The sequence below is a fragment of the Rousettus aegyptiacus genome, unplaced genomic scaffold, assembly GCF_014176215.1.
Source record: "Rousettus aegyptiacus isolate mRouAeg1 unplaced genomic scaffold, mRouAeg1.p scaffold_m13_p_1, whole genome shotgun sequence".
Taxonomy (NCBI): Eukaryota; Metazoa; Chordata; class Mammalia; order Chiroptera; family Pteropodidae; genus Rousettus; species Rousettus aegyptiacus.
In genome coordinates, this window is record NW_023416284.1 from 43,609,536 (window position 1) to 43,843,837 (window position 234,302).

Here is a 234,302-nt window from a genome sequence, read left to right on the forward strand (position 1 = left end):
CAGCAACCTTACAGTACTTGGAAGGAAAAATGGCGGCTTTACCACACACCCCCTCCTTCACCCATTGGTTCCAGGTGTTTCCAACAGGTGATTTCTCTGCGAGCCTGAGCCAGGAGTCAGGGGGAAATAGGAAGGTTAACCTTGTTTCCTTATGCTTCAGAAAATAAATGTGTAGGGGTGAACTCCAGTTCAGCAGTTTTGTGGGTTTTGTTTTTGTTTTTGCTTTTGATGCGATCAGATGGTTCATTTTCAAAGACGGAAAGAACTATGTCGTATCTAAGAGCAAGAGCCTTGCAGTCACACTTGTGCTTAAATTCTGGATCTGCTTCTGATCCCTTAAGTGACCTTTAGCAATTTATTCCACCTCTCTAAGTCTGTCTTTGTTACCTAAAAATTTGGGATAAAGATATGTACCTCATAGGGATGTGGTGGGGATTAAAGGATAATGTAGACAAATCCCAGAGCGCAGTGCCGGGGACAGAGTAGCTCGTTAAAGAAAGAAAGCTGTTGATCCAATCAGTGCTAGCTATTGTTATTAATAACATCGAGGGAAAGCAGTGGACGCACAAACAGCAGTCCCTCCTTCCCAAATCTCTGCCAGGCAGAAAGCCAACGTCCTAGAACTTAAAAGGACTTTCGTTGGGTGGAACCTTGAACGTCTGGGATCCCGGAGTCCCTCGCGCTGGTGGAGGCGGTGAGAGCTGGGGTGGGTGGTTGTCCCCGGCAACCAGAAAGTCCAAGTGACCCCACCCTCGGCAGGGCTGGTACCCGAGAGCAGCCTGCTCTCCGGCCCCCTGCGTCTCCGGGGGCCGGTTCTGGGGCGGGAGCGAGGGGAAGGGAGGAGGGGCGACTGGGGGAATTTCCCCGCCTCTCTCGCTGGTTCCATAAATCACCGCAGCCGCGGCGGCGGCCGAGCCGGGAAGTGCGCGGAGCCGGAGCGCAGCGTGGTGGCACCAGACACCTCCCTTTCCCCCCACCGCTTTCTTTCTTTCAGTTTTTTTTTTTTTTTTTTTTTAAACCTCCTCCTCTCCCTCCTCGCTCGGGTGGCTGCCCCAGCGCAGCCCGGGCGCCGCTCCGCCTCCGCTGGGTGCCGCCGCCCGCCCGCCCTCGCAGCCTCCGCCTGGCTGAGCGGGGACTCCGGGGAGGGAGAGCTCGGCGGCTCCCGCTCGCTCGCCGACTGTCAGGCGCGCGGCCCGCGCGACCGGGTGCAGGCGCCGCCGCGCCCCGAGACGCCCGCCGCACCGCGGGGGCTGCGCCGGCGCGGGGGTCCCGGAGACAGCTCGGGTGGCCGCCTTCTCTCCCGCCAGCCGCCGGAGCCCGGTGATGGTGGCCGCCCGCGCTCCCGCGCTGTAGCCGGGCGCCCCCTAAGTTTGGAAGCCGCCGCGGCGCGGAGAGGCGCCTGCACAAGGGGAAGAAAGTTTTGCGGGGTGCGCCGAGCGGGCCCTGGGCGCACCTCCCGTTGCTCCCTCCCCTCTTCCCGGCGCCTGGAGCCGGTCGGCGGGGAGTGGGGGGAGGCAGCATGGCCCGCGAGCCGGAGGAAGAGGAGACGGCGGAGGTGGCCGCCCTGGCCCGCCGCTGCCCGGGCTCGCCCGGCCGGCCTGGGGCCGGGGCGCTGCGGCCGTCCCTCTCGCTGTTCTGCCTCGTCGCGTGCTGGCTCCTGGGTGCCGCGGCCGACGCCGACTTCTCCATCCTGGATGAGGCGCAAGTGCTGGCGAGCCAGATGCGGAGGCTAGCGGCGGAGGAGCTGGGTGTCGTCACCATGCAGGTAAGGGGTCCCCGTTAAGCCCTCGAACTTGCTAGGCATCCTGCCTCTCTGCGCAGAGCTGGGTCCCCAGTACAGGTCGCCTTGACCGTGCACCGACCTTTCTGGCATGCACAGACCTTCCCTTTTTCCGCCGGATCCCTCTGTTCTCTGTACAGGACCCCCGATCCCCTCCCAGCTTACACACCAACTCCTCCCTGCACTCAGGTAACCCTCCGTTTCTCCCGCAGAAGCCGCTGCCCTTTGCACGGAGCCCATTCTCCCCTTACTCCCGCACAGCTCCTTTATCTCGGCAAGGATTCTCTTTTTCCCTCGAAACTCCTTACCTAATTTGCACGAATTGTCACCGTCCTGTTTTTTATCCCGCCACCACTGCAAACTTCCCTTCCCTCTTTGTGTACTCATCCCGATGCAGACGGCTCCGCCTGGCTGGTACGGTTTTCCGAGGCCCCCATCCTGTTCCCTTGACCACCTCCTCGTGACCCTCCGCCCGAGGCGCATCGATGGGCGCCGCGAGGGTAGGCACCAGAGTGTGCGCAGCTGCTCCTGGGCCACCTGGATCCCGGCGGAGAGCCGCCCCGGGTGCTGACTCCGCGCGCGCTCTCCCTTCGCGGGTGTTTTGGGGGAGGGGCTGGCGTGGTAGATTCCTAGTAGATTCCCGACTCTTGTCCTGTGTGAGAGATTTTTTGTTGTTGCTTTCTGCTGTTACCATTGTTGGCTGCACGTTGTTTGCTGTGCGATTTTGGTTTGTTTTGTGTATGCCTTTTAATTGTTTACGGTGTGGGTCCTCCTCAGTAGAGGAAGGGGGCTTCAGAAAGATTAAGCGCGGCTTATAAAGAATCCCGAAGATGCTACTAATAACCAACAGAAAAAATCGCTAAACAACAACCACCTGGAGATTCTAGCCCGGCGTTATTTTAACCGACTTGGCTAGAAAGGCCCCTTCGGGTAGGAGAGGTTGAGATAACATTACAAGTCTGAAACCTGTGCTATAACATTCTTCTGAAAAGCAACCTTATTCTCTTATGCATCCTAAAAACAATAAGGGTGAATAACGTGGTCTTCGAAAGAGCGAAGTTTCCAGAAATATGTTCTTGGAATAGGTTTCTGAATTCGATTTTACTGTGACCACCCTTCCACCTACCACTGCGAATGAGAAGTGTTTTGAGTCACTTTGGTGGTATTCAGGTTTCTGACTTTTTTTTTAACCTCCCTCGTTGCGACCTCCCCAGTCTCCTCCCAGGATGATACAATCTTCCTTGCTTTAGCAAGTTCCGCAGACCATTGCCACTGCCGTGAAAGATGATTGATACTTTTTTGTTTATCGGTGAGGTGAAGTTGAAAGTGGATGGTTTTGCTCCAAAGATAATTCTGTACAGTATTTATTTGCAGATACCCAGCCCTGAAGTGCTAGAGTCGGAGCCGTCATTTGCATAATAATAGACGAGCTTTTAAGTTACTTCATTTAACTGTCCTTTTCTATGCAGATCTTTCAGGTTTGGATTCAGTTATAATTTTTTCCATATGTATTTTCTGATTTCTGATGATCGCTGACAGTTCTTAGGAGTGAAGTGACTTAGAGGAAATAAAACTAAAATGTTAAGAAAAACCAAGGATTTGTTTTTCAGTGGGGAATGTTTCAATTCAGAGCACAAACAGTTGTGTTTTTGCATAGAGACACCTCTTTTAATAAAAGAAATTTAGCATGTTTCTGTTTTGAACTGAATTTGTATGATTAGTAGGCATTTGTCATCTTCACCCCATCACTAGGGCTGGACAAGGGATCTTAGGGATTTCCCCCCATATAAGCTAAGTAAGGGCTTGCTTTCTCTAAGATGCTGACAGCAGTTTTACTGTTTCTCACCCGATCCTTGACAAAAGGTGAAATCGGATCCCAACACATTGTCATTCAGGTAGGGATCCAAAGCAAATGTAGTTTTAAAAGGCTTCCCTGTTGAAAAGGAGACACTTTAGGAAAAAAAGCTCTGATCGGTGGGGGGTTTGTGCCCAAATGGCCCTTTATCTCCTCCCAACTGGCCTCTTTCTAACACCTTTGCAACCTCACTGTGGAAACTGGCCCCCTGGGGACAGGGTTTTGTCTGGCAAAATGTGAAGTGGCTTCTCTCCTTTTTTGAAAGGAGAAGCACATACTGTATTTAAATTCCTCTTCTTGAGCTGTACATGATCTGCCACTTGCCTCTGTCTGGGAAGATTGGGGAAAGAGTCTCTTTAATTTTGTTAGGCTTCCAGCTTTTTTCTACGGAGCGGGGGATACTTGTAAAATAAAATCTAAGACAGGTTAGATTTTTGACCCTTAGATCAAAGATTTCGAGCCTCACGTTATCCTCTGTAAACCTTTGGGATTTATTCAATAGGGCTGAAATTATGCGGGGTTAGTTACTTAAAGTGCAGATGATATAGTCCTCTCTTGTGGAATGTTGGATTTTATAGCCGTAGAGCTAATCTGTTATTCAGAGGTAGGAAGACTCATGTGGGCACCAAGGTGAGTGGGTCAGGCTTCCATATGGGGGGGCTGGGGAGAGCTTTCATCTGCAGGAAAAGAATGTCCTCTCTTGATTAAGGGATTGATTCCTTTCATTTGACCTTGGCATTTCCAGCTCAGTGCAGACCTTTCAGGATAGCATCTTATTTAATGAGAAACTTTCTGTAAGTCAGTATATATTTTAAAAGCCTATTTTCAGACTTTTAAATTGCTTCTGCTGTGCCTAAAATTCTCTATAAAGACAATTTTTAATTTTGGGAAATTGCAAAGTAGTCCTGAAACGAGGCCCGTTGCAGCCTTTGAAATGGCGGCAGATACTGCTTACCAGAGGTTGCGAAGGGTAATTTTACAAAAACAAAAACCAGGCCTTCTTTCAGCACTGTAGTTTCCCATGACATAGTTTTTGTGCCTGCTGATAAAGATGGACTGTTTTTCAAACCGTCTCCTCTAAGATTTTCTTGAAAAGATTTTCTTATAGAGACCATCTACCCTTGTTGTTGCTCTTGTTCCTTTTTAGTGAAAAAAATTTAAAATTTTTAGTTATTTGAGCCAATTAATTTTGCTAGTGCCCTGGGAAAGCTGCCACTGAAAACTGCCCCCCCTGGCAGCAGACATCATACATCAGGGGTAAAAGTCAAAAACCTAATCATTGTCTCCTCAGGGGTCTGGTGGAGAAGAGCCATCTACGTTGTGATCTGGGAAGCAGAGACTGACTGTGCCCAGGGAGACTTGCTTCTTATTCACTCACGCAACAAGTTTTTATCCATCAGCATCATGGAGTGGAAGGAACTCTATACTGGGTTCCAGCTTTGCCACTTAAAAGTTGGATGATCCTCATTGGCAAATTAGGGAATGATTCTTCCCAGAGATTTATTTTGTGGACCTAATGAAAAGAGTGCATGTGAAGGCACCTGTTAATGTGAGGCTGGGACTGGGAAATGTTGATGGCTGTGGTGGTTCTTAAATGGAGAAATATTGAAACCTTACTGTGCACAGAGTGCTATGCTAAGGTGCTTAGGGATTTACAAGGAGGCATTCTAGCACAGCTCCCTCACATTTACAGTCCGAAGGAGGGAGTAAGATTGCACAGGTAAAACAGTTAAGTAACAATGCCTGCTTGTTAGAAGGCATATCTGGCTCTGAGAGCCGTTTCACCAGGCACTTATAAGGCCCATTTAACATTATATGACAATACAGGCTTCCTAACAGCAAGAACCTGGCACACGGCCAGTGTGCCCGCCTTGATGTTAGCTCTAACACAGCTCTGCCGGCCTGGGCATAGTCCCTGTGAACTTGGCAGACACACTAGCAGGTTGGTCAGACAGCTGCTCTATGAAGCCTGGAAGGGGGGTGGAGGTGGGGTTCCTTCCAGTAGGTGCAGAAGAAATACCAGAAGCACAAACTAGAGCTTCAACTCAAATTGAAGAAAGAGCAGGAGCCAGGACAAATGTGATTTCAGGAACCGAAGGGCTCAACTAGGGTGAGGTGTTGGCTGAAAATGTAGAGCAACATTGTAATATTGTAATGGCTGTGCAGAAAATGAAAGGGGAGTAGAACAGCAGTGCATAAGTTCATTGTTCATTTTTGTGACAAATGCTCAGTAAACTTGGGGGCGGGGAAGTGGTGCTTCTACTCTTCAGGTGCTTCAGGCTAAGCTGGGGATATGAGATAAATAAGGCCTGGTGTGTCCACTTAACCTATCAACTGATTATGGAGACAGATACAAAGAGATGTTAGATACAGGAGTTTAGTGAGAGTCAGAGTCGTTAGAATGCTGTGGGTTAGTACCATAGTAGAGAGAGGCACAGTGCATTGTGGGAGTATAGAGGAGGCCTGTCCAGTCCCATCTGGTGAGGTCATGGATGGTGGCTGCTCCTCCCTCAGTCTTTTCAGTTAGCTGTCCACACACACAGGCCAATCCTGAAAGCAGCAGCAGCCTCAAGCATGGATGGTAACCAAATGAGTTCATCAGTCATTAATAATTCTTTGGTAGCACTGGACAAGGTAGTTGGTTATATCTTAAATGCCTCAATAGGGGGTGGTTGTGACTTGTACCTCTTTACATGGCCCATGTCTTACCTCATTTCTTTGGCCATCACCCCTGGAAGCTTTTGTGGTTAATGGACATAAACATTTTGGTGGCTCTGCTATAACTGCATGCTGATAAGCAGTTATGTTTAGGTAGTGTTCATATTTTCCTGTAAATTGTGTCCATCATACCAGGGATGGTATGTTTTAGATGTTTGAATGTGTACTTGGGCAATAGAGAATGTTTTGGGGGATGAGAGGAAATCACCTGTATTTGCAAATAATGTGGTTTGATTCTATGCCTTGTGTACAAAATAAGCCCTAGTGGAAAACCTGCTGCCTTGCTCTCTTCTGAAATTGAATATTTGCTGTTGAAGAAAACTGACCATTGATGGGTGACTCTGGGTGGAATTTGGTAAGAATGAGCCCAAGGAAAAGCATGTTGAATGACTTATGATGGACTGTCCCTTTCGTGCTTAAGACTTCCTTCACTTCCTGTCCGCTAATACCTGTCTTAGCTAGCATCCTCTGCTGTGCTTATGTTTTTCCTGCCAACCTTAGTTGAGTCTGGAGGGGGACAGAGGGAGGGGAAGGAGATGGTTTCACACTTTATAACTTGGTGCTATTTCTGGTTGCTGCTCGAGGAGTTCCTTCCTTGAGCTTAAGTGGATGAGCAGACAGGAACCTTGCAGAACTCTGGAATTTTGGTATTATGTGCAGTGGGATTTATTTTGGGTTTCTTTGAACTTTGTGTAAAAATGTATTGAAATTCAATATATGAAGGGACAATTGAGAACAAAGGCTTAAAATTTTAATTTTTTAATTACAGTTGACATTCAGGGATAGCAGTTTTGACTTGGCTAGTTATTAATTGCATAACTTCCGGCACAATTTTAAATTGCTCTGAACTTTAGTGTCTTCATGCTTCATTTGGCTAATGGAGGGAAATATCTTTTTAAAGATAAATGTCTAACACGAGGTCTAATATAGGAAATCAGTAAACAAATATGGGACAATCTGTTTAGTGCCAGAGCACAGAACTGGAAAACAACACACATGTAGCTCCCAAGCCTGATTGAAACTGAAATCTAATCTTCAGAACCTGTAGATTTTGATGTGGGCAGTTAGTTCTCTGTCTCAGGGGTTATCAGACAGACCTCAGGGATGTGGTGCACAATCATCCTTCAGGATTTATGAAGAAAATATTAGACCTTCTATTCATAGTTATTTATTTGCTTAAAAATTTTTTAGCACAAAGATTTGAAAAAAATATACAGAGAAGTAAAGAGTAGCATAAATGCCCATGGATCTCTTAGCCAATTTAAATAGTTATTGACAGGTCGCTTTTATCTCTGCCTCTACCGGCTCTTCCTCTTCCTCTGATTATTTTGAAGCAAATTCTGGATATACACAATTTCATAACATTTTTTTATTGCATTCTTATTTAATTTCTATATTTTAAAAACGTTTTATAATATCCATAATACGTGGTACACTAATCTATAGCATTTGCAATCCACAAATAAATACAAATATTTTGGAGGATATATACTTTTAATTTTTTATGATGATGTGCCATCGCCGTGTCCCCTAGCCCTTTACAGATAGCTAGGATCTTTGCCCAGCAACCTCCCAGTTTTCCAGACGCAATGTCAAGCTTCTTTTGGGAAGCTTTTCTGAGACCCTTCATTTCTCCCTCATACATGTCATCTGGCTCTCATATTCATGCCTGGCTGTCTCCCACGAGGGTGTGAGGTTCCATGCAGCATAGGCCATGCCCTCTCCCTCCTCCTCTCCCCATCCCAGAGGAGGAAGGAGTGAAAAAGGGACAAGGCAAGATCATCTTTAAGTGAGAAAGAGGGAAGGGTCGAAGAGGAAAAGCTGGACTATATGCGTATTTGTCTAATGATCACTGTTAGAGCAGAGCAGCCTGGGTGCCTCAATTTGCAGAACTAGAGGCTAGAAGAGGGCAGGAGAAGCATAGGGCATCCGCATTCAGAGCTTTTCCTCTGAGAGCTCATTTCCCTTATCAGGGAGGCTAAACCAATTTGTATAGGTCAAAACAACATAGCAAGAAATACTAAAATATGGAATCTTGATTATACCCAGGGTTGCTGAATCTAATGTTTACGGAGGTCAGTTAGACAAAATGAGTGAGGTGGGCCAGCTGTAGGTCAGTAGGCAGTGGTATTTGCTGTTGTAAATGAAGGGCACGTGTCAGGGCTGAAAGGGGGAGCAGGTGCCACTCAGCTGCAATTGTTGCCCAGTGGCAATGTGGATCTAGTGTTGCTACAAGACTCTCTTTTTCAGGAGAAGCTGGATATCTGGCTTTTAGATGAAATCTCATCCTTAAAATGTTGGCAACTAATTAAAAAAAAAAATGAAAAAACAAAACAAAAAAAAGCCACCATGTGGGCCAAACCAAACATGTTTGCAGGCTGGATCAGGCCAGAGGCCACCAATTTATAGTGTCTAGATTAGAATTATTCAGTGTGCTCCAAGAGATAAAACTGGTGCTTGTATGTAAAGGTTATGGGGAAGCAAGTTTCTGTGTAATAGAAAGGAAAACTTTCTGATGGAAGAGTTCTAAGTTAGATTTCTTTGGGAGATGAGCTCCCCGTCATCATAATTACTAAAACAAATAGCTGTTGAATGTTTATTTGGTGCCAGGCACTACGTTAGGTCTGAGATATCCATCATCTGTTAATTTCTGATGCAATGAATGTTATGAGAGTGGAGGTTCCAAATGCTTGGAGAAAGTATGTCAGGGTTGTTAACCTTTTAGGGGGAGGTGGAAAGGGATTGATCTCCTGGAAAAAGGGGAATGTATAAGAGGTGGTTCGTCCAAGAGCGGCGTTACAAAAGACTCCTTTGTAATGGCACCTTTGAGGAATGGAAAGATGGCATTAAGGTTAGGAGTTTAGAAAGCTTGAAGGACAAGGTCAGAAGTAGACCGAGGTCAAGTTGTGAGATCTGTGGATACTTCATGTTTGAGACTTATATGGCAGGTTACAGAACGACCAGTTGATATTGGCTTGAAAAAGAAAGGAGCCTACTGCCTTACATGATTAAACAGGCTGTGATGATCTTTGGGCAGGGCTAGATTAGGACTCAGACAATGTGGTCAGTACCCGATTTCTTCTCTCTTTGCATGCTTGCTTCTTAAATAGATTCTCCCCTTTTTCTCAACATGGCTGGCAGTAGCTCACCAGTGTTTGAGTTGAGAACTAACTGCTGCCTCTGCCTGATTCCCTTATATTTAGAGGAGATGTGCTCTGGGATAGAGGAACTAGGGATCTGGAGAAAGCATGGGACCTATAAAACTCAGCTGAAGTGACTTAGGAATTAGACTCCATTTGCAGTCACCACCTAGCTGCCAGGGCCAGCTCTATATCTAGGCTCTGCTTCCCCAAGTTCAGTTCTAGCGGGGGGGTGGGGTGGGGGGGGTGCTGCTTTGTGGTCTCCCTGCTTCTGGCTCACAAACAGGCTGGCTGGCTTCCCACTGTGGTCTTGTGGTCTGCCCTGATGGATTGTACAAATCCAGGCTCAGCAGGTCTGCCCTTGGCATCCCTTTTCTCCCTGACCTCTCAGATCCACAGATCACTGGGTGCCATGAAATCTGGGAAGGACCAGAGAGAAAGTCTGATCTACATCCCTCCTTTTATAGATGAGAAACAGGCCCTGTGGGAAAGTGGCTCTCTGAAGATCACACCAGTGGTAAGCGATAGGCTTAGAACTAATCTTGGTCTTAGGGCTCTTGGCTTTTTGACCCTTTTCACAATACTATGGTATCCTGTGGGAGCGCCATTTTTCCAAGAGAAGGTTGCCTTGCAGTGGAAAGCAACGTTACTTAAGAACGTTTACATTCATTACTCTTTTGGGGAAAAAAAGTGCTTGGCTTACTTTATAGCTGAGAACTTAAAGCTGATAGTCTAACTTGACAGTTGACTGGCTTTTTAAAAAGTTATTTAAATACCTAGAAGTCAGTGAGCCACCGAAGAAATAAAATCTTAGACTTACTGCAGCGTTTTAGATATATTTCGAAAGAGCTAAAATTAAATGATCAATAGCTATTTATAATTGTGAATCTGCACCATTAAAATTAACTTTTTATTAAAAAGGTAAAGAATAAGAAGAAAATACAACTTGAGGGGAGGAACAACTTGGTTTTTTTTTTTTTTTTTTTTGTGATGTTTGTTTGTATAAAAGCCACAGAAAGAGATTCCACCTATAATTTTCAGGCAGAGTTCTGTTTTAGAATTGAATTTCAGGACCTGCATCTCTCTGCAGTCATTCATGGACATTAGAAATTTGAAGTTCTTTCTCATTTCTTTCTCTCTTTTCTTTCCTCCTTTACCCTCTTCTATTTGTGTGTGTGAAAATTGCAGTAGCAGTATTACTTTAAAGGAGTTGTTTGATTTGATAATGAAACAAGATGTCATAATATCATGTGAATACCTCTTTACCTTGCCCTCTTTGCCCTGATTTCAAAAGAATTTTATTTTTTTTAAATTTACATGGTCAAATGATTTCCGAGTTAGTTACATTTAGAAAAGTTTCTTAATACTGGAATGGATCAACTGAAAAGTAGCTTATGGGCCACAGTTCCTTGGAAATAATGTGCTTTATTATGATTGTAGGGTAGATGCTAGTAGAGTAAATTCTTATCTGTTACATGTGATAACATCTTGGTTCTGTTCAAACTATAACAGTTATTTTAAAGGCCCTGTCAAAGAACCAAGACTATTACACTTTTTTCTTCATTTTCCTTGGATAGTTTCTTAAATTTTATTTTTGCATGGAGTATTTTAAAAGCTACTCCAAGGCCTTGGTGGAAGGGCAGTGAAAATCCACAAGCTAGTGAGAATGAATCTGAATTTTTAATTAGGCTTTGAGTTGTTTCTTCAAAGTGTGGAGACATCATTAGTGATGTAAGTCTTGTTGCATTAGCAGAGACTGACATTTTACTTCAAACGAGGAGAGTGCAGCTGTCCTGTGCAGATAAAAGTTGCCAAGTGTGGAATAGCAAGGTGGATTGGTAGATAATTAGCTGTCCCACATTACTGCAGTGTTGAAGAAGCCTGCCAGTCATGGGCAGGAAGGAGGAATTATTAGCAGGAGAAAATCCAAGTGTGTCATAAAGCAATTTGGAATCACTTCAGCTGTGGCAGAGCTGATAAGGCGAATGTTAAGGGAACAAGACAAACTAAGTCTAGTATATGATGGCCAATTTTTTTTTTTGAAATCTTAATTTAAAGGAGGAATGGCTAGAAATTAATGATTCATTAACACTCTGAAGTTCAGATTCATCAGTCTGCTCTGACTCCGTGTATAAAATAAGTAATAACCAGCTTAAAATAGTCTTTGTATTTTCATGTCACTAGAAAATAAAGTGTGAATTCTATATAGAAAAAAAAAATCACAGGGAAACCATAAAGCCTTGACAATTATTGTGCTGTGTATAACCATGAAAATATATTTGAAGAAATTTGAAGTGTATCACCTCCCTGATGTAAGTGTTACAATATTTATAAATGGTTTAAGGATATTTTTATGGCCTTATTGGTGAAATATGTGTGTTTATTTAAATTTTCTAAAAGCTTTTCTGTAATCATCACACTCATCTCTGGAAAATGAGTGGTGTAGAAAGACCTGTTGGGTTTCTTGTCCATCCTCAGTCATTTTCTAACTCAAATGAAACTTTATGGGATTTTTTGGACACTTGATTGCTCCCCTCCCCGTGCCTCTGCTAAGATACTGAACTCTCTTGTCCCAATTTCATCCACGTTTATTGATTGGCTTTCTCCAAAGCCAGTGCTTCTCTTGGCAGCTCAGAGACACAGGGGATGCTTAAGTGGTTTGGGTGCTGTGTTCTGCTTGGATAGTGGCCTCTCTGAATGACATCTGCCTTTGACCAATGCAGGAGAGCCAGTTTTTTGTTCTTTGCTGCTTGTTCTGCTCCCTCCTTAGGAAACTCACTGGGTTGTTTCTGCCCTGTGCAGTTTTGGAGTAATCCAGGAGAATTGAGGTTTTTGACAATCTTGGCTATTGGATCCAGAGTTGATTTCACTGACTCTGTAAGTAATGGGGATATTTGCCCCTTGGTAACCTTGGAGGGGACTAGACTCTGTGCTGATTGTAAACCAATCTCATTTGTTATGGATTGAGATCCTGGAGATAATGTAAATTCAGCTGACCATCAAGGAGACCTGGAAATTTTCATTTGCGTATATGTGTATATTCAGGTAATGCGGACAAGAGTCGTAAACAGTAAAGCTTTATTACATGAGAGTTATTAGAGCATGAGCTCCTACAAGTAAGAGCCCAGATTTATTCATCTGTATAATCGTGGTTTTGTTAGCACTGTCTCTGGTATGTGATGAGGGCTCAAAATGTCTGGACTGCAGAAATTGTGTGCCCATCTTCAAACAGTAGACTTTGTAACTTTGTAGTAGTTTCTATTCCAGTTTAATTTTTACTACTATGTTTCCTGTGTTAATTTCATTATTTATGCTAGACTTAGAGTGAAATGTCTTGAGTCTTTACTTGTTACTAAAGATTTTTCAATGTTTCAGATGAAAGCATCTAGCAGAGTATCAAGCACATTAGGACCCTATTAGGTGCTTCTGTTGTTTAATTTCTTCATGTTAGAGAAAGTTGGGGTCTATATATCGAGGACATTTAGAAATATAAAAACAAAATTGTGCGTACTTGCAAATTATGTGCTTAGAGCTACTTTATCCTAGAGGTTAAATTCATTGGTTTATTTATTGAGTACATATTATATGCCAAGTACTATGCTTGGACTTGAGTTTGTGGTTAAAAAAAGAGACAATTCCTATTTTTATGAAATATACCACCTACTAGGGGAAATAGATATTAAAGAGATAATCACATAAATAAATATAAATTTTGAGCAGTGTTATGAAGGAGCCAGGACTATTAAAGTACCAGGGAGAGCCTTTAAAAATATGTCAGATATGTCACTTCTCTGCTTAAAATTCATTAAAGGTTCCCATCTAACTTGGAGTAAAATTACAGTGGCCATCACAGCTGGATGTGATCTGGGCCCCGATTTCTTTGTGGCCTTATCTGTTACCTCCCCTTCTCTCACCAGGCTTCTACCCTTCACACGCCCATGTGTGCTCATACACACACACGCACACTCACCACCATCCCCCCACCCCGCACAGTACCTCCAACACTCCAAGCACATCCCTGTCCCAGGTAAGCTTGGTATTGTTCAGTGCAGTTTTCCTGTGGAATGGTGCTTGGCTTTAAGACTCACTCAATTAAATTTTGTTGGACAAAGATGAATGGGAGTGATTGACTCTGGACTGGGTGGTATGGGAAGGAATCTGAGGAGGTGATGAATAGGAGGAGCCAATCGGGGATGGGGTTGGGGGCTTGCCGAAGGAAGAGGAGCCAATCAGGGGAGGAGTTGGTTAACAAGGAGTAGGAAACAATTGGCTAGCAGAAGGAAAAGGAGCCAATCAGAGGAGTTGGGGTACTAGCAGAAGGAAAAACCAAGAATCAAGGGAGGGTTGGAGGACTAACGTGCCAACAGAGAAGAGCTCGTTTAGAGGTCTTGAGAAGCAGGACTTTGGCATAGTTGAAGAACTGAGAGAAAGCCAGGAGCTGACTTTTAGCATGCCAGCAGAAGGGTGATGCAAATGAGTAATTTGGATTCTTATTTCTAATCAATGCAAGTAAAATTGTTTCCCACTGACTCTTTTAATTACACCCTTACAAATGAAGACCCATTAGAGGGGTAAAGATGCACGATGAGAGACCCTGGATCTGTAGAGGTCTGGAAGTTGGATAGTTTTTGGCAGGCCATTTGTTTCTCTTCCAGTAGAGAGAGAAGGGAGACTCCAGCTTCATTAAAATATATTGTGGAGAAAAAATTGAAATATACCTTCACTGTTTTATATCTAGAATTTAAAAAAAGACTCATGCTTCCCATGTTATTTTTTTTTCTCTTGGTAAAATAATAAAACGGCTAGAGCCAACTCTGAGCAAAATACAGGCAAACCTTGTTTATTGCATTTTGCTTTATTGCACTTTGTAGCTGTTATATTTTTTACAATTTGAAGGTTTGTGGCAACCCTGCATTGAGCAAGTCTATTAGCACAATTTTTCCAACAGGCTCTGATGATGGTTAGCATTTTTTAGCAATAAGTATTTTAAATTAAGGTATGTACATTGCCTTTTAAGGCATAATGCTATTGCACATGTATTAGACTACAGTATAGTGTAAACATAACTTTTATATGCACTGGAAGACTAAAAAATTTGTGCACCTTTATTGTGATATTTGTCTTATTGTGGTGGTCTGGAACTGAACCCACAATATTTCTGAGGTGTGCCTATAGTGAATTCCTGCAGTAATGATTCAGGTGTATTTCCTCCCCATTGTATTACATGGATTGATTCATTCACACATAGATTTATATACAGTAAATTATATTGTTCTTATCACCTTGCAAATACCAGTGATCACTTTTTAATGTGACCTTGAAACCTTTAGAACAAAAATCTCGTAAAGTGTATCAAGCTTTTCTTATTTTTAAAGAATTGTGGTAAATATATACATAGCATAATTTTCTATTTTAACCGTTTTTACTCAGTTTTGTGACATTAAATACATTCACATTGTTGTGCTGGCTTTACCCCATCCATCTCCACAACTTTTTCATCTTCCCAAACTGAAACTCTGTACCAATTAAATAGTAATTCCTCACTTCCTCTTCCCCCAGCCACTGGCGACTACCTTTACTTTCGATCTTTATGAATTTGACTGCTCTCCTTACCTCATTATAAATAGAATCACAGAATATTTGTCCTTTTCTAACTGACTGATTTCACTTACCACATCTTTAAGGTTCATGCATGTTATTGTGCGAATCAATTTCCTTCCCTTTTAAAGCTGAATAATATTCCATTGAATGTATATTCCATATTTCGTTGGTCCCTTCATCCATCATCAATGGACACTTGGGCGCTTTCACCATTTGGCTACTTTAAATAATGCTACTATGAACATAGGTATACAGATATTTGAGTTCTTGCTTTAGTTCTTTTGGGTCTGTACTCAGAGTGGAATTGCTCTATCATATAATAATTTTATGTGTAATTTTTTGAGGAACAGTCGTACTGTTTTCCATAGCGACTGCACTATATATTATCAGCAAAGCATAGGAGTTCTAATTTCTCCACATCCTTGCCAACACTTTTTTTTTTTAATAATAGCCATCTTATTGATGGCTATTATATGAGTGTGAAAATGTACTCTTTTTGGTGTAGAGTTCCATGAGTTTTGATGAATGCACAGTCATGTAACTGTCACCACAACCAATATACGTAAACAGTTCCATCACTCCCTCCAAATTCTCTTGGTAGTCAGTCCTCCCTCCCCTCGCCTGGAACCCCTAAAAACCATCTCCATCTTTGTAATTTTGCCTTTCTAGAATATCATCTAAATGGATGAATTATGGTATGCACTTTGAGTCTGATTTTTTAAATTTAGTGTAATGTATTTGAGATTCATCGATATTGTGTTTATCAGTAGTTCATTCCTTTCTATTGCTGAATAGAGTTCCATTGTGTAGGTATACCACAGTTTGTCCATTCACCAATTGGAAAACATTTGAATTTTTTTGAGGTTCTGAATCTCTTAAAAACATTCTTATGTTTATTCACGTACAAGTTTATCTTTTCGAACATATGTTTTCCAGTCTCTAGGAGTGGGATTATTATGTCATATATTAAGTGTATGTTAAACTTTGTGAGAAACTGCCAGTCTGTTTTCCAAAGAGATTATATCATTTTGCATTCCCACTAGCAATGTGAGAGTCCAGATGGCTCCACATCCTCACCAGAACTTGACTGGGTCAGACATTTTAATGCTAGCCATTGTAAAACGTAGAAAGTGGTATCTTATTGTGGTTTTAAGGAACCTATGCCTGATGGATAATGGTGCTGAGCATTTTTTTATGTGCGTATTTGCCATTAGTATGCATATTTGGGTGAAACGTCAAAACCTTTGCCCATTTTTAAATTGAGTTGGTTCCTTATTGTTAACTTTAAAAAACAATTTACTGATTTTATTAAGTCTGTAGATTTGTACAGTGATCACCACCATTCACTTTTATAACATTTTCATTACTCCCCCAAATTTTAGTGTGTCTGCTTATTGTTGAGTTCTTTCTGAGACGTGAAATTTTTAAAATTCAGATTTATTTTTTTTCCCTTATGAGGTCTCTCCATATCCTACTGTAAGTTTTTTTAAGTGACATCGTCTCCACAAGAAATTCACTTTCATTACTTAAAGAATAATGATACCCACAGTAAGAAAAAGTGTAATCCAGGATAAGAAATCTTTTAAACAGAGTTGTGGATTTTGCAGTTCTTGTTTTCAGCTAAAAGCAAAGCATTATGTAAAAGTTTGGGTTAAAGTGGCCCATGTAGTTTCTTAGATTTATTTAGTAAGTCCATCAGCCTGTTAATAACTACTGACCGCACTCCTCTATTTTGCCCCAGCACTGCCCTAGGTAAGGGAGTACAATGACGAGCAGCACAGAGTTCCTGCCTTTGAGCAGCTTATGTTCTAGAAGAGGGAGATAGATATAAATATGCAAAAATTAAAGATAACGTTGGACCCTGCTTAATTCTGTGAAGGCAATAACATGTTCAAAGGAGGCACCCCGCCCCCCATCCCCCACCTGGGGGCGATGGGGATGGTAGGGGCACTGCTATTTGAGCTGAGCTGAGGCATGACTCTGGAAGAGACAGACTAGGAAGGAGCTGCAGGAAGGAGTAGGAAGCACAGGGCCTGAGAGAAGAGTGAGCTTGGTGTGTTTGAGGTGCTGAAGGAGGGTGGGAGTGGAGGAAGAGGAGAGGTGATAGGATCACTGTGACCAAAAGTTTGGATTTTATTCTGGCTGAAATGGGAAGCCTTTGGAGAGTTTTAGTCACAAGAGTGACGGCAGTTGACTTTTGTTTCAGAAATATCCCTCTGGATGTTGGATACCCTAGCCTAGTTGTATGTGGTGGTTGTGAGGATTGGAAGATGGAGGGAGGAAGAAAGGGAGGCAGGGAGAGTAATGAAGGTATTTATTTATTCTTCATGGGGTGGTATTGCCATGTTTACCTTTGTGATTTCATTTAAATATGATAAAATGTATTAATGATGTACGTCAATGAAGGCCCAATGGGTCAAGGTTGTGATTTGAAAAAAAGAATAAAGATGCAAATAAAATAAAATAAAATAAAAAATAAAGCTATTCAGCATAGAAAATATGAGACAACCTTGGTAATTTCCTTCATATTTATAGATATTCTGTGCCGAGACATTTATTACCAAAGGCAGTCGGGATCTTAGCTTACCAATGATGTAACTTTTGACAACTCCTTTTTTCCTTTTCATAGCCTTAGTTTTCTCACTTTATAAATAGAAAAGTAATACCTGCCTCACCCTGGGTGGGTTGTTAAGGGTCACAGTGTATATATGTGACAAACATCATCATCATCATCATCATCATCATCATCTGGGACTGTTTGGATGTTTTGAATTGTAAGTAACAACCCATCCCTGGATAATTTATTGGCTTAAATAACTTAAAGGTTTACAAATAGGGTGAACTTCATGCACAGTTTGATAACCCTGCCTCCAAGTGTCCCCCTCTGTTATTCGCCTGGCTCTGTAACCATCTAGGTGTTAGCTAATCCTCAGGCTGGTTTTGCCCATAGTAAAATGAGTGTTCTGATTCCAGGGCTTTCAGGGGGATATCACACTTTTTAGAAGAAGACATCTCCCTTCTCCACTCATTGGAGGATGCCTGGGGTTCACCCTGATTGGACTTTACCATGGTTAGTGGAATTACATCAGTTTGTGCCAGTCAGGACCTACTCCTAGAGCTGGGTTTGAGGTCGGTTCCACCCCATTTCATGACTGCTGCACAATCTAGTGATTTGGGCAGCAGGGGATAACACGGACGTTCATTATGGTTATCTCTGTTACCATTCTGGCAGTGGTATATGGGAATGATTTTGATCCTTTTGGCTAGTGTCTTCATTATGCTGGACTCCTCTCCCTTCATGGAGGCAGGGTTATCAAACTGTGCATGAAGTTCACACTATTTGTAAATCTTTAAGTTATTTAAGCTAATAAATTATGCTTATCCTTTAAGGCTGTTTGAGGGAGGGATGGGTTGTTATGTACAATTTAAAACATCCCAACAGTCCAGAATGATGATGAGTCTGTCACATATATACACTGTGACCCTTAACAACCACCCAGGGTGAGGCAGGTATTATTTTTCTATTTATAAAGTGAGAAAACAGGCTATGAAGAGGATGAAGGGACTTGTCAAACATAGGAAGTACTTGATGTTGTCATGTTAGCACGATAATTTGGGACCGTTTACTTGATTAGTGGAAGAATCTAAAGCAATTAGTATAGAAGGCAATTCTAATACTTTATTTATTAGAATATAATTTTAGCTTTACGTGGGGTGATTATGGTTTGGAATTAACCGTGCTGATGGAGTTTATATTTTATAAACATTATTACAGATACATTTTAATCATTTTTCATGATGCAACAGTGTTTCAGACACAATCTTGTTTCTAAGCACCTAGAGGCAGATACTTTATGCTTTGTGTTTTGAAAATTTTAGTTTTTTGACCAATGTCTATTTGTCCTTCCCTAATTTCTTGTTGGACTGTGTCTGTTCCATGATGTTTAGAAAAAAATATGAAGAGAATTGCCGTTTGGGGATGTGATTATTAATTACAGCCTGCATTTAGCTCATTTAGTGATTGAAACTAAATAATAGTTAATATATATTCGAATGAATATAAATACATTCTATTGGATTTTAAGAAATGGTTTTTTAGGGATTTGTAGTTACAAGAATAATTACTATCTATTTTGGACAAAGTTATTGAGAATTTATTGTTTAGAGAATCTCATGACATAGCAGTAAAACATTAAAAAGAAGGTGAAGTGTGATAAGTATCCTGTTTTAAGTTACCCTCCAAAAATGTATCGTCTATTTCATCTGATTCAAGGGTTATAGGACTTGATTGTAGCAGAGTGAATTTCTTGAAGTTTTATTTGGCACGTTCATAGATTGAAGTAGGGATTTATGGTGGCTTTTCCCAAAATATCTGACATTGAAGCAAGAGATGGGAAGCCTGGGACTGTAAGTGCTATTGTTCCTCTATTGAGTCTTTGAAAACACTTAAAATGTGCATATAATCTACCACACAGTGTGCCTTATTCTATAATTTTAGGTATCTTCCATGTCATTAGAATTTGATTTTTATATACTGGTTTTTAGTTATAAGACTAAAGCCAAAATTGTATAGACATTGGACTATTCTTAGTTTGATGATCACATTAGAATTCTGTAAATGCCCTTTTCCTCTAAACATTCACATCTCCATATAACACTTTTAAAACTTTAAAAATAATTCTTGTATCTAAACAATCAGGAAAATTAAGTAAATGATAAAATAAATCCTTCATTTTATATATTTAAAGTCTACTGCTAGCTGGGCATTCTTGTAGATGCTAACGATAGAGAAGTCAACAAAATACATTTCTGCTTTCCTGGATCAGACATTCTGCTGGGGAGATTAGTCAACAGGCTGGGAACTGTGGGGAGGGAAATGTATTCAGGGATATTATGCAAATGAAATAGTCAAGACTTTTCATGGGTCCTGGACGGATTGTCTGTGGGATAAACTCTTCAGGCTAGTCTCTTCCAAGCCACATTTCTTATTTATGGCATTTTTAGAAGACTCACAAGTGGTCTGTAAACAATTATTATGCTTTACTCCTCCTCTCTGTATTTCCTATAAACCCTCAAGTTGGATTTTTAGTTCTTTTTTTCCAACTGAGCTGCTTTAGACTTACTCTACCCTCGTCTCCTAGGACTGTCCTGTCAGGAAAGGGGGACACTTACCTTTTGAAGGCTTCATAGATCTACTTCAAACTAAAAGCAATTTTTAAGTAGTGCAGAGGGCCTTCCCGAAGGTGACAAGAGATGTGAATGATTCCAGCTATCCTCAGTTTACAACAGTCTGGCTTCCAAAACTCATTTCAAAGTCTGTTGTTTGGAACAACATTCACCCAGAGGGGTTATAAAAGCCGATCCAGTTCCCCGGCCAACTCACAAAAGCCTTGGATTTTTAATGCACGCTTTCTCACTGTCCTTCTGAGCCTCAAGTTTCTAACTGTAAAAATTGGAGGTACATTTATGGTTGTGGAATTACAAGAGAAGTACTGTGAAAATATCTGGCACAGTGCCTGATGTCAGAGGTCTCACAAAGTGTTAGCCTTTTCTTTATGAAGGGATATGTTGCTAGGTCTTCAGAATTTAATGCTCTGCCAGTCACTTACAGGTTTGGAGCAGCAGTGAAGGTCCTGGGTGTGTGGGGATGAGAAATGAGTAGGATGAATCTCCTACCTGATTAAGGGAAGGGAAAAAGGGAATGTTGTATTATTAACTACTATTTATTTAGCATTTAGTAGGTACTGCATATTATTGTAGCAGGTTAAGTATTGGCTATTGATTATCTAACTCAGACATAGCCCAGTGGACTAATGTCTATTTCTAATAGCTTTGGCCAAAGGGTACAAATGGCTCTATTTCAGCCCCTGCCCACTTCTGTTTTTTTTTTTTTTTTTTTTTCTCAATTTAGTCCCTGTCTGTAGATCACTATTTGGGGACATTTTTGTCTGTCACTAAGCAATTTCAACAAAAAGAAAGATGCTTTTCAAATTCCTAAAGGGCAGAAGAGCTTTGTCCCCAGTACTGCAGGTCTGACTGGGGCTGGTTTCCTCTGGAAATGCCTCCCTGTGATGTTATAACTTAAAAGATGGAGGGCCGTTTGATCCAAGCCCAGGATTTGTTGGCTACAGGGTTTTTGTTAATAGAAAACACTCATGCACCTCTAGGGGGGAGAAATTAAAGCACATACTTCTTCCTCTTTGACCTTTGAACCCTTGCCATTTACATCAAACACTCTCTGGGAGAGAAGGCTAAATTAATAATCTGTGATAGCTCCCTCTCTAACAAGCCTCACTTTAAACCTGGCATTTTCTCCTCAAGCTGATGAGTTTCCATCTCTCAGAAGATGTGTGTGCCCTTCAGACATCTGAGGGGAGGGGATGTACTTTGTGTTAGCAAAAGCATTGCATTCTGCACGGTTTGCTCTGTTCAGTGAGCTTAAAAAATATTTTGTCTTTCAATTACAAAGTCGTTGTACAAAGGCTGAGTGACTTGGTTTCTGAGGCTTGATTTCTCCATCTGTAAAATGGGGGGTAAGTTAGGGAGGAGTACTAGCGACCTCAAAGGATTATGGCGAACTCTAAATGAAAGCATTTATGTAAAATCTCTCTGCCGTGCTTTTCAGGGAAAACCTCTTACTCTCAGGGAATGTCAGCACATGGTGCTGAGAATATAGGTGCAGAATAACATTTCCATGTTCAAAATGTAGCTCTTATTTGTTTATTTTCGGTATAACTTCAACCCTATAAGTCTTCATGTAAAAAAATAAGAGAAATCTAGGAAAACTTAGCTTAAATAATTTTAAAAAGGTAAGTAAATAATCAAACCTATCTTAAGTCCATAGAGACCAGTATGCTATGACCATGATATTAATTAAGACTCAACTTTATTAGCCTGCTTTAGGGCTTGGGCAGGGTTTGCTTTCAAATGGTAAGGATGTTAATTGTTCAGTCCGTGAATGTCAAGATCCTCTATATAGTGGCCCAAAGCAGTGGGAGATGAGATACCTTTATTCAAAGATTGCCCCCTTATTTTACAAAATTATTAATAAAAATGAATAGTGAGTCACTAGCTCTCTTTGTATTAAAATCATGTATTGTCTTTGATTTCCTTAAAAGATCTTTTGTTAGTTTTCTTTCTTGACTAAAGATGGTTTGAAACTCTAGGACTCTCAAAATATTTCCCCAAGAGTTTAAAATGATTGAGACTTTTTAAAAAGTTTGGGATAAAAAAATGAAGAAAATGTCTTTATCTGGGAGACATTTTTCATTTGGGAGAAAGAGGAGTGTTGAAGATATTCTGTATCTGCAGTATAAATAGCCTGTGTGTCTGGCTGTTTTATCCTTAGTGAAAGCCCACTGGAGATCTTCGTTACTTGAGAAATTAAGGACATCTTTATAACTTGGGAAACATGGGGAAGGATAGCCTTTATTCTGATAGCATGGAGTTGGGTTCTCTTATTATTTCCTTGGAGCAGGCCTTTGACCAGCAGCTCTGGCTTGTGTGTTCCCTTTCCAAGCCTTTATCCACGTGTTTGTTCCTCTAGTACCTTTGGACCAAAAGGATCCCGGCTCCAGATCTCTCCAGGCTCATCTCACAGGAGTGGGTTTTCCTGCTTATCATAGGAGGTAACTTCCCATTTTGAAATTTTTTGTCACACAGGAATAGTATGCTGCCTTCTATGGAGTACCTGCCCGTGCTCAGGGGCATTGTGCTGGCATTTATTTCACTTATCTTTAGAGTTAACATAATTGTAAAAGACAGCCCTGCTGCGGGGACTTTCCGTGTGTCCTGTGCAGCTATTTATTTCCTGGAACAAGTGCTATCATCAGGTCTATTTTTTGTTGTTAACCTAGTTAGGGTGAGCCATGGAAGGCATTGTGGTGTGAAGAGAACACTGGGTTTGTTCTTGAGGACTTAATTATGACATTGAATTAGTTGTCTATGTCAAGTCTAGTTTCTAATACTAGAAAGTTGTCCGTTTTCTTATCTCTTATTTGGTTTGAGTACTACTCCTTTGTGACCCCTTAGAACTCTCTACTTGCCCTTGCGAGCTACTTCAGGGAAAAAAGTAAGTCTGCTTTCCTCGAATCTTCAATGCCTTTTATAGTGCGCAGGACAAGAGTAGGCCCTCAGTAGTGCTGGATGGATGGATAGACAGACAGATGGACTGATGGATGGACAGCAGGTGAATGAATGAATGAATGAATGAATTTGGAAGCAAAAATCCAAAGTTCATTTAATAGGTCTCTTTCTTGACCTATAACACGAGAGTAAATAATACTTCACAGAGCTGTTATATCAGATGATCTGTCTCTCAAATTTCATTGTGAATTATAAAATAATTCCATATCTTACTATCAGAGTTCAAAATACTTTCTGAGTAAAAAATTTGCTATTTTATCTTCCATATATTTAGGTAAATAAAAGAATATCCCATTATTACTATGGGTAGACTTGTTCTTTATGTAACTACTTCATTCTCCAGGAGGAAGTAATCATTGAAATAATAAGGTGGAAAGCTTAATCATTCATTAAGCCAATGATGGCCCATGAGTGGTTTAATAACTCAAATGTATATAGTCAGGCACCTTACTTATACTGTTATATATTCAGAGAAAACGTATCTCCAGTTTTATTAGAAAATTACTCATTACATTTCGTACTTCCTACTTCCGAAGATTTGAGGAGCTGTCTGAAAATCCCATAATACTGCACGGGGAATTGTTATGCCTATCTTCTTATGACTGAAATATAGGAAGGAGTACTTTGAATGTGTGATATCCCACAGCTGGCATTATGAGAATGCAAGTGTAGGAAAGGAATTGTGCAGCTGCCATCTAGCTACACCCAGGAGCTGCAGCAGCCCTATTGGACAGTTTTATGTATACCTTCTTTTCCCCTGGGAATTACCAAGGAGAGGGGAGGCCCCCTGCCACCAGTATTAAGTCTTCTCCCTGCCACGCATACCTTTTTCTTCTCTCTGCAGTGGGTTTAAACACATTTTGTGGGGCTAATTGAGTGAGCTTGTGGTCCTCATAATCTCCTTATAAAAGTGTATGCACGTTCAGGGGACGCATTTAATAGACACGGCTGCCTCTGTGAAAGAATGCTTTGTAGAAGGGAGCCTTTGTGTATTTCTCCATCTCTTAGTAGTTCTGGGGGACTTCGCAAGTCTCCCTGACACCGAATGGCAGAGTTGGGAAGGACCTGCTCCTGAATAATGGGAGGGAGTGCTGGGGAGTGGGGAGGGGAGGAGGCTGTGTGTTGGAATGCAGATGGAGACCCTTGGTCTTGGCACTCCAGGGCTGAGCATCTTAAACATTTTCTCTTCTTCTTTCCCCCAGCTGGGGATTTTGCATTTTCAATGAGGGCCCCACTACCCTGAGCCCTAGTGAAAGTAGATCACTTTAAGCCTTCAACAATGGTGGCTTCTTATCCTCTTAGTTAATGCTTTAGATAACTTTCTTTTAGACCAGGTAGGGGTTTGTAAAGTGGCGCTGTTGTGTAAGACACACGAAATTTTCTCATCTGTCCCAACTATCTTCTTTCCCTGCTTTCTGTTAATTCGAAGGGAATTTTTACATTATTTGTGAACAAGTCAAGCTGTATTAGTGACATATCATGAGGAGTTGTCACAAAGAGGATTTATTTATAAAGGATAGCAATTCTCCAGTTTGCAGACAACACCCTAAAGTTTTGTTAGACAAAGGTTTTACACTTTCTTTTACTTTCAATTTATTTTGTAAGCCAAAACCTTGAATTTAACCAGGTGGAAGCTGCTTTTTTTTTTTTTTTTTTTTTTTTTATACTACCAGTGAAACCACAGGATTATGCCTGATATGGTTCCTTAAATTACTAGGAAGGGGAAAAAAATATCCCCTTAAGGACAATAATTTATTGGTAAATAAGACTTACAATATCACACTTTTGGGGGCTCCTTTTATGTGCCAGGCATTATGCTAAGGGTTTGAGTTCTATTTTAAATGCAAACAGTTACTGACTTCAGAAAGAGTAGACAACTTGTCCAAGTTTTGAAAGTCACAAAGTGGCAGAGGTAGTACTCAAATCCACGTCAGCTTCTGCCTGAGACTTAGGTTAGTTACATTAATTGATTAAGCATTTAGTGAGCCCCTTAATATTTGCTGTCTGGATAAATCTTGTTTCTTTGTAGGAGGCTCTAGAGAATACGAAATGGGTTAAGGGAGAAACTGGCATTATTGTAGCTTAGTCAACAGGAAATATTTAACAGACCGGTGGTTGAGGACACATAATTGTTTAGTTCATTCCTCTGTCCTAAGTAGGCATGTATGGGAACCCCTTCCTCCTGCCCACACACACCCCTTGGAGATAATGGAATATACGTAGTAGGAATTTGAAAACTGGAAATGATGCCAATGTAAAGTGTTACTGTCATTATCATTGGGGCGGGCAGGGGGCGGGGAGGTGGGCAGGGAAGAGAAAAGGAAAGAAAACCTGAGAATAGAATGTCAAATTCTGGTCTCAGATATACTATTACAGTGTCTCTCCTGTATTCTGAAATTCCCTCCTAATGTGTTAGGAAAAGCTCTTTTAGGTAATCTTAAGTTTATTTCTTCTTGGCCCTCTCTGTTGAAACAGATAAAGTGGCTGCTGTCCTGGTACACACCGTCTCTTCATATACTTGAAAGACTTAAGTTCTCCATTATCTTCCAAGTGATTTATCAGACAAAGGGTGTGTTTCCAGTGTACTTGATCTGTCTGCCTGGTTGAGGTTGGTGGAAGAACTTTGTCCCTCTGTTAACTGGGAGAGAAATGGAAACATGTACATGGACGGAAAGAGAGGGAATAAAGTTTACTTTTTATTGACTTAGACCTAAGAGAATTAGTGCTTTTTTTTTTTTTTGACCCATTTTGAACCTGAATTGTTATAATGAGTTTTCAAAGCACGCCTAGCATTGAAGTCCTCAAATTTCTTTATCTCAGCCTACTTTTTTTTCTCTCTCCTTTATCTACAAGCTTATGGCTGGGCCTCCCCTGCTTTATTTTTTCCTAGGTTTGTCTTTCACAAGGAAAGAATACAAAAGTTGGAATAGCTAAACAAATTAAAAAAAAAAAAAAAAAGACACACCTAGACTTCACTCCCTCTTCTTGGCTGAGGTTTTGGTAGCTATATTTTAGTTTTACTATAATATTTTGAATAGCTTTGAGTGTACTGCCAAAGGCAAGAGGGCACTTAATACCTTTGCAATTTATAATGATTTGTTTGCCAACCTGGCTGATGTCCCAGACAAAGCATCCTAGAACTTGGGTGGTTGTGAAAGTGACTTGATGTTTGGAGCTTGTTTGAACTACATTAGGCCTCGCCTTTGAAATATGTGGGATTTTTTATTCTTGCTAATAGGCTCAAAATTCTATAAATGATGTCAGGATTTCACACGATTTCCTCACCTTATTCTTATTGAAAATACTTTGATTGCTTTTTAGCTGATTATTATTTTTAAGTTTAGCCAGGCTAGAATATCTAGGAGGTGGTATGCCAAGGAGTCAAGAGAAGTCTAGCAATCTTCGAGTTAGGAAAATATATTCTGTGTGTGGTGGGGCCTTGAACTAATTGCTTAACCTCTCTGTGCTATAGTTTTCTCCTGTATCTACTAGATTCTCTCCTAGGTTGAATTTTTTAGGGTTATGTGCTAACTCAAATTTTCTCAGTCTCTTGTAGTCAAAACTTTGCATTTGGGTGCTCGTTGTACTTGAAAATTATAGCTTAGAAAATTCGATGGCTTTGGGAGAAAATGGAGTGGACCGTACTGTAGAATCCTTGTCCTGCCTAACTAGAATCTCAATAGTAGAGAAGGCACCCTGGGAATTGAGAACATGAATCTGTGAGAGAAGTGAAGAGAGCCAGTCTTCCAGCTGAGCCATACTGGGAAAGTTTTATTTATGGGTCAGTTTATGGGTCAATGAAATCACATGACATGGACTACCTTTCCATAGGATAGTTATGCATGGAAGCTCAATTTCTTCAAAACCTAGATTTTCCTTAGAAGTTGCCTTAAAAAAAAAAAAAAAAAAAAAAAAAAAGCTTTGTCTAAGTGGTTTCCTATCCTTAAGGTTTTTATGAAGAGAGAATTTTCAAGATTAAAGGAGACTCTAGCTGTCATTTTTAACCTGAGGGCCTTAAGATTTATGTTTCAAAGCAGAGTGGATATTTAGTCCTCCCCCACCCCCCAAATCATATGTTTGTTTGTGCAAGTTTACTTTTTCCTCCAAAGTGCTGGGAGGCAAGGAGTAATCAGCCCATTGGCTACTGAGTAGTTATTAGTTTTGCAGTAAAGAGAGAGTGAGAAAGAAAAATAATTTGATTTTATAGTGCCTCTCTTTTCAACACAATATCTCAATATGAAGGCAGAGCTTGCCTGTGTGATAGCGCACACATGCTATCAAATAGTAATACAGCATGGCTTTGGCCAGCCATGGTCCTTTGGGCACCCACTAATTTAGCCAACATTATCTTTAGCCCCTACTGTGTTCCATGGTGCCTCGGGAGTCCCTGGGGTAGAAGTAGAAGCAGACACATACAGGCCATGCATCCTCTTACTATCCTTTCACTTTCATAGTGATAGCCAACAGTGGTTGGCCGGGTCAATAGGGAAGGGCAGGGGAAGAGAGCCTTAGCCAGGGTGAATAAATAGGTTTCAAAATCTGGTGAATTTAACGTGGTTATGAGAACCAAGGCGATTTAGAATCATAAATATTCAGGCAAAGAAATACCTGGGAAAGAGCCCGGAGTTAGCAGACATTAAACCCTGTCTTTATTCTTCTGTTTATCTGAAGAGCCCTCTGCTCCTAGTAAATGGGTCAGCCTCCCCCTGCCCCCCCCCCCCCCCGGGGGGGAGAAAACAATCAAAATAACAACTGGATGCACAAGGACATCAAAAATGGGCAGGGGGAATTTACCTTGAGCCAGGAGTGAGTGTAGACTAGATCTGAAACTCTGACAGGCTTTCAGGCATTCTTTTCTCCAGAGAACTTTTCCTTGATTTTTTTTTTTTTTTTTTTTTTTAATGCTGGGGAAATATACCCCTATATAAAGAAGCTAACAGACAGTTATACCTGTGTGTTAGCTATAACACACAACACAGAGAGGGCTACCAGAGAGAAAGCAGAGCTGCCTCACAATAGCATCAGATATTGACTAGTGCAACTTTTAAACTCATGTCTACGGGACCAAATAGAGTTCCTGCCACAGCATTGTGGTTCAGTACACAGGAACTATTCATTTCTCCTCTATATTTTCTCACCATCTGAAAAGGAAATACTCCTTATTTTATAAGACATTCAGTTTAAATCGGATTCAATAATATTTTTAATTAATATCACAGTAATCTTCATATTTTATCATTATCTTTCTTGACAGTTCAGAAGTATAAATTATTTGTCGTCTTTTACCCAGCCTTTGTAGGCCTATTAAATAGACCTTTCTTTCCAATTAATTTGGGATAGATTCCTGGAAGTAATGCTGACCAGCTCAGGACTAGATGGCGTTCTGATCCATCAATCTCAGCATACTATATTAGCCATCTCCACGTGTCTTTCTGTTTCTCAGTCATGATAACCTTTTTGTTACAACTGTTGATGAGTTTTCCTAAACTGGGTGATGTTTATGACGTCAGAAGACTTGACCAGTCTTGTATTATGGGCTGATTTTTATCAGTTTTCTTGACTATTGTTTTGAAGGTGCCTAAGCTTCCATAAAATTAAATTTCAACAACTTGAATGATATACTTCCTTTTGCCATTGTGTTCAAAACAAATGGTGAGAACAAAGTAAATGGCAGAAACTCAGTGGCAGAAAAAAGTCACACAGGTACATGCCACATGTACTGCAATGCACTGAACTCTACACAGCCCAGCAGAAATCTGTGTGAGAGTTTGTAGTATGGTGGTATTAGTCAGGAGAGGATAAAGCTTGGGATTCTTGTTCTGGGCTCCATAGGAAACAGGGAGTCCATAAACTTGATGAGAAAAAAAATTATAACACAAACTTCAAACAGAAATTTAGCATTTTTTTCTATTATGATGTAGACAATAAATCCTACGAGTATTAGCAATACATGGGACTTTGTCATCAAAACAAATTAAAAATATTTTATAACTTGTAGGTATCACAGATGAGTTGAAATAACATGATCCTCACTGCTTTGAATTTACACTAGTTAGACACACTACTGGATCTTGATGATTAATGCATTAATAAAGGAGCACGTATTACTATATCGTAAGTTTAAGAAAATATTTTTATTATTGGCATTCTTTATAATCCTGTATGTTCTATGCATTTAAACACAGGATTCTGAGAAGAGGGTCACACACTTGACTGCACTGTTCCTTGGTTCAGTGACACAACAAAAAGCTAAGAATGCCTAGCCTAAGGTAAACTGGTAATGAGTAAATCCCTTCACCTCGGGGTACACATACTTCTTATTTAGTTCATGTCTTCTGGGGCCGATGTGGCTTTCCTTTATCTTGAGACCTTAGCGTCTCAACTTGTGACTTCCAGGTTGCTTCAACAGCGCAACACAGGCGTGAACTCACAGTCTTGTAGGCTTTGGCTGGGTGATGATACCAGCTGCCTTTTTTTTTTTTTTTTTTTAACGTACTAGTCATCATTTGGGGGGCATTAATTCACATTTAGGATATGAAAGGATTCCGGGAGGGGTGCTGAGACAAAGTAGGTCACAGTCATGGTTCCAGAGTAGTCCTCTCTCCTTGTTCCCTCTTCAGTGCACTTACATCATCACTCACATTTGACTTCCTTGTAAGAAAGGCAGCAGTTAAAACATGGAAGCTGCCAGCACCTTAGAAACCTCAGAAATGCTCCCTTTCTTCCCATGAATGTACTTATCAGTAAAATCTTTGAAATGCTCCAAATAGTGCCTTTAGGGGTAAAACCCTGCATCAGTATCCAGCTTGGCAGCACTGCCCCTATTTTGATGTCCATGAGTTTCTTCTCCTTCACAGGCATGACTAATGCCATCTTGAAATCTTGGGTGTCTACTTGCTGCCTCAAGTCACTTCTGATCACAACCTGTAGGCCATACTTGGTCACAAGACCACATCTAACTGCAAAGGACCTGCGGTGTCCAGCCAGAGGTATGCATGTCTGTTTTCACAATAGTGTGCTTTCCATTGGCCAAAAGTGTTAAAGCATTGTATCTTCAACAATGAAGGTGCCTAAAAAGTATCGGTATGCTAAACAGTATCCTTGACTGGGCATGCAAACAAACCAAACAAAACCCAGAACTGAAATTTTATAAAATCCAAAATTGAAGTACACACACTAGTTATAAGAATTAACCTATCCCTGTATAGACAGGGGGAGTTTATTTATTAGAATTCTTCTATAATTGAGTTGTTGGTTATCAACTAAGATTCTCTATTTCCTCCCCCTCTACTTTAATAAGGTAGAAAGTGCAATGAGCTCACAACCATTGCATTTTCTAGGGAAAAGAAATTAAAAGTAGTTATGACTGGAATATAAAAATGATCTGTCTTGCTACACTGACTGAATATCTTGCCTCTCTTACAGTTCACAACCCCTGTACCCGCTCCATCTTTATTTTATGTATTGTTTCTCTGGGGATAAAACCAACTTCACTCATCATGACCAGAGGCCTCAAGTCTGGTTGGTAGCTGCATTCTTGGATTTATTTTAGTCTAGGTTCACTACCTCTTTGAACTGATTTATGCCCTTTTGTTTTGTGTTGATGCCTTCAGCAGTTAATTCGTATGTTAACTAGTTTTTCTGGAACAAAATACTATCTGAATGGCTTCTAGAAATTACTTACTGGCAAAAATTGTCTCTGGTGAAATTACTTCTGGTATATTGTCCACGTAAACACCAAACCGTGGTAAATATAATATAAACACTTCAAAAAGAATGCCTGCCAATAACTTTCTCCTAAATTAGAGACTTTCTCCCCGAAAGGTATAAAAGGATGGATATTCTACTTTCCTCAAAGACTAACAATAACAACAAAAAATGATTTCCAGTTAGAAATCATCAGCTCCATCTTGTTTTTAATAAAACAGTGTCTTAGGGGCATACATGTAGGTAGATTTTGAGAAAGGAACTGGGCAGTATGTATGAAGCAACTAGGAGAGAAATTGTGGACAAGCTTGGCCTAGAATAAATAATTTTTTTTTCTGGCACTGATTAAATAAACAGTGAGTTTATGACAGATAAAAGGTCTAGAACTCAGGTGTCATTGCTAAAAGGTGTCCTTTTTCCCTTCACTTTCTTATCTATAGAAATTGTCCAAATAGTAATTTGCATGTAAGTAATGTAAGGCTTAGCTTAATATAATAATAAAGTTAGTCGGTTTTGGATATTTTTCCAGTTTTCTTCTTTAAATTTAACTAAGAAAAAGCAGCAGCACAGACACTTTCTCATTTGGAATGGAGAAGGGTATGCCATCTCAACCTCAACAGGACAAAAAGCATTACAAGTAGGTGCTTTCCCACAATGGAGCTGTGAACTTATCCTGTAATGTACACTTCATAGCTATTTTATTTGAACAAATCCTCTCGAGCCCTAAAATTGATTTGTTGTATTGCTTCCCCATTTTTTGCCAACAGTTATTTAGACAGAGCTGAAACATATTAAACACGGGTTGAGTTCCCTATTGTCCTGGCTGGCACTCTTGTTTCCATCCTCAGTGTACGCTGGTGTACATTAGATCACTAAGGGGCTCATTATTACTGAATTCCAGCCAGGACTTCATTTCCTAAACACATGTGCTCGTCTGGTATTGCTTGTAAGCCTTAAGCTCCACTTTTCCCGTGTGTGTGTGTGTGTGTGTGTGTGTGTGTGTGTCTGTTGTTTGCAGAGAATACGTACAGCAAGAAATCTTTCCAGATTGTATTAGAATTTTTGTGTCATTTACACATTCCCCTGTATGTTGAGGGGATTTCAGGTTAAAGAGGAGAATACTGCCTCTATTTGGTTAATGTCAAAATTGGGGTGAAGTCGAATAAGTGAGGAGAGGTAAAATTTTGTTGCAAGCGGAAGAGTAATAACAGAGTTAAATAACAATTAAAGCCACTTAACCTGTAGTTACTTTCCCCAAACCCAAGTGACAGCCTTAAAACTGACCACTGAATTATGGAAACTGAACTGAAAAAGGCTTGGGTTCATTGCATCAATCAAAGTATTTTTCCCATTTTGGGTGCACTGATCTCCTCTTATTCCTTGGTGTTGGTGGGAAAACTTGGTCAAAAAGGATAATTACGTTTTTATTTAGTTGCATGCTCTTCAAAAGGCAACAGCAAGCATTCATTAATTTCCATCTGATAGAGCCAAACTTTTTTTTGTGGCTAAACAATTGAAACAGGAAATGACCCGAGATACAGTTTCCATGACACCCTGTCACTTGGATCCAGTTTTCCAGAAGATAAAAGGCGAAAGCCGGCTTTTGATAGTGAGTAACTAATTGGACTGGCTGATAGTGGGAGAGTTTTTTAACGTGAAAAATAAAGGAGAAAAAACTGGAACAGCTGTGTTTTGGTACAGTTGTCTAATCCCCAGATAAAACACTCCAAGGACATTGAAATTGAATAGTGCTTTTAGTTAAGAGGAAAAACCTAAAATCTGTGAAAGCACTGGTTTACTGGAGAGAAAATACAGAAAATATGTGGAAAAACAAAAAACAAAAAATCAGAAAAAAAGTTTTTACAAAGCCAAGATACTAAGTGTTGCCTTTTAGGAACCATCTTTGTTCATGTAAAGTATGACCATATTTTAAAGATGTTTTCATGTACTCTCACATGTGAAAAGATAGGCTACTTGCTGAATTATATTTTCAGCCTACATTTTCAAATGTGTTTTTGTGTAGCATAGAGAGTAGAACAGCTGAGTTTTGTTGGGAGGATCAAAAATACATGTAAATTATGTTAAGTAAATTGACACATTCAGTTAGAAATGTTTTCATTGACCAGACTCCTACACATATCAATTTAGGTTTTCGTTGTATTTTACAGCTGGAGAGCTTTTCTGGAGAATTAAATGTGAATAAGCCAGGGGTTTGTTCAACTAAGAGGTTAAAATTTCTTGTATGTTACTGAGAAGAGCATTGCTTGGGAGATTTCGGTTCTAATTCCCGGCCTTACCAACCACCCCTCAGTGATGGGGGAACAACCTCTCTGGGACTCTTTCCCTTTGTCTTGTGAATGAAGAAGTTGGAGGTAGTCCTTCAGAGCTCTTTCATTCTGTGTACTTTGGAAATGTAAGCCAAGCTTTGACAACTCCTAACATAGAGGGTAATAGTGATGAGCATAATAGAAATGCATGTAAAGAGGTTAAGATTTTAAAATGAAGAAAACATCAATATTTCTTAAAAGAGACCCTACATCTTATCATAGGAAACTAATGGTATACATTAGAACTGTTTCCTTACATTTGAACCACATTTGAGTAATCTGGTCTTCAAATTTGCTAGTAATTCTTAACCTCTCTTGTCTGGGTATACCAGCATCCTATCTGTAAGTTTTACAGCCATTGGATTTGCCTGTTGGGTTTAGTTCTTTCACTTTGTCTGTAGGTACCAATCCTTGGTTTTATTTTGTTTTCTCTAAGCAGAAGAGTAAAGCGGATGTTGACAATGAAATCCTATATTTAGAAGGCAGGTCATGGTAGTGGAAAGATAGACCGATCTGGTGTTAACCAAGGTCAAATGACCTACTGTAACTTTCTTCCTTTGCAAATTGTTCCCACTCTTGGTTACACTGAAAGTTCCGTGAGGCCTGGGACCTCCTCCTTTATATTTATAGTCCCATGCATCTAGCACAGTGTCTGCACGTGACATTAGACATTTGGGTGGAGTGTGAGGAAAAAGTGACGTGTACCAGAAGTACACAGTAGCAGGTCAATAAATAGCAGTAGCTCTTATATAGTTTCATTTTTTGTTTACCTAGAAGAACATGTCTATTCTGATTGTAAGATTTCTTCTTAACCTCCATCTTAATGAAGTGCGATATTAGAGCTAACTTTTTATTACAATATCTAATTCAGTTTTAAGCTCTGGGTGTCCTTGCAAGAATAGCCTTTTATCTTCTTATGGTCATCATCCCCGTTGCAGGGGCAAGTGATAAAATACCGGAAGACTGGTGAGCCCTGCGTGCTCAGCTTGGGGAACCATAAGCATTATTGTCAGGGTGGCAGCAGCCCATGTATCTGAGAGGAGAAACCGAACCTTGACAAAATGCCAGTCTGACACCCTTTCCCAAAAAGGTCTTCTGTCTTCCTGAAAGCAAGAGGCTCTTTTTTTCTCGTGGGTTGGTGGTTAAGTCCAACTCAAGAAATAAAAGCTGCCTTACTGTTGCTAGTCTCACAACCATGAATATTCGTCAGGGTCTGGAAGATTGGGTCCTGGAGACCTCTCCCCACACCCTTTGTGGCTGTCCTGGGCTTCTGTGAGCCAGGGAAGGGTCGCAGTTATCTCAGGCCTACCTGGTGCAGAAGGTCGGTGGTTGTTCCTGAGATGGGACGCCTGCACGCCGCCCTGCCTCCGACCTCCATCTCTCCCTAGGTGGAGCCCATCTCGAGCCTTCCACCCCTCTTTCACCCTCCCACAGCCCCTGGTGGGCCTCCTGGGATCCTGGTTCAGCCTTCCAGCTCTCGGTTCCTTCCCTTGGGCATTGTGCAGCTTCCCCGCTGTCCTTTCTCTCCTGGGTGCTCTGCCCTTTGTCTTCCACTTCAAAACCTTGCTTGCCTCTTCTCCCGCCGAGGAGCCCACTGAACTTTGCCAGCCAATCCCCAAATGCTCCTCCTTTTCTGCCACCTCCAATCCCTGCCACTCCTACCCACTTTGGGCTGTGTGTGTGTGTGTGTGTGTGTGTGTGTGTGTGTGTGTGTGGTTTTTTTGTTTGTTTGTTTTTAAACCAGGGTTACTGAGGTTGTGTCAAAAAACAGGAGCTTTTTTTTTTTCCCCCCTTTTAAATGAGAAGGGACTTTTCACTTAAAATAAGATGGTGAATTGAGGCTGGGTAATTAATTGTGGCCCTGCGTGGGGGTGTATCATTATTTTGTTTGCTCCTATTAAGTGCCAGGTGGTGGCAATTTTCTGGCACACATAAGGCCAAGAAGGAACCAGTGATCAGCTTCACCCATCTGAACTAAAATGTTGCCCGCCACTCATTCGTTATAAAATTTAATAAGTACTTACCTCTGTACTTGGTGTGCTGGGTTCTAGGAATAAAAATAAATAAATAAAATACAGAGGCCAAAGCTCCTCATGAATGCAGACAGGTACTGTAACTATCATTTATTGAGCACTTACTAAGTGCTAAACACTCTTACTTGCATTATCTTATGTGATAATCTTCACCTTACTACCAGGTAGATAATATGATTGACCCTCTAATTATAGTCAATGAGTGGAAGAGCCAGCATTTAAACCCAGATACTCTTCAACACTACACAAAACAAGACTGACGAATTACAGTGTATTGAGTGCTTATGATGTGTCAGGCAGTTTTTGAAACAGTTTGTGTGTACTAATTTGCATAATCTTTCCAACCACCAGTGAAGTATATGTACTATTATTATTTTAATACAGAAGAGAATATGGAAGGACAAAGATGAAATGACGTTTCTGAAGGCCACCTCCTAATGACAGCTGAGCCAGAAGTCAAAGCCAGGCAGGCTATAAGTGGGAATAGCGGGAGGAAGTGTTTTTTTTTTTTTTTTCCTCCTGTTTGGAGGGAGTGATATGTCAGGAAAGATTCAGAGAAGTGACCCTTATGCTCAGTGTCCGGTGTATCCTTTGTACCCTGGTTGTGTTCCTGCCTGGTACACCCTATGCTTAATTTATCAAAGAAGAAGCTCAACGGGTACCCAGAAAATGTTTTAAAATGGAGATAAAGCTGTCTAACGTTGCGCCTCAAACTTTCCCGAATAAATATTTTAAATTGTCTGCTCTTTATGGGAGTAGCTTCCCCTATTAGAGCACGTTTTGTTGGAGCAATTAGGAAAGTTACAGTTCCAAAGTGGAGGAAAATCATTAATAGATACCTGAGTTTGCTTCATTTCTTTTTTGTGATCATTCATTAGGCTGGGATTTCAACTTATTGATAAAACGGGGGTAATAATAACTCCCATCTTTTCTTGTGAGATCTGAGGTCCTAGGCAGCAAGGCATTGGAAGCTCATTACTCATAAATTAGCATGTAAAGCATCCTACTTTGAAAGTTGTTCCTCGTGCGCTCAACTCAGGCAGGAACAAATTTTTAGGGTTGGAGCCTTCTTGAGCCAGAAACAGTTTCCTTCACTCCATACTGCTTACCAGAGTCATGCATTACAGCTGAATGCATTTCTGCCTGCCACGCTAGATTATGTGCTCCTGAAGCCGGACACTGCCCTGCTCATCTTTGCTGCTGGTTTCGAGCCTGCACAACAGCACATGCCAATTGAATCAAACCGATGGGCTGCCAGGTTAATGTTGAGATGAAAGGTGATAGTTTTAGTTTTGGTTTTACTCTCCGAGATGGAAAAGGAACATCTTGCATAGACTTGGAAAGCAAAGGCTTGAAGGCCTCTGGGGAAGAGGTGGGGCCAGGAGAATGGGGGAACTGGGGTAAGGATCTGCTGACAGCCCAGGAGATAGGGAATGTGGAAACTCAGGTTGAATTAGGAAGATGAGCCAGAAATAAGACAAGGATGAGCTTTCAGGAACTTGGGGCGGGAGCGGGGGGAGGTGAGTGTGGAACTTGAGCTCCATGGGAAACAAGCAGAAGAGAAGATAACTTATTTTTGATATGTCAAAACCGTGATATTTAAAGCAAAGAGTATACCTTTAAGAGTCAGATTTGCGCTCTCGCCCTGGTATATGCCTGGCTAAGTCATTTAAAGTTGGGAACTCCATTTCTTTACAGTGGGGAAAATAATGTATCTCCTTCCTAAAACGTTTTCATAAGAATGACATAAGAATGCCTGTAGAAACGTTCTTGTGTTATGGGGAGAGGGAGAGAGAGAACATGTGCGAGCTTCCTGCAGAAGAGTGGACTTGGGCTAAAGATTTAAGAGCATGTGGTCTCTCTTGTGACCCCACAGTAGCTACTTAATCTCTCCAAGCCTTAATTTCCTCATGTGTAAAATGAGGATAGTAATGCCTACTTACCATGTAATGGACCTGCCGGCCTGGATAAGCTGTCTCCCTCGTTCTTACTTTTTTCTTAAAAAAAGGCTTTGGGCTCCCAGCCACTTGCCTTTCCTTTGGTGTCCCCCATCATCTCTTCTCTCTCTCTCTCAGGGTTCTTCTCCTTCCCTCCCCAGAATGGCTGCTGCTCAGGAGATGAGCACAAAGGGAAAATATCCCCGCTTTTAAGGCTTTTATTGCTCATTATAAGAGAGAAAGCAATAGGGCAGCACAGAAAGATTGCTTTGAGACTTATGCAGGACTTAGAATTTACTTAAGTTCATACTCTTTCTCTTACCTTGTTCCTAACTACGTATGATGGAAAATGCTCTCTGCTTTTATTTTTAAGGGTTGGGGCTCATCACCTCTTTGACCTGTCATTAGCAAAGGCCTTATGACTTCTTCCACCACGGTGCCTTTCATGCTTTGGTACCTGCTCCTTAGCAAGTGTGGAGTTTTCATTTTTTAGAGATCTCTAGACTGGATAATAACAAGTTTACTTGGCCTCGGCTCTGTCCAAGGAGGGACTAATTGCAAAGCAAATCCCAGGCCGTAATAAGGAAATGTTGAAAGAACACCATCTTGATCCTTTCTTTGGCATCAGCCACTTGCTATTAAAAAGGTAGATTTGAATCAACTAAAGATGAACAGCTTTAGTTCATTTATCTCTCAGCTTAAAAAAATAGAAAGGAAAAGCGTTTTAGGGTAAAACTCTGAAGTTATTCATTTATTTTATTAGGCTTTATGTTTTCTTTGACCGCAAACTCAGTCCTAGGGGGCTTTTAAAAGTAGAGAAGTTTTGTTAAATCTCTAAGGATAGGAGAAAAATACTACAATATTATATATAAACGTGACATTAAAACTCTCAGGTGGATTTATGAAAACATCTTTTTTTAAAAAAAACTTAACGTATACACCAATTTTAATATTGGTAACATTTGCATTTTCTCAGTTTATTAATAATAGGAAAGATTAATATATAATAGAGGCGATGACTCGCAAACAAAGACTCAGGTATATTTTGTGTTGCACAACTACTGTTAAGTTTTTTAAGCTCAGGATTATGAAGAAATAAATGATAGGATTCAGAAAAATATATATTTTTAAAAGGTTACTTAAAACACTGATAACCCGGATAGTACATACTCTATATACACAGTCATTTACAACAGAATGGTGAAGAGGGATTAGAACATTGATTATACGCCTATATTTAGAATGAGTTAGGGTGCTTGTAAAAGCTGCCTTTTAAACAATGTTTTACTGGGCGTCAAGGACCAGGAGTTTTACTGGGCGTCAAGGACCAGGCTGGATTCTCATGCTGACACTTGACCAGCTACATGAACCTGAACAAGTCAGTACCTTCTGTTGTCAAAAAAGGAATAGGGAGATGCAGTAGACTTGCTCCCATGGGGTTGGGATGAAGCCTGGACATATGTTGCTGTTTGGGCTGCTCGGCATCTCCATCACCCTTTGAGGAAGGGCAGATAAATGGTCCTTCTCCCTGCTCCATAACAGCTGTGGTGATGGGTGTGGAACTTATACTAGGAAACTCCCAGAGACTTCTGTCTGGGACTTTAAATATTCAGGCAACAATAGACAAGGACAGTTAATGATTTTAAGATTATGGAAAAGAGATTCCAGGGGCAGGGGAGCTAGGTGTCCATGGCCTTCCAGCGAGACCGTTTGGGTGATTTGATCTCCTGCGGATTGTTCTCAGGTATCTAACCTTTGCTAAGTTTCTGTCTCTTGTGTTTCTAATGTCTTTCTAACAAATTCCTTTTCTTATTAACAGTTTTTATCTTGACAATATTGTTTTTCTGGTGATTCTCATCATCCAGCACAGTATAGTTTTTGAACTATAAAATCCAGAAATTGACAGAGTTGGCCTGCCGGGTCTAAGATTCAGATAACTTCAGATAATGCCAAGTGCCCTTTTAAGTCTCTCCGCAAAGCTGTTTATGATTTAAATGAGATGTTGCATATCAGAGCTGTGGGACCTTGAAACTTCTGTGCATTTATAGCTTGTTATTCCTGGAGGTTCTGGTGAGAGGAAAATCTGTGGGATTAATACAGCCATAAGTTGAGATTTAGGATGTCAAAGAAAGGGCACAGGACTTGGTAATGGTTCTGATCCTTGCAGTGGAGAGTCCACATTGAGCCAGAGAATGCAGGACATTGGCCTTTTCCTTGTTAACTATGTGGTAGGTAGAATGCATAGATATTTTGTGACTGTCCTTATTTTTAGTGTGCCTTAAATCTCTTTAGGCACTCCAGGACACTAAAGCTGATAGTGAGAGTACGACAGTGTATACGTAACAGGTAGTTGAGAGAACATTGCAAATGAAGAAGACTAATATTTATTAAGCTTATATAAAGAAGGAAGTATACTTTAATCTTTTTTTTCTCATTTGATGTTACTTCCTTTGTTACATAGATCCTCATTGAGAAGAAGTCTTAGTAAATTGCCCAGTATCAATTAGCTATTATATAGGAGATTGTACATTCACATCCAGGGATTTTCTGTTTCAAAGCCCAGGTTCTTTCCATGCTATTCATGCTAAGATCAAGGGAAAATAAAATAAGACAGCGGAAAAGAAAAAGGAATGGAGGTTGCCTAGGAAAAGAAACAAACTTTAGGTTCCAGAGATAGATTATTGAGAAATCAAGGGACGAGGAATCATGAAATTGCAAGATTGGACTATGCCTTAAAGGAATAAAGTTCATCACCGTCCCCAACCGATGACCCATCCATTGAAGTGGTCACTTGGTCTCTTCCTGCAACAGTGAGGAGCATCTTCATTAGATTGTCTCTTCCATCTGTGGACAGCTCTGGCGATCAGGGAATTATTCTCCATGAACTCCAGGATTTTCTTTGGCTCCAGGTTTACCTGACTATCAATAATAACCTTTTAGTAACTAAAACAATAATTAGTATTTCGAATTGACAAAACTAGGCAGCATAGTGGTCATGAACCAGATTTCTAAAGTCAAATTGCTTTGATTTAAATCCCACTTCCTCTGCTTACCAGCAGTGACCTTGGACAAATCTTACGCCCTCTCTAAGCCCTGGTTTCCGCATCCACAATTGGGGGCCACCTCACACTGTTGTTATGAAGATCAAATGAGGTGAAGCATTTGGCACATAGTGAGCCTTTTAATAAGGTTTTGTAAGGTTTGTGACTCTTGTTATTTTCCACAAGTCTGTGAAGTAGAAATTCTCATTTCCAGTTTCCAGATTTTGGAAACTGTTGGAGCATCCTGAGAGTCACAAAAAAAAAAAAAAAAAAAAAAAAGCTAGTGGAAACCCTGACGTTCAAAGGCAAATAATTTAACTTTTGCTCTTTCCATCTAACACGTCCCACCACTCCCCTCCTCTGAATGGAGAAGCTACTGCAGGCCAACTGGAGTAACTGAGACAAAAAACATCCTGCAGATGTGACATTCATGGGATAAATTCAACACGTCCGTACCGCAAATTGCTGTACCTTCCTCTTTTTCATGAAGAGGAATTTCCTTTCGAAACTATTTTAGTCATTTGTATTCATCAGCACGTGGATTAGGTGTCATTTCAAGTATTTGTTTTGAATAGCTAATATAAAAAGTCTCTTTTGGGAGAACTTTGTTTTTCAGTATATGTGTATATGGTAAATGTAACATGAGATGTAGTTAAATTTGTTTCCATGTATCTCCCAGACTCTAACAAAATCAGGCCACATTATATATTTTACAAATGATGAGATATATTTTATGTTAGCTGAATGTTAATCTCTGGCCTATGAACATTTTTACACAAGTCCACGCCAAATAGAGGCAGAAATTTCCATCTTGAATGTGTTCTGTTTTTTATTATCACTTGGTATCATCAGATTCCGAGAGCCTGGCACCAGAGTTCAAAACTTGCTTCTACTGCGAGCTGGTTCCCTTGAGTAAGCCATTTCTACCCTGAGATTATCTATCTGCAAATTTATTGTACTATTTCTTATAACAGTCCTTACTAAGGTTGTTTTAAGACAGATTTTCTCAGCCTAGACACTAATGACCCTTGGTAGTGGTGGTGATGGCGGACAAGGGTCTATCTTGTGCACTTTAAGAGATTTAAAATCTCCGGTCTGTACCCACTAGATGTCAGCAGCTCCCCTTTCCCCCACACCAGTTGTGATAACCAAAAATGTCCTATGTCACCTGGGAGGGGGCACAATCAACAGCATCTGAGAAACACTGTTTTAAAGTGGGACACTGTTCTATATGTAAAAGCCCGTTGCAAGCTGAAGAGCTGTAAGGTAACTACTAGACCTCTTATTAAATATCTACATCAGGTAAAGCCCTGTGTTAAGTGCTATGGAGAAAAGGGACAATAACCACATATAAGTTATTATCCCTGCTTCTGAGCAGCCATAGAGTGGGCAGATGACGCAAGGTAGAATTCGATCAATCTGCAAGGTTCAGAAAATATATCAAAAGCAAGGTGGAATTTGGCATTTAAATTACATGTGCAGGGAACGGTAGAAATGGAAAGGGCTTCAAGAAGAAACTAGTGTGTCATTTCTAGTCTTTTGATAAGTTGCCAGTCAAATAATGGAAATGAGGGAAGTAGGCCTTAAATTCATGTAGCAAACTGGAAATCGAATGGCCCGCCTAAAGGAGGGAGTTATTATTCAAAGGAAGCCTGTTGTTGAGAGCAGGAATGTTAGTTTAGTGTTGCCAGATCTTCCAGTTTTTCAAAAGATGTTGAAAATGCAGATTTTCGTAAAATGTGAAATTTCCTGATTTTTAAACCTTGGCTCAATTTAAAACTACAGTAGCATTTGGTGGTCAAACAAAGTCCGATGCAGGTTGAGTTAAGTTGCCCATCTACAGTCTCTGGTCCAGGTGATCTTCTTAGAGTGGCCTTTCTCCCATTCCTTCTCTTAAAACTATTAGAGGAAATGTTAAACTGGTATGTTCCTTCTTACTGTATACGATTCATTTCCACCCATGTTTTACTTTCTCCATTCGCATCTTAGCTGTCAAGATAAAGTTTAGATCTAAAATTTTGACCTAGTTTAAATAAAACGTTTTTTGGAAAACATGAGCATCCTTCACTTAAATATTCTCCAGGGTCCTCAGCTAAAAGTGAAACCTGGAATGGCTGCCAGTAAATGCCTTTTGTAGCCTTGGAAATTCAAAGTGATTTATCACTTGGTGGTAATAACTGGAGGTCTCTATATACAAAAAGAAGTTAAAGGTAAGGAGGCCAAAAATAACAAGTATAACCATATGGCTTTTTTCAAGAGGTGTCCATATGACTATTGAGCTGAAAAGGATTCTTGCCAGCTTGACTGTCAGTTTTTTTTTCTTTTTTTTTTTTCTTCTTTTTCTTTTTCTTTTTTTGTACCTTTACATAATAGTCTTTTAGCTTTAACATTGTAGGGAAGGATTTCCTTCTCCTTTTACTCCAAGGTTTTGAAAAACTGAACTATGGGGTGAGGAAGAAATGTATTTATAGGCCGGAGAGCTAGATTCATAGTTGACCATAGGATTATTGGTTTTTACCTCAGCAGCAAAGCTATGTGATAACCCCTATTTATGTTCTTTGAAGTCTCCAGAGATAGTTTAGCTTTTTATGATGGTGTCCAAGTTCCATGTCTGACCATCTAGCTCAGTGCACCACCTTGTTCTCAAGGATGAAGCGTGAAATACTTCATTGCATTCTTTGAAGAAATCAAGATATAAATTAGTTCTTACAATTTCTGCTTGTAAAGCAAAGTAAATGGCATAATTTGGCCTGATTTATTCTTACAGAATTCTTGTTTGTCCTTAGTAATTATAAGTTATTCTATAATTATGCTGAAAAAGGACATGAAGTTGACTATTTCATAGGCTCCAGAGCTCATATGTTCCTCCTTGATCATATGGAGATATTTTCCCCAAGTTCAGGCTCTCTAGATTTCTCCATTGGCATGTTGATATCCATGTGATTTTTGTCACTTTGCAATACGGGACGATTTGGGAGGAGAAAACACACACTCACATGACATAGAAGGCTAAAAATTAGGGCTCTAGATTCATCTGGATAGTGTGAATTCTTAGATTTTTTTTTCCTGATGAATACCGAATTCCCATAAATCTATTCAATAATTTAACAATGTCTACTCACCTTTAACTGAACAAACAACATACTTCTAAAAATAATTTCTTTGGGATATACTTTGAGAAACAGAATCGGAGAGCTTGTAAGTTACAGATTTTCAGGTTATAACGAAAACAAATATGAGGTAATACAGCCCCTGCCACTTTGTATGACAGACTGAATTTAAATTACCCTAAGAGTCTGCTCAAACTGGATGCATTCCCAGTCTGATTGGTTTGACATTTGTCTAGGACCTTTGGAATATAAGCTTGTGCAATTAAAAACCAAAATGAGTTTCTATACTTGCAAGTTCAAAATATCTCAAAGCTGATTCCCCCCCCCCCCCTTCTTAAATCATTTTGACTATTAGTATTTGTGGTGGTATGGCTTCCTCCTCTGAAAAATGCTGTGATACAACAGCTGTAGTTGTGCTGCCTGAATGCATGCCAGACTTCTGTTCAGAATGAGCCACAGGGACTGCTTGTTAGCTCCCTAGCTGCCTGGGATAGAGGGTAATGTAAAATTAATACATGAAGAAAAGTGTGCTATCTGACGCTATTTGGGGATGCAGGTGGTCTGAAGTAGTGTGCAGAAATTAAACTAACATGCTAATCTTCCTGTGTACGTGGAAAAGTGGGATTCATGATTCCAACTCTGTTGGTTTTAATTTAAAAAAATGAGGAGGGCATTGGTTTTACCCCTTCCCTTATCTAGCTCTATTTCTGAACTTAAAACATGTATAGAGCTTGAGATTTTAAGACCTTTAAGTGTTTGGAATTTAGAGTGTGCTTCATAGAGGAGTAGCGGAAGAGATCGTTAATAGGATTCTCCCATAACAGACTACAAATATCTAAGAAAATATATTTATTCAAGTCTTTTTCTGGATAAGTAGCATGCAAATTAGATAGATTAGAGGAGTGAACATTTTCAATGAATTCCAAGCTAAGGATAATGTAACGTGGGTCCTTCATTCATGATGTAGTCCTAATTCTTAAAATATTTTTCCCTTTCATATACTCCTTTCTTTTTCCTGGTCATTTGGCAGTCAGTGATCAGTATCTCTATTCTCATTTGAGCCAAGGCAGTTCATTTCAGCATGAAGTATCCCATGGTGTCCAGTACATAACTCTGCAGCATCATTGCTCATGTTCTAGAATAGCTGGTTTGTTGATCTGCTTCGTCTCTGGACTGGGAGCTGTACTCTGGAACCACCCATCTTATTGTGTTTATAACACAACATCCAGCCTGGAATTTGGCACACACTGGGTGCCTAATAAGTATTTGTTCAAACAAAAGTGCTGTCAGTGCGGTTGTCCACGTGGAAGAGAAAAGGGGACTAAATAACGAGCTAGATGTTGTTTTGCTCTTCCATGAACATTATCTTATTTGCTCCATAACAATCTTGCGTAATAGGTGTCATTATTTCCTTTCTATCTGTTGTCACCTCCACATCAATCTCAGAGCTGGTTTGGAGGAACAGTCCGGATTTGAGCCCAGGTTTTTATCCTCTGCTTATTGTTCTTACCGCTATACTACAGGAAGATATTCCCTAATACAGAAATATTTCTAGGGAAATTTCTAAAGAGACTTTTTTCTTTCAATTGACTAGAACGATTTTTTTTTTTTGTATTTCAAACCCATCCCTGATAGGATCCCACCAAAAAAAAAAAATCCACAGAAATTTGTCTAGCAGAGCTAGAATGGGAATAGCGTTGGAGTTAACTGGAGTCATAAAGACCTGGTTTTCGTTCTGGCTTCACTACTTACTAGCAAGTGCTCTTGGGTAAGTAATTTATGCCTCAGTTTTGTCGTGTATAAATTGGGAATACCATTAGTATGCATTTCATAGGCTTGTGGAGATCACATGAGATAATGTAAGTAAAGCACTTGCTGAATATCTGAGACATAATTTCTCAAATGCTACCTGCAGTTGTTGTTATTAGCACGTAGGTACATTTTCATTAATTCAGCAAATATTTGAGGGTGTACTTTGTGATAGGCACTCTTGAGTCCTGGTCATTCATCAGTTATGAAAACAAAAATCCGTTTCAGCATTCTAGCAGGGAAGACCTAGACATTAGGCACAGTGAATATTGGCAAGTAAATTTTATTGTGTGCTTAAGAGGTGCCAGTGCTATTAAATAAAAAAGTAAAGGCAAGTAGGGAGGATCAAGAGAGTTCGTAGAGGTCTCAGGTGGACTTTGAGGTTACCATTAGAGTATTCACCATGGGCCTCACTGAGAATGATACCTGAGCACAGACTTGAAGGAGGTGAGAGAGCGTGTTATGTGGATTTCTGAGAAGAGCCTGGCAGAGGGCTTAGGGCAGGAGTAGACAGCAATGAGGCCAGGGTGGCAGGAAGACAGTAAGAGAGAGAAAGAGATCGCTCGGTCCTTAGAGGCCATTGTGAGAGTAATAGGGAGTGATGGAGCGAAATGAAATTAAGCAATGAAATTATGTCACCACCACCACCATCATCGTCATTGCCACGCTACTGCTCATCGAGAGGGTGGGACCTGGGCAGTGTGTAGCTCCTTGCTGCCCTTTCTGCCATTAGCTTTTATACTTTAAATATGTGTGTTGGCAGGAGGAGTGTGTTCCACCCCTCAGGGTAGCTACCCTGCCTACTACGTGTCATTGATTGAACTTGGAAGTCCTGTGGCTGTAATGGTTGTATTCCTTGGGAAACAAAGGAAATGATTAGATCTTGAGAGGGAAGAAAAGTAGAATCCTGTGGTAGCACAGCTTGCGATCCTCTTTGAACATGACTTGATGTCTTCCAGGCTTCCCGTGCTAAACCAGGAGACCTTTGTAGAGGACCCTGGGAGGTGCTGGTTGGTTTAGTGTTTTTAAAATGTGTGTATCTTTTTACAGTGAGGATGATCCATTATGGGGTAGGAGGAAGAGCTTAAGTGTAGTAATTTGTCAGCTCATGACCTGTGCTTAACTGTTTTCCTCCCAGATAACAGCCGCAGACACACTTTCGGCACACTCAGGGATGGATAACGTTCCTGTGCTATGTCTTCAGTGAGAATCAGTGATTCTTAAACTTGGTTTTCAACATTCAAGGCACTCTTCCATTTGTGTCTTGTTACTCTCAACCAAGTTAACATGTAATCTATTTTTTTTATTTTTTGATGTATGCATGGGAATATGGACATTAGGGAATAGTAGATCAGATGAGAGTGGGTCATGATGCAGAATTTAATGCAAAATGACATGGCACTGGAATTCAAGGAGCTCTGTTCCGTGCCTGGCTTTGTCAAAGTAGCTTTGTAGCTGTGACATCTCTAAGTCTGATTTCCTCCTCTGAAATATTTTAAGTCACACGTGCCTTTTCTGCCTCATGGGATAGAACAAGCAAAATAAGATATACAGATGCCACCAAGTTACAAGTATTGCAATGCTGAATTTTGAGAACAACTTTTCTGGCGAAGTTACTGTTTGAGAATGGAAAGAGAGTGGGATAGTTATTGTTTAACCTTTAGTAGAGAACATCAACATGTCAAGCATGATTATTTCTCCACTGCCCCTTTGGCTGGAAGTTGAAGACTTTGGCGCTCCTTTAAGTTATTTACAAACTATTGCACTCTAGAACCCCATAGAGGAGAGCCTTGACTAGGCCATAAGCCTATGCCTTCCAACCCACACCCTAATAAGATTTATCCTCTTTCTAGTGGTCCTATTGATATCTTTTTGCCCCTCAAGTTATCCCATCTTTTTCCCATTATGTTAATTATTTGGAGGTAATTTTGGGGATCACCATCACTTAATAGAGTTAAAACTTTACAATTGAGGGGCTGCTCATTAGCAGAGACAGTATTTCATCTCATTGACCCTTGTTACCATTCGATAACAGACTTAATGAAAGAATTTGCTCCAAAGTCTTAAAGAAACTAATAGGGTTTGGGGCCTGATTGATATACTTTTTGCCTTTGGCAATGGAAATCTGGGAAAACGCCAGATGCTAAGTAATCTGGGGCCAGCAGTTTAAGTCAATGGGACCTTTTGTTTGAGGCACAGCAAAGAATTGCTACAAGAGAGGGTCACATCAGATGCCCTCAGGAGGTCAGCTTTAAGAAATGGAAACATGTGAAACACCTTAGAAAAATTAGTATTCATCTGCTCCAGGCCTCAGTTTCCTTATCTCTACAATGAAAGAATTGACTAACTCAGTAATAAGGAGCTCATTACTATTTCTAATACTTTAAAAATACCTACCAAACTATTTAAGTCTAAATTAACTTGTTTTTTCCTTCCAGCAAAAAGTTATCAGTGACTGCTATCGACTGTCAGCAGCTCTGAGCAGGTTGAGTGAAACCGAGTTAGCATACTAAGTTGGTATAATTCCAGGGCAAACCAAAAAAGTTGATATTTTAGTTTTATGTCGAGCACATTTTGACTTTTTAAGAAAACTGCAAACAGATCTCAGCCATTGCCACCTGTTGTAAACTGACCTAAGCCATTTTGGTTATGCACAACTCCTAGGGGTTTTTTGAGGGGTGGATTTTGATAGCGGCCAAATTATTTGAGGTAAGTGAGGTTTAGCTACTATCCCACAACCTTGACACTGGTTATAACTAAAGCGAGTCTGAGACATGACTCTGCTACACATACAGGCATTGATTAACAGCCATGCATCAGCCAACGAGCACAAAGTAGCTCACATAGAATCGCTCTGTTGCTCGATAGTCTCAGCTCTCTTTGAGTTGCTCTGATCACCACCACCTCGTATGAAAACTGCACTCTTACATGTGACAGCGTTCCGGAGGAGCGTTCTGTTATCCTTCAAAATCAGCATCAAGCAACTGGCAATCTTCCAGCTGTAACTGGACTTGGGGCCATTCAGGGAACAAGCGATCGAGACTGTACTCTTGTTCATGCAAGGGTAGGGATGTCTCTCAGATATTTTGGCTTGTTCTTATAACTTGAATATATCTTTAATCTTACCAGCGAGAGCCGTTTCTAACATTTGTAATGCCTGTTCATAAGCCAATTATTTCACTTCCCCCCACCTCCCCCATCCACCTCTTGACATTCACTTTGCTATTGGCAAAGGGTCTGGTGTTGATTAACGTTTGCAGTGCCTCTTTGGAGCATGGGCCTCATGACGAGAACACGAGCCGCCTACTCCAGTGGAGGGCCTTCCCGAATATAATGCCAACTGTATTTGAGTTGTAGTTTAACCTAATTAACTCACACATGATATCACATTACATATACTGAATTATTGCTAAGTTAATTAGGCATCTTAACACTGCCTTGGGAACCCCATGGGAAACCACTGTTACTAATGATGCTCTGTAGGAGTTAGACTTTGAGATGGCTTGTCAGGATTCCTTTGTTCAAAAAACACTGCATAATTTCCACATACTCAGAACCATCCGCTGTCGCAGGGTGGGAAAGTCATACATGTCAAGTATTCTATGCACATTGTCTGTACTTATCCTTTCATCTACCCTGGGAAGTAGAGACTCAGTTCCATTTCACAGAAAGAAAACTGAGGCTGAGAAAGATGCAGTGGAGCCTTTATCTAAACGTCTGTCTCTGCAGGTAGGGCTAGTTTGTCACCCCTGCATTGCTTTCTTATTGCCGCATAACAGATTACCACAAACTTTGTGACTTAAAACAACACCAATTTATTATATCGTGGTTTCTTTAGAGCAGAACTCCAGGCATGGCATGACTGGGCTCTCTGCTGTATGTCTCACTGGACTGAAATCAAGAGGTTAGCTGTGGGTTTGGGAGTCACCTTCTGAGCTCACTGGTTACAAGTAGGGTTCATTTCCTAGTGGTTGTAGGGCCAAGGTCCTTGTTCTCCTTGGAGCTGGCAGCTGGGGATCGCTCCCAGTTCCTATAGGCTGCTCAGCACCTTGCCATTTGGCTTCTACAGGTGGTTCAGAGCATGTGTCGTTTCCTTTCAGCCCAGTCTAGTTTGTCTCTCTGATTCCCAGAGAAAAACTCTCCGCTTGTAAAGGGTTCATGCCATTAGGTCAGGCCCACTGGCTAACCCCCACTCCAGCTCCCCAGCCACTTTTTTTTTTTAAAGTCAGCTGTACTATTTACATAACCTAATGACAGTAAAATCTCAATCCCAGAGATTATGCAGAGCATGTTCACACAGGGACTGGAAACCTTGGGGCCATTTTAGGATTCTGCCTTCCAAATCCTGCTTAGAAGTTTTGATCTGGAAGGAGAGAGAGAAAGAAAGGAGCTGGAGCTCTCCCCTGGGTTAGTGCCCTAGTGCAGGGGTCCCCAACTGATAGACTGGTACCAGTCCATGGCCTGTCAAGAACCAGGCCACACAGCAGGAGATAAGCAGCAGGCAAGTGAGTGGAGCTTCGTCTATATTTGCAGCCACTCCCTAGCACTAGCATCAGCTCCACCTTAGATCATCAGACATTAGATTCTCATAGGAGTGCACCAGTCCCTGGTGTCCAATGCGTTGGCGACCGCTTTCCTAATGGGAGCTTCCTATTTATGAGGGATGGAAGGGAACAGCCTGAGGTTGCAGTGCCTCAGTATGGGGTCTCAAGGTAATAAAATCTTCACCATTTTGCCTACAGCAGACCCTAAAAACCCACATACAGTAATAGAGCTTGCAATATGGTCTAGGCAAGAAACAAATGAGCCTTAGTCAGGAAAGAGGTTTTATTTTACTACTTAGATAGGTTTTGTTTTGTTCCACAAGGTTAGCACCGTAAGTCCTCACTTAAGGCTATCAGTAGGTTCTGCGACTTTAAGTGAAATGACATAGTAAAACTAGTTTTCCCATAAGCTAATTGATATGAACAAGAGTTAAGTTCCCATGGCATCTCATCAACGTTATAACAAAACAGTGTAGAACGGAACATTAGGAGACCCACTGTACTGTGGTTAACAGGGTACCATCCTGCATATGATCAGTGCCTTGAGTCTCATTATATGATGCTCACACAAGGCCTATAACATGACCTTTGCATTGTAAACTTTATTGAATTGAGGACTGTTGGAGAGCATACGACTACTGCTTATTCAATGTGTTCCAACTTAAAAACCTACCTTTTTAAAAAAAGAAAAAAACTCCTAAAATGATAATGTCTTTCAATTAAATAGTGCCTGACAGTTTACAAAGTGTTTTCACAGAAACCATTTTTTTTCTGATTTTTTTTTTTTTGAGATGCAAGATACAGTAAAGTACATGAATCTTAAATGTATAGCTTGATGAAATTTTACATATTTGTAACCTGTGTAACTCACCCACCTAAGTCAAGGTAACAGCCATTACCAATACTCTTGAAGTCTCCCTTGTACCCCTTCCCAGAGGTACCTCTATTCACAGAGAAAAAGGAGACAGAGGAAGGAGGTCTTGTGATTTGTTATCGGTGCAGCAAGGAGAACCCGACTTTCTAATTCCTACTTGAGCCCTCTTGCTTCCAGAAGATGCTGTTACTCTTGGACCAGCGGGTTTCCAAGCAGACCATTTTTTAAAGGTGACACTAGGTACAACAATGCCTTCTTGCACAAGATTCTGAAGCACCCATTGGTGTTTGTATATCCTAAGTCAGTTTTGTTCCCAAATCGATCAAATCAGACTCACTTCAGTACTTATTGAGTACCATCACACTTCACTCTTAACAGAGACTTTGAAGCAAGTGGGGAAAGCATTGTTACTATATTTTTGTTGTAACGGATGGTACAGTATGTAAAGAATACGGTGTTGGGTACTTCAAACATTTTTCTTTCAGGGATAGTAAATGAAAAGCTTCGATGTTGCCCTTTGGTTTTCTCCTTAGAACTTGTGTGAAAAGCACTGATATCTCCAAGAAGCATCTGTACATCCTTTGCCCTTCTTGTGCAGAGAAGTGATGTGTTCCTGACCGAGGACAGGAAATACTAGTTAAAGCAACAGAATTACAGAGCAGAATCAATCACCTTTTTAAGTTATATTTATGAATTAATTTATTAAATAGCTTTATTGAGATATTATTCACATACCATTTAATTCAGCCATTTAAAGTGCACAATTCAGTGTTTTTTAGCATATTCATAAATATTGCCAACCATCATCGCAGGCGATTTTAGAACTTTTCCATCACCTCAAAAAGAAACTGTACTGTACTGTTTCACTTTCGCCTTCCTACCCTCCTCCTTCAGCCTGAAGCAACTAGTAATGTACTTTCTGTCCCTATAGAATTTCCTATTCTGAACATTTCATAGGAATAGAACAGTATGTGATCTTTTGTGACTGGATTCTTTCACTTAGCTTAATATTTTCAAGATTTATCATGTCGTAGCATGCATCAGTATGTGATTTCTTTTTATGACTGAATAGTATGCCATTGTATAGATATACCACATTTTATTTGTTCGTTCTTCAATTGATGGACATTTGGGTGGTTTCCACCTATGGCTTCTATGAATAATGCTGCTATAAGGATTTGTGCACAAGATTTTGTGTAGACATATGTTTTCATTTCCCTCGGGTATATACTTGTGACTGGAATTGCTGAGTTATATGGTAACTGTTTAATAGTTTGAGGAACTACCGGACTGTTTCACACAGTGGCTGCACCATTTTATATTCTGGCCAGCACTATACGAACTTCTGATTTTTCCACCTCCTCACCAACATTTCTTGTTATTTATCTGACTTTTTATCTAGCCATCTTAGTAGATGTGAAGTGGTATCTCATTGTGACCTTTGATTTACATTTCCCCAATAATTAATGATTTGAATAACTTTTCATGCGCTTATTGACCATTCACCTATCTTCCTTGGAGTAATGTCTATTTAGATCCTCTGCCTATTTTAAAAATATTTCTTTTATTAAGTTTTAAGTATCCTTTATATATTCTAGATACCAATTTCTTATTATATACATGATTTACAAATATTTTCTCCCATTCTGTGGGCTGTCTTTTCCACTTTCTTGATGATGTCCTTTGAAGCACACAAGTTTTAAATTTTGATGAAGTCCTACATACATATTTTTTTCTTTTGTTAGTCATGTTTTTAGTGTCATGTCTAAGACTCTTTTGCTAAATCTAAGGTTATGAAGATTTACCTCTTAAAATTTTATAGTTTTAGCTCTTACACTTAGAGTTTTGATCCATTTTTTAAGTTAATTTTTGTATGGGGTATGAGATAAGGATCCAGCTTCATTCCTTTGCATGTGACTATATCCAACTGTCCCAGCACCATTTCTTGTAAAGACCCTTCTTTCACCATGGAATGGTCTTGGCACCCTTTTCTAAAATCAGTTGGCCATAAACTTATGAGATTGGTCCAAGTTCTTAAAAGTTGTTATAAAAAAAAGTTATCTTTGGGGAGGTGGGTGAATAGTACACAGGATCTCATTATACTATATTTGTGACTTCTAAATCTGAATTTTTTTTTCCGAAAGAAAACATTTTATAAAAAAAATATTCTTGGGGCATAGCCAAAATTTAGGAGATTTGGGCTCATTTAGTAGTTTCCTCCTAATCATGAAAACACCAATGGGGAAAAAAAAAGTGACTTCCTGTATTTTATTCTGGTATGGCCTCTTCTCCAAGTGAAAGAATATTGCATCTTGGCTGCAAGAGAAAGAATGGACCCTTAGAAAAGTTTGGAATGATTTGAGTCCAAGGAACTAGATCATTCTATGCTCTAAGTGCTGGCACAGTTTTAAAACAAAAGCATAAATTGTTCTGAAATCCTGCTCCCATTCTTCCCTTTAGAGCATTTGTATTTGTAAAGTGTTGCAGTTGAATTTGAACCTGCCTGGATACTTGATGATTTCAGGAATTATTGGTGTGATAATGGTATTGTGATTTTTTTTTTTTTAACAAAAAGAATCTTTACCTTTTAGAGTTTTATAGAAACTATTTGTGGATGATATTATAGGGTGGGAAATTGGACTTACGAATAAACAAGATTGACTGTTGAGTTGGTAATGGTTAAAGCTAAATAATGGTTTGTGGAGATTTGTTATACTGTTTTACTTTCTTTCATCGGTTTCCATAATATTTGGGGTGAGTTTGTTCATTTCTAATGCAGCAGTGGAAGCATTTTCATTCATAGCTGCATTTGCATTATGCAGAAGTGGGTCTTTTGAATTTGGATGCCGTTTTCTAACTGGTTTGAAGGTGCATGTAGGAACAATTCCTTTTCAGAGGGAAACAGTATACAGAAGCTTTCTGTACCCATCTGAAGCCCTAATAGAAATCATCTGCTACTTACAGTGCCCTTTTGGCTTTGTATGTTATAGACGCTAGTCTGCAATGCCCTTTGTTTCATAGTTATGTTGTTTATTCTTCGGGCACTTTTTAAACCCATGATTCTGGAAATCTTGGTGATTTTTAAATGGAAGTTTATAGATAAAAGGTACATTTATGGGGGTGGATATATATATATATCCCATAACTAGAGAAATCAGAAATAGCCTATAGAGAATTTAGTCACTTGGGGGTTGAACTCTATTTTTTTCCTAATCACTGATTCCTATCTTTGTACAAGGGACTTTCACATGCTTTATTCTTTATTGCCCTCTTTCCAACGGCTAGGGACCCCAGTAAATGCAGTATATGAGTCTTTATCCAAGAAAAGATTCTTGCATAGAATTGTTACAGCTCTGTATTCAGATGACTAAAGCTTTCAGAACAATGTTGAATTGAAAAATCTGTACAAAAGAGGACACCATCTGGAAATTATTCTGTGCTTTATTCTTGGTTTTGCTATATAATAAAACGTGAACATTCCAACTTCTTTTGTAATTTTTGAACTTTGTGATGTAAATGGTGTCAGAGTCTGAAAAGGCTTGTAACAATTTTACTGACTTTTTTTTTGTTATTGTTTTTACTTATTTTCAATGAGATTATTTGTGTTTTAGAGGAAAGGAGCAGTTTCAAGCAGTTCTAGATTATTTTACTATTTTGGATAATGATAAGCAAGTATGAGAATGAATATTAACCTCTCTGTGAATAATTTATAGGAAAATTTTCACCTTTTTTCAGAACACCCACTTCAGTGTTTTGTCGCATTTGGCCCCACGTCTGCTCATATGCACCACGGTTCAAGATCCTATAGCACCACAGCCTGACTTCATGCCATTGCCCAAATTATTGGCCTGTTTCCTAGCTCAGAGGACGAGCATATGAGCTATTTAGCACCTAACTATGTAAAAAGTTCTTTAAATACACTGTATTTGCTTACCCACCTAACTACATTTGTGATAGTAATGACAGCTAGTAACTAATTCACTATCAAAATACAGATAGGAGTTGTAGAAAAATATTCCGGAGATGACTTTCTGTATTGCAAGAACAATTAATTGGCAGAATTAGGGGAAAATTATCCATTAAATATTTTTAATCATGTTTTTAAATTGCAAAAGCAACATGCTCAATGCAGGAAAAAGTCTGGAAACAAAGATACTGGTGGTGATGATGCTGGTGGTGGTGGTGCTGATAGTGATTATTATAGCTCTATTCAATTTGCTTGTTATAATTCTGGCTTCTTATTGATTTCCACATATCATTTTTAATACAGCAATCTCATGGGCAAGAGACTTACTATTCTCACTTTTCAGATGAGGAAATTGTGCAAGAGTGGCCAAGTTCCTAGCCCAAATTTGCATTGTTACTGAGTCGAGAACCAGAATTTGAACTTCGTCCCTGAGGAGCCTTAACTTCTATCCCATATGTCTGTACCCACTATATTCATCATACCACCACTCATGAACAGTCTCGGCAAATGCCTCCCCACTCATTTCCCTTTGCCACTATCAAACATTATCATATTATAAAATCAATATTATTTTGTATTCTGCTTTATAATTATTCTGACATGCCTAAAAGTCTAGACAAGAAAAGTTGGGTATTGGGTCTCCTGTCAAGAATGGCATGGAGAAATCAGTATGCAGTCAGAGACAGGATAAAAATATGATCGCCCAAGGATTTAAAGTGACAGAGCTAGGGAAGAATCTCTCAATGATTAGTACATAGTCAAAGAATGTCACCTAGATATTCACCCTGAATTAGAAAACTAATAACCTATCCAGACATTCTTTTCCTCTCCTGAAAGTCGAGTGGGTCAAATTAGATGCCCTTAAAAATGGTGTCCAGTTTTGACATTGTGATTCTCAGTGCAGTTCACTTAATTCCTTGTCCTGGCTTTTTTTTTTTTTTTTTCTACCACACTGTATTACTGATGACCAAATACAGTAGCCTGAAGTGCTTAAATCTTTAGAATTAGTGCTGTTCTTTAGTTTCAGATGTAGGTCAGACATTAAGGGGGCTGGCTGGCATTTTAGTATTTTCCTAAATATAAAGGTCACTTCCACCTAATTGATCCCACATGTGTAGCGTGCTGGTTAGATCTCTCTCTCTCTCTCTCTCTCTCTCTGGACACTTCGGAATTTCATTAGGTAATGGCAACACTGCATTCTTCAGCCTGCCTGTGAGATTACATGGACAGACCTGTGTGCAGAAGGGAAGTAGCGAACCCCCTCCTAGTAGACCACTGGGCTTCACTCATCTTATTTTGCTCTCCCAGAAAATATTAGGTGAGGATGAGGACCCTGCCTACTCAGTTTTCATGTAGTTATAAAACTCTGAGGAATGTGAGCAACCATGTTTTTGTTTTTGTTCTGGGTGTATGCTTGCTTTTATAAATTATTAGTGTTTTCAAATGGACAGATGATCTAGGACCTGGGAAGAATTGAATCTGCATTAAGTGCTACTCTTAGGGCCAAGTAAAAACCTGCCTCGCATTGCTTCATTAGATTTATGAACTGTGCAACTCCCTGGGACTTAGGATCAGAAGATGGGAGTTTGAGTTTGAGCTCAGCTCATTTGGGGCAAGCCACAACGCCTCAAAACTAATGTGCATTGAGTTGGTAAAATGGGCCTAATTGCATTAGTATCCGCCACACAGACTGTGTGAACTGTCGTGTCTTATTTTTAAGACTCTCTACATGCTATGGGTTCCTGCACATACTTAAGGTGTGTGCGAGGTTCCACATTATGGGTGGTTTCTCCTCTCAGCTGCCCTTTTCTTTTTTATTCATCTTTCAGTGGGGAAAAACTGTAAGAAATGATTCATTTTTGACCTGTGTCTATGGGGACCATGAGGACCTCAACTGACTTGTTTTTGTTTTTGTTTTGTTTTGTTTTGTTTTGAAGTGGTTTGAGAAAGAGACAAATGTAGTTAATAACAATAACAATGTTATTCCCGAAAGGAAAGTAAGTTCCAGCTTGCTATGACTTGTTTTGGAATTTGAACAGTCCTGAGAGGGCTGACTGCTCTGTAACAGAGTTTCTTTTAGACTCAAGTTTAAAGAGACTGGGGGTGGAAAGGAGGGCATTAGGAAAAGAAGCAATTAAGTTAAAGTTTCAAAATTGATGAAGTGAAGCAATTTCCCATTCCTGCTAATGCAAAAAGCTCTCCAGATTTATTTATTTTTTCCATGTAAGTCAGAAACCTTTTCTTTTCCTTAGGGGTGTCTGGAGCCTTGTGATTTGAGAGCTCCAGCTCTTCTGAAGACCATTTCTTCATTCCTCCATCCTCCAACAACCTCTGGTTTGGGTTTACATTGCTGGGTGGTAGACTATGGGCCTCACTTTATTACCAGATTCTTTCACAAAACCTCCAGGGGAAAGGACAGCCACACCCATCATTTAGCCAGGGCGTCATGAGTGGATTACTTAGTGGAACTTTTCTAGACGCTCAGTAAACCTTTGGTGTAGCAAGCAATTTGGAGTCAGTAGAGCCTGCCTGATTTTTCTTGTTGGGTAGATGGGAAGAACAACATATGGAGTTAGAGATAGCTTTTATTTTTTAAGGACATCTTTTAAAAAGTTCAGAAAAATAACTTGATTCTTATTAAATGGCATAAAATGGTGAGTGCAGGGCAGTGGAGCAGAGTGGGGATGGATGCAGATCTTGCATTCATGGAATGGGATGCTGTTTCCCTGTCTACTTTCTACTGAAATTGTTATAGATCAGGGGTACCCAGGTGCTGGAATCCTTGCATACATCCCATGTGACAGCTAGACAGCACTCCTTGCTGGCATTTCTGAAGTGTGCTACTTACTTTTTATTACGGAAACATTATGAAGCCCCACTCGGTTCCTCTTGATTTGAGCCTTTACAGCAAATCTGTAGTCCCTCTTCCCATCGAGGTGACAGAGTAGGCCTTTCTTCTGGAATGTTCTTCATCCTGTGTTTTGCATGGTAACAGTGTAGTTGTGAAATTGTCTTGCGTGAAGGCATCTATCTATCCAGCATTTAAAGCCTCGAGGAACTGAATTTTGACCTGCTGTGATTCCGGCTCATGGATTCTCTGGGTCATAGAGATTTTCAATTTTTTTTTTTTTTAATTACTATTCTTCTGTTCTCCTGATCACCATGGTTTAAAGCCAGTTAGTTTCCTTCTCTCTGTTTAAAGTAAAGCAGATTTTACTATCACTTGTAATATTGGAATGAGTTTACAAACTTATAAAAAGACTATATTTTCTTTTTTGTAATGGAGTTCAGCAAGTACTGGTTACCACATGGTGTGTGACCTAACTCCTTACAACATCAAAATGGATTTCTAAGACCCTTCTTTAATTAGGGTCCAGTTTTGAGCTGTGTTTCTCAGTTGTCACTTTGTATTGCTAATTGGCCCAGTGCTGTGGATCTCACTGTCTCTGCTCTTGCTAGTGCTGACTTATCACATCCATTCTCTATGTTAATGGGTGTTGCTCGATGCAGAATGAATTCTGGAAAGGAGCGGGAGATGAGTTTCTGAAAGATTATCTCCATTTATAATGTGAGCCGCCCTACTTTAAAATTCTACAATGCTTAATAAGGCTGGTATTTAAAATCAAATCTCTTACATGGTCTAATTATGTAGATAGATATTATTATCTCAATGTCCTAATGTGAGTTAAGTTTGAAGGCCTTTTTTCTTTCCTGTTTCTGAAGGGAGGTCCAGTTAATTTACTGCAAATGAAATAAAAAGTATTTTGGAGGAATAGGTTGACATTTAGCATTCTGGTTTGAAATCCCTCTGACTGTTAAATATTTAATGGACTGCAAAGCATCCTTAAAAATTAAATATGAATGAGTTTTAGAAAACCTTGCAGTGGTATAAAAAATTGAGACCCACCCACCCCCTTTCAACTGTGAGTGTCTGCCTAGGGAATCTTAATTATTTTTAATGATGATGACATTATATATTTGATCAGTATGGGGACTTCCTAAATAATGAAGTTAACATAAATAGGATCCTTCTGAATAACATTACAACAGAGATTCATTTTGAATGAATTATTAGTTTTGTCTCTGGAGGCAAAACTCTACCCCTTTTTTATTTTTTGTTTAAAGTTAAGAGCAAAGTCAAATGACCAGAGAAAATTCCTTTGCTGAAAAAAAATTTTTCCTAGGTTTATTTTTTTTGCTAAGGCTAGTGCTTTATTTACTCTTGCAGACTAATGAGATTTAGAGTACTATAAACATTTTTGTGGGCTCTCTGAAAAGATGATCATTATTACTATCATTATTTAAAAATAACTTTATTGACACTGAGCTTTGTAATTACATATAATTTTTTTTTTAATATTCTAATAATTTATGGTATTCCCCTCCCGTTTTCATGGCATGGGAATTAAACAGAAGACTCTTGGATTTATTTTACAATGCTGACAACTGACATTTAAAAAAAATGTTTCCTTACCATACTTTCCTACCTTTCCTTGGATTATGTTCTATTCTAGTTGCATGCTGTCCCAGGTATCAGTATGAACTGGGGGGGGGGGGGAATGGGGTTTGAATTTATGAGTGTATAGTCTTGGTGCTTGCTTTTATAAAAGAGTATATAAGTTACATACGTTTTCAAAAAATATTTTTTAATTAAATTCCATGAATTTTTCTTGAGAAACTCCTTTCAAAAAGAAATGGCTTAATGTCTGTATCCTGTTTGAAAAGAATGGGTAACTTTCGGGAACTGTGCTTTTAATTTTTTCTGCCTTTGCAGTGATTGTGGAGAATATTGCTTCTCTCTCTTTCCTGTTTCTTTCATTTTGACTAGGTAAAACTAACACACTAAAAATGGAACCTATCATTGCTGGTCCTGTAATTACCCAGCTTTCAAACTTCTTTGGCATTTTTGATGTATCTCTCAATACCCCAGAACCAGTCAGCAGCTGAGCTCAAAAATGCCCCTTGTATCCTTTTCCCTTTCAGTTTTAGAACCATCAACTTATTCTAGCCCTCCACATCTCTCTCTCTCTCTCTCTCTCTCTCTCTCTTTTACAGCAGCAACAACAAAAGTTATCATTTATTGAGTACCTACTATGTGTTGGCTACTCTTACCACATTTATACTGTATTAGAAATGAATCATTTCAATACTAGGAATTGTCCTCCTATTATGTAGAAAATTGGGTGCAGAGGTAGGGAGACTTAGGGATAAGGTAATGTGCCCTGGGCTATGCGGTTAGTTAATGACACAGCTGGGATTTGAATTCACAGTAGCCTTTGACCCTGGTGTCCATGTTCAACACTATATTATATTTCAACTTGCTGATAATGGGTCTTACTTCCATCACTGCCCAATTATTCTACTACATGTACTCAGCATATCAGTTCATTCTCCTGCTCTAAACATGACTTCAAAGCCTTGTTACTTCATTATTACTCCTAAGTCTTCACAGCATTGCTTCTAGGTCCTCCATGATTTTGCCCAAATCTACTTTTCTATCCTTGTTATTGTTTGTGATTGATAAGGATCGACTCGCTAGAATGAGAACAAAAAGAAAAGAGATGTCTTTGAGACTGGCATTGATAGGATTCTATAATTAGGATCCTTTGGTGTCTCCTGAAATAGCATAGTCAGTACCTGGCAATAAAAGAGTCAACTGTCCTTTGTGGTCAGCATCTAATAGCACAGAACTGTTCCTTTCAAACTTAAAATTATGTTCAACATATTGCCCTGTAGTGTAATTGGAAGAACACTGGGTGCTTCAGTGCTGATGCCTAGCACCTTAGCAATTTAGCATTACCCAGGGCCATCAAGACCATGAGTCTCAATAATCCTTCCTAGAGGTTTTAGAATAGCAACCTTTAAATGAAAAGTGAAGACTTTGCTTTAAGAAATGACATTTGAGAATAAAATCAAAGCTATTGACAAGATCTTAAAAATCCCTGTGTATATACCTCGAAAAAAAAGTTAATTAGAAAAGGACCAAGCTTAAAAATAGTGAAGGTGTAGTGTGAGACATTCATTTAGCCTCATTTACCTGGTCAAGGTAAAAAGTGATGCAGGGTTTTTTCTACCATTATTAATGGGTCGGCTCTCCCCTTGTACAGTTAATTGGAAATCCAGGGTAAGCTCACTTTTCCGTCAAGATTCCCTCCTCCTTTTTAAAGGAAGAAACAATGAAATAAAAATAACACCTCTTCCCTATGTCTCAATCTCCAGCAGGAATTTGGGGGTTGTTTTTACGGCTGAGGAAATCTTATTGGCAGTTAATGTATATCATATTTAGCTAGCTAGTTCTCTAATTCAGAGCAAGTCTGTTCATTGCATGGAGTGTTTCTCTGCTGGGTTTTAAACTTGGAATTAAAGCATTGTGGACATAATGAAAAGAACCCTGATTTAACGCCTGCCCCAAACCCCTTTGAAACGAAACACCGCAGAGGTCTAAAAATTAGGCAGACACTAGGGAATCCAGTTCATTGTAGTCTAATGCAGTTCTACTGACATTAAGGAAAAATGTTCACCTGCCTGCATTTTTTAGTGTTTATGGATTCTCTTAATTATTAATAAGGATTGAAAAGATTGAAAAGGGAGGAATCCAGGCAAACATGTGATTTGTTAGGAATCCTGATGCCTTGCAAATACCACTGCTTTTACTGTCCCTTTGCTTTTCATTTGTAAGTGAATGTGAATATATATGCAGGGTGTAAAAAATGCACATACATGTGTGTGCATGCATACACGTATGCATGGGAAAGAAAGAGAACTGGAACAATTACCAAAAAAGAGACTGCCTTAAGGAATTTGGGGGGGGGGAGGTAAACAAGGTCAATAAGAACATAAACTCTGGCAGAACTCATATCTACAAACTGAAATGTGTTTAGAGTGATTCTCAGATTGTTAATTTGCTTATTACCCCCTGATATCTCTTCGTTGCTCAGAGAAGTGTTTGCTACACCAGCACAGACTCTGTCCACACATTGACTAGTTAGGTTGGTGATACTCTGGGCTGTAGAATCTTCCATGTCATGGTTTAGGTTAATGCCAAACTTTTATACTGATATCTAAATCCTGACAGCTTCTGTGGAACAAATTAGAAGGTAGCATCACCCCATGTATCAAAAAATAGCACACCTACTATGTGCTGGGAAGATAAATAAGAATCTTAATCTTTGAGAAATCCAGAAGATATCAGGGGTGAGGGGGATAGATGTGTAAATAAATAGTTGCAGTGCGTTTTTAGCGTTAGGATAGTGAGATGCTCTCATGCTTAGAGATCAGGAAAGACTTTCCAAGGAGATGAAAATTAAGGGAGCCCTAATGATAAACTTAACAGGTAAACGAGAGGCAAAGTGTATTCTAGGCAAGGGAAACAACCTCTTTGAATGATTCCCTGTGCTATAAATTCCCAGCGAGGTAAGTTTTTTTCATGGTAGATGTATAGCTTTTACCCTTCTCATGAATTCATTAAATGAATGGTTCTGGGCACTGGGAACACTGTGGGGACAGAACAAAGTCCCTGTGCTCATGTGGCATATGTACCAATATGGGGAGACGGTGAAGAGTAAAATAACGGGGCATGTCAGATGTGGCAAGAGCTACAGGTGTTGCTGTTTTGCATAAAATTAAGTTTGAGCAGAACCCCGGAGGTAGGGAGGGAGCGAGTCCATCCAGAGCCTTTATGTTTCAGAATGAGGGAAAAAGGAGTGCAAAGGCCCTGTAGCTGGCAAGTCTCATCAGATCTGAATAGCAACCTGGAGGCCAGTGTGTTTGGAACAGATTGAAGTGAGATGAGTGCAGTGAGGAGATTAAAGGGTGTGCATGACGTAGCATTCTTGGACCAAGACTTTGAACTTTTATTCTGACTTGGTTTGGAAGCTACTGGAGAGTTTGGACAGTGACAAGAGCCCTTGGCCTTCGAGTCAGCCTCTGAGTTCGCATCTCAGCCCTGTCACTTACAAACTGATTTCTCCTTTATAAAAAGAGGCTTATTTATTCTTAACCTTAAAGGTTATGTAATGAGGAAGAGTAATAGTAGTAGTACTACTACTAGGATTCGTTCCTATTGGTATCTTTTGGAGAGAGAGGCAGGGTGTGAATGAACGATGACTGGCAGAGTGAGGGCAGTTGAGCATGAGAGGTAGAGTTCTGAACAGAGCTTCAAAGTGAGGCCTCGCAGGGGCTGGACTGTGGTTGCCACAGATGAGGAATAATGCACATTCTCGGGTAGCCAAAGTTCAACCGTGTGTATTAAAAAAACAGCTGGGCCTTTCGGAGACTGAGCAGTCCAGCCCACCTGCAGTCAGTTTTGAAGCTGTGTATTAATAAATGAAGAAATGCTAAACATTTTAAATATTTAAATATTTTAAATATTTCAATTTAAAAATTAACTCAGTACAAAAGTGCAGCATAATTGTGCCATTTGGGGATCAATTTTAGCATTTATTTTTAAAGACTGTATTTAGAGAATACTTCATATAATAGAGCATGGTATGTTCTATTAATGGAATACCAGTGAAAAGTTCATGACAGCTATCTTTTTCTTTCCAATCTGCCCTTTTATCTCTGCGACTGGGTATAAACTCTCACTAAGAGAGAAGATTAAAAGTGTAAGTTCGGAACTCTTGATGAATATGAATTTCAGGCCCAAAGCAACCAACGAACAACCAACCAACCAACTCTCCTTCTGTCTACCCTGCTCTGCACATCAGGCCTTAGTGTTCCCTGTTGGGTGCTGAGATTGAGGCTCTAGGTAACTTTGTTTATTGTGTTTGGATCTCATGTCCCTTCCTTATGCTGGCCACTACCTACAACTTAGGCACATCTGTTTATACTGCCCTCATGCCCCGCCCCTGCACCATTGGCTCTTAAGGATAGGACTGTCTTAGTGCTTTGTCTTCCACAGCCTAGCTCAGAGCTGGCCCATAGTCTGTATACAGTAACAGAACGCCAAGCTGTACCATGACTGGAAAGTGAATATTTCCAGAACATTCAGCTGGAGAAGGCTAAAGCTAGGACAAAGGAAGCTCACCAGCTGTTGTAGCAACTTGAGGGACCTAGAGATCTTGATCCCAGATTGGAGCCATGGCCTCCAGGGAAAACTAGAGTTTTGGGAAGAGCAACGGCCACCCTTCTGTGGTTGGATGTGTGACCTTGGAGGAAGCTGCTTCATCACAGTGAGCCTTATTTCGTTGTTTGTAAAACAGGGATAGCAATCCACACCTTTCTGGGTGATGGTAAGGCAGAGGGCACGACAAATCAGTGTCTGTTCCTGCTTTTCTCCCTCCTGTCCTTTTAGGAAGCTCTACCCAAAGCTTATTTTATCCCTAATCCTAAACATGGTGTCTGCAATTGGAGAGCAGCTGTTAGTGCCTGAAGATGTGGAAAACGCCCCTTTTTTCCCCTTCTAAGTGGTCAGCAATAGTGGACATTTCTCTTTCCCTCTCTTTTGCTCTTTTTCTTAACTTTAAAAAAATTTCTTTTAGCCAGACCATACGTTAAAGTATACTTAATGGAAATTTGGATTTATACAGCAATTCAGTATAGGGCAATCATTCATTACTGACATGTCAAGGAGATTCACAGTACAAGGGCTATGAAAGGTTCCCCAGTGCAGGACTTTTCAAACAGCAATCAGTAGGTCACTTCCTTCAGGACCACATTGATGTTTCTTATACATACTGGCTTTCCCTGCACTAGTGTACTCATTATCTGTGGAGGTGTGGGGGCCCAGGAATCTGCATTTCATAACTAACAAACCAGGATTTGTTTTGTACCTCCCAAGTTCGATAGCCACTATCTTAATGATGTCAATTTGCTTTATGTAACTCATTGAGTACCTACGTGCTCTCCATATTCCTCACATAGAGAATAACTAAGTCCTTGCTGCTATGACCATGAGGTAGATATTCTTGAGATAGTTTGCATTCCATTGAGTCACCTACTGAAAGTGTATAATTTAATGGTTTTTAGTGTATTTCCAGAGTTGTGCAACCATCACCATAATCTAATTTTAGAACATTTTCACCATCTCGAAAAGAAAGCTTATATGCATTAGTAGGTAAATATTATACCCATTTTTAGTGAAGTGAAAATGGAGGCTATGAGCATTTAAACAACATGCCTCCAACCCTTAAGTAGTAGAGCTGAGGGGCCATCATCTGACATCCTTGCTTCCAAAAGCCATGCTCTTTCCACTATACCATGCTCGCTTCCAGGAACTCGAGCCAAATTAAATATTTACTTGGCGGGAAGAATAATTTGATGTTCTGGTTTTATCCTTGTTCAGTAGTTTGAGATAATATAGTTTCCCTTCCCATTCCCACTGGCTTTGTGGGGTAAATAAATAGGGTTTAGTTTTTAGTTCAGTATCCAGTGCAGCCAGATTTTTTAAAATTACATGAGAAATCAGCATGTTAAAACATATAATAATGGAAGACTGAAAGCTAGGAGAATCCAGTGTTCTCTCTCTGATTGGTGATCTGTCATATTCCTTGAGGCTTGGTTTTTCTTCTGTCAAATAAGGAAGTTCTACCAAGTCTTTCATTTATCCATTAGGCATTTATTGGACATTGAATGGTGATTACATTGGGTGCTAGATATTCAGTGAAATTATAAGAATTTTAATACAGCTATGCTTAATTGGGCAAAAACAATATCCCAGACACAATCCTAGCTTGATCATCCCATTCACTTTTAACAGCCAACTTTGTTCTGTCTCTGTGGAGTTGGAGGCATGTTGCTTAAGTTCCCATGATGAAACTTAGGCCCAGAAGGTGTAAATAATTTGCCACACAGCCCCTGTAGCTGAGGTCTGGACGATCCCAAAGCCCAGACCTTAGTCCCCACACTCCCCTCCAGGTGAGTAGGAGCTGCCCTTGCTCTCTATGAGGTCACTACTAATGATTATAAACAAATGCGTGCAGTACAATGTGAAAGTAAATATTTAATGACAGCACTTAAAGGGGATTTAATCTTTTTGCCTCTGTTAGGGCAGGTCTGGGAAGGCGTCTGAGATGAATCCTTGCATTCTGTTGGAAGTATAGCTGATTGTTGCATTTCCCTTTCTCCTGCAGCCCTTATTTGCTTAGTATGTGCAGGTTGGATTTTTAGGACTCCTTGCCTCTCTCCCACTACAAAACCCTGCTTGTTGAGCAAAACTAGCTTGGAAGGGTCTAAAACCTGTGCCGTGTATTTTCCAACCTCCATGTACTCCTTGGACCTCTTTGGCATGTTTATACAACCTTGAGCTCAAGTAAACTAGAGATTTGGGGTGTGCTCAGACAGGTGCTTCCCACCCGGTCCTATCAATAATCACGGGGAAAAGTCCCTTTCTTAAGGATCCAGCTTGCATGTGGGTTTCTAAAGAAACTTGGAGAAGCCGGTTTGTTGAGACTGGGAGCCAAGCTTGTAAAGGCACTGGGAGCTAATGTGAAAGCCATTTCCTGGAAATACAGAGTTTTTAATAAGTCTTGTCACTTTGGAAGTCTTCAGAAATGCTGACTTGGCAAAGTTTCTGACACTGGGATGGGGACATGGGTAATCTCAAATGACTTTTTATTCCTGGGAATAATTGTTCTTTTTGAACGAGTTTTAAAAGTTACTGAATGTTGAGCTTTTATCGTGTGTAAGGAATAAGTGCTGTATGTGCATTGAACCCCACAAAAACCCTACGAGGTAGCTATTATTATCACCTCTGTTTTACAAATTAGGAAATGGAGCAAATTTAACCTCTCCAAGGCCGCCTAGCTGGTAACAGCAGGATTTTGTTGTGTTTTTTTTTTTTTTTAAATTTCCCTTTCACATTTCTATTTTTTTTAGCCCTAAAATCTTGAAGAAAAATTTGAACCAGCATTTATTTATTCATTAAAATTATATTGTGAATCTGAGCTCAGAGAACCATCATTCATCAAGATGTTAGTTAATTATTGTTGAGACTCATGGCATGTTGTGCTGGAGCCTTTACAGGCCAGGGTTGTTACCATGGCATTTGATATGCGTGACAGGCACCCTGACTGTGAGAGCCTGAAAAACAATACAGTAAAGGGGGACTGGGGAGACGTTCATGTATTAATATTAGCATCACATTTATTCAAAGGCTAACTGCTTTGATTCATGTTTTAAATGTCCACGTTTAAACTCACCATTCTCAAGATTGGTTTTCTCTGTTTAAATTTTCATCTTAAAAAATTCATCCCTTCAATACTTGGTCACTCCTTCTGCAGCAAGCTTTACAGCTATGTTTATAACATTTTTTTAAAACAATTTCAGTCCAATTATATCAGCAAGTGTAATTTTCTTGAAACATCCAGCCATATGGCAGAAAGACCTAGCATTAGCGGCTTCTCAAAAGTTGAGCAATTGGTATTTCAATAAAATTCTAGCATAATAGTAGAGTGTAAATTTCAGGATCACTGAGTTTTTATATAATCTAACCTAGTTTTCTATTTTATAGGTGAGGGAAACTAGGCGTAAGGGGGCTAAATGACTTCACTAGGTAGAGAGCTACTTTAGTTTGTACAGAGTTGCAATTGAGCATTAACTTTGTGGTAAGTTTTAATTTATGGTTTCTGTACTTAATGATTTTACTTAAAGCACCTCTTTTAATAAAAGAATATATCAGAATTGCATTTATAAAAATTCTTTTTGGATATGGTATAAATGAGCATTTCATTTGAAAAACATCTAAAACAGCCCAACAGTAGCATGTTTTAAAATGTCCAAACCTAGTCTTCATCTCAGAATGTAGCATTACAACTGTGATTTAAACCACAACAGTTGTTTTTCATTAGGTTATTCTTAAATTATTTTAACAAGTATTTCTCAGTCTTATTCCATAACATTGCTCTGTGCAAGTGCTATAGGGATTTATGCAAAATCGCCTAAGACAGCCCCTCAGAGAGTTTTGTAATTTTACAGAGGAGATAAGACACATGGGAAACTTCAATTCACGGTCCTTCTAGTGTCATACTAGAAGTTGATCCAGTTCATTTGGTTCTTAAAGTTGTCACAGATCCCTGGGAAGGTAACTGTTTTCTAAATGGACTCGACTTTTTTCTTCCTGAGAAGGCTTAGGAACAGTTTTAGGAAAGTGGGTGCATGGTTCTGAGCATGTGGAATATAAACATTCTTAAAGCACCTATTTCATCATGTCACTCCCCAACTAAAAATCCTTTTAACAACTCTTTATTTCTTGGCAAATACACATTTATTCATTTACTCATACGAAAAATATTTACTAAGTGCCTACCATATGCATAAAAATTTAACTCCTCTTCCTGGCTTGAAATAACTTCTACAGTCTAGTTCCATCATTTCTATTCCATTTAGTCAGTTTTATTTCCAAGAGCTCCCATTGTGAAACTGACTTTGTATCACAATTATTGCCTTTGGAGTCTCTCTCTAGAATGTAAACTTTCCTGGAAGAGTCCTTATCTCTGAACACCCTCATTTCCAAGTATATGGGCCAGTGCTTCGTAAGTCCTTTATGAGAGTTTTCTTAAGGCCAGGAGACCTAGAATGTACAGTCCGTGTGGGCAGAGATTTTGTGTATCTTAAGCTCATTGTATACCTAGCATCTAGAACAGTGTCTAGCTCAAAGTTTTTAGTATTTAGTGCTAAGTACTATATGCCAGACCCTCTCTGTGAATGCTCTGAAATGCCCTCACCCAAGCTCTTTTTCTCTTTTCCTATTTAAATCTGACCTCAAAGTTGAACCGAAGTCCTGTCTCTTCAGAATTGTCATTCCCTCCCCCAACCCCACTTCCAACTCTGACAGCACCTTGGGCCTGTGCCAAACATACTGAGTTCATACTGAGTCTGTATTGTGTCGTTCACTATTACTTCTTACTTTTTAATGTTAAATTTTTTTCTCCTAACTAGGGAGCGAGCTTCTTTAAGAATATAGTACTATATTTTACATGGTTTCTGACTCCTTCAGAAAAGACATGATTGATCGACTGAGTTATTAATTAAACATCATCACTTAGGTCTGGAAGGTTAAGCATTTCAGGGTTTCCAGGTCCCTTTGTCCTTAATGGCTGGATGCTCAAAGACCTGAGCATTTGTGTGGGTTTGTGCACACACAGAACACTGCGTATTGAAGGCTTATACACTTATAGTGCCACTCCCCACCCTAAGAATAAATGCACAGCCATTATATGCCCCCCTTTTTTATTTCAAGGTGAAACAAAACAAAACAAAAAGCCTTAATGGAGATCTAGGTGGTGGGGAGTGGGAGAATTAGGAGTTAGGGGAGTGGAAATTTGGCACCATCTGCTAAGCGTTTGGGCAACTCAACTTTCCATTTCTGAGAGGTTGCCATGTGCATTGTCATGAATATTACTTATAGTCAAGTTACATTGGCTAAAAACTGAATCTTTCCAACATGTGGAACTGATTTATTTTCCTTTTTCCCTTTTACCCCTTTGAAAGCCAAAACAACGACGACCAGAAAAAAAAAAAAAATTCAATAACCCTTCCGAAGCTTTATTGCATTTGGGGAAGTGTTTCTGTCTTGTTTTGCTTCTCTTTGTTCTCTGGGTTCATATTTACCCACTCTATCTCCTGGTTTTGAATCTGCAACAGGAAATCAAGTGATCAAGACTGGAAACTTTGCTTGCTGAGATTATTGCTTTAGATTTTTCCCTGCTAAACCAGACTGCGGGCTATTCCTTTTTGCCTGTAATTTCTTTTGAGGGATAGAGTGGACTAAAACAGGCAGCCCTTTGTAAAGGTGACACTTGTCACCGACTTGTGACTCTCCCACATGCTTTTATACTATTCAGAGCTCATGTTGGTTTGAAGGGTTTTAAGTTAAATGCCATCAGACTAAGGAATTAATGATTCGATTCCTTTGTGAACTTGAAGTATCCACTCAGCTGTGTGTATATACACTTAGAGCCAAAAGAGTACAGGGAAGGAAAAACAGGTTGAGGTGGGGGAAACATTTTTTATCTTAAAGAGACAGGATATCCCTCCTTTCTATTTTTATTTTTATTTTTTTGGCCAGTGGTTACGTAGCCAACCAAAATAAATCTGGATGATTTAATGCCTATATTAATGGATACACAAGTGCTTACTTATGCTTACTATGTACAATGTACTCTGCTAAGGAATTGTAGCATGGACTAGTTGTCAAAGAATTTTCAATAAAGTTAGAACATAGCCATCCAAAAGAGTGGAAGGAAATTAAGAATAAACAGTAGTTGATTTTTAATGAGTAGTCAGACAAAAGATTTTTTTTCTATTTAATATTTTTACATTTTCTACAGTGAACATAGCGTAGACAGTGTATCCTGCAAGAGTTCAGAGAAAGGAGAGCTTTGCACTGGTGGGAGGTTGTTAAGAATGAAGTGGGACTGGAGTTGGTAAATCTCTAAAGGCTGTTGAATAACTTTCATAATGGTTTGTGAAATACACTTATAATATTTTTGTTGCTCTCTGTCTAAATTCATCTTCATGTTTATGGGGTTAAGCGAGTTAATATATGTAAAATACCCAGTGCCAGACAAATAGTAAGCACTATATAAGCAATACCTGTTATCATTTTTTATATATAGCAAGCTTAAAAGAAAACAAGGAAGTCTGTTAGGCCAGGACATGTGTATCCAGGGTACCATTTGCACAAGGTCATCTATTGTCTTCTGATTAGTTTTGTTTTAAATTCCCAGTCTAGGCCTCTTCCTCTGCAATGATTTTCAGAACCTAAGTATTTCCCTTTGTCGTGAAACTGGAATAGCCCTGTTTCTTGCAAGTCACTGTGGTGTTTGCGAGATATAATAATTTTTATATGTGAGGATCATGCATGAGTCATTGAATTTGTTTTCTTCTGAAAGCTCTAAAGGTGAAGATCTAGTGCAAATGGTTCTTTGTAGAGTTTAGTTGTAACTCTGAATGTATGTACCCCCAGCCCTTTTTTTTGATCGTGACAAATCTGAAAAACGTCATTATGTTATAAAGGAAATGCATGCTCTATTTTGAGATGAAGGATAGAAAGGAAAGAAAATATATTTTGGATTTGTTATTCATAGGCAAGCCTTGTTACAATTTTGATCACTTTCTAGATCTTACATATTTTGTCTGTTAAGATAATATTTATATAGAGGATGATATATAAACTTTGGAGTAAGGCAAATTTCGTATCCAGACATGACCACTTATTGATGGTCAACTTCGAATAAATTAAACCTCTCAACCTCAGTTTCCTCATCTGTAAGATGAAGACATAGTAACTAGTATGAAAGGTTGTCGTGGATATTAAATGAAATAATGTGTTGTAAAGTGCCTGAATCCATTCTGGGCCCTTGATAATATACGTGATAACATTATGGTAATGTGTACCCCCCATACATACACATAATTAAAACATTTGTTTTAATGTTGGCTACTTTAAAAATATTAACAATAAAAACAATATACTTTTAATAGCTGGACAATATTTTTTTGTTTGGATGAAGAGCAATTTCATCAGCCTTCTATTGTTGGACCATTTAGGTTATTATTGAGTTTTTTTTTTTTTTAGTGGTAACCTTTTCAGTACTCTTGGTAAACTATTTTCTTGAGCTACTCATATCCAGAATGAGCAAGTTTAGAAGAACAGATTTATAGCAGCAGATTTGTGACCTCAGAATACAGAATGATGAGCCTCCTTAAAGAATGTCATTTTTCTGGACATTCCATATGTTTCACAGTGTGAGGTTAAATAGTCTGATAAGAATCAGACAATGTCTAATCTGGGCAGGAGGGATCTCTTAAAACCTAGTAAAAGGATTATTCATAGGGTGTGCTTAGGGCAGAATAAAGTCATGCATATGTTTTCTTTCTGAAACACTTAAATTAAGTTGCCTTTCATTCCCGGTCCAGGATTTTTGGAATTTGTCTTAATGACAGCCAGCACTTTCTCTTTTAATGGTTAATACTGGTCAGCTTCTTGAGATAACAGTGGTGATCTATATTTTCCTCCCCTTTGGCCACAATTCCTAGATCATAGGAAGAGAGCCAGCGCAGAATTAAGCTATTAATGAACTGTCAGCCAAATTGGCTTGGGACAGAGACCTGTAAGTATCAAGAGAATAAGCTTTTGAATAAAATTCATTCCTGCATTTTCTTAGCAAAGATCAGAGAAGAGACCAACAGAATCTCATTAGGCTTTATAGAGGTATTTATTTATTCACAGTGGTATTGTGCTGTACCATTCATTTAAATATCTAGTTAAAATTTGGCAGAGCTGTTGGAAGAGTGAAGATGGGGCCAACTGCTTGGACTGACCATCTTATTAAACACTCATATAATTGTTCCTGTTTCAGCAAAGTGGAATTCTCTTGCCATCTGTTAAGCAGGCTCAATTAAATAGAATTTGGAGGGTAGGAGATGCTGGGTAGGGAAGGTGGTTCAGTGGAGTGAGGAGTGGGGGCAGGGAACAACTATAGTGCAGCCCTTAGGAGGTGGTGGGAAGCAGGCTACACACCACACAGGCACATGTGCACACATACGCAATAAGATGCCTTTTCTTTGAGTAGAGGTAAGGGGAATTGAATTTGATTGTGATGTGACTTCAATTTCTAACTTCATTTGAGTTGAGCCTCCCTTTTGGGGGAGGAGGGGACAGGACAGGCAATTCTTGGGGGATAAAAGAGAAAAATATGCGAAGGGGAGATTTGGTTAAATTGTGTTCTATAAATTTAGAGCATCCAGGTTGGATGAAACTCCAATGAAAAGACACTTTTTTCTTGCTCAAATTGCTGGGAAGCTGAAGAACTAATGTTTTCTACTTAGAATATGAGGGAGCAATTAATATGTAGCTTCGGGGAAAGCCCAGAAGACCTTATCTCTGAATTCCTATGTAACCCCGACTGGTACGATACCATTTCATCTGGATTACAGGTGGGTTATCACTTTTTTTTTGAGTATTTATGATAGCTTAGTTAATAGATTTCTTGTCCTTTTTTAAAATGCATAAATAATTTTAAAAACATAGAAAACATTTGACTATGATATATCTTAAATAGACCACCTAGAATGTATGTTTAGAGTAAATTTATTGAACCATCGCATATCTACAGAAAAGTGCACAATCATAAGTGTACAGCTTGAATTCTCACAGACGTGAACACATCCCTGTAGCCAGCGCCCAGATCAAGAAATAGAACATTTCACCATCTGAAAAGCAGTCTTCATGCCCTATTCTGTTCCCTCTTCCACAAAGGGTAACTAGTATCCTGACTTCTAACAGGACAGATTAATTTTGCCTAGTGTTACACTTGATATAAATGGAATCGCACACTTTGCATTCTAGGGTCTGGTTTTCACTCAGTATTATGTTTATGAGAGTCATCTTGTTGATGCATATTGCAATTCTGTGTTCATTCTCATCCCCGAATATGCCATTGTGTGGATACAGGACAAATTATCTGTCTATTCTATTGCTGATAATCATTTGGATGTTTTCCAGGTTGGGGCTATTATGAGTAGTGCTGCTATAACAGTCTCATGCTTTTCTTTTGATAAACATGAACGCACTTTTGCTCAGTATATACCACGGATGGGAACTGCTGGGTTATAGGATTATACATGTAATTAACTTTAGAAGATACTGCCAGTTTTCCAAAGTGTGTGTATTAATGAGAGAAAGGTCAGTTTGTCTTTAGATCAGAGTACTCAGTTCTCATGAGCATAAGGATAAAGGCATCTTGTGGTTTTTTTTTTTTTTTTTGGTGGTGGTGGTGGAAATAAATTTAATCAAGAGGATTCGGTGAAATATTTCTAGTTAGAATAATGTTTCAAAACTGCACCCATTTGAATGACCCTTTCACTGTGCAGTGAAACATATTTTTACTTTTAGTATTTGATAAGAATGGGAAAGAATAATGGGTAAAGGTAGGCAATATCTTTGACATGTCTTCAAGAGATTTGTACACTGAGGAGAATTCAGACTCCCTCTAGGTAGTGCTCAAATTAGAAGTTCAAATTTCTGGAATTCCTTTCATCCTCCAGGGAACTGGGATAAGGGAAAGTGACAACTTGGAAATAGAATGCAGGATACCTACCCCACCCACTTATTCCCTAACCCTGTTACTGTGAGTAAATTACCCATGAGGACTGAACAATGTGACCTTTTGGGATTGCTCATCATTTTCATGTTTTAGGAAAACTTTTCCATTTCCATTTTTCAAGTCCTGTAACAATCAAGAACTTCTTTTTACCCTAAGGTCACCAAAATGTCACCTGGATATGTCACTCGAGATTCCTGGCTCAAATTAAAAACAAAATCCTTTATTCTATTCCTTTTCACAGTTTCACATAGCAATAGAAAGTAATAAATAAAACCTTTGGGATTATTAATTACTATTGTCATTGATCATATGTATAAAGTTATGCCAACACATTATATCTTGCTCAAAATTAAATGTATAAAAAATAAAATTCTCATTTTTTTTCTGCATGAGGCATTCGGATTCCTACCTAGATTATCCTGTACAAAAATGTGAGGTGAATAAACGTAATAGCCGTGCCCGTTTATAACTCAAGACCTAAGTTGAGACCTCAGCATTTGAGTTCTGACTTCTGGGCTGTAGTTTTTAATCTGTAAAATTGGTTTCAGATCCCTGCTTTGCCTATCACATAGGGCTGTTGTGGGGATCAAATGTGATCATTTGTGTGAAATTGTAAACTATGGAAGTTCTAAACCTAATAAGCCTTCGAGGGCTGAGCTTAGCAAGCCCTGTGTTATAAGAAAGACGGTTGCTATCCATTGACAGAGTGTAGTGGGAACTCAGTGTGTACCTTGAGATCTGTGCATACACATAAGCTTGAACTTTTCACCTTGCACCAGACATGGCTGGCTGACCTGTGTAGTCATGAATTACTTACCTAGGTTCTACTGGCCTCCTCTCACTAACAACACCCCCACCCCCACCCCTGCCCCATCCCCAGGGGGAAGGAGAGGGGCAAAAAATTCTTTGCTTTGGTGATAGCCCCAAACTATTAGCAGGTCATCTTTCTGGGGGAGGAGTTAGAGGGTTGTAATAAAATAGGTAGTCTATAGAATCTTTACTACTTATATCTAAGACTTTCTTGCTTTTTCACATTTATTAAGTATAGGGAATATGGAAATGCTTACAAGCTATAAAAGGATCTACATAGAAGTATTAGCAATTTATTATTAACAGTCATTAAGATAATAAGTAAAACGGACCAAAACAGCCTTGTGAGCACTTCCCAGCATATATTCCTTATCATTAATGAGGAACTCACCTTTTTTAAACACTGGAATATCACTGTCAGAAATGAAATGAGAAATCTACCACACTCATCAATATTTGGATACACTACATGAATTGTGAATTATGTAAATTTTTAATAAAAGTGTTTTTTTTGATACTGAGCACTTTTGAAAATCAAATTATATAAAAGTATACAATATGGTCTGGGAGTATGGGTGGTAGTGACATTGACCCATGCTCTAAAAGCATTATAACTTAGTGATCTCAGGTGTTCACCAGTACACTGGAAACTTAGAGTTGTAGAAGTGGAGGTCTACAGGTTCATAATCCCTTTCCCAAAATAAGATGTTTCAGCATTTAGAATCCTAATGCCCCTTGATGATAAAAAAAAAAAAAAAAAAAAAAAAAAAAAAAAAAAAAAAAAAAAAAAAAACAAAACCTCGGTGAGGTCTAGAGCAGAATCCTATAGACAGATGACTTATTACACCTGCATCAGAATGAATCAATACTCACACTAAGTGGTTAAATAAAGACTATAAATCAGTTTAAGTTAGATTTACTGCCAAATAAGTTCAGGTCATGTTGTATTTTGCTAAATATGTGTTGTTTGAAACTTTTGATTTTCAGAGCCTTTCGAACTTTGGAATTACACACAGGGATTGTTGATCTGCATTATTGTTTGGGTGTTAATTCCTAACAGGAGTGTTTTTTATATGTGTCAAACCAACCAGGTAGCAAATTCTCATGAGACTAAACAGAGTTAGGAACACTGTACCTGGAGTCACACTGCCTGGGTTCAAATTCTAGCCTTGCCAAGTGATTTTGAATAACTTATTTAACACCCCAGCATCTTAGTTTTTCATCTTTGGACTGCAGTAATTTTCTTCTAAAGATTAAATCAAGTTTGCATATGGAGTACAATGTGAACATTGTACTAGACACTCAATAAATATTCATCAGTTTTCTCATTTGTTTAATGGAGATTATAATACTGCCTGTCACAAAGGTGTTTTATGAGACTTAAATAAGTAAATAGATATAATGTTCTTAGAACAGTGTCTATCCCTTAGTAAGCATTCAATGAATAGTAGCCAATGTCATTATCATTATCACCATTACTAAAAAATTTGTACCTTTCCTCTTAGCAGAGTCATTCTTAGGAAAGAAAAACAATATCTGTTGAATGAATGAGTGGCACCTTAGAAAATTGTAATTTCTAATTAGCATTTTGTAGACTGTGATCCCATCCCATCTCAATTCTTCCCGTTTGTTTCTTCTGTGCTCCCTGCCCCCGCCCCTTGATCTTCATTTGCACTGCGCTCGACGAACTTGGCACTTGTCTTCCTCATCACAACCACGCAGGTGTGTTAGGCTGTCTTGGAAACTGTCTCAGATGCTCACAAACTTTGGCAGTAGGATAGAAAGGAAAAAGGGAAATTTTGGCTGACATCTCCGTGTCTGACTCCTTATTCATCTGGAGAGTTCCAGAGGTAAAAGTTTTAGGATAAACGATGAAGTTGATGCTATGTGTGTCTAACAGATACATATCTTGGATTCCAATTTTTTTGGCATATTATATGTTAATCTCTTATGATTGCTTAGTAATGTCAGGGCTTGATAAAGTCTGAAATCTGCAGAGATGTTTTAAATGCAGGCAATGTATGGAGAAATGGGTACTAGCTAGAGGCAGAGACCAGTGGAAGAATGTGTGCCTGTGTGTCACACAGTTTGGACTAATAGTGTCTTGGCACGGCTGTCATATTTCCTGGCATGTAAGAACTTGATCTCTTAAGGCCACACATATTTGGCAAGTCCTGTTATGTTATTCTCTCGAAGGGGTGCTTGGGTAATGAAGGTGATGGATAATATTGGGTAGGAATTGGTTGGACACGGGGACAGGAGAGAATATGGAAAGAATTCCTTTTAAAGAACTTTGTTACATTGGATTTTAGTGTCTGTAAACAATTACAGCATTCAAGGAGTTTAGAAGTTAAATGAGAAACACAACTTTGTCAAATTATACCGGTCGGATAAAATGGCATGGGCTCCGGAAATCTGTAATTAAAGGTATTTTTGAAAATGAAAAATATACTGTAACATCTGGTTTATTTCACTACAGAAGTGCTTGGGTATTGCTTATGCAAGTGTGATTGACTTTGACCGATATTTGGATTTTTCTGAGTAAAATAACTATTTTAATTAAATTTTTTTTTCTGCTTGATTCTATCTATGTCATAAACAAATTATTCACACACAGAGAAAATGACTGTCTTACATAGAAAACCTAATGTGTTCATTTTCTTTCTGTTGCAGCGGATATTCAGCTCCTTTGTTTACACTGAGAAAATCTCAAATGGAGAAAGTGAAGTACAGCAGGTAAGAGGTTATTTGGTACTTGACATTCTCTGTCTCTGTCTCACTTTTGGAAGTGGCTTCATTACTCTTTCCAAACAATCTCCACGTGAAGTTTCCTGTTCTTATGATTCCACATACATCTTAAGCGTAATGGTGACAACCTCACACTTAAGTTCTTACAGACAGTTGAAATAGTAGTTATATGCATAGTTTTCTGTTGTATGTGTAATACTTTGGAAATATTAAATTCATTTTTGTTTCGGAAATTCCCAATGTACTCAATTTTAAAATGTTAGAAATTTTTTCATCTGATATAGGAAAAAGTGCCTGAGCTTTGCAGTCAGACAAACCACAGGTCAAATTCTGATACTCTTACTAACTCCGTGACCCCCAGTAATTTAGCCTTTTCGAGCTGCAGGTCTCCTGTGTCAAAGGGAATATAATAGCTGCCTTATGAGATTGTGAGAATTAAACGAAATAATGTCAGATTAACTGAGCATAAATGAAATTCTTATGTGGAAGGTTCTGGTATAAAAGCAGCTCAGTGGATATTGGCTCCTTTTGTCCTTTCATTTTTCTTTGCTCCTCTTGGATTCTTCCTTTGCTCTTTCCTTCCATCTTCTCTCAATGTTCTGTGGGGTCAGAAAGTTCTGAGGCCAAATTCTATTCACTTTATTTATAGCTGGCTTCAAATGGACTGCTTCCTAATGTAAAACATAGTGTTGGTGAACTTGGTCATAAATAATTGATCCACACTTGAAAAGAAGGGTGGTAAAGAAGATTCTGGGTTTTAATTTCAGCTAATCCACCAACTTCATTACTCAATGTGACCATCACCTAGTAATTTGAAGCTAGGTTGGAAACTTAAGTAATAAACAGGACCAAGCTAAAAACCAGACTGCAGCGGAGTACTTCCACAGAATAAAAAGATAACTATAGTAAAACACATAATAATTTAAATTCTTTGAAATGCTGCCTTTATTTTATTCATTGGAAACAACTTGACTTGATCTGAACTTCACAAGTACCTTACAAAGGAAAAAAGCTTTGCAAGTGTCGTTGGAGTAAAGTTATATATAGGTTAGTTATAAGAAATGAGTGCGGTTTAGTCTTGACGTTCGGCATTTCCTGTTTATAGACATTAAAATTTTTTTTACTGGTTTCTGCAGGTTAAATTTAGAGGATGTAAACAGATATGTACTCTTTTACTTAGCTTTAGATATTTTTAACAACTAATGACCTGAAATTATAATACATATGGAGTGGTTTGCTATATCAAGTCTTACCTTCATAATTCCTGTCCTGTTTTTATTTCAGCAAACTGGCAAGTTCTTTAGGATCATGACATGTAAAAGAGTTTTAGAGAGGGAAGATTTCTACACAAAGTATGTTTGAGGAAATGTTTTGGGAGACCAGTGGCCACTTGATATTGTTGGAAAGAAACTGACCCAGGGATATCAGTTTTGCTGCATTCCCTTAAGTAACAGATACAGGTTCTTTCTTGAGTGGTTTTCACACATACAGGTTGTTTTTGTTTTCTTGGACTGATGTCGTTGCTTTATTTAACTGTGAACAAGTTTGGAAGGGATCAATAGTCATTTTTAAAAATTATAGCCGCTGATTGAGCACCTATGGAAAACTGGTGCTAGGCAGTTTCTGTATATTATCACACTGATTTTTCTAAATAACCTTGAAGGAAAGATATTACTTATTACAGATTAAGAAACTGAAGATCCCAATGATAAGTTACTTGCAGTCTCATGACCATTATGTAAGCTAGTTTTCAAAATAAGTTTAACGCAGATATATTATCTATATTTTTATTTTAACAGTTTACTTTAAAAATTCGTGTTTTCATTCAAAATAGGGGTCTCTGCTAAACCCTGTCTGTATCAGAATAATTCAAGTGAAGGAGAATTACCACATAGTTCTGTGTCTCCTCTCTCTGATTGTCAAGTTCTTCCTTATATTGACCCAGAATGTACTTTTAACTCTGCTCCCATCTCTCTGGTATACCTCCTGGAAGAACCCTGAACAAATAGATCTTACACCTCTTTTTGACTTAGTATTGGGAGATAATTATCATGTCATTATTAATCATTTAGCCTAAATTTAAAAATACACAGGTCCTAAATGCTTTTTTCTTCTTTGACATGGTTTTCATTCTTCTTCAGTCCTCTAGTCACTCTAACAATGACGATAATAAAAGGTCATATTTGCATATGTACTGAATACTTTGCTATCACTTAATTATCATGATACTACTGTGGGTTGACTTGAACAGGAGTTACCCCATTTTATAGTGAAGAAACTGAGACCCCCTGATATCTTTTTGACTTGATTAATAACTGCCCAGGATCTCTGAACCCTGATATCCTGGACAGTACCCAGGATGAAATCTTTAGGAAATGTTTACCTCTTATGTTTTCCATTGTATAAATCTCTTCCCATCACAGTCATTCACACTTTCACATGTAATGTAATATCTCCTTTGAACTTCAGAGAGCCACTCCATAAGGTGGGGAGCACTATTTAATTCAGATGGAGAAGTCCTCTCCAGAGCAGAATTGCTGGGTACCAGAGTGTTCAGTGTGACTGGATGATGCCATACTGTTTCCACAGTGGTTGTCATGGGTAACCTTTCTACAGATAGTACATTAGAAATTTGCTAGTCTGTACCCTCTTCCATATTGCTGTTACTGATTTTTGATCTTTTGTCAGTCTAGGGTGTCTGAAATGGTATCTAATGAGCTTCATTTGCTTTACTCTGATTATTAATGAGGTTGAAATGACTTTTTACATGTTTATGATACATTTCTGTGGTTTCTTGTTGTGTCAAATGTCTGCTAATGTCCTTTGTCCATTTTTTAAATTGGGCTGCCTGTTTATGTTAGAAGTTTAAAAGTTTTGTATGTGTTCTAAATCAGTGCTATCCAAATGAACTTTCTGTGATGATGGAGGTGTTCCCTACCCATGCTAATTAAGCAGCCAGTAGCCACATGTGGCTACGAAACACCTGAAATGTGGCTAGATCTACTGAGTAATAAAATTTTAAATTTTATTTAATTTCAGTTTTAATTAAAATGGCTGCATGTGGCCAGTGTTACCATATTAGATTCCCTTACACATTTATGTTTTATAAATATATTCTCTCAATTCGTGGCTTTTCACTTTATGCTATCTTTTAAAGGATTAAAGTTTTAACTTTAATAGTCAGTTTTTAAAATAATTCTTTTCTTTTTTGACTTCCGCTTTTTATGTTTTGTTGAAAAATTATTTTCTACCCCAAAGATATAAAGTTATTCTCCTGTATTGTCTTCTAAAGCTTTTGCTTTTCTTATTTAAGACTTTTTTCTAGCTGAAAATGATTTCAGTGTTGGACGTGAAGTAGGAACCTAATTTATTTTTTCTCTCTGTAAGTATCTCCATTCTAGCACTATCTATTGGACAGTTTCCTTTTTTCCCTAATTTGTTTTCTGTTTGTTTTCTGTCATTAGTCAAGTTTCCTGTGTATACGAGTTTGATTTGGTTCTGTTGGTGAATCTAAATATTATAGTGCCAGTATCACATATTGAGTAGAGTGACACCATCCCCCCATTTTTCTTGAGAGCATCTGTGGTGTTTTGCTCTTACATAAGAATTTTTGACCATTTGCTCTTACATATGAATTTTAGAATCGGCTTGTCTACTTCTGAATGAAAATATCACTGGGATTTTAATTGGAATTTTAACAAATAGATAGATTAATTTGGGGAGAATATCTTTGCTAACATGGTATATCTTCATTGACTTAGGAATTCTACAATATCTTTTAGGATAGTTTTGTAATATGTTCACAAAAGACTTGAATATCCAAGCATGTGGCATTTATTTCTAGATACATTTGTTTATATTATAAATAATATCTTTAAAAATTATATTTTTCTAACTTACAATTTGCATTTTATAGGTTTTATATCTAGTTACCTTCCTAAACTATCATATTAGTCTTAATTATTTACCTAAAGAGTCCATTGGGTTTCCTGTATACATAATCATATATACAAATGAGACAGTTTTTATTCTCTCTAATTCTTAACTTTTTATTTCTTTTCTGTGACTTGCTATCCTGGCCTCCAGAAAAGTATTACATAAGTATGGTAACAGTGGCCACCCATGATGCGTATTATGTTTATTGTTTAGTTTTAGGCATATTCTGATTTTGCTTACCATTTCTTCTTTTACCTGTTATTTAGAAGTATGTTTTAAAATTTCCAAATATCTGTAGAATCTTTCTAGTTACTTCCCTCATTACACTGAGCTCTCTGGGTTACAGTTTTATGCAGTGTCTCCTATGAGATTTCTCATCTTGGCCAAGCCCTGAAGTTTATCTTCTATGCCTTGTACCCTGTACTACCATCAAAGTGGAAGTTCAAGAAGTCCAGATCATGCCCACATTCTCAGGGTGAAAGTAGGGTTTGGCACAGGCTTATTTTCCATATTTCTGGCTCTCATTCTCTCTAAAACCTTCTCCATCTCGTATAGCAACTCTGTCTCCTAAATAGTGGTTTTGGTTGTTATTCTGGACAGTAGCCTCTTAACAATTAGAAGAACAGTTACACCTACTTGTAAGATTTGTTTGTTAAACCAAAAACAAACTAGTTATTTAAAGTAGATTATTGTCCTATTTGCTCTTAATTTTAGCTCATAATCTTTAGTCGATAAAGAACCACACTTCTTTTGCATGGTTTTGTATGTTTTGTAGTATCTGGAATCCTGACTTGAGTTTTCTCGTTTGGGGTAATGAAAACTAGAGTCCCATGGGTTCTTGCCCTCCTCCTTACTAATCAGATTTTATTGAGAGTTGGATCTGACTTGTGCATACTATATAACTTGGCATTAAATCTAACATGTTGTTAATATCTTCTGGTTAGGCGAGCAAAGTAATTAAAACTAATAAAAAACATTTTGTGATTCTTGACTCTTACCACAAAACTCTCTGTGGTATAGACTTTTCTTTGCTTTTTCTCATTTCTTTTAAATTAACCTTCAGTGTGTGGTTCTAAATTGCCTAACAATGTGTTTTAAATCTTTAATTAGTTCAGTATATGTAGTTTTGCTGCCAAGAAACTATGGCAACAGCCTCAGGAAAATAAAAATCTCATGAACACGTTCTTGTATGGAACACCTCCCATATACTCAGTTTTTGAATACTTTAAGAAATTAAGTTGTGTGAGCATATTAGGGCATTATATACAATTGAACCTGAATCAAGAAAAATAAATTTTTGATCAAGAGCCTCAGAAGATAGCAAACATAGTCCATAAAACACAAAGCAGTGAAAAGAAAACAAAAGGAGAAAGCCCCTTGGGGCACTTGATTGGATCCCTAAAGGAATCAGTCACCTTGGACATATTGTTTCAAGAGCATTTAACTTTATTTTAAACGCTCTAGTAATTTTTATTCAAAGGAATGGCAAGCATGTTTTCATAATTAATGCTGTATTTCATAAACTATTGACTCTTGGCAGCAGCTAATTTTAGAAGACATCAGAATTCTTTTGAAACGGGAGAGCTGGTAAGAGAACTCCTTACAGACGAGATGTACCTGACATTGAGCCAAGGGCGTTCCTTCTAGCAATTCTCCACCTTCCGTGGTATCAGTTTGTATCTCCTCAGGACCATATCCATCAGCACATAAACATGCTGTTCTATTTTAAACACACAAATAAAAACGCCTTGGCCCCATTTTCTTCTCCACCTACTGCCTCATGTTTTCTTTCCCTTTGAGGTACACCGCAGCACAAGAGGTGTCTATACTCATTAGATCCAGTTTTTCCATTCTCTCTAAAACCTTCTCCAGCCTCACCAGTCCCACAAAACTGCTCTCTTCAAGGTCACCAGTGATCTCCACTTTGTTAAATCCAGGATCCTTCCTGTATTTGGCTAACATTAGTATTGAATAGTTAATCCTTTCTATCTTTGATAAACTTTCCTGACTTGGGCGGGAAGGGCCCCACACCTGTCTCCTTGCTGTTTCTTGGCACATTCCTGCTATAGGGCTTTTGCACTGGCTCTGTTCCAACATATATCCCCTTGGGCCCTGGTCACCAGCAAGGCTTTCCTCACATATCACCTGAAAAAGAGCTGGCCACCATATTTAAAACTGCAGCCCACCCTATCCCCTAAACTCCTGATTTTCCTTTACCTTGTTCTACTTTCTTTTTCTTTCATCCCTTACCACTTTTTGATTTTAGTGTATTGGCTTTATAAAATTCATTTGGAATTGTTCCCCATTCCTTCATTTTCTGAAGGAGTATAAGATTGGTGTGTTATTTCTTCCTTGGGTGTTTTTCGTAGAATTCACCAGAGCACCATCTGGACATGGAGTTTTCCTGGGGCAGATTTTTTTTTTCTTTTTTCTTTTCATTCTATTTACTTTTTTCTTTTTCAGTGTTTCTCTTTCATTTTATGTCAATTTTGCTAAGTTGATCTTTTTTGAGAAATTTGTCCTTTTCATCTAAGTTGTCAAATTTGTTGCCATAATACAGGTGTTTATAAAAATTTTATCTTTTTAACATCAATAGGCCAGAATAAAAACAATAGAGAAAAACCAATGAAATGAATTTCTGGTGCTTTCCAAAAAAATATTAATAAAATGGATAAACTAGACTAACAGAGAATGATGGAGAATGAGTGAGTAGAAGAGCAGATTGGTGATAACAAAAATTTTAAAACCCAAACTTGACTTCATTGGTTTTCTCTTGTTTTTTATTTTACTGATTTATGTTCTTTATGATTTCCCCTTTGCATTTTAGGTTAATTTTGCTCTTTTTCTTGCTTTTTAATTGGAATTTTAGAGCATTGATTTTTTTAACCTTTTTTGGAACTACAGGAGTTAAAAGCTATAAACTTTTCTGTAAACTCTGCTTTAGTTACATCTCACAAAATTTGATACCATATTTTCAGTATCATTTAGTTTTTAAATATTTTCTAATTTCTCTTGTGATTTCTTCTTTGATCTGTGGATTACTTTGAAGTATGTTGTCCAGTTTCCAAAACATTTGGGGTTTTCTTAAATATCTTATTGTTCCTGATTCCTCTTAATTTCATTATGGTCAGAGATCCATACTCTGTATGATTTAAATCCTTATTAATTTATTAAAATTTGGATTTTATGACCCAGCAGATGATCTGTCTTGGTGACTATACCATGTGAACTTTGAAAAGAATGTGTATTCTGCAGTTTTTATTTGTTCTGTTTTTTATATACCCATTAAGCTAATTTTGCTAATGAATAGTTCACATCATTTATTTGGGGTCTCATTTTTATTTTGTCTATTTCTGTCATTTGTCGAGAGGAGTGTTAATAGCTTTAACTATAATAGTGGACTTGTATACTCTTCCCTTTAGTTCTGTCTCTTTTTATCTCATGTAATTTGAGGCTTAATTATTGGACATGTACATATTTAAGGTCGTTAGATCTTACTGCCGAGTTATTTGTGATGTTGTAAAATGCCATTCTTTGTGGTGATAATGCTCTTGAAATCTGTTTTACCTGTTTTTGTATGCATACTATTTGCATGATGTGTCTTTTCATAAGCATTTATTTTCAATATCTTTGTTGCTAAAAATATGTCTCCTGTAGATAGGATATAGTTGAGACTTTCTTGAGCTATTCTGACAATTTCTGCCTTTTAATTGGGAGTACTTAGCCAATTAATATTTAGTTTGTTGGAGTTGAGTCAACCATTTTGTTTGTTTTCCATATTCTCCTCTGTTTTTAGTTTCTTAGTTCCTCCTTGCCTGCTTTCTTTTGGATTTTTGAATATTTTTAAAAATTTTATTGTAATATATTTTATTTTTAACTATATTTCTTTACATATTAAGTATGTGCTCTAGAAATTATAATGCACACCTTTACTTATTGCAGTCTACTTAGAGTTAATATTTTATCACTTTATGTAGAATATGGAACCCTCACAACCCCATCACTGTTCTTTATGCTAGAATTATTATATCTGTTACATCTACAAATATTACAAACTACGTAAGAGTGCCATTGCTTTTGTTTTAAATTGTCGTATAATTTACTAAATTAAATTAATTAAAAGAGAAATAAATTCTGTATATATACCAGTTCCAGTGCTCTTTATTTCTTTCTGAAGATAATAAACTGATACTGAGTCTGAAGAATTCTTTTAATATTTACTCATAGTACAGATTTCCTAGTGACATTTTTTGTTTTTCATGAAGTTTTACTCAGAAAATGTCTATTTTGTCTTCTCTTTCTTTAAAAAAATTTTTTTTAACCCCTTCATTCCACCCCCCCCCCACACACACATACTCCTAACCCCCTCCCGTCTGGCAACCATCAATTTGTTCTATCTATGACTTTGTTTCTGTTTTGTTTGTTCATTTATTTGCCTTTTAGATGCCACATGTAAGTAAAATCATATGGCATTTTTCTTTGACTTATTTCATTATTCTCTTGATGGATGTTTTTGCTTGATATTGAATTCTGAATTGACAGGTTTTTTTCATCTTTTAGCACTTTAATGATGTTCTACTGTACTGGACTTTATAGTTTTTATGAGAAGTCAGTTAAACTTGTTGTTACTTTGTACAGCCTGTCATTACCCTATCACCCCAACCCCATCACTTGGCTGCTTTCAAGATTTTTCTCTATATCTTTGGTTTTCAGCCATTTAACTATGATTGCCTAGAAATAGGAATTTTCATATTTATCCTGCTTGGTGTTGAGATTTCTGAATCTGTAAATTATGTCTTTCATCAGATTTGAGGACTTTTTGACCCTTGATCCTTCAAGTATTTTTCCTATCTCATTCTGTGCTGTCCTTCTGAGACTCCAATTATATGTATGATATATCTTTTGATTTTTTTTCTACAAGTTCTTGAGCTGATTGATGCCTTCTCCTTTTCTCTTATTTTTTAAATTTTTCCTCTTCTGACCTTCAGATTAGATAATTTTTATTGATCTATCTTTAACTCTGCTCCTATTGTCTCCTTTATGCTATTGATCTTCCCAGGGATATTTAAAATTTTTCTGATATTATATTTTTAAGCTCTAGGATTTCTTTTTAATAATCTGTTTTTCTCTACTGAGATTTTTTTTCTTTCATTCATTGCAAGCATATTTTTCATCGCAAGCATATTTTCCTTTGTGTCCTTTATCATAGTTATAATAGGTGATTTAGAATTCTGTCCACTAATTCTAACATCTGCAAATGTTTGAAGATGATTTCAGTTGATTATCTTTTCTTTTAAGAATTGCTCACACTTTTTTTTTCTTTATATGTCAAAATGGAGATTTTGAAAACCTCTGGATTCCATTATATTCCTGTGGAGAATGTTGATTATTTTGTTAGTTTGTCTTAGTAGGCAATTAACTTGATTAGATCAAAGTACTAATTTGTACCTGCATCAATAAGTCAAATCTCAGTTCAGTTGTTTATTTAAATGTAGTTTACCCCACACAGGCATATTCAGAGTTCTAAGAATTTTTCTGCCCCAAAGGTGTTTTAAAACACTCTAACATTTAAAATACATTCTTCCAGAAGTCTAGTTTTTCTTAATATTGTTGATACTGACAATTCTATCTGAAAAATTTAAAATTTAATGTTCTGTTTCACCCAATACCACTTTTACTGGAACATTGTAAAGGAGAAGCATATTGGTTTTATAAGAAATTGGTACTTATTAGGTGCTAATACTCCAAATTATTTTTTTATCTGAATACAAACTCAAGGTCCTCAGTAATGAGAAATTTGAACCAGTTCAAAGCAATGAATTAGGATCTATCTGAAAAGCAAGATACAGATCTTGTACAAAATTGTATCCCTTTATTCATAGGAAAAGAAAGATACTCTGCAGCAGAACAATTTACTTGTGGCCTCCAAACATTAAATAGCTCTTTCTTCAAAGAGGTTATAAATAGAGAAGCAATCTTTGAAAGGTGGTACTTTATGTGCTAAAATGTAAAGAATCAATCCTAACTATCATGTTCTAGAATTTTAAAGCTAGGAGGGATCAGACCATGGGTACAAAGCCAGAAAGGTTAAAAAACTTTCCAACATTTCTTTTTTGGACAACTCCTCTAGTTTGGGATAGAGAATTAAAGAGCTTCATCTTTTGATTTAAAAATCTTGAGTTCCAGGCAAGATTCTGTCATTTACTATTTGTTGACTTTTGGCATGATATTTAACGTAGTGTCTACATCAATTTTATCTATAAAATATGGAATTGTCTATTTTGCAAGATTGTTTAAAAGATTACGTGATTGGCTCAGAGTGGACTTTCAGCATTTTGTGTTCTGCTTTTGTAATACAAAGGGGGATAGAGTATAACTATAAGGGTACACTAGTGAGAAGATTGCTATTCTTAGTCTGTAAATTTTCTTAGGTAACGCCTAGAAGGAAAGATCTGTAAACTTTTTAGAATGAGAATTTCCAAGAAAGAGTGATCACAGAAATACCCTAGAGGGGACTAGTGGGGCTTTCAAAAAGAAGTAATGCTAGTTGAGAAATATGAGACTGGACATGAGATTTCCATTGGCTTTGCATCTGTGTTACTTCTGTATTTGTATTACTTCCGTTGTCAAACTGTGCACTGGACCACAGGCAGAAAAGAGATAGTGGTTGGACAAGAAGAAGATGTGTGGAAGAGATAAGTACATAGGATCTTGTTTTTGAATTCTGGCTTACTGTGTCAGGAACTAGGTAGGCATTTAGTAAATCTTTGTTGAAAAAAATGGAGATACCCTTGCATCTCAATATTCATATTTTCTATAACTGGATTTGTTTTGGGGTTGCCTTGCCAAGTGTAATCTAATGTGGTGGTAGCCTGAAGGCTCCCATTTTGTTTACAGTTACCTAGTGAAATATGTTGAAGGCTCATACTTGTCCAGACTAGAGGAATCCCGGAGGTGATGTGGATGGATTCCATTCTTTCTTTGCCCCCAACCCTTCCCCTGTCTGTCCCCAGGGGATGTGTTTAGGCTGAGTCTTGGTTTAGTTCATCTCCTTTCTTAAATCTACGCTCGGCTCTCTATTTATTGTAAGTATTCATTAAATGTTTATTGAATGGGTAAATAAAAGGTACTAAATCTGTAGGAAGGCAGAAGAAAGGTTGAGAAGTATTGAAGCTGCCTAGATGGGGAATTTGTAATGAATCATCCAAGGATCAGAGCAAACAGATGTCTAGTCTCTTAAACCAGAGCTCTACAAGTCTAACTGGATAGTGTTTAAGTTTCCTTGATTGGAAATCAATCTAGATCTGTTTTATCTCTTACTCTTCTTGATCTGACTCTCCAGAAGAGAAGTTAAATTTTATCATAGAAAACCTTCCTGGACTACCTATCAAATCTTATAATACTTTGTTAATAAGATGGAATGGTGGTCTGTCATTTTAGGAAAATGGTGTGAGAGGGGATGTGATAATTATAATATTTTTTGTGGTTTTTTATCCATTTCCTTAGTGTTTCCATGTATGTTTTCTCTTTTTGTCCTCTTAATAACATTATAAACTGTGCAGGTGATTATTAACTCATTTTCCATATGAGAACACTATATCAGAGATCATTAAAAGGCTTACGGCCTCACAGAAATGCTAAAGTGACTGAGACAGAATTTCCAATCCTCGTTTTGTGCTTTTTAAAATATTGTTTATAATAACCAGCATCATTTATTGAATACGTTTTATTAATTATCGACTGTCCCTAAATCTTTTAGCCACATGGCTTTTTCCCTTACATCTTTCAGTTTTGGCTGAATGTTAACTCTCAGTGAAGCCTTCCTGGAACACTCATTTGTAAATTTTATTAATTGTATCCTTCTTTATCTCTTACCTCCTCCTCTGCCTTTTTTGATCTCCTTATAATTGATCACCTAAGACTTATATATGTTTTTTCTAATAGAATATAAGCTCTATGAGGGCAGAGATATTTGTCTACATCATTTCTTGACGTGTCCCCAGTAACATGAAAAAGTATCTCTAAGTAGTATGTGGTAGGTACTAAGTAAAAAAAAAAAAAAAAAAAAAACTCTACAAGATTTCTTGACAAGTAAAACTATGCACAAAGAAAGATCTTGTCGAAGTCACCCAGCTAAGAGGTTAGAAAACCTGATTTTGAATTCAAGTGTATTTAGATTCAATGCTTTCATGTATATTCTCGAAATTTTGTTTCCTCAGGTATTGAGTAGGGGATAGAGTGAGTATTGCAGTCTGTTACATAAGGGACCAGGTTCTATTCTTTTTCTCTCTATTCCCTTCAGCAATTTACCTTACTTGGCTAATACATTGGAGTTAAGTATGAAGTATGTGTGTGTGTTTGTGTGTGTGTTTTTAATGGGGTATCACTTTAAAAAAGAAAGATTTATAAACCATTAACACTACATCAGGGTACTTTCCAACAAAAATCATGCAAGGTTGACTTTGAATTTGTTTTAAAAGAAATGCAAAAATATTGTGCTTAGAGGATACTCCTTAAACTTTGGAAGGATTAATAAAATATTAAATAAATGTTTTCATTGCAGAGAGAAATTTTTTGGTATTTGTTACCTCTTCCAAAAATAAAAATTAGGTTCCCTTATACCTCTGATATATGGTAGGCAGTTGGTGAATTCAGCAAACATTTTTGAGGAATTTCTATATATTTGGCATTGTAGAAAGAGAAACAGAGCACTTATTTCAAGGACATAGTTAAATCACAGGAGATATATGTTCGTATATTTGGTATATCTTGCTAATAATCTCTTACAGGTAATGCCCTGAGGGATAGAAATGCCCTCTTTGGGCGTTTATGAGAGGCAGAATGGTGGTCTAAATGGATGATGGATGATCTCATTTAGTGTGGTAGTACTTTCGGTTATGTTCAAATTATATGTTTTTCTAAAATTTTAATAAATAGAGGATGGGTACAATAACTAATATGTACCTAGATTATGTTGTATTTTGTAAAAGATGATTGACTTGACATGATTGTTTGTGTTCATTCAATAAATACTGCTTCTCATGTGTTACAACATTAAATTTTTACCGCAACCCTTTGTTACAAATACAATTCCTCTTCCCATTTCAGAGCTGAGGAAATTCAGACTCAAATGTATTAAGTAATTTTAGAAGGCTCAGATGCTTCATTTAAAAAATATTTAAATATATTTTTAATTATAATTGACATACAATATTATATTAGTTTCAGTTGTACAACATAGTGATTCAGCATTCATATACCTTATGAAGTGATCATCACAATAAGTCTAAAAATATCCATAAACTTAGTTATTACAATATTATTGACTCTATTCCCTATGCTATATCATGACTTATTTTATAACTAGAAGTTTGTATTTCTTAATCCCCTTTCCCATTTTTGCCCATCTCTTCACTTCCTACCCTCTGGCAACCATCAGTTTGTTTTGTGTCTCTGAGTTTTTCTGTTGTTTTGTTTGTTTTTGTTTTTTAGATTCCATATGTAAGTGAAATCATATGGTATTTGTCTTTCTCTGTCTGACTTATTTCACTTAATAATACTGTCTTGGTCCATCCATGTTGTTATGCATGGCAAGATTTCATTTTTTTTTATGGTTGAATAATATTCCATTTTATGTTTTATATCTCACATCTTCTTTATCCATTCATCTATTGATGAACACTTAGGTTGCTTCCATATCTTAGCAATTGTAAACTATGCTGCAGTGAACATAGGGGTGCATATATCTTTTCAAATTATTGTTTGGGTTTTTAAAAAATAAATACCCAGAAATAGAATTTCTGGATCATATGGCACTTCTATTTTTAATTTTTTGAAGAATTTCCATACTGCTTTTCATAGCGGCTGCACTAGCTTACAATTCCACCAACAGAGTATACGGGTTCCCTTTTCACATGGTCACCAAAACTTGTTATTTATTGTCTTTTTGATAATAACCATTTTAACAGGTGTGAGGTAATAGATCATTGTGGTTTTGATTAGCATTTCCTTGATGACTAATGATGTTAAGGACCTTTTCATGTGTCTGTTGACCATCTGTATGTCTTTGGAGAAATATCTATTCAGATCCTCTGCCCATTTTTTAATTGGATTGTTTGAGGGTTTTTTGATGTTGAGTTGTATGAGTTCTTTATATATTTTGAATATTAACCCCTTATCAGATATATCATTTGCAATATCTTCTTCCCTTCAGGAGGTCGCCTTTTCCTCTCGTTGATGGTTTCCATCACTGTGAAAAAGCTTTATATTTACGTAATCCCATTTATTTATTTTTGTTTTTGTTGCCTTTGCCCAGGGAGACATTTCCAAAAAATATTGCTAAGACCATGTCAAAGAGTTTACTGCTTATGCTTTCTTCTAGGAGTTTTATGGTTTTACGTCTTACATTTAAGTCGTTAATCCATTCCCCAAATCATTCTTGAATTAGGTGATAGGACCAGGATTTTAATCGATATGGTCTAACTCTAAAACCCATGTTCTTAACCGCTGTGCTATGTTACTTTCGTACTTCCACTTTCCACTGCCAATTTTTCTATATGTTTTCAATTTTTTAAATGAAGGTGGTTTATTTTCTCCTGAGAGTATTTCACATCAACCAAAGTAATATAAATAATATGTCTAAACATTGTTAAGTACTATGATGAAAACTTAGCTTCTAAATGAAGAGAAGATGGAATTTAAATGCTCAGTTGACATGGGTAAAACAATACTGGGAGGGCTGCCTTCTGTACTTTTAGGGACAAGCCTTTAAGCTCTAGTAAATTTTTATACTAGAATGCCTAATGAGGAAAGGCATTCTGATATTAATAGATCATCCTGTAGGATTATAACCAAGATAATAAAAATTAATGAAGCCCTTGATTTATTTAGAGAGAAGATTCTTTTGTCTTTATCACAATTCATCATTATTTCATTATTAACATAACCTTAAGGCAGTTGTTTGCAATTTGTGTCATTTTGGCATTTCTATGGGGCTATTGATTTTTTTTTTGTTGTGTTTTGTTTCTTGTAAATGAGCACCCCCTAAATAAGAACTTTTAGCTAATGGAGTGAGTGAGAAATTGCAACTGTTGGGCTAGCATGTAGGATTAAACTATAACATAGTAAGCTTCTTTTCTGTCACACAGGAGTAGAACGTGATAACTCCTTAGCATTCTTAATGTAGAACTGTGGTTGGTAAAACTTTTGCTGAAGAATGTAATAGACCCTTAGCTCCCTCTCAGAACTCTCAGGTTCTCTCCCAATGTGAAGCTTTGACAATAATTAGCATAGCGAACTGCTCAGCCACCTTCTTTGGGGAAAAGCAAGATGGACCAGAAGAGAGAAAGTAAGCTGACAGCTACCTATCTATCTCACTATTTAATAAATAGCAATTTGGAATTTAAAGTATTTAACTGTCTTGTTTATATGCATATAGACGCTTCACGAATTTGTGTGTCATCCTCGTGCAGAGACCATGCTAATCTTCTTTGTATCGTTGCAGTTTTAGAATATGTGCTGCCGAAGCAAGCACCTTGTTTATATTTTCAAGGAAAAGCATATGCAGCGTATGTTCTGCATGCTCGTATATAGTAATTAGAAGTTAAAGTATGTGCATATGCATGCATGAAAGCTTTAATTCCTGCACTAAATATAGACCAGCTGACTTCAGGGGTATGTGTTGTACACTATTAGCCAACGTATGTGCCTCCCGTTTAGATAAGTTGAGATCATTTTGCTCACATACATCCACACCCCTCCTGTATACTCACACGTTTCATATAATATACTCCCTTTGAACACAAAAATATAGTATATATCTATTGATTTCATATATAAATTGTATTCTACGTACATATTTATAGTATTTATAACTGTTCATTTTTACATTTGTATGTATACACCTATATTAGTGATAGAAAATAGAAGTCTGTGTCTCCCATCACAACTGTACACTAATACTTTTAGGCTTGGAAATTCCGGGTATAAGCTTTTTGTGTTGTTATTTTGTCAAAAACCCAGAATAATCCATTTCTTTGTTCCCTAATTCTCACACTTTGTGTTCCCACTGTTTTGTAAGTGGACAAATGAGGGGGCTGGTACTGTTTTTCCATCAGCAAAGGCGGGGGAGAAGTGGGTGTTGCAGGCAGGCACAGCTGGAAAGACTAGGCAGCAGCCAGCAGAGGGGCGGGTATGGCCTTTGGGGCAGGGCAGGAAAAGACATGTAAGCTCCCACCATGATGTGCATCTCTCCCTGCTCCAGCTGGAACTTAAGCTTTTCACATAACTCTGCAATCCATATGTGTGCAAATGCCTTCTTTCAGGGAAGCAGACCCTTGAAAAGTGTGGGCCTGAGCTTTTTACTCTAACACTCAAAGCTCCATTTAACAAGAAGGGAATAGATTGAACCATCATTCCAAAAGCCAGGAAGACTTCATCATGAGAAATGAATATTCCACTAAAAATGGAAACAAGCTTATTTTACACACATTTCCAATATCTCAAGGTTGGACAGTATTCAGAAATGCTGATGAAAAGGTAGCAGCCAAGATTTCTCCACATCCCAGCACCCCCGCTCCCAACTCCATACTCCACCCAAAACTGCTGCTCCTACTAGAAAAATAAAGTAACTTCCAATCATTGCACTGGCAGAATACATAAACAGAAACTCAGCTCAGACTGTATCTTAAAATCTGGTGAGAAACTTAAGAGCATGGAGCTACTCATCCCTAATATATGCCTCGGTGCAATAGGAAGTACTTGTGAAAATGATGTGAAGAAAGTAATTGCTGCTAATATCAAGAACTCCTGAATTGGCAAAACGCTTTGAAAATCTGGACCCATGAAATAACACATGGTATGATAAAATTGGAAGCTTACCAAGAATTACAATTTATTTTAATATTAGACTCCGGGCAGGTGGGGATCATGTTGAAATAGCTGTTCATGGGCATTCACACTAGTTGTTACTTAAGCAGTCTTTAGTCCTTTCACATGCTGCGAAATAGATGCTGGTTCTTCTGCAAAGTCATCGAGAATTGTCACTGTCACATCCACTGACACCCTTGTCAGGCACCACCCTCTAGGGAAAGATATTAGCAGTGAATTCTACGGAAACAGCCAAAGGAGGGCAGCCATGCCCTGGTTCTTCTACTTGCAATCCTCCCTGTCATCAGATAGAGGATAAGAAGACCTTGCTAAATCCAACTGTGAGTTAGAGAATGATATCAGATACAGCTTGGCAAGGGAACACACAGAATAGTTCAGAAGAGGATTTAATAAAATTGTTGTGGTCGAGGCAAATATCCTCATTCCTCTGGTTTGGAACCCACATGGGAATCATTACTTTTTTGTTGTTGTTTCTAACAAGTCTTAATAGCAGTGTATTTCCTGCTTGTATCGAACATTTGCACCTCATCTAATTGATCTGTGTGAGTGTTATTTTTTCTAATTCTAAAAAAAACCAAAAACCTCTTACCTTGCATTAGTACTTAGAGCTTATATGTCTGCGTTACAAAGGCCCCTGGATCTCAGGCGCTGCTTTGCCTACTACTCAAGTATCTTGAAACTAAAACCAAGAAGTGCCTTTTCTACCTACTGATGAGATAAGCACATTGTTTAAAGACAGGACAGGGAATGACATGCTCCTGCTTCCTACAGTTGTCATGCCATACTCCAGACTCAGATGATTATAGATATTCGGGGCCAGTCTTTAACAGCTGAAGATATCAAGTGTTTACAAAATACTTTCTCTTGCACTATTATTTTCTCTTAGTTTTAAAGGGTCTCTATGTTGTGAAAACTTGTTACTCCAAATATGGACTACACTGTGCATTGGGCTTTGTCTTGAGCTGACTTAACTTTTTGCAGTGCAGAACTAGGATTGACATACTTACTGTTATTGAGCTCTGTTACCATTAGGACTGTGTATCAGTGGCACAGTACGTATTATCTTCCGTTGGCACGCTAAGTCAAGTTGACATATTAAGAAAAGAGAAATGGAAACATCTAGTTTTTTTTTTTTTTTCCATTGTATCTCAAGATTGTTTCCCTAGGAATTGGATTTAATAAGTTCTTGTCCAGGTTGAGGATAAGGAAGTGGTTAGTGGCAACAGAATTTTGTTTCCATACCAAGTGTCATCTTTTCACTTTATTGCTGAGCTAATTGATATTTGCTGGCAACTATTTGATCGATATGCTGTCAGAGGGCCTGCAAAGAACCCTAAAACGGTCTAGTCAGTTGGTCTCTAACTGGAGGCTTTGCTAGGTTTCGTCCTTCATTTATACAGAAAACATTTCCCGAGTCTCTGCAGGGTGCCAGGCCCTGGCCCAGGCTGCAAGTTTGGTTCCAGATGAGGTATTATTTGCTTTGGGTGTGGAGAAAATAGTCTGAGCTAGAGTGAAATTGCACGTTTCCAGAGCTCTCCCACTGATCCTGTTCCTCTAGTAGCCCCCGGTACTTGGAATGCTTCTAAGTTACACTTGGTGTTTATAGATTGTATACAGATATTTGTACTCTAAGAGCTTTACAAGATAAGAGTAAAGGGATTAGGTTTCCTTTTCCACAGTTGTGTCCTTCATAGGCCACCAGAGGTTTCCTAAGTTCACGAACCCAGAGTATTTTTCCCCCTTTCCTCCTTGATTAATATCTTATACAGATGTATCTTGAAAGTTGTGAATTAAATGTTGGAGATTATTCTATATGCTGTGGCTCCTGCTCCTCCCCTGCTCCCCGATTCTCTCAGACTCTTGATCCTTTGTAAGGTTAAGACAAGGTTGAACTTTTTCTTTGTGAGCAAAAGGCCATATACTTTAAGGCCTGAGCACTTGCTTATTTTGGTTTAAAGGAACCTCAGCTCAGGGGTTCCTATTACAGAGTAAAGTGAGGAGAAGTGGGTTGAATCCTGCCCTTCTCTTTATTTCTTTTGTTATGATCTGGTTGTTAAGGGTAGAGTGGGGTGAAAAACAGGGCAAGAGCCCAACGAGCCCTTGAGTTGATAACCTTGGCTTTCAGGAGGCTTGGGTGTGTGTTTCCATGACTCTCCTGGAATACCTAATATAAACTACTGCCCAAACCAAACCCCATTATAACCTTTAAAGCAAACCTTGCTTGTTGCTTAAAGAGAGAAGCTGCTTGCCCTCTCAGCCATTTCCCTGGGCTCAGCCTCCCCAGGTTCTCTGGCATGTCAGCACTTGCCTTTTGTTTTTTCCATTGCTCTCCTCCCCAACTCAGCCACAGGGGCCTCACCTCTCACAGGATTGGGGTATGTGACCCTGGAGCCCAGACAGCCTTACACATAAATCTTCCTGGTCCACCTGCAGTTCGTCTGTCAGCAGCTTCCCCGCTTCTCCGCTGGATGTGCTATTCCCACACATCTGTCAGACGACCCTGAAGCCTCTGCAAAGCCATTGGAAGTTCAGACTGGCTCTGTTTTATTCTCTTGGTCTTCATCTATCTTGTCCTGTATCATTGCCTGCCATGCCCAGGCTCTCTTGTCATGACTAGTAGTGGATGAATAGCCACATCACAGCTCTGGCCAGTTGCTATCGGGATACCTTTTCTGAACTGGTAGGGGTTTGTTGTTGTTGTTGTTGTTGTTACTGTTGTTGTTATTTGTTTCTTTGTTTGGACAAGACTTATTCCAGAGCAGCTGAGAGTACTCTGGAGGCGGGTCAAAATAGGAAACTAGACAAGAATTTCTGATTGCTTGAAACAGATATGAGCCATTTTCATAGGTTATCTGTACTTTCCTAGAACTGGAAGGAGATTTTTTCCAACATGGCAAATAATAATGTATTATATGAGGGAGAACGAACATAGTAATGAACATTTTCAAGTCTCTTCTAGATGCTAGGCATTACATTAAATAAAAATGCATAGTGCAATGGTTCAAGAGCATAATCTAATTATTTTACTAGCTGAGTGACCTTGAGCAAGGTGATAATCTTTAGGAACTATTTTTGAAAATAGCATATAGTGATTACCAAGAGTTGTGAGGATTAAAAGGCATTAGATACAGTCGCACTTTCAAAGTACCTGGAACATTAGTATGCAGTCGATAAATACTAATTACTGTCATGTTGTGGGCTTCTTGAGGGAAATAGAAGCCTTAAATGAAGAAAGATCAACAATACAAAACAGGATGTAAGTGGCACAGATGGTGAGTCTTAGGCAATTTTGGAAACCAAGGGTCTGAGAAGCTTTCAAAGGGGCAAAAGTTAGGCTGGTACTGGGAAGAACAAGTAGAACTCAAATAATTTGATTTGGGAGAGTTCACATTTTTCTGCAGTTTAGGGGAGCTTATTTATAGTAGAAAGAGAATAGAGAAGCATTAGAAGTGGCCTCTTTGTTTTCTATACTCACTCAGCATGAGTTTGGGCATACCACTGAGCCTTGATTTCATGATTGTAAAAATGGAACAGGGAATGCCTGCTCTACCTACTCCTAGGGTTGTTGGAAGGCACACACGAGGCAAGTCATGTAAAAATACTTTGAAAATGGTAAAATGCAGCACTAGAGTAAAGTCCTTATTGGATCCTTAAGATTAGAAAGAGGATCCCAAAGAATCACACGCTACCTAAGACTCACTATAGGGCGGACATGACACAGTGCTTTGGAAGAGGCGCTGACAGCCCTAACAAGGGTCATCACTCAGTGTTAACATGACCATTCTGATGCCTCTCCAATAGCCAAAAATGTTTTTCCGGCTTTCTGTCCAGAGTACCTCAGTCAGTAGTACATAAAGTCCTTCCAGCAATAACACCAACCACAATAATAGTAAAGAGCAATAATAACAGTAAAACACTAGCCACTACCATTGATTTGGCACTTACCATATGTTAGACTCTCTTAGTGTCTAACCTTATTTCTCTTAGTTCTCAAACAGCATCATGAAGTGACTATTACGGCCAGTTTACAAGCAATTAAGTTGAAGCTTAGAGAAATAATTTGCCTGGTTCCCTTTAGTAAGTGACAGAGCTGGATTTAACTCAAATTTATTTGACTCCGAAGTTTCAGCCCTCTTGTGCCGTTTTGCTGTTACTATAAGAAACATGTACCCCGCACCCCCAGACCTTGTGCCAGGTTTCCTATGGATGATTAAGCATGGGGACAAGTTAAAATGAATAAAATGGTTAATGTTCAAGTAGTCCCTCTCCTTTTTACTTACAGCTCTTTTCTTGGAAAATTTAGAGCCAGCCCCACATTATTGTCCCTGTCACCACCACATGCACTTTCTAGTTTAGACACTAGGATATAACAGTAAGAAATGCCTGTATTTATCCTATGCTTTCTTTATTCATTGTTTCATGTGACCATCACAATAAGCCCTTGAAAAGGGATGTTATTCCTATTTTACTCATGAGGAAACGTAGGCACAGGGAAGTCAAGGACCTTGCCCAAATTCCCAGCTAATAATTGGGAGAACTGTTTGGAATATTACCATTATTAACTAATAAAAACAATAGCAAGAGTAGAGCATTTCTCACATCCCATATATAGTGTGCAACATGAAACAATGAGAATGTTTTCTTCTTGAACTTTGGAATGCAACGATGTGCTATTCAGAGATGTTAAATATTTATGCTTGCATATACTTAAAATTATTTTTGTGTAACATACATTTAAATAATCAAATCTTGAAACTTGCTAGAAAGCAAAAGATTTATTCCTTAGCAATAAGGCTGGAATCGAAGGACAAGGGATCAACTATTAAATTCTTATCACGGTCCAAAGGTTTTTGAATGTCAAATGTTAAATTCTTCTACATTCAGTAGGAATTTTGCTATGAATCTTGGGTCCCCTAGGGTACCTTTCCTGTCTGTGCCTGTCGGCTTTATTGTTATGTATTTTAAATAAAGCTTTCCCTAACATTCAAAACTCCTTCCGGCCCTTCCTTTTAGAAAGGAGACATAAAGTGTGTGCTATGTCTTTGTATTTTTGTTTTCTTTTACCTTTTTCTAACATTCGCCCACCCACCCCCAATCATCAGAAGTATAAAGCTAAGGTAAAAAGAGCTTTAAAAAAAGGGGGGGGGCTTTGGGGAAGTATGCAAATGACAGAATTGTCTATGGGAAAATTAAGGGAAGCGAAATTCAGCAAGAAAAGAAATTCATTGATGTTGTGATGAAACGTTGTCACTGGAGATGATGACAAATTAGAATCCGTTCCCATGGGGACCGGCACACTACCTACTGATCATTTGACCCATGGCTGGATGTTGGCTAGCCGAAGAATTGACCCAAAAGATGACAAGATGGTTTTAGTCCCGTTGTCTCATCAGCATTCAGGAACCCCTTAGGGGATGAAGGGGAGAGGATAAAGAAGGATAAAAGATGAAAGCTGAGCTGTGGAAAGAAAAATGTTTTTAATTACACTGAGGAGGATTGTGGGTCCACCTGTAGCTTTTTGTTGAGAACGTCCTTTGTTTTCTGCTGTCTGCAGGGATCATGGCAGGATACAGACCCAGAATCTGTCTGGCCTTTTAGAAGGGTCCATGCTGGTAGCTGGTCCCCTTCAGTTTAACGGATATATTCAGGATTTAATCTCTCTGCGGGCTATCTTTAATACATTCTGTTATGCTTGCCGAGCAACCTGGATTTGGTTGACAAGCTAAAAGAGATTGCTTTTAGAGAGAAAAAAAAAATACCCCGCAGTGGAGCGTGAGTTGAAGTTTCCCGAGTGAGTTGCTATCACATGCCTTGTCTGAAGGGCACCGAGAGGTCATCTCAGGCAGTGGGGTCAAGGGCGACCAGAGTGCCCCCTGGGAGTCAAGAGACCCTTAAGCTCCACATGCCTCAGTTTCTTCACTTGTAAAATGAGAATTGCAGTTTAATCTTAACCCTCCGATGGCAGATAAATTCAGATGAAAATCCAGAGGAAAATATTAAATTTTGCAATTCACTTTCTGAAGAAAGAAAGGCACAGTATATCCACTCTGTTCTCTTTCCAAGTTATGAACAAACACCAAGGAGTAATTAGACCAATTTAAGTTAATTTGATGTCCCTTATATCAGTGGTCAGGTAATAATAAGTAGGCATTGTTTTTGGAGAATACATTATTTTAAATTTTACTCTGTCCCTCTTTTATACTAGTGGTAAAATTCAGCAGTTTTAAATTTCCTCAACATCTTGATTTTCTTTTGAGTTATGAAGAATTCTAAATGAAATCATTAATTTTTAAAGATCTAATTCTTATTACAAAGTAATGAGACTATGTATGGCTTATGGTGTTCTGTCAAGAATTTCACAGCATTTATTAAATAGTTTTGTAAGGGGTGGGAGGGTTGTCAGTCTGTGTGTGTGTGTTACAGAGAAGCAGTGTTGTATCAAGGTTGAAAGCTTAGGCTCTGAAGTTAGAGTACTACTGGGTTTGGATCCCAGCTCGACAACTTACTAGCTTTGTGGCCTTCAGCAAGCTATTTAAGCTTTAGCATCTGCTTCTGGAAAATGGAGATGTGTACATTAAATTGATATATGTGCAGAAGGTGCTTAGAATAGTGCCCCAACAGAGTTAGTCCTCAACCAATGTTGGCGATTACTATGTTTTTGTAAATACGGCAAGATGAGATGTCACGAAAGCTGAGGAGTTTCTGCAGAGGTGTGTGGATCCATTGGGAGAGAGCTTGCGTTTGAGACCTTTTGTTAATTGTCATGGATGTTGGGCTCTGCATTCGAGGTGCTGCCTCCACTGATGAAGAACACAGGTTATCCACTCCTCCACCCTCCGCACCCAAACAGGAGGCCAAAGGCACACATCCCGTGGCCATGCCACCCATTTCAGGCAGTGCCCCTCTCCCATCAGCCCATCAGCCCCCAACATGCTTCTACAGGAAACACTTAGTTCTACTAGCCCAGTGGTGAGGGCTCCGTACCTTGGCCGATTATGTTAACAGAAGTTCCATTCGTCAGATTCTGTGATTTGTCATATTTTTTTATTTTAAGCCACCGTTGCAGCTTCTTTTAAGTTTGGTTTATCTGAGGTACCATAGCTGCGCAGATATACACAGGCTTTATAGATAAGACAATCTGACTTTGAATAAGGTTTGAATAGGTTCTTTTCGCTTACTTTGTCACTTTGGACAACAAAATAACCTCATTGTTATAAGATGACAATACTTATGTTTGTATAGCGTCCTTGTGGCTAGTATATAGTAAGTACCACTATACAGTAGCTATTATAATTTTCTGAAGAACCCTGAAATCTCTTTGCAACAGTTTGTAATCCACATGCTCTAATCTTGATAATTCTGATGATTTAGATGCGGTGCATGGATCTAAGCAGCTTTATTTAGCTTTGCTTCAATATATTTATCTTATAATGGACTCCGTCCTATCTTCGATATGCCAGTTACTTGTTGCTGCATAACAAAGCACCCCAAATTTAGTGGGATCAACAACTCTATCTTTATGTCTATGGAGTTTATGGGTGAGGAATTTGGACAGGCATAGCAAGGATGGCTTCTCTCTGCTCCGTGATATCTGGGGCTTCATCAGGGAAGACTGAGGGCAGGAATGATCTGGAGCCTTCTTGACTCATACCTGGAGCCTGGGCTGATTGGCTTGAAGACTTGCTTAACGGGAGCTGCCAATTATGCACTTAACTGTGGTTTCTGTGTGTCTTGGACCTCTTTACAACATGGTAGCTGAGAGCATTCCAAGAGACAGGTGGAAGCCACATGGCCTTTTATGACCTAACCTTAGAAGTTACATAGCATTGCTTTCATAAACTCTGCTGGTAGAAACAATCATAAGCCCACCCAGATTCAAGCAGTGCGAGTAGAAGAAACATAAGACCCACCTCTCAATTTCATACACCTATGTATCACAAAATACGTTTTTAAGAAAAGACATTTAACGTTCGAGTCATTTGCATCTTCTACAAAAACAGTGAGCCTGATTAAAATATTATTAGCTAGATCTGACTTTTTTTAAGTTAGAATTCTCCAAATGCATAGAAGAAACACCTGGATTTCTCTCGAGTTGTTTGTGTGTATATATTTCTATGTATGTGAAATAAGGAAATGATTGCAAAGTCCTTGTTCACTTTAGAAATGAATTTGTGAGAATATTATTTGGAACTTCAATCCTTTCAAATATGTCTTAACCTGTTATAGAACACTTGTTCCCAAGGGCAATGAAAGACTACACTCTTGATACTTGTAGGTGAAAAATTAATGATAGTTATTTTACTTCAGAACCTAGAACTTGGTCTTGATGGAGTTTCCAGAGATACATATTGTTGTATATTTGTAAAATAAGCATACCATGTTTTTAAAGAGGTCGTTGATTCTTAAACCAAAAGGCATTCAAATTTTTTTGACTTTTGTTCATTAAACATTTTTTTGCCTGCAATACCAAGCAATGTGTAGGTGCTAAAGATAAAGAGATGAACAGAAACTTACATATAGTACCTGCCCTTATAGAGCATACAGTCAAGGGGGGGTGGTAACCAGATGTTAAATAGATAATAGCATTAAAATATAATGTGTGTTATGAGGGAGGGGGATGCAGGGCAACGTGGGAATATACATTAGGTTTTCATCTGGAACCTGTTACTCCGTCTCTCATCCTCAACTGCCCATTGAATGTGAGAGTCTAGGAAAAAAGGATTGTTGCACTAGTGCAAACTTGTTTAAAAAACATGTCGGTACATCTACGGATAATAAATTAATAGTCCTATCTCTGTATTTGGGCGACATCTTGAAGAACTATAGGCATACATGATGCCTCTTTCACATTAATTTGGGAAAGGAAAACCAAAAAACAAAGTAGAAATTTATAAATATTGAAATTTAGATTTTTTTTTCCTTCTTAAGGTACCATTTCGGATGGGAGGAAAACTAACCTAGAAGAACAGTTTGGAACTAATTGGCTGAATTACAAATTGAGATAGTTGTCTTTTGATTTTTCACTACAGTAGATTTTCTCAAACGAGTTACTATTGATGTTTCGGATTGTATAATTCGTGGTTATGGAGCTGTCCTGTGCATTGTAGGGTGTTGGGAGCGTTTTGACTTACACCTACTAGATGCCAATAGCACTCCACCAAGTCGTAACAACCAAAATTACCTCCAGATTTCGCCAAGCATCTCCTGGGGTGGGAGGCAGGGTGGTGAATCACCAGTGGTCTAAATTAAGATGAGAAATTCAATGTGTCTATACACTTTATTGCAAAGACTCTAACAAGAGAAACATACTTTTCTAGTAAGAACTCAGGGAGTAGAATTGCAGGTGGACTTAATTTTTGACACGCAAACGTTCCTCCTTTGAAAATGCTGAAATGAATTTGCACAACCCATTACCAAATCAAACATTACACTCATATTCTTCTATTATGTCCAGAAATTTTTCTAAACTTTATAGTTCATACAATATTTAACAAAGTCAAGAGCCTCAGATATTTTTAATTGAAACTCTGAAAGTTCCCGAATATCACTGAAACTGAATCAAATTTTAAAATTGGCTTGAAAATAACAAATGAAGACATTTCGATTTGGCTCTATGTTCTTAGTCTGTAAGCTATTGGATTGTGCGAGCTGCATGACCCAAAGGAGATGATTAGTTCTCCTCTAGTGTGCTGATAATAAATAGCTCTACAAAACCAATTAGCTATAATTCTATCAGTCATTTCATTTGGGTAACATTCTGTTTAAGAGAAGGAAAAACAACACCGTTTTCCTTGGAGATCTGTAATTAAGCTGTGATATTTGATGGGAATGATGGAGGAAAGAGCAGAATGCTTATTAATTTACATTTATTATTCCCATATGAAAGTAAATTATGATGAAGTGTTCTGTTCACAACAGTTAATAAAGACATTTGTCCATCTTAAAGGTGTAACAGACCAAACACACCTATATCTCTAATTATATACCTTATTTTATGTGACTGTGTACATTGTACAACTCTAGGGATTTTCCCTTGCATGGAAGGCTATGAATGGTGTTCCCTGAAGTTGTGTAGCTGGAGACACTCAATGTCATTTCCCTTCCTTCATGTGTTTTACCCATGAAAATCTATGTGAATACGTAACTATGAGTAGTGGGATTTTATTCTTCCAATCATTATTGTTTCTTTGTAATTCCTAATGCCCACTGTCATACTAACAATCTTATCAGTAGACTTTGTTTTTCTATATCTAGCAAGGCATTTTATGGATCAGTACTGTTCTATTTGAATTTTAACACATTAGAAGTTATTAATATATCATCATCTGTATAAGACAGAAGGTATTGTTATCTGTGACTTCTGGGCATTTTATAATTTTTTAAATCTCCATTTACACAGTAGAATAAGACTTGGATGTGTGTTGTTTGTATTACTTGAAGTTTAATATATGCAGTATGTGACACAAATTAATTAGCTTATTAGAAGTACAGTTATTGTCTTGGGCTTTCAACTTATTTTACTCACTGTCATCCCACAGCTAGCCAAAAAAATCCGAGAGAAGTTCAACCGTTACCTGGATGTAGTCAACCGGAACAAGCAAGTTGTAGAAGCATCCTATACGGCTCACCTGACCTCTCCCCTCACTGCAATTCAAGACTGCTGTACAATCCCACCTTCCATGATGGAGTAAGAGTTTAAAATTTCTTGTCGTTTAAACCAGGAATTGAATAGCTTTCCATTCATATTCAAAATGCCCATTTCTGTATTGCAGAGTATATAGTATTCCTATTTTAAATAATCCCTTTATCATTACATAGACAAATACTTTTTTAAAAAGCATGACTCAATATTCTATATCCAGAAAATTCCTGGACCCTCCTTGCTTACTTTTTTGTCATGCTGGAATTCAAGTTCAAAAAATATCAAATACTAATTGAGTATAGAGTTGACTAAGTCTAGAAAATTTGAACATTTTGTCATGTGTCAACAAGTCCTGAATAAGATAATCTCACTGATTCTGGTAGCTTGCCTAATTTAAGGGGGTGCTTTTTGTCTTTGATAAGAGCAGCAACAATTTTCACTTCTTACTTTAGATACCGTATTTAGAACTACCAAGGGAAATGTGGCTTCAGATAATATTGTAACCAAATTAGTATCCTTGTGGTTGAGGATATTTTTGTTTATTGGGCTAGTGATATTTATTTTTAGACGAGTTAGAGGGTCATGTGATGCTAGAGATTATTTGTAGTGGAAAAAACACCTAGAGGTACGAAGAACCTTAAGTTAGACTTGGCCTTTAATTAGCTGTGATTTTAATCAAGTTACTTAATGTGTATTTTTATGTGCAGTTTTTTATCAGTGGATAACAATCTTCATTATGCCAGTTGGGCTATTTAGAATGAGTAAAAGGTGTAACATACTTTAAAAATTATACGAGTATAAAGGTTACTATAATTAGTATGTATTACTCCTCTTTTTGCTCCATAAGTGCTCTTGAGGCTATGTAAGGGATGGCCGCAACATAGTTCTTTAGTGGTTTGATGATGCTTTGCTTCCACAAGCAAGTGTTTACTTACAGTAGTTTCTTGGTAGTCTCTGTAGGTAGCAGGACATTCTTAGGATACATTATTCCTCCATCTATGTGTTGTTAACATGATCCTTCTCTCTGGCTTAAACCTATCTGTGGCTTAAAGAAGATCATACTAGTTGTTTGCTAAACTAAATGGAAATTGTATGCAATTTGGAATGAGACTATGGATAACGAGTCCTACCTATAGCACATAATACTCAGATGGGCTTGTTTAGTTGATGTCTTTGAGACACCCTGTCTTCATCTCTAGAGTAAGGGCAATAATAAATACTTAACAGGCTGTCATGAACATTCAGTAAAATCAAATGTGAAAATACCTTGTAAACTAATGTTCTGAACAAATATTAGCCATACTATTTATATACTCTCAAACTGGCCATAACATAAATACTATTTCATTTTTTGTTTATTAGGTTTAATCAAAACCTAGTACGTAGTTGGCATCAGTAACTTAATGTTTTTAACAAACTTACCTCCTATCTAAAAATAAATTTAGGGTCCAGCTGGGTTTTGAACTAAAAGACAAAAATCATTTTCAGGGCAGAGAGAAAAAGATAGTATAGTAAGAGAGAAATCCTTAGAGCTAGAATTATGTTTAAAACGGTGGTTCTCAGCCAGGGGTGATTTTTTTCATTTTTTCTTTTCCTGCACAAGGGACACTTGGTGATGCCTAGAAACATGTTCAGTTGCTAAAGTTGGAAGGTGGGGCCAGTTACTACTGACATCTAGTGAGTGGTAGCCAGGGATGTTGCTCATACCCTATAATGCACAAGCGAGCCCCCCAAAACAAAGAATTGTCTGCCTCAAAATGTCAGCGGGGCAGAGGTCGAAAAACCCAGGTTCAGAAAGTTGGAGAGCTTTATGAATTCCAAAGTCGACCTTTTTTGCTCTAGATGAAACAAAAAGCTTAAATTGATTGGTGTTTATTAGTGAATCTGCTCCATCTGTCTCCTCTTTCCCATTACCTGCCTACTTGGTGAATCTCTAATAATGGTTCAAGAAGTAACTCGACGATTTGCCTCTCTCCATAGCTTCCTATTACCTCTTTTTTTCTCTACTTATTTCCCTTTGCCCCTCTAAGAATTTACTGCTCCCTCATCTTTGTTCCTCTAGAAAGTATCATATACCTTTTTATAGTGTAGAACTTGTTGATAAGTCTGTCTCCCCTGCTGTTCTAGTCAGGGATTACACATCATCCATCCATTTATGTCCCAGCACCTGGCAATTGTGTTTAATTACTATTTGTTGGAATCTGAATTGATTCGAATATGAGGATGAGTGAGAGGATGTCCACTCTTAAGAAATTTAAAAATTATTGGGTGGGGGCAAATACCGAACATAATTAGTAGTTAAGGCAAAATGTGACGTAGCCGAGATACTGTGGTTCCTGAAAGCAGAGAAATATAACAGGTGGATGGCATCACAAAAGACTCTCTGAACTTGAGAAGAATGCATCTTATTTGATCTGGTCATTTGGAGGAATACCACAAGAAAATAACCAGACACATTCATAAAGATAAACATGTAAAGAAAATAATTGTGCCATTGAGAATAGAGAATATTGTAAAGACCCTAAATTTCTAGCAATAAGGAATTAGTTAAGGAAATTGCATCATATTATAGAAGTGAGATGATAAGATACAGCCATGCTATAGAAGAATATTCACTCATGTGTGAAAATGGCCATACATACATACATCCATACATACACACATGCTCACATTAAACTGTTTTAGGGTAAAGACAGTGATTTCTATTTTTAATATGCAATGATAAGGGCAGAGGTCTGAGATGGCTATCCAGATATTTGGCAAAACCTATTAGTCTATCTTCTTTTGTTCAGTACAGTAAAACACAACATATAGTTTCTGCCCTCCCAGAATTTCTCCTTTAGGTCAGTTTAACATCCGAGAGACCTTTATTGTACTAGAGGGAAAAATGCAAGTTAGTATGAGAGGCTGTTCCTCCTTCTGCATTGAATGTTGAATGGGGACTCGGCAGAGCTAGATGCTGTCTTCTCTCCTCACTAGTTCTTGGCAAAGCTGAGAACTGCCATTTAGGATGATTCTTGTAAACCCATGGAAGTTCTGACTACAAAGTTGAGTACTCAGAAGATGTACAGATGAGCAAATGACAGGTTCCCTCTGGTGCCATATTAAAGAGATATCTGATAACACCTGTTTGCAGCAGAAAGTGGCAAGTGATGACTGACTACCCTACTCTTAACTGTGTGTTATTGTCGATGAATTGAGCTAACTTTCCAGGGACATGTGTGTAGGAATTTTTGGAGTGAACTCTGAGCTGGAGCTTTCCTCACCATTGCCTGCGCAACAATACTTTCTAAAATTACAATACTCTCTTGCCTTTTTAATGAAGATTCAAAAGTGGAAAGAGTTAATTGTAAGCTTTTAGGGTAAACCAGGGTAAGAACCCTTAGCTGCTTTCGTTCCAGTTCCTTATAAAACACTTTTATCTGCATTTTCTAACTGTGTGGTATTCTACTGAACATATTTTTAGTCTCTCTTTCCTATATTCCAATTGCTCCAAAAAATGTCTGCAGTTTGAATCTTAGGGAGTTCATGTTGGGATTAAGTGCGAAAAGGATTTCCAGTCTTGGTATGTGACTAAAAATTTTTTTAAATGCCAGGCAGATTTGATTTTGTATCCTATCTCTTTCACTTATAAGTTGACCTTGGGAAGTCACTTGATGCTAATCCTCAGTTTCCTTATCAGTGAGATGAGAATAATGATGGTACTTACCTGACAGTCATTGTAGAGAGATGTTTGTAGGCCATAATTTTTTTGTTAAGTACGTATTTCAATACTATCCTCTATGTCAAGGGATACTGTTTTTTCTCTTTTGGCAATAACATAGTTTCTTTTAAAAAATAAATTACCTAAATTAAAAAGCGAATTAATTTAAATGAAAATAAGAGAACGTGACCAAAATTTTGAAGATGATATATATGGTGGTGAATGAATAAAGTTTATGAAAATTGGACTCACGATTGTTGCTAAAGTCCTTCTAAACTGTAAGATTTTATAGTTCTATGAAGTAAATGCTCTACCTAGCCACATGCATATGTATTAATACAGCCACTGGAATAAATGTAAACAATTGGACTTGAAATAAAGGATCTCCAGTCCTAGATCTGGATCATTTCAGTTTTTAAATACATGGGCCCTGTAAACATTATTTAAAAGTCAGTACTAGCCCTGGGGCACTCTAGCTACTTGTCACTCTCATTTAAGTGCCTGTGGTCTGTTGACCTTCTTTTCTAGATGTATTAAAGAAAAATTAGTACTAGGACAATATTTTTATAAGTAATTTTAACCAATGGCTAATTTTCACCTTTCATTTTAGGCCTAGAATATCATTTTTACTGATTTATAGTCAAAAATTGGTTTTTCTCACTAAAGCTTAATAATGCATATTTAAAAAAAATAATAATAAAATGCCCAGAGCCAAAGAGAGAGGGGCTTTAAAGCATCCTATTATAGAACATTCTGCAGAATATACTGCCGAAGGCTATACTGTGATGACAACAGAGAGAACCTGCAAAGCAGCATAAAATCGATTTTTTCAGATGATTTTGATACTTTCCTTCTCGGACCAGTCAACTCTTAAAATTCTTACTCAGGAGCTCTCGAAGTTAATTATTTTGTATGGGGCCTTGCATAGCCATTAGGCACTCTGTCATTGTTGAAGGGATGATCTGAAGAATTCTCTAAGATGGAAAAGAAAATAGATAGGTTGAGGCTTTGTCTAAGACAAACTCATTTTCAGTGTGTATCACTTAAAATAACAGAATTTTGAGAACGAGTTCATTTATTCATGTAATTTAATTAACAGCTCCCTCTGTGTTAGATAGGGTCAGCTGATGAGGGTGCACGAGATCCTGGGCTCCCCCACAGGAAATGCGCAGACACGCAACCACATAATTATACTCACAGACTATATCTGGCCTACAGATGTGTCTCTCTTGACCCCACAAGATGTTTTAAAGGTTTTAAAATGGGTAAAGTTCAAAGTCTGTTGCAAACATTTAAATTTTGGGATGGTACACATGTAAAAAATCCAAATTTCTGTCTTCTCTGAAGTCAGAAGATCTGGCAATACTGGGTCCGCATTCACACTGGGCAATAGCTTTTGTGAAGAGCAGCACCCCTTAGTAGTGAGGGTGTGTATTCTTTCATTCGCCACAGTCCCCACTAGTCTATACTGTGTTATGGCCAACCCATTTCCCTGACTTTTATCACCTCCTTGTCCCACATAAGCATGTGAGTTTGCAACTCACAACCTAAAAAGACTATATAATGTTAATACATTTAACTTGAGAAAATGTCCCTGTGCATTCTCATTCTCTCATTTAAAGAATATATGTCTTTTATGCATAAGACTAAGAACATCTATCCCAAAACCTGGCTCGCCACAGAGATGGGGTTCTGCTGTGTGCATGTAAAGCTATTGCTTAGTCAGTAGGCCCTGCTAACCCTTGGCTTTTACATAAACCAGTCAATAATTTCCTCTTCCACACCTCTTAATTCACTTCTCCCTTCCCCAATCTCTTCTATAGATGTTTACTGCCTGGTGGCGTTCTTATTTTTTTATTTTTGATGTTATTTAAGTTTAAGAAAACAATGGAGAGGAACAAAACAGAGAGGAAATACTGGAAAGATGAACTTAGATTTTTATTCTCTTTTGTGTTTCCAAGTGGGATTCAGTGCTGTTAACCTCACGCAGTTAATGCTCGTAAATTGACTGATCATGGTAGAAACTGGCATCAAGGCATGTAGACCAGGTTTGAGATGAGCAGAGTTATACTCTGATGGAGCTAACATAAGTAAGCAACTTGTCTCCAAGGCTGTCTGAAGCCAGCCGCCTGGGGCTGGCTCTACAGAGGCTTCTCTAATATTCATCAGGGGAGACTGTAAAAGTTTCACTGATTCCAAAAAATAAAGAAACTGTTGGAACCACTGTCAAACTGGATCCCTGCTATTTTACAAATTGCTCTTTAAGTTGGGCCATCGACTGAGATTGGTACAGTCACTGAGGAATTCAGTTAGGACTCATCTCATTTTCTGAGAACCCAAATGTAATGCATCCACAGCTGATGCCCGTTAGAACTATATGATTTAAGAGTCAGGTCTTATCAGTCAACCTGTTGGGGGTATTATACTGTAGGCAAGGCACCTAGCATGTGTTCTGATGAAGAACACAGGCTTCTGATTACAATTCTCATGAATAGCGACTGTTATAATCCTCTCTATTACTCATAGTTCTCCAGAGAAACAGACCAATAGGGTGAGAGATTTATTTTCAGGTATTGGCTCACATGATTGTGAAGATGCAAGTTCAAAATATGCAGGGTAGCCCAGCAGGCTAGAGACTCAGGGAAGAGCTTCCATCTGCTGGCAGAATTCCTTGCTTGGCGGAAGTCAGTCTTTGTTATGTTAGGTCCTTCAACTAATTGGATGAGGCCCACCCACAAGGCCACTGGTTTAAATGTTGATCTCATCTCCCCAAATCCTTTACAGAAACGTCCAGGATAGTGTTTTATCAGATATTTGGGCACCGTGGCCTAACAAAATTGACACATAAAATTAATCATCACACTCTTTCAAAGAAAGGACAGAAAATTGGGCTACAAAAACCTACCATTGAAATTAAACTTGTTAACCCTTAGATTTAGACTGGAGGATGCTAGACTCTCGTTCCTTGGAGCTTTCAGAGCTAGCTAGTGGTATCTACTCTCTGATTTTAAACTATATTACAAAGCTATAGTAATCAAACCAGTATAGTATTGACATAAAAACAGACACATAGATCAACAGAACAGAGAGCCCAGAAATAAACCCACACATGTATGGTCAATGAATTTACAACAAAAGAACCAAGAATATATGATGAGGAAGGCACGAATAAATGGAAAAGTGGACCACCATCTTACACCGCATACAAAAATAAACTGAAAATGGATTAAAGACATGAATATAAGACCTGAAACCATAAGACTCCTAGAGGAAAACATAAGCGGTAAGCTCCATGACATCAGTCTTGACCATGATTTTTTTGGATATGACTCCAAATGCAAAAAATAATAAGGGGGGCTACATCAAACTAAACATCTACACAGCAAAGGAAATCATCAACAAAATGAAAAGGCAGCCTACCAAACGGGAGAAAATATTTGCAAAATCATGGATCTGACAAGGGGAGAATATCCAAAATATATAAGGGACTCATAAAACTCGGTAGCAATTAAACAAAAATCCAAAAAAAAAAAAAAATGGACAGAATATCTGAATAAACATTTTCTGAAGAAGATATACAGATGGCCAATAGGTACATGGAAGATGCTCAACATCACTAATCATCAGGGAAATGTGAATTAATACCACGATGAGGTATCTTATACCCTTAGAAAGGCTATTATCAAAAAGACATGAATAATAAGCGTTGGAGAGGATGCAGAGAAAAGGGAACCTTTGTACACTGTTGGTAGGGATGTAAATTGGTAGAGCCACTGTGGAAAACATTGTGGATGTTCTTCAAAAAATGAATTACCATATGATCCAGCAGTTCCACTTTTGGGTATTTATCCAAAGGAAACAAAAACACAAATTTAAAAATATATCTGTACCCTCATGTTCATTGCAGCATTATTTACAATAGCCAAGTAATGGAAACAACCTAAATATTCATCAATGGATGAATGAATAAAGAAGTTGTGGTATGTGTGTGTGTGTATGTATATATATATATATAGTGGAATATTATTCAGGCATAAAAAGGAATGAAATGTTGCCATTTGCCACAACATGATTGGACTTTGAGGGCATTACACTAAGTGAAATAAATCAGAGAAAGAGAAATACCGTGAGATCTCACTTAAATGTAGAATCTGTTTTTAAAAAAGCAAAAACAAAGACCAAGTTGGTGAGGAGCAGCAAAATGGGTAAAGGAAGTCAAAAGGTACAGAATGACAGTCGCAAAATAAGTCATGGGGATGAAATGTACAGCATGGCGACTATAGTTAATGATACTATATTGCGTATCTGAAAGTTGCTAAGAGATTGGATCTTTAGTCCTCATCACAAAAGAAAAAATTTCATAGCTATGTATGGCGACAGATGTTCCCTAAACTTATTGTAGTGAACATTTTGCAGTAACATATACAAATATCAAATCATTATGTCTATACTGGAAGCTAATAAGATGTTATGCATCCATTATACCTCAATGAAAAATGAAGTTAAGCTCATGTTAATGGGCTACTTGGAGAGGAATCTTGGCATTTCATAATTCTTTTTCCATGTAAATTAGTTGTATGTTTGGTGTCATGATTTAGATGTTATGCAAATGTCTGTGTTCACATTGTAAGTTCTTTAAGTATGATTGTCATCATAGGAGCCAGAAATAAGTTACTTAGAGGGCTATCTATTTATTTATTTATTTGATGGTTAACATCCTGACCCATAATGTTCATATTCCTGTACTAAGCTCTCTTTAAGTGTTTAGCTTCAGGTCATGCTTTCGTGGTTTCGTTTGTTTATTTCGAACCTATACATGATCTTTCATTTTAGGAGGAGGCAAGCTTCTTTTTAATTTTTTATTAATTTCCTTTTTTTCATTCAGTCTCTACTGTGGCAAAAAGAAAAACCATAAGCAGTAAAGACAGTTTTCCTTTGAGTTCAGGTGATGCAGATTTTATCATAGTAGTATAGTACTATGACTGGATGGGCCTCGCCTCTGCCACTTTGTCGTGGGAAGTTCACTTAACCTCTTTAGTCCTCAGGTTCCTCAACTGTAAAATGAGCGTTTTAAATTGTACTCCAGAGACCAGGTTTGTTTTTAACTGGAGCCATTTGCCATTATAGACAACTTCTCCGACTGCCCAAATTTGGGCATTCTGGAGTTCATTATGGAATTTGTTTTCATTTGTTTTGAAAGTTCCTGAGGTGAGGGAGTGGGGAGAGATAGTATGCAGCTAGGCCCGCAGAGGTTAAATCACTCATTTATTTATTCATTCTTTTAAAAAATAACTGTATGTGGATTGGTCTATGAGAGAAGCGTTTCAGCTGAGAGTTGTAGTAGGATATGGAGGAAGTAATTTCCAGGAGAGACGGGTCAACATAAAATTCCATGGCTGGAAATGGCCAGGAACACTGAAGCATACATTGCAAGTCTAGAGCAAGCGAAGGAAGAGGCAGATGAGAAGTTGAATTAATATCAGATCATAGAGACCCTCAAATGCTAGACTTTGAACTTTCTTCGGGAGACTTTAGGCTCTGTAAATGAAGTAAAAGACAATGTCCTCTTCTAGATCTTTACTGTCTGACTCACAGTAGACACCCAATAAATATTAGTTGACTGAATTACAGAATTTAAGATTTTTGAGAAAAGGAATGAAACAATGAGACATCAGTTTGAAGGAGGTTTTACTTGTCAACCGTATGACAACTAAAACACCTCATCTGATTTCAGTTTTGTAGACAAGAAGAGAGGGCGGTGAGCTTAGCTGTTGGCACCCATCATGTTGAGTGTGGGAAGAGGGAGGAATTAAATAAAGGTGGCTGAGGTTGGTTCTGAGTAGCTCTGAGAGAGGTTGATACCAGCGTCTAGGGCATAGTTTCACTTCTTGTGTCCTCTCAACCTTCTCAGTTACACTTGACTTCAGAGACCCTGTCAGAGTTAACTTTGTGTTTAATACCTTGCTTGAACACATCCTCAATAAGCATTTGCTGAAAGAATTATTTCATGGTAGCAAACCTAATTTTGTCTTTAGATTTTGAGAACTGGTAGTGATGATGTCAGAATTATTGATCTACTTTACCTATAGAGAGAAGGTCAAGAACTTTTGTGCCAATTCACAATAGCCATCGTTTTCATCTGAGTATTATTTCATTGTTATAATCCCTGATAGGAAACTGAAGTTAATACCAACTAAGTTATCTCAGTTATTAGATTTTGTCTTTAATAATAATGGATAGGAATAATATTAATTGTATGCAGTATGAATTTAAAAACACAAAATTTCCAAATACCTGTATATACAGTAGTCTGCAAGGGATATATTCCAAGACCCTGCAGTGAGTACCTGAAACCAAGAATAGTACTGAACCCTAACTATATACAGACAGCATACACACACACGTACACACACATATACATGTACATACATACACATACACACACAATTGCTGTCTTTTCCTATATAAAAATACTTATGATATTTTATTTATAAATAAGGCACACTAAGAGATTAACAATAATTAATAATAGAGTAAAACAGTTATAACAATATAATAGTTATATGAATGAATGTGGTCACTCACTTAAGGGGATTCCTTGCTGAAGTAGTGTATAGGCCCAATGCTTTCTGGTACAACACGCTGCCGTCAGTCAGAACACGTTTTCTGTTCATCTCTTCCACCCACAAATTTAATGGGTTTTTTTTATCATCTTAACTAATCACTTATCATGTACTATAGTTGTAACTTTTGCAGTTCGAGGTATGACAGCAAAACTAACACAGATTTTTCCCCCTTCTTCACAATTTCGCAGATGAAACATTCATTCTTACCATAGATCTTAACAACCTCAGCATGCAATGTTTTTCTTTCCTTATTAAGTCAAGAGTTTTCACTTTTTCACTCAAAGGAAGTACTTTTCAGCTTCTCTTTGGCATATCCAGATTGCCATCATCACTACTCTTGTGCTTTGGGTCATTATTAAGTAAAATAAGGGCTACTTGAACACAAGCACTGTGATACTGAGACAGTTGATCTGATAACTAACATGGATACTAAGTGACTAATAGGCGAGAGCGTATACAGCATGGATATGCTGGACAAAGAGATGATTTACAGTACCAGGCGGGAAAGAGAGAGGAAGGCACATGATTTTACCCTGGTACTCTGAACAGCATGCAGTTTAAAACTTATGAATTATTTATTGAGTTGGAATTTTCCATTTAGTATTTTCAGACTTTGGTTGACCACAGGTAACAGAAACCATGGAAAGTGGAATTGTGGATAAGGGGGGACCACTGTACCACTGCGTATCATTTTCAACTCAACTCGTCTGTGTCATGTTCAAAGCAATTAACGCACAAGACATTGTGCTAGATACTGTCTGGCAGACAAGGATGAAAAAGACACTCTGTACCTCCAGGAGCTCATAGGACATATGTAGAGTGAGCTAAGGCAGACCGTGTCAAGGATTATGGAAGAAGTCCAAAGAGTCTTTTAGAAGAGAAAGATTATGAGCAGAGGCTTCTAAGCACTCTGGCTTGGTGGAGAAGTAGCAGTTGAGGCCTGAAAAGTGGAAATTCTGCAGATAGGTGTGGAGGAAGGATGCTTCCAGCCAGAAAAACAGCAAGCATCCATAAAACATTGAGTGTGGTGAGGTGGAAGACACAGTAGGGGTGGTAGATAAGAGATGAACTGTAGTGAGCTCACAGTCCTCGACTGACTTGACAAACTTCTCTCGGTAAGCAGTAGGTTTAAAGCAAGGTCTGTGATTTGGGCAGGCTAATTTCTTGGCAACTGAAGGATAAATTAATTGTGTTGGAAAGGCATGTTGCTTGTCAAGTTGGGCCATCCTAATAATTCAGGGGGAAAAGTAATGACACCTCAAGGAAGGATTATAAGAAAGCAAAAGACATCCAGCGTGGTGGTGGGTTACATAGAATCTGCCAACAAGTTTTCATTGGAGATTTGGATGGGAAGGAAGATTTTAAAAGATAGGTCTGAATTTTAAATTGACTCTCTCGGGATAGGAATCTGTTAACTAAAGAGTGACAATCAGAGCAAAAGAAGATTTTTAAGAGGAAGATGGTGAATTCGGTAATATGCTGACTTTAATTTTGAATTGCATGTGGAGCATTCTCGGGAGGTGTTTGGCAAGCAGCATCATTTTATTTTCATCCCACAAATATTTTCACCCCCATAACCATGTTATATACGTGGCAGTTCAGGACAAAGGGCAAAGTTGAAATGTATAATTTTAACCTGGTAACATACAAATGATTTTGTATAAAATCATATTTTAAGACACAGCTGACCTACATGTGGGCAACTCCTATTTTTTCTTAGCCCTATTTTAAGATAGAGCACATGAAAAAAATTGTGCAAAATGTTTAACCCTGTATACATTTTACTTTTTATTATTACTGTTCTTATGAAAAATAAAGCACTGCGACTTAGCCAGGTACTTTTGCACTTAATGACTCTTGTCCTTTTCTTCTTTCGGTGTCGCAAGGTCAAATAATGTGACAAGCTTGGCCCTTCATAACTGAATTTAATTCTATTGCAGGTCCTGTTCATTCCCCCAGGAAGGCGTGTTTTGTGTTTTTGCCCTTAAAGTACTGTGTGCTGAACCTTAGTCTTTCAAGTCCTTCTCCCTGCATTATCTCAAACTTTCATCTTCAGTCCCCTTAAAAATTATAATTACCTGCAGGGAGGCAGAATGTTACAGATACAGTCTTCATGGCTATTGATGCCAGGAGGACTTGAGTTAAGCTCAAAATTCAACAAAGATTTTACAGAATGCTTTACATTTCAGAAGGCCTACTCAGTTACATTATTTAGCTTATGTAAAAGAGTTACATATGTTTATACTTCCGTAAAATAATTTCTTAGGCTTTTCTGTAAACATTATTTTACTCAGACTGGATTCTTCATCTGATCCTTTAAACAGCCGTGCTGGGGTCGATACCGTCCTCGCCTCACCTCCCCTGCTAGTGAGGAAGTAGCTCAGAGAGATTGTGTTCAGGGCTCAAGGCTGCTGGGCTTGGAACCTAGGTTTCCTGGTTCCAAATTGTTTTTTTATTTTAATGATAAAATTTTTGACCAGTGGAAATACTGGAATGGCTTACCTGCCCCTTGAACTGCTGAACTATGTATTCCTACTTAGAATATCACTTCAGGCTATTGTATGGCCCTCTGAAGCATCTAAACTGATGGAATATAATGCTCCTGTAGTCTGATTAGTTTGTTTCTCAGTCTTAAAAACATGTTCCTGCAGCACTTCTTTTTTAATTTCCATCCGTATGTGTTGGTGTATGTAAATAGATGTCTGTATCTTTAGGACTCTTGATGAGCACCCCACAGCAGAAAGCATCTGCATTTGGATCTGGTCTGCTGACAGTCCTGCTTTCTGGATTCTCCTTGTGTGAGCTTCACTGATGGAAGGACAGGAGACCTGCCACTCAACTTAGAATACTGAATTTCAGCAGTGGCCTTTTACGGACTTTGGCGAGAAGTCCTGTGATTTCCTCCCTTCCTTCCTCCCTCTGTCCCTACCTTCATAAAAAATCTGGCCTCTAAAAGATACTGCCAGCCTTAAGAAATAGACCAGAAACTTCCCATAAGCTTTTTAAGTGTTTTCTTGTGCAAAAATATCAAAAGTGTTTTCAAAGAAGGCCAAGATTTTAAAAGCATTCTGTCTATAATGTCTTTTGGGAGGACGTATCTCATAGTTTTATTTACTTTTTAATATCGGGTCAGTAATTCCTTTTGAGGTCACATTAGCAATAAGTATCCCATGTTTCTTTTACGGAACAGAGATTTGGACAGGTCTCTTCCCTCTGCATATGTGCGTGAGAGATTGAACTAGTTCATCTTCAAGGTCATCTGCTAACTCTGATGTTCTTAGTGCTTCTTCTTGGTGTCTGTGTCATACCACTCACAGTTTTCTGCTGTTTACTAACTACTCAGTATATGTGCAGGAAGAAATCACATGACTTTACAGTCTCTAGTGTCTAGTCGTGGAAAGTTTCAGCCTCTCATATTTTCTGCATTTATTCATTCAGCAGACATTTACTGAACTTTTACACTTTACAGGGCTATGCCCTGGGGATAAACATAGGAGAGGATATCTCTCTTCGTATCAGCTAACAAGGGAGAAATGTATATAAGCAAGTAACTGTAAAGTCCGTTAAGTCCTTATTAGAGGTCCCTTGGCAGGATGGCCAAGGGCTATGGAAGAGCACAAAGGAAGCCTGTGGATCCCACCAGGCCTCTGTCCACCTGCCTGTTCCCACCTTTATTTTCCTAGATACCATTCTTTCTTCTTCTTCATGCACCCCTGCCCCAACCTGGTGATGAGGAAGATAAGGATAAATGTTTAACGTGGTTGTGAATCCACTTGCGGTTCCCCTGGATGTCACCTGTGTGATCTCCCAAGCTTGTGAGAGAAAGCGGACGAAATCGATAATGCTGCCACTTAGAATCTAGACGTGAGACACAAGATCACAGCAGGGCCTCCACTCAGGGATCTGTTGGGGATGGAGAAATGGTGAAGAAGAAATATGGCTGGTTTACCTGATACTTAGACTTTAATGGAGAGAGATGCTTTATTGCTCTGAAAGCCTTACTTTCCATGGGCATTTGAAAGCAGCCCTTGTTTCTACTCTGGTTGAGTTGCTGAACCCTGAAGGTTTAATCCTCCTTACTGATAAGAACAAAAAGAATGTAGCTTATCTCTTCAATCTCCGTGGAGATGGAAGGAAAAACTATTTCTTGGAACGTGATTACGTGTTATTTGACAGCTTTTCAGTTTGCCCATTAATTTAGGTGTTTGAATAAGTAAACACAGTTGGGGGGAGTCGAGGGGTGGGGATTCAAGTATCATTTACTTTATGAATGTGATAGTTCCTTTTTGAAGTGATTCCACTCTTACCCCTTCCTCCACCATTCAAACAGAGTTTAAATATTTGCCAGTACAGATGTTTGATTTTTATCTTAGCTCTTTCTTTGTTTAACTTTATTCTCATGGGTGGTTAAGTGGAAGATAAGGGAGTTCTTGTTTAATTCTTTTCAACTGGTGTTGCTCAAATATTTGGAGAACAGACACTTCCCAGAAAGAATGAGCGGGAACCTGGTTGAATGGAGGTGAAGTGACATGTCTCCCTGTCATATATCATTGTAACCCAGACACTGTTCGCTGCTACTAGGACTGGAAGGTCTGGTAGGCTTGAGTGTTTCTCAGGTCCAGATCATCTTTAACGAGCTCCTGTGGCTACTGGTTAGGGGGCATTGCCTCCTTCGCGTCCCAGAAACGTGTGCTATTTTTAAAATGGAACCTCGGTAGTTCAGCATTGCAAGCAAGACACTGCCTTGTGTTGGAAACTGTCAGAAGCCTCACAGTATATGCTACATACCAGCTTCTGATCTGGTACCAGGTTTGATTCCAGAAAAAATGGTGGGTTTTGGTTTTTTTTTTTTTTTTTTTTTAACTTTTGCACCTATCTCAGCATTTGAGGAGTGCTCAAAAACAAGGAAACAAGTAAAAAATATTCACCACCCCATCAGCTGTCATCATATTGGCATTGTTTATGGATTCAACTATCAGTTTAAGCCTTGTGCTTCTGGGATATCCACAGGGATTTGTTTTTAAAATATTACTTTAAATGTGTCTAAATAAGACCACATTTCCCCCGCCGCCCTTGGAACTGTGGGTGTGGTTTTTGTGTGCTGTGTGATAAATCAGGCAGCCTTCACTGGAAATGTTGAGGGAAAACCAGGGCCATCCGTACGAAATTTAAACAAAGACCAAGAAAGAGAGTCAGGAAGTAAACCCCAACTGGTGTATGTGTCTCTCTTCTTTATGTCTTTTTCTTTCTAAACTGGGACTCTACTGAAAAGTTGATTTACACTGTGAATCGAGGCTGAATGAAATCCAATTGGAACTCACTTGAACACTGTTTTGATGTAAGATTCAAAGCTTCTGCAAATTTATTTTATCTTCTACATTTGCTGATCTCCTGCTTGTAAATCCTGTTGAAGGAGAATAAAAATGACTGCAGCCTGATGGGAATTAAATGTCTGAAGTTCAAAGCAGTTTGCACATCAGAGCAAACGTCAATCAAATGAACATCATGCAAGCCAGGCAGGGAGTGAATTTCTCCATGGGGAAGAGATCAAAGTGGGAGTCACAGTTCTGTTTTCTCCCTCGGGATGCAGTTTCGATCAGTTGTTCATGAAAGTAAATCCAGAAGGAAATTTTTTATTTTTATTATTTTTTTTAACTTAAGGGGCTGGGAAAGATGGAGTTATTTGTCTTGAAACTGAATTTCATCTTATTAAAATAAGCATAGAAAGCAATGATAATCCCATATCTTTTTTAAAAAAGTGAAGAGTCTGAAAGAGATTTAGATATGATTATTATATTATTACTTTTTTAAAGCACAGTTATAATTTGACTTGCCTCTTCATTTTATATGAAAATCTATTATTATACCAGTTCTTGACTTTTCCATAAACCTGGAATTATGTAAATGTGACTGGCAGCTAATATACTTCTCAGTGAAAAATCTTTTAGGTAACCCTTAAGAGTAACTGGTGTATTTTGATAAAGTAAAGATGAACTTTACATTTCTCACAGTCTCCAAATCAAGGTGAATGGCATGTTTCTTTTTATAAATTGTTATCTAAAAGGAAAGGCACACATTCGTAAAACGCGTTCCTGCCTTCGGCAAGGCAGCCAGCTGTTCCTCTAGTGCCCAGAGGTAGTTTATGAAACAAGGAAGGCTAAGCAAATTTTACTCCTGTGTTTGGAGTCTACGAACAGTGCAGAGTCCAGAAGAGAAGCAGGCCCTAGTGAATATGGAGAGTTGAAGGTGGAGAGATAATCACAGGGTTTTTGCTCTTGTAATTATTTCTTCTAGCTGGCTCACCAGCTTGAAACACACTGTTCTTCTGTATGTGTTAAGCACCATGTTGACACCTTCTTCCCTACCTGTCTGGCACATCAGTAATGTATGCAGGAATAGAATCAGAGTGAGGTTTATTTCCAGGCATTTCATGGTAAGTCAGCGGAGGAGTGTGTTCTATGGCTGAGTTTCAGCACTTGTGAGGGAACTCAAGACAGTTGAGACTACTGCGAGACATTTGTCACTTACTGTAATATGTTCATTATGAATGAGAGCTTGAATATGTGTTCAAATCTTGGTTCTGCTAATTCCCAGCTATAAACCTGGGGCTTCTTAATTTAAAATTTTTGTGTCTCAATATTCTGGTCTTAAAATATAGATAATAATAGTATTTCCATCAGGGTATGAGATGATTAGATGAGTTAATCCATGTAAATCCATTGAAATATGCTTAATGTAAGGTAAGTACTGAGTAGCTGTTAACTTTTATCATTATTAATATGTCCAGTGCTAGGTACTATTTATGAAATACTATGTATTAGGCCTTTAGGAACAAACCATTTTCTGATTTAAGTCTTAACATTACCTTATGAAATAGGTACTATTATCACTGTTTTATAGATGAGAAAAACAGAGGCTTAGAAAATGTAAGTTATGTGCAAGAGTTGTATAGCAATAAGCAATTTTAACCCAAACTCCAAGCCCATGCTCCTGACAATGACATAATCATGTTTTGCCAGAGTAGCAAAGCCTTGTTCATCATAGGTGTTCAATGAAAACACTTAAATAAAATATCCAGAGCCTTCCAGTAACTTAGCTTTCTGACCTTCCTCATTAGTCCCCAAAGAGAATTTATGTACTAGATTGTGCCGGACCTGAAAGAAAAATAAAGCCTCAAGTAACTTATAGTCCCATCAGGGGAACTAAGGCTTCTCAGAAATATGTAAGATTTTAGAGACAATTGGGAGATCAAGTGCTGTGTGTTAGGGTTTAAACAATAAGACTTTCCTAACAAGATCACTTGGCATTCACCCCTCATGGAGAAGACAAAATAAGTAAGATAATTTGCTCATTATTTATAATTTTTTAAAATTTTATTGATTAGTATTTTGTTGATATAAACGATCTAAAATCAGTCAATCCATGTCCAATATCCTGACACTATCTTAAGCCCGATTTCAAAGCAATATAAAAAATTAGGAAAAGTGACACAAGCATGAGATTATGATGGAGAATGACATTAGTAATTGTAGAAAAGGAAGGGCTCATCATAGGCTGAGACAGGAGAAATTTCAGGGAGGAGGATGAGAAGAGCTGGGCTTTGTTGAATGGGTGCAGTGGACACTGGAGAGCATCACAGTTAGGATCCAACAGTTGAGGGACTGGTCTGGTTAGAACTATAGTTTGGGAGATAGTAGGGCAAAAAGGTAGGGTAGGTTATTGATGACAAGATCTACATTGTGAAACCTTTCATGACTGACAAATGTTTACTGGGCACCTACTTTTGTTAATCAGTCACTTCCATTATTATTGTTATGAAAATGTTTTCTTTAATGTTCTTAGAGATGATCTTTTCAGTAGAGAAAAATAAAACCTCTAAAAATAGTTCCCTGGTCTCCCTAGTCCCCAGAAGCAAGCTTTCATTTCACAAAAATAAAGGGAATCTATGAGTGCTCGGAAATGGGCCTTCTCAAGGAGTGGGGCTCACAGCACAGGTCTTGGCTAGGGAAGTTCCATCAAGGGAGACATCAAGGGACTCTCTCCAGGTTTACATTTTCCCTGGGAGAAATATTCCCTAACTCTTGAGTTGCCCCTTTTAGCAAGTTCTTCCATACGTGTCACTTAAATTAAGCAGTGTGGTGTGTGACTCATCCTTGGACAGAGATTTGGGTGATGGGTTCAAGTCTCTCTTAAGTCCCTGTCTTGCTGTTTCACTTTTCTCATCTCTGAACTGTGTAAGTCTGAAAGGAGTTTGTAATTTGTATGCAAAGTTCAGATGTGAGTTGCAAGTATACCTAAGAATTTCTCTGTTCTCTTGATTGAAATCGGAAGATCCTCTGTCCTTGGTCTCTTTGATGCATACTGGAAAGTACTCTGCTCATGCAGAAAGTCATTCTACTGCTTTGTATCTAAAGGAATCTGTGTGCCGGGTTGGAGGGCTTCTTATCCCTGGAGAGCCTGTCAAAGTCAGATTCCTGGGTCTTACCCCAGACTCACTAAATGAGACTCACTAAATCTCCATTCCAACATGCACCCAAGGTGATTGATTCAGATATGGCCAGACTTTCAGTAATTAGGAACCATTCATCTGAGTCATGGTCCTCACTTGATAGGACTTCTAGAGCCTTCTGGGGGGCCTAGAACCAAGAAGACCAGGTGTTGTAGGTGTAAAAAATAAAAAATAAGGAATTGTAAGCTGACAAGGTCCTTGTAATCTGTGAGGTCAACCAAGGATAGCCTTGCCTAAGATAAAAAAAAAAAAAGATTAAACAAAAATAGAAAAATTAGTGTCTCTGTTACATTAGCCACATCTCAAATGCAGGAGAACTCTTAGAAACATCATGAGTCCTTTCAGTGTTCGAAAACTTAAATAGGTTACTTAGAAGTTCAAACATTTTTCACTTTTGTTACTTATGAATTAAATTCACTTTAAAAAATGCTCATAGTGACTAACGGTTTGGTACATTTTCCTGTTATTTTCTTGCAGATTATTGTTAGCCCTAGCATATAAGTCATTGATTACACTAATATTTATTGATTAGCTGTTAGAGTACTAACATTGTTCAAGCTCTAGTACTACCATTGGAAATCAGAAAAAAAAAAAAAAAACGTTGACCTTGTTTACGGTCTAGAAGTTGTAAGCTATGTGTCATAGACCATGAAAATAACTTTGCTACATTATTTATAAGCTTTTTGATGACTTTGGAAAATAAGTTTTATAATTTCTTTTTTTTCCAGATAAGAAAACAGAGGCTCAGAAAAATTAAACAATTTGTCCAAAGACATGTATTTAACAGTGAAAGAGTGGAGATCCAATTCCAGATCTTTCTTGCTCCTTCGTCATTCTCTCTCCTTCACTACTGTCTATTTTCATTCTTGGTCATTGATTTTCCGACATGATAATTTAAAGAATTGTTTCATATGTAATATCAGAGCTCAGGTCTGAATTTTTAAAATTTTAGTCTCAATTTTGTCAAATCTATTTTCTGCATGGTTTTATTAATAGTACCTGACTCAAATTCATTGGGAGAAAAGTTGGTTTGATAGATGATTATTTATATTTTTAGAATTGAACTTGATTTCTAAAACCTTCTAGATACAAATATTGTTTTTTTTTCACACTTCTGAAGTAACCGTTTTCATATTTAAAATCTAACGATTTTATTGTTTATGAGCTAACTTATAACCAGTATGAATTATTATTATTGGTTTATGTTTCTCAATTCAGTAACCACCAAGTAAATATTGTTGCTATTTCTTGCCTATTCTTTCAGATTCGATGGGAATTTTAATACCAATGTATCTAGAACAATCAGTTGTGATCGACTTTCTACTACTGTTAATAGCCGGGCCTTCAATCCAGGACGAGACTTAAATTCAGGTCAGTAATCTTTAGTGTCATGAAGATAAACTGTTTTCCACTATGTTCAAGTTGAAGAAATGTATTCCTTTAGACATTTTCCTTTTAATTTTTGCAGACATATGTCATATACTTAAAATGGGTTATTTCTTCCTGGGAAGTTGACACTCAAGGGAAAGCAAGAAGAAAATTGAGCTGCCATGTATTGAGCATTTACTGCAGAGCTATCTATATTGCACATGTCAAGTACCTTGCTAGGCTCTTCAATCTATTATCTCGTTTGTTAGGGGTTTTACATTTGTTACTTTAAAGGTTTAGAGACCCAGTTATCTTTGCAATAGGAGGTATTGAATTTTATTTGTATTCCCTTTTGATAATTTTTATTTGCTTTGGCAGGGGGTGGGTGGGTGGTTGGAAGAATGATGAGGAAGCTTTTCTACTAGTAAACAGTGTTGTAGTGCTTTACATTAAGGTAGAAATTTCTTCCCTGTCTTGGCTCTGTGCAGTAAAAGTAACTACTCGGGTACTTGTGTATATATAGCTTATATATAAATAAAACTCCAAAGTGACATAGTGTCTCTACTTTCTTGCTCTGGAGTCCCAGTTTATAGTTCTTACCCTTTTGTCTTGTTATATGTACTTGTCTATTGATGGGACCTAGAACCTAAAGGCTTCACCTATCAGCCTCAATCCTTGGATTTTACCAAGAAAGAATCTGAAGTTCAGATGGGTCCTAAGACTTCCCCGTTGCTGGAGAGATGAAGGATCTAATCCTTAAACATGAAGAACTATATTTCCAAAATTCTAGATCTTTTGTAAACATGCAAAACCCAAGAGAGAAACCAGAGGACCAGAGTATTTATTTCTAGAGCTCCACCCAGTCTCAGTCCAGGGGAAGAATTGTAGTCTTTGGGAATTGTGTATACAAACTAGGCAGTCTTTTAGGTCTGGAAAGATAGAACTGAAAGCTTTATGTTGTTTAAGGATCATAAAACTAACTATAGCTGCTGGCTAAATGGTTCAGTCTAACTCTGCGCCGCACGTATTGTCTAGAGCAGCGGTCCCCAACCTTTTTGGCACCAGAGACCAGTGCTTCTATGAGAATCTAATGCCTGATGATCTGAGGTGAAGCTGAGGCAGTGATGCTAGTGCTGGGGAGCGGCTGCAAATACAGATGAAGCTTCGCTTACTCACCCGCCACTAACCTCCTGCTGTGCGGCCTAGGGATTGGGAATCCTTGGTCTAGACCATATGTAATGGAGTCAGTCTTTTTTTTATTGGTCTAAAAATCTGGAGGCCTTCTGGAACAGGCGGGGTGTACTGCTAGAAAGGAAGTGAAATAAAAATATTTTTCATAAAATAGTAACCGAAGAAAGTTCAAGAAAGGCATGGAATGGGCAGAGCGTATGGATTATGGAAGTGTCCATAGCTGGCACAGAGCACAAAGCTGGAAATCGAGTCTTCTGGTTCCCAAATTCAGTACTGAGTCCTTTGCCTCACATTTGCACAGTAACACAAGACATATTGCTTTATACAAAGACTTAAGGACGAAATAGCAATCTTTGAACAGGATCAGATTTAAATGTGTCTCAGAAATACCCAATCTAATCTAATCTAATCTTACGTGTAGTTAAAATTTTTACAATACATGTTAACTTGTGAGCTCTCTATCTGAATTAATAAGAAAAAAAGTCAGTGCATTTTTCCTTTATATTTATAAAATCGTTAGGGCTCTCTCATAAACGTTAATAGTTATCTTTTAATAATGCAACAGTGAGATATTCTTAGTTCTTACTACTTTCTTAATTTTAAAGTAAGCATGCATTGCTTTTATAATCAGGGGAAGTAAAGCAAAAAGGTATTATAGATTTTTTTTTATGTACTTTCACTCTGATTTGGTAGATAATACCTTTGTCAACAAGTCTTTGATAGTAGATTCCCCAGGCTGGTGTTGAGGGTCTGGATGAAGCTACATCACTCTCCTGGCCATGTGATTGGGACAATAAGAAGGGTAGGCTGGGGCAGACCACGGGTGGCGCATGCTTACTTGGGAGCCAGAGTGACACTCCCGTGCCAGGATCACTCACCTCAGGGGGCCAGACCTGGAAGGGTCTGGAAGCTGCTGCAGCCACAGCTACATCCTCATTGCCTTATTTTGTTTTTGTTCATTGTTTCTAATAATGACCATATTGTTGAGATCTATCATCATCATTAACAGTCATGTTATCGTGCCTTTTTCTTAGTGAATACAGAAGCTATTCTGCCAGATAACGCTCTCCTACCTATGAACTAGAATGAATAAGTACAATAAAAATTCATTCAACAAGTATTGATTAAGCATGTTCTATATGATAAACCCTCTCCCCTGTATTTTATAAGCTGAAAACGAAACAAGCTTATATTCTGGGTACCTGGGGACATAGATCTTAAATAAATGGACAACTAAATATAAATGTCAGATGATGATGGATGTTATGGAGGAAAAGTAACACAGAGATGAGTCATAGGCTGGAGGAGTGGATGGAGTGGGAAGGAAGAGGGAAAAGGAGACTCAGTATTTTATATAAGGGGTCATCAATAAGATCCAAATAAGGGGGTTGTAAACCCTAAGGGTAAGTGGAAGAAGTACATGGCAGTCAAAAGCTTTGAGTTGAGAGAATGTTTTGTGTGCCCAGAAGCAACAAGGAGGCTACTATAGCTGGTTCAGTAAACAAGGATGGAAAATAGAAGATTAAGCCAAAGAGGTAGTTGGAGGCCAGATGAGCAAGAGCCTCAATTTATTATCCATTATAAGGACTTTAGCTTGTGTACTGAATGAGATAGAAAGGCATTAGGTGGTAGGAGAAGAAAGGGTTTATGCAAAGAAGCGACATTCTTTGACTTGGCTTATAACATTTACTGGATGCTGTGGCAGAAATCGACTATAGCAAGGCAAAGGTGAAAGCAGGGAGAACATTGAGGAAGTTATTCCAGAATCCAGGTGGCAGGTGATGATGACATTAATACTGCACAGTGACAGTGGAAGTGAGAAGTGGTTGAATTCTGAATATGTTTTAAAGGTAAAACCAACAGGATTTACTTATTAATTGAATGAGGAAAAAGGGCAGGGTGTGTGAGTAAGAGAAAAGGAAGGACTTGGAAGATATTTGACCTTATCGAAAAGAAAGACAGAATTGCCATTTATTATAATGGGGAATACTGGGGAAAGAGCAGGTTAGTACGGGAGGCAGGGAATCAACCTTTCAGTTCTAGAAACGTTAAATGTGAGATGTGCATTAGATATCCAAGTGGGAATGTCTCATAGACAGTCAGGTATACAAGTCTGGAGTCTGGGCCAGACTGGAGGTATAAATTTGAGGTTCATTGTATATAAGTAGTACTGAAATCATGCAAGTAAGATCACAGAGGAAATGACTGTGAGTATGAAAGAGAAGAGCTCTAGGGAATGAGTCTTGGAGACTTCACCACTTAGAAGACTCAGTAAAAGAATCTGAGAAGTCAATCTGGTAGGAGGAGAACCAAGAGACCCATCTCCCTGAAGCCAAGTGAAGAAAGTGTTTCAAGAAGAGAAAGATCAACTGTGTTATGTAGGCCCCTAAGGAAACGAGCCATTTCATTTAGCAACCTAGAGGTTATTGGTGAATTTGACAAGGATTGTTTGGCAGAACAAGAAAGGCTGATCCTAGTCAGTTCAAGCTCTTGAGAATGGAGGAGAGGAGTCGGAGGCAATAATTTCATGAACTCCTAAGGTTTGCTGAAAAGAAAGCTGGAGGCCCACATGGAGTCAAGAGACCATTTTTAAATTGAGAGAAATGACAGCAAGGTTATGTGCCAAAGGGAATGATCCTGTAGAGAAAAGCTGAGGGCACAGGGGTGAGGGGAGACCATTGCTAGAGCCATTTTCTTAATTAGGCAAAAGATGGTAGGATTCCAAGTGGGGTTCAAGAAGCACAGAGCTATTCATTCTTAGTATGAGGAGGGAGGGAAGAGTAAGTGTGTAGGGATGCCCATATGACGAGTGTAGTGTTGGAAACTTGGGGACATTCCCTTAGTGATTCTGCTTTCTCACAGACTTAGGAAGCAAGATGATCAGCTGAGAGTGAGGCCCAGAGAAAAGATGTTTGAAGACTTATTAATTATACTAAGATTATCATCTGTGACTGAGATTTTAAAGTAGAACTCAGCTACACATAATTGGAGATCCTGAAATAATGCTGTTTTATTTTAGTATTTGTTAAGCAAGAGATAGTTTGAAAAATCAGGAGGTACATACAGAGGAAGAGGATGGTAAAGGCGGAGGTATATAGTTAAAGATCAGATCTTGAATTTTGCTATTTCTAGGAGTATGTCTCAAGTAACGTACTACCTAACAAGAGTCGTTCTCTGCATAGTTGATGTAGCAATATTTATGAGGAGCTTTTGGCAGTGTTCAGGTTTGTGAGAACTGACTTTCTTGCATGCGAAGTTCTGCAGTATTCCACTGAGGCAGTGGCTGCATCCCAAAGTCCACATTCTTGAGCAGTCATTTATAACATGAGGGGAATGGTAGATGATGAAGGGTGACCTCACAGCTCCTTCCTTTCCTCCTCTCTAGTTCCTGCCCCTTCTCAGAGCAGAATTAAGGTACTTCATAGGGTATCACATGTCTGATCTCTACATCTGTAAGATGTCCAGCCTTAGGCTCTTACAGAATGTGTATAATCCATCATTGAGTCCCTAATTGATAACACAGTTTCAGATTGCGTTTCAGACTAGCTGGAAACAGATTCACATAAATTGTAAACTATTCTTAGGTTCATTTATCCAAAACTAGGTCATGTGTCCATCAATCCAGCACACATGTATTCTTTTTCTTAAGACCACCCCTGCTAGATCTCTACTTTCCAGATTGTCTCCTTGTCCCTGATTCTATTCAAGTAACTAATGTTTGACAGTGTATGTTATATTATGGTACTAGTAATGTTTTGTACAGGTTCTTTCCTGCTTTTATCCCTAGTTTCTCACTCTTTTTTTTTTCTTCAACAATTCCTGCTGAGCTATTTTCTTGTGTGTAGCCTGATCCCTAAAGAGAGTTTATTTGAAGAGTCCAAGGAAAGTTGCCTCTTGCTCTCTTGAGTTATGCAATTGAGGTGAGAGTAGAAGTAAGAGTTCATCTTTCTCACCAAAAGAAAAAGTGTCTGGACTTTCTTTATTGTGTTTGATTTAAAGAGCATTTGAAGTTTCCAACTTCGATCTTGGTAGCATTGCAGTCTTCATTGAGAAACCGGAGTCATGGGGTGTAAGGGGCATTTGTAAGTCACGTTACAGCGGTAAGTGTGCAGGAGGTACGGGTGGGCACTGGAGGCTGTAGGTTGTGCTGCTAATTTCAGTGTCTTCCTCACTGCCTTCTGTGAACAACAGAGATCAGCTCTGTGCTGTAGGCTTTTTTCTTTAAAATATCACAATTTTCTGTTAAATATGCTAATATCAACATAGTGAAAAACTACATTTTGCCTAAAAATATAAGAGAACAAAAATAAACCAAATTGGGAATTTCTAGTTTGTTTTTATGCCTGATTACCTACTCCATGATCATGTTAGTGCCGTAAAAAGCATGGTAGTTACGTAACATCTAAAAGCTGTTCAGTCACTTAGAAATCTACATTTGTCAAGGTTATGTGATTCAGTTTGCATTCATGTGTGTATCAGAGATACACATATTCATAATTAAGTACAAAAGAGGGCCCTTTCCTTCACCTTTCTATTTCTGTACTATGAGCTACTTCAATTTCTAGTCTTTCTTGTAGTTCCTCACAATAACCCTGTTATACTGATTTCAAAGGATTTAATTTGCCACATATATGCTTATATATAGACTCTCATAACACATTTGATCATAATAGATACAGCCTGTTTTTTTTTTTTTGCTTAACAAATGTATCCTGAACATTCTTTTGCGCATATGTAGATAAATATACTTGTATGTCATTGTAGTAATGATTATATGATATTGGTGAATTAACTAATCTACTCTAGTTTAACATTTAGATTGTCCCAATTTTTCACTATATCGTGTTCCCTTGAAAGATTTCAAGTGGCCCTTCCACAGTGTTAGTTCATTGCTGTATGGCAGTTGACATGTAAACTCTTTTGAAACACTGTTGTCCTTTGCTTTCCGTTTATCTTCTTTGCCGCTTGGTCCCTTTTATTTTCCTCCTTGGGCTCCTTTTCTGTTATTCTGTTCCAAAGGGTAGATGTCTCCACAATTCCTCACCTCACTAAGTATTATCTCCTTGACTGTTTTCAATTCAGTCGGCACCTCAACCCCCACCACGTGCTGCCAAATCCCAGATCTTTATCTATGGCCGGGGTCTATTTTCGATTTTGTCATGTAACCAACTTTGGGACACACATCTCTCTGTGGTTATCCTGTAGTTATCCTAAAAATTAAAAACGCAAACTTTCCTCTAAGCTTACTTCAGTCTGGGCTCACCTGGTTGCACCAGAAACTCTTCCTCACCTTTTTCCACCTGTGTGTTCCTCTTCTTGCTCATCGCACCAAGTCGTGACATCATCTTCTTTAAAGTGAAGATGAAACTCAGCTCAGATTTCATAGTTCACAGATGTGTTTTGAATCCCTTTTGTCTTATCTACTGCAAAGGCTACAAATGTAGATCCTCACTGCCTTCCTAGAAGACTAATTAATGTAGGAATGTCCCAAAAGGTTTCCCTGTTTCTGTTCTCTTTCGAACAGAAAGAAAATACCTGCTCTGCAACTCCATTTTTCAAAAACCTCTGATGTCGGTCCCCGCTGTACCTCTGAGATGAAGGTGGAGGCCTCTCAATTTTATCTTCTGCTCTTCCTTTCTTAAGCCCGCTGAGCTACACCCTCAGGGAATAACTTCCATTTCTTCAAATCACTAGCCTCGATTATACTTTCGTTCATGTTATTGTTTCATCCTAGAGTACAATGCCACCTTCCCTGACTCTTTTTGGTAAGAATTCGTTGTCTGTTGTAGCTTGTTGGGTTCACTGGGAGGCAAACCCTGAGATGGAGATTGGCAGCCTTTGGGGAAAGAGAAGAGAACAGGATTGAGCAGTGGGAGAAGACAGGCTGAGATATAGTCTCAGTGGAGTCCTTGGCCACCCCCAGGAGAGCTTAGGGGCACTGGGCCAGTTACAACTCCTCTTTATTACTTTTCCCATTGGCTCATTCTTATTATAGAGTTTTAGCTTTTTATATTAGACATCTACTTGACCTTCTGCTCCTTTATTTTTTGTGTGCTTCTTGCCGAATAGCAGGTACACAGTAAATCTCTGTTGAATGAATGAATGAAAGAAACTAGGATTACCTTTGTAATTTTGTTTCCCTATTTTTATAATGGGATGACCAAGACTTTTAAAGGACCTTACTGAAGAAAAAAATGCAGTTGCGATTTGCTCTAAGATAGTGCTATTTTCCTTAGTTTAGCAACAAATCAGCACACATAAGTGTCTGAGGTATATAGAGTGACAGAAACTGTGCAGGCGAATAATATTATTTGCATGAAACTGATTATGCTCAGTCCAAACGCACAAGTCGATAAGAAAATCAATCTATTGCTTCTTAATATAACCCATTTTATACTTTGGTCTTAGTCTCGCCATGAATACAAAAGACAAATATCCTTTCCATTCTATAGATGTAAAACAGGCCCAGAGAAGTTAATTGATTTATCTAAAGTCAGAAAACAAATTGTTGGTGTGGATATAACTAAACGTTGTGTCCTGACTGCTAATCAAGCCTCCCTACAGTAGCCTGCTTAAGATGAAGAGCGAGATCCTTCACTGTATTCTCCCTACTGATACTTCAAACCTTTTATGTCTAAACTGAAATGAGAATCTTCTGTCTTCCCACCCAAACCTCCTTCTCAAGCCAAGTTCCATATGTCATTTAACAGCAGCTTCATTGTACTTTTCACTGAAGTTTGAGACCCAGAATCAACCCTGACTCCTTCCTCGCTTTTCCTCATAAAGAGCTTCTCTCAGGTGACAACTGTATGGTAACATAGGACTATGGCAGACAGTTTCTGCCCTCAGAAAACTCACAACCAAGTCGTATACATGTGTTTGCTGGGAGAGTAGGGAGGAGGAGAAAAATCACCACACAGGTGCGGTTACAATACAGTGCTAAGTGCTCTCATGATAAAGGTAAGCTAGGGCACTTGACCCAGATTGTGAGTCATACAAGTTAAGCTGAATCATACAAGACAATAGGAACTATACAGGTGATATGCCTATGGCGAGCACATTTCCCATTTCAGAATCTGTAAGAAGTGCAACCAACACGGGTCTCTGAGTAAGAGGGAATAAATAACAGAAAATGAAGATAGAGCTAAGCCAGATTTTAATGGGCGTTTTAATATGTCAGTCTGACAAGTTTCATTCGAGGTTTGGACTTAGATTTTGATTTGACTTGTTTTTAGCTTAAAGTCAACCAACTGACAGACTTTATGCTGGGGAGACAAGAGTGTTGCGGAGAATAGGTAAGAGTGTAGTTAGCCTGGAAGAAGAAAAAAAATGGGATAGACTATTAGAGGTCATGCAAAAAAGTAAGAAGGATGGTAGAGAGAGCCTGTGATATATAAGCAAAATGGCTAGATGTGGGGTGAATGGAATGGCAACGAGTGGAGAATCAGTGTACACCACTCCTGATTTGCTTGGCTGAGAAAAGGAGAAAGGTCACTGATAATTTAGGGAGACATAGGATATAGAACAGGTTTTATCGTTATTGCTGCTGCAAATAGTTTTTTAAGTTAGGGAAACTTGGAAATGTTTATATGCTGAAGACAGACAGTATAGAAAGAAAATAAATTAAGGAAACAGGACAATGAAGTTTAATGTGTTGGTCCAGTTGTCCCAAAACTGAGTGATCATCAGAGTCACCTGGAGTGCTTTGTCAAAAATACCCATTCTTTGGCCTCCAGCCCAGACCAAGTGAACCAGGATGTTGGCTTGGTAAAGCTTGGAACTCTGTAGGTTTCAAAACCTGACTGTGTCGATCAACCAGGCTCCAGAATTCCATCTCTGTTGTTGTCTTTTACTCCTCCCATGAATGTTTAGAGCACCTGGACCTTCGGGTCCTCTGGAAGTGATCTACTGAAAAGGAAGTAGGTAGAGCGGTAGATCTTATACTGATTTTGGATTGCTGCAGAAGTTTGCTCTGGATTCTCTGAGCCCATGACCAGGCTGTCTCAGGTGAATCAAGGACAGAATGGACTGGTTATTTTTGCATTATAGAATTAGCCTAGAACAGACATGACAGACCATGAGCTTGGAATAGAATCCAAGATTTAAGGATCTCTTCTACTTAGTATTAGACTAAAATAAATACAGTGAGATAGCTGGGTCAACTGCCATTAACCGAACTTTAGCCATGGGCTTTAGCTATTATGATCACAGTGATGGAAAAGTCACTGGGCTGCATGCTCTGGATCTCATTCAGGGCTCAGAGCTTAAGTTACTCTTCCCTTTCTGAGTCAGAATATCCTTACCTATAAAATGAGAATAATAATATCTCTTTAATGAACCTCCACTTTCTGGCTCTTGCTAGCTGTTATATATTTAGGTAAATTAACCTGTATATCACTTGGTTTCCTGAATAATAAAACCCACTGTAAAAATTAACAGAAATAATACATATGGAAGACTTAGCAAAGGCCCGGTACATGGTTAACAGCTCAATACGTTTACCACTTCTGGAGCAGCATAAACAGTATCGGGGGGCAGAGGGGTGGTCCATGAAATATAGCCCCTCCTAAATGCATGGTAAAGCGATACTCAAGATGTAGCAAGGAGAAGGAATTGGAAAGATGTGATGGTGTATAATGCCAGAAATTATGTTAGGAATCCTCAGAATGTGAATTTATTTTAGTCCCCTCCAAAATGATTGCTGTTGCACAGAGTATTACTCAAAGGTGCTATGTAACTTCTGGTCTGTTGGGGAAGTGTTTGTGTTTTTATATGTCTGCAGCTTTGTGTATTTAGGACAGCTCTTGTATTTTTTATTAGGCAAACTGTGGGAGGTAGATAGCTTTGGGTGTTTTGCTCAGTGGTGTTGGGCTGGGTATCAGAAAGCCCAGAGTTCCTTGAGGTGGGAGGCAACAAGTTTTCTATTACAGGGCTTCTTTTTTTTGTCCCTACCCCTGGTGGACAATATTGTTGAGAAAAACACAATTCACAGCCCAACTACAAGCGTTTGTAACCTGTCTCTTTCTTACCAGCCTGGTGGTTTAAACATTAAAGAGGATAGACAAGGAGTTTGGGAACATGGTTAGTTTTGTTTTGACTGGAGAGGTCAATGACATTAGAGCTGGTCAGATGTAGATGGCAAAATCGGAAGGAAAATATATGGAGGTCATGGGATCTGGGTCTATATGTTAGAATTATCTACAGTTTAGTACGCTGTATGCAGTCAGATCTTAAGACTCAATAAATGAGAAGAACACCTAAAAAGGGGAAAGGCACATTTTTAGCTGCTTTTCTTGATAACAGTTTGTGTGTTACGGTTGAAGAAGAATAAGCCAATGAGTATTGCAGAACTATTTGTCTTTGCTTAGAATTAGCATAGGACCTGCAAGAGAAAGAAGCAGTCATTTTGTTGAAGGCTATGCAGAGGGGGATTGTAGGGGAAGAGCTTGCCTTTAAAGAATGAGGAGCCATCACAGGTAGGTCCTCATTCTCTAAAGGCCAACGTTAGATTTTCTCCATCATTCTCATCTGTTTCTTGGTACTCTTTGGACATTTTGTTTAGTCTTGGATCACCTACAGCTTTTAAGTCAATAGAAAGTAAAGATATTCTCTCTCTCTCTCTCTCTCTCTCTCTCTCTCTCTCTCTCTCTTAAACATCAACTTGATCAAAGACAGTGGGAAGTTTGTACTTTCTATCTAGTTGTAAATCCATGCACTTCCCTCCTGTTGGCCTTCGTTCTGTGCCCTCTTACCACTTCGGTTTCCAAAGGGGCTTATGGAACACCTTATCCAGTCCATTACTTTACAGATGAGGAAATTTTGACATTCCGAGGGGGGACATAGGTGAAGTGCCTTGACTAAGATCATCATTCACTTGTTCGCTCTGAAAATACTGAGTACTTCCTAAAAGCCAGGCATCCAGGCTCTGGGAATGTGATACACAAAACTGACTTAGCTCTTGCTGTCACGGACTTACAGCTCCTCCTCTTGAGAAACATGAATGAAATAGCTAAAAAAATAAATACATTGAACGTTACCAATTTTTTGCTGTGAAGGAAAGCACTGAGTATTCTGAGACAGCATAACACTTGAGGGATAGTCTCTCTGAAAAGGTGAAAAGAGTATTCTGAGCCTAAGGATCACCTTGGCACATTTGCAGAACTGACAGAAATAGCTCTTGATATACAGTGTCAAGAGCTATTTCTTGTGGGTGGAGGAGGGGAAAGGTGAGATTGGACAGTAGGAAGGAGCCAGATGGTTTAAGGCCTTATCGAGTTTGGATTTAGTACTAGGCGTTGTATAGTGGGAAGCCTTTGAAGCGTTTTAATTAAGCAAGTCAATGGAGAGATTTGATTTCCATTTTAGAAAGATGCGTTTGGGTGCTATATAGAAAGTAAATTTAAGGTGAGAGAGCTTGCCAGCCTTAGAGATGGGACTTGAACCCATGGCTTCTTATTCCTGGTCCATTCTGATGGACCTCAGGGTCTTCCTTTTTGTTCTTAAGTACCAACCTGAATTTAAAAGAATGTGTAAAATAGCATTGGGCCTATGTCCAAATGGCTTACTGATGCTCGCTCATGTGGACTGAAGGAAAAGACACCGACAAAGTAAAGTGTCGGCTGTATAGTTTCTCAGTGAAATAAGAACTCCTATTATCTAAAATACGCTATTTGTTTGATGTCACTCAGAGTCGTGAGAGCTGTAATTACTGTTGACTCTGCCGTCTAAACTGCAGCTTGTGTCTGTGCCATTTTCTAGTTAAGCCAGCCTGTGGAGTCAGCGCCGAACCCCGTGACACTGGGCTGCCTACCTGGCTGGCGTGCGCCAGTTTCAGCAAACTCAGCAGTTGTTTTTTCTCACAAGATTAAATGTGCACTTTAGACTTAATTCAATTGTAACATCGTTCCTTTTTGTCTTTTCTCCTTAATTGTATTTATTTATTTACATCGTATGTTTAAAAACTAATGCAACCAGTTATTTCGATGTGGGAAGCACCAACATGTTATATATTTACTCTGCCTCTCAAGAAACACGCAGTGTGCATTTTATCTGTTGAGCACTGTACTGTTCTGGAATAAGCACATCTAGGTCAAACCATGACTCTGCCCTTCTGGCTTTGAGCAAGTTAGTTCAGCATCTGTAAAATGGGGATAATAACAAGCTCATAGAGTAACTATGAAAAGCACCAAACCATCTGTAAAACTGGTATATATGACGCTCAATAAATTTTTACTATTTTATTATCAAATCCGTTTGATTGAGGTAAACTGACATCCAGTAAACATATGCTTAACATACGCAGTTGATACAATTTGACCGGATAGCACCATGAAGTCATCAGATGAGCAGGCTTTTTATCTTTCCATTCACCTGCCTCTTTGGTACTGGTTGTAGTGGTGGTGGTGGTGGGAAAAGGGAGTCTTTGTGATTTTAAACATATTAGAATTATCATTGCTTTATATTGATTTAGTCACAAGGTTTAATTCTTTGTTAATTGGATTTGGCATTAGAGAAAAGTAAGATTTCAGAGTTTATCAAACAGAGGTGTTGAAACACAATCGAGAAATAGTGCTTCTGTGCAGACGTACCAGCCTGTGCACTGCAGATACCAGCCCTGCAGCTCTCACAGACTGTGGCCTTGATGTGAAAAGAACTCAGAAACTCTGCTCTGGGGGTACGGAGATGACTCAGATATAGATCTCACCCTCGAGGATCTTAGGATCTAGGGATGGAGGAGCAAAGTTACCCATAACAACAATAATACTAACTAGAAGGCAGGAAGAGGTAAAATGCTGGAGGAATTCAGAGTGTGCCATAACTTCTGTCTTGGGGATAAGCTTCAGTGAGGAAAAATCCATTTACTGCCTCCCTCACATGTGTCTGTCTGAGGTAGGTGTGCAGAGCAGTTTAGACACATACAGGCCCTGCCTGTTGATAGCTTAAAGCCTAACACAGTGCATCATGGGCTGACAGGTTGGGCATCTGCCCAGCTTTTTCTGGACGGTGTCCAGCACTTCTGAGGAAAGAGTGAGTGTACAGGACCCCAGCCCAAGTTTTCCAGTGACCAGAACACCTAACTGACTCGTGAATGGAGAAGCCCCCTCTGGGTTGTCTGCATGGATAATAGCGCTCTCATTCACCTCCACGGCTAGGTCAGCAGGGGGCCTGCCTGGGGTGCACACCACAATGATAGATTACTTCCGGGCTCTAGGGTCCTCATTACCATCATATCCATCATCTTCTGCTAGTACTGAATAACGTAAGAAATTTAATCAGATGCCAAAGAAGTTCTCAGCGGGAGGGTTTGGGGAACCTTGCCTGATACTTAAACTCTTAGTGCTGCGGTGATTATAAAGAACCAGAATAATCTTTTTGTGGTGAGACTAAATGTATCATGCACTGTATGAATTCTGATTTATTTTTAAAACATTCTTGTCCTCATTGGCTCCCCGTTTAATAGTCTCACTGTAGCCTGTTTATTGTTACAGATGTTACTTTTAAATGAGGTCATTGAGCTTTCCTTTACTTCCAAAGGCAATGTTTGCCTTTCTATTGCTGGGCTGGCACAGCTGCCTGGAGAACAGTGCTAATATGAGATCAAGATTAAGGCTTCAGACCCCCAGGAGATGAGGCAGAGAAAAATCCTCTTCCATGTTTACATGCACTCACCTCAGCCATATGTCTCAGGAGAACGTGTGGTTGCCTGAATCCAGGTGATGAATGACCTTGGCAGAGTGGAGAGGGGACAAGCATTGTGGACACACAGGGCTTGTCCACTGAAACCTCAAACAGGTCAAAAGCCTCTCTGAGCCTGTTCACACATCTGTATCTTGAGGATGCTAACTTTTTACTCCTGGAATTTTTATGAGGATAAAACGTGCTACAGCTCCTTAGTGTGTGCTGGGCAAGGTCTTTACTGAAGGCATGAGGCAGTGAGCAGGATTTAAGTCCTCTGTGTAGGACATTTTACACGGTGTGGTTGGAGGACCAGCACTAAAACTGAAGGACCACTGGCCAAATCCAGCTTGTCACTGATGTTTGTAAGTAAACTTGAATTGGCACCCACCCACACATTGGTTTACAGATGTCCATGGCTGCTTTCACACTGCAATGGCACAGTTGGCTACTGCAACAGAGACCATATGATCAGCAAAGTCAGAATCCAAGGCATTCTGGCCCTTTACAGAAGTTTGTGGACCCCTGAGCCAGACAGACCAAAGGATGGCCATGCGGCATTCAGAGCTTTATATGTGTTTTTGTCAAAGGCGCCTCACACTTCTCTTTTTGTCCTTGCTCAAACTCCTCCTCCACTGAATTGCCCTCTGTTACATTTCCCTATATATAATCCTTTTGGTATGTTGGTTATTACAGTAGGGTTTGTTTTTTGCTCATCTTTGTGTATTTTGCAGCATGTAAAGCAGTACGCTGTACATAATAGGTGTATAATACATACCTACATAACTGAGTTGGTTTGGAACACAGTGACAGGCATCAGAGAAGGGAGAGAACTCACTCTGGGGAGAGAGGGTCAGAAAGACTTCGTGGAGGTTTGGGGGCAGGATCATGCATAGTAAGATGGCTGTGACTCCTGCTGCAGATCAGTGGCAGGGACACAGTATACATAGAAAAGGAGGCAGTACTGCATAATGTAAAGAACACAGGAGCCAGGATTCTGAGGCTTGAATCACAACTTGGTCATTTATTGATGAGGCCTTAAACAAATCGCTAAAGCTCTCTACACATTTTTTCACAGCTCCGAAGTAGGGAGTAATGATCTCACCTTCATCCTAGGGTTGTTGTGTGGATTAAATGAGATAACATAAAGGAAAGCCTCTATCCCAGTGCTGGCTCACTGGAATCATGTTATAAGCTGGTACTGAATGAATATGGTTCTGGCCTACCAAATACCATCTATGCTGTTTCTCTCTTTGTGGAGTGAGCAAGATCAAGGTCACAGGTGTAATCCCTCTGGAGAGTAGGCCTGTTAACGTTGCTGTTTTTACAGTTAGAGAATTTACCTCAAGCCAGCAAGTGTATGCTGGCCCAACAGGGACTAGCTTGGTGAGGGGAAGGTTTAATGCAGATGAATCATTCATGCTAGAGAAAATAATCCAGGACTTACAGTGCCACCATGCAGTGTTAAGGGTAATAGCTTCACCTGACTGAAACATTCATTACATTTTCTATTATGGTGTACTTTTTAAGGGACAGAAAGAAAATGTTTAATAGAAAATTTACAGCCTTACATCTAGTCGAATTTCTTCATACTACAAGCAGTTTATGCAAAACAGATGCCTGAGGAGTGGCGCTGCGTGCACCTGTGGATCTGGCGGTTACATTTCATTTCCCCTCCTCCTCCAGTTCTTGCAGACAACCTGAAATCCAACCCTGGAATTAAGTGGCAGTATTTCAGTTCAGAAGAAGGAATTTTCACTGTTTTCCCAGCACACAAGTTTCGGTGTAAGGGCAGCTATGAGCATCGCAGTAGGTATGTTGACTTACTTGCTAAAATTTTATTTACTGTTTAAGAATGATCTGTATGAAATATAGACTCCTCGTTTATACACGTGGCTCAGAAACGTGTACCTGTTCTGAAATGGTTTTACCACTGAACATAGGTGAATGTGGAAATGCTATGAAGGGCAAATGATAAAGCCCAGAGCTTTTCTAGAAGTATCTAACAAGCCAAATAAACAAGATGTTTTCTAAAGAAATTAAACTGATTGAAGCACCCAAACTATTCTGAGCTTCAGACATCTTTGAGATATAAATTGTAATACCTTTTCTAAAGTGTAGCTCTAGAAGACTTTAATAGCACATCTTATAGTTTGTGATGCTCAGCTTTCCTTTCTGTGATAATGTGCTTGGCCATCCTTTTGAAATTTACGCACAGATCTCAGCTTCTAGAAGGGTAAAGGTTGTCTCAAAAACAGTGGATTAAGGACTCATCATTAGCGTGGTAAATGACTTGAGATTGTACCACTTAGCCAGAAGGGCAGTAAATGGCGAGATCATCTATATGACCAGCCTTATCAGTTTACTGAACCCCTCAGGTAAAGATATTTTCCTTTCGAATCCCCACGATTTCTGTTTTGCAGCCACATGTTTGATGCCAGAACTTCCGGAGCTAGTGCAAGATGCCCACTTTTCAGAGTGTAAACCATCGCTTTGGCTTCTCTCCATCTTCACTTTAAGTTGTGTTTAAGATTTTCTCCAATGAAGTATTTCTGTGCTTTTCCCTAGAAAGACATTTATATTGTATGATTGGTTTCCTCTGTTCCCATCCTAGATCATCCTGGTAAAGACTTGAATATTTTAGAAATCAAAACAGAAGCCATGACCTTGGATTCTAGTTGTCTCATCTCTCAGGAGAGGCTAAAGACGCCAGAAACCATCTAATTTTTCATTTGCTTCTCAGAAGAGAGATTAGATGACATGCCACTTTTAATGAACCACCTGTGAGGGATAGTCCAAAAAGAAAAGCAGGACCTTATCACAAGCAACCATTCATCTCTACTCGAAAGGTTTCATGCATCTCTACCCTAAATATGTTACTATTTATCCCATTAAAGCAGTTTTTAACAACTTATTGTGACAGTGTGAACACATGCTCTGCGAATTATTTATGTGAGTTGAATTGGAAAGAAGATGCTGCGTCATTTTTTAAAAATCCATTCACCCAGCTTGGAGGACCTAAAAAGTTCAATTTTTAACATAATTGTCATTATTAGGATAGTTAGAGTTTCTTCTTTTCTTTTTCCTCTTTCATTTCTGTAGCCACATCTACCAAATTCTTTTTATCCCATTTCCCTACTGGCTCAATGGTATCGACTAGTGGTCCTTCAGTATTAGTGCAGGACTTGGGGCTTGAGAACAGTTAATGTAAACTTGGCTAGATTTCGAAGTTATTTGGTACTTTGCCTATATTTCTTAATTTGTGCCCAGGCTTTTGTGACTCAACTGGCATCTAACATTTCACAGAAAAATCCAGTATTTTAGGGGTGTCAATAAAGGAAAGCATTCTCTTGAGGCTGATTTGCTTTCTTAAGCTCCCCCTAATTTGTTCCAGCTTTAAAACTGTGAATAGAGACCTCATTAAACCTCTTCTCACAAACCTTCCTGTACTGCACACTAGCAGAAGCCTGCTTTGATGAGAAGCATTTCTGCTTCGGAGCTCTACCCCCTCCCCCTTTTCTTAATGTTGGCAAACAAAAACCTGGCAAGAACAGTGGCTATCACAGGCTTGGACAGATTTGATGGAACAGTTTTAAGTGCTCAGATAAGGAACGTTTTGGTGGCTAACCTGTGTGAATTGCTTCAGTACTGAAAGGAAAGGGCTCACTTAGCAGCAGCCTTTGTCTTGAGGGAGAGGAACGAAACCTACTGCTCAAAGCTGCTCTTAATGTTCACAGATTATAGGCTGCCTGAGTTTTAGCAAAGTCCCATTCTGTAAGTCTGCCAAGGAAGACCCAGCACTGACAAACTGACCTTTTTCTCCTTCTGGTGCTGTCTCTGCCGCGTGAGGGGCCATCGGCTCCGTTTCCAGTAGCAAGGTGGTGAGTAACAGTGAGCAGCATCGCCACGAGCAGCTGAGAGGCTGACTTTTGAGTGTGCTGCAAAAGCCAGCCTTCCAACGGATTTGCTTCTTTAAACCTTCTCCCAGTCGCTTTAATCTTTAAAACATAAGTTACCAATCCCTGTTCCGCAGACACACGTTGTTGTCTTAAGGTGTTTTTAATGTACCAGTAAAGTTTCTCCTGGAAGTTTCTCCTTCCAGATCTCTGTGTTGACTGTGGCAGACATTGTCATCCTTGTGTCATCCTTGGGGAAACATAGACACCAGTCTGACTGCACATCTGTAGTGTTCACAGCCGTGTTAGGTTGAGGCCTTTACTTAAACCAAAGACTGACCCCAGAGAGCTTTTTCCTCTTCTAGACCTATCTACGTCTCTACAGTCCGGCCGCAGTCAAAGCACATAGTAGTGATCCTGGACCACGGAGCCTCCGTCACGGACACCCAACTTCAGATCGCCAAGGATGCTGCCCAGGTCATCCTTAGCGCCATCGACGAGCACGATAAGGTGACCATTATCCCAGTGACCTGCAAGGCATTGGAGCCCCCTCAAATGTCTTTGTAAAAGCATTGTATGTTTTTATTCTAGTATTTTGAGGAAGGAGCTGCCAACTCTAATTCCAGATCTCTTTTAAAACCACCGCCACCCCAGCCGAGGCTTGCATTTCCTTTATGCCTCCTCTTAAGACCTGATTAGCTGTGACTTTCACACTGAAAATCATGCTAAGGAGCAAAAGGGCAAGGGGTTTGGATGTAGGTAGATGGCTGGACTTTATCTCAAGACCGATGGGAGGTAAAGGAGAAGGGAAGACTGCTAGAGGTTTACTAATCCGTAGGACACCTCAGAGACAGGTGCGTTTGCAGCTAGTAATAATTTATTGCCTGTGGACATTTTCTACTTCATCATTTTGACTTTTCCAACTCCTAAAGTTTTACTCACTAGCGAGTGTAGTTATTTAAAACATACATCCCATATCTTTACCATCACTCCCACCTCCATTTGGAAAACCAAGATGGTTAGTACTTGCTAGTATTTTTCTTTGCATAAAATACTTTTTTAAAATGTATACATGAACACCATACTGCTGATTTCATCTTGGAACGAAAACTAAACTCTAGGATCCCTTCTTCTTACCAATCCTTACCTAATCCTTTTCAAATTTGACAGATTTATGCCTCTAGGCATTTATTTTTAAACTGTCAGAAATCCGTAGGCCTTCTCATTCCTTAGGCTCTTCTGGAATAAATAAAAAGTAAATACATTTACAGAGTAAGCTAACAAGCATTCTTTTTCTCTCCTCCAGATCTCTGTGTTGACTGTGGCAGACATTGTCAGGACTTGCTCTCTCGACCAGTGCTATAAGACATTTCTGTCTCCAGCCACCAGTGAGACAAAAAGGAAAATGTCCACCTTCGTTGGCAGCGTCAGGTCTTTGGACAGCCCTACCCAGCATGCGGCAGGATTTCACAAGGCATTCCAGCTGATTCGAAGCACAAACAACAACACAAAGTTCCACGCAAGTAAGCTCACTCTCTCAGAAGACTTATAAACTGATGCATAGAGGGTGGCAATAGGAATATATTGCAGATGGATCATACAACTCTGTCTAGAGGGATTTTTTTAAGTGACTTGAGATAAAATTTTTCTGTGTTGTTATATTGGTCATCTAATATGAGGATCTTACTAGATTGTTTTCATCTTTTCCAATCGAAGATACTTGGTCTGCACAATTTCTTCACTCCTAGATCTTCCTCTTTCTGCCTCTTTATTTAGAACATCGCTCTGCTTATTTCCCAGGGGAATATCCTCATCCTTTTTAATGCTAATTGTGAACCCTGCTTCCTCACTGACTTAGAGTAGAGGTTTGCTTGTGCGCATGTGCATATAAAGGGGCAGCAGGAGTTCTTGCCTTGATCCTTCCTTCTAACCAGCTGTCATTTAGATGAGCATGGCCCTTCAAATGTACAAAGGCACTGTAATTTAATTTTCCTGTATTAAAGAAAATCTGGAATTAGGATGCATGCAAAAGGAAAGGAAAGGATGTTTGAAATAAGACACATGCTTTGAAACTACTGAAAGGAATCTATGTCATTTTCCCTTTCATATTTGGAAATCTATTTGTAGGTGTTTTTTGTTTTATTTTGTTTTTTTAAATAAATGTATCCTCTTGAGATCAATTTAAAGAATTTATTTTCAAGCTCTTAAGTGTATCTGCATCAAAACTAAGACAGAATTGATCAACGCAAAGCACAGTGCCTGGCACATGGTGGACCCTTGAAAGAAGCTACTATAATTATTGCAACTAATGATGGTAGATGGCATATTAGTTTTATGTTTCTGTATATTGTTATCTCACCATTTCCATGGGTCATGAGTCCAGGTATTTCTTTAGCTGAGTTCTCTGTTTGGCATTGCACAAGGCTGCAGTCCAGCCGCCAGCCAGGTCTGTGGTTTCATCTAAGGTTTGGAGTCCTCTTCCAAGCTCAGTTGTTGACAAGATTAATTTCCTTGCAACTATAAACCTCATGTCCACTTCCTTCTTCAACGTCATCAGGAGAGCATCTCTTCTTCAGGCCCCTAACTTCAGGGGAAGGCTTGGACCCTTTTTTAAAGATCTCATCTGTTCTAATCAGGCCCACTCTCCCTCTTGATTCAATCAGATTGCTCTCCCTGGTGACTGACTTATTTGAGACCTCAGTCACATCTGCAAAATTACTCCATCACTTTTGCCATATTGGTTAGAAGTGAATTACTGGTCATGCTCACTCTAGAGGGTAGAGGATTGCTCAAGGGTGTTGGTCATCGGGGTCATCTTAGAATTTCACGAACCAACCTTGGCAAGTGCTGGCTATTCACAGACTAATAAGGGCTAGGAACAAGGGTGACCTCTCAAGTATTCAAGACGGATTGGCTAGCTGGTTGATGCCATTTACCTATAGGTACCACCTACCCGCCGCCATCTACCTGTCAGCATTCCTCGCTGCGGTGTTTGTTCTTCTTGATTCTTCAGCCATCAAACCATCTTTTAAGTCCAATTTTGATTATTACACTGTTTAAATAGTGGCGAGAAACACAAGCTCGGCAGTGGCCAGGCAGTATGAACGTGAGTCAGGCAGGCCCAAGGTAAGGTAATGAGGGTTGTTTGCAGAGCACAGTCAGCTGGAGAGTGCTTGCTGTGTTGCAGGGCAGCTGCTCTTCTGTTCAGCCTGTGGTTGCCAGACAGGAATTCCTGCCCAGTGTTGCCAGATCTTCTGTTTCAAGAGAAGCCAGAAATCTGGATTTTTATGTGAAATCCCTTGATTTTCAAATGTTGACATTTGTTCCAGCTTTAAAACTGAGTAGAGACCTCATTAAACCTCTTCCTACAGACCTTCCTGCACTGCACATTAGCAGAAGGCTGCTTTGATGGCTCCATTTCTCCTCAGGGTTTTTTGTTTTGTTTTTCTTAATGTTGGCAAACAAAAACATGGCAAGAAGAGTGACCATCACAGACGTGGACAAATTTTGATGGTACTGTTTTTTTAAAGGCTCAGAGGGGTCTTTTTGAGGCCAAATAAGATGTTTCACAGGCTTCCACTTTAATGCTTTAGAGAAATAAGACCCCAATTGGGTTGCATAAAGAAATACTTTAGGAATTAGCATTGTCTAGTTTATTAAGAGAGATTTGAGGAGCTCTCAAGCAATATAGCATAGTGATTAAGTATGTGGTTTTGGGATTTCAACCAATGTGGTTTCAGATTCCTACTCTGAAATTTTCCTAACCTTGTGAACTTGTATAAATTATTTGATCTCTCTAGGTCTGGTTTCCTCATCTGCAAATTGGGGGCAATAATAAGATCTAGGATTCCATCATAAATATTAAATAAATATAGCTGTGGTTATTATGATATTTAGTTTCCACAAGACTTCTAGCTCCAGCTAACCTAACTCTAGCAGATACCCAAGACATCCTAAACTGACCTCAGGCTCAAAGTGGCTGAGGACTACTCAGCTGTAGCACAGTGAGCGCTCTGGGTATGCCTCCCAGAAGCTTGTGCTACTCATTACTACTTTTAATCATTCCACAATTATTTAGCATCTACTCTGTACCTGGCACTGTTTTAAGGCCATGGGGTGGTGGTAGTCTAATGAGTCAGACCTACCCTGTAGGATTATTTTGAAGATTAATCTGTGCATGAAAGTAAAATGTCTGGCCCATACTAGTAGCCATATTAACAGAAGCTACAGGTCATAAATTATTGTAGCTTTCCATTAATTTGTTTTGCACTAATCAGAAAATCTAAAACTTTTACCCAGTACTGGCTCTTTTTTCAGTCCTATGGTAGACCTACAACCGATATCATAAATGTATTTGGATTATTCTTTCAGGGTTTGTTTTGGGGGTAATTAGTTGGTGAGTCACTTGACAGGAGAAGAAATAAGATGATTAGGAATAGGAATTAAATGGCATTGGACAAAGCTCAAATTTGAGTTGCCTTTTCCCCTTTGATACTGACCCCAAGACTTACCTGGTGCCTTAGATAGGGACTTGCCAAATAGAGAGTCTATTGCATTTTCTTCCAGGTACATGTTTATGATGTTGCTCTGCCCCAAATCTTTATAACTACTCGTTTTTAACATTGCTAAAGTTTAAAGTTCCTCCGAGTGACTAGAGAGGGAATATCCTAATAAGGAAAAATAAGTAGACCAAATTTGGCAGGTCTGGTATCTCATAAAAGAAAAATAACTAAATTTTGCTCGAAGGTAGGGCAGGAGTAGAGTCGGGTTGGACGGAGACAGTGAGGATGCTTACAAATAGATATCTTGTTGCTGGGACGGAAAGAAAATACGCTCGGCTGCTAAAGAAGCCTGTAGGCTGTAGGCCTTCTGGCTTTCCACATATGGGCGTGTGCCCTAAAACCAGCTCTCAGAAGCATATTTTATCCAAAAGCATAAAGGTAAAGAAGACATTCAAAGGGTTCTTTTTTAGGTCATTCCTAGAGGTGTTTTCAAGAATTTATCACACATGGTAACTTTGCTATAGGGCAGTGGTTTGTCTCAGACTTTAAATGAACTTCATGGTTTATCTGTGTTCCTCCTACTAGGGAGTCAAGCAGTATACAGTTTTTTCTGGCCTGAAGCTTTAAGTGAAGTGTTAAGATGCCTAACAAAATAATTTTCAAGCGTGTATTTACAACATTGGGAAAATATCGTCATCTAGTTTAAGACAGGAATATTTTTAAGCTAATGGGTTTTTGTGTTTTGCATCAGCATTCACTTCCTAATTTATGATAAATAGATAATGCAATATAATTTGCAGTTGGTGTTTATTAGAGAATTATTCAAGCATCAAAATTGATTTTAAGACTTGCTTGTATACCAAGTCTTGGTATAAATAAGATAACTTTGAACAGATTTACTTCTTTGAATCAAATTTCATTAAACTCAGTTCAGTTGCCTAAAATATTGATACAACATAAACTAAAAATGGAAATTTATAAACTAAAGGAACTTCAAGCATTGTATCCTCATCATTGTGAGGATAATTTTTAAAAGGATATAACCGTATTCATTATCTGTTGCTGAGTAACAAATTATCCCAACACTCAGTGACTTAAAATAATAAACAGTCATTATCTCAGTGTCTGTTGGTCAGGAATCTGGACACTGCATAGCCGGATGCCTCTGGCTAAAGATGTCTCACAAAGTTGCAGTCAAACAATTGGCCAGGGCTGCAGTCATCTCAAATTTCAACTTAGGAAGGATTCACTCCCAAGTTCACTCCACTGGGTGTTGGTAGAACTCAGTTCTGAGGGCCTCAATTCCAAGCCTATCCGTTGGACAGATCACAACATGCTATGTGACTTCCCTCAGAGTGAGAGAGTGCCCAAGGTGGAAGCCAGCATCTTTTTGTAACCTGATCTATCTCTTGGCATCCCATCCCTTCTGCTGCATTCTGTTCACCAGAAGGAAATCATTAAATCTCAACGGGAGACTGCTACACAAGGATGCAGATTATCAGGAGGTAGGATCATTGGGGCAGCACCTTGGAGATAGCCGGCCACAGTAACTATGAAGCAACCTCAATTAAATGACAGCAATAAGGACCTGAAGAAATAAGCATATATCATACTGACACCTGTGCAAGAGTTTTGTATGCGCTTTGTACCTGTGTGTTGTGGTTTCTTTTTCATATTTGCTGTCACCCTTTTGCTTTCACTCTTTATGTAAATTAATCTGTTAGTCCTCACAGTAAGCCTACTAAGTACTGTTGTTATCCCATATTATAGACTAGGAAATTTAGGTGTAGAGAGGCTAAAAAAATCTACCCAAATCACACAGACGCAGCTTGTAAGTAGCAGAGCTGGGAGTTGAACACGGGCATCCGGGCTCTTGTGTCCATATTTCATTGTTCTTCTGCACTGATGAGTTTTAAAAACAAAAATGTTTCTAAAACTACTTAGTATAAGGGAAGATAATTGTACATGTCTCCAGAGCCCCCGAAAGAACCACCATTTTTAAAGCCTAGCCTCCCCAAAATCTGTGTTCTTGGAAAAGATTAAATCAGGTTCTGAATCCTCCATTTCAGAAGGCAGGAGAGAGTTCCATTTGGAATGGTTAAATTATCTCAACCGTGGGTGCCTAAAGGAAATTTTCTTTTATCTGGTAAATTTATTAGGAACATCTCTTTACCCGACACTAGATAAATGAGGCCTCGTTGCCCATAAAGGGCAGGATGGACGAGAAACAGAGGTAGGGAGATGAAAGCCCCAGCATCAAATGGGAATGAGTAGGAATAGTGGGCCAGGCAGGTCCTCGAGGTGGGAAAGTCCAGGGGAAATGAAAAAGAAACAACTGCCTTTAGCCAGAATCCAAAGTAACAATTTGTATGTTTTTGTTTAGATACAGACATGGTCATAATTTACCTGTCAGCTGGCATTACATCAAAGGACTCTTCAGAGGAAGATAAAAAGGCAACTCTCCGTGTCATCAGTGAAGAAAATAGCTTCCTAAACAACTCCGTAATGATTCTCACCTACGCCCTTATGAACGGTAGGTAGTATTTTGAGATTTTTCTTTTAGATGAAAGTTCTCTCTAAGTGCATACTGCTTTCAAAAAAATAAAAAGAACCGTAACGGTGTACTTTGATGAAGAGTATAAGAGGAGGGGCAACTAAGCAGCTTCCCTTCCAAGCCCATCTTTCTCTGCCCAATGTTGTTATTCAGGGCTGGATTTTTACATTTAATGTGCTAGGATAGTCCCTTTCTCTTCGTTTCTCTCTCCACCCAACTGCTCATTTCTGAACCTTCCCCAGGTCTGTGGTCTTGCGAGAATTCTGTAGGACTCCATTTTTTTTTTTTTTTTCAGTTCTCCATCATATTCTTGTATTTTGATACTGCATGGAGGTTACTAAAGTATCTTGTCAATTTAAGCTTTAGGGGACCAAGGTAGTGACCAGGATTCTTCTGTATAGCCAAGACTGTGAATGTCACATTTCCCTGCAGAATCATTGTGAAGCCTCTTCTACTCATTTCTCCACCTCGGCTTCCTTAGTTGTATAATGGAGATAAGTATTATCTACATGACAGCGTTGTTGTGAAGATTAGCCCTAATGTGTAGGAAACGCCCAGGACATTGCCTGGCTCTTGCCATGTACTCATTACAGTTGATTTTGTTGCTCTTAAATCAGACACTGTATAAGCATGTTTAGTAAATTGGCAAATCTGAGGAAATACTCATTATCTTTTCTTCTGCTCTCCAGTCTGTCCTCCAGTGTGACTACATCCAGCTCAGTAGTCTAGCCTCTTTGCTATGTCTTTTCTCCCTACCCGTCAATGCATTGCTCTTCTCCGGAAGCATTTTCTTCTTCAGGCCGCTTGTTCTCTGTTCAAAGCGTCCATATTCTCTTGTTTTTAAGAGGGTACGTCTTGATTCATCAGCCCTTCTCATCTATGGTCTTTTATTTTTCCTATCCACTTTCAGGTTTCCATGTAAAACTACGTGGCTTTAGGGACAGTGGTTCTCATGTTTTAATGTGCTAAGGATTACTTGGAGATTTTTTGTAAAATGCAGAACCCCAGGCAGTGCCCTCAGATTTTTATTCAGAGCTTCCTGGGCAGAGTCTAGGAACCTGTGTTTGGGCCTACATGATTCTTTTTTTTTTTTTTTTTAATAGTTTTTATTTTTCATTTTCAGTTGACAGACCATATTATATAAGTTTCAGGTATACAATATAGTAATTAGACATTTATATAATTTACAAAGTGATCACTGACAAATCTACCCTTTGGACGTGTCATTTGTGGAGATGGTTGGGTGGGTGGTAGGTACTCTTGTGTGGTCTAAAGCTGGCCACTGGGTGTGTTGGTACTGGGCCTCTTGGGAGAGCCTCTGGTGCAGGCCGAGGTCAGCTCCTGCCTGTGCCTTACTCAGGGCTCCTTGGTATGAGCTACAAAAGTGGTCTGCAGATAGTTCCCACCTGTGCTGGGCTTACAGGTACCTGAGAGAGGCTAAGCTGCAAACTGAGTGGCTTCCACTAGCAATGGGCTTGGGACTGCATAGTAAGAGGTGTGGGCCACGCCAACGCCAGATGCTGCTTGTTTGGGAGGTGTGAACCTTTGAGAGATTTTAGGAAAGTCCTCAGCATGAGCCAAGACAGGCCATTTGTATAGAAAAGCCACTGAAAGCAGTTTGGGTGGGCCCACAAGTTAGGTGGGTCAGGGTCTCAGGGAATCATAACGGTGGGGCTAACCATGTTAACTAGGTTGATGGAAACTCAGATATTGTACCTCTTGAGTGTGCAGGCTGGCTGGGGGGAGGGCTCACCAAGAACGATGGCTTCCGCTAACACTTCTGTCTGGGAGAAAGCTGCCCCTCTAGCCCTTGCCCTAAAGCCAGACAATTCGGTTTTTCAACGTATGTCCCCGGTGCCTTTCGAGCTGCTGCCTCAGCACTGGAGTTCAGAGTAAGTGAGTCTGGCAGCAGGTAAGTTTGTACACAGACCCTTTAAGAGGAACACCAAGAATTCTCACAGCCCTCCATCTCACTCAGCCACAATTTCTGCTAGTTTTCACAGCCAGAAGTTATAGGGCCTTTTCTTCTCAGCAGTGGAACCCTGGGCCAGGGAGCCCAGTGTAGGTTTGGGACCCCTTGCTCCAAGGGTAACCTTTGCAGCAAGGTATCACTCTTGATTTTTAACTATACATGGATGTGGGAACGGACTGTTTAGCATCTCCATCCCTCCTACCAGTCTCTGTGTGGCTTCTTTATAGGACTTCTGATCAGTTAGACTTCAGCTGATTCTCAATGCTGGTCCTGTAGTTTAGTTGTAATTTTGATGTGGTCATGGGAGTAGGCAAGCACAGCATTTACCTACTCTGCCATCTTGACCCAGTGGTTTCTGACCAGCATGATTCTTTTCCAGATGTTTTGTGGACCACACATGGAAAAACACAAGGTGTGTGGTCTAGAGGTTCCAAGTTCCAGTCTCCATTTATTGGCCATGTTGCTTATGGCAAGTTAGTTACTTAATCTCTTTAGATCTTCAGAGGGTAGCCGTGATAATAATAAATAACATATGATATGTTTAAAGTTCCTAACACACTACCTGGTAAATAACAGATCTTTAAGGCTAATTTAAGGATAAATGAAAGATTGTATGATTTCCTGTCTCAGTACAGCTTAGAGGCAGAGATGCTTCTCTCTCACCGTGGTTTAGGCCAGCTCTCTGTTCCAAGTCCCCCAGCATGTTATGCTCACTACTATAAAGCACTTTCCACTTTACACTGAAGCCATGTGCTCACATATGTATTGTTCTCTCCCCCTTCTCCCTCTACTTTCCACAAAAATGTGAGCTGCTCAGACATGAGCAGGGTCTTAGTTTTCTTGTATTCTGAGCAGTGAGCACAGCTGAGGTGGGCAGAGATGGCTTGTGTTGGCCTGGGCCACAAACTTTTCACATTATCTCTGGGTGCCAGTCGCTCTGATGGTTTAGCTTCTTTCACTCTTAGGAGGCAGGAAGGGATAGAGGGAGGGAGGAAGGAAAGTAAAATTTATTGAGCCTACAGTGCCAACCTAGTACACTGAGGTTCTGTGTTATACAAAATCCCTGTCCTTAGGAAACTTATAACCCAATGAGAAAGACAGTCAAGACAAATGAATTAAATGCTTTAATACAGGAGTAAGGAACCATAAAATGAAGTGTTCACTTCTTCTTTTCCGTTCGATTTGAAAGTCATCTTACACAGATACTTAGTAAAGAAGCTTCCTTGCTAGCACCCACCTCATCACTGGTCCTAAATTTTCCCGCTAAAATACCTGTGTACCTTTCTGTGCCCTGGTAATTCCTTTCTTTAAAATCTCTGGTTACTTCCCTCTAACCATCCTTATCTCTTTTCTCCCTTTAATCTAGTCAGACACACAGCTCCCTCCCTCCAAATGCCATCTCTGAGCATTAATGACTGGGGCTGTTGACATATTCCCTCACTCTGTCAATCAGGTTCCAAATAGGGAAGAACTGTTATGAGAATTTTGGTATAACAAATTTATTATCATAATTAGAATGTGCATAATTGTGAGGAAAACTGGAACCATCAAGATTCAAAAAGAAGAGTTAACGACTTTCAGTTTGGTATCCCGCTCTGGTGTGGGTAGACAGGTTGAAGCTTGCAGGGATGTCTGGAAGCCAGGAGCATTGAAGACCATTTAGAAGGTCTGATGTAGAAGTCTGTGAGCAGTTGGTGGTTCTTCATGGCTGCTACCCCGTGAGCTCTCAGTGAAGCATCTGGAATGGGCCTTGGGTTGCCCCTTGGTGAGCAAGCTCGCAGCTGGGTAAGGGAACCATATGCAGATTAGAGAAGAGTGTGACAAAACTGGAACATTCTGGTCCCTCTGTGTCTGTTTCTCACTTTGCCTCTCAAATTTCACACTTCACTTTTGGCCGCCTTTAACCTGGAATCATAAAGGAAAGGGGATTCTGGCAAATGGAGTTTCCAGCATGACCATATTAATGACAGAACCGTCCAGCACACTTCCAAGTCTTCTATCCTGCTGACCCTGCTGCCACCCCTGCACACCATTCATGATGGAGTGACGCAAAGACCCCAGGCTTTGATAACCTGCCATGTCACACCGTTCTTTGCCTAGTAGATGTTCCTGTTTATTACTTTACTTTCACATTTTGAGAGAACCAAGCAGTACATGACAAAGAAAGGAAATGTATGTATTGCCTTGAGTTGTTTCCTTTCATCATTCACCTCTGTGAGTGTCTGAGCTTCTCAAGGGTATATGGTCAGGGATCAGTCACACTTTATTTGTTGTCTCTTACTCTGTAGTGTGCCATTCAGCAACCCCATTTCAACTCTGTCAAGCGAAGGGAACATGAGTCTGGTTCTGACTTCCCTTTAGCATTGCACGAGTGGACCAAAATTAGGTTACTTAAATACAATGTGTTAAGAAAGAAGTTACAACCATTTAATCCTGCCATGACTTTAGAAATAGACTTCCAGGGTTAGAAGCTATACACTTCCTATTTAGAAATGATAAAGTCATATAAAGTAGGTAAACCACAAACTTCAGATTTTTTTAAATGACTAAATAGTTCAAGAAAATGAGGCAAAGCCTTTTTAAAACTCATTCGTAGAATCTCAGTAGTGATTGAAATCATTTGAATTTGTTTACAGTGGTACCCACATAGGATCAGTTACTAATCCTTTTGACTGTGTTCCAACAATAGCAAACTCAAAATGTTAAAAAGGTTTATTAAATTTATTTTTGTGCTATAGATTACAGATGTTGTAGAACAATACATCCCAGTATGCCTAAATCTTTTACAAAGTTTTAAAACCCTCTAAACATAAAAAATATACATTTAATAAATCAAGTCCAGTATTTTCCTAACAATATCAAGCATTGAAAACATTTGTAATTAAAATGAGTTTAAAGACAGAGGTTTTGGAGGCATCACTAAATGCAATCCATAATTCATTTAGTTGCATGAGACTTTGGCAAGCGTTTAATAGGCAAAAAGATCAATAAAATGGTGAACCTCTCTTCTAAACTCTCAACTTCATCTACTAATTTAAATTAAATACAGATTTGTTAATCATGACTTTTGCCTTCAGATATTAAATGCAGAAAAATAATTTACATTTCATAATTAAACTGTAAGGGGAGAACATGTCTCTGCAGAATGGGGCTCTTTTATTTACTCATGTGGTTTTCATCATTGCCTTTTGAAGGATCCCTTCACCCTCTTGTCTCTTCGAGGAAAGACCATGCCTGGGGCTTTGTTCCTCAGCAAGACCTGGTGTCCTGAGCCCTGACTATCTCTGCAAAGGCCCCCTTGGCAGAGGGGTCATCATTTTGCAGAGGTATTATAAGACCTCATCCATGCCCTTATTAAATCTACATGGCAAGGTTATTGTAAGCTTTACATTGTCCTCCCTTGGCTTTCCATTTCAGATGGGGTGACTGGTTTGAAAGAGCTGGCTTTCCTGAGAGATTTGGCTGAACAAAACTCAGGGAAATATGGCGTGCTGGACCGGACAGCCTTGCCTGTGATTAAGGGTAGCATGATGGTGCTGAACCAGCTGAGTAACCTGGAGACCACAGTCGGCAGGTTTTATACCAACCTTCCCAACCGAATGATCGATGAAGCTGTCTTCAGCCTACCCTTCTCTGATGAGATGGGAGATGGTGAGTTTGGAAAAAACTTCCTGCTGTGAAAGAGGGGAAAAGAAGTGGACATGAGCTCACCAAGAGAGTACCTTTCAAATGTTAAATACTTGCACGTGATCATTAGATGGTCCGGGCACGCAAGAGAGTGGACATTTCCTTCTTTTGTCCAAGGGTTGCATAGCCCTCTGCCATTGATTGGTCTGGTAGCACTTTGTTCTAGAGCAGAAATCCCCAGCCCTATTTCTTCCTCGTTGCCCAGACTCAGTCAGCATAATAGGTATATATATCTACTGGAGAGGCTTTGTGAGGATTTCCCAGTATTCAAAAATTAGTGAACTGGAACCAAAGAGTAAATTTGCATAGCAGGTGGTAAATAAAACTCAGAAGTGCTTAGGATTTAGCCTCAAAGACAAGGCGCCATGGTACAGTCCAACACATACAGGCTCGGCAAGAGAGAATTTCAAATCCCACCCTACCACTTAAGTTGTTGTCCTTGGTAATTTATTTAATCTCATTAAATCCATTTGGTCATCTGTTAAAAGTATAAAAGCATCTTTCATGTAATAAGTCTTTCGAGTTATTAGGATTGTAAGATTTATTAATGCCTGGCATACCTCTCAATAATTAGTTCTCTTTTTTGTGTGTGTTCTTTATTTTATTTTTCTTTTTGTTATTATTACGGTTGTTCCTATCATCATCCTGATATCACAAGTTACCCATAATATGATGTTGGGTAAAATGTTTAACCTTCACAGTATTTTTTGGTATATAAAATGGGAAAAATAATATTTCCCTCAAGGTAGTTGTAAATAGTAAATGCACTAATATATGTAAAGCATCTAGAATAATGCCTGACCAACAGGTAAAAGAACATTTTCTTGCTTATCCATTTTCACACATCCTTCCTTCTCATCTTTCTTGACAGAGAAGGTTGAAGAGGCAGCTAATTACTGGCTAGACAGACACCATCACCACACGACATTTTATTTTCATGTCCCATTAACTAGAGACTCTCACAGATACTCAGAGAAAACTCATGTATAAAAAGTAAGAAGCCTATGGAGAGCACGTTTTCTAGAAATTAGGTAAACATGTTATTTCTGGAAGGAAGAAATATAGTACCTGCTGCTCCACTCCAATTTGTTACCCTTCCTATTTCTGACAGGGCTCACAGATGTGTATAGAATAGAAACTCCCACCTGTAGATACAGTTATTTCTTTTTATAGGAAAATGTCAAGTCTTAGATTCAAGTGATTTCTTATACATTTAACCAAAATTATTGAGTACCAGCCAACATTTGTGTCAGACAGTGTTGGATAAGATACACACCCCTCCCTTAGCAAGTGTTTAAGTCTGATAAGAGAAAGACAGAATCAGTAAGTTCAGTTAACATCCATCACCTCACGTAGTTACAATTTATTTTCTTGCGATGAGAACTTTTAAGATCTCTCAGCAACTTTCAAATATACAATACAGTATTGTTACCTATAGTCATCATGATATACATTACATCCCTAGAACTTATTTATCTTGTAAATGAGCATAACTCTTCAGAAAGTTTTGCAGTGTTGTATCCACTTCCTCCTATCAGGTGATGCCTTTAATTGGTCTTGGCAATCATAGCAACTTAATAATACTTTGTCAGTGGTTCCCAACCTTTTTGGCACCAGGAACCAATGCTTCTATGAGAATCTAATGCCTGATGATCTGAGGTGCAGCTGAGGTGGTGATGCTCACGCTGGGAAGCGGCTACAAATACAGTTGAAACTTCCCTTGCTTGCCTGCTACTCACCTCCTGCTCTGTGACTAGGTTCCTGACCGGCCAAGGACCTGTACCAATCCGTGTCGCAGGGATTGGGGACCCCTGCTTTAAGTGGACATCATACACAGTTCTCTGTGTGGAAGCCTATCCTTTGGAGCAATCTTTCAGGGTATCCAAATACCCTTTCTCCATATTCATAAAAGAATGGCTTTTTGATGTGCTGCTCAGGCATGAATGTGCCCTCCAGCGCACATAAAAGAGCAAGGTGGAGAGAAACTATCCATCTTTCTATTTTGAATTTTCTTTAGCGCCACAGGATTGTAGAATTGTTAGGGGTCTTAGGGGTCATTTTGTCTCAGCTCCCCATCTGACACATGAAGAGTCTCATCCAGAGAATGGCACAACTTAACCCAACTCAGGAGTAAAACTAGGAGGAAAGCCCAGCAGTCCTGACGCTCAGGGCTGTGCATTGACCCACTGTTCACGCTCTTCCCTTGTGTGCATTTTCCTCCCCTCTGCTTCCCCCTTTCTGTAGCTATTTTATTGTTTTTGTATGGCCTCTGAGCTAAGTATGGTTTTTATCCTACTTAAGATTTGTTTTAAAAAAAGGAAAAAGATATATGCAACAGAGATTATATGGCCCACAAAGCCTAAAATATTTACTGTTTGACTCTTTACATAAAAGTTTGTAAACGCCTGGCCCAAACGACAACAAATACATTCCTTTGGAAACTTGATATCTCCTTTAGCTACTCAGAGTTCTAAGTGGTCAGATAATAAGATACTGTGCCTTTCTAAGTTTTTTTCTCTCCATCTTCCTCTTTTTGGATAGGAAACATTAATGAAACATAGTACCTCATAAACTTTCCGTTATCCATAATCTCTTTCCATCCAAGAACCTACAGAAATCATTATAGCAGTTACTACTGTGTTCTTTAAACAGATGTGAAAATCAAAGCTCGGAGAAGTTATGTCCTATGTCATATGTACAATACATAAGGAGCATAGCCAGGCTAGAACCCAGATGTTTAGATATCTTGTCCAGTGGTCTTTCAAGTTCAGCTGAAATTTTCATACTCCAGGAAGTAGAAGGATATATTAAGTGCTGCTGATGTTTTGTACTGGTCTGGAACGTTGTGTCCTTTTAGGCGAAAAATAGTGGAAAATGTATAAATTGCCTCAATATAAACTAATTGAGATACTTGAAACCCCAGAAGACTCTATTTCTCTTGTACTCTCACTCACTCATGTTGTCGGCAAAGGCAGTGGTTGGTTACGGGATCACACAGGAAACTTTTCTTCTGAGCAAAATTGAGGTGGCTGATATTAGCCTTCATAACTCACTAGAGCAGCGGCCAACATTTTTGGCACCAAGGACCAGTGCTCCTATAAGAACCTATTGCCTAATGATCTGAGGTGGAGCTGAGGTGATGATGCTAGCCCTGGGGAGCAGCTGCAAATACAGATGAAGAATCGCTTGCTGGTCCACCACTCATCTCCTGTTGTGCTGCCCAGTTCCTAACAGGCCATGGACCAGTACTGGTCCACGGCCTGGGTATTGGGGACCCTTGCACTAGAGCACAGCTCCAGTCTTTATTTTTCTCCACTATCCTTTGGAATATTTTTTTGTTTTCAACCCATAGGTTTGATAATGACTGTGAGTAAACCCTGCTATTTCGGAAACCTACTTCTGGGAATTGTAGGTGTGGACGTGAACCTGGCATATATCCTCGAAGACGTGACGTATTACCAAGACTCTTTGGCTTCCTATACTTTTCTCATAGATGACAAAGGTAATCTGCTAAAAATTAATCATAGGAAAAAGTAATTTCTTTAGCAACCTGAAAAAAATAACCTGTAGATATTCTGATACTAACAAAGTAGAAAATGAATGTATTTATTAAAAAACAGTGTGACTAGGACTACTATTTGTAGTAGAACATCACAGAGGCGGCAGAATGAATCTAAAAATTATGCGTGTGTTTCTATGTTGTGTTGAGGGGTAGATAACAGTTATTTATAACATCAAGATATTAGACTTAAGGATAGAATGACACATAGAAAGTGATCCTTTGGATTGTTCTTTGGTTGTTTTTTTTGTTTTTGATCTGTACTGTTATCTTTAGATTTATTGGGATTAAGATTCATATGATAGATTAGAACATTTTATTAAATGAAGGCCAAATGACCAATACCTCCAAAATATTCTGGATTAGACAGATGCTTGATAATTTAAGACATATTTCTACACTTAAAGAGTTTTATCCAAGAACACATTAAACAAGTTCAGTTTTTATTGGACTGGTCAGTTACATACTGAGAAACTGAGTATTAGGCATCTGTCTCAGTATCCCACCTTTCAAACCAATGATAGGCACGTTTATTAGATTCAGTACTTACTTCCTACAACATGTTTCCCATAACCTGTGTTTTTCTTTTCTTATTTCAGGGTATACACTTATGCACCCATCTCTTACCAGACCATATTTATTATCAGAACCGCCTCTTCACACTGACATCATTCATTATGAAAATATCCCAAAATTTGAATTGGTTCGGCAAAATATCCTAAGGTAAGACAAAAATGAGGGTTGTAGTATTTTGTTTTTCTCTGAGAATAGGACCCTTCTAGGTCAGATATGAGTGTTTATTATAAGACCTAAAATAAGTGTAAATTATTTTAATGTTATCAAAAGTATACTCAGTGATTTGTTTTCCTAAGAATAGTAGCCAAAAATATTTACTTTGAATAACAATTAAAGTCTCTTAGAACTATCAAATTCTATGTTTACATTGGCTTTAATTGTAAAATCAGATGTATGTTATCTCATTTAAAGAAATACTCCTGTTGTACCAAATTGAAAAATGATGGCAAAATAAAAGGTTAAGTTCAGGACCAACTCGACAGTATGCCAAAAAAATAGCTTGGCAAAGTAGTGTCTATTCCAAGTTGACAGCACAATCATATATAACGTTTTCTCTTGAAATAAAGAACAGATTGGATTTTTTCCAACCACGATACATTATTCTGGCAGATGGTAACCTTTAGAGAAACAGGTCTTTGTGTTCATTGGTTGTAAAGTAATGACTGAGTGATTCGAGATGACTTAGTTTCTGGAAAGAATTAGAATTGGGGGGCAGGGGTGGAAAGTAAGGAATGTTTTCTAGTGCAGAACTGACATGATACTTTTATAAAATCGAAAATCTCACATCTCTTTCAAAAGTGATGTGCTTCATTGCTTTTCAAAATCAGGAGGTGATCATTGACTCACAGCTTCTTCCCAGCCTTTAATTAAGTGCTTAATTTTATCTTGTGCCTGAAAATATTTCATTCTGCTTGCCAATGCAGCCTCCCTCTGGGCAGCCAGATTATCGCAGTGCCTGTGAACTCATCCCTGTCCTGGCACATAAACAAGCTGAGAGAAACCAGGAAGGAGGCCTACAATGTCAGCTACGCCTGGAAGATGGTGAGTGAGAAGAAGTCACCTCTGCCCGAGCCTCTCAGGGTGCAGTGCTCTTCCTCATGCAGGAATTCTAGGGCACTTAGGTCGGATAATGTTACTGATTAGTTTAAAAGTGATTGGAAAAAAAGGAGATCCCACAGATGTTTTACCATTTTCCTTATAAAGTTAATCACAGTTCACGATGAATAAATCAAGCCCTATAAAAGGATATAAAGTAGATAGTAAACTATGCCCTACTCTCCCTCCTGCCTTTGACCTCCCATTCCCCAGAAGTAGCCACTTTGATCAGTTTCCAGGAAATTTTTATTCACACATAAGTATATATACACATATATAGTGTGTGTGTGTGTGTGTGTGTGTGTGTGTGTGTGTGTGTTTTCCATGTGCATGCACCTTTAATGTCTATGTGGTATTGCATTATATAGATGGACCAAATTTTCTTTAACAGTCGCCTATTGATACACATTTAAGTTGTGTCCAGTTAGTTTTGTCATTTTAAACTGAGATTGTGGAAGTTAGGAATTAAATAGGAGATGTGAAAGCATAAATGCTCTCTACTGATGTATTCCAAGAAAAAAAAAACTTGTAGATTAGCAATTGGATTATTCAGATTTACCATAAGCAGATTGGACATTCTCACCATAACTTGTGGTATCCACCACAGCTTTCTTTTACCAGCCTTATTCAGATAGTAGGCCATAAAGAATCATAGAAATAGAACTGAACACATACTGTCCATATTCCTTATGTCTCTGTCCTTTACTCCATCCTGCGAGCATATAACAAATGTTGTTATGAGGCCCTTGATATTTTAAATGACCAAAAGAAGAGTGGGCTTTCATTTTTATTGTTGAATTTTAATCATTAAATTTCAAATGCAGTCATACTTGAGATTCCCTTGAATGGCTGAATCTGGTATTTAACTTTTTGACTCCAAATGGATCTATTTAATCCTCCCTTTAAGAACTACTTATTGAACATTTACTGTGAGCTAGGAAGAGTAAAGAAGAATGATACTCTCTCTTCTGTTATAGAGCATCCAGCCTAGTAGCGGATGCAGACAGTTAAAACAGGTCCATAAAGTATCTGGAATGGGAAGTAGCCAGCATGGTTGTAGGCCTGATTCTCCTCTGACTTTGTTTGGTTCTTAACACATCATTATGGCAATAGTGATTTCTACAATGGAAACAAAAGCAAAAATAAATAAATTAATAAAACTTTTTGAAAAACGTGTATAAGCTTAATTCTACTGGTATTTTATTTGATAATACAGATTTGAGGAGGGTCAAAGTCTGTTTTGAAATTCTGAGTCAGCTTGTTTTCAGGACTTATTTTTTGAATTATTGCACCATCTGCCATTATTTTTTTATATTTATGCAATATTTAAATAAAGATGAATTGCTTAATTTTCACATCAAGAAAGGGTTAGCCAGAAACCAGAATACTTGATTGAGAAATACTTTTGTATTTGAAATTGGAGCTTGTTTACCACTAGTAAACCCTGATTGAAAGCAACTCAATTATATCTTGGCAAAATAACTGTCTTGCTATTTGTTGGCATTAAAAAAAAAGGAAATGTAGCTATTTTTAAGCCCTTTTTTGTACAGTAAATAAATCCAATCTTAACATTTTGGAAAGAAGTATTTTCATATTAAGATAGTTTTTCTTCAGCGATACTGGTAAATTCTAGCCACTCTGCTTAGCCAAATTGAGTGTAATTAATCACTTCAAGTAGAAGTGTTAGTGTTCTCAGAGTTCCAAAATTGTCAAGAATGTCGCTATTGAGTGAAAAATTAAAGAGGTAATAAATAATGAGATTGAAGTTTAAAAGGCTGGTTACCTAGCAGTAAGAGTAAATATTTTTAAGCTCTCTTTAGTAACTTTAAGGTGAGTAGGTTCTCATCTTGTCCTCAGGAATAAAATGAATTCCTCTACTAAATATAATCCCAATAGATTTAGTTTATGCTGAGAATAATTGGTTAAACTGCTTAGCATTTATACATGTAGCAGATACTGATGGGTTATTTCACTGAATTAATTTAAATATAATGTGAGGGATTATGTTAGGAGCATTAAGAGATTACTACGCTGTCACTGTGTAACCTACGTCCATCTTTGAGCATTTGAGGAGGCTGCATGCTGTGCAGGAAAGAAGTATCGGCTATCGGAATGTATTACAAAATGCCTGTATTCCGCAGCCATGGTTCACTTCAAAACATGAATCCCATGAGCTGTTGGTGAAAAAATCCCAGTCATGGAGAGCTCTCAGATGAGGACACAATAGAAAGACCTGTATTGAAATCTGTTTTCCTTTCTAGCTGAGAACAATTGGTAAACATAACTATTTCTAAAGTATTGCTTTTAGAGGCTTGGGGTAACTTTTAAATTTTATTTTTATGATTTAATTCCATTTGACATACAATGTTAGTTTCAGGTGTACAACATAGTGATTAGACATGTATATCACTTAGAAAATGACCACTCTGATAAGCCTAGTACTTAGGGTGAATTTTTATTTTCCTCTTACACAATAGACCCAGTTATAAAATTATATTCCAGTCATTCTGGTAAAGTTTTTGTCTTTTGATTCCTTGGAATGTGAACACAGGAAACAAACTCAAAAGATGACTATGTGAGATGAGAAGAGGGGAAATGGTAAATGCCACTTTGGAACACCCTGTCATTTTCTAATTTGGTGGTGGAGGAAGAGGATTAAATTTGCTAATCCAATTGAATATCCTCGACAATACTTGAAAGCAATTCCCGGAAGATGCAAATTTCTCCTGTGTTTAAAAAGATTCTACAACCATCCTCATAAACCCTAAGTTATACTTTAACCTGTCTAGTTAAAAATGTCTTCTTGATCATTAAATAAACCTTTTTAGCTGCTTTAGTTCTACCTTAGCTGGTTATCTCTCTTCAGTTATTTACAAACCGTCTTTTAAACAGACTCTGTCCATCTTCTAATATATGAGGGACTTAAGTTTGGCTCTCTTGTATTTTTAAGTCAGGGAGCTAGAACTAAGTAGCTTGGCTTTTAATACTTCAGTGGACATCCTTCCTACCTAGTTTTATTCAAGCATTCCTCTGTAGGAGCAAGGTGAATTTGAAAGTACTCCTGTTTCCACGTTTGAGCTTAATCAATTAGGCTAAGCACATTGCCTACCCTGGTCTGAAATGACAAGTCACGCAGACTTTGCAAGGGAGCCACAGGGTTTGTACTTGTCACGAGTTGGAGATCCTGCTCATCTCCAACCAAGAAAAGAGAAAGTTGGAAATAGAATGAATAAATCAGATTCTACATGAGCTATTTATATGAATTCATAATTAACTTTTAAAATAGGCAGTTCTTGGAACACTGATTGCAAAACCAACTATGCATTTTAACATGCATCTCAAACTCAAACAGAAATAAGAGTTGTATGCTCCTGCCTTGTTCCAGCTTGTATCCATTAGCTTAAATAAGCAAAAGAGGACCAGGGTCCCTGTTTCAAAGGGACGAGATTTTCTAATCCTTTCATTAGCTCCATGGTTTTTTTTGTTATATACATTAATTTTCTTCTGTCATAAAGGAAAATATAAAATGTAACCTTTCGTCAGAGCTATTGTCTCTCACCCCATCTTCATGTCTTTGATACACTCATCTGATATTTTTCTATGTGGAATGAAGAAGACAGAGATAGCAGAAAATAATACAGGCAAAGTCACTATTCCCAGGAACCTTCATTTTCTCTATTCGAAATTCTTTATTGATTTTTCTAGGTACAAGACACTTCCTTTATTCTCTGTATCGTGGTGATACAACCGGAAATACCTGTCAAACAACTGAAGAACCTCAACACTGTCTCCAGCAGCAAGCTGCTGTACCACCGGCTGGACCTTTTGGGCCAGCCTAGTGCTTGCCTCCACTTCAAACAGCTGGCCACTCTAGGTAAAGCCCTTAATTTCTCAATTTCTTTTGTGGTCCTACTCATAGTAGCTCACTATAAATACCAGTTTGAATTTTTTTAAAAAGGAGAGAGAGGTTGAATGTCTGCAATGAGAGTTTGGGGAGGCAAACGTGAAAACAATTTGCCGCCTTGACTGGGATCAGATCTCCAGCAGACACTGAAATAAGGATTTATGGGTTGATGATTTATTAAGGATGGGCTCTCAGAAGAAACCAGTGAGGAGGTGTAATGTAAACAGGGTAAGGAAGGAGGAGAAAGCAAGCAAGAGTTTAATTTGGGGTGAAGTTCCAGCCTCAGCCTAATCCTGTAGGAGAGCTTTAGAGTGTAAAGTTTGCCCAGAGTTAGCCCAGACTCAAGAAAGGTGCTGGACTTTCATATTCCTTAGTCACTTTCAGCTTTCGGCTAGTGCTAGGCACAGGTTTTATTTAGTAGGCCAAAGAGTCGCAGGTTAAACACATGGACATAGGGATAAGGGGATATGGGAATTTGGGGGGGGAATACAGGGTGGAAGGTGGAGAAATAATAAATAAAAGGGGTCCCAGGGTCGCATACCTATATATCTATATAGCATATCCATATCTACCACAGGCTCCTTGTCTTCAAAACAGCTTAGGAAATACGCACATAATTCAAAGAAAGCAAAAGGGAACTGACATTTATTATGAACCAGGTATTGTACACTCATCATCTGGATTGACCTATTATAGTGGAGGACGTCAGAGTTTAGCAGAAATACATCCTGTCCCAAGGTAATACGGAAAGCAGCAAGGCTGAGATATGACTCATGCCCCTCCCATGCCATGATGCCACCTTTGTGTTGCATGCTGCCATGTGCCAGGTCCAAACAGGCATCCGTGGTGTATGTTGTAGATGCACCGCAATATAGTCACAGTTTTGTAAAACAGGTCTTCTCTTTTTCACTCCTGAGAATACTTAGGGTTCAAAAAAGTGAATAATTAAGAATCATTAGACACCTGGCAAACTGAGTGACAGGGGCACGGATAGGAAGGAGGATCAAGGATAGAAGTCAGCCTGTCTCCAGATTCTAAATGCGAGCGTTCGTGTTTTAGTTCCTCATTTAATTCCCTCCTTTGTAGTTTCTTTGTGGATATGAGATTAGCAGAGCAGGCCAGACTGAGTAGTCTCTTCTAGGACACATTCCAGCAGCATAGACAACTTGGAGAGGGCCAAGATGTCAATTAAAAAAAGGTCGGAGTTTACATTTGTTTATTTGTTTTAATTTAGGTTTTGGGTGTTTTGTCTTTTATACAGGAGAGTATATATGCCCTTTAATTCACATTTTTAGGACATGCTTTCCGAAAAGCTAAAATGTGCCCGATCTCTTAAGTGCTACCGGAGCAAGCTAAGCACTACTCCTGGTGAATTTGAAGTCACTGTTTTGAAATTTGAGACAGCGAAGTACAGTAGTTTTTCTGGATGAAAAATAAGCTCAAGCCTAGATTTTGTATTTCCTTTGGATAATCTGCCAAAGCTACGCTGTCCAATATGGTAGCCACTAGCCACATGTGGCTATTGAATACTTGGAATGTGGCTAGTCCAAATTGAGATTTGCTGTAAATATAAAATACTTAAATTTTAGATTGATTACATGTTAAAATGATAATGTTTTTGGATATACCGGATTCCATAAAATATACTAGTCAAATTAATTTAACCTATTTGTTTTTACTTTTCTTAAATGAGGGTACTAGAAAATTTTATATTACATTTAGGGATTGCATTGTATTTCAGTTGCACAGTGCTATCTAATAGAGATGCTCAGAAAATGTAGAGTTTTATCAACTCAAATACCTTACATAGGACTAATGGACTGATCCTGTGTCACACAGATAGACTTTAGGCCAGTATCTGATTTTTACTTGGCACTCTTTCCACTAGACCACCCAGCTTCATCTTGGAAGGAGAACCTGCCCCCACACCCCCAAACAATGTGGGCGAATCATCGAGGGCAGTTTAGTATCAGTTGGTAATGAAAGTGAAGCAAGATCACTAAATATAATAAAAAGGGGATGGCAAATAAGTGGTTTCCATCTAATTTCATTGATGCAATTTCGAGGCAAGGCATTGTATATCAACACTCCCTTCAAGAGAGTGAAGGAGGGACATTGTCTTTCTTGATACACAAAGAAGCAAAGTAGAGGAATTTTTTAGAGTATATCATCCATTGCACTTAGGTATATATGTGTGGTTCATTCTCTCCCCCATTTCATCCTACTGCAGCAACCTTTTCTAAAATGCCCAGTCTCTGTCACTACAAAAACAGCCCACTCTCCAAGGTATCTTTCAAACTCATACTATGTTTATATTGTTTCTTTCCCTCTCCTCTTCCTCCTCTCCTTTCCCCCTCCCCTCCCCCTCTCTTCCTCTCCCTTCCACTCTCCCTTCCTCCCTCCCATTCCTTTTCTCTCCAGCTGGGTCCTAAGCTCTTTGAGTTTAGGGACAATCCTCTTTCTGTGGCACATCCTTGAACAGAGAGCCCCATGAGCATAGGCACATGAATCCACAGCACGCTGCTAGGCAACCTAACATTTTAAGCCTCTGGTTTTCTTCTCCTTGGTATGAATATAATAACAATCTCCCAGGCTACCCCCTGATGATATCTTAAGAAGTAAATGAGACATAACATTATTAGAAGCAATATCTAGGCTAGGTAATTTTAACCCATCCTACTGAGGACAACCAAAAATCTTGGATGGAAACTTTTTTTAAAAAATCTTGAAAAGCATCAAAGAACTAACATGGTAGTTAGGTACTGAGCCTAAGTGTAAAAGAATATAAGAACCCAGAGGAGAAAGTCAACATATAAAGAAGCCACTTTTGCAGTGCACATATTTATCAATCCAGAAGAAACAACTATGAAATTAAATCGTGCTTTAGGTGTAGCTTCTTAGGACTAGGGAGGGAGGTAAAAATCAAATCCAAGGTCCCCAAAAGGTTTAGACTAATAAATGAAACCACTCTGTTCAACCCCCGCCCCCACACACATACATTCTTTTAGCAGAGGTCCTAACTGACTATGGGTAAGGGTGAATTAAAACTAAATCAACCCTTGACTTGAGATTACTGTCATCTGAGTAGTCTAAGGCAGGGGTCCCCAATCCCTGGGCTGTGGACTGGAACAGAACTGGTCCAGCAGTGGGGAGAAGGGGATGTGGGGGACAGGTGGGCAGGTGAGCAAAGCTTCTTCATCTGTATTTGCAGCCGCACCCCGGCGCTAGCATCACCGCCTCAGCTTCACCTCAGATCATCAGGCATTAGATTCTCATAGGAGCACCGGTCCCTGGTGCCAGAAAGGTTGGGGACTGCTGGTCTGAGGAACCTCAGGCATTAACTAGTCATGGTCTAGTTGAATACCAAAGTCCCACAGTGCAATAACTGTCTCCTTATTGGGAACTGTTCCCACCTTATTACCCTGCTTCATCTCAGGGTGTAGCACCTGGCAGAATCAAACAATCCTTTCTGGAGGAAGATATTCCATCCCGTTAGGTTGAAACTATTCCTATAAAATTATTTTTTAAGTACAACGCCAGCACAGTCAGAGATAACCAGGCCACAAGGAAACAAGATACCATGAGTGAGAACTTCAGAAGGAGTAGAAAATGACCCACAGGTTTAAATAAGATAGGACAATGATAATGCTTTCTTAAGCTGTTAAAAATATAAAGCCGAACAGTGGAAAATTTCAAAGCCAAAGATATAGTATTCATGTTTCATCATGTAATTCACTGGGAGGATTTTTTTCTTAAATAGAGAACTGGGCTTTTCCTTTTAGATAGGGCCAACAATTAAATATATATAAGTAACTACTGTATTTCCACAAGCTTTCATTTATGCCAAGTTTGCCTGTTCCCCCCTCCCCCATCTGTGAGAATAATTTTTAAATTCGATTTTCCGTTGGCTTTAATATTCCATTTTCCTTCTTCCTAGATAATCTAATATGAACAATAGTAGTTAATACTTACAGCACTCGCCACATGCCAAGCACTGTTCTACATGCTTCGCATTTGTTAACTGGTTTGCTTTACATGTATTAACTGATATAATTCTTACCATAACCCTGTTGTGTAATTATTTCCTCCACTTTGCAGATGACAAAAACATTATATTATAACTTGCCCAGCATCACACAGCTAGGAAACAGTGGAGCCCACTTCAACCCAGTCTGGCTCCATGTCATATGCTGCCTCCTTGATCCTAATAAATATATTATGTGTAGGCCTAAGTAAGGTATTTTGAACCTTTGCTAATGTAGTCACTTATATATATTAATACATGTATCTCTTCTGGTTCACTCATGACTGTAAGCTCCCTGAAGGGGGAGAGTGTGGCTTTTCTTTTTAATTCAGTGTCAAGTTCCCCGCTTTCCACATGGGAAACTTTAAGCCACCATAGCTGGCAGATTGGCAGAGCTTTCGTGATGCCTTTGTCCAGGCCTGAGATGAAGTCTGTGTTCTTCAGTCCTGCTTTGTTTGCTTCTCTTTCAGAAAGTCCAACCGTCATGCTGTCTGCTGGCAGCTTTTCCTCCCCATACGAACACCTCAGCCAGCCAGAGACAAAGCGCATGGTGGAGCACTACACAGCCTATCTCAGTGACAACACCCGCCTCATTGCTAACCCAGGGCTCAAAGTGAGTGCTGGCATGGCGCCCCATTTTTGATGTGCCCCTCCACAGGCCTGAGAGAGGATGCTGGTAGTGAATCTCTGAAATGGGAATCCCAGCTCCGGATCTGTGCCTCTCAGCTGGAGAGTCAGAGAGGCAGAGTATGTGGCCCAGCGGGGGCTGTGGGTGATGACCCTTCCGTTGGATTAAGAAGTCCTGTGTGCTAGATTCAGACTCTCTTTCAGGCCTTAGATGTCCTAGGGATTTTCTAGGTGGGGTATATGATTTAGAGCCCAATGAAACTTTCCCAGCTCCATTTTACCCAGGGGAAAGAAGTAAAGTGTCCCTACTGTCTGTTGAGATAAATATGATGAAGTTTAAGGAGAAGAGATTTAGCCGTGTGTGTGTGCGTGCGTGTGTGTGTGTGTGAGACTTTACTATGGGATCTTGCCTCTTAAACTCAAAAAGCCTAACTGGGATGAACAGTTGAGTAAATCACACATTCACACATCCACTGACTATGTTTCAGTAAGCTTTTGTTTTCACCAAGTTTGGCTGCATCCATCTGCTGTGGAAAGATTTTTAAGAAGTAATTGGGCTTGGCTTCTCTGCAAGAGAGCTTTGGGAAGCCCTGCCAGCAGTCCACTCTCTTTTCATGTGAGTCTTAAAGGATCCCTGCTATGTCTTCCTTTGTTTCCAAGTTCTCTGTCAGAAATGAAGTAATGGCTACCAGCCACGTCACAGATGAATGGATGACACAAATGGAAATGAGTAGCCTGAACGCTTACATTGTCCGCCGTTACATAGCAACACCCAATGGCGTCCTCAGAATTTATCCTGGTTCCCTCATGGACAAAGCATTTGATCCCACTAGGAGACAATGGTGAGTTTTAGGGACTTGCATTATCAAAGGTTCCCCCCAAATCCTGGAGAGACATGATAAGTATATATACAATAAAGCAGTCACATTAAAGAAGATACTTTCAATGGCAATGAAAACATGTTTTTGAATAGTTATTTTTTCAATGTATTAACAACAGCTTTGTGGGTTTTCTCTGCGTATAATGTTTTTATCTCTTCATTGAAATTTTGAGACTGAAATGCTTTATGCTTGACCATTTCTATTCCTGGTGGTTTTCTTGATTCCTGCCTTGTGTGCAATGTGTCTGTAGTGGGTACAGTTAATGTCACACTGCACATGATTATGGCATCAAATTACTGCTCGTGCTTGACCTATGAAAAATGAACATGTATAAGTTCAAAACATTTTTTTTTACTTCTATGCTTCTTGCTCTGGTTTTGAAAAATAAGCACTAATCAAATGGTAGAGTAGGGGGATGACTTGGGTGTAAAAACAGAATTTCTGGTCTTGTGCTGCTTGGTAACTAAATCACTAATGAGTTGGCTATTTTTGCTGCCTGTTCCTTCACCTTCACCACTCCAGGGAACATTTTTATTTGCCGAATTGTATTTATTTCTACTTCATTCATTATTTTATTTTACCCTGTAAAACATCTTAACTATAGATCTAATTAAAAGCTCAGATATATATACTGAGTTTAGTATCTCTTTTAAAAGAGAATTTTAGATTTTGTTGACCTCCTGTGTCGATACTACAGTTAGACATAAAAGATAGGAATCTTTTTGAATTTAAATGTAACAGGCACAATTTGTAATAAATGTTTTTTAGAGTTACAAGCTCACTTTTCTTTGAAACTTAGAGGGTTTTTTTTCATACCCTAAAATAACATGACTTTCTTTGGTCTACATTAGGTATCTCCATGCAGTAGCTAATCCAGGTTTGATTTCTTTGACTGGCCCATACTTAGATGTTGGAGGAGCTGGCTATGTGGTGACCATCAGTCATACGATTCATTCATCCAGGTAATATTTAATTAATTTTATCTCTTTCTTGAACACAGCAAGAATATTTTGAAAATTTGAATAGAATAGGAGACACTAAAGATTAATGGCAAAAGCCTGACCTTTGAATCGAGGCAAGCTGGGGTTCGAATATCTTATCTAGCCATGTTATCTTGGGTTCCCTGTGCTTCCAACAGCTGTAAAATGGGGATAATACTGCCTCACAAGGTTATATCATAGTTAAGTTGATGAAAAACTCTTAGCCCTATTCTTGGCAGCCATGATGAGTATGAAGAAGGAAAAGAAAAATGTTCGATTTAGTAGAGCAGTTTGTAGAAATGCCAGTCTTAAACCAAGCAAAGAAATAACAATAGGACCCTGACAGTTATCATTACTAGAGAGTGTTTTCCAAAGGAAAGGAGCATTTTTGGTGAAGGAAAAAAGTATCGAGACATCAAATTTATTACTTCTTGTATTTGGGTCTAAATCTTTAGAATCATATAGGAATTCGTTATTTTTACTTTGTCCTTGTACTGCATCTTGAAAAATGAAAAGGCATTTTGAAAATTGATTTTCCAGGAATGCTATAAAATGTAGGTATCACTGTAAATACATTTAGGGTGCTTTATGTTTCCTGCTGTTGAGGTTTCAGTATTTAAGCTACGAATGTCAGTGAAATGTTGAGTGGAGAGGCAAGTAAAACACGTTGAACACATTTTAATCCCTTCATTATACAAATAGCTGTTTTTCCCTAGCAACCAAGAAAGACCATATTTTGATTGGTAGCTATAATGATGCCTTAAAATTTATGGAAGACAGATTTTTCTTGCTTAACTTTATGCTTTTCTCTGGTGCTCATTATATATCAATGATTGACATTCAGTAGAATTCCTCTAACGCAGGTTCATTGGGTGTAAGCATTGGGAAGCAGGGCTGTGTGGAATTTCAATCATGACCTGTGTCTCCACGGAAATCAGGCCCTGCCACCAGCCAAGTGTGGATTCCTTTGCGGGGGACTGTCTCTGTTTGGCTCTGTCAGCTGCTCCCATAATATAACATTTCACATATAAACAAGTAAACAATCATTTAGAACAGATTTTTTTTTTGATGTTTTTATTAACAGACCATCTGTCAGGCATACGCCTACTATTTTCTGAATAGCAAGATTTGTCATCCCCCCTACATACTTTAATCTGTTGAGAAAAAATAAACAAAGGTGACTTCTTTGTGGGGACAGCAGTTACCTTGGTTCTTTGATGACAATGAAATGGGCTAGAATGGGTTCTTAAAGATATTGTTGAGACTCAAGGAGAAAATGGCATTGAATCAGACTTCTTCCACCTGGCCACTCATTATCAAGAGCTATTAGCTTTTTCTTCTATACGATATTCTTTTGGTTGGGAGCGGGGGCCAGGTTGCCATAGGGAGATACAGATTTGTACGCTCATATATGTATGTACATATACATGTTTTTGTTAGAATTTGGAAGAGTGAAAGAATTTTCATTTAGTTTATTTATAAACATTCGTGATGCCAGTCCAAATGAAGCATGATGGAAATATGATGGGCTTTCAAATTACAAAAACCTGTGTTTAATTTCCTTATTCGGTTAGTTTTTTATAGTGTGTTTAACCTACACAAGTTTAGTTATTTGATTTTAACCAAGAGTTAAATGGCCATTTAAAGCCTGGGTTCTGTCCCCTAGCCATTCAGTGAGACCATATTCCAGGAAGAAGCACCTGCTCTTTCCTTGACCAATATACAACCCCATGCACTTGGATCATTTGAACAGTTTCCTTAGCTGAGCATACTTCTGTTATTAAAGCCATGTATTTTTCATTCAACATAGTTTAGAACACAAGTCAACCACCACTTCTGGTTCTCAACTAAAGCAACTGTAGCTTTAATGGATATATTGACAGATGGGCTCTGCAAAGGCAGTTTTTTCAAATAATCATTAGTGAGTTTGGCCTTGTGCTCCAGCTTGAGAACCTAACTTCCTCCTGCAATGTGATTCCACTCTGAAAAAGTAGATTTGCAATTTACTGTTTGTATGACTAGAGACAAGTTTCTTTTTGCCTTGGTTTCTTTACCTATGAAAGAAGAATATTAGGATCTATCTCAAATGATTATTTAAGAATTATGTTAAAAATATATGTGTGTGTGTATATATATATATATATATATATATATATATATATATATAAGGCTCTTAGGACAATGCCTGGAACATAAGGGCTCAATAAATGTTATATAATTTTATTATTATAAAGTTCCATGACCTATCTTAGCATCATGTGTTCAACAGAAGTAATAATACCCATGTTGAATGATACAATGCAAATTAGAGACGATGCATGTAAAATGCTTAGCATTGTACTTAACAATGTTGAATCCCAAATAAATAGCTGTTCATGCTTTAAATTTCTGGCATTTCAATAGGTCAGGAGAAAAAACTGATTAATAGTCATCTTGTCATTAAGCATTTTCATTTACCCTTGGTTTTCCAAAGTGGTCTGGCTGATCACCTTAGGAGAGGCTTTTCTGACTCAGTGTTCACTTATCAGTTACTCATAGTAAGAGTGCTGTTATCTATCCATAAACATTCCTAGTGGCCTGAGAATCTAGGTGTGCATTCTTTGGAGAATGATAATGCTCGTAGAGATGATGGAGTAGAATCAGTGATTAAGGGACTGATCAGATGAGTCTTTGACAGTGAAAATCTCACAAAAGTGCTGCAAGCAGCATGGTCTATTGTATTTAGAAGTATAGGCTTGGTTTGATTTTTCTATGGTAATCTTTATGAGTTGCTATGGTAACAGCATACATTTTTGAAATGCAGGTAAAACTATGAATGTTAGACTTACATTGGCAATATGCATGCTTTTACTTCAGCATGTGGATCATATTAGAGCAGGTGGCAGTCAAATAGGGAAAGTTTAGAAACAAAATTGTCCCCAAAATCCTGAATTGTATTTTTTACTCAGACAGCTGTAGTATTGTAGAAAGAGCCAGATTTGCATACTGGACTCTATACTGTAAATAAAAGGTGATCAATCTTGTTTGTCTTTTAATCATTCTAAACCTTATTTTTCACTTATAAAATGGGAACTATAATTCCTTCCTGATGTCTTTGCAGGACATTAACTAGGTCATGTAAACTTGCTTGAGAATGCGAGTGTGCTGCAGACCTAAGGAGGGAGTGTAACCTAATGCTTAGGAGCACTAGATATACTTTGGAGTTGAAGACGCTGCGTTTAAATTTCTGCTTCTAGTTATTCACTGTGTGACTTGTACCAGATACTCAATCTTCTCAAGCTTCCATTTCCTAGAAACGATAATCCCTCTTAAATTTTCTGTGAGAAATAATCGAAATGCTATATTCAAATGCTTGCCACAGTGTCTATAAATGGTGAATATTCAAAAAATGGAAACCATTGCTATGATCGTAATGATAGCTATTGTTTAAACACATCACTCTTTCCTGGACAACCATTTAAACTTCTTTTGACTGATAGCAAAACATTATTTGCTACAAAGCACAAATTGTATACAAGGTAACTGACTCTTAGATTTCTCCCATAATGGCATTTAAATTTCTTCAATAACAATAGGGGCTCTTATTGAGGCAAAAGTAGTCCCACTACAATATGCTCCCCTATCCTATGCCAAACACGGTTTTGACAGCAAAGTTCTGATAGAAATTTCATTATGAGCCATGGTCCCTTTTTCCAGTGGTTTTTTTTTTTTTTTTTTTTTTTTTTTTGCAGGAGGGTGAGATTAGGGTTTGAGGTAATATAATATGTTAGTATTAATGTTGGCAGTAACCAGAAGGGGTCAGTTGTCTATATGGCAAAGCTAATTTCACTCCCAAGTTCTGATGTTCAAAAGAGGATTTTACTTCAGGAAGTTCCTTCTGCGCTTTCCAATTACTGTTTTTAAAGTTTTTGTCACCTAACAGTGCCATTTTCTTTTGGCGTTTTTTTTATAAAGAGTTCAGTCAGGTAGATGATAATCATGGTGGACTCTTGAAATGTCCCATGTTGGTCAAACCCTGAAAATTCCAGCCACAAAAGTACAAAATTTCACTGGCTAAGTAACCCAAGTCCTTATAACTGCCCATGAACATAGATTTAAAGAACGTAGGTTCCAAGTGAGAAGGCCATGCTTCTGATATATCTGGCGATTTCTCTCTAGGAATAACAGGTTCACTCTCTCTGTCATGGACTGAGCTTTAAGCCCTGATTAGCTTTCTTTAGAGTAACTTCTTCTAAAAAACTTTCTTGGGTGTTTTTGATATGTTTGGCAGCTTGCTCAACACTGCACACTATCTTATTTTATCCCATGAACAGCTTTATGAAATACATACTATTATTATTCCTACTATCAAATGAGAAAACTGAGGCTTAGAAAAGTTAAGTAACATCCCAGCAGCCATATAGATAGAAACCAACGGTGCCAGGATTTGACCCCAGATCTGCCTGATTCCAGAGCTAAAAGGTTAGCACCACATGGTACTGCCCACATTTATCTTCCTTGGTACTCTTTTTTTGTTTGTTTGTTTGTTTTTGTTTTTTTGAGAGTAACATTTCAGAAGGTGGAAGAACTGGTCTGAGAACCAGGAGAATCATGTTCTAGAATATGAGCTGTGCTTCATTTCTTATAGAAAGAAAACTAGATTTTTTTTTTTTTTTTTTACTAAGTTTTTAGTAGCCTTACACTAGTCAGTTAACCTTTAGGAGATCTTAATTTCCCTATGTATAAAATGAAGGAAATAATTAAGGTAATTGCTCAGGTTCCTTGTCTAAAGGTTTTTTGTTGTAAGAAATCAGGGTAGCCATGCATCCAACCTCCCACCTGATGCCTATGCCCTCCCACCCCCGTATCCTTGCCAGGGAATAGTCCAACCCTGGTTTGAACATCTTTAGTCAAGACTAGCCATAGTCCACAGCTGCCCATGTTTGGGGCTGGTCTTATTTAGAAAATTCTACCTTTGGTCTTAAACTCTTCTCCCATGAAATCTCCATATTATGCTAAATCAGTCATTTATAGGGGCAGAAAGTACGGAAGATTGGTAGGCATGTATCTCTGACACTATACAATGTCCTTATGATTGAGCATATCTTTTACCTTTAAGTAAACATGTCCCTTGTTGTCTTTGATCTTTTTCACATGAAGTACACAGCTGTCTTCTGGGCATACTGTGGCTGTGATGGGCATTGACTTCACACTTAGATACTTCTACAAAGTTCTGATGGACTTATTACCAGTTTGTAACCAAGATGGTGGCAATAAGATAAGGTAAGCCTTTCAGGGACACCATTTCCTTGCTAGCTGCAAAGTACAGAGAAACTGCTGTCAGGGATCTCTAGTGGAATGGTGACCACATTGTCGTGGTCAGGACCAGAAACTGAGTGTTCTATTAAGATGGTTTTTGTTCTTGTACTTTCCTAAGATTCATGTCATTTATGATTTAGACAAACAGATGTGGCTAGTAACAACAAGAGTTACTGTGGCACAGAAGTCTCCAAAAGCTCTTGTTTCTTTAGAAGTCAGTAATTAGATGTTTCCCATATCTTGGGTGCTAGAAAGACCAGAGTGTAGTCTTGGGTAGTACTTTTGATGTTAATTTAGTTATTAAACCAAAGTCTTTGTGAGGTTTTCAGATGCTTGAACTGTTCCTCTTGCATTTCCCTAGAAAGTTGTTCATGGAACTAAAAGTCTTTGTTGCCCGAATTTCAAAAGAACATGTCTGATCAAAGCAAGGGCATTCCATTGATTTAATGCAGGCCATTTTAAAAAACAGATTTCTTATTTCAATCTCATGGCCCATGTTTCATCACTGCTAAATTTCACAATGGCACTTATGGGGAATTGCAGGATTCACAGCAAACTGTTATGATGGTTGTAGAGTAAAAAAGCAGAATGTAGTCTTGACTGGAGCAGTTCTGGCTTTACTTATTTAGTGTTTGCATCATATATATTTTTGGATGTCCTCTGAATGTCACATTTATATATGTTTATCAATGAAAAAAGAAATTTTATGGTTTGCTTAAAGTTTTGCGTTTATACGCAAAGCCACTTTCAGAATCTCCCTTCTCAGAAAAAAGAATAGCCTTCCCACTTATACATCCTAGCCAAAGAATCTTGGAGTCCATCTTACTGGGACCTGGTGGTCACGTTCTGTATTACAAAGGTGACCTCAGAGGCGGGTGTAAATTTCTCACCTTAAACTGTATGCCAAGTGGTCCACCACCTCAAGAATAATGTATCTGTCTACCCAACTACCAACGTCTTTCATTTTGTCCGTGAATATTTATAGAAAACCTGAGATAAATGCAATTTGCTTTAGGACTAGCAAGATCAGTGCTCTCTGAAAGCGTAGAAAAACAGCTTGTATGACTTGAGAGATGTCACTTGTTTTGGTGCAGGTGTTTCATAATGGAGGACAGGGGTTATCTGGTGGCACATCCAACCCTCATTGACCCCAAAGGACACGCACCTGTGGAACAGCAGCACATCACCCACAAGGTATTTGTTGCAAAGCCGAAAGCTCAGTTTTCCAAAAGCCTGCAGCCCATTAATTACATGGCATATGTCTTTTGTTCTGCTTGGTCTTGTTAGGAGCCCCTGGTAGCAAATGATATCCTGAACCATCCCAACTTTGTAAAGAAAAACCTGTGCAACAGCTTCAGTGACAGAACCGTCCAGAGATTTTATAAATTCAACACAAGCCTTGTGGTAAGTTGTTCCCTTTAACTCTCATATTCCTTCCCACTGTGTAATATGAAATGGAGTAATAGTTAATGTCTGAATAGTACTCCGAGCTGTTTGATTGCCTTAGAATTATATATAATAGGAGGACAGAACTTTAGTCAAGCTCCCCAGGATGACAGTTGTGGAATACAAAGCCCAGAGTAGAGAAGCAAATGTCTTAAGGTCTCACACTTGGTATTTTGGTTTGGTTTTGTTTGCTTAAAGACTCACCCAATCTCCACCCTTTGAAATGTCTGCGGAAGTCTGTTCCCACACTCTTATATAAATACATGTGGCACCCTGTGTTTCTCTCTTCCTGTCTTCTAGAGGTCAGTTAGTCTCTTGAAATTCCTAAAACCAACTTAGGCCAGTTCTTAGTCACCCACCTTGTTAGATAGGAGTTCTCATGTAGATCACCCAAAAGCACTCTTTTTATTTTAAGTTTAGAAAACTCTGTGTTATTTGAGGTACTGTAAATTTGCTTAGATATGGGTAAAGATGTCAAAGATTTTTTGTTTTTATTGACTTGTACAAAATTTTATCTGGGAGAGAACTCAAATGAGTAATGTCAGAACCAACTTTCGAAAAGTTATTTTAAAAAGGTAAGCTTTTAGTTTAGAATTTACATTTATATCACTAAATGTATAATTAAAAATTAATTTTAAAGATGTGTTAGGTTAAATGAAAATCTTAAACTTAATGTCAAAAAAAGCAATTTCCAAAACAATTGTCTGGCGGAATAGAAGAATTAAAAAAATGAATATGTTAATAGGATAGTGTGTTCAAAGCAAGAGAAGTCATTATTTCTCTGTTCAGACCCTATACCGTTCTGAGAGGTACCCTTTTAAAGGGCACACTGACAAACTTGAGTGTATTCAGAGGGAAGCTGCCAGGCGAGATCATCATGTGACTTCCTTACTCTTACTCTATGTATCTTACTTCCTCTGTGTATCTTCTGTCATTCTGTACAATGCGTCTTCAGCAAAGAAAGCCAGACAATCCTGGTAGAAATTTTTCAGAAACACAGATTTTAGTGGAACATGAATTAGAATAATTTCTTCTTGGCCCATGTTATTTTTAAATGGAATCAGAGCATTCCTGAGTAGTGAAGCTAATAGAATGCTACACTTATATTTTGCTTATTATTGATGTGGGTATTTTCTCTCTTCCAGAAGAAAATTTATCTAGACCTTTAGGAACCCATTTAGTGCCATAATTCTCAGAATTAGGCTTATTCTCACTGTCTACATATAAGGGATGACTGGCATGGGATTAAACAAACATGGGATTAAGCAGTTGGCCTATTGCATATGACAGACATGCAGAAAGAATGACCATATTCAACATTTCAATGCCAGTTTTAAATCTTTAGTTTTCTAACATAACAAATTTGACAATTAAAGAAACTGGCTTTATTAGTTTCTTGTTATAGAATGAAGAAAAGGACGCATGCTTTGATTGGATTGTTTAAATAAATATGCTGGAAACAAGAAACTGGCCTCTTAAATAGTATTACATTTTTAAGTAATTTTATTATTCTAGACAAAAAGGTTTGTTATCCATGGGTGGGGGCGGGGAGGGCAGGGTTCTGGTTATTTAGGTTTGCCTTTGAAAAAATACCAAACTATTCCTTAACTGAAAGTTGCTTCTTGCATTTATTTTTGTTTTATGATATATCGTGTGTTAAAGAGAACAGTTTACAAAAACAGCTATGAAAATTTTATCCGTATAAGCATAGATAAAAGAATAGATAATGGGTACACAACTATTAAGTGAGAACTATCTGTGACCGATGAGGTTATGAATAATTTTTACCTACTAACTTTTTAACAGTGACTATGTATTACCTTTGTAATCAGAAATGAAGTTTTGTTGTAAGTTATTTTCAGCAGATGATTGAAGAGCTGAGTCATCATATTATTGTCTGTCACTTTTAACACCTTGGTTGTCCACAGGGGGATTTGACGAACCTTGTGCATGGCAGCCACTGTTCTAAATACAGACTGGCAAGGATCCCGGGAACCAATGCGTTTGTCGGCATTGTCAATGAAACATGCGACTCTCTTGCCTTCTGTGCTTGTAGCATGGTGGACCGGCTCTGTCTCAACTGTCACCGGTAAAAATGCAATGGATCATAATCTCTGTTTACCATGCTGTTGAACATTTTAAGTGATGCCAGTCATTCTGAAGTGACATCTGCAAAATAAACGAAGTGCTGGGTATGTCCCGGAGAAAAGGGAAGTCCCGATTACGGAAGCATTTGGAGCTGTGTTTGTAGCATCCTTGTCCAAAAAACAATGGACTGAGGCCAATTGTGTATTTAAGTTTTTAGTCATGATTTCTTTTTTACTGTCCCTTTTAACTCGCTCAAGTTTTCTTGATTTTGCTTCCCATGATACATGTATAATATTATAGTTTGTTATTGACCCTCTGCATGGTTACTTCCTTTTTGCTTTTCAGAATGGAACAAAATGAATGTGAATGTCCCTGTGAGTGCCCTCTAGAGGTCAATGAGTGTACTGGCAACCTTACCAATGCAGAGAACAGGTAAAAAAAATATATACATACTATACATACACACACAAGGAGTCTTGTTCATAGATTTGTTTAGGGTTAGGGCATAAAAAGATGATTCATTCTACTGATGTAACTGGTCAGTGAGCCAGATTTCAAGCTCCATAGTACCTTAAAAGGAAATCCACTTTCAGGTTTAAATTTAAATGCTGTGGAAATATTAACTGTGTGTGCTACATACAAAAAATATGAGACTATTACAAGCATTAACTGAGTGCTTATCATGTGTCAGATGCTTTATGCACATTAAATCACTTAGTTTTCAAATTAACCCTGTGATAAGTATATGGGTACCTTTCACGCACATACATGCTCACAGATAACAGCATTATTTATATTAGTGACAAATTTTAAGACCAATTAAATAGATTTAGTAAGTCCCTTCTCTAGAACTTGAAAGAATGGTGGATGTATACCATATACTAGTACAGTTGACCCTTGAACAAAGTGAGGGTTGGGGGCACCGACCCTCTGTGCAGTCAAAAATCTATGTGTAACTTTGACTCCCCCAGAACTTAGTTGTCCCTTGGTGTCTGCAAGGGATTGGTTCTAGGACCTCCTGGAGATACAAAAATCCACAAATGTTCAAGTGCCCTAAATAAAATGGCATAGATCGATGCTTATAGTCAGCCTTCCACATCTGCAGACTCCCAGCTGTGGATTAAAAACAGTACATGTATTTATTGAAAAAAAAATTTAGGTAGGTGGACCCACGCAGTTCAAACCCATGTTGTTCAATGGTCAACTATGCATGTTTGTATAGGCATAGAAAAAAATGTCTAAAAGGACCCTCATTAAACTGTTAACAGTGGTTGCCTGTGAAAAGCAAGATTTAGAATGGTGAGTAAGAGGAGATAGCATCCACTTTTGATTATATGTATATATTCCTATTTTGTTGAATATTTATGATTTCCAAAATTTTTAAATATTATTTCTATTGCACATAAAGGTGAACAAATTGAAGCTCAGAGTAGTTAAGTGATTGGCCCAAGGTTGTATATAAGTAGGTAGCAAAGCTAGCATTCAAATCCAGTTGTGTCTGACACTGTAGGGGCCAGTACATGATAAGCTCGGCACGTACGTGGTCCTAACCTCCAGACTTGCTCCTGAATAGAAACCCAAGCTGCGAGGTCCATCAGGAGCCAGTGACATACACAGCTATTGACCCCGGCCTGCAAGATGCTCTTCACCAGTGTGTCAACAGCAGGTGCAGTCAGAGGATGGAAAGTGGGTAAGCCGTGCCCAGTGTTTACTTTGTGTCAACACGATGGCTTTGGGAGCTGCACTTAGTAAAGAACAGTGGCCAGCAGCCCCACTGAGATTTTCCAACTGATGCTTATTATTTCTATCCTTGATGTTCTAAAAAGTACTGTTTTTCAGATCCGAAACTGATCTCATAAGCCTCTTATCCACCAAGTTGAAGGTTATCCAGTTTTTACTTATTACAGCTACTTGGCATTTGCATCATATGTTAGGAGCCTCATCTGTGGATGGGAGAGTTATCCTTAAATTAAAATGTGAAAATAAATGTGTGAGGCCACATGGCATGAAGCAGCAAGGGCAAAGGACAGAGACTCGGGCTCCCGAACCAGAACCTGGCAGCCAAGGCTCTCTGAGTGATCCATTGAAACTTATGTTTTCTTTCTTAGAACGCGATATACTTCATGGTAGTTTTGAGAACCGAAAACTATATATCCCCTGCTCCCTCCCCCTCCTACCTAGGGTGTTTGGGACTAGAGATCATGAGAATAGTGACCGTGGCAGCATAAAGCTTAAGGGGTGGGAGCAGAGTGCTTCATTTGTTGTAGCTGCAGGTTGGCATTTGCTTAAACAGAGTTGGTGGGTAGAAGGGGCCGTCAGTTCTACTTTTGGTGTATATTTTGGTAAAGGAATGGTAGGGCATCACAATCACATACATTGAGATGTTATACAGGAACCCAAAGTCAATTCGATTTGAGAAACACTCTAGATGGTCTCTTAGAGAGTCATAGTGCACTTAACATATTAAAAGTTCTAAGAAATTGACGGCGAGGAAAATCTAACTTATCTGATATTGCCCAAAATTATTTCATCAATTTTTTTTTCTTCCTTTTTTTTAATGACAATACACTTGGGGGATGTTAGGCCAAAGTCTAACAAACCTTGGAGTCATTTGGTCTTTTAAGATGATTTTGAATAATCCTGCACTCATCCATGATGTGCGGATTTCATGGTTTGATTCACAGAGAGCATTTTTATTTTTCTCATTTCCAAGTCGTTGAGGGACATAAAGCAGCTATCCCCTGGCAGACTATTGCTATGCTCATTTTGTAAGGAAAGGGAACTAATGTGCAAGGAGACACACACAGCACCAGGAGGGAATGGAACACTTGAGAGCTGCCTGACGCGCAAGCCCACACGCTCTCCCCAGCCCGACACTGCCTCCCGGGACACTCAGCATTGTCTTTCTGGCAGGGACTGTTTTGGTGTGCTGGATTGTGAATGGTGCATGGTGGACAGCGATGGAAAGACTCACCTGGACAAATCCTACTGTGCACCCCAGAAAGAATGCTTTGGGGGGATTGTAGGAGCCAAAAGTCCCTACGTTGATGACATGGGAGCAATAGGTATGTTTGTTGGGAACCCATATAGATTTTTGGGTGATTCTTGAATACACATTTTCCTGCCTAAATACTAGAACAGAAATCTTAAAATGATCCTCTACTTCCCTGATTCCTTTGCCAGTAGTTTTTAATTACAAAATCAAGGCAGATAATTACCTTCAAAGCTGGCTAGATATTCTGTGCTGAGTGAACAGCCATCTGTCCTGCCAAATTTTGCAAGCCTGGAATTCATTCCCATAATGCTAGTTCTGAGAAATATCAGGCCTCATTTCCATGTGTCTGAACTCTAGAGTTTGTCTGAATGTGAATCCCAGCTGACAGAGGCACAGGGCTGATGATGGCAGAGTAACCATTGCACATCTATTTCCTGCTGAAACCTTCCCCCACAGCTTCTGCAAAGGCAGAAATCTTGTGGCTGCAAATCATTATTTAGGACCTCGGAGTCTTCCAAAGCCAGAGCTCCCTGATGCTACTGGAGTGGCTTGGGGTGGGGGACAGGGACACAGTAGGGAAGAACCCCTCTGGGTTCAGGCCCTAGACCTGCATCCCTCAATGAGGTTTTCTCAGTGTCCTTCTGGAGTTAGCACAAACCCCTAAAGCTTAGCTGGCAGGTGAAGCAAATATTTAAATCTTCAGGTAATGCCTTGCTTTTTAACATCTCCGTACATTAGCCTGTCTGTAGAAGAAAAAGCTCATGTATGAAGAAAGGTTCTGAGCTCACATATTACTACTGAACCACGTTAGGACATAGTAGAAGTGACTTTGTTCTAAGAAGACATTTTATATGCCCACTTGCATTTTCAGTCTAAAAAGTCCGAATGATGTTAAAGGGGACCCATAAGCTTTGAATGTGATCGTTTTAGCACATATTGATTGAACCTGGTGCCATTTATTTTAGTGATAACAGTCACATAACCCCCAAAGAGGCCCACGTCGCCCTCACCTCTCTACTAAGTGACTTCTCTTCCTAGAATTTCACACCCAAGGGAGCTCAGCACTCAGCACTGCAAATTTAAGTCATTCTCATCGACTCGCTGGTTTTATCAGATCTTGCTGATCCATGTTCTTGCTCTGCCGAGCAACCAGCATTTAATGGGAGAGCCAGGATTAAACAAAGCCACTGCTCCCACATTCTTGCGGGTCCTCTTTAAGGAATTCAGAGCTCAAAGCAGCTGCTCTTATCATCGCCAAACCCCTTCTCACCCTATTCCTCCCCCTCTCGCCCCCACTCCCACCTCCTACCACGCTTGGGAAATCTTTACAAGGGGTATCTGTTTATTTTCATGAAGGTGATGAGGTGGTGACACTGAATATGATTAAAAGTGCCCCTGTGGGCCCCGTGGCCGGAGGCATCATGGGATGCATCATGGTCCTGGTCCTTGCCGTGTATGCCTACCGCCACCAGATCCATCGCCGGAGTCATCAGCATATGTCTCCTCTTGCTGCCCAAGGTGAGCTCAAAATGGATCCCACAGCTCCTCCAGGAGGCAGCCGCCCTCCTTAGGTCCTTCCAAGGCTGGAAGGACAGTGGCCAGTTGTGTAAGCCTCTCAACAATTATAAGAACAGTGCTGTGTTTTCAGCTTCTGAGGAGTAGACTCAGAAGTCCCAAAAGCCAGCTTTCCTTCTTTTGTCCCTTTTCATTCCCCCTCCCCCCCCCCAAAAAAAATCCCTAGACCCTCTGTCTCCTTACGTAGCTTTAACCTGCCGCAGTCTGCCTCTGGGCTAGGCCAGCCAGGGGAGCTAGCTGGAAGGCTGAGTGGGAAATTCTGTTCTTCACTCAGCTCAGATGTGTTGCCTTTGCTGTTCCAGAAAGATTCGCAAACCAAAAATACCTCAGGTCACTATTGGCAAGAACATGAATCGTTCTACTGCAGCTGTTATTACAGATTGTGAATGAGCACACATTCCAAGGAATAGTCACATCTCTTAAAACAGGAGAGGTAAATGAAGCCAGGTACAAAATGACTAATCCATAAACACGACTTCCATACCGAGAGTTAAATGTGGAAGTTATGTTCCTTTGCAAGGGGGGGGAAAAAAAAAACATTTAATGACTGTCCCCTTTCTTCCTAAAAGCCCCCAGGGATGTGTTAACCTGAGCTTTACGGAGATAAGGCCAACTCATCATTCTTCATGGACTAGGTCAGGGGCCACTAAGCTCACACTGTAGCAGTAAAGACAGGTCGATGTAGGCGTATTTCATAATGGCTGCAACCCTGGTGTGGGGATCGTGGGGTAATGCTGCCTGATTTAGTAACAGGGCTAATCACAAAGCTGTTTTCCCTTGCTAAGATTCGCTTAGACTGAGGATGACGGCCATTCGGTGTTACCTTAAGCCTGACCTTTTATAAGTTTGTATAATATTATTTTATCAACAGCCATGGTTTTAGACCCCTTGCCTCTGTTTCGGATACTTTAGTAAGGGATTAGCCTTTATCAACTTTTATCTATTAGCCTTTATCAACTTTTCTTCTCTTCAAAAATCAATTTCAGGTGACTCTTGATTATTCTTAATCTCCTTCTGATTCCTGCTTCCTCCTCCTTAAAAAAAGAAAAGAAAAGAAAAGAAAATGGGGCATCAGTTGATTCTTTTCCAAGATAGGATTCATTCTTGATGGAATGCTGTCAACCAGCCATCAGAGGAGCACTCTGTAGGGTATTAAAGTGGGTTGATTTTGTTTGATTAAATAGTCATGTTTCTCTCTTTTTAATGATGGGTAGAAATGTCAGTGCGTATGTCCAACCTGGAGAATGACAGAGATGAAAGGGACGACGACAGCCATGAAGACAGAGGCATCAGTGAGTATTCAAGCTGCCTCGCTATAGAACGTGTCGGCAGGAGGCTAATCCAGAACAAATATTCTTTCTTCTATCCTTTTGGCTTGTATTAAAATTTAAGAAGCTTTGACATGGGGTTCTCTCCCCCGCCTTCTCATTAGAAATAAGCGCATGTGTTGTTTGCTTTTAGAAAATCTCAAAAGGTTTCCTGATGTTCTTTTTCGCATTAAGTGCTTTGTCCTAAAACACCTCATCCTTCCCTTTCTCTGGCCTCCTTATTACCGTCCAGTCCAGCGTAGGATTTTAGAAAGGGAATCATCAGGTATGCATTTTTTTAATCCCTTAACTAAGGTATACAACTAAGGGGGGAAAAGAGTATTTCTTTAACAAAAGAGAGCTTCATCAGTGTTGAGATAACCTTGGCCTTCAACTGCTTAGAGCATATCTTCTTGATGCATGTTGGAGATATGTAATTTGGGACCTCTCCCTGCCCCATTCCTAAAACCAACTCCCCTAATCCTCAGAATTTTTTTTTAATTACTTTTTCTAGCTCTCCACAGAATAACCCCCAGTGTGTGAAAGAGCCCGCTCAGAGAAAACATGCTTGATATAATAAGGGTACTGGCAATAAGAGTGACTAACCATCTTTGCCTTCCACAGTCAGCAATACTCGATTTATAGCCGCGGTCATCGAACGACACGCACACAGTCCAGAAAGGAGGCGTCGGTACTGGGGCCGATCGGGCACAGAGAGTGATCATGGTAAGGTCTAGCGTCCTGCACATGAGGACCCGAGGGACCCGGTGGACTCCCGTGGGCCAGCGCTCACAGCCTACTCAGTGCACAAGTAAATTATTTTGACATAGTTTCCCAAAAAGACACCTTGCAGCATGACACTTTTATAAGAGCCCAAGGGTGTAGTTTTGCATATGTGTCAGCACTCCCAGGCTTAAACGAGTGACCTCTGGGCACACAGACTGCCTCCTAGGTTTTCTCCATGAGTATCGTCTAAATGGAACTTGCTTACCACCCCACTTGACTCTCAGTAAATCAGCACCCTCTTAGGTCCTACTGTCTATCCAGTGTTGCTGGTTGGCAAACACCAGCGTCATCAAGGGCTCTCTCAGCCATCCTTGCCTGGGAGGCTCAGGGAAAGCTTCATTAAAGAGACATTTGCACCAGGCCCTGAAAGATGATTAAAGAAAGGATAGGGGCAAAAGTCATGGAGTTTTGTGTAAAGTCATGGAGTTGTGTAAAGTGCCTGTAAGATGCTCAGGAGGGTTCGAGGATGAATTGTGAAGAGGTGCTGAGTGACAGGTGAGCTGTGAATTATGAAATCTGTGTGCTGTACCAAAGACTTGGCCAACACATAGCTTCTCACCTTCCAGTGTCCATATGGCTTGTTGTCACAGAGAACAGCAGATGTATTCTCTCCAAGTATCACTGCCACAGTTCCACAAAAATGTAACAAGTGGTAGGATTTTTCCTATAATTGTAAAATCTTTATTTTTCATATAGCTGTTTAATTTCTCAGAAATCTTTATTTTCTTCCCAGAATCAATTTTTTGAAATGCATAAATAATGTATGTATGCCTTTAGACTCTGCTTTCTCCACATCTACTCTGAAAAGAAAAAAAAAAACATGTCTTCAAACAGGGCGTTCCCACACCTGTGCTAAAAAATGCAGGAGTGGGTATTCGTCAGAGCAACCGATGTGGCCTTTCACATCACAGCCGGGTGGGTATTCAGACTCCCTCTGGAAAACCGGAGAAGGAAAGCCCTGATTCGTAGAGTGGAGACTTAATTTGGGCTTTGAATAACATTGTTTTCACCAACTAAATAGAAACTTCAGGTTTCTATGGAGAGTCCAAGCACAACTTAAATTTTTCAGTTTCTTTGACTTTCTGCCTTTTTTCCCTAAAAACCTTTGAACATTCATAAATGCATTCTGCCAGGCAGTTCTGTGCCTCTTCTCCTTTGAATAATAAAACAGGTTTGAGGCTACTAAAGTTCAACAGAAATAATTTCTTATTCAGCAGAAATACTAAGTCTTCTCTCCTCTCCTCTCCTTTCCCCTCCCTTCCCCTCCCCTCCCTCCCTTCCCTCCCTCCCTCCTTCCGTTCTGCCCTCTCTCCCTCTCTTCCCCCCATAGAAATTGCTTCAATGCAAAATTGGAATTCTGAGTGACATTGATGATCCATTAGCTCTCCCATTGTCTTAGGAAAATGGCACATGAAGCAACAGCTTAGACAAAAGGAATAATGCAATGTCAGTATCTGAAAGCCAAAGAATCTAGCTAAGGGCTTGCTTGCTTTTCATTTTTCACAATAATTGGATTCCTGTTGAAAAATAGTTTGTCATGCAGACAGAAAGCAACACCAAAAGAAGTGGAAGACATTGGCATGCCACATAATTCCAGAGGCACCCCAAAATCAGTAGCATTTAGCTGCATGTTGTCACATCCCTGACCTATACAGTGGGTCACTAAAATTGGCGGCATCAAGTTCATGTCCTTGTGATGCGTAGAGGATAAGCCATGTGTACACATTAAAACAAGGATCTAATCTAACTGTTCTGTCAGCACGCCTCTTGCTCGTCTGCGTGTTCTCCTATTTGGTTATTGCACTGGGTGTCTGCTGTTGGCTAGAAACAGAGGAGGGAGTTACAGAAGGAGAGGTGTCATTCCTGTGAGGCAGCGTGGTCTAGAAGAGCTTATAAGATTTGGTCTAGCAGAGTTCATCTGGAATCCTGCCTCCCCCCCCCGCCCCCCGCCTCCGTACAACTTGTAAGACCTTAGCAAAGTCACTTTGGAGCTCGGTTTCCTAATTCTTAAAGCAGGATTAGAAATTCCTCCCCAGTAAAGTTGTTGTGAGGATGAAATGGAATAAGGTATGGCAGGCACAAGCTCAGGGCTGGCTGCTCTCACTACCTCCATACACACTCTGCCCTCAAGGAATGGACAATCTAGGAGGACACCCTAAATGAATGCACATATTCATAAGACTGAGAAAAGGCTGAGTATGCCAGCTTCTTTAAAGGAGTGGAGCAACGAAGAAGATGGAGAAATAGTCCCCTTTTATCTGCAGGTAAATCCTGAAAGATCCCAAGGGGAAAGTGGCGTCGGTGCTGGCTTTGGACTTCTGGGATTGTAACCCATGGTGTGCAGCCAGTGAGTGTATTTTCATGAGAGTCCTTCGGTCTGATACACAAAAGGGCACTCAGAAGAATAAAATAGATAATACATAAGTACTGAACAGACTAGACTTTTGTGGCGTGATTCAGGTGTGTGATGTTCCCAGAATTAAAACTGTTACCAGGCTAATCTTGGAAGCTTTCAGGCTGCATTTTTTTATTTAGAAATATTTTGTGTGGCCAATGGAGTTTCATATTTCAGAAGAATCTAATTTTAATTTTTGTATCTTAAAAAAACTATTGAAAATAAGAGTCGTTTTGGAAAAGTCAGTATTCTGAGACCACTTAGTATGATTGTTTTCAGCGCTCAGCTGTTAACTGTTACTGTCACACATGGGGGTTGAAAACAGTTACTACCTGTCTATGCTTTTAATTATATCTGCTCTGCCTATTATGTCTCTTGAAAATACAATGTTCTGTCTAATCATCTACTGGCTTATTTTTAAGTTAAAAACCGCCAATACATACTTGTTCCTTGTGAATCTATGTTTTGCTTGCCATCTCATTAGAAACTTTATGCGTATGTATATTGAACAATATTTTTTCTTTATAAAAGGGATATTTCCCCCTAGCGAAGCAAATTCCAAGACTCAAAAGGCAAATGCTGAACCTTGAAAACCTGGTCAAGAACTGCATAGTGCAGCGTGAGACTATTTTCTAGAGGTACAGATGTTGTCCTGCAGTTACTCTCTGTGACCACAAGGTGGTGAGTGAGTTCCCAGAGGGATCTAACATCTCTAACCAACAGGAGAGGTTTCTTAGGAACCAGCAGCTAAATATATAAGCAGAATACCAAAGAACCAAAACCTAATCTTGACTCTTCTATTTATAATGGATGCCTGACCTTTTTCCTGAGACCGTTTCTTGCCTAAGATTGTCTTTGCAGAGATTTTTTTCTCATACACCTTTGGATGGTAAAATTTTTTCTTTGAAAGTGTTTGTAAATATCCTTTGTGTTTTAAATAGTGCTTCCTGCTCCATGAGTCAGAGACTGAGTCTCTTATTCATCACTGTTGCCAGTGCTCAACATAATTGCCTGGCACTGAGTAAACACTCAATTAATTTGTTAAGTGAGGGTATATGTTTGGCATTTTCCTACTTCTCCACAACTTGTTATTCCCTCCCTTGTTATTCACTAATTTCTGAGATAAGGGGAAGCCTAAATAAGTTACAGAGGGGTTGAGCAAATTAAACAGAATGGCCCCAGAGTAAGGGGTTTTACTTTGGAAGGGCTTCTGCTGGAGTTCATATCCAGTGAATCCTAGAATGTCTTCATTATTAGATGAGACTGAGGAATGCCACCACAGATAACTAAAAAAATATTTGATGCCTTTGCTTTGGGAATATAGTATGTGACTTTTTTTTTTAATTAAGTGCCTTTGTGTAATGCATCATGTTGAATATTAGTACAAAGATAAGTAAATCCTTGTGCTTCAAGGGAGAATTTGCTAATGGACAAGACAGCCCTATATTTTATTATATATACTATGGTAAAATCTAAGGTAGAGATGTATACAGCATGCCGTTTAAACACACAGAAGGGACACCAGACCCCACGTGGATTGGCACGACTGGGGACTGTGGCGGTTGGTTGGCAGTTCTTCCCAGAGAAGACCTTCAGACTGAAGCATGAAGCACAGTAGCAAGATGAGGGAAGGCAGGAAGGTGAGCCAGGCAGAAGGACCATTATGAATATGAAAATGAATTATCAGTTTCTGTGGGTACATACAAATGAGCAGAGACAGGAGGCGATCCAGGAGTATCTGGAGGCGAGATGAAGACAACGTAGCAGTAAGGCTTGGCCAGAAATAATCAACACAGACACTGAAGTTTTGCTAAAACCGTGTTTTCCTCTTCGGTCTCGTGTGCCGCGCATAAGGTTGTTTATGCCTACGTAGCTCTTTGTCCCTGAGGCTTCAGAGCCTACCATCCAGTCCTGCATTCTGGACTTAGCACCGCCAAAGCCAAAGAGCTAAACTCACTCAGGCTCCTGATCTCTTAATCTTGGGTGAAGGCATCACAATTTCCCCAGCCTCTAACCTAGAAATCTTGACATTCGAGAATGTCACCTTCCCTGGCATCTGCATCAGACGAGTCCATTTAGTCACCAAATCCAGCCTCCTCTGCACTCGAACAGTCTCTTGAACCCAGTGGCTGCTCCACTTAAACGCTGCAACTGTCCCACTTCAGATCCTCTGTCCCACACCGTCTCCTGTAGCTAATGCTCCAGACCCCTGTCCTCTGAGCCTCTCATCCCTCTTTCCTTCTGTCCAGCCTCCTCGTCGCCATTTCCCCACCCCCTGTCCCATTACTACATCCTAACCCATAGCTTCAACCAGCCCTGCTGACCTGGTCTGCCTGCCTGTCTAGCACATTTCCCATGTCTTCCTCCCTCACACCAAGCTTTTCACTATTCCCCAAAGCTACTAGAGCCTTTCGGGTTGCTGTGTCTTTGCATGTGCTCATCTCCCTGCCTGTGACACTTTTCTCCACCTTTTTCTTTTCCTGATGAACTACCCCTCTCGCATGAGGTCCACCCTGAGTGTCACCTCCTCAAGTATCCTAAGCCAAGTTAGTCAGCTTTGGTATTCTTTCTGAAAGGTCTCTGTTTTAGCACCCACGTTTTCCCTTCTCGACTGGGCTTCTCAGGAGCTGGGGCCTCACCTCACCCCTTTTTCTGTCGAACCCCTAGCCTGGCACTTGGCACCACTCACTAATGACAGACACATGCATCAGTGAACTCTCCCACTTTTGCCCCAACTTCTCATGACATCTCCATATTTGTGACTCACAGACTCTCAAAATCAAGGTGTACAAAAAGAATGCATTTCCTTCTCTGAGATGGGACTCGAAGTCACAATTGCCTTTAACCACCCCTCACCCCTACAGCCCCCACATGTAATTGCTTACCAACTTCTATTATTTCCACCCGTGAGATAGCGTTTTGTAATCTGTCCGATCCCGTACCCCTAGATTTAATTCATCTCGCATCTGGGCTGTTGCAATAACCTTCTAACTGCCCCCTATCTCTTTCTTATTCTTCTTGCAAGCTGCCACCAGAACTCTTTTTAAAACACAGAAATGATCATGTCACTGGGGGATAGGGGGTGGTATTCAAAGTCTATTTTCTCTTCATTTTCTGTGTTTTGGCTTTAACCCACCCTTCCACCTTCCATCTGCCTTATTCTCCAGCTAGTTGCTAGCACTCATCCTAGGCACATGGAATAGGAATGGCCCCAGGAATGGCTTGTGCTGATCTGTTCTTCCACACATATCCACTTCCCAAACTCCTACTCACCCATGTAAGTCCAACTAAAATCTAAGTTCTATGCGACTTTCTCATTCCTTAGCCTGAAGTAGTTACTCCCCGTTCTGGATTTCAGTTATACCTCAACCAAAGCACTTTCCATCGTCTGCATTAGAGTAAGCCTAGCTTCATGAATATCTGTCTCATATTGTTTATGAAGTCCTCAAGGAAAAGACACATCTCTTATTCATATTTCATAGTCTCCCCCTGTAGCCCCATAATGGTCTTCAATAAATGAATAATTGACTTGGGCTATGTTTATACTCGTTTTATTTCTCAAGCACTAGCTTTTGAGCTCTTTGTGCAGGGACCCTGTTTTCCTCTTGCTGTCTCCTGTGGTGTCCTGCGTGGTGTCTTGTACACAGTAGGTGCCCAATGAGTGTTTGTTGAGTCGGCTGACTTAAATAATGGTCATTCGAGTAGTGTTTCATTGAGGAGAGAGACTTGCCTTTTTCATTTTTGCACGGAGCGTACATTTTCAACCCCCAACTACTCCTGCTTGGCCATATGCAAGCACATCAATTTTGCAGTCACAAATGTGACTAGCACTACCCACGGGTGAGTGCTGATTGATGCTAACTGTAGATGCAGCGGAAATATTAATGAACTGTCACTTCGCAAAAAATTTAAAGGGGATTTTTGCAATATTTAAAAACATGCCAGGGTTCTTGGAATGGAATCCTTTGATCAGCAAGGGCATTTTCTTTTGAAACATGTATTACTTAGAATACCAAAAGAAATTAATCTTTAAATACAGTGAACTAGCTTACACAGAGAATAGTTGATTCCTTCGCTAGTTGCTGTGGGTGTATGTGGAGTTACTGTTTCATTACTAGAACTTTGGGCAAGTTCGTTAACCTCTGATCATCACTTCCCTCACCTATAAATGGATATTAAATATATGCCTCATTAGCATGCAGGAATTACATGACATTAGCGCCTGCCATGGAGTATGTTTACAGATAATGGTGGCAGTTATTTTCTTCTTTGGCGTCACATTCAAGCATTTTAAAGTCCAGTTTTCCCCACTGATCTGAGTCCTGTTAGAACCTTTTTCTCAAAGCTGCCTTTTTTCCCTCTCTTTGTTGTTGTTGTTTTTTAATTTTTTTTCTCTCTCTCTTAAAAAATAGTCTTAATCTTAGTTTTTGTTTTGTTGGTTTGGGAAAAGGGTTATTGTCTATATTTTATTTATCCTACTTTCTCAGTTGTCTAAAATGCTTAGGTATTTCTCATGTAATTGTTTTAAGAAAGAAACGGTCAACAAAAGATCTCTTTAAAAATAAGTCACTTCACCGTCTGCTGACAGCCTGCAAGCGTTTGCACCTATGTAGCACAAAGGTAGGAACGCCCCCCTGGTGCCTAGAAATCTTAAGTGACATCTCCTCCCCACATCTGGAAGCTCTCAGCTGCTTGTGTGTTTTGTTCATTTTCTAGGCTACAGTACCATGAGCCCACAGGAAGACAGTGAAAACCCTCCGTGCAACAATGACCCATTGTCGGCAGGGGTCGATGTGGGGAACCACGATGAGGACTTGGACCTGGACACCCCACCTCAGACCGCAGCCCTGCTAAGCAACAAGTTCCACCACTACCGCTTACACCACCCCACGCTCCATCACAGCCACCACTTACAGGCGGCGGTGACAGTCCACACCGTGGATGCGGAATGCTAACAGCCCCCTCACCTCTGTGAGAAGAGGCCATCTGGGAGATACAGAACATTCTGGAGGGGAAAAGAGCCAGTATAAAATCCACAGCAAGAAACCCCTTGTGTCAGGGCTCTGACTGGAGTGATTTAACTCGTTTCCTGCCTGTTAACATGTTTCAAAACAAGAAGAAGAAGGAAAAAAAAAAAAAAGCAACATCCCGCTAGTGCAGGTGTGAGGCTGGTTCTGGAATGGAGGGGAAATTAGCCTGATTAATGAACCTGCCATAACCCTCACGGAATGGAACAGAAGGCAAACCTCCTACCATAGAGACGAAACCTATAAATGAAACATTGGGAACCTTCGTTAAGCTGAGCCAGAGGAATGTCGCCGGGAGCCAGGAGCATTCGGCTCTCCTTAACTGCAAGAGAGAAAAATGCGCTCAACCCGAAACTGGGAATGTGGCACATCCCAACAGAAACATGTGCTTTGGAGATTTCACTTTGTTTCTTAGCGGTACCTAGACACCACCATTGCTGTATGGAACTCATATTAAGCTCTAAATGATGCATCTCAAAATTTCTAAGTAAAGGATTATTTTTCTACTATTTATTGAACTTTCAAATATTCTCAAACTTCGGGGGAAAGAAAAGGAGACACATGAGAAATTTTCAGCAATTATCCCTAGCTGTTTTGTGTGTAATGAAGTGGTTCTTTGACTAAGGAGCTATATTTCTTATTTAACTGATATCATCCCACTGCCCCGCTCCACAAAATGGGAAAATGAAGAAATCTTTCTCTCTGACTTGTTTACGTACATTTTCTTTAGAACATCATTTCATGGAAACACATTTGTAATACAGTATTCTTTCTCTGTGTTTGACAGAGGTGGGAGGGGCGGAGAAATCCAAGAGGCTTTTAAAAACATGTTTCTTTTTAACGCATCTCCACTCCCCATACAATGCTTTTCTTAGGTTTCTACGAAACCTAATATTACAACCCCAGCCTTTCAGCTAAAGGAGGGTTGTATTTATTCTCCTTGTTTCAGAGACTATAAATTTTTAAATGTCCCATTTTGATTCTGAGCATATTGAATAAAGGAAGAAATTTTTAAAATTTGGAATTTTGATTGTATGTTAAAGATTTCTTTTGAAAGTATAGCTCAGAGCTGCTGCCAGTTATCCAAGAAGTTATCCACCAAACTGCTTTGTGATGTGTACAGAGATTAATCAGATCTGGCTAATAAAACATGGGGCATTGTAATTTTAAAGTAGTGTTCTAATTACAGTGAAGTATTTTAGATTCACATTGTGATTCCAATATGTTATAAAGACATTCTTACACTGTGTGGTAAATCTCCATTTATATGTAGTTGAAAAAAATTCACTGAATAATGTTTTAATGATAGGGTATTATGATATAATGTAAAAAGAAAAAAATTGGTTCTTCAGCAGTACAAGAAGTAAACTATGTGTGCTATCAGGAATCCCCTTTGTACTATATATAAAATTGCAGTCTAGTGAAATAAACTGTATGAACGGACAGTTGTAGTGGTTATAGTGATTTGTTAATGTACCGTTTCTTGTGCCTCAACGCAAATTACATTCACTTTGTAACCTAGAGATCAGCTGCCAGACTGAAAGTCGGCCTTCTTTCAGAGCTGCAGTCAAGTTCAGGGCTTCTTGACCATCTAAATATGCAAAGAAATTTAAGAATGTAATGGGATAAAAATAAAAGCAACTATTTCAAAATGTGTGGAATGTAGCTCCCCTTCCTGAACATCTAAATTTGTGTACTTAATAATGAATAAATGGTTATTCTCTAACTACTGGAAGAAATGGATGACTTTTCTGTCTTCCCAGAAATTAAACTTCTCCATGGGATACTGGATTGTTTTCCTAAGTTGAGAAACTGTGTTAAGACGCTAGCTTCTTGGGGGGCATCGGGGTGGGACATGGTGTCTTTAAGAAAAGAATCACAAAACTTAAGAGCTTAAAAATAAAACGACGTTACAGCCTATTCACGTATACAACAGAAATTCGTTTTGTGTCTTTTGTGATAAGTATCTCCCATATCCTGAACTTTGGGGGAAAGCAAACGAATGCTTGTACCTGAATAAGAACATAGCTGTGTTTTCAGTTCCTGTAGAGGTTTGTGAAGTTTGGGTGGAAGTTTTGATCAAGCTTACCATTTGCCTTTTTTCCTAAGCACTGCATATAATGTTGTGTAAATATTTGTTGTCATTGTTATTTAAAAGGAAAAATATGTTTTTGGAAACTCTTCACATGGTGTGACTGGTATTGTTGCCTTTTCTTCTGCGATTCTTTGGCTTCGTTAGACATTGAGTCTTTCCTGAACTGCTGGAGGGAAGTCCCGTAGGTGCCATCTCAGTGCCGATGACCAACATCACTTACCAGTGTCAACCACCAAGAGCTGAGAGTGTTCCAGGTCATTTTGTATAGCTAGAAAGGGAAATGTGCTGTTTGCAGCCCAAGTAAAACATGGCTCAGACCCATACTAGTCCTCGTGGTATTTATTAATCTGCTTTTCAGATACATTTATTCTAGAAATTTTGGAAAATCCAATTTTTCTTCTACTTCTTGCTATGAAGGCTCAACTAAACCTCATTAATATTTTTTATTTGAAAAACTTTGTCAAATTTACTTAGACAAGTTTATTTTGCATGTCAGAGTGACTGGTATATGGGAAGAAATCCCAGAAGATTGCTTAAGTTTGTTTCCCTGTGGCAATGGACAGCTCTAATCATTGTTAAATGTATATCTGGTAGAATACGCAAATCAAAATGGACGAGCCCAGTCTCATCTGTCCTTTGTCGTCCGTTTCTGAACAGAGGAGTGGTGATTTTCCTGACTGAAATACAATGCCATATTCAGAATTTCTTCTAATTTTTCAGTACAAATAGTTGAAAGATACATTTTTATGGCTATTATTTACAACTGCATGAGATGGTTCGTTTAATGGCTAAGGCGTGTGTCAATATGTAGAGACGTTTCTGTGTTTGAGATTTTTCTGTTTTTTCATCCATCTTCCCTCAGTCCTAAACTGCTCGTAGGGTGTTTCCTTCATCCCGTAATTGTCTCAATGTATTTTTTAAATTTAATATTACCCCCCTCCTAAGGAGAAAATTTTATTTAATTTAAATTCACCCTAACAGGGAAATTAAATATAATACTAGGGAATAAAATTTTGTTGGATAGGATGGAGCTTTAGAGGGCTACAAACCACTGTCAATATCTGATTTCTTTCTCTCCCCCTAGAATCAGTTTTCACCTCCTGTGGGCAATATTTCCCCCATTTGAGAATGTGTGCCTTAAAGTTCTGTCCTTAGCCCCTTTTTCAGTACGTGCTTGGAATGATAGAGCACTGAGTTGAAAACAAGGGGGCCAAGCGCTAAAACCAAAGTCTGATCCCAGGCTCAGAACTGCCTTGGACTTCATCTCTTTCTCATTTCACATCTGGTCAACAAGTTCAGAGTCGCTGAGTAAACAACATCACTGGTGTTCGTCTATCCCTTCCCTTTTCAGGGACTGTTTTGTAAGCCATCTATCTATCTCCTCCACCGAATCAGCGACTTCTAAACGGTTTCCTAGAATCTTTTCTCCAATCTTCATTTATTCCACAAATATTCGTTGAGCTCCTACTACAAGTTAAGTATTGTGCTAGGAGCTGAGTACACAGGAGCAAAGTAAGCAGAATGATCCCTCTCTAACTGAATAATAGAGATGTAACTGGATAACAGGGTTGACTCACCAGGGTTTATCCCACCCTTCCTCCATTGTGTATCAGTGAATATGATTCCAGGAGTTCACTTCAATCCTAGAGTTGTATTTCTCATTAATTCTGCAACAATCACCATAAACTCATTCTACTTATTTAATCATAAGCTGAGACTCAAGGCAACCACCATAAGGCATTTCTTTTAATGACAGGGAGAGCACGTGACCTAATCTGAACCACCCTACCTCTGAATTTCCACTAGGGAGTTAGTAAGACCTTTTATTAAAGGTCCTTTATTGTGTAAGACCATTTGAGTTGGCATTTTAATATCTGCACCTACCTGAAAGCTTCCAATATAGGCATTAAGCAAACAAATATAAAATTATAAGTACAGTTTCAAATACAGCTATTTGCTGCGAAAGCAAAGGAAGTATGATGGACAGAACAGCCCATAAAGGGGGAGTGTGGGCCAAGAAGGAACCTGCTTCAGATGCTCATGGAAAGCATTTGAGAAGCTGATGTTAAAGCAGCTGCTGAAGAATGAGAAAGCCAGGCAGCATGTCAGGGGTACAGTGGATGGGCCAACATTTCAGGCAGAGAATAGGATATGCATTGAGTTTGGGATAGAAAATATGTCTAGAGCACTGGCCAGCAAAGGTAGAATTTAATGAGAATGAAGAGGCGGGAAGATGGAGTCCTGTAGGCCATGGAAGGAAGGGAGTGGGGGATGTAAGTGGGAAGCCAATAAGATCTTGTAAGAAAGGAGAGGGAGAAACTACTTTTACAAGATGATTATGAGTTGAAAATGGATTGTGTGTAGCAAAAATGGAGATATGGTAGGAAACAATCACAAAAGTCTGGGTAAGTGCAAGGTGATGGCAGTCAAGACGAAGGAAATCAGAATAACGGAAAGTGCATTTTGGAAGTGGGAACAGCAGAGCTTGGTTGTGGAAAGTTGGGGGAGAGAGATTCCTGACTTGACAGATTGGTGGCCATATTGCTTTATGTGATGGCGATTCTGGAGCAGGAACAGTTTGGGGAGAAGAGTAAAGAATGAAGAGTCAGTGTGAGGTGTTTGATGTGAGGCGTCTAGAGATGTCAAGTTCATCCTGCACACCTCAGCCCAGTGACTACTGATGACTTTGACTCACATTGTGCATTTGCACAGGGACAGGCATTGTGGTAAGGTCTTTTCATGTGCTAATTCATATAATGTGCTTTAGCTTTGATCAGTGAGATATAAGAGCTTTTCAGTCTTACATCTTTACCTACCTAATCCTCTTAGTGGCATTCTCCTTAGTTCGTAGTCTGCTTAAATTCAGAACCTCATCCTGCTGTGCTTTGTATACTTTTGTGTTCCAGCCGACTGGTCTGAGCAAACGCCTTCTGACTTTCTTGATGTGATACATGTTTTTATTCATGCTTTTTATGTGTGTGTGTAATTTCCTCCAGCTCCAGCCATGTCATTGCAAATGGCAAGATTTCCTTCTTTCTCATGGCTGAATGTTCGTGCTTTTTTATTTACTTCTATCTTCTCTTCTACTCTTAAGAGAGATGACTGCTCCTCTTACCTTAGCAAGCCTCAATTAAAATACAACTTCCTCCATGATCAGGTTCCTTAACCCCACTTACCCTCTTCTATGCCTAATAAAAAGTAAGTTCGGGCCCCAAATCTCTAAAGCTCGCTCTTTTACACCACCAGTCATGAGCTAGTTCATCTTCACTTAGATGTTTACTGCATTTTCATGCTGTGAACTCGTATAGCCTCAACTGGACTTGAGTTTTCTAAGGTCAAGGACTATTTCTCATTGCTCTTTATAATGCTTGTGGACCATACCCTATACTGTCGCCATAATGGATTAGTTACAACATATAATAATACACTATTTAAAGTAGATGAAGCAAATCGATTTTTCCAAAATATTTGCTTAATCCATTAGTACAATTCTTTTTAAATGAGGTATAATCGATATAACATTAATTTCAAATATACAATGTAATGATTCAATGTTTGTATATATTGCAAAATTATCAATAAGTCCAGTTAACATCTATCACCATACATTTTTTTTCTCATGCTGAGAAATTTCAAGATCCACTCTCTTAACCACTTTCAAATATACAACACAGTATTTTAATTACAGTCACCATGCTGTACATCACATCCCCAGGACTTACTCATTTTATAACCAGAAATTTGTAGCATTTGACCCCTTTCACTCCCCACCTCAGGCAGCCAACCAATTTGTTCTCTATATATCCATGAGCTCAGGTTTTTTTAGTGTTTTTTTTTTGAGTGCAACAATTTTTAGCATATTGTACTAACAATTGATACAATGTTACATGTTTGGGAGTTTTTTAATGTTATTGCTGATATAAAAACTCTTAACTTCTGAAAATATAATTTCAGTATATAGGGCTTTAAAATGCTACCTATATTTTATTATAATAATTTATGTGACATCTACCCATATCTAAGTGCACAAATAATTCCTATTGGCTAATTTAAATGTGTAATTACTTTTCCTACAGAATTTTAAATAGCAGTTCTTTTGAAGACGCTTACATATGAAAGGTTTCAAATCCTACTTCTCATAAGACTTCTTGTATTTCTTTCTTACTATTCCCATTCAGTTTCTCTGTACTGCTTGATTAGAGTGCTTTATGTAACAATATACCCACCAGGATTACTGCCTTAAATCTTTGGACTAGTGCTTTTGTGGGGGGAAATTACATAACAAGAAGCTTGGCTCCCCTAGGAAAGTATGTTTTTGACTTTCAGGGCTCTTTGGCAGTCCTTTATCCAGACCCAGTTCACTCCATTACATTCTCCACAAAATCTGTTCCCAGACGTTTCCACATCCTCCAGAGTACACATCCTGTACTCTGTCTTGTGACAGCCGCTCTGCAGCTGCCATGCATTCTACCCTTCTGCATTTGGGCAGAAGTCCCACAACGTCTGTATTTTTCATGTCAGAATCGCTCTCAGACATCATCCTGGAAGGCATGGCCCTACTCCTTCTCTGAGCCAACCCATATATTCTTGATCTACCTGCATCAAATATGCATTTCCTTAGTTACTCCTCCCCACTCAGTGACTCTTCTTTGAGCCAAAAGAAAGCTCAGTTATCCCCTAGCCTACAAATAAATACAAACCTTCCTTAACTTTGCTTTTCCCCTCAGGTGATTGTTAATGCTCCTCTGCCTTTCTCAATCAACATTTTAAAATTATAAAATTTTTTTAGATTTTTAATCTACAATTAGACCTCTAATTTTAGAGGTCTAGAACTCTCCCATGCTGTCTCCTTGCTTCACACACACCCCCCTGATGAACTCATCTGTTGTTGTGAGTTCAGCTAGAACTTCTCCCAAGGCTCCCTCTCTTTTTCCCAAAATATGAAACCCCGATCATCTGTCCAGTTGCTTGTGATTCTCCACACGGGTATGTCCCAGGCAAACCAGTGTCAGAGGTCCTGTCGTCCCTACCCTGCTCTGAGTCGCTACCGTTTCTCACCTAGGTACGGCAGTGCCCCTCATTGTTCCCCCATTTCTATTCTTGCCCCCTCCAATTCATTCTCCACATGGAGGTTCCAGGAATCTTGTTTTTATTGACCACAGGTACCATAAAATGAACCATTTAAAAATATACAATTCAGTGGCATTTAGTATATTCAAAATGTTATACAGCTATCATTTCCTTCTATTTCCAAAAGGTTTTTGCTACCCCAGAGGCAAACTTTACCCATGAAGCAGTCACTTTCCATTTTCCCTTTTCCCTTTCCTCTGAAAATCAATATACCTTCTCTGTGGATTTACCTAATCTGAACATTTTTTATAAATGCAATATATGACCTTTTATGTTTGGCTTCTTTCACTTAATGTTTGAGATTCAATCATAGTATAGCACATATCAGTACTTGATTCCTTTTCGTGGCTGAATAATCTATTGGTACAGATATACCGCGCGTGTTTATCCATTCATCATGTGATGGGCATTTGGGTTGTTTCCATCTTTTGACAATTGTGTATAGTGTTGCTTTGAGCATTTGTGTACAAGTATTCGAATACCAGTTTTTAATTTCTTTGGGTATGTTGCTAGTTGAATTGCTTAGTTGTATGCTAATCCTATGTTTAATATTTTGAAGAACTTCCAGACTGTTTTCTCGAGTGGCTGCACCATTTTACATTCCCACCAGCGATGTATAAAAGTGCCATTGGCTCCCCTATGACTTCCTTGCCACCAGTTGTTATTTTCCTTTAAAAAAAAAAAAAACTGTAGTCATCCTAGTGGGTTTCATATAATATCTCATTGAGCAGTCATTTTTAAAATGTAAAGTTGAACTTGTTACTTGCTTACCATGCTTTAATGTTTTGCCATTGTCCCCAGCATCATTCTGCCCTTAGGAGAAAGTCACCCTAACACCATTTCATGTCATCTTTTCATTCCTGCTCTCTTCTCTAAATTTCTTGAGTAAGCCTTGTTCTAGCCCACCTCAGGGCCTTTGCATGTACTGCTTACTCTACCTGGAATACTTCATCTCCAAACTCACCCTTTCCAGCCTCATCTTTCACATAGATAACTACTATTCCTCCTTAGGTCACAGCTTCAATGCCACTTCCTCAGCGACTACCCACCTAGCGTTAGCCCCCACTGTAACATTCCTCTGCTGGGGAGAAAAAAAGTTCTTTAAACCCAAATTGCTCCTGCCTGCTAACAGAGAGAGTAGTATAATCCTTAATGGGAAAATCTATCTTTATACTGGCCCCTTCCATTTACAGAGAGGAACAAAGGACTGAAACTCTGAATCCTCTGCCAGTTTTTCTGTGCTGAGAAAGGATGAGACTCTTTATTGTGTGAAATTAATCTGCATAATAAACTAGAGTAAATGGAGCTTCTGAAGGGACTTGGAAAGCAAGAAGCTGGGAGATATGTGGGGGAGTGCTGACGTAGAAAGAAGACACCAAGTGTGAAGGCTCTGGGACCCACAGACAACGGCGACCAGAGAAAGTCGTGCTGGGCGCCAGGTGGTGAAGGAGCCTAAAGGCGTGTTAGATTTCAGTTTGTCTGGCTGTTGCATGTACACCCCCTTCTGCCTACAGCTTCAATCGAGTTTCATAAGCACAAGCCTTGAATGAGTGACTTCAGGGTAAAACAAGGAGGATGAAGCAAGCTCTGACAGGACAGAGCAGAGAGCAGAGGATAGATAGTCACAGGGGTAAGAAAGAAATGAAACAGCTGAATGAAGCAAAAACTCAGAACCGGAGGTGGGAAAAGCCCTGAGGAATTCACAGAAAGCTTGGGAAAGTCATTGGATTTCCTATAGGACATGGGATAAAAGCTCTAAGCCAATTTTATTGAAATCTCCAAGGAAAGTGTGAACTCAGCTGACATCTGAATACATCGTAGCACCCTGTATGAGCCATCTCCTTTCACTGCAATCACACTTACAGTTATTTGTTTTATGTCTGCCTTCCGTACGAGACCAAGCCCGCAAGTCAGGGGCTTCTGTCTTACTTCATACTATATCCTGGTGCCTCTCTCAAGCAGGCACGTGAAGATATTTGCTGAGTGAATAAACTTGTTTTTCTCATCAGAATTTAAGGTGGATTTAGAAATGAGATACTAAAATGAGATAGTTTTATATTTTTTTATTTCGCTCCCCACCCCACTCCAAACTGGAAATAGAAAAACACAGTTGAAAATTCAAGATGCCTTAAGTGACAGGAATGAGTTTACTTGCTAAAAAATTCGAAGAGATTGGCATTGCCTTATCAGAATGGTCCATAAACACATCATAATCAAGCTATCAACTATTTTTTAAAGAAAAAGGAAATAAAACCCTGTGCTTATGACCTTGTAGTAAGGAAGACTTTCTTCAGCAGGGTCTGAAAAAGCAAAAGTCATAACTCAAAGATCGATGTAATTTAAAATGTATGTATTACAAAATTAACCAACAAAAATTTAATTGCAAAAATACAACAGACAAAGGCTTGGCACTGACAACAATAATATATATTAAAAGTAATCTACTAATAATAATAACCTAATAAAACTATTAAGCAAAAGAAAAATTACCCAATAGACAAATCAGGACAGGAGTTCCTCTTCAGTGGAAACAACAAATAGCCAGTAATCATATGAAAAAAATGTTCAACCTTTCTAGATCTAATGAAGTATTGATTAAAATGAGGTACGATTTTTTCCCCCTGTAGACTAGCAAAATTTAAAAAAAAAAAAAATGTAACACTCTAAGCATTAGTGGGACATATAAACTGGGGTAGATACTTCGGCAAATCTATTGAGATTTAATGTGCTCTTGCCTCAAATTTCACTTCACATCTAACCTACAGAAACATCAATGTGCACAAGAAAACATGACAAATATGTTTCCTGAAGCATTTGTTGAAATGGAAAATTTGGATACCATCTCAGTAATGACTAAGATATGGAATATCTGTTATGAAATACTATGCAGCAGCTTTAAAAATAAGGTGGATCTCTGCACAAACACAGTTGTATCTACAAGACATAATGTTGAGTAAAAAAAGCAAGTCGCAGAGAGAAACAGATAATGTGATGCCTGCAATATACGTGTATGTGGATGTATAGGGGCAAAAGGCTAAAAGGACCTGCACCAACAGATCCCAGTAATTATCTCCGGGTAGAAAGGACAGACAGCCATGGCCAAAGGGTATTAGGCTTCTTATCTGTGAAGTTTCAAATTTTTGTAAGACAAAATGTAATCATCTACTGTTCGAATTATTAAAATAATTCAAAATTAGATGCACAACAGTAAGACAGTACTCAGCACTAAACTATGATACACACAACATCATGGCTGGATTTCACAGATGGTAAGCTAAGCAAAATAAGCCTGACACAAGAATGCATTCTGAGTAAATCCATCGAGATTAAGTTCTAGAACAGTCAAAACTAATCTCTAGCGAAAAACAAACAAAAATGTGTTTTTTTCTAAAGGTTGGGGAGCCTGATGGTGATGGGCACTAGAGTGATGGGTGGGTCATATAAATGAAAGCATTAGTTAAGACTGGACAGTTGTGATCTGTGCATTTCAATTTCAAGTTGACCTCAAAAAATTAACAATTTAGTGTCTAGCTTTCTGTCATGGCACAGTACTTCCTCAAGCGTGCTCTTCCTCTGTTTCTCACTTCCGCCGTCCTTTCTGGATTATGTCGCGCAAGATCAGCTCAGATGCCACAGGACAATGGTCAGGCAACTCTGGCCATACACAGGAGCATGGTTTGAAGAGAGGAGTGTATTGCGTGTGTAAGATGTGGGTGGTTGGCAGGTGTTTTTGTCTCTGGAGAACGTGAGTTGTGAGTGTTGTGTGGCCAGTCCCTTGAAGGGGTTGGAGCAGAGGAATTGTGGATCATTTACTGGGCTAACTGATCAGCATATGTTTCATGCTCAGGAATCAGTTTACAGAGATGGAAAGCAGAATAGATGGTTAGGAAAAGGATACCGGTTCAGCCTTTTAATTATGGAAAAGTTGGAAAGGGTAAAGGAACAAAGTAAATAGACATGAGCTCTTGAGAGAAAAGACAGCCTTAGAGCTGTTGTTTGTTGGCCTCCAGAGGGCCGAGTCCTTGTCAGATTAAGTCTTTTCTTCATATTTTAGGAACTGGGATGCTAATATGGAATTTCAGCAAAAATGAGATCGATGCTGGAAGGGTGGGGAGAGCTTTAGGTGGGTACCCCTCTCATAGGCTGATGACTCAGATTCCTAAGAAGAGATACCATCTATCAACCAAATGAATGATAAGATCTAAAATGTCAAATGCTTGGGAGTTGGCATGAGGATTAAATGAACTGTTGCATTAGGAAAAATTCCTGGCATTATATAGCAAAGATTAATATTATCTAGATGTAGCAGCAGCTGCTGCAGCAGTAATACTATGAAGCAAACTGAAATTCAGACCATTTTGGCTTTTTGCAAACATTTCTTAGTTAATTGTAGCTTCTAGATTATAAGCCAACCTATCTCAGCTGGAAAAAAAGGGCAGAGAGAAAATAAAACAATTTTGCAATTTGATCCAGATCAATGCAGGTGTGGTGTGATAGTTAGAGATGGATGGTGTAGACAGCCTGGAGACCCCACCAATCCCTGAGGGAGGCAGGCGGTGCAATAGCATACAGACAAAGCTGGAGGAGCATGAGGGCCAGAGCATCTTTCCATAAGAACTGTCCAACTTTAAAGCCTAAATTGAACTACAGGCTCTTCTCCCCTTTCCTCATGGTCTCGTAAGCCTCATTCATTAATGAATTGACTGGCAGAATCTCAATGTTAGAGGATGAGGCCCAAATCTATGGGGGTACTTTTTTTAAAATAAAAAGTATTTTTCTATGATAAAATACATATAACAAGAAGTTTACCACTTTAACCATTTGTAAGTGTACAATTCAATGGCATTAAGACATCAGCAATGTTCTGCAACCATCACTATTTCCAAACCTTTTCATCACCCCAAATATGTTGGCAATTTTTACATGTCCCCTGGCTTGTGAAATGATAATTCCATAATTTAATATTACAACTAAAGGGATCTTGGAGATTATCTCCAAGCACCTCATTTGTACAGATAAGGAGATTGATACTCATCAAGATTTTTATTCAAGGCCACAAAGCTAGACGACTGCACAGCTGGAATTCAAATCCAGGTTTCTTGATTCTTAAGAGCTCAGTTCCCAGGGAGTTGTTTCTGCTATATGCACTATTCTGCTTCATATATTTCTCACTACCCAGATTAATTAGTCTAATTCTGAGGTCGTAATGTCAAATGCCTACCGGAGCCTACAGGCACAAGACAGACACTCAAGAGACATTCCTTACATTTGTGAATTAATAAATCTGACAACCTGAAGAGGTTAATCCCCCCGTCTAAATGAAGGTAGCCAGCTTTAACATTATTGTCATATGGATTGCCAGTTTTTAAAAGAAAAACCAAAAATTTAGATTTGTATGTGAAATGTCTTAATAGTAAACATTATATTGGGGCTGGGGGGACATGTTTAGAGGCCATAGTCATTGTTCAGAGCTCTGTACCTCCAGATATCCAGGTGCGCTGTGTAAGAATCACCAGGGAAATGTGAGTCCCCAGTAGCATGTAATAGACACCAGGTAGACGTTTACTGGATAAGTGAATAAATACATCATGAATTCACTCCATTACATTTCCTCCACAGGCTAGAATACTGGAAGTAGTCAAGAAAAGCCTATAGAAAAAATTCTTGTGTTTAGTAGGAAGTTAGGAAATTAATCAAGTCACTTGTTATTCGGTCATTGATTTACTGAGGTACAAATTCATTGATTATATACTAAGTACCAGGGTCTGTGCTAGATATTGGATATACAGAGTATACTATTAAAAAGCCCTTCTTCTCCAGGAACTTACATGCTTATGTAAATAACTATAACACAATGTCATAACTGTTATCACAAAGATAATGCTCAGTGCAAGTGTGATGGAAGTACAAAGGTTGAAAGGCTCAGGAGAAAGGTAAGCAAGCTGGAAAAAATGAGGAACAACTTACGAGTGACAGGCTGCAAATGGAGGCTGGAAAAAAGTTACTGGGTAGGTGGTGATTATTACTCTACAATTCTGCATTCCTCTTGTCTATATTAAGAGTGTTACTAATGAGTGAGCAGTAAGCCTACTTGTTCAATCGACTTTTATACTTCCCTAAGACTACAGATAACCTTAAACCCTTATGTACGTTTTTAACCTCTTTTTAACAACTAAAAGTGATAACTATAGAAGTATACCAATATTTATTTACAAGGTTATTTATTATCATATCTCATTTTTAATAGTAAAAAGTCAGAAATGAGAAAATCATAGATAATTGATTAAAGAAATTATGCAATGGAATACCTTGCAGTCATTTAAAATTGTTTTTAAAGAATATAGAATTATATGGAAAAGTGTACAAAACATAAGTTTTTTGAAAAAAATACAAAACCATGTTTAATACCAGATTTAAATATATATATATATATATATGTTCCATATATAGTAAATATATAGAGAGATTGGTTTACATAGACAAAGAGTTAAAGTAAATATACTAAAATGTTAACACTGGATTTTTAATGTCATGATTACAAATATTTACATTTTTTTTTTATGTTCCAAACTTTTAACAATGACTATTAACTTTTTTTGGTTTAAAAAAATTAATTTACAGTGTTATATTGGACAAAATTGTGTTATTCATCCAGCCAGACAACTCATCTGGGAAGTGTCCCCAAACTCCCACTCGAAATCCAGAAGGTCATGGGCCCAAGTGTACAAAAGGACACTGTCCCCTTGGCTACAGTCAGGCAGTCCATAGGTGGGCATCTAACCCAAACAAGGCCAATCAAATTACATGTTCTGAAAATTTGGAGATTAAAACGATTCTCAAATCAAATGCCTTTTTGAATGGAAGAGGGATAAACTTGACAGCTTGAGGGTGATCTTTGTTTTGTTTTGGCTTTTTAGATTAAGGAGAGAAAAGCGGACCTCAAATGAGGGGGGAAAAATATTGCCAATGTGCAGGGCGAGGGGAGAGAGAGCAACTGAGTGTTGCCAGATTCCCACGACGTAGGTGATCCCGCCCCCTGTCCTTCCTGAGATTCTCAGTGCTTCGCTTAAATTCGATGAGATAACCACATACTTAATGAGAAATTTCCCTTTTTTGCACAATTTGAATTGACTTGGTTTTTGTTTTTTTGAAACAAGAAGGTTACCTAATATAAATATCTCTGAGAGCATGAGAGAAACCAAGGTCATTAACAGAGTTTCAAAATGATACCACCCTGTGAGGACAGGACTGTATTTCTCAGCTCACGTTTCCATCATGTAGCCCAGGCCGGGCATGTGGCTGGTGCTTGACACTTTGCTTACCCTCTGACAGCCTGGAAGAATGAATGATGTATAGCTATGCCTTTACTCCTACTTGTTCTACATTTCTACTTAAAAATTGTGTGAGGGATAGTAAAAGGGGCATTTCTGAGCCTCCCTTGCTCCTCCTACAGGGAAAATACTCAATATATGTGGCCTGGGAAATGTCACCTTTTGTTAAATTCCACTCATTTGGCACTCAAATTCACTTATAATTAGAGATTGGCCTAGCTGAAAACCTCTCCTTAATTGATTGGAGGCAAAAAGCTTCATTTAGAAAACACAGAAAGTTTCTCATCAAAGGAAAAGAATGCAAATTGATGTCTAAATGTAATCAAATGGCACTTTCTACAATTTATTATTCCTTTGTCAGACATTTAAGAGCAGGCACTGGTATGCAACTTGCTGCCAGCCCGTTCTCTATTTTAAACATCATCACGAGTTACAGGGAGAAAGTGCAGAATCTCATGAACTGAGTCTTTTCTCCCAAAGCAGTAGGCTAAAATATGTATAGTATATAAATAGGGTAACTTGTAAAAGTTTAGGGTTTTTTTTTTTTTTTGAAATGATGAAACTAGGTCAAATTTCTAAAGTTTCCAACAACTCCAAAGTCTTACTTTGGAAATAGAAGCATATGTTTCAAAGTTGAGAAACCACTTTCATTAACAGCATTACTGAGTGTCGTTAACAGTGTGAAGTCTTTAAGAAGTTGTCTGACCTACTAATTTTAAATATGAGGTTTAAAAGGCTCTGAAAATTGTGTAATACACTACTTTCAAATCTCAATGTCAAGCTGTTAATTGATCAATTAATTCAACTGCTAATTTAAAACTTCTAACTCACCTATGGCTTATACAATTATATAAACCTGAAGGAAGAAGTTGGTAGGGCCAATAGCAAGACAACTCTGTGATTTACAGCCATCCAAATATTTTAAATCCAATAGCTTTAACTCTTCAGGAAATACACTTGTCATTTTCACTCAAACCAAGCCTTGTAATACTGGGTTAATACTGGTGTTAAATTCCTCTCTAGAATCATGAAGTTCACTGAGCCTTAACCATGTGCTTTGCACTGGTGATACAGTGATGGATGAAAAGGACAAGCTCTGTCCTTCCATGGCCACCCTGATAAACGACCTTCAGATTAGGATCTGAAGGATGAGTAATAGTCATGCAAGCAAGGAAAGGGAAGGTGTTTCAAGCAAGGGAAGAGCAAATTAGAAGGCCTGAATAAAACAGAAAGCTTCTTGAGTTATAGTTTTAAACACATAGTTTTCATCATGGTTTTTCTTTTCTGTGTTTAATGATGCTTTGACTTCTTGGGGCCTTGAGGACCTAGGAAGGGACTGCCCCTCCCAGGGTTTGCTAATTCCTATGTCCAGACCTCTACCTGCCTCCTTTTACCAGGCTCCTGCATTCCAGGACACTATGTCCCTGTTCTACATCACCCGAGGGCCAGGTACAGGTACCCCTATAGCCCAGAGTCCAATGAAATCACTAAATAGCCAATTCTAAACCTGCTCAACCTGCCTTGCTTTGCCTTTCCCACAGAAACCACAACAAAGGCTAGTGCTGAAATCTCCCCAGCATTCCTTCTGCCTCCTGACCAACTCTGGTGTTTCCCCAAGTGACCTTGTGTGGTGTGGCATAACACCCTCTTGGGAATTGTGAGTAACAAATCATATTTTGCCTCAGTTTTATTGCAATGTAATTTACATATAACATTGTGTTGGTTTTAGGTGTACAACGTGATGATCTGATATAGGTACATATTGCAAAATGATTACCACAGTAAGTTTAAATTCCATCAAACTATCTTGTCAATGGCACTCATTTCTTGATCTGTTGGCCTCACCATACCTGAATAAAAGCAGAAATCCCTGGTACATTTTAAAGCAGTACCTAACTCATGTATTGTCATAGAATAATAAAAATTGAAAAAATATTATTAGGATAAATACTGACAATAGAAATATTAGTGCATACACTACTAAAAATATTTTGAATGCAAAACTGAAACAATTGCAAAAATGTCATACAAAATAGCGAGTGAGGCACCTCTTCATTCAACATGTATTTGCCGAGCACACTCTGTGCCAGCCACTGCCTGAGGAACTTGGATACAACAGTGAACAAAACAAAGGTCCCAAGAAAAAAGAAAAATATATGTCAACTTTAATATGAAAAAGAAAACCAAAGATCTCAGAACTGTGGGGAAGAGAGAAAATTAGAAGCAAAACAACAACAAAGTATACAGACATAAAAACATGGTGCATGCTAAGGGAAAAACATTTTTTTTAAGGTATGAGGTGGTCAGGGTCGGCCTCATTAATAAGGTGACATTTGATCAAAAACTTGAAGGAGATCAGTATCATGTGGGTATTTGAGGGAAGAGCATTCTGGGCAGAAAGTACAGCCAATGAATGGCTCTAAGATGGGATCTTAGGAGGCCACTTAAGAAACATCAATGCTAGAACAGTGTAGATAGAACAAAGTGAATGAGGGGGGAAAGTTTGACAAGATTAGAGGAATGACAAGGTGAGAGGAGGTTAAAGAGTAGGAGGTGGCGGAAAGGCAGATCGTGTCAGGCCCTGTGCCCTGCTTTGAGAACTTTGGCTTCTACTCTGAGACGAAGAGCCATTGGAGGATTTTGAGCAGAGGCTGACATGATCGTAGGTAGGTTTTTAAAGGAAACTCTGTTGAGAATATGCAACGGAGTACAAGGGTGGAAGAAGGGAGCCCACTGAGACAAGTACTGTAGTAATCCATGCAGTCTCCTTCCAGAGTCGCGCAGTACTCTCACGCCACCCCAGCCAAGTTTTCGATACCATTCGTGGCCCGCCTCTCACTCACTCCACTCCAGCTTGAACATGCCAAGCATGCTCTGTGCTCTTAGGGTCTTCACACAGGTTAGTCCCTCTGCTGCACGCATCTTCTCCTGATAAAGATATAGGGTCAACTCCTCTTATCCCTTTCATGTCATTGCTTAAATGTCACCTTCTTCATGCAACTGGTCCACTCTACCTGAACCCTGAATTCTGAATTCTCTACATCCTGTTCTTTTTTTTTTTTTTTTTTGCCAAATGTTTATCATCTTCTAACATACAATATAATTTACTTGTTTATTATTTATTTTTCACCTGCTCCTACTGGAATGTAAGCTCCACAAGGACAAATATCTTTATTATTATTCACAGATGTTTTCTGGGTGCTGAGAACAGTGCCAGCTTATAGTGAATATTTACTGTTGAATTACCCCATTATTATAGGGTGCTTTTTATACAGGCCCCTTAACAGCCCGTTAATTGCATGCCGACCCCTGTTCTCTTGATACAATAGGAAGGAGATAATAACCTTGAAATAAGTTAGGATACTAATAACACCTACGATTTACTGAGTGTTCACTCTGGGCTAAACACTATTCTAAGGGCATCATGTGTAGTAGATCATTTAATTCTCATAATAGAGGAGGAAGCTGAAGCACAGAGAGGTTAAGGATGATGACCAATGTTCCACATCCTCTGAGTGGCAGAATAAGCATTTGAATCCACACAATCTAGAACCAGAGTCTGTGGTCTTCACAGTTATTCTCTACACCCCTCAGAATCTCATGCTTTCAGGGAATTAAAGTGCCTACCTTACTCTAGATGTTGGATGTAGCATAACCAAGATTTGCCGAAGGTGGGAATGGCCTCCAGTTGGCATCATCATCGACATATTTAAAAATGCAGCCAAATTTTTTTTCCTTTGTAGAATTCTAAAAAATCAAGTCAGTAAAATATGTTTCAGTATTTTAACATTTCTTTGCTTTTCCTCATTGGTAGGAGAATAAAAACCTATTTTTCCCCACATTCATCTATTTATTATTCACATATTCTCAGTGAATTATCTTCCCAAATCAAATTCGTGCTTTAGCTAAATCATTTTTACATCAATGGAAAATGGTTTTTAAGGGAAAACTGATATTATTTTTAATCATAATCCTAAATTCCATACATAACCTATAATACCTGATTGAGTATATATACCTTGGAAGTATTTTTTGACTGAGAAAAAAGTGATGCACTGTACCCAACAAAACTTATTTCTAAATAATTAAAATTTATTAAATTGGATTTTCCTATACTGTTTTGATATTTCTATTGCTACACCCGTGGGAGAATTTATATAGTTCTTTCATTCTGTATTCATCTTCCACAATGATTAAAAATTTAAATAAGTTTGCCAGTAGGCCTGTTTGGCAGCTGCTGTGCCTATTAAACAGAGTGCATCTTTAGAACATTCCATTCACTGTTGAGGGGAAAGAATTTTAAAGAAAAAACTAACCTAAGTGCCTGGGGAGTGAAAAGATCACACATAATTCAAGTGAAAGTAATAGGCGTCGCGTTCATCGTAAATAGATATTACTGTAATAGGCAAGAACTTCAAGTCTAATTGTAACTTTGTGATTCAAACTTCTTTATTTGTGGAGGCTCCGAGTGTGATGGCAGTTGATGTACCTATCTTTCTGTCCCTCCAGATTCTGAATTCACCAGGGGCTAGTTTAAAGTGAAGAACTGCATTACTTGGTCCATGTGTAATCTAGTTGTCATAGAGCTAGATTATTGCTTGATGCTTTTGATGGCATGTAATTAAGATTATATGCCCTTTTAGTAATCTATTTTCATATTTATCAGAGGGATAAGAAATGCTGTCCCTTCAAAGGGGCACTGTAAACGTACATAGGAAGTGTCTAAATAGCTCTCCCATATTTGAGCTACTCAGATATCTACATACACAATTACTATTAAGAAAAATTACATATTATTATATGTAGCTAGTGTTTTCATTTATCTCTAGTATTTAAGGGAATATATACTTATATAAGGAAAGTATTTATTCCTAAAATGGGGGATGGATTGGCTAGGTAAGGATCACCTAGCACTTTTTTAAAATGCAAAGTCCTGGAGCCCACTCTCAAATATTGTGATCCCATAAGTTAGAGTGGGGCCTAGAAATCTGGTTTCTGAAAGTGTGCCCAGCTGATTCTGATATATAGCCATATATAAGAGCCAGTGTTGCAAAGGCATTCACATAGTCCTATTACAGGCTCTCAAACCCTAGCCACTGCTGATTGTAAACAACTTGAGAAGGATTGTCTCATTGGTCATTTTATCTCCTTCAGTGCCCAGCACATAAAGATTTCTTGAGTTTGTTCAAATAGAATTGCCCTGACACGGAAGCCGTGCCTGGGGGTGAACATATAGTCACTGGAAAGATTCGCACCCCTCTGCAATTTAGCTGGCCTTTGGCACAAATTGTTCTGTTAGGCAGGCGAACAGATATTCCCCAGCCTTATCATCCCTTTGGTAAAGAGCCTGTACTTGAGAGTCAGACAGAGCTGGGTGTAAGCACTGACTCTGTCTTTGGCTACATGTATACCATGTACTTAACCTCTATCATCCCATGTCCTCAAATGTTATATTGGGTGCTTGCTACATAGAAGGTGCTAAATAAATGTACACTGCTTATAGGACATCTCCATTTTGTTCTGTATGGGGCTGAAAATCATGGTTCTATGATGAAAATAGTGTGAGAACAGATTCTGTACCAGGGATAGCCTACCAAAGTAAAAGCCAACTTGCCTCTGGATTACTATAGGTATTATAATTAAAATTAAAAACTACAATTATTATTTAAGCTGTGTTCTTATAGCCCTCAGTACCAACAATAGCTACAAGCAATGTTTAACTATTAGCTTCCTTTGTCTGTTATAACATGTCATGACAAACTTGAAACAACAGAAATTTATTCTCTCACAATTCTGAAGGCCAGAAGTCTGAAACGAAAGTATTGGCAGGGCCACTATCTGCTGAAGGCTCTGGGAGAGGATCTTTTTCTTGCCTTTTCCAACTTCTGGTGACTCTTGGTGTTCCTTGGCTTAAGGCAGCATAACTCCAGTCTCTGCTTCTGTCTTCACATGGCCTTCTCCTCTGTGTCCCTGTGTCCTTTCCCCTTCTAATAAAAGTCACAGTCATTGGATTCAGGGCTCATCCTAAACTCAGGATGGTTTTATCCTGAGATCCTTAAATAGTTGCATCTACAAAGACTGTATTCCCAAATAAGGTCACATTCTGAGGTTCAGAGTAGACATAAATTTTGGAGGGACACTATTTAAATTTGGAGGGTCACTGACTATGATATAGATTGCTAAATGTCTCTAAATTATTTTCTTCCTTAGAAATATAAACCTCAGTTTTTAGTTAGACATAGGGATGTCCAGAATAAAGACTTCATTTCCTAGTTTCGCAATTGAAAGTATGATCATGTGACTACATGATGGTTAATAAGATGGAATCAGAAGTGTGGCGTGACTCTTTAAAGGGAAGCAACATGCTCTTCTTCCCTCTTGCTTTTTGCTTCCTGAATGTAGACGTGGTGACTTGACTTGAGTAGACATTTTGGACTATAACATGGAAGGCACATGTTGAGGATGCTAAGAGACTGGGTCCCTGACACCTTCATGATACTGCTCTGCCCTAGACTATCTCCCATTGAGCTTTTGTGTAACAGAGAAAGAAATATCTGTCTTGCATAAGTCAATGTTACTTGAGATTTTTCTGCTACAGATAGCTGTACCTAATCCCAGCAAGTACACCATCTGTCCTCTCTTGTATGAAGGATTTGAGGTTTAAAACTTCAGAATAGAAATTCAGAATTGTATTGAGCATGTTAATAAAAACTTTGGTAGTCTCAAGTAATTATCCCTCCTTCTCGGTCTTATTATAAGTATATTAATTTAGTTAATAATTTAGTGGAAACTTATGGTTATTGCTTTTGTTTACTTTCTAACTTCCTTCTTACAAGACAAAACAAATAAGATAATTTTCCTGCTATGCCTCCAGCACTCCGCTTGGCTGGGCCTTGGCATTGCCGAAATCCAGAAATATCATTCACAGTGTAGTCTTCTTGGGGCACCACTACGGTGTGAATGTCCTCCCTTGAGGTGCGCAGTGTGATGGTCATGCTGCTGGGTTCCACGTATATGGGGGAAATAAGTAGAAGGTGATTCCCCTCATTCGATGAGTAATAATGATTTTATAAGCTTAGCAGTGTTTAGTTTTCAAACTGTATGTCAATGTCAGATTCCTGGAAGTAATTGCTCAGGGCTCAGCCACGGACAACAGAATTCACTCAGGATGGTGTGAGAAAACAGGAACGACTGACTGGATCAGTAGGATGGCCGGGGCTGCACTGCAGTAGCCAGCAGGACCTAATTCGTTGTTATAAAGCAACAAAGGCTTATTTCTCACTCATGTGGTGTGAACATCATGGGTTGTTTGGGGATCCATCTGTGGCATCCTCATTCCAAGCCGATTGCCATTAGCTGTGGTAGAAAGAGAGAGGTGATGTTTGTGCCTACTTCACGGTCTCCAACAAGTCACATGACCAAACCCAACTCCAAGGGACCAGGGTAGAGCAATCCTCCCTTATGCCCAGAAAGCAGCACTAATTGCTTACTCAGTCATTGGAAGGACTGGAGGAAGGGGATCTAGGTCAAGTTTCCACAGTGACTCAACAGCACTGCTGAACTGACCCATCAGTGCTACTGCTGCCCCTGACATGACTGTGAAGCTGCAGTCATGACAGTTGGTTCTAGGACCACACTGCCTTGGCCACACTGTTTTCGAAACACACTCTTTCTTAGGCTTTTAAGGCACATTATTAACCTTCAAATACTCTCAGAGTTAAGGACCAAATACTGGAATCTCGGCTACCACTGCTGCAAAAACATCAAAAGCCTCTAGAAAAAATTGTCAGACATGTGCTCTCCATCTTACAATGGTCATTCTCATCTTCCAGTTTTTACTTTGATCAACCTACTTGCTGGAAGTGAGGTTATATATGAAGAATGAGCTGTAAGGAAATGTGAAACAGTGAGCTTTGATCTTTCCAGCCTCAACTGCACAGTAATGCATTTTACAAGGGTGTGGGAATGGAGTTGAGAAAGACATTCTATGTTACCTACTGCACGTACACTATTCATTCTTTCATACATTCTTCCATCCATCTTTTCATCTGCTCTTTTATTTGACCCTGACTGAACTCCTCTTATTTCTAAACACAGTATTAAACAGTTGTGGTGGAAGGAAGTTGGGGAACATGTCAGGGGCCGAGATGAAAATAATAACCTGTTTTTAATTACGATCTATGTTCAAGATTAAACTTAGCAATCCACATAACTAAGTTAGGAAACAAGTTCGAAATGGAGCTGTGGAAACACCTCTTTTTTACACATACCACAGGAAGTTGTTTTTTTTTTTTTTAAATACCAAATTAAATAATTTAAAATGTGTAGAAATCAAAAGGTTCACATATCTGGAAGGGAGAGATAGTTGTTGCCGAAGTGAAGCGCTCGAGTGGGAGTTGGAACACAGAAAAGCACTTAGCTGATTAGTTCCTTTCAAACGTTAACTAGTACCTTGAGGGGTTTTCCTATTATAAGTAATAAAATAAATCAAAATTGACTTTAATGAGCTGGGTAAACAGTACCAGGGGAGCAAGTTAAGACTCTTATTTACTACCAAGAGAATAAAAAGTGCGCACTTGAGGACCGAAAGAGTTTTATAAATTTTTAGAGCTCTGTGAACATACCTGTTGTGTCGAGTGAAAACCACAGCTCCGAGCACCATTATTATCCACCCAGAGACAGAGTTCCAGCTGTGCCCACTCCCCACCACCACCACCAGGACAGTGATCAGTACCGCACTCCTGTCAGCATCTCTGCAGTGAATTGTAACACCCATTTACATGGGCTTCTTTTTCTTGGGATATGAAAAGCTGCTGACGAAAATCCCTTTCATCACCCATTTAGTCTCTCATTCTTAGCTAGTTCTTTTTTACTAGCACTTAAATATGATCAAGTCTTCATTTTACAAAACAAACCTTCCTCTTTCCCCATCGTCCCCACCAAGCACCACCTTACCCCTCTCTTCCCCTCATGGCCGTGCTTTTTGACGTGTGTTTGCTGTGGCAACTGTCCCCACCTCCTCGCCTCCCTCTCACTCCTCAGCCCCTACTATGTGACTCCCTCCCCTCCCTTCCATGCAAACCATCCTTAGCGAGGTCATCATATATCCTTCCACATCCAATGGACACTTATGAATCCTTATTTTTCTCAGTCTCCCAGCAGATTCAAAAATTATAAAACACTTCTGTCTTTTTGAAACACTCTTTGGCTCAGAGACCATATATTCTCTTGGTTCTCGTTCTACCTCTTTCATAGTTTGTCCCTAGTCAACTTACAGATGGAATAAGTGCTAAATGGGACTTTCCTTGATGTCTCAGATTTAAACTGAAACCCAAAGCTAAAAACAAATGACATGTATCCCCGAATTGAAAAGAGAAGTGTTATAACTTGCTAAGACTGGACAGATATTGTCCTTTGCCCCTTAACTCATCTAGGGATTCACTAGAGGAAGAGGATTTCTTGGAAGAGTGTTGCTGGCCAGGTTAGGAGTATTGAGGTATTTTTTTTTCTCCACCAATAGAAGATGTAAGGGGCTTACCACCTCATCTCGAGCCAAGTGAGAGAGGCAGTAAATGAACACTCAGAAATTTAGGGTGAGTGCTTTCCAGAAATGAGCACTGACTTCTTACTCCCAGCTTGGATGCTTACTGAAATGCAAAAACTCCTTGTTTCACTTCCAGGCTGGTACTGGAGCCAAGCACAGTTTTTTTGGAGAGCTCGACATGGGCTTCCAAGAGTTTAACAGTCTATGTGATAGAGACAGTAGCTGGCTGGAAAGGCTCTGTCAGCAAGAGTGGGAAGGATGGGAAGAGACAGTTGGAGCAGCCTCTCTTACCAGGGTTTGGAACATTTCCTCTAGGCCACTGGACCATGTGGGATACAGTAGTTATTAGGGCTGTTTAAAACTATTCAAGTTCTTCTCTTCATCTGGGTATGGTTGTACTTCCTCACACTCCTTTAAGTTGGAGTTTACAATGCACCCAGCTTTGGCCCATGAAATGTGAAAATATGAGCAGAAGAGAGGTTTCACTTCTTGGTAGAAACTTAAAGAGTCAGCCCAGGATTCACCACTTTTTTCCCCCACCTGCCATGGTGAGTAGAGAAACATGAATCAAGAGGGAGTATCTATCAGCCTGGGTTCCTGAATGACTATGATAAGCAGAGTCCCCTGCTAACCCACAGTGGACATGTACCATAAGTGAGAGTAAATTTCTACTGAGATTTAGGAGCTGTTGTAGAATAACCTGGCTTATCTTGACTAGTGCAAGAAGGCAACATGATCTTGCAAAGATCCAGCTCAGGAAGTGGGGTGTGGGGGAACTGGTCACTCCAACAACAACAACAAAAAAAGATAGAACTTGAGGAGAATTGTGAGAGGTCAGTTGCATATTAGATTTTCTGAGTCAGACGAGTGTACTATAGAAGTCTCCAGATGTTTATGGGAAGATGAGGGATAAATAAGTGCTTTAGAGAGCTCACAGGGCTCACCACAGGAGGAAGAGCATTTTAACGTCTGTCATGGGAAAGTACACTTGACAGCCAACTACAAAAGAAATAATTTTGCCACATTTTCTTTTATTTTACCTTCCTACATTAACCTGGAAGAAACTAAGAGCCAGAGAAGGAATGGGTGGGGGGATATGACATAAAAAGAGTGAAAGAACAGATCACAGCCTTCCTTCACTCCATGACTGGTAACCTGAGTCAGGCTGGAGCTGGAAGAAGGAAGAACGCTTGGACCGGTGGAAGCTCTTAGATAAAAGTTTCCATTTAGATTGGTCTAAACTTTTTAGTATATAAAAATAGGAACATTTGAATATTGAGAACTTAATGAAAATTAATGGAGCAAGATACAGTCCAGGGTGGAATGGTTTGAAGGCAATGATGGGAGAAAAAAATGAAGCCATTTTCTGTATACTCTGCCAGGTCCAAACAACTCAATGAACAAGCTCTGATTCCTGAAAAAAAGAAAAAAGAAAGAAAACTTAAATGTGGGTAATCCCCAGGGTTTTCTCCTAAGTCCTCCTCTCACATGCTGTTTTCATATATTTACGTGGCTGGAATTTTCCATGGCTGTAATTTTTTCCAAACCTGTTTTTCATGCATAGGCCCCTCTTCTGAGTTACAGAGTTGAATATGCTGGGCATTGGTACTTAGATAGCTCATAGGAATCCAAACAAACAGGGCTCATTATCTTTCACCTTATGCCCTCCTGACCCATTCCTCCTCAGGGTTCCTTTTCTTATTCCGTTTCTCAAGGTGGAAATCTTGATATTCACCCCTGCACAGCTCCTAACATCCAATCAGTTGCCAAGCCCTTTCTACTCTAACTTCTAAATATGCCCGAGATCTGTTCATTTCTCTACATTTTTCTTGGGATTACAGTGATTGGAATCATCTTCATCTCTCATTTGAAGAACTCTAGTGGTCTCCATCTGGAGTCTCTGCTTCTAGTCTCACTGAATTTCAATCTGTTCTTTTCATTGCAGCTACAAATAATCCTTATAAAATGAGTCATTCACTCCATAATTATGTGTTACATGCCTGTTGTGTGCCAGGAGCTGTGCTAAGCTCTGGGGATGGGAAGAGAGCGCAAAACAGTTCTTGCTCTCATGGAGTTTACATTCTAATGGAAAGAAGGTACATATTAAATAAACAAAATGCTCCATAACAGTGGTCAGCAAAGCATTTTAAAAGCTATAATTATGTAGTTAGGTACACTTGGAACTCTTCTGCATATCGTATGTGTTACATTAAAAGAAACACCGTATATTAAGTTAGTGGGTTTAGGAGAGTGTGTTTCAGCCAATAAGAAAAGACGCAAATAAGATAAATAGACCGTAAATTGTTTACATTTTTGCACCCACACTGTTGAGACAAACTAAGAGTGAGAAGTTGGCAACGCACAGCAGGAGCTCCTGCTATGGCTCTGTTGTATGGGGACCATGCCGGGTTGCCTCTGTTACAGGCCTCATACCCCGCCCTGCCCCATCTCTCATACTAATGATATCATAGAAGAGCCACATACAAATAAAATAAACTATAACTAAAGTAGAGCAACCTCCAGAACTTTCTAAGGAAAGTTATATTCTTCCACAGATTTGAGCATAACTAGTATAAACAGACCAAGTGTTTTTGAATCTACCGTTTTACCTGGCAGCACCATTTCCCAGAAGGAACCTTGGATTACGAGACAGAAAAACTTACTTTCCTGATGGCGTTTGTGAATTAGGCTGAGTTGCAAATTGCTATCTTGATAACTGATTGCTCTCCCTGCTAGTACCAACCCAAAAAGTGTCAGGCTTCCCCATTGGGAATAAGGAAGATATCAGGTTGCATTAGTCATAGTAAACTAGATTTACTGCGATAACCAATAACCACAAAATTTCAGTGACTCAACACATAAAAGTTTGTTACTCACACCAAAGGTGTTAGTAGGGAGACAAAGAGGTGCTCTGCTCCACGTAGATATCCAAGGACCCAGGTAGTGGAGGATCTATCATCTAGAAAGTTGTCAGCCACCTTGTCATGGGAAGAAAGAGTGAGAGAGTGAAGAATTACAGAAGGTCTTTCAATTGCCTCAGCCAGGAAGTGACACACATCACTTCTGCTCACACCTCATTAGCTTATAGTAGCTACATAGACTAGATTATTTAAAGAGAATCCCAGAAACAAAGCCTTTCATATGCTCAGGGAGGAAAGGATAACTGGATATTGGTGAACAGTAGTAATGTCTACTACATAAGTCAATCACTTTGTTCAGAAAGCCTTTCCTTACCAACATTTACAAATTCCCAGGTAAGAAGTCGCTTTGACATGCTTCCATAGTCTCTATGTCCTCTTTCATATCAACTAGTGTACATTTTTTACTTCTTGGTTAATTGTTGTTTTGCCATACTAGATCTCTGCCCACTCTCCTACTCCCCTGCCCAAAACACACTTGCTAACTTCTACTTATTCTATAAGCCTTAAACTATTCTCAATAGTCATGGAGTAAAATATGTGAACCCCTAATACCCAGAGGTTTTCTCCTTACAAAATTCTGGGGCTCCTTAGAAAGTACATGGTGCCAGAACTTAGGGGAAGAGAGAGTAAGAAGAGCCAAATACATCTTGCTTTTGTCAAAAATTAAAGATGTTTTCATAAATGCCTAAATAAGTGTTAGAGACAGTACAGACAGGAGACATTAGTCACTGGGCAAAATGTAACAAATTTGGCATTTAAAATGATCACATTTGGAAGATATTGAGTCTGTCAAAAGAGCTGTGAACACATGGCGATTTTCAAAAGGTAGAAGTGATTTTAAAAATTGCTAAAAGGATTTAAGATTAACAAATATAGGTTTCAGATTAATAAATATTTAATGAATGAATAAGTTGTGTTTTGATTCAAATAGAAAATGGTCATATGCATTAAAATGAATACTATAAGAAATAAACAGTTGCAACTTGGGGAATATGTTCGCTCACTGTGTTAAAAAAAGGCATAATAAGAATTTTTTAACCTCTATATCTGACTTCTAATATAAAATGAACTTGAGATATAACAGAGGGATTTTTATATTCAAAGAACAAATTCCTGTCTGTGCTAACTTTTAAACTCTAGCATGAGGTTATTGACTCTTTCTGGAGGAGGTTTTTCTCCTATTTGGGTTGTTTATGTACAATTCTGCCCAAAGGCAGGAGAATACAGTAGTGCTGGTTTCCTAAGATTCTTTCAGGCACATGACTCTCTAAGATGGACATTACGAGACAGTTCTAGATATGCTTGTACTGTGTTAGACGCAGTTCAGTGGAAACGGGCAGACTCTGTGAATGCACATCCTATAAGTGAAATATTTAGAGTTGCATTGAATGTACATTTTTGCATCAAAGATAGAGGTTCCTGTAATTATTGGCACCCGGGAAACTTTCAACAGTGTTTTGTGGAATTAGCACTAACCTCCTTTACTGAGGTTTTCTTTGTCATGCCCTATCTTGGAACTTTTCTGTGTCAGAAATAAGTTTACCAGCCGAAAAGTATATTAGGAAAAAGACCTGTGCTCATGTGAAAACTATTCTAGAATAGTCCAGCTTCAAAGGTTGGGTTTTTCTTACTGGATGCAGAAAAGCAAAATGCTGCCCGTAAATGGACAGTTGAATGAAAAAGCAGAAGGGATAATGGAATATCACAACCAAAAAAGAAATGGAAGAGCTGGCAAGAGACCTGAAATGCAGCAAAATGAAGGGATGTAAAAGTTGAAAAAGCTGAAAACAGAAACAGTTGTAGGAACACTCTTTTTGAGTGGGCAGCTCAAATGCTAATGATTCTATAAAAAATTTCAGGCTTTAACTAGAGAATCCTAGGAATCTAGATTCAGCAATATGTTTGGGAAGATATGAGGAGAATTAACTTGAAAACCTCTACCTCAGTTGGCTCAGAAGGGAAGTGAAAATGTAGAATCTGTGAAGGGAAGTTTAATGTTTTTTTTTTTTTTAACTGTCTACTAAATTAGACCAGATAATTTATGCATTGACAATGTGCAGCACCTGTTAGCTTGGTTTCAAAAACAATAATTATCCAAGAACTGTAATCCATTACTAATCGATGATAAGACTGTTGTCAGAACTAAGCTAATTAGATATGGTCTTAAAAGTGTGCTTGGATGCCAGATTCCAGTACAGATTGACAAACAGCATGAAAAGGTGCCAGGGGCTGAAGACTAAAGGGACGAAACTGAGGTGGATTATGTAAGAGGGCAGAGGAATAAAACAGGACGAATACAAGTCAGATTTTGTAGGGAGTTCTAAATATCAACATTGAAAAAGACGATTTGTCCCAGTTCAGTTCCCCCGAGAAGCAAGACACCAAGATAGAATGAGATGGGCAGGAAATTTATTGAAGGAAATGCCTTTGAAGGATAAAAGGGGGTGGGAGCAGGAGTAGGTAGGGTGGGGTGAGCTCCCAGGCCACAACAGATGTCTGAACACTGTGAAAGGAGAGAGGAAATGGTCTTGCAGAAAGAACCTCTGACTGCAGCACAGCAAGGTTGGTGGCAGAGTGCCCTAGCAAAGATTGCCTGCTGGAGCTGTCATGCATTAGACAGAAATGGCTGAGCTCTAGTAGGGCCCCATTGTGTTTGGTCATTAGCTAGGAGCAGCCTGGGGGGAGCCTAGCCTTAATATGAATGCTCTGCCAGGTCACGAAATGCAGCAGCTAGGGATGCTCAGCCAACTACGCTCATCATAGCAAGTTCTTTGGAAGGGAGATCTGAGTGGCAGACCAGCATGGCTGCTCTGATCACCACTGTGTGCCTCTCAGATACACATCCCCACACATTTTCAGGGAGCAGCTCTTCTACAGTTCCTGTGAAACTCTCTTCCTAAGAGGAAACTTTGAATAAGGAGGATAGTGGGGAAAACAATATCCCTAGGTGCTACAGCTGGTCTCAACTCTAGTCAATATTCATTATCTCACTCCTCTGTTGTCCTTTCTAAATTCCCCTCACCCTCCACTACCACCTCCGTCATTCCTGGTGGCTTACCTGGTGGTGCGACCCAAATCTTTATTCCTGAAGACCCTGATTCTTTGGTAGGCATACTTTCTCAGGCTAACATTGGCTGCATGTGTCCATTCATGGTTATAATTGGTCAAGGGAGTAAAACAGGCAGTCAAATGGATCGCTTTGTGGCAATGCAGCCTTACTTCCTTCTGACCTGCTGGTTACTGGGAACAAGAATTCTAAAAGTTTCATGCAGCAGCTATAATTTATAGTTCAATGAGACCTTGCTATCCCCCTAGTAAAAGTATGCTCCTTTGAGGGATGAGAAGCTCACCCCCTCTCAGCTCAGAGTTGTAAGGAAAGGGAGCAAAATGTCCTCTAGTGTGAGTCATTGGGGGTGATGGCAAGTGGGCTACAACTGTTTCTCCCTTTCGGTTCCTGTGCCCATGTATTCTTTCTTTTTGAGACCCAGTGCCCTATAGAGGTCTTCAATTTACTGCATATGCTGTATCCCGAATGATATCATCCTATTCTTGCAGAGTATTGTCTCTAAGCTGGTATTTTGCCTGTGCTTAGTAGGCTTTTCCAACATTCTATCAGGCTGGCTACTGTAGGATGGTGAGGGATCACTGAATTCCGTGGTCAAGGGCCCACTCTTGCACCTCCATCGCTGTGAAGTGGGTTCCCAGTCAGGTGTTATACAATGCGGAATTCCACGCCTATTAATCAAGCATTGTGTAGACTCCTGGATAGTGATGCTAACTGAGGCTCTTTAGGCAGAAGAGACAAACCCAGACCTAGCATAGATATCTATCACTATGAGGACAAACTGCTGGCCCTTCTAGAACAGAAAGGTTCAACGATACCAAGTGGTTATTAGGCTCCTTGAGCAATAGTGCCAAATCAGGTTTCAGCGTTGGTCTCCGTTGCTGGTAGGTTGGATATTCTGAAGAAGTAATAATTAGACTGGCCTTAGTAAGTAGGTATTCATGCTGTGGGACCCACACATAGACACCATATTTGGCACCACGGCTATTTCATTCATGTGCCCATTGTGTCAGTTCTGGAATGGCCAATGTTCAAGGCTAGCTAACATAGACTAGTTGAGTGACTTCGACTAATTGTTTTGTCAGTGCCTTTCCAAGGTAGATGCTCCTTGGTAGGTATTCACATGTAATACAAAAACCTCACTTCGTGTCCACTCACATGCTTTCACTGCAGAGCTCCTCACCTCTCATCCTCCAGTGGCAGGCCTGCTCGAGCTGCAGCCTATACTTGCTGCAAAGCTCTTTTCTGCTCCAGTTTTGACTCAAAGTTGGCAGCCTTCCATGCTGCCTGGTCTATAGGCTAGAATTTATTTCCAGTATTAGGTATAGATTGGGTTGTCTTCAGAACCCAAAGAAGCCCATCAAGTATTGTGTTTCTTTTTCTGTAGCAATATTAAGATTTAGCAATTGGTCTTTTACTTTGGAAGATGTGTCCTGGCCTGCCCCTGTTCAAAGAACTCCTAAAAATTTTCCTAAGTGGTGGTCCCTGAAGCAACACAGATTTTATCTCCCACCTTATGAAACTCATGCACTTTATCAAGGTCTCCAGCATACCAAGCACTCTTGTTTATCCTGCCAGATCAGCTTTACCTCACAATGCATTGGACAAATGTGATAATAGAGACTTCCTTGAACTGTATTATGACAGAGTATGGATAGTTAATGCAGCCCTGGGGCAAAACCATAAATGAATCTTGTCCATTCCATGTTAATATGAACTATTTCTAATTCTCTGTAGAAAAGAATACAATCATCAGATTGATAGCTGCGTACAACATAGCTGAGGCCTTACTGGCCTGCTTTATTATCAACATCATGTCTGGCACAGCAATTGCAATGGAGCTACTACTTGGTGGTTCTTGTGAAAATCTATTGTCATTCTCCAATCCATGTGTTTTCTATAGGTGTCAGACTGGTAAATTAAATAAAATAGAGATAGGATAGGGACCACCACCCATGTATTCTTTAAATCTTTAATGATGATTATATTAGGATTCTCCAGACTTAAAGAACCAACAGTGCGTTTGTGTGGGTGTAGAGATTTACTTTTGATAAAAAAAAAATTAATAAATATTTAATACATTTATTATTTTTAAAGAGATTTATTTGGTTCATGTGATTGCGGAGGCCTGGCAAGTCCAAAATCTGATGGGGAAGACCAGCAGGCTGGAGATTCAGGGAAAGAATTGCAATTCAGGTCTAAATGCAGTCTGCTGGCTAACCAGGCAGAACAGATGGTGCAGATGAAATTGGCTCAGGGGAGATCAGCTTTTTGTTCTAGTCAGGTTTTCAACTGATTGGATGAAGCCCACCAACATTATGGAGGTCAGTCATCTTAAGTCCACCAATTTAAATGGCAATCTCACCCCAAAATACCCTCATGGAAATGTCCAGAATAATGTTTAACCAAATAATCTAGGCACTGTGGCCCAGTGAAGTTGACACATGAAATTAACCATCATAGGAGTACTAATTGTTGCCATCATTTTTCAGATGCAATATTATTTCTAACTCACTATTTTGGCTTGGGAAAGAGTTGTTCAAAGCCTTCTTCCTGGCCTTTCTCAATATTATGGTTCATAGCCTACCAGTGAGGACTGAAGTAAGTCAAACTTCTGTGAATGTTCATCCTAATTTTTCACTAAGGATGGGTATAATGATGATCAACTGAGTTCATGAACTCAGTAAACCCACTGTCATATATTACTGGGTCCCAAAGCCCCAACTCTAATGGGGTCAGGATGACCCTTTGGGTTTTCAGGTATCAATGTCAGCTATGAGAGTGTGTCCACATGTTCTCAATATATGTGGTCATTCTCTTTTCTTTCAGTGCATGGTCACCTGAGTAAATGGTTGTAGGTCCCATTGGAGCAGAACCGGGGAAATCATTACAGTTAATACTTGTCATGATATTATAAGGTTCTTCCTCCTGGGGACACAGCCAACTCTCAGTCGCTGTGCTCTGAATCTGGAATTGTCTCAGGTCCAGGAATTGAGCAATGAATCAAGAATTTGCTTTCATTCTCTTATCTCCCTCTTCTTAGTTCTTGCCTGTTTCTGATTATAGATGCTAAATGGCACTCTCATTGGTTGCCCTTCCATTCCCTTAGGGACACCAGATTCCATTAACCATTTCCACATCTTCCTGTGATTCATGCCCCTTTATCAGCTATTCCAATCTTGCTAGTAGAATAGTATCATAAACCCCTTGCTTCTAGTAGCTAAGCTTTGTTACGTGGCTTCTATTATTTTGGAGTGCTGTCACCTCCATTGCTATTAATGAACCCAAATCTGCAACAGCTTCATTCCTGACCTTGAAGGAGAGCTGCCACTAGACGTTTTAATGATACTGGTGTCCCTCCCACCAGGTCAGGGGCCTGGAGAATGGTGTGTTCCCTGACCTCTGCTGTGGAAGCATTATCTTCTGGTGGGCCCTCTGGTCTTACATTATAAATTTATCGCAGCATTTCCCTTCCTGCAACTTTAAAATTTTTTTTCCCTCTAACATCTACCATGAAAACTTGGGCATTTTCACTTCAGCAGTGTCCATCAGCTTTTCTAGGGAGCCACCTTACCTTGAGATTCCCCCATTGCCTGAAGGAGGGGACGTGTCCTTGCCATGGTATAAACCCCATTTTTCAAGAAAGTGCTCCAAGTTAAACAGGCTTCATGTCTCTCACACTGTAATTTTTACTGTTTCGTTATTTCTAAGTTTCTCATTATCCCTCTGTAGGGCATCAACAAAACTCTGAAATAATCAGCCAACACCATTATACTTATAAGCATTATTCTCCTTATATTTTTCAAGTGCCTGAATCTCCAAGCTAACAAAGCTTTTCCCTTTACAAGGATACATTCCTAGGTCATCACCAGTGAAATCTTCAGCAACTGGGAGCCACCTTGTGCCGAGAATACCTGTCCCCCACATTCCACTCAAGATGAGGTCCTGCTTGCCACCCAACCATAAATGAACCTAACTTTACTGCCTTCTTTATAGGACCATTTCTTACCAACTGTGTCATTTAGATCTTCTACGTAGCAGACACCAAACCAAAATTAGATGTGCAAATAATGCATTGGGAAAACATCTGTGAAGGATAAAGGGGAGCAAAAGTAGATGGGGAGAGTCTTCAAGCCACAAAGCAGGTCAGACACTTATGAAAGGAGAGAGGGAAGGAGAGAAGATTGAGTAGGAAGAGCCCCAGGCTGCAGTGCATCCCTGAGAAAGCCTTGGCCAGGCAGGGATTCCCAGAGTAGATTGCCCACAGAGGAATCTTGTGTCAGGCAGAAATGGCACCGCTATAGTACCCCACTGTGTTTAGTTATTAGCTGGAAGCTTCCTGGAGAGAAATGGCCACAGTATGAATGCTACAGACCTGGAGCTATAGCAGTGACCTGGAGGTGTCAGCCAGTTATACTCCTACAGTTCTTGAAGAGAGAACTGAGTGGCGCACTTTCACAATCAAGTCCAAGTGGCAGAAGCAGGGGGGAAGCCAAGGCCAGAAGACCTGGTGGTTATTCAGTGGGAGCCTCACAAGGACCATTGTAGATAATAAACATGGTCATGTGCAGATTTTACCTTATTTACACATCTTCGGTTTTGGTGGGCTCGTTTAATGTTACAACGGGCATGAATGAGTGTGTGTAAATGCATGGGCCACCATGAGATTTGAGCAAGGAAGGAGACAGAAAATAAAAAGTAGACACGGGAATTAAGAAGGCATAGCTTTATGAAGCCATGTAACATAGGAAATAATCTTATAATACTCAATATACCCAAAGGGCAATTATTCTATATTTCGAATCATCACTAGAAGGATAATTCAGGTTGAATATCATCTGTTTTATGAGGTAAATATGTACTCCTTAATATATATACTTAAAATTTTTTTCAACAAATGATTTTTTTGACTGTCACTTGCTTAAAGTCCCTCCATTCTACATAAAAACTTTATAATTTAAAAAGTCTTATTTCCCTGCTAGATAACTGGGTTATACTTTATTATCTTTCAAATATTCGTGTTGCCATCTCTATGACTTTTCTATGATTTTATAGCTACCATTTTTTAAAATTACAGTTTTGGTAGAAAGGTATACTGCTTCCTTAGACTTCCATAATTCAGGAAACAGGGTGCCAAAGGTATTTAAACTGAAGTGGCAAAAGTGTAATTCTTTTTGTGTTATATAAAATACAATTCAAGTTCAAGGGAAGTGTTTATAGTTGACATGCTTACAACTTTCAAAGTATCTTTCATAACTTTAGAAATAAAAGTAAATCTGAATTGTAATAAGAGCTTATAAATATTTAAAGATATATTTAGATTATAACAAAATCAATGTGTATAAATGATACTTTTGTGGCTAAATTGAAAGTAAGAAAAGTCATTTAAGTAACAACATTTACTTGTAGGTACTTATAGGCACTGTGTTTATGCCATAAAATTATATGCGAGGCTATTACTTGCAGTAAACTGTAAGCAGCAGAAGCATTCATCCCTTTGTTGTCAGCAGCACCATCATCTGATTCCTTTTATTCATAATTGTTACAACTATCATATACTTATATACAAGTAATAATATTTGTAATACTACCTCTGTTATTACTACAGCAATACTTCAGAGTACCCTTGGTAGCTGCTTTAAATCTGAATGCAGTAAAAAAAAAAAAAAAAAAGAAAAATAAAATAAAAAGGCAGAGACTTTGGAGACAGACCCAGATTTGAGTTCTAAATTCACTTCATACTAGCTGCATGAATTCACTTCATTATGTCAGTTGCCTAATGTATAACATGGGGATAACAGTACCCATTCCAGGTGTTGTGAGAATATGTGGATCACCAAAGCGGACTACACATTTTTAAATTTCCTGATAAAATCTATCAGAGGACGATCTTTCTGCTTCATGGAGAATATTAGAGGTCAGAAAATTTATCTCACCAGTTCTTCTTTAAAAATTGCCTTTTTTCCCTATCACTTTTTTCAAGTTGCTCTCATTCAAAGACTCTGGGAGCTCCCTAGCTGCAAAATCCAATTATCTCCTTTCCATGTTCATTCTATTTGTTTTCTCTGCTGCACTGACAAGTTGATGATTTCTTGAAACATTTTGCTTCCTTGGCTTCTCTGAAGCCACTCTTTCTAGTTCGTTTCGAATCTTTTTTTTTTCTTTCCGATTTTGGTTTCTTTTATAGCTAGTGTGTTATGGAATGCAAGGTCAGTAGCAGGAAGCAGTGAGTGGTGAGTTGGTAGCTTGTGATCCAAGAAGGAAGTAAAAAAACTACCAAAGTCAATATTGTTAAAATGCAGAAGCCAAGGAGAGGATGTACCAGAAGCTATAATAGAGAGCAAGAACCAAAGATCAGGAGCTAGAGAACACCACTAAGGTAACAGGAGATAAGAATACAGGGAATAATACCTAATGTAATCCAACTATGTTTGCCAGACAGCTTTTCCATTTTTACCTGGCTCACTTTATATGGGCTGAGAACATAAGTAGTCTAAGCAGAGTCTTAACAGGACTGCCAAGTATCTTCCATTTTTTTTTCTTGCTGACCTTTAAATGCTGTTCCCTATGGTCCTATTTCTTGGATTCCTCTTTCAATCTACACACACAACCCACATGATCTAGTCTCATTTTTTTAACTTTCCAGTTCTCTCACAAGTTTTAGACTGTCCACTGGGTGTTTTTGTCCGTCTGTCCCACAGTGTTGGAAGCTCAGAAGCTTAAATTGAATTTGCATGTTTACTTCCGAAACCATTCCTTTTTTCAGCTGTAGCATTACCGCTCATCTAATATCTTATATTAGAAACTATGATACCATTTTAACTTTTTCTTTGCTGACATCCAATAAGTCACCAAGACTTTTTAAAATAATTAATAAATATTTTATTATTATTATTGCAACTGTCTTTTTATGTAGTCCTGGAGCACATAATAGCCTTTAATAACAGCTTCGTGGGTGCTCTTATTATCTCTATTTGAGAGATGAAGAATCTGAGGCTCTGCATATTTGAATTATTCTTTCATGGGCTTTTAAATAGTTTGCTCTAGTTACATAGAATTGAACCTAGGTATTTTAACTTCAAATCCTGCTCTCTCCATAACTATATTCTGCTTCTACTTTGTTCTGTTTTCTCTCAAAAAAAAAAAAATCTCAAACATCCAACCCTTCCTCCAGCTATAGTTATACCAGTTCACATACCTGGGCTCTAAAATCAGATAGATTTGTGTTGTAATCCTGAGGCCCCTGACTGCTATGTGACTGGGCAAGTTACCTTCTCTGTCTTTGATTCCTCATTGATAAATAGGTATGTACTAAGCTGCATGTTGATTATAGGGTTTAAAATTAAGTACTATAAAGAAAAAAGAAAGAACAAAAGCTTAGGTAACCTATGTAAAGCTCCGTACACTTAATCCATATAGGTACCTAGGTTACTTATGTAAAGGTTAACATACTTATTATTCTACTCTAGTATAAGCCTGCAAATGTTTTTACTTCATTTCAGAAGATTTCTAACTGGTTCTCTCCATTGTTGTGAGAATTATTTTTTAGAAAGCTAAATTTGATTGTTGTTTCCCTGCCAAAGAGCCTCTGATATTCCTTTTCTCTATGGGATTGCATTTTATGCCATACTAAAGCATCGACTTAAAATAGAATCAACTTCTTAAACTGCATGACATCTGTACCTTTCTCGTTTATTTTCTGCTACTCTCCTAAAAGTAACACAGATTTCATTAACATCAAACTTAGTATTTCATGGATATGCCAATCTCTTTGATGTCTTTGGGTTTCTTTCTGTTCCCTGTTTCAGTATGTCTCTCTTATCATCAAGAAAACTTCTGCATGTCCTTCAAAACCCACCATCTCAGGATACTTTCCCACAAGTCAAATTCAAACAACCCTCTGCGCTATTAAGAGTATTTTATTAATAGTATCTATCATGCCAAATTTAAATTTACTGAATTACAATTACTTTCTCCAGGTAAAAGACCATTTTGAAATAAAAATCAGTCAAATCTGGTGTAGAGTTCCTGGTACATTGTAGACATTCAATATATATTATTGAATGAATAAATAATAACCAAAAGTATCATTCTGACAGTTTACAAGGTCTTTTCACATACTTGTTTTCATCACATTATCATATGTAAGAATAAAATTGTTTCGATACAAGAGGCATCATCATCATCATCATCATCATTATTATTGGGACTTATTAAACTTTTACATCTTACCCAATTTCAGAGCTTTAAAAATACACAAAAATAACCACTAATATTTTTTTTTAATGCAAAAGTGAACACATGGTTCATGTTTCAAGAACAAGGTAATTACATAGATTATGATAATTACCTATGGGTATCAGTAAATACATTCAGCTTGGTAATTGTACTCCAGGTTTAGTTTAGAATGTTTCTTTAAATTACCACAGAAGCTGCTATTTGAAGAGTCAGGCTAAAACCTGGAATGGGAGAAACTCTTTGGAATTATAGTAACATTTCCAAGTCTTTGCAGTTTCTACCCATTTCTTTTATGTGGCAACAATAAGGAAAATAATTTAAAATCAGTTCTCTTTCCTGAATTTCTTAAAAAACAGCTGAGCCAAAGTAAGTAACCAGGAAAGATAGTTAATATGAAACCTAGAGCAGTGTTTATCAAAATGCAAGTAATGAATTAGTGGCACATGAAATGAATTTAGTGTCACCCTAGCGATTAAACAAAGGAAAGGATAGAAAATACTCAAGCAGACTGCATCAGATAAGGGAGTGGTGTTTTGTGATATCTTTGTTTCAACTGTATATGTGTGTTGTTTACTGGATTGTAATGTAAAATGTATTTCCCACTGTGGTATGTATTTCCTACTAAATTGACTCAAAAGTTTGAAAGTCACCACCCTACCAGACACAGCAATATTGTTCAAGGTGCCACTTAATAAAATTGGTTTAATAGCTTGATGCATTGTAATCATGTACCACTTGTGGCCCAAAATCCCATAATCATAATACATAATCATGATACCAAGGACATAACACCTGATTCATTCACCAGACTGGGCTTCAAATAACATTTAATTATTTTCTAAAGTAAGTTGTCTTTCAGAGCTGAACATTCACTATTATAGAAACTGTGCAAAAGTATTCATTGTAGATTCTAAAGTCAATACCAAAAGAGCAATTTGAAAATTATTTTCAGCAAAAGCAATCACTGAAACTAGACTCGGATCACCATTTTCAAGGGCTGTGCCTCACATTTCTTTTTGCATATTTATCACATTTAGTTATAATTATTGTATAATGAAACTGAACCCCTATCATACATAAACCTTATTTTACTATTTCTGTATAATTAGTGCCTTTAAATGTATTGTCTAGCACATAAGAGACATTTAATAAATGTTTGTCAAGAAGATGGTACTCATTTGGTTAAATACATGTTCTGAAACTTAATGAGTGACTCCAGGTGACAGCATATACTAAAGCTATTCATGCTTCAGGCCCACTTTAAAGAATATATACTTCTCTAAGTCTTTCAGCCTATAAAACAGGGCTTTATAGGAATTTAAAATTCATAAATTTTTAAATCAAAGCAACAAAATTTAAAACGAAATGTTATTTTGACATCAAATTAACATGCATGCAAGCAGGGAAATGGACACTCAGACAATGTGATAGGGAAAACTGAGAAAGATAGTTTAGAAATACATATCAAAAATCTTTAAATGTACTTTTTAATGGAGAAATTTTGCTTTCAGTTCTCTATTCCTTGGAAAAATTAAGACTGTAAATATGGACACAAAGATATTAATCTCAGTGCTGTTTACAATAGATAAAAATGTCCAATACTAGGAGATTAGTGATGCAAATTATGGTAATTCTCACAATAGAATAACATGCGGCCATGAAAACTGATTTTCGATTACATTGTCATCAAATGAGTCTCAGAAAATATACTGTATAAAGCAGGTAACAGCTGTAAACTGCAGAATGTCATTAAAAAATTTTTGTGTGTGAGGTGAAATTCACATAACAATTAACCATTAAACAAGTCATTGGCTATTTAGTGCATTCACTTTACTGGTCAACCATCACCTCTGTCTAGTTCCAAAACATTTTCATTACCCTAAAAAAAGAAACTTGTACCCATTAAGCAGTTGCTTTCCATTTCCTCCTTCCTGAATCTGTGCTCTGTCTCTATGGATGAACTTATTCCAGATATTTCATATAAATGGTATCATACAATATGTGACTTTTCATGTCTGGCTTCTTTTAGCATAATGTTTCAGAGGTTCATCTGCCTCGCAGCAGTATTTTAT

The 234,302-nt window shown here is 38.9% G+C and overlaps 1 protein-coding gene and 1 non-coding gene across 4 annotated transcripts; one reads left to right on the forward strand and one right to left on the reverse strand.

Moving 5' to 3' along the window:
- Nucleotides 1-1,149: 1,149 nt before the first annotated feature.
- Nucleotides 1,150-195,633, forward strand: CACHD1 (cache domain containing 1). 3 transcript variants are annotated; one of them, XM_016159137.2, is made up of 27 exons: nt 1,150-1,765; nt 77,121-77,183; nt 104,558-104,706; nt 124,764-124,870; nt 140,420-140,546; nt 142,995-143,139; nt 143,936-144,152; nt 149,515-149,664; nt 155,075-155,308; nt 158,697-158,846; nt 159,503-159,626; nt 160,403-160,520; nt 164,280-164,448; nt 168,973-169,115; nt 169,790-169,971; nt 170,862-170,972; nt 176,130-176,252; nt 177,383-177,482; nt 177,576-177,692; nt 179,663-179,823; nt 180,168-180,254; nt 181,396-181,512; nt 182,736-182,887; nt 184,174-184,335; nt 185,607-185,684; nt 186,324-186,425; nt 193,597-195,633. In XM_016159137.2, the coding sequence occupies exons 1-27, from the start codon at nt 1,520-1,522 to the stop codon at nt 193,833-193,835; spliced, it is 3,873 nt and encodes a 1,290-aa protein (XP_016014623.2). In that variant the 5' UTR covers nt 1,150-1,519; the 3' UTR covers nt 193,836-195,633. The 3 variants fall into 3 exon arrangements, 2 of the variants coding, with proteins under 2 accessions (XP_016014623.2, XP_036090691.1); XM_036234798.1 differs by lacking the exon at nt 193,597-195,633 and adding an exon at nt 193,410-193,480 and having other exon boundaries at nt 1,244-1,765; XR_001598688.2 differs by having other exon boundaries at nt 1,245-1,765; nt 186,324-193,500; nt 193,597-193,721.
- On the reverse strand, nt 92,557-92,664 carry LOC118606410. Its single transcript, XR_004952369.1, has one exon. It is a non-coding gene; the product is annotated as a U6 spliceosomal RNA (small nuclear RNA).
- Nucleotides 195,634-234,302: the final 38,669 nt, after the last annotated feature.

Coding starts and splice junctions, on each gene's coding strand:
- CACHD1 (XM_016159137.2), top strand. CDS start 1,520: ATGGCCCGCGAGCCGGAGGAAGAGGAGACGGCGGAGGTGGCCGCCCTG. Junction 140,547..142,994: donor AGCTATGAGCATCGCAGTAG/GTATGTTGACTT, acceptor TTCCTCTTCTAG/ACCTATCTACGTCTCTACAG. Junction 179,824..180,167: donor CTCTGTCTCAACTGTCACCG/GTAAAAATGCAA, acceptor TTTGCTTTTCAG/AATGGAACAAAATGAATGTG.